Raw genomic sequence first — 280,855 nt, forward strand, 5'->3', positions numbered from 1 at the left:
CTTGGGCTTGATGTCTTCCCAAAAGGAGATGGCCAGCCCCACCAGCTTTAACCCTTGGAAGGAGTTTGGAAGAGCTGATGTGCTCAGGCTGCTCAACCTCCTACTTCAACCTACAAAGATGTTCCAGGTTTGGGTAGAGTTTGGGTCCAAAAGTTGGTGGGTTGCAAGCCCTCTCACTACAGTGCTTGGACAATGTTTCTGCCTGTAGCAACCATCTCATGGGGTTGAGATTTTTGTGGAGTAAAAGCACTGAATTTTTTGTCCTATCAATGGCAAGAGAAGGAACAGGGAGTGAAAAAAAACCTTGGGGCTGAACCCTTACCTCCAGCTCCAGAAGAGGAAAGGGGAAGGGAGGGAAGCAAGGCCTAGCACTTTGGAAGTGCCTTAGGATAATCCTGGAAGACTATTTCACCCTTTTTTCCTGGATGAGCCACAAAGCTACTCCACCATGAGCACCATCCTGCAGCCCACACCTCCATGGAAGGCTGATGAGCAGGACCTGAGGTGGGACAGCTGAGCTACAGGTGGGAGAACGTGCTGCAGACCCCTGGCTATCAGAATTCCATTCCCCAGCATTCCTGCCCTTGGCTTAGAGGAGAATTCCAGTGATCCCCTGGGGAAAGAGGTCCAGAAAGGCTTCTCCTGAAGCCCCAGGAGAAGGCCACTGCTGCAGGTACCTTCAGCATCCACCTCGGGGAGCAGCTTGCGCAGAGGTTTCCTGACTTCCCAGGTGCTGTTGATAAAGGTGGGCATCACTTTGAGCAGCTCCTCTTTGTCCTCCTCATGGATAACAGGGATTGTCTCCAGGATAAGCTGCATCTGTTCCAGCTCGTGACCCCCTAAATGGGGAGAAAAATGGCAAAGATTAGACCAAGAAGATAAACTGTGGGGAAAATGGTGACTCCCAGCCAGGGCACCTCTTTTTTTTAGGGTGAAAGAGTTAACCCAGACAATTTGTCCTCTTGGTGTGACCACCCTTAAGCTGGCTACCAAGATTATTGCCTAACTTAGCCAGCTGGAGATATCTGGAGCAAAGGAGGATGAGGGGAGACCCTCTGGCTCTCTGCAACCTCCTGAGAGGAGGTTGAAGCCCGGGGGGGGTCAGGCTAATTCCCAAATTGGATCAAAATCACAGGGTGACAATAACCTGAAGGCTGCTGTCCTCTCACTGGAGGTACCTGGCATCTGAAAGGTTGAGTTACACAAACAAGATGGAAATGTTGAATTATAGCTCTGAAGAATCCACTTTTCCACCATTACTTTCTGTTGATGTCATTCCTAAGGACCTTCTGGAGGTGAAGATCCCTGAAAAGGAAAATGATGAATCCCTGAAAAGGAAAAACATGAAGTACAGACAGCAGAAATGCCAGGTGCTGTGGTTACCTCTGCATCCTGGCTTGGAAAGGGAAACCCTTCCCTGAGCTTGTAACCAAGTCCCAGGTGAGCATCTGAGTCCTGTTAGTGGCTCCTCCAGGAGCAAGCACTGATCTCATGGGAAAAAAACACTCTGTCACCTTCTAGCTCCTGGTGAACCCCACAGAGGTGTGCAGAGAGAGAAGAAATTAGGTGGAAACTGTTGAATTTGAGAGTGCTGAGCCCCTGTGCCAGGTTTCCCAGAGAAGCTGTGGCTGCCCCATCCCTGGCAGTGTTTCAGGTCAGGTTGGATGGGGCCTGGAGCAACCTGGGCTGGTGGGAGGTGTCCCTGACCATGGAAAGGGGGTGGGAATGGATGATCCTTAAGATCTCTTCCAAGCCAAAGCAGTCTGGGATTCTGTGACAGGCAGAATCTTTCTCCTGTTTTCTCTTGCTCCTATCAGTGACCCTTTCAGCTCCTCTGGAGCAGCAGAGTGAAGAAGTCACTGGAGGGAGCTGTAGGCACTGAATTACAGATGCTCTTCTTTGTTTTCCACAGGGGGAGCTCCCTCAAGGTTTCTGAACCAGATTTGAGCTGCTGTGCTTCTTGGTTTAGCTGCACTTCTCATGCCCTCTCAGGGCTCTGCCACAGCTGAACCTGCTCCTGCCACCACCTTCCCCAGAGAAGGGTCTGCCAGGTGCTGCTTAACTCGAGTAGCAGGGTGAAATGAATCCAGTGTCAGGCAACCACTGGAGGTTTGCAGCTTTCTGGGAACTCCATGGCTGTTATTTCCCACGGGGTGTTGTCTGCTGGTGACCCAGGACTCTCCAAAAGTCTCATCCTGTCACTCTCTGCAGCTGCCCAGGGACAATCCCTTTCTCCCCAGCAGAGAGGAGAAAAGCAAAAGGAAAGGTGAAGCCTTGCTGCCCTGCAAGTGTTTGTCAGTTTGAGTTGTTCTGGTCAGTTGGGTTTTTATTTTCCTCCTCTTCAGACACCAGCTGAATGCTGGTGAGTGGTGTGGGACACCAGAGGCACCCTGCCTCACTTCCATCCCAGCTCTTTTTTCCTTACTGGTAGAGGAGAAGGCCAGGAGAACAGGGCATGGGGCCAAGACCTTCCCATAACAACTCTACAGACTATTTTTAAAGCAACCTAAAAGGAATATGTATTCTGAGCTCTGGTTTTTCATCCCCACCCATTAACTAAGGATCCTGCCATCAACAGGGCTGGGAAGCAGAGAAGCAGGGATGTTGGCAGCACAAATCCAGCTGAGATCCCAGTCTGGGATCTGCCAAATCCCATCTCCTGAGCTCTAACCTATGAGGTGGGTTCCCCTATCACCCAGGGCTAGGGCTGGTTTGGTGCCCTGGACTGGCAGATCCTTAACTCTGCTCTCCAAAGGCATCATCCAGTTTGCTTCCACCCAAAAAGCTTGGAGATCCTTCCATGGTGCAACCAATGGCTTGGAAAGATCAGAAAATGTCCTGTGTCTGCTGGGACATGTGGAGGCATCCCTGCTCCTGGACTGTATTCCAGGGAAGTGGAAGGAGGAGCTAGGGCTGGTGCAGGATTTAGAGCTGGACTCAAACATTTTTGGAGAGGGGAGAGAAGAGGAAGGGAAGGGAGGAAGGAAGGGGAGAGGGAGGGAGGAGAGGGAGGGAGGAGAGGGAGGGAGGAGAGGGAGGAAGGAAGAGAGGAAGGAGAGGGAGGAGGGAGGGAGGGAGGGAGGGAGGGAGGGAGGGAGGGAGGGAGGGAAGGAAGGAAGGAAGGAAGGAAGGAAGGAAGGAAGGAAGGAAGGAAGGAAGGAAGGAAGGAGAAGGAAGGAAGGAAGGAAGGAAGGAAGGAAGGAAGGAAGGAAGGAAGGAAGGAAGGAAGGAAGGAAGGAAGGAAGGAAGGAAGGAAGGAAGGAAGGAAGGAAGGAAGGAAGGAAGGAAGGAAGGAAGGAAGGAAGGAAGGAAGGAAGGAAGGAAGGAAGGAAGGAAGGAAGGAGGAAGGAAGGAAGGAAGGAAGGAAGGAAGGAAGGAAGGAAGGAAGGAAGGAAGGAAGGAAGGAAGGAAGGAAGGAAGGAAGGAAGGAAGGAAGGAAGGAAGGAAGGAAGGAAGGAAGGAAGGAAGGAAGGAAGGAAGGAAGGAAGGAAGGAAGGAAGGAAGGAAGGAAGGAAGGAAGGAAGGAAGGAAGGAAGGAAGGAAGGAAGGAAGGAAGGAAGGAAGGAAGGAAGGAAGGAAGGAAGGAAGGAAGGAAGGAAGGAAGGAAGGAAGGAAGGAAGGAAGGAAGGAAGGAAGGAAGGAAGGAGGAGGAAGGGCACTCTTAATGATCTCTTAAAAATGCCACTGACTGCTTCAGTTTCAGCTTTCACAAAAGAAATATGGAAGCTGCAAGCAGGGAGGGAGCACCAGAGCAGCTGCAATCAGGGCCTGGCAGCAGAGCTCTGCAGGCTGCTGGAATATTTGTGAAGAAAATGTCCTTCTCCATTATTAATGGCTCTGATTATTTATTTACACAATGCTTCCAGCAGCTGCTGGGGAAAGGCATTAAACCTTGTCACTCAGAACACCAACGGGTGATGGGAGAGACAACCAAGGGGGAAGAGTTGTTGCAGGAGCTTCTTGGATAGCAGGAGAGCAGCTGGTTCATTCCTGAAGGAATGACTCTGCATTCCAGCTTGGGAATATTTTTTTTGAGTCATGTTAAACACAAGATTTGCTTCTGGAGAACATGAGAGCTGAGCTTCTTCACTGGTAACTACCAGATCCTTGCCAGTGTTTTTTATATCCCTTTTTCTTTACAACTCCACTATCAGTTTACAACAAAATCCTGAAAATAAGATCCTGAAAATGCTTTCCCTCAAAGAAAAGACATAACTAGAGGGCACTACCCAAGATTAAAAACCCCAGCCCAGCAAAGCTTGGCACAGAGGGACTGTGGACCTTGACGAGCTGGTGGCTTCTCACTGGGTGCCATCCCAGGCAGGGTGAAAATCAAGAGGGTGACTCTTCTGCTTGCCTGTACCATGGAATTTTGCACCAGACAAGGGAACACCTGAGAGCAGAGGTTATGCAAGTGAAGTTTGTTCTGGAAACATCTCTCATAACAAGCACCAAACCCCCCAGAGCAACACTACAGGCAGTGCCCAGCTGTCAGAGAGAAAGGAATTCCCTTTGCCAGGCTAAAAAGCTTTCCAATTGGGTAGGGAGGAAGGAAAAAAAAAAATTAATCAACCTACCAGCAAAGAGCATCCTTCCTGTCAGCATCTCAGCCAGGATGCAGCCAGCTGCCCACATGTCGATGGCTTTGGTGTAGTTGTTTGGTGAGAGGAGGAGGCGAGGGGAGCGATACCACTTGGTCACTAAGCCTTCAGAAAGGTAACCCTGAAAAAGCAAAGATACCAGTAATTTTAGAAGAAAACTCCTTCACTCCTCCCCAGTCAGCCCTGGGATCCTGCAGAGAAACCTGCCCACACCAGGCTTCTGTTGTAGCTATCTTGCAGGAAGCAGAGGTGAGATATACAAAAAGAGGTGAGACATCCACCATGGGAAACAGAGATGAGGTTCAAGATTCCAAGGGCCAGGTCCTGCACTTTGGCCACAAGAAGCCCCTGGGGAGCTCCAGGCTGGGCAGGGAGTGGTTGCAGCAAGGGAGCTGGGAGTCTGGCTTGCCAGGAAGCTGAAGAGGAGGCAGCAGTGTGGCCAGGTGGCCAAGAAGGCCAATGGCATCCTGGGCTGGCTGAGGAAGAGCGTGGCCAGCAGGTCCAGGGAAGGGATTCTGCCCCTGTGCTCAGCCCTGGGGAGGCCACAGCTTGAGTCCTGTGTCCAGTTCTGGGCCCCTCAGCAAGTCCCTCAGGAAGGAGATTGAGGTGCTGGAGCAGGTGCAGAGAAGAGCAAGGAGGCTGAGAAGGGATCCAGCAGAATTCCTGGGAGGAAGGAAGGGCTGAGGGAGCTGGGGGTGTTGAGGCTGGAGAAGAGGAGGCTCAGGGGAGACCTCATCACTCTCTCCAACTGCCTGAAAGGAGGTTGGAGCCAGGGGGGGTTGGGCTCTTTTCCCAGGCAACTCTCAGCAAGACAAGAGGGCACAAAGGGTCTCAAGTTGTGCCAGGGAAGGTTTAGGTTGGAGATGAGAAAGAATTTCTTTCTGGAGAGGGTGATCAGCCCTTGGAATGGGCTGCCCAGGGAAGTAGTGGATTCTCCGTGTCTGGAGCTCTTTCCAAAGAGCCTGGATGTGGCACTGAGTGCCATGGGCTGGGAACCACGGGGGGAGTGGATCAAGGGTTGGACTTGATGAGCTCTGAGATCCCTTCCAACCCAGCCCATTCTATGGTTCTATAATGTTTGGGTGCTCTGGGAGGCAAAGCACTTGCTGCTTCCTAAAAAAATATTTCCTGATTGTCACCCTGGTGTTGAAGCATCTTCTGCAAAGGACAGATGGCTTTAAAAGCACAGGTTTGCATATTGGCCCTGATAAAATTACTTCAAGGTCACTGTCAGAGGACTTAGATGTATTATCATGGAATTCCAGCTTGGTTTGGGTTGGAAGGGACCTCAAAGCTCATCCATTCCCACCCCCTTTCCATGGGTAGGGACACCTCCCACCAGCCCAGGTTGCTCCAAGCCCCATCCAACCTGACCTGAGACACTGCCAGGGATGGGGCAGCCACAGCTTCTCTGGGAAACCTGGCACAGGGGCTCAGCACCCTCACATTCAAGAATTTCTTCCCAATGTTTAACCTAAATCTCCTCTCACCACCCCCAGAGACAATTTGGAAATGCAGCACAATTATTTAAGCACTTTGCTGGGGCCCAGCTACAACCCACCAGTGCCTGAAGGAGCTCTGTCCCTCTGAGTCCAGTGCTTGGATTTCCAAAGTTTGCACCTTTTTGCTGATTCCATCCCTAGTTAAGTCTCTGTAGTCCCTCACAGCTACAGAGCAGGCAAGAAAACTGGTAGAAAACCACAATTTAAGGAGAAAAAAAAAATAATCCATCCTCTGTCCTACTTTGGTGCTGGTGGGTTGGGATGCTTGACCTGGTTTGAAAGGAGATGCCCTCAGCAGTGCCCCACGGAACAATGTATGAGCAGTGGCATCTCTTTGGAGCACTGCCTTCTCCTTCCTCAGCTCACCCTGGAGATTTCACACAAATGCCAAGAGCTTGGCAGCTCCAGGGAAATCAAAGGGGATGTGTCCAAGCCTGGAAACAACCCTGCATCTGAAGGAATGTCCCAGTGCTCCCAGCTCTGCCCGGTGGCTGAGCTCCAGATGAGGGGGTGCCGCAAAAGGCTTGGACCCCATTTATTTCTCATTTAATCAGGAGAATGGTGGGGTATCCATAAGTGTTGTTTTCCATATTTAATATAAAGGTGTTAACAGAAGGAGGGAGATGGAAACACAGTGGGAAAAGGCAAAGTAAAAGGAAAATATAAAGCTGAGTTGCACTCGAGTGCCACAAAGCATTGGAAATGCAACAGCAGCATGAAGACAGCTGACATGAGAACTGGGGCAAACCCAGCAGCCAAAACTGATAAGGGTTTTATACACTGATTTAAACTATTCTCTTTTAAAAAAGAACATTTTTATTTCAGTCTTTTTAAGAGAAGTGGTACTGGAGACTGATGAGCTGAGAAGTTTAATGATGTTACATTTTTGCTCCAGCTGCTGAATCCAAACAGGCACAGAAGCCTCCCCAGGCGTTTCCTGATCAGACTTTTCAGCTACTGCAATTATTCCCAACAATGGAGATGAGGGGGAAAGTCCTAAGAAAATACAATTTGGGGATAGTGAACCAGGGCACTTCCTGGCTGGAGCAATTCCTTCTCTTTCCCAGATCCCTCCAAGATGGATTTGAGTTCTCAGGGTGGGTGTGTGCCCCATGCAAAATGCATCAGCAAACAATCTGTAATGTTGCAACAATCCAAACCTTTTCATCTCTCACATATTGATGAAAATATTCCCTACAAAATTCCTGGTTTCACCAGGGAATCCAGACCATTGCATTTCACCTTGGTACCCACCACCAAGCCCAGGAGTAACCTACAGCTTCTCTCCATCCCACCAACTTGTGGACCATACAGATGGAGCCCTGCTTGCTTCTCAGGGCGTTTTGCTGCTGGGCTCTGGGTTATCCCTCCTCTTCTTGTCAGCCCACAGCTTGGACAGGAGCACCCTGTGCTGGGTTAGGAACTGGCTGGAGGGCCGGGCCCAGAGAGTGGTGCTGAACGGGGCTGCATCAAAATGGCGGCCGGTCACTAGTGGTGTCCCCCAGGGATCAGTGTTGGGCCCAGTGCTGTTTAATATCTTGAGGGAGGATTTAGAGGAGGGCATTGAGTCCATCCTCAGGAAATTCCCAGCTGACACTAAGCTGGGGGGAAGTGTGGATCAGCTGGAAGGCAGGAGGGCTCTGCAGAGGGACCTGGAGAGACTGGAGAGTTGGGCTGATCCCAAGGGGATGAGGTTGAAGATTCCAAGGGCCGGGTCCTGCACTTTGGCCACAAGAAGCCCCTGGGGAGCTGCAGGCTGGGCAGGGAGTGGTTGCAGCAAGGGAGCTGGGAGTCTGGCTTGCCAGGAAGCTGAAGAGGAGGCAGCAGTGTGGCCAGGTGGCCAAGAAGGCCAATGGCATCCTGGGCTGGCTGAGGAAGAGCGTGGCCAGCAGGTCCAGGGAAGGGATTCTGCCCCTGTGCTCAGCCCTGGGGAGGCCACAGCTTGAGTCCTGTGTCCAGGTCTGGGCCCCTCAGCAAGTCCCTCAGGAAGGAGCTTGAGGTGCTGGAGCAGGTGCAGAGAAGAGCAAGGAGGCTGGGAAGGGATCCAGCAGAATTCCTGGGAGGAAGGAAGGGCTGAGGGAGCTGGGGGTGTTGAGGCTGGAGAAGAGGAGGCTCAGGGGAGACCTCATCACTCTCTCCAACTCCCTGAAAGGAGGTTGGAGCCGGGGGGGGTTGGGCTCTTTTCCCAGGCAACTCTCAGCAAGACAAGAGGGCACAAAGGGTCTCAAGCTGTGCCAGGGGAGGTTTAGGTTGGAGATGAGAAAGAATTTCTTTCTGGAGAGGGTGATCAGACCTTGGAATGGGCTGCCCAGGGAAGTAGTGGATTCTCCGTGTCTGGAGATCTTTCCAAAGAGCCTGGATGTGGCACTCAGTGCCATGGGCTGGGGACCACGGGGGGAGTGGATCAAGGGTTGGACTTGATGAGCTCTGAGCTCCCTTCCAACCCAGCCCATTCTGTGATTCCTTGGGGGAAAATACTGGGATGGGAGGATAAAATACATATTTTGGTTTATCCATAGTGCCAAGGCTTACACAGGAAGGAGGCAGCCCTGCCAGGATGGGAAGCCCCAGCACGTCCAGCTGTCACCTCTGCAAGGCTGTAGCAAAGGAATGTCAGTGTTTAAGCAGATTCAACCAGTCAGAAAGACCAAAAGTAGAAACATATTAATTAATTCTAATTAAGATGGATCATACAGCTCCATGACAATATCCCATGGATTCAGCACAGCCCTTTCTGAACTGAAGAACTACTGGAATCTCTTAAAAAAGAAAAATAAAGGAATTCATTTCAAACCAGAAGTAGCTTCAGATCCGAAGGTCGCCCTCAAGCCCTCCCACACCAACACGCAGGGACGGAGCTTCCACAGCTTCCCAGGACAACCCATTCCAGTGCCTCACCACCCTCACACTGAAGAATTCCCTCCTACCTTGTGTGAGTAGTGCTGATCCACGATTCTGGCCAGCCCAAAGTCCCCAATTTTCAGCACCAGGTCCTCTGTGCTGATGAAAATATTGGCAGGCTTGAGGTCTCGGTGGAGGACGTTGGCAGAGTGGATGTACTTCAGCCCCCGGAGCAGTTGGTACATGAAGAGCTTGGCGTGCTCCTCAGCGAGCTTCCCTTGCTCCAGGAGTCGTGCCAGGTCTGTCTCCATGTACTCCTGGACGATGTAGACCACGTTGAACTTAAAAAAATCCCCTTGGAGGTTGGTGCCTTTGGGCCCCAACACCTCGTAGACTTTGACGATGTTTTCGTGCTCCAACCTACGGATGATTTTGACCTCCCTGAAGGCGTGCTTCATGCTCCTGGCATCACTGATGTTGATTTTTTTCACTGCCACCTTCCGACAGCTCTTGCTGTCCAGAGCTGAGAGCACCAACCCGTTGGCCCCGAAACCCAAGGGCCGGAAGTTGACGAAGCGGCAGCCCAGGTCGTAGCCGTAGACGTTGGCGATGCAGTCGCACTTCTCGGCCATGGCGGGCTCCCTCCTCTCCTCCTTGCTTCCCTTCTTCCTCACTTGGAAAGCTGAAGGAGAGCCCGGGCTTCCAGCTCACAAAGGTGGGTGGAAATCAAGAGCTTCATTGTTGTTCCCAGGTGATCATCACTTCGAGGTCACACACAGACAAAAATTTATTTAAACCAGGCGAGAAATCAAGGAGTAGGAGATAACACAGCCTGGAGATGTCAAGCAAACCAGGAAGGTTCTTTTTTCTTGAGACTACTGCTACATTTTTCAGCCTTCTTTTCCTTCCTCAAGATGATGCTGAAGTGTAGGGCTGGTGGCACAATTGGACACCTGTCCCTGTGTCCCCAGTGGCTCAGTGCTGGGACAACCGGCCAGCCCCATTGTGGGGCAGAGCCCAGAGCAGCCCCATGGCCCCTCTGTTGCCCCAAAACCCCCCTGCCCACAAGTTCTGCTGGTGCTTCCCCCACCAAAGAAGAGCATCCAGGCACCAACCAGGCTTCCAGAAGGTCAGTAAAGCTTCAGCCTTCTCGTGGCTCCCTTCTGGCTATGAGCAGACCCCATCTTCCCCAGCAGCAGATCCAAATCCTGATGGTTTGCAGATCAAACCTCACATTACCACGTGCTGCATTCTGCACAGTGAGTTTCCACGTTGGGAGTTCCTACACCTTCTCCTTGCAGGTCTATTTCCAAGCACCATCTGATCTTTGCAGCTTGGCAGGAGCAGATCCTGGTTGTCCTTCAGCAGCTCTCATTCCTGGAAGAAAAGAGGAGATGGATTAATTTGATATGCACTTTGGCCACAAGAAGCCCCTGGGGAGCTCCAGGCTGGGCAGGGAGTGGTTGCAGCAAGGGAGCTGGGAGTCTGGCTTGCCAGGAAGCTGCAGAGGAGGCAGCAGTGTGGCCAGGTGGCCAAGAAGGCCAATGGCATCCTGGGCTGGCTGAGGAAGAGCGTGGCCAGCAGGTCCAGGGAAGGGATTCTGCCCCTGTGCTCAGCCCTGGGGAGGCCACAGCTTGAGTCCTGTGTCCAGTTCTGGGCCCCTCAGCAAGTCCCTCAGGAAGGAGCTTGAGGTGCTGGAGCAGGTGCAGAGAAGAGCAAGGAGGCTGGGAAGGGATCCAGCAGAATTCCTGGGAGGAAGGAAGGGCTGAGGGAGCTGGGGGTGTTGAGGCTGGAGAAGAGGAGGCTCAGGGGAGACCTCATCACTCTCTGCAACTCCCTGAAAGGAGGTTGGAGCCGGGGGGGGTTGGGCTCTTTTCCCAGGCAACTCTCAGCAAGACAAGAGGGCACAAAGGGTCTCAAGTTGTGCCAGGGGAGGTTTAGGTTGGAGCTGAGAAAGAATTTCTTTCTGGAGAGGGTGATCAGACCTTGGAATGGGCTGCCCAGGGAAGTAGTGGATTCTCTGTGTCTGGAGATCTTTCCAAAGAGCCTGGATGTGGCACTGAGTGCCATGGGCTGGGAACCACGGGGGGAGTGGATCAAGGGTTGGACTTGATGAGCTCTGAGCTCCCTTCCAACCCAGCCCATTCTATGATTCTATGATACCAGCACTGCCAATGTCCTGCTTGCTGAAGGTTAATCACGAGCACAACTGTGACCTTTTGGAGACTCATTCATTATCCCTTCCAAAAGCACACATCCTTCCCAAGCATTTTTCAGATGCCTGATATTTCCATTTTGATTTGCAACACACAGAAACTTCCCAACCTCCCAGCTTTGCTCTTCTCGTGGAGATCCACAGAACCTGGGTGGAGAATGGATGGAGAGCAGCCCTGAGGAGAAGGGCTTGGGGAAAAGTGGTAAAATATTTCCTAAGGGAACTCTAAATAGCACTTAGGTGCTACGTTGGGGTTTGAGATCCATCTCTGTGCCCCATCCCCCAAATCCCACCACATTTCTCAGCTTTTTGGCACTACCAAAGTCCCCAGGGTTTGCTGAGACCAGGTGGAGGTGCCAGCTCCCACACCAAGCTGCTTGGTTTGTTCTAGATGCAATGGAAGGAAACCAAGTTTTGCCTCATCAGCTTCATTATTAATAATTAGTACAGCTCTAGAAGCACTGAAAGGGAAAATGTGAAGCAGGAGACTCAAAGGGAAGAGCCAAGCCCCTTTCCATCTCACAAGCAAAGGGATGGGCTTCTTGGTGATCTTGGCTACATCCCAGTCCCCAGCTGAGTAGTGACCCTGCAGCACCTCCTGCAATTAGAGGCAGAACAAGTCATAGAATCATAGAATTGGCTGGGTTGGAAGGGATCTCAGAGCTCATCAAGTCCAACCCTTGATCCACTCCCCCCGTGGTTCCCAGCCCATGGCACTGAGTGCCACATCCAGGCTCTTTGGAAAGAGCTCCAGACACGGAGAATCCACTACTTCCCTGGGCAGCCCATTCCAAGGTCTGATCACCCTCTCCAGAAAGAAATTCTTTTTCATCTCCAACCTAAACCTCCCCTGGCACAACTTGAGACCCTTTGTGCCCTCTTGTCTTGCTGAGAGTTGCCTGGGAAAAGAGCCCAACTCCCCCCTGGCTCCAACCTCCTTTCAGGGAGTTGCAGAGAGTGATGAGGTCTCCCCTGAGCCTCCTCTTCTCCAGCCTCAACACCCCCAGCTCCTTCAGCCCTTCCGTCCTCACAGGAATTCTGCTGGATCCCTTCCCAGCCTCCTTGCTCTTCTCTGCACCTGCTCCAGCACCTCAAGCTCCTTCCTGAGGGACTTGCTGAGGGGCCCAGAACTGGACACAGGACTCAAGCTGTGGCCTCCCCAGGGCTGAGCACAGGGGCAGAATCCCTTCCCTGGACCTGCTGGCCACGCTCTTCCTCAGCCAGCCCAGGATGCCATTGGCCTTCTTGGCCACCTGGCCACACTGCTGCCTCCTCTGCAGCTTCCTGGCAAGCCAGACTCCCAGCTCCCTTGCTGCAACCACTCCCTGCCCAGCCTGCAGCTCCCCAGGGGCTTCTTGGGGCCAAAGTGCAGGACCTGGCCCTTGGAATCTTCAACCTCATCCCCTTGGCATCAGCCCAACTCTCCAGTCTCTCCAGGTCCCTCTGCAGAGCCCTCCTGCCTTCCAGCTGATCCACACTTCCCCCCAGCTTAGTGTCAGCTGGGAATTTCCTGAGGATGGACTCAATGCCCTCCTCTAAATCCTCCCTCAAGATATTAAACAGCACTGGGCCCAACACTGATCCCTGGGGGACACCACTAGTGACCGGCCGCCATTTTGATGCAGCCCCGTTCAGCACCACTCTCTGGGCCCGGCCCTCCAGCCAGTTCCTAACCCAGCACAGAGTGCTCCTGGCTGAGCCATGGCCTGACAGCTTTTCCAGGAGAATCCTAGGGGAGACGCTGTCAAAGTCCTAAAAGGGTGGCTCTGGAGGATGGCAAAATGTCCTCCTGTCCTCCCTGTCACTGACCCATCCAGGGAAATGGTCTCCTGGTCACCTGGTGACACCAGGGAGGTTCCTCGTGGCCAAGGGACCAGCAAATTGTTTCTGTGGGACTGACTGTTGCCTCCATTATCTCTTCTCCACCATCTTCTCCATGGATCCACTTTACCTCTGCCTGCCATCCCAGCCACAGGATAAAAACCTGAAATCCTACAGGAGTTATTTTCCAGAGCATCATCAGCAAGCCCTGTTTTGGTTGGGTTTTTTTCCTCTCTCTTCTTGGTTTTCCAAGTCTATTGTAAATAATAAAATATTATTTAATGTCTCCATGAAAAGAGCTGCTTAGACCAACACTGGTCATAAAACCAGCAGTGATGGCTGCAGATGATGGAAACCAGGGTTTTTTTTCCTGGAGAAGCAGAGGACCAGAGGATTTTTTAGCTGAGGGGGCCAGGATCTGCCATCTACTTGCAAAGCTGAATTCAGTGGGAGCCTCAGGGCAAGCTGCAGCAGAACAATGGCCAAGGAGCAGGTCCTGAAGCTCAACACTGATAAAATCTGTGGTCACACCAAGACAACACATGGGGGAAATATCTCAGACTTGTTTGTATCAGGGGGGTCATCCCCATCTTTTGCTTGGGTGCTGGAAAATGGTCAGACACAGAGGGAGAATAGATTTAAGGGATTGGAGCCTTAACTTGCTTCCCAATCCTTTTTCCCTGGTTTCCAAGCTAGGAAAGCTTCTGGAGTACTTTTAGAATGCATATCCCAAAACCTTTTCCCTGTTGGAAAATTTTCCTGGGTCTGCAAGAGAATGAAACTCTCAGCTTAAGGAATATGTGTGAGGTCAAACTTGAAGCATGGCCAGAGGGAAGGCTCAGAAGCTCTCAAGATGCCCTCCAGAGCTCAGAGAGACCAAGGCAGTTGCTTATACAGAGAATTACACAATCCCATTCCCAAGGAAAATTGTGCATGGAATAATGCAGGAGAGGGATGTTCTCTTCTTAGGAATTGTGAGCATATTTTACAGTTTCCATGTACCTCTCACTCATTTTTTCACTGGGAGTAGCACATGGGCTTCACCATTTGCACCACAGACCTGAGAATCAGGGCCCCTCGTGCCATAAATTAGTGGGGTGAGGGAATTAAGGAAGAATTCTTAATTCTTTAATTCTTCCAACCTTTCTCCCTCCCACCCCTACCCTGGGCAAGGAAAGCATCTGCCCCCATGTCACTGCTGGTATTTGCACTGATTTTTCTGCTCCCTTCACTCCTCCAAAGAGCTCTGGGTGCTCTTGGGGGGAGCTGTGGGTGCCATCCCCCAGCACAAGACCCAGTGGCAAGGTTTGGATGAGCTTTTCCTTTCCACCAAATCCTCTCTCTCTTTCTTGCTGGATTGATTCATTAAACCTCAAGCACTGGAACAAGAGGTCTGGAATTACCACCACTGGTGCTAATTAAAGGAAGAGAACAGCAATCTCTCACTCAAAGAGCTTGTAAAGGGCTGGATCCTACAAGCCCTAACATCTCAGCACCCTTTTCCACAGTGCCTTGAATTAAACCCCCCAAAAAAAAAGCAGGGAGCAAAGCAAGGAGGATCTCTCAAGGGCTGTGCTCATCAGGCTGAGCTTATTGATCCCCATTTCAAGATCTGGCAGGAGGAGATTCATCTTTCTCTTCCAACTCTTTGACTCAGCATCCTTCCCCTTCCAGCCTTTCCAACATCCTTTATCCCAGCCTATCAGTCATCTCCAAGCTGGAGAGGTGAAGCAGCAGACACTCCATGGCAGAGGGATGAAGACTGAGGAGTTGGGTGCCTCAGGATGGACCAAAATGTCTTCAGGAGGTGTCTCCAAGCTTTAGTTACAGGACTGGAGTTGCTGAAGCAGAAGAAAACGTGGGCAAACCTCCTGTGGCTCTCAGCTCCCAGGCCAGTGACTGCTTCAAGGCTAAAATTTAATTAGTCCTTCCCAACAATGAACAAGGGAGGCTCCAGGTGCTCATTTCTGCAGGAACATCTCCCAGAGAGCCCCAGGAATGTTCACTCCTCAAGGTTGAATGGAGGTAGAGGCATCACTTCTGCTCTCATCTTGGAAAACAGCCTCTTCCCTTCCCTCCTGCAGCTCAAGCTTGAAGCTACAGCACGAGGTTCCCTGCTTCCCCACTTCCTGCACCTCTCAGGGCCAGAAGTTTTCTATCATGGAATTGGGGGGGCTCCATCTTAGGACCCTCTGTACACCACTATATGAACCACCCCAAGAGAAAAAACCCAAGGAAATGGGGAAACCTGGGACAAGATCCCACTCCCAAACCCAGTCTGATCTCAGAGGAACAAGGTGCTCCCCAAAACTCATGATGAGCCAGCAATGGGAACCACTCAGCCTGTGAAGGATGCTGAAGAAAAAGAGATGCTTTTGTGTGGTGTGTCCTCCACCAGAGTCACCCTGTCTTGGGAGCTCAGCAAGCAGCACAAGGTGTTGCACTGACACTTAGACCTGTCTAAAAACAAGCTGCAAAGAGTCAGAGCAAAGAGTAGAGTCAGAGATTAACCACAATTAAATCAATGAGCTCACTTGGGGCTTCTGAATATGGGGTTTGCCCTCCCAGCTTTGCTCCAGCACAGCAGGTACTCTAAGTGATCTGAACTTAACTTGTTTTTCATGAAGAGGTTTTATTTGTGGGGATTTTTTCCTTTAGGATCTACCAGGCCCTGACAACCCAGCTGTACAGAACTGCAGCAACCTGCTAATGAGTGAATCATGCACTGATTTGCCCCAAAATAATGCCTCTAATACCAGGATCCAAAGGGGCCCACAAGGAAGATGGAAGTTTTCAAAAGGACTTGGGAGTCAGGGGAAAAGGGGGAAGGGTTTCAAGCTGAAAGAGGGGAGATTTAGGTGAGATATTAGGAAGAAATTCATCCCTGTGAGGGTGCTGAGCCCCTGTGCCAGGTTTCCCAGAGAAGCTGTGGCTGCCCCATCCCTGGCAGTGTCTCAGGAAAGGTTGGATGGGGCTTGGAGCAACCTGGGCTGGTGGGAGGTGTCCCTGACCATCGAAAGGGGTTGGGAATGGATGATCTGCAAGGTCTTTTCCAACTCTGAATATTCCATGATCAGGTGTTGGTTGAGGAGAAGCTCAACATGTGCTGGCAGCCCAGAAACCAGCCCTGTCCTGGGCTGCATCCCCAGCAGGGTCAGAGAGGGGATTGTCCCCCTCTGCTCCACTCTGGGGAGACCCCCCTGGGGTGCTGGGTCCAGTTCTGGGGTCCCCAAGCCCAGAAGGAGATGGAGCTGTTGGAGTGAGTCCAGAGGAGGCCCTGGAGATGCTGGGAGGGCTGGAGCAGCTCTGGAACCAGGCTGAGAGAGTTGGGGTTGTTGAGGCTGGAGAAGAGAAGGCTGCAGGGAGAGCTTAGAGCACCTTCCAGTGCCTGAAGGGGCTCCAGGAAAGCTGGGGAGGGAACTGGGACAAGGGCAGGGAGGGATGGGATGAGGGGGAAAAGGTTTCGGAGGGGACATTGAGATGAGATCTTAGGGAGAAATTGTTGAATTTGAGGGTGCTGAGCCCCTGTGCCAGGTTTCCCAGAGAAGCTGTGGCTGCCCCATCCCTGGCAGTGTCTCAGGTCAGGTTGGATGGGGCTTGGAGCAACCTGGGCTGGTGGGAGGTGTCCCTGACCATGGAAAGGGGTTGGGAATGGATCATCTTGAAGGTCCCTTCCAACCCAAACCAGCCTGGGATTCTCTGATTTATGAGAAGAGCAGAGATGCCAGCAGCAAAGATCAGAAAGCACCAGGTAGCACCAGAAGGAAGGTGAAATCTCCATAAGCCTGAGGGAAAAGCTGGAGGGAGAAGACAAAACCAAAGGGAAGCAGCAGAAAAATGACCCCACAATCCTGGTTGGAGTCGTTGTAGAGCCACCTGTAACACAAGCAAACAGAGCAGCATCAGTCAGCACTGCAAAGTCCAAACTGGAATTTTCCTCCTTAAAGGTAAAGGCACTTGTGGCCTGGCCAAACTGAACTCAGAGAGAAAAAAAATTAAAAAATAAAAGAAAGAAAGAACTCAGGCAATGCTCATTAGTTCAAAGAAAGAACAGAAAACAATGAAGAACTTGCTGACACTCAGAGATTTGGAAAACCACCCAGCTGCCCCTGGCCAGCCAGTGAAGTTTTGGGAAATGAGCCATGGTGGGGCTGAGTGACCCAACACAAGCAGGGCAGAGAGGGGATAAAAAATAAGAAAAATGTTCTCATGAAAGTGCCCCAGGCTCAGCAGGTCTGGGACCAGATAGAGCCCAGACAGAGCCTTGAACAAACAGGGCTCATCTCATCCACAGCACCCTCTCCCCCCAGCCAAAACACATTTGTGTGGCGTGGGATAAAGCTGGAAAAGCCCAGGTCTGGCTGGAGGAAGCTTGTGTCAAGCTGAGCATGGCAAATACATCTCCCAGCCAACACCTCTCACTGCACCTGTTGTCTCCAAGCTGCTCAGCCCTCCAGCCCTGGTCCTGCCAGATGGGGTTCATCAGCTTTTCTCAGCTGAGGGACCTGGAGAGTTGGGCTGATCCCAAGGGGATGAGGTTGAAGATTCCAAGGGCCGGATCCTGCACTTTGGCCACAAGAAGCCCCTGGGGAGCTCCAGGCTGGGCAGGGAGTGGTTGCAGCAAGGGAGCTGGGAGTCTGGCTTGCCAGGAAGCTGCAGAGGAGGCAGCAGTGTGGCCAGGTGGCCAAGAAGGCCAATGGCATCCTGGGCTGGCTGAGGAAGAGCGTGGCCAGCAGGTCCAGGGAAGGGATTCTGCCCCTGTGCTCAGCCCTGGGGAGGCCACAGCTTGAGTCCTGTGTCCAGTTCTGGGCCCCTCAGCAAGTCCCTCAGGAAGGAGCTTGAGGTGCTGGAGCAGGTGCAGAGAAGAGCAAGGAGGCTGGGAAGGGATCCAGCAGAATTCCTGGGAGGAAGGAAGGGCTGAGGGAGCTGGGGGTGTTGAGGCTGGAGAAGAGGAGGCTCAGGGGAGACCTCATCACTCTCTGCAACTCCCTGAAAGGAGGTTGGAGCCAGGGGGGGGTTGGGCTCTTTTCCCAGGCAACTCTCAGCAAGACAAGAGGGCACAAAGGGTCTCAAGTTGTGCCAGGGGAGGTTTAGGTTGGAGCTGAGAAAGAATTTCTTTCTGGAGAGGGTGATCAGACCTTGGAATGGGCTGCCCAGGGAAGTAGTGGATTCTCCATGTCTGGAGCTCTTTCCAAAGAGCCTGGATGTGGCACTCAGTGCCATGGGCTGGGAACCACGGGGGGAGTGGATCAAGGGTTGGACTTGATGAGCTCTGAGGTCCCTCCCAACCCAGCCCATTCTGTGACTCTATGATTCTATGATGAGGCATTGATTTCTACCCAGCAGAATTATTTCTCTTGCTGAAAATCAAACAGTCCCTGGAATGGATGGCTCAGAAGCTTTTCCCTTCCTCAGGAATCAGAGGGGAAGGGTGATCCCTTATCACTTTGCCCTTTTGGTTTGGTACCTTGGGTCTTTTTTAATTCCTCAGAGAGTTGGGTCAAGACTTTAAAAGTATGAGCACTGAAGGGGGTGGACCAAGATAAGCAAGGATGGTTATTAAAAAAAATAAATAAACAACCCAAGAGGTTGGTAGATTTTTTTTAATGGTGTCTGAGAAGCCTGCAAGAGGAATTTGCCCCACAGGAGGAATGTGCAGCATGCACATCCCCAGGAGGGATGGTGGAGCAGCTCCTTCTTCAACTCCCCCCTACCCTCCCTGGGCCCCAGGAGGAGCAGAGAGCCTGATGGCCTCTGAAAACACAAAAGTGCTTCCACTTGTGTCCCTCAAGAGATGGACTTCCCTCTTAATCCCTCTGCAGATGGTTTGGGAGCTTGGGGAAACAAAAAGCCAGGATTTCTGCAGAGAGGAGGAAAAAAAAAAAAAGCTCCCTGGTGTGAAGACCTCCCTGGGGTCCCTGCCAAAAACACCCCCACTCAATGCCCCCTCTCTCTCCTCCCAGGAGTTCAGGGTTTGGACCTCCAGCTCCACGTTCTGGTTTCTATCATTCTCATGCAGAAAGATCCATGTGGAAGCAATCAGAACCATGGCATCCAGATGGACCTGGACAGGCTGGAGAGGTGGGCCCATGGTAATCTCCTGAAGTTCAGCAAGTGCATCTGGGTTGGGACAATTCCCAGTACAAATCCAGGTTGGGTGAAGAATGGATTGGGAGCAGCCCTGAGGAGAAGGACTTGGGGTGTTGGGGGAGGAGAAGCTCAACATGTGCTGGCAGCCCAGAAACCACCCCTGTCCTGAGCTGCATCCCCAGCAGGGTCAGGGAGGGGATTGTCCCCCTCTGCTCCACTCTGGGGAGACCCCCCTGGGGTGCTGGGTCCAGTTCTGGAACCAGCAGCACCAGAAGGACACAGAGCTGTAGGACTGAGTACTGAGAAGGTCACCAAGATGATCTGAGGGCTAAAGTCCAGAGGTCTCGCAGGTCCTAGCCCATGTAGGTCATGTTCTAAGGAGGCAGAAACATGACCTGCAACCATGAAGAAACCTCAAGGAGAGTAAGTTGTACCTCCAGGACTCTCCAGACATGGTGTTTCACCATCAACTCTGTGAGATTTGGCCACCTTGATCCAAAAGTAGTTGGGTTTAGGTGGCAACATCTAGAAGATGTTCCTCTTTAAGGGTTGAGCAGTGTTGCAAGCTCCAATGCTTCAGTGTCCCTACAGAAAGAAGCTCCCCCTCATGAGCACATTGCCCCAGTGCACACATCTGCCCCATGTTATCTCCTGGAACAACCAAAAGCCATCTCCCCAAGCTTGACCTACACATCCAGCCCCATAAATCCCCATCTTCCTGAAGGGTAAGGCAGATTCTTCCCAGGAGCACCCCAAACTTCAGCCCTTTCCCAAAAAAACAGGGTCACCAGGTGCCACATTTGTAGACAGACACAGGGGACCAGGAATCCAAACCAAGAACCTCACACAGCAAAGATTCTCCTCTTCCACTCTGGGAAAAAAGTCTCTGGAGTTTTCATGATTCCCAATCTCATGATTTTGGGGAGACCACACAAGGAAGCCACTGGATGCCAGCAGCTGGCAAAGGCAACCATCAGGTGGGACATTTCCTAGAGAATTAAGCCCAAAAGGTTCTAAGTCTTGGTCCTAAAAGAGCCTGAGGAAAACCCAAACAGACTCCTGGTGACTTTTAGCCACCTGGATAATAGAAGAGGAATCAAAAGCCTTTGCTGGAGCCCTGCTAAAGCTTGCTGGCTGTATAATCACCTACTGCTATAATGAGATTAGATGGATTAGCTGGGTTTTAAAGGAATGCCAATGAACTGGACAGGCTTTCTAGGCAGGTTCTTAATCCTACACAGAATCATAACAAGGACAAAAAAAAAAAGAAACATCAAGCCAGTGGCTATTTTTAGAAAAACCCAGGTGGGGAGAGACTTTGAGACAGCAGAGGAAGAGTTATGGCTGAGGCTGAATGAATGAATGTTGTAGAGAAAAGCAGCTCCATCCCTCGTTTCCCCTGGCTGAGATGCACACGAAATGAATTCAGCTGAATCCCAGGTTGTGTTGTGAGATGGACCCAAACATTTGTGTTGGGTTTCCCTCCCTAAACCCCCATCTAACTCCTAATGACCCCAGGAGACAAAGCCTCTAAAAACCTTTCCCTGACTGTGGAATTGACACAGGATAACGAGGCTCTCAAGGGCTGTGACCAAACTAACAACCTTCCTCCTGGCGCCACCATCTTCACCCAGTTTGCCAAAAGCATTCCCACTGGATTCATCACTTGGTATTTCAAGAAAAATGGTGCTGAGCTGCTTTGCTCACCTTCAGGGTGAAAACCCAGTGCCGCTTGGGCTGTCCTGCTGAAAATCCAGCAGGGATTTGGGGAGTGGCTGAGGCCATCTCTTCACTTCCAGGATTTTTTTGTTTTCTTTTTAAACAAACCCCAGCCTAATAACAAGCCTCGGGTGAAGCTGGAATGTGAGACAAGTTGAAAAGGCAGGAATCTCACCCGTTGATACTGTGGGGTGAATCATAGAATCATAGAATGGGCTGGGTTGGAAGGGAGCTCAGAGCTCATCAAGTCCAACCCTTGATCCACTCCCCCCGTGGTTCCCAGCCCATGGCACTGAGTGCCACATCCAGGCTCTTTGGAAAGAGCTCCAGACACAGAGAATCCACTACTTCCCTGGGCAGCCCATTCCAAGGGCTGATCACCCTCTCCAGAAAGAAATTCTTTCTCAGCTCCAACCTAAACCTCCCCTGGCACAACTTGAGACCCTTTGTGCCCTCTTGTCTTGCTGAGAGTTGCCTGGGAAAAGAGCCCAACCCCCCCCTGGCTCCAACCTCCTTTCAGGGACTTGGAGAGAGCTATGAGGTCTCCCCTGAGCTGCCTCTTCTCCAGCCTCAACACCCCCAGCTCCCTCAGCCTCTCCTCATAGGGTCTGTGCTCGAGTCCCTTCACCAGCCTGGTTGCCCTCCTTTGGACCTGCTCCAGAACCTCAAGCTCCTTCCTGAGGGACTTGCTGAGGGGCCCAGAACTGGACACAGGATTCAAGCTGTGGCCTCCCCAGGGCTGAGCACAGGGGCAGAATCCCTTCCCTGGACCTGCTGGCCACGCTCTTCCTCAGCCAGCCCAGGATGCCATTGGCCTTCTTGGCCACCTGGCCACACTGCTGCCTCCTCTTCAGCTTCCTGGCAAGCCAGACTCCCAGCTCCCTTGCTGCAACCACTCCCTGCCCAGCCTGCAGCTCCCCAGGGGCTTCTTGTGGCCAAAGTGCAGGACCCGGCCCTTGGAATCTTCAACCTCATCCCCTTGGGATCAGCCCAACTCTCCAGTCTCTCCAGGTCCCTCTGCAGAGCCCCTCTTTATGGTCAAAGGGGAAGCCCCTCCAGATGCCACCCCAGAGGTCCCTGTCCCTCACTTCAGTGGGAAAGGAGATGACTCAGCACATCACCACCCTTTGGGTGCCACCAGTTATGCCTCCAGCTTCCTTTTTTTTTTCCTGAGAAGAATCCCAACAAATTTCACATTCCTTTCTTTGCCTCTTCCCAAGGAACCCAAACCTGGCCAACCCTGAGGCAAAAAGAGAAAGGGGAAGATGAAATTCCAACTTGGCTTCCAAACTTCTCTCAGATGATTAGCAACCAGCAGCATGATTTTTTCTGCTTTGTGAAGGCTTCCCCATAAAATCAGCTCCCTGGACACCCATTCCCTGCTGCCAGTTTGGCTTAGGGAGGTGACAATCATTGCCCACCTTCCCAGGAGGAGCAGCAGCCTGCTCTGGGCTCTCTGCAGTAGTAAAAGCACATCATTATTTTCTAACTTTTAGCATTCCTGGCCACGTTCAGGCTGGGAGATATGTGGAAGGAAACTAAAGCTGGCCTGCTCATTTCAGGCTTTATTAAAGTTGATACAACCTCAATTTTTTTTTTTTTTTTAAAGCAGGGAGAAAGCAAAACTACCAGAGAACAGGAGAATTGCAGTTCTTAAAAGGAAATAAACTGAAACACTTCTAAAAGAGATGCAAACCAGTCCCAACATTTTTACCTGCAAGGAAACAACATTTCCTTTTCTTCCTCTCTTCCCATTCTCCTTGATCTCATTTTTAATTGGAACGAGTCCCAGCTGAATCAGATCCCCAGAAACCCAGCACCTACCCTCTTGTCCTTGAAGTCATTTTAAGCCAGGACCTATTTCCACATTGCCCTTTCCAGCCCTGCCTCCTCCCAGCAGGCCAGGGTTTAATTTACCTTTCCCTAAAGGCACTTTTTAATCGTTCAAAACTTTCCATATCTCCCAGGATAGGGGGAATTAATGGAGCAGACAGCCCTGGTGAGGGGACCAGGTCCAACCAGTGCTGTGACAGCTGTGTGGCACCGCCTGTCTGGTTTGTGGGACAACAGGGATGGGACATCCCCTCCCAAGTCCTTTAGGAACAACATAGGAGGATCTAATCCCCAGGATGCAAGCATGGAGCAGCAGTGTGCCCCATGTACAGAGCTGGTTTGGGTCTCCTGGGATTAAAACAAGCAACAAGTCACCTCTGTGTCCTGCTGCTGTCCCTGTGCTCATCCTGGAGTGGCACCAAGCAGATCCAACTGGGTAATTCCTTTTGTGCACTGGGATGTTATTCCATTTTGCTCACATACAGCATTTTCTTCCACCTTCTTTCCTCCATAAACTCCCCCAGACCAGGAGCAAGTAGGCTGGGGTTAAGGATACCCCCAGCTCCTTCTGGAGGCATCATCCACAAAAGGGGGAGCTGGGGAAGGGGGAGAGACTCTTTCTAGAAAGCCTCTTGTGTCTATAGTTGATACACTGCCTCCCCCCTGCCCTGCTTCACTTACACCTAGGAGCAAGCCTCTAGATCTGCAAAGCTTCCTTTAGGAAAGGATTTGGGGAGCCTCCCAAGGGAAGCAACCTGTTTTCTGACCCAAACAATGCAAGCAGGCTATTGATCTTCATTTCCATAGCTAATTGTTACAGGTGTATCAGCTACCATCTAATTAATCCTGTTGTAAAATCAGGTGCAGCTAAGAACTGACTCCTGCAAACAACCCCAGCAGCTGGGACAGATGGACAGCCTCAACGGGGGAGACTTGGTGGCTCCTCCCTGAATCCAGAGGGGAGTTGGGATCCCTGGGAAGCTGTATGGACCTGGAATGTCTCCCACTGCTCAGCCTGGGAGAAAAGCAAAGCTCAGGCAGCTTTTCATCCCTGAAACCCCACACAAGCATCACCCAACAGACACCCAGGCACCTCTTCTCCCACCATGGGGGATGCTCACAGCCCCAGAGCTTTTTCCACAACTTCCCCCTACTCCATCCCTTCCTCCCAGGAACACCCTGAGGATAAGCAAAGGAAGAGCCACGTTGGATGGGGCTGCTGCAGTGGCGTGGGCTGAGTGGCTTCTTACAGGGAGGAGTAGAATATAGAAACTGAGCTGCTGCTTCTGCTGTTCCAAGCACAACCACGTTGGCTGCAAAGTGCTGCAGGAACACACAGAGCTCATTCCCCCCCCTCCAAGCCAAGAGATGTTGGGGAGAGGGAGATCTGGGAGCTTCTCCCTCTCTTTCCCCTGATCCAGCCCCCAAGGAGAGGTTGGGAGGTCATCCCAGCACCTTTCAGCAGGTTGGAAATGGGCTCCTGGAAACCCTCAGCCCTGGAAGCAGAGGACTGTTTAACCTGAGCATAGATCATGGGAAAAGACACAGCCTGGGAAGTGCAGCCCATGAAGTCTGGGAGGTGCAGAGGTTGGTTAGGAGGAGTTATGAAGACATCAGGGGGCACAAAAGAGGACATTTGGTGCTTAAATGTACAAAAATAATTCAAACCACTCAATTTTCATCCCCAAGGCTGCTTGCTGGGCATCTGCAGGCCACAAAGCATGGAATTTCTTCTCCACTTGGAGCTGCACTGGTACAAGGAAGACAACACCTCATCACTATTCATCACACCCAAAGAAAAACACCCCAATGCAAACAGCTGCTGAATAATTGATCCAAAACCCAAGGAAGGCACTGGGGAGATGAAAAACCACTCCTGGCAGTGAGCAGCTCCCATTTCAGTGGGGATTGCCCAGGGAGTAGCAGCAAATCCAGGCAATGAGGATGAAGCCAAAAGGAACTGCTACACCTGGAGCAAATCCTCTTCTATTGTGGCTTCTGTTTCTGTGCTAAGCCCCTGAAACTGTGAGCCCCCAAAAATGACAGTGGTGTCTGAATTGAAAAGGCCAAGCTGAAAGCAATTGGGGTGGAATCACTGAAAGGAGGGGATCAAAGAGCTCAAAAATTACTGATCCAGGAAAGCAGCATGAATGAAATCAGGAAAAAAAAAAAAAAAAAATTCCCCAGAAAGCATTCTAGCAAAAATCAGATGTGGAAAGTGCATGGAAACATGATCTTTCTGAAGAGGAAGAAGAAATGGCATTGACAAGCAACATCCAGGGCTGGCGAGTGATGAGGACCTCTAAAGGAATCCATTAAATCTGAACAGCCAACAGAATAAATTGTGAAGTAAAGCACTATTTAGGCATGCTAGGAATGGAGAGTTAGATAACTGCTTGATTAGGTACCATCAGTGAAATTGGAAGGGAGTTTCTGTGAGCTGATGGGATAAAACAGTTACCAAAGAGGCTGAAACTCCATCTATAGATTAACCACCTGCACCCCAACAACCTCTGCTACCCCTTCCCAACAGAGGCTGCAGCACTGCCAAACACCTACTGGAAGGAAGCATTTTGAACCCCACCAGTGAGGATTTTAAGGATGAAAGGTGAAAAGCAGGAGGTCAGCTCCAGAGAGAAGAGCACAGGAGAGACTAGACTGGTTGGACTAGATGATCTTTCGAGGTCCCTTCCAACCCCAAGGATTCTATGATTCTATGAAATTCCAGGGAAATAGACAACCTGGAGACTAAAACCACAATCCCAATCAGCCAGCTGACTTTCCTGGAACTCAGTCAGTGTAAAAACAAAACAAAGCAAAACTTCTTTTCTCTTTGTCAGCCAACAGGGCTGCAAAATGTAGGTAACTGCCTCAAAGCACTTTATATTTTGAGGATAAACCTCAGAGCAGGTGAAGGAAACCCCAGTACATGAAGTCTGTGCCAGCACAGCTCCAAGTGTGGCTGCTGATGGGGTGGGACCAGGGAGGGAAGCCAAGCACCCAAGGGTGGCCCTCAGGGCTCAGTCTCACCTGGAAATCCTTCTGGGGGGATTGTATTAAATAGAAACCTGTAATATACACACAAAAAAAGCAGTAATAGATGGCTGGCTGGTTGGTGAGAGTTGCATGGAGACCCAAATCACCTCAGTGGAGGTCACAGTCCATGTTTTCAGGTGGCAAATACTTGAGGTCAGAAAAGGATTCAAGATGAGTGTGGGTCTTGCGCAGCTGGATTCAAAGCCAGAGCAAAAGGAAAAAGTCCTTTAATAGGAGAAGTCAGAAAGCAAGCTCACACCAACACCCAGCACTGCCCCAAGGTCATGGCTGCAGCCAGGCTGGCACCTGGACACCAGGGTCACAGCACCCAAGGGTGGCCACCAAACCCAGACCTGACAGAACAGGAGCACTTCTTCATGTGAAGAAGTGACCTGAAAAGTCACCTTTGTGACAAGGGCACCACAATCTCACTCTGCAAGTCAAAGCTAGAGAAGTTCAACCTTGAAATGAGATAGCATCTCTCTGGGGTGAGAGCAATTAAACGCTGGCACAAGGTACTGGAGGAAGGTGGGAAGGGGGGTGGAGGGGGAAGCTCACCATTGCTTAGAGCCATTAAAACAAAATTAACAGCCTGGTTTTTAACTCAGCCTCCTCTGCCTGCCAGAGGATGAGCTGCAAATGCTTCCCTGCGGTTGCATTTCTCCAACACCTCCCACCTGGGGCCGTGGAAAGTTTCAGAAGCATTATTTTATACCTCAAAAAAACCTGTTTAAAAAGCCTGAGTGGTAGGAGAGGAGCAGGGTGGTGGTAAGGAAAAAAGAAAGATGAAGACGAAAAGGACTAAAAGAGATTCATCTCACTTAAATCCAGACCTCTCAAACTCAGATATCCCAGTAGGACCAGCACCCTGGAAGGCATCTGCCTTCCCCACACCTAAAATTTCTGGCAAGGTGAAACAAATTCCACCCAGGAAGTGCCTGGCTGCTCTGTTTGGTGAGGAGCAGCTCGGACCAGACACTTTCAGATGCTCAAGTGAGGGCAAACAAATCACATCCATCCAAACCACCTTCAGCAGCAAGCAAGCTGCCCTGTGCCACCTGGGAAATTGAGAGGTAATTTCAGCTCTTTATGTTAATTCTGGTGATTTTGCCTTGAGGAGCTGCCCAGCACCCAGAGGGCAGAAGGAGAAGTTTCTCCAGTACTTGGAGGTCTTTGTGTCTCTGTCCTACTTATAAAGAAGATACAGAGAACATCTGCATCAAGCTCTCAACCTGGAGAGCTTATGGTTGACTGGGATGCTCCAGAAATGTTGACCCTCACCTGCTGGATGTGAGATTTATCCTCAAAATATCAGGTGTGACTCCAGCTCTGGCTCCTGCTTTATCCTGACTATGATCCTGGTCTCCCTTACCCTGTAATCCTTCACACACACACACCTCCATAGGGCTTTTTTTTGTCACCTTCAACCTGACGGGTCCAGCCAAAAGGAGAAAAAAACCACACTGCAAATCTGAGCCAGGGTTGCACCCCCTGACTGTGTCCAAGGTGGTGAAAAAAATGTCCCTTGTCCCCAGGCCTCGATGGTGAAGATGTCACCATCCCCTCCTTCTGCAGGAGGCTGGGCTCCTGCTGCAGACCAGGAGAGGGAACAGCACTTTTGCTACTCCAAATCACCTTCTCCTGCCATGATATCTCCAAAGCACACAAACATAAGGCAGACTCAAAGGACAGAGGTACCCAAACACCCAGGACAACCAGAAAAGGAGGAGCTCTGGGTGCTCACCAGATTTGGGAGGACCTTTCTTCCCACCCTTTGGGGCTGGAGGAGGTGGGCAAGCAAAGTGCTGTGCAGGGACATCTTGACTGAGCCACTGGGACATCTGGGTGAGGTTTTTTCTCCACCTTTCTGGGACTACACCAGCCCAGGATGAACCTGTGAGGTGTGGTGGGCAGCCAAGGACACACTGACCCTACATTGAGCAGCTCTGGTGCCATCAAAGAAAACCTGGACCACCTCCACCATCTAGAGATGGACCTCGGGGTCTGATCCAGGCGGGGAGGAAATAAAGAAAACCCAGAGCAATAAATAAAACCGAACCTTTTTTGGAGAGAGAAAGAGGTTGGGAAGCAGGTTTCCCTCTCCGGACATGGGGAAAGGGGTCAGGGACCTGCTGGGCAAGCTGATGGCAGCGTGGTGGTGAGGAGATGTGGCCGTGCACATGTCTGGATGTGCACACACATAAAACACGTCCAGACACACAATAAAATCGTGTCCACACACAGAAAACACGGATGGAACCGGAGAGAAGCCCCGGCAGACGCCTTCGCCCGCCCTCCCGGGAGGGGTCTCAGGGATCTCAATCCCACCCTTCCCAGGAGAGGGGGTCCCCGACAGGCCCAGGGGGCTGGGCTGAACGCAGGGCAGGGCGAGACGATACCAGCACCGTCGGGGGGTCCCGCGGTCCGGTCCCGCACGGGGCAGGAGCGGGCTCGCCGAACCCTCCCCCACCGCCCCAAATCACCTCACCACCGGAGCCCGCGGCACTTACCGGAGCTGTGTCCTCCGGTCCGCCATGATCCGCACCGGGATCTGCTCGGTTCGGCACGGCTGCGCTCGGCTGGGTTCGGTTCGGCGCACCGGCACCGCGCTCCCGCCCCCGCCGCTGACGTCACCCAACGGCCTCCGCCGCCGCGCGGGGGCCACCTGCCGGGGGAGGGGCGGTGGGGGGGGGACCCCTCTGAGGAACCGAACTGGACCGGTCCAGATACCCCATCGTATGTCCCCATGAGGAACCGCCTGAGAGGACCCGGTCCCCCCTCTCATCGTGCTCGGGAGGAGCCGCCTGAGGGGATTCGCTCCCCCTTCGCAGTGCCCAATAAAGAAAGAACCCTCTGAGGGGACCCAGTGCCCCGGGTACCTCCCGCTGTCCCCATGAGGAGCCACCTGAGGGGATCTGATTCCCCCTGGCAGTCCTCAATAAAGAAAGAACCCCCTGAAGGGATCCGGTCCCCCCCTTGCAGTCCCCTATGAAGATCCCTGAGGGGATCCATTTCCCCCATCTACCTCCTGTAGTCCCCAATAAAGAACCCCCTGAGGGGATCAGATCCCCCCTGGCAGTTCCCAATAAAAAAAACACCTGAGGGAATCCGGTCCCCCCCCCCCCGACACCTCCCACTGTCCCCGGTAAAGAACCAGCTGAGGGCATGCAGTGCCCCCCCCATTGCCCCCATGAGGAGCCGCCTGAGGGGATCTGGTTCCCCCTGGCAGTGCCCAATAAGGAAAGAACCCCCTGAGGGGATTGGATCCCCCCCTGGCAGTTCCCAATAAAAAACCTACTGAGGGGATCCAGTTCTCTGCCCAACACCTCCCACTGCCCCCAGTGAAGAACCACCTGAGGGGGCACAGTGTTTCCCCGCTCACCATTCCCATATGGAGCCACTTGAGGGGACCCGGTCCCCCCTCTCATCGCCTTCAGGAGGAGCCTTGAGGGGATCCATTTGCCCCATCTACCTCCTGCAGTTCCCAGTAAAGAACCACCTGAGGGAATCGGATCCCCCCTGGCAGTCCCCAATAAAAAACCTCCCCAAAGTCCCGCCACAACACCTCCCACTGTCCCCAGCAAAGAACCACCTGAGGGCACGCAGTCCCCCTCACTGCCCCCATGAGGAGCCGCCTAAGGGGATATGGTTCCCCCTGGCAGTCCCCAATAAGGAAAGAACCCCCTGAGGGGATCGGAGCAGTTCCCAATAAAAAACCTACTGAGGGAATCCAGTTCTCTGCCCAACACCTCCCACTGCCCCCAGTGAAGAACCACCTGAGGGGACACAGTGTTTCCCCACCCACCATTCCCATATGGAGCCACTCGAGGGGTTCTGGTCCACCCTCTCATCACCTCCGGGAGGAGCCGTGAGGGGATCCATTTCCCCCATCTACCTCCTGCAGTTCCCAATAAAGAACCACCTGAGGGAATCGGATCCCCCCTGGCAGTTCCAAATAAAAAAACACCTGAGGGGATCCGGTTCCCCCCCAACACCTCCTGCTGTCCCCAGTAAAGAAGCACCTGAGGGGACACAGTGTCTCCCACCTCACCATCCCCATGTGGAGCCACTTGAGGGGACCTCGTCCCCCTTCTCATCGCCTCCAGGAAGAGCCACCTGAGGGGATTCGCTCCCCCTTTGAAGTCCCCAATAAAGAACCCCCTGAGGGGGATCCAGTCCCCCCTTGCAGTCCCCTATGGAGATCCCTGAGGGCATCCATTTCCCCCATCTACCTCCTTCAGTGCCCAGTAAAGAACCATCTGAGGGGATCCAATTCCTCATGGCAGTCCCCAGTAAAGAACCTGCTGAGGGGATGGATCTAGTGCACCTGACTATGTGCCGCTGTCCCCATGAGGAGCCACCTGAGGGGATGCAGTCCCCGCCATTGCCCCCATGAGGAGACGCCTGAGGGGATCCAGTCCCCCTTGGCAATCTCCAAGAAAGAACCCTCAGATGGGATCCAGTGCCCCCAGCAACCTCCCACTGTCCCCATGAGGAGGCACCTGAGGGGATTCGCTCCCCCTTCACAGTCCCCAATAAAGAAACAACCCCCTGAAGGGACCCAGTGTCCCCCCCACTGTCCCTATATGGAGTTACCTGAAGGAATCCGGTCCCCCCTCACAGTCCCCTATGAAGATCCCTGAGGGGATCCATTTCCCCCCTCCACCTCCTGCAGTCCCCAGTAAAGAACCCCCTAAGGGGGATCTGTAGCCTTCTACCCCCCGGGGCCACCCCTGTGAGGAGATGCCTGAGGGGCTCTGTCTGCCCTTGCCCCCCACCACAGCCCCTGTGAGGAGCCATAGAGGGGGGATCCCCCTGTCTCCCACCTCAAGATGTCCCTCACAGAGGGGGCTGGAGATGAACCCCCTCATCTTCTCTCTCTGTAGCAAACAGAGATTTGCTCACTGGTATTAAATGTGTGAATTTCCAGGCTCTGGAGCATGGAAACATCCTTCCAGAGCTCTGTCCACCTTTCCCAAGGAAAAAAAAAGGTGTAAGAGGATTTTGGGGAGTGCCCCAAGGGGCTGAGATCTTTTGCAGGGGTGGTCTTTCCACCCCCGGGGGTGGCATTACCCACTGAGCAGCCTTAATGAGGAAATAAAAAAAATTTTAAAAGTCCTGTACACTGTATTTACAGTCTGAAAGAACAATTAAAGGCAACTGCTTCAACAGCCTAAGTGGAGGAAGCGCGGTAGCTCGATAGCTATTGATCCTTTAGTTAGAGCTGGAGGGACTGAGCCTGCCTTGTCCTCCTCAGGGAAAAACTGTGGCAAAAATAAAATAAAATAAAAAAGGTCCATCAATTTAAACTCACAGGGAGTTGTGAAGGAGGCAATGAGGGCGTAGAAACCATTTTTGGGGGGTTCATTTGCAAAACATTCCCATCCCAATTTCCAGGTATTGAATTGGTGCTTGTGCCCAGGAACACAAAGGAAAGGGAGGTGGGGAAATCAAGGAGAAGGAAGAGGAATAGGAGCATCAACACTATGAAAAATTCCCAGGGAAACTTGATTTCCTGCGTCCCACATCACTGGGAGCTTCCACATGGCTTCCCCTGAGCCTTTCCCAGCCCAAAGGGGAGGTCGGTCCCCTGGTTGACCCAGGTGACAAAGATACAGTCATGGAAACCAAAGGACATGGGGGAAAACAGGGGTGTTTGGGAAAAAATGTTCTCAAACATGAAGTAGCAACTTTCCAATATGTGAAGGGGCTGCAAGAAAGCTGGGGGAGGGCTTTGGACACGGGGGGGTAGGGAGAGGAGAAGGGAAATGGGTTAAAACTTGGAGAGAAAGGGGAGATTGAGGTTGGAGATGAGGAAGAAATTGTTGAATGTGAGGGTGCTGAGCCCCTGTGCCAGGTTTCCCAGAGAAGCTGTGGCTGCCCCATCCCTGGCAGTGTCTCAGGTCAGGTTGGATGGGGCTTGGAGCAACCTGGGCTGGTGGGGGGTGTCCCTGCCTATGGAGAGGGGTTGGGAATGGATGAGGTTCAAGATCCCTTCCACCTCAAACCATTCCATGATTCTGTGACTACTGGCTGGCATCACACTTCAAGGTTTTATTGCTGATACCCTCAACACTGACCTGATCTTTAGCAGTGAAGTTTCTACCACCAAGGAGCTGCCATCTCTGCTCATCTCGAGTGCCAAGTGCCACCTGGGAATGGAAAATAAATCCAGGGATTTGAGAACTTTTCTTCTGCAGCTTTAACCCTTCAGCTATGCTCTTAACAAGCAGGCCAACAACCTCCCTCTTGGGGAGGCCCACGAGCCTACACTTTTTAATTTTGCTTTAAAAGCTGGATGCTGTTTCAGTTGACACAGTTTGATTTTGTTGAAGAGGTTGGAGCTTCAGCAAAGCAGGGCAGCCCCCAGCAGCTACCAGGACCTTGCCAAGGCAGCAGTGAAGCCTGGCAGGGATGTGCACGGTGTCATGGAGCAGCTCTCACCCCAGCCTAGCAACAAGCACCCCAGCTTGGCAGGATCAGTCCCTGCTGCTAACGAGATTAAGGTTCAAATAAGGTGATTAAACAGCAGTAACTCCAGGCAGCTCCTTGTCATTGTGAAGCTAATGAATGAAAACACTGTGTTTACAGGGCAGGGTGAGGTTGCCACTTGAGCTGGGTGCCAAAAAATGGGAGGTTTGGGTATCTGTATGTGTTACTTAAACACACAGTCACAGAAAGAAGATGCTCCTCTCCAGCACAAGGTGCATGTTTTCCAAGCAGGATGAAGAGAGATGGGATGATAACATGATAAGCAACTTAATTAAACACTCCAGAGCCTGCCTGGGTAATCACAGCCCTGTGCTGCATCTTCCCACATGAGGAATTGGTGTTGCTTTTTCAGCAGGGAGAAGCCAATCTCTCAAAAACCTGCCTGAGTGTTTACATCAATTTCCTGGTGATTGGTGAGGAAGGAGCTGGCCCCCTTGATCAGCTGCCTCAAGCCAGTGCCAACAACAGGAGCTCTAAGAATCTTTCCCCCCCCTGCTATCATGTGGGTTTTAAATCCAGGCTCTCTCTCTCTCCTTCCCCTGTGAGACAGCCACAAACACTGGGAAGGAAAAGGCCAAAAGGTGTAGCCTGGAGCCTGGTGATTCACCCTTCCTGCTCCAGGCTTGAACCATCAGATGCTTTCAGGAAGGGCCTTTTTTCTCTGCTGTCTCCTTTCCCAGCACTGCTTTTCATGGAGAGAGAAGGCATTTTTATTGTCTAATTACAGTGTGGACAGCATTTTATTTAGAGCCTGAAATTCAGGCAAAGGAGTCAAAATGTGGTGTTCAGAAGGCAGAATGGGTGACTGAGGGCCTTACACCCCACATCCAGGGGTAGTTTTCCCTCCAGCTGCATCATGATGCCATTGCACCCACTGCAAAATGTTTGTCTGCTATAATAATGTTCTGTCTCCAGCAGGATGTACCCAACATCTTTAGAAGTTAAACTGTCAGCTGCTGAAATCATGGAGTCATGGAATGGTTTGGGGTGGAAGGGACCTCAAAGCTCATCCATCCCCAACCCCTTTCCATGGACAGGGACACCTCCCACCAGCCCAGGTTGCTCCAAGCCCCATCCAACCTGACCTGAGACACTGCCAGGGATGGGGCAGCCACAGCTTCTCTGGGAAACCTGGCACAGGGGCTCAGCACCCTCAAATCCAAGAATTTCTTCCACAAGTCCAACCTCAAGTTGGACAACCTCTCTCCAAGTTTTAACCCATTTCCCTTGTCCTCTCCCTAACTCCCATGTCCAAAGCCCTCGCCCAGGTTTCTTGTTAGCTTCGTTGCCAGCAGGTCCAGGGAAGGGATTCTGCCCCTGTGCTCAGCCCTGGGGAGGCCACAGCTTGAGTCCTGTGTCCAGTTCTGGGCCCCTCAGCAAGTCCCTCAGGAAGGAGCTTGAGGTGCTGGAGCAGGTGCAGAGAAGAGCAAGGAGGCTGGGAAGGGATCCAGCAGAATTCCTGGGAGGAAGGAAGGGCTGAGGGAGCTGGGGGTGTTGAGGCTGGAGAAGAGGAGGCTCAGGGGAGACCTCATCACTCTCTGCAACTCCCTGAAAGGAGGTTGGAGCCAGGGGGGGGTTGGGCTCTTTTCCCAGGCAACTCTCAGCAAGACAAGAGGGCACAAAGGGTCTCAAGTTGTGCCAGGGGAGGTTTAGGCTGGAGATGAGAAAGAATTTCTTTCTGGAGAGGGTGATCAGACCTTGGAATGGGCTGCCCAGGGAAGTAGTGGATTCTCCGTGTCTGGAGATCTTTCCAAAGAGCCTGGATGTGGCACTGAGTGCCATGGGCTGGGAACCACGGGGGGAGTGGATCAAGGGTTGGACTCAGTGATCTCTGAGCTCCCTTCCAACCCAGCCAATTCTATGATTCTATGATTCTCTGGGAAACCTGGCACAGGGGCTCAGCACCCTCAAAGTCAACAATTTCTTCCTTATCTCCCACCTCAATCTCCCCTTTCTCTCCAAGTTTTAACCCATTTCCCTTCTCCTCTCCCTACCCCCCCGTCTCCAAAGCCCTCCCCCAGCTTTCTTGGAGCCCCTTCAGATATTGGAAGGTTGCTCTGAGCTCACCTGGGAGCCTCCTCTTCTCCAGGCTGAACAAGCCCAATCCCTCAGCCTGGCTTCCCAGGGAGGTGCTCAGCCCTCTGAGCATTTGAGTGCCTCTCCTCTGGACACCTTCCAGGAGCTCTGTGTCCTTCTGATCGTGGGGACTCCAGAACTGGACCCAGCACTGCAGGTGGGAAATAAACAGGATTTGAGTGTCTGCAGCCTGAAGGAGTTTCACAAGTCCCCTGCCAGATCCCAACGTAGTGACATCCTCAAGTGACAGCAGCCAGCCCAGAGCTGTCATTTCCAGCTGGATGCAGTGCACTCAGCACATCCTTTTTGACACACAGAACACCACTTTCTCCAGGCAGGTCCTTGTTTTTTCCACCAGCTCTTGGAACATGATGCAAAACATCAGTAGCTGATCTATTCCTCGTGACCTGGTCTATTAGTGTCCTGCAGTAGTGTACCCTGGGGTGAACTGTCAGTGTTCTTATGGGTCCTTACACAACAGGTAGTGAATAAAGAATTTTTTTCACAGCAAATTCCATAAAATGAAAAAGCTCCTGCATTTCCAGAGGTGCCAAGACCAGCTGCTGGGTTTTGAGGACACCCATGATAAAAAAAATGAAAATAAACATTATTCACCTGCACTTTGTAGGTTCTCTCTACCTAGATGAGGAATACTCTTAGGAATTGCTCGAAGAATTTCCCATCTTTCAGGTGCTTGCAGGATAATTTATGTCAGAAGGGGATTCCAGAGTCACCTCCACAACTCAGAGAGCATCTCCTCAACTCAGGTTCCTTACAGAGTCTTCCAGTTGAGCCTTGCCCATCTCCAAGGACAGGAAATTGTACAGCAGGGCAAAGAAGATTTAACTGAGTTGGGAGCCCAAAAGAAAACTCTTTCTTGCCTCAAGAGCCTCCTCTTCTCTCCAGCCTGCCTACACACAGCTCACCAAATTTTAGCTTTCCTCAGCACTTGGAGCTTGCAGCCCAATTTGGTTCTGTCAGCTGTATTATTAATCAGCAGGCTGTAAATTATGTTGCTGTAACCCACATACTTTTTGTATTTTCAACTGAAAAGGACAGAAATTGGTGCAGGGTAAACAAATCCCAGCTTGCCAGGAGAAGCATGCAGGTGCTACAGGACCAGGACCAGCTGGGAACCCAGAGAATCATAGAATGGGCTGGGTTGGAAGGGACTTCAAAGATCATCAAGTCCAACCCTTGATCCACTCCCCCCGTGGTTCCCAGCCCATGGCACTGAGTGCCACATCCAGGCTCTTTGGAAAGAGCTCCAGACACGGAGAATCCACTACTTCCCTGGGCAGCCCATTCCAAGGGCTGATCACCCTCTCCAGAAAGAAATTCTTTCTCATCTCCAACCTAAACCTCCCCTGGCACAACTTGAGACCCTTTGTGCCCTCTTGTCTTGCTGAGAGTTGCCTGGGAAAAGAGCCCAACCCCCCCCTGGCTCCAACCTCCTTTCAGGGAGTTGCAGAGAGTGATGAGGTCTCCCCTGAGCCTCCTCTTCTCCAGCCTCAACACCCCCAGCTCCCTCAGCCCTTCCTTCCTCCCAGGAATTCTGCTGGAACCCTTCCCAGCCTCCTTGCTCTTCTCTGCACCTGCTCCAGCACCTCAAGCTCCTTCCTGAGGGGCCCAGAACTGGACACAGGACTCAAGCTGTGGCCTCCCCAGGGCTGAGCACAGGGGCAGAATCCCTTCCCTGGACCTGCTGGCCACGCTCTTCCTCAGCCAGCCCAGGATGCCATGGGCCTTCTTGGCCACCTGGCCACACTGCTGCCTCCTCTTCAGCTTCCTGGCAAGCCAGACTCCCAGCTCCCTTGCTGCAACCACTCCCTGCCCAGCCTGGAGCTCCCCAGGGGCTTCTTGTGGCCAAAGTGCAATGTTAAGGTTGGAAAAGACCTCTGAAATCACCACCTCCAACCATCAACCCATCCCCACCATGGCAACTAAATCATGTCCTGAAGTGCCACATCCACACAATTTATGAACGCCCTGGAGAATGACCGTGTCCAAGGTGATGGGGATAATTTAGTGCTCAGCTGGGCTCTGTGGGAGCAAATACACCCATGGCACTGTTTTCATCCTGCTTTTCACCCAAGGTGCCACTCGGGCTGCTCAACCAAGGTGGATGAATCCAAAACACTGGGATTTCAGCCCAGCTGGAAAGAATATTTATTTCCCAGCTGAGAAGCCAGACAGAACTTCCTAGAGAGTCAAATCATGTTGTGAGGCTCCAATGTGGCTGTTGGTGGAGTGTCTTCCTTCCTGCTACAACTGAGGACATCAAAAATGCCAACACTGAGATGTCTACTCAGGAAAAAGCTGGGAACAGAGCCTGCCTCTTCAAAACAAGAAATCTCAGAGTACAGGATCCACCAGGCACAACTGAGGTGGTGCCCTCAGCTCCTGAGAGAGAAGAATTAAATGGAGGAGGAAAGGTCTGAGATACTTGGGAGCCACGCTGAATCCAGGGCTGTATAACAGGGCAGGACATGGCATGGAATGGACAGTTTGGGGAATAACTAAGCAGATGTGAAGCCCAGATGTTGAGCTGCTAGGAAGGAGTCCATAGGAGGCCCTGGAGATGCTGGGAGGGCTGGAGCAGCTCTGGAGCCAGGCTGAGAGAGTTGGGGTTGTTGAGGCTGGAGAAGAGAAGGCTGCAGGGAGAGCTTAGAGCACCTTCCAGTGCCTGAAGGGGCTCCAGGAAAGCTGGGGAGGGACTTGGGACAAGGGCAGGGAGGGATGGGATGAGGGGGAAGGGTTTCAAGCTAAAAGAGGGGAGATTGAGGTTGGATATTAAGATACAACTCCCTTCCCTCACCCCTTTCCACATCATATTTGTTTTAAGGCTGATGTCACAGCTTTCACCCAAAGCAGGACCAGAGCAGCCACCACTGCCACCCCCCAGCTGTGAGGAACCCCTCACTGCCACCAAAACAAAGCTCTGGATTTCCCAAACTGTCAGCAACATCCTTTGACACTTTCCTTATTATTTCCCTTATTAAACCAACCTAAAACTGCCAAAGCCAACACGAAAGATGTCACCTCCTTCCAGGCAGCCACCTTTGTACTTCCCCAGGGATGAGGTTCTCCAAGCTTCCCCGGATGAGGGAATGCTGTTAGGTGCCTCAGAGTCACCTTGTCATAAGTAGCATGATCGCACCTGGACACCCTTTCCCCACTCTTCCAGAAGTTGGATCCAAACTTGGCTTTAAGGAGCTACCCCAGGAGGAACCACTCACCTGCTGATGTGAGGATTTAAGTGTTTCACCAGCTCTCAGTGTTTGCATTCCTGCTCCTTTGCAGAAAACAAGCAGCCAGTTTATCTTCTCTGTGGACCTTCAGAAAACCTTGCTCCAAATAACCTGGGAGAAGCACAGGAAGGAGAAGGGAAACAAAAATGGGAGCCAGTCAAGGTCTTCCTACTCATAAAGCTTAATTTTATCCACAAATTAAACCCAAGAAAGCTTCAGGGTGGCAACAGCTTCTCCCCTGAGGTCCCAGAGAAGTGGGGTGGCATTGCACCAGTTGCAGGGGTGTCTGAAGAGCTGGGCAAGGATGGAGGCAGGAGGGATGGTAATGGAGGATCTGGTGAAACACATGCAAACAAAGATCCTGATGACCTCAAGCAGCCTGGTTTGGGAAAGCTGAGCTGTCTGCACCAGGAGATGCTATCTCCTCCCAGCTGAGGAACATCCAAGCCCTTTAGATCCACCATCTGGGTTTTTCCACACCCCCCCCAGAATTGTCCATTTCCCTGCATTGCTGTTCCAATTGTTCCTCCCTGTTTCCCTGGGTTGTCTGAAAGGGACAGTTGGGGACAACTGCTTCCATCTCCCCTCTGTCTTCTCCTAGTAGGCTCCTGCTGCTACTTTTGGGCTTAGAATCAACCAAATGTTCTCATCATCCCAGGATTGCCACCACATCAATGGCTGCTGGTGGGGACACAAGGAGCACCTCTGTCCACCTAAAAGAGGATGGGAATGACAAAAGTTTCATTGTGCTGGGTGGGGGAAGCAGAACTTTGGGCTCTACCCCTCAGCCTGTGGCTTCCATGCTTGTTTTTTTCCCCTTGGTGGCCCCCAACAAAGGTCAAGGACTATGTGGCCTCACCAGGACATCTGTCACAGGGTGCACACCAGGGTTCAACCACTGGGACAGGGTGTAGGATCAGCCAGGGTTGCTTTTATGAGTCAAAGGACACAGCAGCCTCAGCTCAACATGGTCCTGCAGAGCCCTGAAGGCTTTTCCAGTGTTGATTTGACCTCCCTGGTCCTCCCAAGCTTGGAAGATGTTTCCAGCTGAAGAACAAAACCAGAATAACCAGCTGGGCCACCAGTGCTTTCAGACTGGAGAAGACTCCAGCTGCCAGACAGCTTCTATGGAACAAAATCCTTGGATGGAGAGTGAAGCCTGGGCAGGGTAGCAGCAGCAGGTGATGCTCAACCCCTGCCATTCCAGAGACAAAACTTGCTCAGGGCTGAGCCAGGGTGGCTCCAAGGAGGATTTGTGTGACTCCTTTGTGGATTAATCCCCTAGCAGATGGGTGGGTGGAGAAAAATCACCATCCTCCTCCATCAGCTGCTTCTTCAGATCCAGATCTCATCAGCCCCCAGGCAAGGCATGGCCTTATTTTATTTTATTTTATTTTATTTTATTTTTTTCATGGTATCAACTGAAAGCTCTCACCTGAAGGACACTGACCACCAGTATGTGGAGTCAGCTCATCCAAACTTCTTCCTTCCACACACCCAAGAGCTGCTTGGACACCACCAAGACATTTTCTGGAGTCCTGCCCAGTTGTGGGGCAGACATGAGCTGGGGACAGAGGGCAGGACAGGACTGGGAAGGTGATGCTGAAGGTCACACTGCAAGAGAGGAGAAAAAAAAGCTGGAATCCTCAGAGGAAAAGGCAGGACAACCTGCAGAAGGTACAAGAAGGCATCAAACCTTGGCACTAAAGCCCATCTCATGGAAGAGGAAGGTGCTGCAGGATTTCAGAGGAGACCCCTGATGTCTGTGTCCCAGATTAATCTGGATTTTGATGTTTTCAGCCAGGAAAATGTGGTTTCTCTCATCATCTGAGGAACTCTGTGGTCTCTTTGTACACTGGTGGTGTGTTTGTGGGTTTAGATCTCCCACCTAACAGCTGAGACAAAAGCCTGGCTGCAGCAGAGGAGAAAATAATGCTATTAATCAAGCTAATTGAGATCAGGGAGCCCTTCAAGTGATATTAGGCTCAGCAAGATCAGCCTGAGCAAAATCATCAAGGCTTGAGAACAATGAAGAAGCCTCCTGAAAATACAGATTTCTCTGGCCAACAGTAGCCATCAGAGGAGCTGAGGAAGCCCAGGATGTGCTTTTGGGTCAAAACAGAGAGGATTTGGTGGCCACACCAAGCAAGGAAGATCTGGGTGAAGTTGGGTATGACTGCACATCCCCTAAGGCTGGTTAAGAAAATGAAATGGTTGGGTTGGAGGCTTCTAAGCACCTTTTTTTTCTGGTCTTTAGGGATTCACTTGCCTGCAGCTGAGCTCAGAAAAGAGAAGTGAGTTCAGGTCATCAGCTTCTAAGCATTTTAGCAACAAACCCCCCTGCAGCCACTATGGAGGTCACCCTTCCCCCAGATTCTCCCCAAAATGTGGCTGCAGAGAGAACCAACCTTTCAGCTCATTCCTTCACTGATGTTTTTGGGGTGAGAAGTTTGGTAGAGCTTTTGTGTCACCCCACATCAGTGTTAGGTGATAGGAGGTGAAAGCAGCAGAAAGCAAAAGTTCAGATGTGCTGTTCAACCATTTTATGGTCCCTCTGTCACCTCCCTCCATGTTCTTTGTGGTATTTTGTAGAGCTGGAGAAAAATAAGAACCATTTTCCCCAGCCACCAAGGGAAGATGTCCCTGTGTGGGCTCTGCAGCCTCCACACCAAGCCCTGAGCTGCCAAAACATTGGGATAAATTGATAGGATAGAAACATCCCGACCCAAGGCAGAATAAAGGGAAAAAAATGGAACCAAGGGAGGTTCTGGGGCCTTTTCTGATGCTTCCCAGGCTGTTCTGCAGAGTGTCTTTCCTCCACTCTCCATTTCCAGGTGAGCTTCCCAAGGTTAATAAAGAAGGGGGTGAAAATAAAAGAGAAGGGACCAAACCTGAGGGAGAAACAGCAATGCAGGTGGCTTCATTCAGGGAAGGGCTCCAGAGGTCCCCCACTGGAGAATTTTCCCATTTTTTTCCTGCTCCTGGGCACAGACACCTCAAAGTCTCAGGTGAAGACAATCAGGATGGTTTCCCAACATGGAGAAGAACCTGAAATCATGGAAAACACTCAGAATCAGAGAAATGGAAGGAATCTCTAGAGATGATCTCGTCCAACCCCCCTGTGAAAGGAGGATTTTATCTTGTTGGCTTCTTTAAGGACCCAAATTAAAAGATGCAAACCATTTTTAAGCCAATGATGAGGAGATGCTGGAACAGGGAAGTCAAAGAGCCCAAAGCATTGCTCCTCAGAAAGGGATTTGCAAGGTAAGAGCTGGAGGGAGGTGGTGACCAGTACTGAGAGAAGCTTTGCACTTTGATCAGAGCTGCCAGCTTCTAGAGTGGCCTTGGGAAGTACTTAAAAGCCCTGACAACTCATTTTCCTTTTGTACAAGAGGGATAATAATGCTAATCCATGCTTGGGAACCACTCCAGACATGAACACTGAGGAATAATCACAAGAGAACTCCTCCTGGTTCATGTTGCAGCACTAAATATTCCTCACTTCCAATCATTTGTGACAGTTTGGGGGTGGGAAATACCAAGGATCTCATCCAGGGGCTTGACAGACACCTCAGCCTGTCCCTAAGCAGAAGGAAACCCCATGAATCACTGCAGGTGATGGAGCCCCCAAAACCTCCGAACTCCTCCAGAAGGGAAGGAGAAGCAGGGGAACCCTGGAGCTGGGTGCCCACCAGGGCATCCCTTCTCTGCTTTTATATTTGAGGAATAAATAAAATTTTAATTTAAAAAATTGATATTTGATAAATAAATCAGGGGTCCTGCAGCACAGGCTGGGTTCCCTCTCCTCCTGGGAGGCTGTTTAATTTTTTTATTGGTGTCTGCAGATCCCTCCACACCCAACCAGCTCCTGGCTGAGATGTTGCCATGGTACCTCCCAACCCCAAAGCACCAATGTTCAGCTGTAGGATGATTCCCACTCGGGGCTGCTGCAAGAAAACCAAATTCCCAAATTTTCAGATGGCAAAAAACAAAGAGCAAGGGAGGGCTGCTTCATCAGTGCTGGGGTCGGGATGCAACAAGACCTTACTGGGGGTTTCCTGGAGGGTCATCTCTTCCCTGGCTGCTCAAATTTCTATTCCCTCATCAGGGTGAGGGGATCCTGGTGCCATTTCCCAGTGGGCAGCATTCATAGAATCATAGAATTGGCTGGGTTGGAAGGGAGCTCAGAGCTCATCAAGTCCAACCCTTGATCCACTCCCCCCGTGGTTCCCAGCCCTTGGCACTGAGTGCCACATCCAGGCTCTTTGGAAAGATCTCCAGACACGGAGAATCCACTACTTCCCTGGGCAGCCCATTCCAAGGGCTGATCACCCTCTCCAGAAAGAAATTCTTTCTCAGCTCCAACCTAAACCTCCCCTGGCACAACTTGAGACCCTTTGTGCCCTCTTGTCTTGCTGAGAGTTGCCTGGGAAAAGAGCCCAACCCCCCCCTGGCTCCAACCTCCTTTCAGGGAGTTGCAGAGAGCGATGAGGTCTCCCCTGAGCCTCCTCTTCTCTAGCCTCAACACCCCCAGCTCCCTCAGCCCTTCCTTCCTCCCAGGAATTCTGCTGGATCCCTTCCCAGCCTCCTTGCTCTTCTCTGCACCTGCTCCAGCACCTCAGGCTCCTTCCTCAACTTCCTGAGGGGCCCAGAACTGGACACAGGACTCAAGCTGTGGCCTCCCCAGGGCTGAGCACAGGGGCAGAATCCCTTCCCTGGACCTGCTGGCCATGCTCTTCCTCAGCCAGCCCAGGATGCCATTGGCCTTCTTGCCCACCTGGCCACACTGCTGCCTCCTCTTCAGCTTCCTGGCAAGCCAGACTCCCAGCTCCCTTGCTGCAACCACTCCCTGCCCAGCCTGGAGCTCCCCAGGGGCTTCTTGTGGCCAAAGTGCAGGACCCGGCCCTTGGAATCTTCAACCTCATCCCCTTGGGATCAGCCCAACTCTCCAGTCTCTCCAGGTCCCTCTGCAGAGCCCTCCTGCCTTCCAGCTGATCCACACTTCCCCCCAGCTTAGTGTCAGCTGGGAATTTCCTGAGGATGGACTCAATGCCCTCCTCTAAATCCTCCCTCAAGATATTAAACAGCACTGGGCCCAACACTGATCCCTGGGGGACACCACTAGTGACCGGCCGCCATTTTGATGCAGCCCCGTTCAGCACCACTCTCTGGGCCCGGCCCTCCAGCCAGTTCCTAACCCAGCACAGAGTGCTCCTGGCTGAGCCATGGCCTGACAGCTTTTCCAGGAGAATCCTAGGGGAGATGGTGTCAAAGGCCTTGCTGAAGTCCAGGCAGACCACATCCACAGCCTTCCCCTCATCCACCAGTCGGGTCATTGTTCATTCCTGAACCTCTCTCTCCTTCAACAACTTGAGCAACAGAGGGAAATGCTGCTGTGAAGAATAAACAGATTTCCAGCTTGTCAGTATACTATTTAATTTAAATTAAAAAAAAGGCTATTAAGATCAGTGGGATTTCCCCAGAGGGAAATACCCTCCTCATTTCAATGACTAGGGCGGCTGATGCTTGCTGCAGTTATTGTAAGGCTCTGACACTCAACCCACCTGAAAGCAGTGAGAGAAGGAATATTTTTCATGTTAATTCCTCCTGCTGCCAGGTTCTGGGATCACTTTCTCTTTGTGGAGTCTTCCCAGGAGGCTGCAGGAACTGATAATTTACAGCCCATTTATTCCCAGCCATTTAAACAAGGAGCTTTTGCACCCTGGGTCAGGTTTGTTTCTTTTTGTGGTTTTCAAAGCCTTCTGACTCGTAGGGTGTTGCAGGAATTTATTATTGGGCATTGCTGAAGAGCTAGAAAATGTAATTTTGATTTAAGCTCATCTAGAGACAAATAACTGCATTGTCTAGCAAAGCAATTTCCCTCCCAAAGCATCTGGAGAACATTGTCCCAGATTATGGACTCATCCAAAGGCAAACCTGGCTCACTCACAGCAGGCATCACCAGAAGATGTAGATCTTGGACAAAGAATTATTTAGAAATTCAAAGTTCCCATGATAGCAGCAGGGAACAAAGAGTCCCATTCTTATTATAATTTAATTTTATTTATTTCCTGGTTTGGGGATTGTATTTTTTTTTTTTGGTGAGGATACAGAATCTGGCCCATCAGACCTTCCATCTAGGCTGCCAAGACACCTGCCACAACCAGAAGGCTCTTTCCAGATGGAAGCAGGCAAGAGAGGAGTGATAAACCCACTCTTTAATTAAACATTTGTCTTGCAATTACATCCCTCTGAGTAATTATCCCCATCAAGCCAAACACCAACTGCATCACACAAAGAGGAGACAGACTGTGAAGGTTAATGGGTCTTCTCCTCCCTTTTTTGCAGCTATTCCTAAGATCTTCCAGAGGGTATCTGGAGAGCTGCTGCCACTCCAAGGGAGCAACAAATCCATTTGAGGAAGAATTAGGCTTGAATGGGCAGATTTGGAAATTACAGGACTGAGAAGAGGGGTGAGGATCTTTTCCAGGTGTTGGGACAGCCTTGGTACAACCCACAACCTCCAGGGGTTGTGGACCCTCCCTCTGTGGCTCTTTTTTTGTATTTTATTGTCCTCAAGATCCATGAGCATAAACCTGAACCCAAACTTAAGGCCCCACAGCCTCATTGCAAGGTTCTGGAAGCCACCCCAGGGGTTCTTCAGGTTCCTCAGACAAAGTTGTTGTCCCTTGAACCATCTCTATTTACATGAAGTAACCCAAATTCCTGCCTTTTTCCCTTACATCCAACCCCTTCAGCCACCTTCACTGCTCTTTAATTTATCCTAAGAAGCAACCAGGACCTCAGAGAAAGGCTTCAAGATGTGTTCCCACCTGTAATTGGTAGTTCACTGACTGCTTTCCATTTCTACAGAAATTCCCATCTGGCAGACCTTGGTTTTTATCTGTATTTATTGGCTTGCTTTGCCACATAATTCCTACTTTAATCTGGGCTCTGCTGTGACCCTCAGATCTCCTCTGACACACCACTTGTTCCCATCCTGCTCTGGTTTTTCCTTCCACTGGAAATCTCCTCAGTCAGAAGAAAGGGAGGGCTCAGAGAAGAGATGTCTGCACAGAGATCAAGGTGAGATGTAAGCAAGGAGACACCAGAGAAGGTGTAACACCCATGTGCTCCCATTATCATAGAATCCCAGACTGGTTTGGATTGGAAAGGACCTAGTTCCAACCCTTTCCATGGTCAGGGACACCTCCCACCAGCCCAGGTTGCTCCAAGCCCCATCCAACCTGACCTGAGACACTGCCAGGGATGGGGCAGCCACAGCTTCTCTGGGAAACCTGGCACAGGGGCTCAGCACCCTCAAATTCAACAATTTCCTCCTTATATCTCATCTCAATCTCCCCTCTGAAACCTTTTTCCTTCATCCCATCCCTCCCTGCCCTTGTCCCAAGTCCCTCCCCAGCTTTCCTGGAGCCCCTTCAGGCACTGGAAGGTGCTCTAAGCTCTCCCTGCAGCCTTCTCTTCTCCAGCCTCAACAACCCCAACTCTCTCAGCCTGGCTCCAGAGCTGCTCCAGCCCTCCCAGCATCTCCAGGGCCTCCTCTGGACTCACTCCAACAGCTCCATCTCCTTCTGGGCTTGGGGACCCCAGAACTGGACCCAGCACCCCAGGGGGGTCTCCCCAGAGTGGAGCAGAGGGGGACAATCCCCTCCCTGACCCTGCTGGGGATGCAGCCCAGGACAGGGCTGGTTTCTGGGCTGCCAGCACATGCTGAGCTTCTCCCCAATCAACACCTGATCATGGAATATTCAGAGTTGAAAAAGACCTTTAAGATCATCTCATTCCAACTTTTATCCATGGGCAGGGACACCTCCCACCAGCCCAGGTTGCTCCAAGCCCCATCCAACCTGACCTGAGACACTGCCAGGGATGGGGCAGCCACAGCTTCTCTGGGAAACCTAGGACAGGGGCTCAGCACCCTCAAAACAAAGAATTTCTCCTTAGATCCAATATAAACCTCCCCTTTTCCATTTTAAAATCCTTCCCCCTCACCCCATCCCTCCCTGTCCTTGTCCCAGTTCCCTCCCCAGCTTTCCTGGAGCCCCTTCAGGCACTGGAAGGTGCTCTAAGGTCTCCATGGAGCTTTTTCTTCACCAGAAGCCCAACAGCTCCACAGCAGAAGTTCTCTCTTACTCTGCATAATTCCCCAACATCCCTGGTGCAGCTCCAGGTACAGTTGCTCTGGCACATCCAAAAACCATCCCATAAACCCTCAAAGTGTTAAAACCAATAGGAAAATACGGATTACTAAAATCAACCATCTGAGCAGTTTGAACAAACCTCCAACTTGCACCACGACTGACCTGAAAAATCCCATTTCCTTCCAGGCATTTTCCTCAAACAAACCACCCAGCAGCAACTTGTAGGACTCTTTCCCTGCTCCAAATGAATAATTTTATTTATTTTAGTCATTTGAAAACCAAAGCTGAAGAGGTTCCCAAAGGTGAACTTGATTTGCTGAGCCACAGCTGAATTATTCATGCTTTTTCTTCAGACACAAGCACCCAGGTAGCAACTATTTCTCCAGCAAATCCTTTCAGCTGGTGCCTAGAGAGGATCTCATCTGACTCCTGGTCTGCTCAGACCATGGGGAAATTTAATTATTTAAGGTTTCTCAGCTGCTGCATAAATAGCCAACATGAAACCTTGGCTCCTAATGGAAATCCTGCTGCTCAGCAGGGAGGTGGGAGGGGAGGCTGAGCTGCTCCAATGAGCAAACATCCCTTGAAATTCCAAAAAAAAAGAATAAAAAAAGTGAAGCAGCCCAACTTTAGAAGGCACCAAGCTGCAAGGCTGAGAGTGAAACCATCCTCACATAGGCAGGAGGGCTCTGCAGAGGGACCTGGAGAGACTGGAGAGTTGGACTGATCCCAAGGGGATGAGGTTGAAGATTCCAAGGGCCGGGTCCTGCACTTTGGCCACAAGAAGCCCCTGGGGAGCTCCAGGCTGGGCAGGGAGTGGTTGCAGCAAGGGAGCTGGGAGTCTGGCTTGCCAGGAAGCTGAAGAGGAGGCAGCAGTGTGGCCAGGTGGTCAAGAAGGCCAATGGCATCCTGGGCTGGCTGAGGAAGAGCGTGGCCAGCAGGTCCAGGGAAGGGATTCTGCCCCTGTGCTCAGCCCTGGGGAGGCCACAGCTTGAGTCCTGTCTCCAGTTCTGGGCCCCTCAGCAAGTCCCTCAGGAAGGAGCTTGAGGTGCTGGAGCAGGTGCAGAGAAGAGCAAGGAGGCTGGGAAGGGATCCAGCAGAATTCCTGGGAGGAAGGAAGGGCTGAGGGAGCTGGGGGTGTTGAGGCTGGAGAAGAGGAGGCTCAGGGGAGACCTCATCACTCTCTGCAACTCCCTGAAAGGAGGTTGGAGCCAGGGGGGGGTTGGGCTCTTTTCCCAGGCAACTCTCAGCAAGACAAGAGGGCACAAAGGGTCTCAAGTTGTGCCAGGGGAGGTTTAGGTTGGAGCTGAGAAAGAATTTCTTTCTGGAGAGGGTGATCAGCCCTTGGAATGGGCTGCCCAGGGAAGTAGTGGATTCTCCGTGTCTGGAGATCTTTCCAAAGAGCCTGGATGTGGCACTGAGTGCCATGGGCTGGGAACCACGGGGGGAGTGGATCAAGGGTTGGACTTGATGAGCTCTGAGCTCCCAGCCCATTCTATGATTCTATGATATTGCCAGCATATTCTGAGCAGCTCCAGTTCACCAAGTGACTTCCTGTACTGGATTTCCCCTCTCCCATCAATTGAAGAAGCAGCACACCGAAACTGGCCTAAAAAAATTAAATTAAATTAAATTTACAATCGTCACACCACTGCTGCTCACCCTGCTCTTCCTCTGCTTGCTTTGCAGCCAGCAAATCCACAAAACACCAAGGTGAGGGGGAGAACTGTTTCCCTGATCCAGTTGTCCAGATGAGGAAGCAGAAGCTACAAGGTTGAAACATCAAAATATGGACACACTTAACAGGTTTGGGGCACAGCATCCCAAAATATTTGGGTTTATTCAACTTTGAAAGCAATGCATGGAGAATAAACTCATTCAGTGATTCTGTTTATGTGTAGGAAATGGGTAATTAGGAAGGATTTCTAATTCTTTCTAATTCTGAGGATTTCAGAAAGTTTAAAAGTTTTAAAAGTGTTTAAAAGTGGTTTCATTTAAGCAAGTTTTTCTGCTTTTCACTGCTTTCCAAACGCAGGGAATTCACTGGGACACAAGTGAGGTTAAAAATAATAATAATAAAAATATATTAAAAATAATATATTGAACTTCTCCCCCAACTCCTTCTCCTCAGGGTTGTTCTCAATCCATTCTCCACCCAACCTGGATTTGTGCTTGGGATTACCCCAACCCTGGTGCAGGTTGCACCCACCTCTCTAGGTCCATACCTGGATGGTTATCTTTTGAGGCAACTCCTGGAAACAAAACATTTTATCCCCAAAATGCTTTGGAAACTCCAAAAAACTCATTCCAGAGAGGAGACAGGCACTCACCAAGCACCTGGGACATCAGGGTACTATGATTTTCCAGCTCCTTGGGTTGTTTTTTTTTTCCAGCTGATGCTTTTCCAGCTCAGTTTCAGTGTGAACTTTAGGGAGGCAGAAAGGTGGAAGGGTACAGGAGGTGACCACAAGGTTGACTTCCTTGCAAGGGAAAGAAAACCTAAGGTTAGGATAAGGGATGTGAGAAACTGCCCCAAGGAAAGAGAGTGGAGAAAATAAAAAAAAACAAACTCCAGAGTAACAGCCTGGAAGCTGTTAACCAACATCTGATTCATCACAAGCTCCAAGCACCACAACAAAACATTCAAAGGAATTCTAAGCAGGAGGAAAAGATTCATGCAGCAACCAAGCTTCCCCAGACCAAAAGAACAAGTAAATAAAACAAAAAACCACCACCATAAGTGATACCTCAACAAAAAAAACTTTTTGACCCAACTCACAAACAACATTTGGCCATTTTTGAGGCATGGGACCATCTCTGGCTACACTTTGCCCTCAGATGAGCTGGCAGAGGGCACAGTCACTGCAAACTTGCCTGATTTCTGGTGATCTCCCTCTGCTTCAGCCTTTAGACCTGCCAGGGCAGAGCCGGAGCCCAGCCAGAAGGTTCTGAAGAGTTGCCCCAGCTGCATCTTTCTGCTCCTTGGTGCTACAGGGGACTTTCTGGATCCAGAGTTCTCCTCAGTGAGGAATCCAGCTTCTGAAGAACAGCAACTTTTAAACATTTATTAATTAATTAAAGGTCACTCAGCTTTCTCTGATTATGAGAACCATGAAATACATGTTTGTCCACCATTAGGTCCCTTTTTTTAAGCTTTCCATGACTGTCTTGGACCCTTAGACCTCTCCTTAGGGCAAATTATTCACACCACTGTGGTTCTGGGTTCTTCTTCTTTTTGCTTCTTCCCCACACTTGTAAAGTTTAAGCAGCACAATCACTGAGTAAATCACAGAGGAAGAGAAGTCAGCCTGCTGTAAACACTGAAATAGTCCAAGATGCTTCTAGAGAAGAGGAATGGTCAGAGGGGTGGAGGAGAAAAGAGAACTTAAGCTGCTGGACAGTCTGGAGTCACCTGGAATGTCAAAACCATAAGAGAAGAGACCAAAAACCCTGGCTCCAACCTCTTCTCAGGGGGTTGAAGAGAGCAATTCCACTCTGCAGGAGCATCTAAGGATGTGGTAGCCACCAGAAGCAAGGTCCCCAAACCATATCAAGGTGCAAGGCAGGGCAACTACTTCCTGAGGAGGTTTCTTTTTGTTAAAAAAAAAAACCTGGATGTATCTTGATTCTGCAGAATAGGTGAAGCTGGGTCCAAAGAGGAAAAAGACCTGGTGATCCATGGAGCCAAACCTCTGCACTCAAGATCAAATCAGCTTTGTGAGAAGCAACCAACAGCTCCAGAATGATTTTGTGCTGTTTCTCTGAACATGGAACAGCTCCCAGTTTGGTGCAGAGTAGAAACCTCAGCTTGGATCTCAACATCCCAGAGGAAAAGATCATAACCCTCCCCCTTAGAAAATACCAAGCACCATGTATGTTATATTAAAAAAAACAAAAGGAGTCTAGAATTATATGGCACTCACCAGGATGTCTTTATTGAGAAAGTTCAAAGCTCATTCAGGATCTTTGCTCATGAAATTTTCATCTTAACACAGACAGGGCACAAGAGGAAGTATTTCAGATTAGATATTAGGAGAACAGCAGATAGAGCCTCATAGGAGAAGACCACCGTGGTTTTTCTTATCAAAACAGTTTTGATTACTCACTGAGCTGATATTTATCACACTGATTCCTCCACTAATAAGTCCTTTGGAAGCAATCTCCTGTAATAAAACTTGTGACAGGTTTGAGCAGGATTTTTCAAGTGAAAGTCATCATTTTCACTTGAAAAACCTCCTCTGCTCTATTGTTTCAGTCTAATGAATTGGTCTGAAGGCAAAAAACCCAAGAAGGTGGCTGCATGATGAGGTATGGAAACCACATGGCTAACACAGCTACTGCTCAGCAGGCTGCAAATATTAAAACCACCTCAGATCTTCCTGTTCAAGCCAGGCAGGAAACTCCAAACCATGCAATTAGGAGAAGAAGAAGGAAAAAAAAAATATTAAGGAAATCTGGAAATTGGTTTGAAGGATTTAAAAACCCCAAAGCATCAAATGCTTCCTGTGGGTTGTCTTAAACACAGTCTCCAACTCATAAACACAAAAGGTCTGAAGGGAGTTTTAACTTGCAAAGGGGATTAGAACCACAGGCAGAGCAATCTAGGGGGAAAATTACCAAAACCCAGTCATTACTCTCTAGTTTTCAAACCAAAACTCAGCTCCTTCGGTATTTATTGCCGTGGGTAGAGGGCTGACAAATCACGGTGCTTGCTGCTACTGCCTTTTAGAAAACAGCAACACCCACAGGTGGAAATTCTCTGCAGGCAAGGAAATCCCTCAGGAGCTCCGAATCTTTTTGCCTTCTGCATCTCGGGCACAGGGGGAGCTCTTCAGCAGACGACGTAGCGGACGAGCCTGGAGCCGCGAACCTCCCTGAGCCTCTGGCAGTGGCGCAGGATGTTGAGGATGCTGTGGAAGCGTTTGTCCACCTTCAGCTGAGTGAACTCCCTGATGTCAGCCTCCACGATAAAGAATTCACCTGGCAAAGAAGGATTCGAGCTGTGAGAAGTGGCAGGAAGACACCGTTTGGCAAGGAGAAAAAGCTCTTTGTAACGCTGCCACCTGCTGAGGAAAGGCAATCAGCACTAAGGGGGCCTCCTCAGGAGCTTTGTGCTGTTTTATTTGAGCACCAGAATGAAAAATTCCCAACCTCCCCATGAAGCCCATCCCTTCTTGTCACTGCTTATCGACCTTTGAGAAGGAAATTCTCCTTAGCAAAGAGCTTGGGAGACACCAAGCCCTTGACTGGAGTTCAAAACATTTCAGACTCCCCATGAGAAAGTCCCCAGGTAGACTGGAGGAAGGAAGGAGTTACTCTGCAGGACTCCATGGAGAGGTTCCCTAGCTGGGATTTCATATTCAGAGAGGAGATAATTATGCTCAGAGAGGAGATAATTAAAGCTGGAGTCAAATGACAGAACATTTAATGCTTCCTGTAGCATGGCAGAAGGTTTGAACCACACATCTTCCCAAAGCCCTCAGAATGAAAAGGAATCAGAAGGCAGGAGCATGCTAATGAAGGTTAAAGATAATTTATTATCTTTAAGGGGAGGAAGCAGAAGGAAAGAACATATTCTTTTGGAGTATCACACTTCCAAGTCTGATGAGGAAGAAGTCACAAGGCTCAGGGGGTGTTCTAGCTTGGAAAAAGGGAGAGAATTCCCTTCTTCTCCTTTCACCCTTAAAGTAAAGCAGAGGCAGAGTCGCCTCAGCTAAGAGGGAGCAGCTCTTCTTGCTCTTTGTGGAGAATCCTCTTAAATAAGGAGAAAGCTCCCTGGAAAGCTGCCAGCAAAGCTTTTATTTGTTTTATTTATACCATGTAGGTTTACAGGGGCCAACCCCTGTAATTCTGTCAACATTTTCTCTTTGAATTACATCTTTAAATTTCAGCACCATTAAGTTTGGAAAAGAACTTGAAGATCACCAAGTCCACCAAGCCCTGGGCAGCCTGGGCCAGGCCCTGACAACCCTTTTGGAGAAGAAATTGTCCCTCATTTCCAATCTAAACCTCCCCTGGCACAACTTGAGGCTGTTTCCTCTTGTCCTTGGGAGAAGAGACCAACAACCCTGGCTCCAACCTCTTCTCAGGGGGTTGAAGAGAGCAATTCCACTCTGCAGGAGCATCTAAGGATGTGGTGGCCACCAGAAGCAAGGTCCCAGAGTGCTACTTTCTTGTGCTGCCCTCCCTAAAATACTGCTCAGCCAGAGCTGGGGAAAAACAGATTATTTTTTCCCACTGTGCTGTTTTGAGGTGGTGACATAGATGTGTGAGGCAGCATCTCAGAGCTTGCAACACTGCTGAATTTGGACACAGAGGAGCAGTGGAAAGTTTCTCTATCAATAGGAAAAGAAAAAAAAACACTGAATAACTGCTTAAAATAGAACTAGAGTTGGAGAGAGAACACTTGCCATTTCCAGAGACAGGGCAATACAACTCAACAAAACTCAGGGATGATCCACAGATCACTTCCAGCAGGTGTTTTATCTGGGGTGAGCATCAGAACATCCTGATTCTGAGCAAAAGATCATTTCCTCCTCTATTCACCCAGAATTCAGGGCAGCACCATTCAGCCCAGCAGGTTCCTCTTTGTGAAGAAACCCAGAGCTGGCTCAAGGGTGGTGGTTTGGTTGGGAACAGTAAGTCCAAGCACCAAAGAAGGAGCTAAAGTAACTGCATCACCTTTTTGGCTGGGAGATTACCCTGCTAAACCAGGCAGGGTTTTTTTATTTTCTCTCCTTTTAGAGGAAAAGGTCAGCTGGCAATCAGCCCAGACTGAGAAACAGTGAGAATCCTAAGCAGAGAGTCACTCACAGCTGAAATTTAAGCAAACAAATCAATGACTCCACAACCTCATCCTGAAAAATGCAATGGATGAAGACATTTAATCATTTTGTGCTGGCTAGATAAGAACTCCCTGACAGCCTGCCAGGCCTCTTCAGGTTTTCTAGATGATTAGCCACAACAAACAAAAACAAAATAGAAAAAAAAACCTCTACAAAAGACACACACTCACTCAGATGCTGAATGTCCCAGGTTTTCTAACTGAACTCTCCTAAATAAACAAGAAAATCATGATTGGCTCTCAGGTATCTGAAGAAATAAGACCCTTTGGGTTTTTATCAGAATAAAAAAAAATACTTTCAGGCAGAAAATGATCTCTGGTTAATTGTAGCTTTCTCAAGTTGCTAAAGTGGCTCCTTCACTGCAGCCAAGGCAGCATTCCAGGCCTGGAGATCTCTAGAAGAGATCTGATAGTCCTGAGGACAGTAACACTTAAAAATATATATTCTAAAAATGATCAAATAAATCTTTTTTTAAAAATTCCATATTAATAGGAGATGTTAGACTTGAAGCAAACCTTGCCTGGAGAAAAAAGCAGCAAAAAAAGTCAGAAGCCAATCACTGCAGCAGTCCTTTAGCAGGCTTGTATTAAAGTCCTGGCCAACACTGAATTCTGTCTGACATCTCAAAAGAAATCACAGAATCACAAAATGGGCTGGGTTGGAAGGGAGCTCAGAGCTCATCAAGTCCAACCCTTGATCCACTCCCCCCGTGGTTCCCAGCCCATGGCACTCAGTGCCACATCCAGGCTCTTTGGAAAGAGCTCCAGACACGGAGAATCCACTACTTCCCTGGGCAGCCCATTCCAAGGGCTGATCACCCTCTCCAGAAAGAAATTCTTTCTCAGCTCCAACCTAAACCTCCCCTGGCAGAACTTGAGACCCTTTGTGCCCTCTTGTCTTGCTGAGAGTTGCCTGGGAAAAGAGCCCAACCCCCCCTGGCTCCAACCTCCTTTCAGGGAGTTGCAGAGAGTGATGAGGTCTCCCCTGAGCCTCCTCTTCTCCAGCCTCAACACCCCCAGCTCCCTCAGCCCTTCCTTCCTCCCAGGAATTCTGCTGGATCCCTTCCCAGCCTCCTTGCTCTTCTCTGCACCTGCTCCAGCACCTCAAGCTCCTTCCTGAGGGACTTGCTGAGGGGCCCAGAACTGGACACAGGACTCAAGCTGTGGCCTCCCCAGGGCTGAGCACAGGAGCAGAATCCCTTCCCTGGACCTGCTGGCCACGCTCTTCCTCAGCCAGCCCAGGATGCCATTGGCCTTCTTGGCCACCTGGCCACACTGCTGCCTCCTCTGCAGCTTCCTGGCAAGCCAGACTCCCAGCTCCCTTGCTGCAACCACTCCCTGCCCAGCCTGGAGCTCCCCAGGGGCTTCTTGTGGCCAAAGTGCAGGACCCGGCCCTTGGAATCTTCAACCTCATCCCCTTGGGATCAGCCCAACTCTCCAGTCTCTCCAGGTCCCTCTGCAGAGCCCTCCTGCCTTCCAGCTGATCCACACTTCCCCCCAGCTTAGTGTCAGCTGGGAATTCCCTGAGGATGGACTCAATCCCCTCCTCTAAATCATCACTAAAGATATTAAACAGAAAACTTGTGGCAGCAGTGGGATCTCATCAGTATTCTTCCCTTACAGAAGAGCTGCACTGAGAATCTAGAATAAATGTAATAATCAAGTCTTGATCAGCAACAAGAAAGAGAAGGTGAGAGTTTGTGATAAGGTGACTCCTGAGCACCCAGCAAATGCTGAGGGCAAAATCTTCTGTTCTGGCCAGGCCAAAAATTGAGAGGTGGGTGTAAAGGTGACTTTGTTCTCCTGTCAGAGTTTGCTTCGTGCTTTAAGTCCAAACTTGGCAACATGAAGGGATTCTAAGGACATCACCAAGCTTAATATGTGCAGTACAACCCTCCAGGAATAATTATAGACTCCACAGGAATGTCAGCAAGGAGATTTTAATGTTAAGAGATTCACCCTGCCACATAACTCTGGAAAAGAAACCTTGATTTTAAGTGGAGAGGCAGACATTTTAGTGCATTTTTGCACCCTCTGTGCTTTGAAGAGGAGAAAACTTCTTAAGATCATCAGACAGCCCTGTCTCTTCCACGAAGCCACTGCAGCATGACTGATTACCCACATTCCCCAGCTTCAGAACAAATGTTTAACAGGTCACGTCCCTTCTAGCTTAAAAACTGAGACTGCACTTTTAGGCTGTTTATCAAACCAGGAGTTTCCAAAACTTGCAGTGACTCCCAATTAAATCTTTGTGTAGTCTACCAAAAGTTTTTTGCTACAACATGCCAGGAAAGTGACATGATTTCACTGAAAACACCTAAAAAGTAGACAGATCAGCTAAGGGAAAACTTTTTACTTACAATACTCCTTGTTGCTAAACTTTATCCAGAAAGGGTGACTGGATTTTATACAGGATACTCAGTTCAGCAGAGTAAGGAGACAACTACATTCCTAGAAACTGATCTGCAGATTAATCTTATTTTTTCCTCCCCTTCTATCAAGGAAGAACCAGAACTTCCACTGCTCCAGCCTGTTCAAGTGTGGTTTGTCCCCTGTAGTGGAGAGGAATTCTGCAGGCCCAAATCTGATTTAGGCTGTGGCAACTCCTGCTAAATCTGCAGATTATTCCCTTTTTCTCCCTTTGTTCTCAATCTCAGAATATCCAATAGGAGGTTTTCTAACACTTTTCAGGATGATTTTCTGGAAATAAGCTGCTCTCAGTTAGGCTAGAACATGAAAAGCATGTGCTGGCATCAGCTTGCCTGCTATTTTTTCTGATTGTGCTGTGATATCCAAACGTTGTGTGTTTGATACCAAAAAATATGACCAAAAAAAATACCTTTTGTGTCCTTAGTTTCCTCATCCTGAAACCTGTGGTAGAGATTCCTGACTTGGGCACTCATAGATTTCAAAGGCTGATGCAGGATCTTGTACTTGCCCACCACAGCCTTGTTGATCTCTTGCACAACTGCATTGATCTGCTCGTAGCTCAAACGTCCTTTCATGTACCTACCAATAAAACCAAAAATCAGTCACCAAAAAATTCACAAACCAAAGTCCTAGTGTAGAGAAACAAGATAAACCAGGTGCCTCAAGTTGCCAAAGAGTGGGTGTGAGTCCACCTGTGCCTGGTTAGGGCAGGCCCCCTATTACCAGGGGGACAATAAAGGTGGGACACACACCCACAGAAAGCAGCCCAGCTCAGCTTGCTCTTGTGCAAGGCAATGGAGAGCCCAGCAGCTCATCAAGGAGCTCAGGAGCAAGAAAGGCTCCTCCTGCTACATTTGGTGGAGAATGCGGGCAACAAACAGATGTCTAAAGAAGCAGCAGTGTGAGGAGCTGGCAACAGGAACATTCTCCCTGATTTGAAAAAGTGCCTGGGCTAACACTCTCCCTGAAAGGTATGACCAGCAAGCTCTTTGGATTGGAAACCCCTGAGCAGAGGGAAGCCAAGATAAGGATTCTCTCTTTGGAAACCCCTGAGCAGAGGGAAGCCAGGAGGATGGAATCCCATGAGGAAGGGTTAAAACCTGTGTGTGGAATCCCATGAGGAAGGGTTAAATCCCGTAATCCCATGAGGAACCAGAAACCCATGAGGAACCAGCAAGCTCTTTGGAAACCCCTGAGCAGAGGGAAGCCAAGAGAAGAGCAGATACAGGAGGGAGAAGAACAACTCGAGTCGGAAAGGCAGAGACTTTGTGAAAAGTATATGTTTGTGTATGTTTGTAAACTAGGGTTAAATCCTGTAAGCTATAAGTGTATCCTGTAATCAGTGTTAAAATGTTTGTAAGCTAGGGCAAACCAGGAAAGCTTTGCTGTAAAAAAAAAAAAAAAAAAAAGGGGGAAATGTAGAGAAACAAGATAAACCAGGTGCCTCGAGTTGCCAAAGAGTGGGTGTGAGTCCACCTGTGCCTGGTTAGAGCAGGCCCTATTACCAGGGGGCCAATAAAGGTGGGACACACACCCACAGAGCTCAGCTCACTCTTGTGCGAGGCAATGGAGAGGTCAGCAGCTCCTCGAGCCTCTGGAGCAAGAAAGGCTCCTCCTGCTACATTCTAGGTTTCTATTTTCTTTTTCATCCACGTTATTTAAACACCATATCCCTGGTTAGAGAGAGTTTCCTCTGTTCTGGGCTAATAAGTAAATGTAGGAGTTCATTTTGTTCGTTTCCTTGGTGGGTTAATAGTGTGGAAGGAAAAAAAACAAACCCAAACAACCTAAACCAGAAACATTAGAATGCTAAATTAAGGAAAAAAAGCTAAAATTGAGCCAGTTCTTAAGCTACAAGGAGCCCTCAAAAATGGACTAAAAGTTGCTTTTACTTAGCTTGCCACTGAGACTACAAATGGAGAAAAAAATCAAGAAGCTTTGCAGGAAAAAAAATGACACAAGTGAAAAACTCAGATAAAATGCCTAAAAGTGCAATTTGGTTCATACTAAAATAATAAAAATTTACTCTTATAGCCATTCCTTTCATTTTGTTTTAAAGAAATGCCACTTTTGTGCTCTTCTCTATAATTTATTATCCAACCTCCTGAGCTGTCCAGCCCCAGTTCTGCACAACCAACATCTTCTGAACTTTCCTAAAACTAAATAAAAAAAAATAAGAAGCTCTGTTGATAACAGCCTGGAGGTACAGGAAGCAGAGAAGCTAAAAACAAACTGCTGTGGAAATTTTAAAACACTGGAATACTTGCAAGTAAAGCTGTTCAGTGTTTAGAGATGTAAAGGCTTGGACTGAAGGGAAAGGAAACTGAGAAGCCATTATATACAGATGAAATCTGAACCTTCATAAAAAAAGGCAAAAAAAAGGGCAGAAACACATAAAAAAAGCCCAAAGAAAACTGGAATAAAAGCTGGGGTAAGCTTGAATCATCCTGTGCTCACCAGGAAACAGTTGGCTCGGTATCAGTTTGCAGATGTGTGGGATCTAAAAAAAATTCTAGTGAGAAAAGTGTAGTTTTAAAAATGAGTTGGGTTCTTCAGGTCTTCAGGCAGGTAAGAGCTGGAGGAAAACAAAACTGAAAAGATCAATGATATTGATCTTTAACCCTAATTCCTATTGATCTAACCCTAATTCCTTCCCTCCTTTTAATCTGAATGGCAAAACCTCCTTTTTTGGATAAGAGACAAGAATTGAAAGCACAACTCACTGATCAATTAGAAATTCAAGGTTCCAAACCAGAATGTGGGCAGGAATCATCCAATTGCTAACCACAAATAAGAGCTTGGGTTTTTTGGGTTTTTTTAACAGCCAGTCCCTGCAAAGGCCATGTAAAAGCTCCAGAATTCAAAAGCAATTGCTCCAATTTCAGACTGAACTGCCAGTTTGCAGCAGCTTTTCAACTTCATTGCTATTTTGATTACTCCAGATTCATAGGTGGAGGCATAGCTTTTTTTATAAGGGAGCTCTCCTGGCACACATATCAAATAATAAAAATAAAAGCAGCACTACCACTCCTGAAGCCCAGTTTTTATGTATATAGCTGTTCTCTCTGCATCCCTTCCCCTATTTATGGTCATGGGGGAATAGGCAGAGCTATAAAAATTAAGGCCAGGGGTATAAAATACCTCTATTTAAGTTCCTCCATCACTAGAGAGGCAGCTTAATAAAACCAGCTCATCCCACAGTACAAAGAGAGAAGCAGGATTCAGTTGCCTAAACCTAACTTCACTGAGAGGCCCTCAAGAACCCAAGAAGCTCCCCAGATGTGTTGGGGTTCACAAAAAGTTCACTCATTCAAGACCTGGCAGTACATCTCCCACTAGAGGAGGAGCTCTGGGTGAGGCTGGAGACACCTGAGTCACAGATGCCTTAATACTAAAAGGAATTCTCTCAAAAGCAACTGGAATTTTTCTTATTTGCCTAACTGGAAGGGTCATAAACACTCCAGCTTGGCCACAGAGCCTTCTCATGTCTCTATCTATCTATGGACTTCAGCAAGGCCTTTGACACCGTCTCCCCTAGGATTCTCCTGGAAAAGCTGTCAGGCCATGGCTCAGCCAGGAGCACTCTGTGCTGGGTTAGGAACTGGCTGGAGGGCCGGGCCCAGAGAGTGGTGCTGAACGGGGCTGCATCAAAATGGCGGCCGGTCACTAGTGGTGTCCCCCAGGGATCAGTGTTGGGCCCAGTGCTGTTTAATATCTTGAGGGAGGATTTAGAGGAGGGCATTGAGTCCATCCTCAGGAAATTCCCAGCTGACACTAAGCTGGGGGGAAGTGTGGATCAGCTGGAAGGCAGGAGGGCTCTGCAGAGGGACCTGGAGAGACTGGAGAGTTGGGCTGATCCCAAGGGGATGAGGTTGAAGATTCCAAGGGCCGGGTCCTGCACTTTGGCCACAAGAAGCCCCTGGGGAGCTGCAGGCTGGGCAGGGAGTGGTTGCAGCAAGGGAGCTGGGAGTCTGGCTTGCCAGGAAGCTGAAGAGGAGGCAGCAGTGTGGCCAGGTGGCCAAGAAGGCCAATGGCATCCTGGGCTGGCTGAGGAAGAGCGTGGCCAGCAGGTCCAGGGAAGGGATTCTGCCCCTGTGCTCAGCCCTGGGGAGGCCACAGCTTGAGTCCTGTGTCCAGTTCTGGGCCCCTCAGTTTGGGAAGGATATTGAGGTTCTGGAGCAGGTCCAAAGGAGCGCAAGGAGGCTGGTGAAGGGACTCGAGCACAGACCATGTGAGGAGAGGCTGAAGGAGCTGGGGGTGTTGAGGCTGGATAAGAGGAGGCTCAGGGGAGACCTCATCACTCTCTCCAACTCCCTGAAAGGAGGTTGGAGCCAGGGGGGGTTGGGCTCTTTTCCCAGGCAACTCTCAGCAAGACAAGAGGGCACAAAGGGTCTCAAGTTGTGCCAGGGGAAGTTTAGGGTAGATATTAGAAAGAATTTCTTTCTGGAGAGGGTGATCAGACCTTGGAATGGGCTGCCCAGGGAAGTAGTGGATTCTCCGTGTCTGGAGCTCTTTCCAAAGAGCCTGGATGTGGCACTCAGTGCCATGGGCTGGGAACCACGGGGGGAGTGGATCAAGGGTTGGACTTGATGAGCTCTGAGCTCCCTTCCAATCCAGCCCATTCTATGATTCTATCCAGCCATGGCTAGCAAACCCTTACCTGATGACATTTATTTCAGCCCATACACTGATCTAAAAACCAAAATCTATAGTTGAGAAATTCCAAATTCATCTATTTTAGATTGAAAATAACTTTCAAATCTGCTTCACTCCACCAAAAGCAAAAACATTCAAGACTTTTTTTAAGACAAGTGACCCAATTTGATTTTTTAATCCACAGAAGCCCTTTTCAAACTATTTTTTTTTCCATAGGTATGAAAACCAAAGCACAGTGCTGTGTTCTTTAAAGAAATGAGTGATATCACAACACTGGGAAAAGAGATAAACCTCCTGGCCAGCCCTTGCTCCCTCTCCAAAATGCTGAGGTTAAAAGAACTCTGTATTTCCCTCAAGTTAACATCTTCTGAGACTTCAGAGACTTAGCATGAGTGTGCTAATTCTAAAAATATCCTAAGCAGTGAGAAGTTTTGACACAAAATAAAGGAAGCAGCCTCCTTTTGCCTTGAATCTGGTGTGAACTGAGACATCTACTGTGCTATTTCCTTTTTCTCCCTCCCAAAAAGAAAGTGTTTTTCTGCAACAGATTGGAAGGCTGAGATAATTTGCAATTTCCTTAATGGGCAAGGGGATTTTCTTTGATCCAAATGCTCTGCATCTGCACTTGAACCCAGTCTGTCCTGCTCCAGAGCTCTAATGAAGTCACTGAAGAATCTTCAGCCCTTCTTGTGCTGTCACTGGTCATTCCGGTCACTAGTGGTGTCCCCCAGGGATCAGTGTTGGGCCCAGTGCTGTTTAATATCTTGAGGGAGGATTTAGAGGAGGGCATTGAGTCCATCCTCAGCAAATTCCCAGCTGACACTAAGCTGGGGGGAAGTGTGGATCAGCTGGAAGGCAGGAGGGCTCTGCAGAGGGACCTGGAGAGACTGGAGAGTTGGGCTGATCCCAAGGGGATGAGGTTGAAGATTCCAAGGGCCGGGTCCTGCACTTTGGCCACAAGAAGCCCCTGGGGAGCTCCAGGCTGGGCAGGGAGTGGTTGCAGCAAGGGAGCTGGGAGTCTGGCTTGGCAGGAAGCTGAAGAGGAGGCAGCAGTGTGGCCAGGTGGGCAAGAAGGCCAATGGCATCCTGGGCTGGCTGAGGAAGAGCGTGGCCAGCAGGTCCAGGGAAGGGATTCTGCCCCTGTGCTCAGCCCTGGGGAGGCCACAGCTTGAGTCCTGTGTCCAGTTCTGGGCCCCTCAGCAAGTCCCTCAGGAAGGAGCTTGAGGTGCTGGAGCAGGTGCAGAGAAGAGCAAGGAGGCTGGGAAGGGATCCAGCAGAATTCCTGGGAGGAAGGAAGGGCTGAGGGAGCTGGGGGTGTTGAGGCTGGAGAAGAGGAGGCTCAGGGGAGACCTCATCACTCTCCAACTCCCTGAAAGGAGGTTGGAGCCAGGGGGGGGTTGGGCTCTTTTCCCAGGCAACTCTCAGCAAGACAAGAGGGCACAAAGGGTCTCAAGTTGTGCCAGGGGAGGTTTAGGTTGGAGCTGAGAAAGAATTTCTTTCTGGAGAGGGTGATCAGACCTTGGAATGGGCTGCCCAGGGAAGTAGTGGATTCTCCGTGTCTGGAGATCTTTCCAAAGAGCCTGGATGTGGCACTCAGTGCCATGGGCTGGGAACCACGGGGGGAGTGGATCAAGGGTTGGACTTGATGAGGTCTGAGCTCCCTTCCAACCCAGCCCATTTTATGATTCTGTGCCCTAATGATTTGGGGAAAAGATTTTGCTTTGCTTTCAGCAGAAAAAGGGGTGAAAAAGTTATATTTTGCAGTTACACCCCAGGTGTGGTAGGAAAAGAACTGAAACAAGGCTCTGGGCAGATCCAAACCCCACAGATGCTATGGGATTTAAACTCATGTGCAAATCTGGGCTTTATTAAGGCCCTCAGATGGGTGCAACCAGCAGAAAAAAAAAGAAAAAGCCCAGGAGATTCATAAACTCATGGGATTGTTTTGGTTGGAAAAGAGATATTAAGATGCTCCAATCCAACTGTTAACCCAGAACTGCAAAGTATCCCTTGGAAGGTAAAAAGAGACCTCAACACATCAGAACCTGGAGCACTGAGATATGAACCTCATTTTTATTCTTCTAGAGTAGCTTTGGTGTGGAAACAGTTGGGGTGACAAAACAGCCACTGCTTGGGTTTGATGAAATAGAACATGAAAGGCAACAAGAAAAAAAAACCCTGGTTGGTTAATAGAATTATTTAATTCATGCAAATCTTCCCCCAAAAGAACAAACATGCTCCTCCTGTCTGAATTAAAATATTTCTGGCAGTCCTACTAGCAGTCTAAGATGCAAATTTCATATAAACCACTGATGAATCTGTCCCCACCCACAAAGAGCAGTGGAAAACCTTCCCCTTCCAAGGGTAATGAAGCATTTCAAGAAGTTATCAGAGAAGATCAGCTTGAACTGGAAGTTAAAACAACATTTGGCTAGAATTGTGTCTCCTTCTTTCACCCTACCAGAGATCAAACATTTCCATGCTCCTGTTTTTTTCCCTTTCCCAAACTAAAATCCCACCAAATCCTAGAGGTGATCTGCAGAATAAAAACCCCAGGAGAGTGCACTTTAAAGAAGTAACCAAAAAAGAGTCTCTTATCAGCATTCTAACTCCTTCATTTTTATTTTTATTTAAGCAATGGGGTGGATGAAAATGGTCACTGCTCACCTGGCAATTTTGAAAGCTATAGGGAAAGAGGATTTGAAAGCTTCAAGTAAAACACAGACTTAAAGAAAAAATTCATATGGAAACAAGTTTTTCCAAGGAATCTAAAGTCTAGGCAACAACTGAGCCTTAGGCATCAAGAGAATTTTTGCCTTTTTGCAGAAATATTTGTCCTTGTCCCCAAAATGTCATTTAAAATATTCCTTTGTGAGTGACTTCAAACAAGGATTTCTGTTAATCAGGCCCTGAAGGGAGGGGGAAAACCCCACAGCTTTCTACCCTAGAAATTGGGGTATTTCACTGGGTGTTCTTGCTTTTAACAAGTCTGATTTATTTTCCTTTTTCACAAGTTGACAAGTCAAGATCTGAAGTTTTCAGGGACCAATAATTAGGTCAGACACAAAGAATGATAAATATTGGTTTTAAGTGTAACCACACCTTCCATCTTCTGAGGTGGTGGCTTTTATTTAAACAAGCAGTCAGTCCCCCAAACAAGAAGAGAACCCAACTCTTAACTCATGTATTTCTGTTCATATGATTAAAGTGGCTTTTGAAATAAAAGGTTTTGGGTTTTAATTGGTTTTTAATTGGATCTTCCCAACACACACATAAATAAAAGCCTAATTAACACTATTAATTTTATTTTCAGGTTTGCTGGTATTGCATCTGAACTAGCTGGAGCTATCACCCTGTGGAACACTTCAAATTTCAAAAGAATTCTGTCAGTCTCAGCTCTCCAAATGGTCCCAACTCAATGGTTTTACACCCAAACTGACACCAGGGGATGGAAGAAAAGAAGCATTTACTTACCCAGGAACACTTTCAAACTCTTCTGCAGTTATTAAAGCTGCTTCCTTAATGGGTCTTTGCTCTTTTGGGGGTTTTTTGGCACGCTCAGGTTCCACAACTTTGCTTTGTTCTTCACTTTTCACAATCTGCCCAGCAAGGCTGTAAATATTAAGGATAAAAGTAGTAGTAAGGTGAACGCTGTAACATTATCAAGCCTGCTTCCTCACAGACTTGAGTTCCAACCCATCTCTTGGGTTGAATGAACACAATTCACCATCTTTCCTGAAAGAAAAGGTCTTCATCTCCCCTTTAGAGAGGCAGATGAGGAGGCAGCAGACCCCAAAGGGAGCTGCCTTCCAATTCCTGAAGGGAACCTCCAGGAAGGCTGCAGAGGGACTTTTCCCAAGAGTGTCCAGCCATAGGAGAAGGGGAAATGGTTTGAAAGTGCAGGAGAAGAGGTTGAGGCTGGATCTGAGGAAGAAGTTCTTCAGCAGGAGGGTGCTGAGACTCTGGAAGAGATTGCCCAGAGAAGCTGTGGCTGCCCCCTCCCTGGAGGTGTTCAAGGCCAGGTTGGATGAGGCTTGGAGCATCCTTGTCTGGATGAGAGGTGTCCCTGGGCATGGCAGGGAGCTTGGAGGAGATGAGCTCTGAGCTCCCTTCCCACCTCAGCCATCCTGGGATTCTATAAAATACTTCACAGATCCTTAAAAAAAGTTCAGCTTTTGGGAGATTTGATTTGAACATTAATTATTGAAGAGAAGAAATTCAACACCATCAGATGGAATATTTTTTTTTAAATGTATACTTTTTTTTTTTAGGCATGATCCCAAAACCTGAAGATTTTCCTGTTTTGAGTGATTATTAAAGTACGATTTTTAGAAAATCACTCTTCCTCAGCTTAGAGCCTCAAACACTGAGTTTTTGGCAAGCCACTCACTTTGCTCCTCTCCTGCCCATCAGCAGGGAAGCAAAGAAGAGGCACTTGGCCAAATTCACTGTCACCTGAGTACAAGGACATCACAGGGCTGTGACATGTGACAGAAATAACTAAAGCAGCACCAAGCTGAGGTGTCACAAAGAACTCATCCTCTGCTTTGAGCTAACTGACCCACAAAACAGGGACCTGCAGCCTGCCAGCTGCACAGCAGTGCCTCACTCAGAGCCAGGATTTGATGTGACACTCTCCAAACCCAGTGTCCCAAGGTGACAGCAGCACAGAGGACACAGAGTGCCACCTGCTGGGCTCCCAAAGTGGCTGCTCAGTGACAGCGACAGGAGGGAAAGGGAATGAGGAGATTAAGAGGAAATTCTTTGTTATGAGGGTGCTGAGCCCTTGTGCCAGGTTTCCCAGAGAAGCTGTGGCTGCCCCATCCCTGGCAGTGTCTCAGGTCAGGTTGGATGGGGCTTGGAGCAACCTGGGCTGGTGGGAGGTGTCCCTGCCCATGGAAAGGGGGTGGGAATGGAGGAGCTTTAAGGTCCCTTCCAACCCAAACCAGTTTGGAATTGTGGTATTTGGTTGTGGGTTTGGAATAAGAAGGATGAATACAAAGACACAAGCTTGCATTCAAAACCTGGGGTTGGTGCTGTGAGAAACTGCTCTCTTAGTAAACACCTGGAACACAAAAGGGCTTAAGATGGAAACTTGTTTTTTATTTCTGTGCCATTCCTCTGGCTAACAGGAACATCAAAACCAAGAACATGGAGATAAACAATAGCTGAAAGCAGGAGTTGTTGAGAAAGGGTGTTTGGACAAGAGGCCTTATCAACTTATGTGTGACTCCTCAGGAAAAAACACCACCACAAACTGACAGTGACAGAACCAAAATCATCAACTGGTAGAGCATAATTTGTTGAAAATGACAAAAACTGTCTTATTTTTACAGGGGTGGTTCTGTCTAGAAAGGGAAGGAGCAGCTAAGCTTGCACCACACTTAACTTCTCAATCAAAACACAAAAAAACTGGAAGGGAAACCAAAATCCCAAAGAATCCTTCTGACATCAGTCAGAAACAAGCTTTGTTTGCACCTACAGAATTCCCAGGAGCTAATGGAAATTCAGGACAAAGATTTTTTTCCTAAAACAAACCAAAACAAAGTTACAAAAGGAAGGCAGAACCTCAGTGATAATTTCTGAAGAACTTCCACTCCTTCACACACAAAAACCTGCAACATCTAAACTGAAAAAACAACTGAAAAGGATCAAGAGGCACATTTATAAAATACCAGCCTGGTATTTTATAGGATTTACCTCAGGGATTTGTTAGGGTGCTGGTAATGGAGAGTCAAGAGCAAACAAAAAAAAAAACAACAAAAAAACCCCAAACTTGACTCCCAAAAATTTAGAGTTAAAAGGAGTAAAGCAGTAGGAGACCACTTACCAGCTCCGAGTTGGTTTAGGCAGGTAGGGAGGAATATTTTCATAGAGATGCTGTGCTTCATTTTGCTCCCTCTCAGCAGACTTCTGGAGCTCCTGAAATGAACGTTGGACTTCATGAAAAATCTGAAACTTTATGTCAAGTAAGATAAGTTCACTATTAGAGGTGTTTTCTGCTCTCTCCCCACCATCCTAACACTTTAACTCTCTCATTTCCCAAGAGCAATGAGCAAAGCCCAGAAAAAACAAAGCTAAGAGTGAAAAAAATCAAGTTTGTTTTAAGTACTTAGGAATTTTCAGAAATTTAAGCAGACAAGAAGTAAATCTTTAACAATATACCCTAGGTTTGGACAGGGGAATGGTGGTGGTGATGAAGAAAAGATAGAGCAGGAAACTCATCTAAATTCCCTGAATAAGACTTAAAACATGATAGCACAGGGAAGAACAAGAGATCAATACTCTACAAAAGAACAACTACACACTTAGCAAAGATTCCTTTGAATAGTTCAGCAATATATGAACAGAAAAAAATATTACTTTTAGCAAGTTCTTCAGTTTTTCTTGCTGTTGAACCCCAGTTTCCATTTTATTCAGGAGATCATGCAAGAGAATCATCTCCTGCCCTATTTTACAGAGCATAGATTTGAGGGATGGCTCTTGACCTGTCAAAGAGAGGACCTTAAGACAAAAAAATCTCCAACAGAAAACCAAAATCCCATTTCCCTCCCCTCCCCAAGCAGTGATTCCCTATTAACCCTGTGTTTTCCCACCATATCTTCCCAGGAGAAGCAGCAATACTCACTGCCAACCTGCTACTCCACACAACCAAAGAACTTCAAAGCTGCTCCAGGAAAAACTTCCCCTTAGCCTATGTTCTCTGCTTGGCACCTGGTCCCCTGATAATGCCCTCACTTTGCCATCTTTGATCACTTTTTTTTGTTTGTTTTTTTTATGTTCTCTGTATTTAACTTGACTTCCACTTCATGTTACATTCCCTGTCTAATCAGAGCATTCCCATTTTTGGGGTGCAAACCAAAAGCCCACTCTTAAATTTCTTTTACCTATGTTCCTTAACTGAAGAGTCTTCTTAATAGCTGAAATCTTTGTGTTGATGTGAAGGCTCAAATCTTCCAGGTCTGAGGATGTCATTATTTCTCTATTGTCAAAGTGAGGGGAAAAAAAACAAACAAAAAAGAATTAAGTTATTTAAGAAAGCCCTGAGCTGCAAACACTGAGCACACAACCAGAATCTTTAAGAAGGACCCTGAGCTGTCCAAGAAGCAAAGGGAACTTAAATGAAGGAGTAAATGTAGTAACTACCTGTTATTTTACTAAACTGGAAAGAAGAGAAGCACAAAGTGACTGGCATTAGACAAGACAAGGCAATTTTCCTGAACTCTGAAGATAAATGCAGTGAAACTGGGCTGATTCCAGCGGTATGAGGTTCAACACGGCCAAGTGCTGGGTCCTGCACTTTGGCCACAACAACTCCATGGGGAGCTCCAGGCTGGGCACAGAGTGGCTGAGAGCAGCCAGGCAGAAAGGGAGCTGGGAGTCTGGATTGGCAGGAAGCTGAAGAGGAGGCAGCAGTGTGGCCAGGTGGCCAAGAAGGCCAATGGCATCCTGGGCGGGCTGAGGAAGAGTGTGGCCAGCAGGTCCAGGGAAGGGATTCTGCCCCTGTGCTCAGCCCTGGGGAGGCCACAGCTTGAGTCCTGTGTCCAGTTCTGGGCCCCTCAGGAAGTTCAGGAAGGAGATTGAGGTGCTGGAGCAGGTCCAAAGGAGGGCAACCAGGCTGGTGAAGGGACTCGAGCACAGATCCTATGAAGAGAGGCTGAGGGAGCTGGGGGTGTTCAGCCTAATGAAGAGGAGGCTCAGGGGAGACCTCATCACTCTCTGCAACTCCCTGAAAGGAGGTTGGAGGCAGGGGGGGTTGGGCTCTTTTCCCAGGCAACTCTCAGCAAGACAAGAGGGCACAAAGGGTCTCAAGTTGTGCCAGGGGAGGTTTAGGTTGGAGCTGAGAAAGAATTTCTTTCTGGAGAGGGTGATCAGACCTTGGAATGGGCTGCCCAGGGAAGTAGTGGATTCTCCGTGTCTGGAGCTCTTTCCAAAGAGCCTGGATGTGGCACTGAGTGCCATGGGCTGGGAACCACGGGGGGAGTGGATCAAGGGTTGGACTTGATGAGCTCTGAGGTCCCTTCCAACCCAGCCAATTCTATGGTTCTATGAAACATCATTCCTCATGAAACAGGTTATTTCTTTACTAAATTAAGGTGAAGAAGATGGCAATTTACTGCAATAAAGAAAAAATAACCTCGTTTATACAAAGCAGTGCTGTTAGACTCTCCCAGGGAGATTGGATCAGATGATCAAGATTTAGAGATAGGGTTTTTAATAATGCCAGTAATTAAACAAACAAAAATGTGTGCTTGCTTGCTTGTAGAGTACAGAGACACAAAAATATAGCATTGTATGTAGAATCATAGAATTGTCAGGGTTGGAAGGGACCTTTAAGATCATCTAGTGCCAGCCTCCCACCAGCTCAGCTTGCTCAGGGCTCCATCCAGCCTGGCCTTAAAAACTTCCAGGCTTCCACCCCAGGGTTTTCCAGAGTCTCTCCATCCTCATGGTGAAGAACTTCTTCCTAACTTCCGATCTGGATCTCCCCACCTTCAGTTTGAATCCATTTCCCCTGTTCCTACCCGAACCCAAGATCTAAAAAAGTCCTTCAGCAGCTTTCTTGTAACCCCTTCAGACACAGGAAGGCCACAATAAGGTCTCCTCAAAGCCTTTCTTCTCGGTTACTCTTGAATAAGCATTATTACTAATTCTAGTAGAGAAAATAATTGATAAAAACCCATTGCTGAAGCGCAGGGTAACCAACCCCCACCGCACAGAGCTCGCTGCCTCCGGTGGTCACCTCGCACCTGAAAAGAAAGCTTTTCTTTTCTTTTTAAAGCACCACCAACCCCCAGGCCGGCTGAACTACTTTTACAACGCATTAAATAAGGATTTATCCCTTCCCACACCTTCCGTACCTCAGGAGACACCGTTACCCCCCCTCGCCCTCCCTTTACGCCCCACGGCCTGGGTGGTGATGTCAGGAGTTTCCTCCCCCGCCCAACTCCTCCGCTCTCACCCTCAGCAGCACCGGAGCCAACAACCCGCTGGGAGCGGGAAGGAGAGAAGCTGTTTGCCGCAGGAAAAGAAGCTGTTTGCCGCAGGAAGAGAAGCTCCGAAAGGCCCCGCTGCAGCTCCGGTTCAAACCCGCCGCGCTCCGCCGACCGTTGGGGAGCGCAGGCGCCCGGGAGAATGAGGGCGGGAAGGGGCGGAGAGGGGCGGGGAAGGGGGACCGGCTCCTCCCTGCCCACGGACCGGGCTCCCCGAACCTCAGGGATCCGCCTTCTCGTACCTCAGGGGACCGCCTTCCTCCCGCCCATGGACCGGGCTCCCCGAACCTCAGGGATCCGCCTTCCTCCCGCCCACAGATCGGGCTCCCCGAACCTGAGGGAACCGGCTCCTCCCTGCCCACGGACCGGGCTCCCCGAACCTGAGGGAACTGGCTCTTCCCTGCCTATGGACCGGGCTCCCCGAACCTCAGGGAACCGGCTTCTCCCTGCCCATGGACCGGGCTCCCTGAACCTGAGGGAACCGGCTCCTCCCTGCCTATGGACCGGGCTCCCCGAACCTCAGGGATCCGCCTTCCTCCCTCCCAGGGATCGGGCTCCCCGAACCTGTGGGAACCGGCTCTTCCCTGCCTATGGACCGGGCTCCCCGAACCTGAGGGAACCGCCTTCTCGTACCTCAGGGGACCACCTTCCTCCCGCCCATGGACCGGGCTCCCCGAACCTCAGGGATCCGCCTTCCTCCCGCCCACAGATCGGGCTCCCCGAACCTGAGGGAACCGGCTCCTCCCTGCCCACGGACCGGGCTCCCCGAACCTGAGGGAACTGGCTCTTCCCTGCCTATGGACCGGGCTCCCCGAACCTCAGGGAACCGGCTTCTCCCTGCCCATGGACCGGGCTCCCTGAACCTGAGGGAACCGGCTCCTCCCTGCCTATGGACCGGGCTCCCCGAACCTCAGGGATCCGCCTTCCTCCCTCCCAGGGATCGGGCTCCCCGAACCTGTGGGAACCGGCTCTTCCCTGCCTATGGACCGGGCTCCCCGAACCTGAGGGAACCGCCGTCTCGTACCTCAGGGGACCACCTTCCTCCCGCCCGTGGACCGGGCTCCCCGAACCTGAGGGAACCGGCTCTTCCCTGCCCACGGACCGGGCTCCCCGAACCTGAGGGAACCGGCTCTTCCCTGCCCACGGACCGGGCTCCCCGAACCTCAGGGAACCGCCTTCTCGCATCTCAGGGGACCGCCTTCCTCCCTGCCCATGGACCGGGCTCCCCGAACCTGAGGAAACTGGCTCCCCTGTGCCTATGGACCGGGCTCCCCGAACCTCGGGGATCCGGCTCCTCCCTGCCCACGGACCGGGCTCCCCGAACCTCAGGGATCCGGCTCCCCCCGCCTATGGACCGTGCTCTCCGAACCTGAGGGAAAGGTTTTCCCGCCGCTGCGGGGCCGGGGCTGCTGAGGGGATTTCGCCTCAGAGCAGCGGAGCAGAGGCGGTCAGGATTCTACCAGCAAAGCCGAGCCAACAGATGTTAATAGGTTGTATAAATTCGGTTTATTTCGGTGCTCAGCAGTCGATAAATAAAAATTAAAAGTCGCTTTTCAGCGACAGACTCGTCCTGGTGGGGAAAACATCATTGCCAACCATGGCTTTCTTCTTGGAAAGGGGGGGAAGATAAAAAGCTTACATTTACCCCAAACTCCTTCTGTTTAGCTCCAGTTACAAAGGTTCCTTACTTATCTCTCCAAAGAAAAAAAAGAAATAAATACACCCTTGGATTTCCATGATGTCGTAACAAAGAAGAGCTTGGAGTTCCCTCCCCACATGCCATCCCTAAAAAGAGCCAAAAAACCTTAAGAAATGAGAAATAGATTGTCCCGCAAACAAAGCATCAGCAAAAGGAGAAGGAATCCTAAAGCCTTATTTCATAAGCAATCTTTAATGACAAATAATTAAAAAAGAAAAAACAAACAAAAACCAGCAAGCCATAGATGTCCCAAGCCCCAAAACGCGTCCCCTCCTAGCCTGGAGCTGTTCACATTTGTTAGCTGCTTTAAAACAAGTTTCAGGTTCTAAACAGCTCTTAAGAACCTCTGCAGTGAAGTGAGTTACAACATACAGCCATAAGGAGGATTTTTTAAAAATTAAAAATACGAGAAACACCATCAGATACAGAGAAATTGTATTCTGACTCCTCGTGCTTATGCAGAATATCTGAGCTTGACATTCAAAACTTTCTTCTGCTGTTTTAAGCACGCCATGGGAATGATCTGAGGTGCATGCAGACAGCTGAAACCCTTCCTGCAGTCTCAGTTTAGTGATTAAAAAGAACATTTCTCCTGCGAGCTTGTGGGACAGAGGAAAGAACTGCCTAAGGAAGATTCTTTCTGGAGCCTTTCACACCAGCTGGTGCTACATAAAAATCACACATCCAAACCTACAGGAACCTGACAGGAAGCTGTTGGATGCAAGATCAGGCTACTTGGGGCACGGAATATTGAAATCACATCACCCACAAGGGATTTTCCCAAGTCAACAGGCAATGCTCTGTTTCACGAAAGTAAACCAAAGTATTTGGCAGTAAGGTCATAAATTGTCTTTCAGTGTTCAGCTTTACAAGGCTGGCTTATCCTCAGGAAGCAAAAGGCATCTTGGCATTTTGTTAAGCAAACACCCCAGAGTAAAGAGGCTGATATTCACTTTCTTCTTTCTTGCAAGTAAGCACACAAACACTCAGCATGCCAAAGAACTGAAAAAGAGAGAGAAAGAGATTTAGTTCTGCTGGATTTCATTGTAGTCACCAGACCAAACATGTTCTTTTCCTCCAAAAAAAGCTACTTAGAAAACACATCTGCACAAAGTGATTTATTTTTTTTTCCATATCTACTTCAATAGGTCCAGGTTAACTTTTTCCTCCCTGGTTTCTCATATGAATTTAAAAATCCAGATTAGCTTCTAAATTCTCTTACTATGGGGAAAAAACTCAGTGAAAGGGTGGGATTATTCTGGATGTACATGTGTAAAATATATAAATATATATATAAAATTTGCAACTAGATATACAGCAGAATATGCTAAGGCAATCATTGGAGATGATGGCAGGAGAGATGGTGATGGGAGGGTTGATCACAAACATTTACATGTAAAGAAAGAGTAGAGGGAAGGGAGATGATGCAGTGTCAGTGAGGAATTTAAACTCACGAGGTCAAATGCTGTGAACAATTAATTTTGTGTTAGGGCCAAAATTAAGAAAGTTCAACTGAGCCAAGCCCCTGAGGTGGCATCCTGAGACTTTGGCTTCTGCACTGAGCTGAGGATTCATAGAATCACAGAATGGGCTGGGTTGGAAGGGACCTCAGAGCTCATCGAGTCCAACCCTTGATCCACTCCCCCCGTGGTTCCCAGCCCATGGCACTGAGTGCAACATCCAGGCTCTTTGGAAAGAGCTCCAGACACGGAGAATCCACTACTTCCCTGGGCAGCCCATTCCAAGGGCTGATCACCCTCTCCAGAAAGAAATTCTTTCTCAGCTCCAACCTAAACCTCCCCTGGCACAACTTGAGACCCTTTGTGCCCTCTTGTCTTGCTGAGAGTTGCCTGGGAAAAGAGCCCAACCCCCCCTGGCTCCAACCTCCTTTCAGGGAGTTGCAGAGAGTGATGAGGTCTCCCCTGAGCCTCCTCTTCTCCAGCCTCAACACCCCCAGCTCCCTCAGCCTCTCCTCATAGGGTCTGTGCTCGAGTCCCTTCACCAGCCTGGTTGCCCTCCTTTGGACCTGCTCCAGCACCTCAATCTCCTTCCTGAACTTCCTGAGGGGCCCAGAACTGGACACAGGACTCAAGCTGTGGCCTCCCCAGGGCTGAGCACAGGGGCAGAATCCCTTCCCTGGACCTGCTGGCCACACTCTTCCTCAGCCAGCCCAGGATGCCATTGGCCTTCTTGCCCACCTGGCCACACTGCTGCCTCCTCTTCAGCTTCCTGCCAAGCCAGACTCCCAGCTCCCTTGCTGCAACCACTCCCTGCCCAGCCTGGAGCTCCCCAGGGGCTTCTTGTGGCCAAAGTGCAGGACCCGGCCCTTGGAATCTTCAACCTCATCCCCTTGGCATCAGCCCAACTCTCCAGTCTCTCCAGGTCCCTCTGCAGAGCCCTCCTGCCTTCCAGCTGATCCACACTTCCCCCCAGCTTAGTGTCAGCTGGGAATTTCCTGAGGATGGACTCAATGCCCTCCTCTAAATCCTCCCTCAAGATATTAAACAGCACTGGGCCCAACACTGATCCCTGGGGGACACCACTAGTGACCGGCCGCCATTTTGATGCAGCCCCGTTCAGCACCACTCTCTGGGCCCGGCCCTCCAGCCAGTTCCTAACCCAGCACAGAGTGCTCCTGTCCAAGCTGCGGTCTGACAGCTTTTCCAGGAGAATCAGAAAAGGAGCTCAGGTTGGTCAGACAGGACCTGCCCTTCCTAACCCCGTGCTGGCTGGGTCTGATCCCTTGCCCATCCTGCAGGTGCTGTGTGATTGCCCTCAGGATGAGCTGTTCCATGACCCTGCCAGGCACTGAGGTCAGGCTGACGGGTCTGGAGTTTCCTGGGTCCTCTTTCCGGCTCGTTTTGTGGATTGGGGTGACATTCCCCAACTTCCAGTCATCTGGGATGTCCCCAGTGAGCCAGGAGCTGGGTATTAAACATTAAGTGTTCTGCAGTGGCTTTCCTTACAGCCAAACTTGATAGAGATGGTCAAAGACAAAAGCACTTTGCTGTTATTAAATGGTTCAAATCTCTGCCAACAAGGAACAGGTTAATTCATCTTGGGGAGCAGCTACAGAGAACAATGACAAACCACCAGGATAAAACTGATGGGTCAAATCTTCAAAGAAATGCCTGTGCACCTCAGTGACGTGCCAATCACCAGGAGTTTGAAGTCAGGGTTTTTCAAATCCACTTTTCCCCTCATAAGGTGGATCTGATCTCACATTTCATTTCATTCTATCTTGGAAGTCTCTAAACAGCCCTGCCAGTTTCATTCCCAGTCATACTTCTAATCCATTTTAATTCCAGCTCTACAAAGTATTCATTGGGCTACATGTAAAAATCACACATTGATGAGCAATTTTTAAAATCCCAGTTCAATATAGAAAAGCTGGTTGTTTTAATAAAGAATTACATCCCAAGGCCTTCTAGCACACCCAGCTTTTTCTACTCCTTACCAAATGATCAAAATGGATTTGCTGTTGACTTATTACCCCATATTCCCTACTGCCTTTTTGTATCCCTCCCCTTATCATCATGCATGCTAAAGTTGGAAGAAAACAAGAGTGAAGCTACTTCAAAGCCAGAAAAAACAACTGTAGGCTAACAGGACATAGCAGAAGAAAAAGCCTCAGCATCAAAGGATAAACTGGATTATTTTCCATGAGGGAAAAGATAAAATATTTACCTTTACAATGGCAAACCCCAGGATTACAAGCATTGCATAGCTGGTGACACTCTGCAGCCCCAACTCCAGTTCCTCTGCACAGCCCTGCCATGAAAGAGATGGGTGAAAACAAATCAAAAGATGGACCTGAAAGCTTTCAGTCCTGTCTTCCAAACCCAGTGGCTTCTCATTGACCTCTTGGTTGGGGAGAGGCACTGACAATTTGTTGCTTCTCAGAATCCCCTCTGCTCCCTAAGAGGAGGTTGGAGCCAGGGGGGGTCGGGCTCTGCTCCCAAGGAACAAGGGATTGGAGAGGGAGAAGGGTGCCTGAGTGGTGTGGGTGGTGGGTGATGGTTTCAAGATTTCTCTTGATTTCTCCTGCAAGATTTCTCCCATCTACAGGCTGGGTCAATGGGATGAGGTCAGTAATGTGAGGTTCAGCCCAGCCAAGTGTTGAGTCCTGCACTTGGGTGACCCCAACCCCAGGCAATGCTCCAGGCTTGGGGCTGGAAAGTGCCCAGAGGGAAAGGAGCTGGGGGTGACAGTGGCTGAAGAGGAGCCAGGGGGTGCCCAGGTGGCCAAGAAGACCACCAGCATCCTGGCTTGTGTCAGGGCAACAGAGCTGGGGAAGGGTCTGGAGCACAAGGAGAAGGTTCTGGAGAACTTGTGAGGAGCAGCTGAGGGAATTGGGAATGTTGGGTTTGGAGGAGGCTGAGGGGAGACCTTCTGGCTCTCTGCAAGCCCCTGAGAGGAGGTTGGAGCCAGGGGGGGGGTTGGGCTCTGCTCCCAAGGAAGAAGGGATGGGAGAAGAGGAATTGAGCTGGAGGTTTAGATTGGAGCTTGGGAAGAATTTCTCCCTGGCAAGGGTTGTCAGGGCCTGGCCCAGGCTGCCCAGGGCAGGGCTGGAGTCCCCATCATTCCTGGAGGGATTTCCAAGGCCTGGAGATGTGGTGCTGAGGGCCATGGGGCAGTGGTGGCCTTGGCAGTGCTGGGTTAAGGGTTGGAGTTGATGCTCTCCCAGGTTTTTTTCCAAGCCCAAGGATTGTGTGACTCTCTGCAGAGCCTGATGAGATCCCTCCAAGTGGAACTCTGCTCAGAGCCACTCCAGAGCCAAGTGCAGAGGCTGCAGAGCTCAGGGTGGCACAGCAAGCTCAGGACCCCCATGGGGACAGGTGGCATCTCCTAACCCTCCACTGAGCCTTTAGGGGAGGTTTAGGTTGGAGCTGGGGAACAATTTCTCCCTGGCAAGGGTTGGCAGGGCCTGGAGTCCCCATCATTCCTGGAGGGATTTCCAAGCCCTGGAGATGTGGTGCTGAGGGACATGGGGCAGTGCTGGGTTAAGGGTTGGACTGGATGATCTCCAAGGTCTTTTGCAACTAGAACAACTCCATGATTCTGTGTGTTTTTCCAGATGAATGGTCAATCCTAGAAGAGTCTCTCCCCCTACCCCAAATCTGTTTGAACACAACTAAATGCCCACAACCACCACTCTTGTCATCTTGTGTCTGTAGCAGCACAAAACAGGACTGTTAGAAGCAGACAGACAAGACCAAGCATCCAGACTTCTTGTCCCTCCTCCATCTAGGAGCTTTTATAGAATTACATGAAAATGCAGTGAGCTGGAGGAAAACCATGGGGAGGAAAAGGTGTAGGGGACAAATGGCTGAAAAGAATTGGATGATGTTTTCTCAGCCTCAAGTCCTTTCAGAGAAAGATCCTGGCTCAGATGGGAACCTTCATCCTCACCCTTGTATTGAGCTCCTCTGGCTGATCCAGACGTCCTGTGCAGTTCACCACCTCCTGCCTACAGCAGCTCAGGGGGACACTGCTGTTACCAGTGGAATTAAACCAAGCTGTGGTTGTCCAGTCACTGTAGTTATTCACCCCACAACAGTGAAGCTGATAAACAAACAAACAAAAACCAAGACAACTCGTGAGAAATATAGAGATGTGTAAATATATAAGAACATAAATCCAACAACTAGAGACTAGAGAGATGGGCAAAGGTGAACTTCATGAAGCTCAGTAAGGACAAATGGAGAGTCCTGGATCTGGGGAAGAATAACTCCATCCCACCAGTAGAAATGAGGGGATGTCCTGCTGGAAAGCAGCTCCATGGAACAAGCCCTTGGAGTCCAGGTGGGCAGGAAATTCTCCATGGGTCAGCAATGTGCCCTTGAGGCCAAGAAAACAATGGTGTCCTGGTGGGCATCAGGAAAAGTGTGTCCAGCAGATCCAAGGAGGTTCTCCTGCCCCTCTACTCTGCCCTGGGGAGACCACACCTGGAATACTGGATCCAGTTTTGGGCTTCCCAGTTCAGGGATCTACTGGAAAGAGTCCAAGGGAGAGCTATGGGGATGATGAAGGGACCTGAGCATCTCTGCTGGGGAGAAAGAGTGAGAGCCCTGGAGAAAAGAGGGCTGAGAGGGGATCTCTGAATGTCCATCAATATCTGAGGGGTGGGGGGCAAGAGGAAGGGGCCAATCTCTGTTCAGTGGTGCCCAGGAACAGGACAAGGAATAATGGGGTGAAGGTAGAACATGGGAAGTTCCAGCTCACCATGAGGAGAAACTTCTTTCCTGTGAGGGTGAGGGAGCCCTGGCCCAGGCTGCCCAGAGAGGTTGTGGAGTCTCCTGCTCTGGAGGCTTCCAAACCCCCCTGGATCTGTTCCTGGGGGATCCTGCTGTGACAGGGGGGTTGGACTGGATCATCTCCAGAGGTTCCTCCCAACCCCTGACATTCTGTTTCAATGAATTGTAACACTGAGTGAAACCTCTCAGGCTTTTGGGGCAAGAGCTGACCTCAGAATGCAAATGATTTACAAGGAGCAGGAAGACAGCTGTAGGGACTACAAATCAACCTCCCTCCACACATTATTACCTCTTATTTATTACTTATTTTTCATCTCTTTATTATTATTACCTCTCCTCCCCCTTCCCCAGCCTAAATTTCTTGCTAAGGACTCCAATTGTTCTTTTCTAAACAATTCTCAGGACAACATAAATAATTCCTCACCTGTCCTTGCAGGTAATCCATAACAGTAGACTCTGGACTTCTCCCATCATATTTCTCAAAGACTGAGTGCATTGTGCTTTGCACATCAGTTTTTACCTATTTAGAGAGGGAAAAAAAACCACAAACATTTTGTTTTCACACCAGAGCAAGGAATTTCTTTACTCAGTGGAAAGTGCAAAAGATCTGTAGCCTGAATAAGTGAGGGAAGAAAAAAAAATTAAATGAAATAAAGATAAAAGTCACGTGGTGTTTTGGATAAAATGCAGGCAGCACTTCCCCAGAATCACATTCCTTGGATAGAAGCTTCTGTCCCCTTTCAGGGCCAGGTTGGATGGGGCTTGGAGCAACCTGGTCAAGTGGGAAATGTCCCTGCCTATGCAGGGGGGTTGGAACTGGATGAGTTTTAGGGTCCCTTCCTACCCAAACCATTCTATGATTCTAATAGACCTTCTTTGAGAGCATCAACAACTGTTTAATCCAGTTGCAGTGATTTTCAGCCTTTTGGCTTCTTTCACCAATAAAGAGTGATCCAAATGGTGATGGTGACATCCCCATCCCTGCCCTGCAGATTTCAGGATAGGGGCTGAGGTGGAAGGAAACTGGATATACTGGGATTCTCCAACAAGATCTATTCTTTACTTTTAGGTAATTCTTTGCTTACCTTTTCCCTGTAAACAAATCCCAGGACAAAAGCAGACACTTCTGCAATGAAGATAATCAGGATAATGGCCAAAAACTGAAAGGAAAAGAGAGACTGTAAAGAAGAATTCCACAGCATTTCAATTCAACTGCACATAATCCAGTAATTTACAGTGGGAAGGAACTATTTCCTGTTGGTGCTTCTCTAATCCTAATTGTTTCCAGAAAATCATTTAGAACAGGAGGTGACCTTGGTTCCACAGGATCTGTGCCCAGCGTAGGCAACCCCCTGACCACTGCCATGATGTGATCTGGGTCAAGAGCCTCTGAAGCTCTTCAGGAGGTGGCTGTGGAACAGGATGCTGCTCAGCTAAACCAGCAGCCAAGCTGAGCTCAGATTGCCTTCAAGGCATCAGCTGGGGGCCTCAAGTTCCTCAGCCTGAACATTTCTGGGCTTTCAAAAGAAGTTTCTGGACTTTCTAGAAGAAGTTGAGGCACACTCAGGATTCAGAGAAGTAGAGTCAGCAAAAAAAAATTTTTTTTTTAAAGTTATTTTAATTTTTTTTTTGCTTGTTTTGGACATTTCTATCTCCTCCTACTCCCTCCCCACCACCTCACTTCTCAAAACACATTTTCCCCACACTCATCTCCAACAAATAGCTGTGGCCATCTGCTTGTACAGTTACTTCACCCATCCATTTGACAAAACCCATTTTTCCCTTCTCTTCTAGGTCTAGGGTAGCACCTCCCATGCCACCCAACAAGGTGACAGAGGGGACATGGAAGAATCTGCAGCACTCACCAGCCCTAAACCAAGTCGAGACTCCCGGAAGGTAGAACACCAACCAATCAAACCAATGATGAACATGACTATGGCAACAGAAATAATGATGGCAGCTGGAAACAGAGCATATTTGTCCTGCAGAAAGTTGTCATAGCTCCTGTAGGTGTTGATGACATAGGCCCCAACATAGGTGAGACCAGCTGCTGCTGCCTGCAAAAGCAATCAAGGAAGTTATTAGCAGTTATTTATTAAAGCATCTGTTCAGGGAAGTAAATATGGGCCTTAGAATCATAGAACTGGCTGGGTTGGAAGGGAGCTCAGAGCTCATCAAGTCCAACCCTTGATCCACACCCCGCGTGGTTCCCAGCCCATGGCACTGAGTGCCACATCCAGGCTCTTTGGAAATAGCTCCAGACACGGAGAATCCACTACTTCCCTGGGCAGCCCATTCCAAGGGCTGATCACCCTCTCCAGAAAGAAATTCTTTCTCAGCTCCAACCTAAACCTCCCCTGGCACAACTTGAGACCCTTTGTGCCCTCTTGTCTTGCTGAGAGTTGCCTGGGAAAAGAGCCCAACCCCCCCCTGGCTCCAACCTCCTTTCAGGGAGTTGCAGAGAGTGATGAGGTCTCCCCTGAGCCTCCTCTTCTCCAGCCTCAACACCCCCAGCTCCCTCAGCCCTTCCTTCCTCCCAGGAATTCTGCTGGATCCCTTCCCAGCCTCCTTGCTCTTCTCTGCACCTGCTCCAGCACCTCAAGCTCCTTCCTCAACTTCCTGAGCTGAGGGGCCCAGAACTGGACACAGGACTCAAGCTGTGGCCTCCCCAGGGCTGAGCACAGGGGCAGAATCCCTTCCCTGGACCTGCTGGCCACGCTCTTCCTCAGCCAGCCCAGGATGCCATTGGCCTTCTTGGCCACCTGGCCACACTGCTGCCTCCTCTTCAGCTTCCTGGCAAGCCAGACTCCCAGCTCCCTTGCTGCAACCACTCCCTGCCCAGCCTGCAGCTCCCCAGGGGCTTCTTGTGGCCAAAGTGCAGGACCCGGCCCTTGGAATCTTCAACCTCATCCCCTTGGGATCAGCCCAACTCTCCAGTCTCTCCAGGTCCCTCTGCAGAGCCCTCCTGCCTTCCAGCTGATCCACACTTCCCCCCAGCTTAGTGTCAGCTGGGAATTTCCTGAGGATGGACTCAATGCCCTCCTCTAAATCCTCCCTCAAGATATTAAACAGCACTGGGCCCAACACTGATCCCTGGGGGACACCACTAGTGACCGGCCGCCATTTTGATGCAGCCCCGTTCAGCACCACTCTCTGGGCCCGGCCCTCCAGCCAGTTCCTAACCCAGCACAGAGTGCTCCTGGCTGAGCCATGGCCTGACAGCTTTTCCAGGAGGATGCTGTGGGAGTTTTCCTTATTTCTAAGAGGGAAATTAACATTTCAACCTGGGAAGGAATGACCCCAGTATGCAGAGACAGGAAAATAAAATTATGCTGCATCTGAACTTCTCAACATCTGCTTGTTCCAACTTCAATGCAGAGAAGGCAGAATTCCAGGCTCACTAGAACATTAACCACCAAGAGAGGGACCAATGCTCTTCATCTCAGCAAAACACAGTTCCTCCTTTCATAGAATCATAGAATCATAGAATCCTTGAGGTTGGAAGGGACCTCGAAAGATCATCTAGTCCAACCCCCAACTCCTTTGCCTGGAGGCAACAGATTGCTGACTGTTAGATCAGAGAATCAATGTCAGGAATTAACTCTTATCCAAAATGTTGCTTTGCTGATGGAGGCCACCACAGGGCACACCACTGACAGCTGCCCAACTGGAAGCTCTGGAGACCAAAGTCTTTTATCCACAGAACTGGGAACAGCCCTGGAAATAACACCAACAGACTCAGCAGTGCCTCACTAATGGCATGAAAACATTCTCTCAAGAGTTACAACTCATCCACCCTCCTTAACCCTGCAGCACAAGATGATGGTTGTAAAAACCAAGCACCTTCCATACTCACATTCTGGAAACCTGAAGGAAAAAACTTGTTTGTTTTCTGTGGACTTCAGCTGGATCTCATCAGATGGCTGAAGAGCAGTTCACTACTTCCCTCAGTGCTGTTTTAATTGAATCAGACACTGCTCTCACTGGAGCTGGGACTTGCTAATTCCTTGAATTTCATTTGGCTCCTTCCCCTCCAGCCAGGTCTGCTGTCTGCCCTACATTTACCTCCAAGTGCAGAAGACATCCCTCTTTGGCACCCAGCTCTCATCCCACACCACTTTTACATTCCTGGACCTCCAAAATATCAGGATCAAATGCACCAAGTGATGAAGCTAGGATCAAACTAACCCTCAGAGACATTTATCATGTGTCACTCATTCTGCTTTGCTGGGACTCAAACAGGGCAGGTCCTCTACAAAGCAAGATTCTGGGAAATACTCCTTTCCTGGAAAAATCCTGCCTTCTCACTTTACCACCAACCTCACCCTTTCCTTCTCCAAGATCCTCTTGTACTGAAAGTGGGACAGGAAAAGTCCTGTGCCTGGTGACAGCATTAAAGGTGAGGCTGAAGACACTGCACCTCCATCCTGCCTGGCCTTCAGGGGCACAAAGTACTGGGTCAGGTTCTGGAAACCCAAACACCAGAAGGAGATGGAGCTGTTGGAGTGAGTCCAGAGGAGGCCCTGGAGATGCTGGGAGGGCTGGAGCAGCTCTGGAGCCAGGCTGAGAGAATTGGGGTTGTTGAGGCTGGAGAAGAGAAGGCTGCAGGGAGAGCTTAGAGCACCTTCCAGTGCCTGAAGGGGCTCCAGGAAAGCTGGGGAGGGACTTGGGACAAGGGCAGGGAGGGACAGAACAAGAGGTGATGGAAGAGAGGAGATTAAGGTTAGACATTGGGAATTAATTCTTGAATGTGAGGGTGCTGAGCCCCTGTGCCAGGTTTCCCAGAGAAGCTGTGGCTGCCCCATCCCTGGCAGTGTCTCAGGTCAGGCTGGATGGGGCTTGGAACCCCTGGGAGGTGTTCCTGCCCATGGAAAGGGGTTGGGAATAGAGGAGCTTTAAGGTCCCTTCCAACCCAAACCAGTCTGGGATTCAATGATTCTATGAAGGAGTGAGCAAGGTGTAGGACTCAAAACATCCATCCCATCTTTCCAAACCACTTTGTCCTTGGTCTCTCCTCTGCTGCCATCACCACAGGATTTAAACCTCCAGGCTAGGGAATTTCCTCCCAGGTAGTCACTCCAAACCAAAGGTGGAGCTGACCACTGGCAGCATGGAGCCTCCTGCATGGGTATTTTTATACCAGATGCTTGCAGCTGGGCACAGCCACTCATGAGAAGTTTTTTTCCTGAGTCCTTTGATGGAGCTCAGCACTCAGGCTGGGAAATTCTCCCACAGCTGAGTGCCCACAACCTCAGAGGGCACGTAGACTTAGTTAATGTGTAAAGGTTGAGGTGCAAAGTGCAAAGTCAACCACTGGGCATCACCAGGGGACATCAAGCTCTGCTCTCCTGCCTAACTCCAGCCTTTGCAAGTTGCTCTGGACTTCTAGACAACCTGCAGAATAATTTAAATTTCCTGTAGAACGTTTCACACAAAATAACCCCCTAGGATTTTATTTCTGCAAGGCAACAGACACATTCTTCACCTCCTCTCTATACCTTATGCCTGGTTTCCAACCCATTTGCAGCTCTGAAGACAGAGCAACTGTGAAACAAACCTTGTTGTGAGTTAAGGGCTACCACAAACTTAAAAAAAAAACCCACCCAAACAATAGTGCAGCCAATTCACAGAAGTCCCACGAAGCCAAAATTAGCAAATCAGCTCCAAGAGAGAAAGATGAGAGGGTTCATGTTGAGTTCAAGGAGATTCTTGCCCAAATCTATATCAATACAGACCAACATTTTCAGAGTAGGTTTTCTTGTGACATTCAGGATTGTCTGGGTTCTGGTCAGAGACAAAACAGAGCCAGCAAGTGCTCTACTACAATTTCTGCACTTCTGCTTCCAAACAGAATAAAGAAAAGTAATGAGGTAAAAATAAAAGACTTTGGGTAAAGATTTGGCTTAAAGGAAGTTCACTTTTTTGCCCCCCCTACAAACTGAGATACAGCCACACTTCACTCATGGTTTTTAATTCAAAGTGAAGACTTTGAAGCCTGAAAAGCAGAGTCACTCAGCAGGGGGAGGCATTTCAGGTAACAGTCTGTTCCCTGTTGTGTTTTTGGAGATGAGTCCCAGGGCTAAACTTTGAACAGAGAGGGGAGAAATATTTCAGCACATAAATCTTGGAGCTGCCAGAATTATTCAGAAAATTAAATATTATAAATTCTTTTTAGGGTTCCTGCCTGGAAGATGACTTTCAGAAGACCTCAGCTCAAAATAGGATCAGGAGATGCACAGTTTGGCCCCATGCCACTGGCACCAACCCCAGCACAGCCAGCCAAGGAGTGACACAAGTTTGACATGGGATAACCAAGTCACCAGCAATGGTGAGCAGACCATCCTAACCTTGTCCCTTCCTCCCCAACAGTGCTGCTGTGGTAGCACAAAGCTGATGATTTCCCCAAGCCAAGCTGAAGAGGTGAGGCAAGTGAAAGTTCTGGAAGGAAACCCTTTTCCCAGCCCAGCAACACAGCTGTGACCTCCTCTGCTGTCTCACCCAGCACAGCTTGTGGTGTTCCAAGGACCCAGTTCCACAACTACTCACTTTTTCATCTGCCATGCCTCTGATACAAAGCAGAGATCTGAAATTCAGGGCCAACAATAGAGCTCTTGTCTTGTTGAGGTTAAAAAAAAACAAAAAGAAACCAAGCAAAGCCCTAACAAGGGGGTTTTCCTCAGCTGATGTTTGAGCAGTTACTTCACCCACCTCTTCCATATTTAGTGCAGCCAGCTGAGCCAGGTATAGACTGATATAAATACATACAGTTACTATATAGAATCCCAGACTGGTTTGGGTTGCAAGGAACCTTAAAGATCTCGTAGTTCCAACTCCCTGCAGGGACACCTCCCACAAGCCCAGGTTGCTCCAAGCCCCATCCAACCTTTCCTGAGACACTGCCAGGGATGGGGCAGCCACAGCTTCTCTGGGAAACCTGGCACAGGGGCTCAGCACCCTCACATTCAACAATTTCTTCCTCATCTCCAACCTCAATCTCCCCTTTCTCTCCAAGTTTTAACCCATTTCCCTTCTCCTCTCCCTACCCCCCCGTGTCCAAAGCCCTCCCGCAGCTTTCTTGGAGCCCCTTCAGATATTGGAAGGCTGCTCTGAGCTCACCTGGGAGCCTCCTCTTCTCCAGGCTGGGATACGAGCTTGATTTGAACCTTTGGGTAAAGGTGGATTTACGAATCCTTTTGAGCCTCACACCAAAGAATTTCCTCCTAAGATCTCACCTCAGTCTCCCCTCCTTTAAATTTAAAGCCATTCCCCCTCATCCCATCCCTCCATGTTCTCATCCCAAGTCCCTCCCCAGCTTTCCTGGAGCCCCTTCAGGCACTGGAAGGTGCTCTAAGGTCTCCCTGCAGCCTTCTCTTCTCCAGCCTCAACAACCCCAACTCTCTCAGCCTGGCTCCAGAGCTGCTCCAGCCCTCCCAGCATCTCCAGGGCCTCCTCTGGACTCACTCCAACAGCTCCATCTCCTTCTGGGCTTGGGGACCCCAGAACTGGACCCAGCACCCCAGGGGGTCTCCCCAGAGTGGAGCAGAGGGGGACAATCCCCTCCCTGACCCTGCTGGGGATGCAGCCCAGGACAGGGGTTGATTTCTGGGGTGACAGAGCAGACACATCCCTGTCCTTGCTGTGCCTCCATCAGGTCTCACACAGCCCTGGTCCCTCTCTTCCAGTTTAAAACCCTTCCCCCTTGTGTTCTCACTCCCTGCCTTGTCCCAGGTCCCTCCCCAGCTTTTCCTTCAGGCACTGGAAGGTGCTCTAAGGTCTCACAGTGATCCAGACAAGAAACTGGAAAGCTCTCCAACCACTTACTGCACACACAGTGCCATGAATATACAATCATCCCCTGTGGAACAGAATCAGGTAGGACCTGATAGCTCTCAGTGCTCTCACTAATACCAAACCACCCTTGGGAAGGAGTAGACTTCACCACTTTTTTTTTTGTTAAATGCACAGCAAGATTTTTATTTTTTTTTTACCTTGTGTCTCACTGTCAGAAGGGGAATTTTTTATCTGATGATGCCCACCAGCCCCTGCCCTTCTAGAGACACTTAGGGGCATTCAAATCTTAGAGCCACAGCAGGTGCCCCTGAGACTTCCCTCTATAAAACTGCTCTGAAAAAAGGAAAATAAAAAAAAACAAAACAAATTTGCATCTCTCAGTCAGGCAGAACAGGTATTTTTCCACCTTCTCTTCTTTGTTTTAATAAGCTGACCTTCTGGGAACAGAAGCTTGTGTTCATTTGCATTTATCAGCACAGGCTCCTTTCCTCCTCCTACCAAACCTGCCTAAAATGAAGGTGCCAAACAACTCAGCACAAAATGAAAAGGCAGTGTTTGTTGGTTTGAGGTTTTGTGGGTTGTTTTGTTGGGTTTGGTTGAACACTCCAACTTCAGAGTGTTGTTTGATCCTTTTGTCTGTTGCTGTGGACCAGAAAGGGATTTTTTCAAAAGCTGGAAAGTTTGGGGTAACAAAGTCACAGTGTTAAAAGGAAAAGCTGTGAGAACAGAGTAAGCTGCAAATTCCCCTGACAAGTGTGTTCAGCAAGATGCATCCTCCAGGCAGGAAAGGAACTGAGCTAATAAGATGCAAAAAATGGCATTTCTTTCACAACAGAAAGAAATGGGGCCTGCACTAAAGAAAAGTTGGAAAATCTGCACAAAACTTGGCCTGATCTGACTTTGTCCATATCAGTAACTTTTTACAAGCAAAGAAAATTATTCTTCACCCTCACAGCAAGAGCTTCTTCCTAAAACCAAACCTAAATCTCTCCTCTTTCATTTTCAAACCATCCCATCCCATCCCTCCATGTTCTCATCCCAAGTCCCTCCCCAGCTTTCCTGGAGCCCCTTCAGGCACTGGAGGGTGCTCTAAGCTCTCCCTGCAGCCTTCTCTTCTCCAGCCTCAACAACCCCAACTCTCAGCCTGGCTCCAGAGCTGCTCCAGCCCTCCCAACATCTTCATGGCCTCCTCTGGATTCTCTCCAAAGCTCCTCCTTATCTTCAGCTACTTTGCCCCAAATCAGGAAGCAGAAGTTAACTGACTTTCAGGAAAATCCACTTTGCTGGATGTGTAGGGGCCTGCCAGGCAAAATGAAAACCAAGATATCAGTGCTTGCCTGGTCAGGAAAAGGGAAGTGTTCAGATGGTGGGACACACGCAGTGTGAGAAACTTAACCCTTTCCCCTGTGCTTCCAGGGACCAACCACAGTCCCCAAGGGTCCCTGAGGCCATGAGAAGGCAGGAGACCTGTGTCCAGTTCTGGGCCCCTCAGCAAGTCCCTCAGGAAGGAGCTTGAGGTGCTGGAGCAGGTGCAGAGAAGAGCAAGGAGGCTGGGAAGGGATCCAGCAGAATTCCTGGGAGGAAGGAAGGGCTGAGGGAGCTGGGGGTGTTGAGGCTGGAGAAGAGGAGGCTCAGGGGAGACCTCATCACTCTCTGCAACTCCCTGAAAGGAGGTTGGAGCCAGGGGGGGGTTGGGCTCTTTTCCCAGGCAACTCTCAGCAAGACAAGAGGGCACAAAGGGTCTCAAGTTGTGCCAGGGGAGGTTTAGGTTGGAGATGAGAAAGAATTTCTTTCTGGAGAGGGTGATCAGCCCTTGGAATGGGCTGCCCAGGGAAGTAGTGGATTCTCCGTGTCTGGAGATCTTTCCAAAGAGCCTGGATGTGGCACTCAGTGCCATGGGCTGGGAACCACGGGGGGAGTGGATCAAGGGTTGGACTTGATGAGCTCTGAGCTCCCTTCCAACCCAGCCCATTCTATTATTCTAATACCAATAATCTCCAGCATAATCCTTGCTGCTCCCTGCACTTTTAATCCCATCAAAGGATTAGCAGTTCTCCTCCTCACTGAGGGTGGTTTTTTTTTCATTTCTATTTTTTAATTATCCAGAAAACCACAGAGAGGGTGAAAACAAGTAGCTTTGGGTCTTGGGTGCACCAAGAGCCAAGGAGATAGGTGAAGCACAGAGCAGACAAATGTCAGAGCAGCACAAGTACTTCCTCAAAGCAGAGCTGACACTAGGAACCAAAACACATTTGATCCCTGCTTTTTGGAAACTCCTGGGTCAAAGAAATTTTCCAAACCCACTGACAGAAGGTGGAGAAAGGAGATAGGGGATTAAAAAAAAAAAAAAAAAAGGGGGTTAGAAGAAAAGCAACCTGAGAAGGTGCTCAGAAATAGACAAAAATATCAGAGCAGGAAATTTCCAGCTTCCAGAGATGCCCAGTTTCTTCCCTTGAACCAGCAAGTGAACCCCAGCAGTTCACCTCTCCCCTTCCAGAAGGATCATCAAATCTCATCCAGCCAAATCCCCTCACAAGAGAGTGGCAAAAACATCAGAACCTCCTCAGACTCTTCCTCTCCCTCATCTAGGTGACCAGAGTCAAACCAACAGCCCAAATCCTCACCTCAAACAGGTGAGCACCCACTTACCAAAATACCCACACACTTAGACCTAATTATTAGGTGCTAAAAAGCAAAATTGGAGGTTTGCAGATTTCCCACAGCTTGAAGGACCACATTTAATTAAAAGCAGCTCCTAATCAATGCCTTGTCTGGGGAGGTTATGCCCACTTCCAGCTTCCCCAGTCTCACCCTCACTTCAGAATGACCTCCAGGTAGGATGCTGAGCCTGGTGGCTAAGAGAAAAGTTGTTTTTTCACCTCATTTAGCAAGCTACTCCTTGGCATTCTGGAAAAATCTCTCTTCACCCCTGCACAACAATAACCATCAGAGGATTTGTTCCCTTTTTAGGATGTTTCTAAGCCATAACCTTTGGCAAAACACCATAGCTGCACCAGCTGTTGAATATACAGGTGGTGAATCATTTTCTTTAATAATTTCCAAGCAAACTTTGCAGCATGCAAGGCCTGAGCATGAACTACTCCTTGGAAAAGAAGTTTAATGCTCTTGACAGGTGCTGTGTTTTGATAACTACATGGGACTTTGGACTGTTAAACTGTTAAAAAGGCTCTGAAAGAGCAGAAAAAGCCTCAGCTCCTCTTTCCCCACCCTCCTAAAACCTGAATTCCAGGTTCTACAGTTCTGCTGCAGGAATGTGATTACCACATCTGATGCTGGAAGCAGCCTCTAAATAAATGCCAGAGGCTTGGAGGCTGCATTGCTCTTCACTAGAGAAAAAAACCAAACAAACAAATCCCAAAACAACAAAGGGCTGGTTTGGGTCACCCTAAATTCAGAGGCTGCAGAAAAATAATTACTGCTGGTCCATGGATCCAGGTGACCTCAAGCTTAAACCACTGTCAGAGTGTACCCCTCCAGCAGGAAAACTACCAGAGACACTTCTAGGATCAAGCACCCAACACCAGGTTGGAAAATACTCAAGCTCTACAAAGCAGATGGGAACTTGATGATCTCTAGAGGTCCCTTCCTCATAATTCTGTGAACACCCCACAAACCCCAGGGTTAACTGGGCCCCTCTTCCCAGAGCAGGTCCCTGGCTGATAAGAGGGGTCACATAATCTTCTCCACACAGAAAAAAACCCTCAAGACTGGTTCCAAAATAATAACCAACTCTTCAAAGCAGCCCCCTCTGATGCTCCTAAACAAAAAAAACCTGGGAGAAAACTACACAAACACCCTGCTTTTTTTTTTCTTTTTTAATTGCTTGTAAGTATTTCTTAAGGAAGTGATATGGAGAGAGCAAAACACAGCTGGAACAAAGTCCTCAGCCCTTTTCCTCACCCCAAAAAGGGAGGGCAGCCCTGGTGCCCACCCTCACCCTACTGCTCCACTTCTTTCCAAGCCCAAAATTAGTCTGTAGATTGTTCCAAGAAAACAGTTGCTGGATTAAAAACACTCTGAAAAAAAAAAAAACCAAACAACTTTCAACCATTTTCTTTCCTCTCAGAAACTTAGAGGCTCCAAACCTCTGGAATCCCCCCCCACCTCCCACCCCTCCTGGGTCCCAGCACCCTCACCCAGAAGGCGAGGCTCAGCAGCAGCAGGATGCTCTTGGAGGTGATCACGCCACAGTCCATGATCTGGGGGGAGAAGAAGCAGCTCTGGGAAAAACTAAGCACGAACCAGCTTTGGGTTCGTGTAGGACCGCCCCTAGAACCGCCCCTGAACCCGCCCTGTGGGTTGGGTAATCCCGGTAACAAACGTCAAAGCAAATGAGTGTTGAGTTCAGCAAGGTTGTTGGGGGTTTTGGGTGTTTTTTTTTAACTTCTGCAGCTTTCAAGCTCGGTGAAAAAAAGATGTGAAAAGTGCTCACTGTGCCTGAAAGGTTTCCATCAGAGCTGCCTTCCAGGCTTGCTAAATGACAGCTGAGTGTTTCCCTTCCTCCAAAGCTTCTCCAACTTTCTGGTTTGGCAACTCCTGATGGTTTTCCCAGGACTACAGCCACAGTCTGGGTTTGGACACTCGAACATTACAGCCATAGATTCAGAGAGATGCTTTGGTTGGAAAAGTCCCTGATGTCCAACCCTTAACCCAGCACTGCCAAGCCCACCACTAAACCATGGTTCTCAGCACCACATCTCCACACACAGCTTTGAAATTGCCTTTTTTGCTCCAGGTCACTCAGCTGTTCCTGGGCAGAGTTGTGCTCCAGACCCTTCCCAAACTCCATTGCCCTTCTCTGGACACATTCCAGCACTTCAAGGAGGTGAAGGAGGAGAAGTGTTGGAGGAGAGCACTGGTAGGTCCACTCTTGGGGCAGGGAGGTAGGGAAGGACCACAGGTAGATTTGGTTGGAGCTATCAAAGGGTGTAAATCCACTAAAATACTCTCTCCTTGTTCATGATGATCTCCTGCTGGGATTATTCACACCATGTTCCCTTTTTGTGGGTACCTTTTTTCAAGACTGAGGGAGAGGAAGGAGAAGAACCTCATCTTTCCTTGCCCATAGGAATGGAGAAAGCAGAGCAGCTGATCTTCTCTCCCACTCCTTCCCACCGGGTGGGTTGGGGGGTGAAAAGGAACATTTGTCAGATGGTTCCTGGCTCAGATGTGGTCAGGGAAGGGCTCTGATCTTTCCATTTCTCCATTTAAAGCACAAAGACCAACCACACCCCCTGCATGCAGCTGATACCATCAACCAAACACAGCCCTCACCACCTCAGCCACCTCTTTTCTCTGCTCAAAAACCCCACAGCTCTCTTTTTCACCTCCTAAAATTCAGCTCAGCTACACCTGGGCTCCAACTCCAGCATTTCCCAGCCCTCACATGAAGCTGGAAACATCAGGAATGCCTCATTTCCAAAGGAGACACCAACACCAGAAGCTTGCAGCAATTCCACAGAGAGCTCCACATGAGCTGAGAGTCCATGTGATGAAACATCTGCCAGGACTCAGGCTCCAGATCTTTCTCCCAGCCCAAGATTGATCCAAATCAATCCTGAAGGTGCAAGATGAAACCTCACCATGAGAAGAAAAAGAACCAAAAGACAGAAAACCCCAGGAGACATCATTTGCCTACATTTTGAAGATTGCCTGGAGGTTCTGGCAGGAAGGAGGAGAGACCAGAGGAACCTGAAATGGGCTGGAGTGTAACTGGTGAGGAAACCCTGGGGGGAATTCAGAACCAGAGAAGAACTGACAACTTCTCAGAGCCCCAGCCTAGCAAGCCCAGGGCATCTGATAGAAAATAATTTAAAAAAAAAAAGGAACTTTTCATCCTGTAGCAGGAAGGGGCTTGGTGTTCCCAAGTGCTGGCTCATGGAGCCACCACAATCCCACAAAAAAAGAGCAGGCAGTCACTGGAGGAAACATTTTGTCTTCTTATGAGGCCTGGGGCTGACCTCACAACTGGTTAATTTGTCTTCTAGAGGAAGAACTAAAAGGTTTCTCCTGTACAAAGGGGGAATTGTTCAGCACTTGACTTCAATCAACTTTTACACTTCCTCTACCAGCAGAAAGGCCCTCCTGTTCTTGCTGGATTTCCCCAGCCCATATTAAGCTCTGAGTTGCTCCAAAACATCTCGTGGGACTTCTCTCCACCCATTCCCAGCCCTTCCCTCAAGCCAACCTTGGTGTTCTGGCAGCTGAGCCAAAGCTGTTGGAGCATGAGGAGCCACCTCACCCCCTCATTAGGGTTTGGCTCTTTCTGCTGACCTGTTGGAGAGAGAGAGAGAGGGAAAGGAAAGGTGACTCCATCCCACTTTGTGACTCTTAAAAATCTTTCAAACCTCAGCCCACACCTGAAATTCTGACTTTGGGGCTGTTGTTGACACCTGAGTGTCAAAGGGGGCTTTTTCCTGACAAGTTTCTGGGCTGTTCTGGAGAGAAAGGTTTCAGGAAACCTGCAAACCCAGGACAGACCTTATGCTGTGTTTCTGTCCTATATATGTTCCCTGCAGGAAACCCTGGAGAGCATCAGAGTGACTGGGATGCACTTTTATCATTTAACATGAATGTAAAATAAGCTCAAAGTCACAAGAAATCCATTAATTTATTTTTTTTCAATAGGAAGTCTTCTCAAAGATGCTGGAGGGACTCCACATGCCCAGAAAAAGACATTAGCAGGGGGATTAGTGGATCCACACCCTATTTTCCACTAAAAGCCCCATAAAATCTCAGGCAAAATTAGATCACACCAAGAAATTGAGGCCTCCTAAGACTTAAACCTGAGATTTTTCAGGGGTGGAGGCACAGTTCCCTGCTGTGAAGTTGTTTCCCACTTTCTGAACAACAACAACAACAAAAAAAATCAAGATTAGATGAGATCCTGAAATAAACTCCAGGGAGATTCCAGGTGGAGCACTACCCCAGTGGTGTAAAGTCCTCCAGGGTGTAACTGGTGTGTAGCACAGACTTGGGATTGCTTCTGCAAGGATCCCACAGCTGATCCCTGACCAGCTGGAGGAGAACAACCTTGATAGTCAACTTTAAACCTCAAACTTTCTTCATTTGGATCATTTTTATCCAACAAGTTGTCAGCCAAGTCCTGGTAACCTGCAAGACAGCAAAATTCCTGGCAGTATTTCTGTTCCTTCCAAGCTTTTCCAGCAACTTTTCCCTTTGGGGGCAAGGGACATGATGCAACCACTGATGCAGAGTTTTATTTCCCATTTTACTCCACCCTGGGCAGCTCTGGAGCCTGTCCCCAACCAGGACATGGGAGCACAGAAGGTCACCACCACAACTTGTGGCTGCAGGGAACCCATTCTTGGGATTAAACTCCTACCTCTGCTTCACTTCTTTATATTTTTCCCTTTTTCTACACATCTGTGCCAGCTTCTCCTCCCAGTAAGTGTCACCAGCACCTCGAGGGGAGGTGACACGACATTGTCACACTGACCACCAGAGGGACCAGGGCTGTGTGGGACCTGATGGATGCACAGCAAGGACAGGGATGTGTCTGCTCTGTCACCCCAGAAATCAACCCCTGTCCTGGGCTGCATCCCCAGCAGGGTCAGGGAGGGGATTGTCCCCCTCTGCTCCACTCTGGGGAGACCCCCCTGGGGTGCTGGGTCCAGTTCTGGGGTCCCCAAGCCCAGAAGGAGATGGAGCTGTTGGAGTGAGTCCAGAGGAGGCCCTGGAGATGCTGGGAGGGCTGGAGCAGCTCTGGAGCCAGGCTGAGAGAGTTGGGGTTGTTGAGGCTGGAGAAGAGAAGGCTGCAGGGAGAGCTTAGAGCACCTTCCAGTGCCTGAAGGGGCTCCAGGAAAGCTGGGGAGGGACTTGGGATGAGAACATGGAGGGATGGGATGAGGGGGAATGGCTTTAAATTTAAAGGAGGGGAGACTGAGGTGAGATCTTAGGAGGAAATTGTTGGTGTGAGGCTCAAAAGGATTCATAAATCCACCTTTACCCAAAGGTTCAAATCAAGCTCGTATCCCAGCCTGGAGAAGAGGAGGCTCCCAGGTGAGCTCAGAGCAACCTTCCAATATCTGAAGGGGCTCCAAGAAAGCTGAGGGAGGGCTTTGGACACGGGGGGGTAGGGAGAGGAGAAGGGAAATGGGTTAAAACTTGGAGAGAAAGGGGAGACTGAGGTTGGAGATGAGGAAGAAATTGTTGAATGTGAGGGTGCTGAGCCCCTGTGCCAGGTTTCCCAGAGAAGCTGTGGCTGCCCCATCCCTGGCAGTGTCTCAGGTCAGGTTGGATGGGGCTTGGAGCAACCTGGGCTGGTGGGAGGTGTCCCTGCCCATGGAAAGGGGTTGGGAATGGAGGAGCTTTGAGGTCCCTTCCAACCCAATCCTCTCTAGGACTCCGTCAGCTGCCGCCCCACAGCTCCGCACCCTCCCAGCGCTGTCCCGGGGTTGTGTCCTTCTCCTTCTCCTTCTCCTTCTCCTTCTCCTTCTCCTTCTCCTTCTCCTTCTCCTTCTCCTTCTCCTTCTCCTTCTCCTTCTCCTTCTCCTTCTCCTTCTCCTTCTCCTTCTCCTTCTCCTTCTCCTTCTCCTTCTCCTCCTCCTCCTCCTCCTCCTCCTCCTCCTCCTCCTCCTCCTCCTCCTCCTCCTTCTCCTTCCTTCTCCCTGTCCCTCTCCCCTCTCTCCCTTCCCGCCGCCATCCCGTCCCCTCCCTCCCCTTAGGAAAGGGAGCGCCAGACCGCTGGCCCCGCCCCATTACGTGACGTCACTTCCGTTCAGCTATCCGTTGCTATAGCAACGCGCGACGCGTCCCGACGTTCTGCTGCAGCCATGGAGGCCCCAGGGGGATGGGGACGGCGGCGGCCGCACCGCTTGCCCCGGGAAGTGATGGGGTCCATCCCGCACTCCTTCGGGCTGGTGAGGAGATGCCCGGTGCTGCGGGGCCAGTGGTGCGGGCACGGGGCGGGTTGGGGAAGGGCCCACTGAGAGGAGCTGCTGGGGTTCACCCGAGGTAACCGGTACCGGGCGGGCCGAGGACATCGGCTGGACGCGGTACCGGCCGTGGGGGCCTCTGAGGGAAGCGGTGTAGTGGTATCCCGTGTTCTTTTGGGGATGCGTGGGCACTGAGTGGGGTGCAGTGGGGAGCTCAGTGCCCCGGGGTGCAGCTCTGCTCTGGAGCCAGGCTGGGAGAGTTGGGGTTGCTCAGCCAGGGGAACAGAAGGCTGCAGAGAGATCTTATTGTGGCCTTTCAGAACTTAAAGGAGAACGTACAAGACAGGGACACACTTTTTAGCAGAGCCTTTAGCAATAGGACAAGGGGTAATGAGGTTTAAACTACAAGAGGGAATATTCATGGTGGATAAAAGGAAGAAATGTTTTACTCTGAGAGTGGTGAGAGCCTGGCCCAGGTTGCCCAGAGAGGTGGGCGATGACCCATCCCTGGAACCATTCCAGGTCAGGTTGGATGGGGCTCTGAGCAACCTGATCCAGTTGCAGATATTTCATTGATGATTTAGATGAAGGGATTGAGTCCATCCTCAGGAAATTCCCAGCTGACACTAAGCTGGGGGGAAGTGTGGATCAGCTGGAAGGCAGGAGGGCTCTGCAGAGGGACCTGGAGAGACTGGAGAGTTGGGCTGATCCCAAGGGGATGAGGTTGAAGATTCCAAGGGCTGGGTCCTGCACTTTGGCCACAAGAAGCCCCTGGGGAGCTCCAGGCTGGGCAGGGAGTGGTTGCAGCAAGGGAGCTGGGAGTCTGGCTTGGCAGGAAGCTGCAGAGGAGGCAGCAGTGTGGCCAGGTGGCCAAGAAGGCCAATGGCATCCTGGGCTGGCTGAGGAAGAGCGTGGCCAGCAGGTCCAGGGAAGGGATTCTGCCCCTGTGCTCAGCCCTGGGGAGGCCACAGCTTGAGTCCTGTGTCCAGTTCTGGGCCCCCCAGTTCAGGAAGTTCAGGAAGGAGCTTGAGGTGCTGGAGCAGGTGCAGAGAAGAGCAAGGAGGCTGGGAAGGGATCCAGCAGAATTCCTGGGAGGAAGGAAGGGCTGAGGGAGCTGGGGGTGTTGAGGCTGGAGAAGAGGAGGCTCAGGGGAGACCTCATCACTCTCTGCAACTCCCTGAAAGGAGGTTGGAGCCAGGGGGGGGTTGGGCTCTTTTCCCAGGCAACTCTCAGCAAGACAAGAGGGCACAAAGGGTCTCAAGTTGTGCCAGGGGAGGTTTAGGTTGGAGATGAGAAAGAATTTCTTTCTGGAGAGGGTGATCAGCCCTTGGAATGGGCTGCCCAGGGAAGTAGTGGATTCTCCGTGTCTGGAGATCTTTCCAAAGAGCCTGGATGTGGCACTCAGTGCCATGGGCTGGGAACCACGGGGGGAGTGGATCAAGGGTTGGACTTGATGAGCTCTGAGCTCCCTTCCAACCCAGCCCATTCTGAGATTCTATATCCCTGGGGTTGGACTGGATGGCCCAGAAAGGTCCTTTCCCACCCAAACCATGAAATGATTCCATGTTCCTGTACTGACAATGTTCCCTTCAAGGCAAACTTTGTTGGTAATTAATCCTAATAACCCTGAACTGTCAAAATTTGCTGCTCTGTTCTTATTTCCTCATCTATCCAACTAAGTAAAACCCCCAAATAACTCATTAACTTTTCACCACTTGCTTCTGCGTTCTCTTACAGAGAGTCAAGCCTCCCAAGGAGCAAGCCTCTGATAATTTTATCTTGCTCCAGAGAGAGAGGGAAAAGGAACTGCAGGAATATAAAGATTTTGTCAATATTTACAACCAGTACCGCAGGATTCACACCTGGCAGCAAAGGAACTCCAGGAGATGGCTTCACAGTGCTGTGCACAGAAGGGTGGATGCAGCCATGCAGGAGCAGCAGGCAGGGATTGAGGAGAGAAGAGAGAGGTAGGGAACAGGTTGCTAATTAACAGCAGCATCTGCTTGGTTTTCAAGCTGTAGCTGTCAGGGGATGGTGTTTGTTAGAACAGAAAGCATGGGGCTGCTTCAGGGGTGCCAGAATGGTTTGGAAGGGACCTCAAAGCTCCTCCATTCCCAACCCCTTTCCATGGGCAGGGACACCTCCCACCAGCCCAGGTTGCTCCAAGCCCCATCCAACCTGACCTGAGACACTGCCAGGGATGGGGCAGCCACAGCTTCTCTGGGAAACCTGGCACAGGGGCTCAGCACCCTCACATTCAACAATTTCTTCCTCATCTCCAACCTCAGTCTCCCCTTTCTCTCCAAGTTTTAACCCATTTCCCTTCTCCTCTCCCTACCCCCCCGTGTCCAAAGCCCTCCCCCAGCTTTCTTGCAGCCCCTTCACATATTGGAAAGTTGCTACTTCATGTTTGAGAACATTTTTCCCCAAACACCCCTGTTTTCCCCCATGTCCTTTGGTTTCCATGACTGTATCTTTGTCACCTGGGTCAACCAGGGGACCGACCTCCCCTTTGGGCTGGGAAAGGCTCAGGGGAAGCCATGTGGAAGCTCCCAGTGATGTGGGACGCAGGAAATCAAGTTTCCCTGGGAATTTTTCATAGTGTTGATGCTCCTATTCCTCTTCCTTCTCCTTGATTTCCCCACCTCCCTTTCCTTTGTGTTCCTGGGCACAAGCACCAATTCAATACCTGGAAATTGGGATGGGAATGTTTTGCAAATGAACCCCCCAAAAATGGTTTCTACACCCTCATTGCCTCCTTCACAACTCCCTGTGAGTTTAAATTGATGGACCTTTTTTATTTTATTTTATTTTTGCCACAGTTTTTCCCTGAGGAGGACAAGGCAGGCTCAGTCCCTCCAGCTCTAACTAAAGGATCAATAGCTATCGAGCTATCGCGCTTCCTCCACTTAGGTTGTTGAAGCAGTTGCCTTTAATTGTTCTTTCAGACTGTAAATACAGTGTACAGGACTTTTTCATTTATTTGTTCATTTTTTTATTTCCCTGTTAAAGCTCAAATTCAAGAATTAATTCCCAATCTCCAACCTTAATCTCCCCTCTTCCAGTTTAAGACCATCACCTCTTGTTCTCTCCCTCCCTGCCCTTGTCCCAAGTCCCTCCCCAGCTTTCCTCGAGCCCCTTCAGGCACTGGAAGGTGCTCTAAGCTCTCCCTGCAGCCTTCTCTTCTCCAGCCTCAACAACCCCAACTCTCTCAGCCTGGCTCCAGAGCTGCTCCAGCCCTCCCAGCATCTCCAGGGCCTCCTCTGGACTCACTCCAACAGCTCCATCTCTTTCTGGGGCTGGGGACCCCAGAACTGGACCCAGCACCCCAGGGGGGGTCTCCCCAGAGTGGAGCAGAGGGGGACAATCCCCTCCCTGGCTCCTGGACCAGGAGCTCACCACCCCCAAATAAATTTCTTCCCAACATCTCACCTAAATCTCCCTTCTTTCATTTTAAAACCCTTCCCCCTCATCCCATCCCTCCCTGCCCTTGTCCCAAGTCCCTCCCCAGCTTTCCTGGAGCCCCTTCAAGCACTGGAAGGTGCTCTAAGCTCTCCCTGCAGCCTTCTCTTCTCCAGCCTCAACAACCCCAACTCTCTCTGTGCTTTTCTCCACACCCCACCATCTCTATGGGCCACCTGGTCCCATAAAGGAAAACAAAGCAAGTGTTTTCTTGTGTCCAGGTGGAACATCACACATTTGAATCTGTGCCCTTTGCCTCTTGTCCTGTCTCTGGGCACTGCTGAGAAGCAGCTCTCTCCTTTTGCTTCATTCCATCCCATTAGGTGTCTGTACACATCAATGAGATCTTCCTGACCCTTCTCCAGGCTGAACACTCCCAGCTCTCTCTAAAGGATCCTCAGGAGAGATTTTTCTGTTATCATGGTTACTCCACACCCTTTATCACCTCAGCAGCTTTTCACTAGGCTTGTTCCACTAATTTTTTATCTCCCTTGTGCTGTACCAGACCCAGCACCCCAGGTGAGATCTCCTCAGTGCTGGGAGTAAGGATCCATCACCCCCTGGCTCTGCTGGCAGACCTTTTCCTCCTTGCTCACCTTTACCACCAGGGTGCATTGCTGGATCACCTTCAGCTTCTCTGCACAGCCACTTCCCAGCCTGTCCTAGTCCAGGGAGTTTTTCCTCCCCAGGTGCAGGATATTTTGTTGAACTTCATGAGTTTCCTTCTGATTTAGCTGCTTAAGATTCATCTTTGCAAGGAGACAGTGAAGAGAGTGGAGCTGCATCCCCAAAATTCACCTTTGTTTTGGCTCCTCTAATTATTGGTGACACAGTATCCCTGTATCATAGAATCACCGAATCACAGAATGGGCTGGGTTGGAAGGGAGCTCAGAGCTCATCAAGTCCAACCCTTGATCCACTCCCCCCGTGGTTCCCAGCCCATGGCACTGAGTGCCACATCCAGGCTCTTTGGAAAGATCTCCAGACACGGAGAATCCACTACTTCCCTGGGCAGCCCATTCCAAGGGCTGATCACCCTCTCCAGAAAGAAATTCTTTCTCAGCTCCAACCTAAACCTCCCCTGGCACAACTTGAGACCCTTTGTGCCCTCTTGTCTTGCTGAGAGTTGCCTGGGAAAAGAGCCCAACCCCCCCCTGGCTCCAACCTCCTTTCAGGGAGTTGCAGAGAGTGATGAGGTCTCCCCTGAGCCTCCTCTTCTCCAGCCTCAACACCCCCAGCTCCCTCAGCCCTTCCTTCCTCCCAGGAATTCTGCTGGATCCCTTCCCAGCCTCCTTGCTCTTCTCTGCACCTGCTCCAGCACCTCAAGCTCCTTCCTGAGGGACTTGCTGAGGGGCCCAGAACTGGACACAGGACTCAAGCTGTGGCCTCCCCAGGGCTGAGCACAGGGGCAGAATCCCTTCCCTGGACCTGCTGGCCATGCTCTTCCTCAGCCAGCCCAGGATGCCATTGGCCTTCTTGCCCACCTGGCCACACTGCTGCCTCCTCTTCAGCTTCCTGGCAAGCCAGACTCCCAGCTCCCTTGCTGCAACCACTCCCTGCCCAGCCTGGAGCTCCCCAGGGGCTTCTTGTGGCCAAAGTGCAGGACCCGGCCCTTGGAATCTTCAACCTCATCCCCTTGGGATCAGCCCAACTCTCCAGTCTCTCCAGGTCCCTCTGCAGAGCCCTCCTGCCTTCCAGCTGATCCACACTTCCCCCCAGCTTAGTGTCAGCTGGGAATTTGCTGAGGATGGACTCAATCCCCTCATCTAAATCATCAATGAAGATTGAATGTCAGAGTGATTTTGCAGTGGCATTTGTATTGGAATTAATGAATTTCTGGATTCCTTAGACTCAGGTTTAAGCGAGGTAAATGGTGATGTGTTTAAAAATTGCCAGTTTGACAGAGTTCTCCCATGAAAGATCCTTCAGGGTGAGGAATGGTTTTCAGGGTGGTGCTAAAACAACAAATTGGAGAGAAAATACCACTATAGGTCTCTTAAGTATTAGAGAAGGGGGGATAAATGCCAAAGAGGGATCACACTGAAGGGTAACAATAGTGCAGGCTCAAACTGATATCAACTGGTAAAAAATGCAGTCTGCATTTGTTTAGTGGGGTCTGAAGTTGTAAAGCAGCCTTGGAAATGGGTTTGTGAGGTAAGCAGCTTAAATTGTGCCAGGACAGAATCGTTGTGCTGAAAGATCCCTTCTGTGGGCACAACAGGAGTGATCTTCCTGCTAAAATTTGCTGTTTCCTTGGATGTTCCCTTCTTTGGCTTTTGCAAGAAGTATTGAAAGGAGCCCAGCACCCATTTTGAGCTCACAACAAAGAAACTAAAACTTCATCATTCTGCAGAGAGCATTTCTTGAGCTTTTGATGGTTTCATTACAGACTCCAGGAGCTGCTGGAGGGAGAGAACAGTCAGTACTGTGCTGAGATGGAGTCACTTGAAGAAACAGAGCTGGACAGACAACAGAAAATGAGGGAGAGAGCAAAACTCCTGAGAGAGAAGAGAGAAACAGCAAGACAACAGCTGGTGGCTGAAAAACTAGAGCAGCAGTTCAGGTATCTTATCAAATCATAAGTGAATACAAAGAGGCAATTCAAACAAGAAGGTGAAAATAATAAGCTGAGGAAGGAAAGATGCTTGAAATGATAAAAGAAAAAGATTTTGGGTGGTTTGAGTAGAGGTCTATGAGCTTGGCCAGGACTTGCAGGCCTCAGCTCTGTTGTTTTTGAAGAGGTGCAGCCTCTGAAGAGCTGGGATTTTCCATGCTGTGGTGCCCAGAAAAAAAGAAAGGTGAAGACAGCAGGTGCAGAGAGGTGTCCTGTGTCCAGTGGTTGATTTCAGTGCTGAGAAATCCCAAAAAGATCCCACCAGGTGCACTGCCAAAGCCTTGTGGGAGCATCCTTGTGCTTTCACCTGGGTTTTCTCTTGTTATTCTTTCTTCTGTTCTGTTTCAGCTTTCTGAAACTGGAGTGAAAAGGGTTCAAAGATTGTTAATTTAGCATAAATGATGCTTATTAACCTAATACATCCAAAATCCTTAAAAAGCTGAGAGGTTTTTATTTATCCCATACTGAGCCTTTAATTCCTTTCCATACCAAATCTTCCTAGATGCTGAGCTTGACTTTTGAAGTCCTTCATGTTTTCAGGTGCTTTTCAGGCCCCAAGGCCTTGCCATGAATCATAGAATCATAGAATGGGCTGGGTTGGAAGGGAGCTCAGAGCTCATCAAGTCCAACCCTTGATCCACTCCCCCCGTGGTTCCCAGCCCATGGCACTGAGTGCCACATCCAGGCTCTTTGGAAAGAGCTCCAGACACGGAGAATCCACTACTTCCCTGGGCAGCCCATTCCAAGGTCTGATCACCCTCTCCAGAAAGAAATTCTTTCTCAGCTCCAACCTAAACCTCCCCTGGCACAACTTGAGACCCTTTGTGCCCTCTTGTCTTGCTGAGAGTTGCCTGGGAAAAGAGCCCAACCCCCCCCTGGCTCCAACCTCCTTTCAGGGAGTTGCAGAGAGTGATGAGGTCTCCCCTGAGCCTCCTCTTCTCCAGCCTCAACACCCCCAGCTCCCTCAGCCCTTCCTTCCTCCCAGGAATTCTGCTGGATCCCTTCCCAGCCTCCTTGCTCTTCTCTGCAACTGCTCCAGCACCTCAAGCTCCTTCCTGAACTTCCTGAACTGGGGGGCCCAGAACTGGACACAGGACTCAAGCTGTGGCCTCCCCAGGGCTGAGCACAGGGGCAGAATCCCTTCCCTGGACCTGCTGGCCACGCTCTTCCTCAGCCAGCCCAGGATGCCATTGGCCTTCTTGGCCACCTGGCCACACTGCTGCCTCCTCTGCAGCTTCCTGGCAAGCCAGACTCCCAGCTCCCTTGCTGCAACCACTCCCTGCCCAGCCTGCAGCTCCCCAGGGGCTTCTTGTGGCCAAAGTGCAGGACCCGGCCCTTGGAATCTTCAACCTCATCCCCTTGGGATCAGCCCAACTCTCCAGTCTCTCCAGGTCCCTCTGCAGAGCCCTCCTGCCTTCCAGCTGATCCACACTTCCCCCCAGCTTAGTGTCAGCTGGGAATTTCCTGAGGATGGACTCAATGCCCTCCTCTAAATCCTCCCTCAAGATATTAAACAGCACTGGGCCCAACACTGATCCCTGGGGGACACCACTAGTGACCGGCCGCCATTTTGATGCAGCCCCGTTCAGCACCACTCTCTGGGCCCGGCCCTCCAGCCAGTTCCTAACCCAGCACAGAGTGCTCCTGGCTGAGCCATGGCCTGACAGCTTTTCCAGGAGAATCCTAGGGGAGACGCTGTCAAAGGCCTTGCTGACGTCCAGGTAAAAATCTGGAATGAAATCTGCCTTGCTCAATTCTTGGGAATTCTGGTGTTCTGAGGAAGTGATGAAAAGAACATGAACTTCATGTCACTGTAATCATTTTAAGCAGCTCTTCCTGGGCTCCAGCAGTGCTCTGGAAATCCACACCACCTATTTCTCAAGTGTTCAGAGCCTGGGGAAAAAAACCCAACACTTCGTTTCACTTGTGCATCAAGTCTAATTAAGTGATTTCACAGAGAAATGTTGATTTCTTAGCTGTGCACTTCCCAGGTGCTAAGGCAGCACACACACTTCTAAATTTGTGGTGCTGGCTCTAAAATGCAGCCCCCAAAGTGCTTGAAATTCACTTCTAAAATAGTTTAGGGGAGGTGCTGCTGGGATGCCTTTTATTTTGTACTTCTAGCTTGCTTCACACACCAAGGAGAAAGGATTCAGGTTGAGATTTAGACTCCTAAAGGTGGGTGTTTCAGGGCTGGTAATTTTTTATATTCTCTGGGAGTCAGAAGTTGTGGCTAAAAGATAATTCAGGCTCTTTTAACCCAGGGATATGTTCAGCCTTGGTATCTGTAAAAAAAATTGTAATTTTTTACAATTTGCATCCTTTTTTTTTGTGATAACATAAGAAGCACCCATGTGAGAATGTTCTTCTCACAGCCACTTTGTCCTCCAGCCATAAAGGAAATAAATAAGTGGGAGGAGGGGGAATAAATGCAGTTTGTCTTGGGGAAGTGGCTACATAAAGGCACAATTTTAATTTTAAGAAGCTTAGGAGAGCAAAGTGAGGCAGAAACTCAGCCATCTGGGGGAGCAGATGCTGATGGGCTGCTCTAAAAGCTGCTTTGAAGGAATTCTTTTGATGAAATCAAGCAGTTACAGGGTTATTTTCTATCAAAATTCCAACAGTGCCAAACTTTTATTTAACTTCTCTCCCCCTCTGAGCATGCAATTAAATTCAGATTAGTTTCTGAGCATGAAAAAGAATAACTAATTCTTTATTCCTCTACTGCTGAGACAGCTTGGAACCCATTGTTCAAGGTAATACAGTTCTTTCTACTGGTGTAAGACTTCAAATGTCAATAATGGTTTTTGCCTCAGAACACTGGAGAAATAAATCTTTCATGAATACTAATTAGCACCCTACTCTGTAATCACCTCCAGCTCTTACCCAGGGGTTGGAAGGGAGATCCTAGAGTTCCAGTGTAAGAAAACTGATCTTAATGTAGTATGTTTGACTTCCTTGAAGGTGAGGAAACCTCTTGGAGTGTGCTGTGGCTCCTGGCTGCCTGTTGTTCTGCTGCTCCCTGCTTTTGTTGTTGGGACAACCAGGGAATGATGGTCAGGAGGTTCCTGGATCACACAAGGAAGTGTGGGAAGCTGCCAGGCAGAAAAGGACCTGGGGGTGTTGGTTGATTCAGCTGAAGAGGAGCCAGGGTGTGCCCAGGTGGCCAAGAAGGCCACCAGCATCCTGGCTTGTGTCAGGGCAACAGAGCTGGGAAAGGGTCTGGAGCACAAGGAGAAGGTTCTGGAGAACTTGTGAGGAGCTGAGGGAAGTGGGAAATTTGGGTTTGGATGAGGCTGAGGGGAGACCTTCTGGCTCTCTGCAGCCCCCTGAGAGGAGGTTGGAGCCAGGGGGGGTCGGGCTCTGCTCCCAAGGAAGAAGGGATGGGAGAAGAGGAATTGAGCTGGAGGTTTAGATTGGAGCTTGGGAAGAATTTCTCCCTGGCAAGGGTTGTCAGGGCCTGGCCCAGGCTGCCCAGGGCAGGGCTGGAGTCCCCATCATTCCTGGAGGGCTTTAAAAACCATGTGGATGAGGCACTTCAGGACATGGGTGATACAGATATTAATAAATATATTTTATTCAGGGGGAATGTTGGCAGTTGGATGTGGTGATCTTACAGGTCTTCTCCAACTGTCACCCTTCTGTGGTTCTGTGACTGAGAACTGAGCACTTGCCAGGTTTTTATATTTGAGTTTGAGGTGACAGTTGTGTTTTCGTTCCCTTCTCCAAGTATTTGCTGGCTATGAAGGAGCTCTTGGGTGAGTATTCTGAGCCTTCACTTTGAATAAAGAGCAACCCACATGCTTGAACAAGGCTGTGTGTGGATTTCATAAGAAAAGGGAATAAACAAACCATATAATGCATGTTCCAGCTCCTTGTGTGCATTTTAGAGAAAATACATTTTGTGGATGTAACGTTGTGCATGTAAATGTAATTTTTTTTTTTCAAATGCAAACATAGGACCTGCTCTTCATCTCATTAATGGCCAAATCTCCATCAAATCACTCTCTCTGTGCTTCCTGTGGTCTCTAAAGGAATTGGTGCCAGACCCAAGTGTAGAATTTGGCTTCCTGAGCCATTGTCATAGAACCATAAAGTGGTTTGGGTTGGAAGGGACTTCAAAGCTCATCCATTCCCAACCCCTTTCCATGGGCAGGGACACCTCCCACCAGTCCAGGTTGCTCCAAGCCCCATCCAACCTGACCTGAGACACTGCCAGGGATGGGGCAGCCACAGCTTCTCTGGGAAACCTGGCACAGGGGCTCAGCACCCTCACAACAAAGAATTTCTTCCTAAAATCTCACCTCAATCTCCCCTCTTCAAGTTTCAAACCATTACCTCTTGTCCTTCCACTCCCTGCCCTTGTCCCAAGTCCCTCCCCAGCTTTCCTGGAGCCCCTTCAGGTACTGGAAGCCTGAATTAGCTACAACCTAGGAGCCTCCATCCATCACACAACTACAGACTTAATAATTGGTTTATTATTTTTTTTAAGCTTTTCTTTTTGTTTTCTTGAACTTTTTCTCTTACTTTTCAGAGAACAATGTGGGGAGCTTCATGAAAAGTGGATGAAGATACATCAGCAGGAGGTGTGCAAAGACCGACTGGCCCAGATAGCTCTGAAAGAGGAAATGAAAAAGCAACAAGAGAAGGAGGAGCAGATGTTTGCTGAGCTTTGGGAAGCTGACAGGTTGGCTAAGGAAAGGAGAGGAGAGATGGAGGGGAAGAAACTGGCAGGGCAGAACCAAGAAGTCCTGAATGCTCTCAGTGCCCAAATGGCAGAGCTCAGTGCTCGGCAGGAGGAGGAGAAGAAGCTGAAGGAGGAAGAAGCTCAACTGCTGGTAATTTCCACAGCATTCTCAGTTCTGGGTTCTGTTGGAGGCTCTCCTCCTGACAGGCTTACTGCACATTTAGATTCACAGAATCATAGAATGGGCTGGGTTGGAAGGGAGCTCAGACCTCATCAAGTCCAACCCTTGATCCACTCCCCCCGTGGTTCCCAGCCCATGGCACTGAGTGCCACATCCAGGCTCTTTGGAAAGATCTCCAGACACGGAGAATCCACTACTTCCCTGGGCAGCCCATTCCAAGGTCTGATCACCCTCTCCAGAAAGAAATTCTTTCTCAGCTCCAACCTAAACCTCCCCTGGCACAACTTGAGACCCTTTGTGCCCTCTTGTCTTGCTGAGAGTTGCCTGGGAAAAGAGCCCAACCCCCCCTGGCTCCAACCTCCTTTCAGGGAGTTGCAGAGAGTGATGAGGTCTCCCCTGAGCCTCCTCTTCTCCAGCCTCAACACCCCCAGCTCCCTCAGCCCTTCCTTCCTCCCAGGAATTCTGCTGGATCCCTTCCCAGCCTCCTTGCTCTTCTCTGCACCTGCTCCAGCACCTCAAGCTCCTTCCTGAGGGACTTGCTGAGGGGCCCAGAACTGGACACAGGACTCAAGCTGTGGCCTCCCCAGGGCTGAGCACAGGGGCAGAATCCCTTCCCTGGACCTGCTGGCCACGCTCTTCCTCAGCCAGCCCAGGATGCCATTGGCCTTCTTGCCCACCTGGCCACACTGCTGCCTCCTCTGCAGCTTCCTGCCAAGCCAGACTCCCAGCTCCCTTGCTGCAACCACTCCCTGCCCAGCCTGGAGCTCCCCAGGGGCTTCTTGTGGCCAAAGTGCAGGACCTGGCACTTGGCCTTGTAGATTAATCCATCCCTGATTTGGAGCTCCTCTGATTCCATTAGGATCTCAGCCTGTCCTATTAACCTAAGCCTCTTTCCCCCAACATGTTACTCTTGAGAAGAGGGAAAGAACATCTTGTGAAACGCAGCATGGAAAGGATTTGGGCATTCAAAGCTGTTCTCAGAGCCTCTGTGGGAAATGGAAATATTTTCAAATTCCTGCCAATCAGCTTTGCATGTTTCTGGTTTCCTCTTTCCTGCTAGTGAATCACAGAATCATGGAGTGGGTTGGGTTGGGTTGGAAGGGGCCTTCAAGATCATCCAGTTCCAACTCTCCTGCAGAAAAAGGGACACCTCCCACCAGCCCAGGTTGCTCCAAGCCCCATCCAACCTGACCTGAGACACTGCCAGGGATGGGGCAGCCACAGCTTCTCTGGGAAACCTGGCACAGGGGCTCAGCACCCTCAAATTCAAGAATTTCTCCCTAAGATCTCATCTCAATCTCCCCTCTGAAACCTTTTTCCTTCATCCCATCCCTCCCTGCCCTTGTCCCAAGTCCCTCCCCAGCTTTCCTGGAGCCCCTTCAGGCACTGGAAGGTGCTCTAAGCTCTCCCTGCAGCCTTCTCTTCTCCAGCCTCAACAACCCCAATTCTCTCAGCCTGGCTCCAGAGCTGCTCCAGCCCTCCCAGCATCTCCAGGGCCTCCTCTGGACTCACCCTCCCATCAAAGAATTTCTTCCTGATGTCCAACCTCAATCATGTGGTCCCAGCTGGAGCACCAGATCTCAGACCATCAGAGATCTGTTTAATCCTCATGCTCAGTGCTCTGCTCCCAGAAGGGAAGGTGAGCTGAGGTTGACACTAGGACGCTGTCCTCCCTGACAGGAGTCCCATGGAGCCAGCATCTGGGCTCATCCAACAGTCCAAACTACTCCATATTCTGTAGTGATGGAGTCCATGATGAAGCTGGGAAGTCAGCAGGGCTGGATCAGGATTGTCCCCAGGCTCCTGCACTCATGTGGGCCCCAAAAGTTGAGATTGAACCCAACTGCAGCTCCCAAGAGCCTCCTCAGCCCTTCCTCACACAGCTCCTTCCCAGCTCTGCTTCAGGGCTCCCATCAGGGCTGGCTGAGAGCCCCAGAAGTCAAATTCCTGCAGGGAACCAATCCAGGTTGGCTGAAATAACAGATCCTGAGTTTCAAAGCTGTTTCACCATCTTCTCAAAGTGATTTTGACCTTTCAGGCAGAGACAGCAAAGTCAAGTTTGGCTCTGAAACTCTGCAAGAAGCAGTGGGTGCTTTCTGTCCAGCATAACCCGTTGTATTCCTTAGGTCCAGCCATGCTCTTTCTGACCAATCTGCTGATCAATTTTAGATTTATTTATGTTATAAAAGAGGCATCTCTTAAAACCAGATTAACAAAACCCTATGAACCTCCAAGAGAGCTGAACTTTGTAGCTAAGTGAATGATGGTCAGGTATTGTTTTATGACAATGTTTGAGTGCACTTTGGTTTGGAAACTCACTCATATGCAGGAATTATGCTGTTATTTCATGATTGCTACTTTAGGATTTATTTTTTAAGCCAAATAATCTTAAATCTACATATACCAGATGGATCTTGAATGTTTTTCTTTGTTCCTTTCTTAAGAATTCAGCTTGACTCTCCATTTTTTCTGCCCAATATAAAGTGGAACATAAAGTCTGAAGCACTGAAAATTCAGTAAATCAGAATATTAGGATCCAATTGATTTTTGCAGCCTTCTGTCCACTGGAGCTGTGCTCTTGAACACCCAGCACAGACACAGGGCAGAGAAAATATGCAGAAATAGGAGGAACACAGGGCTCTGGTCCAGGTTAGTGGCTGTGGCTGCAGGAGGAGACTTGGCTATAGCTCCTGCATGCTGCACTGATATTGATTTCTCTGAAGAGATATGAGATCTTTTACAGGAGGAATTCCAGTGGTTGGGTACTGCAGGGAATGTGATAATTAAAGGGGGGAAAATCCTGCAGTCTAATGAGTGGCACATTAAAATGTTCCCACTTGAACAGGTCTAATGGCTGAGAATAATTCTCTGATGTCAGCAAGAAAGGCTTTGCCTTTAAATATTTCATTTTGCTTTTTGATTTGCTGATTAAACTCATTCCAGCCATCACTTAGTGTCACAAACGACACTTTTCTGGTGTCATTTTCCAAACTGGTTGTTTTTCCTGTTGCAGGAAGAAGAACTGCAGCTGCTTAAGCTAGAAAATGACCAACTAAAGAAGGAGAAACTCCAGAAACAGAAGGATTGCAGGGAAATGTTGCTCAGTGCAGTCCAGGACAAGCAGAAGCATCTTAATGAAGAAAAACAAAATGAACGTGACCTAGAGATGAAGATCCTGGAAAAATCTCTTCAGGAATGTCAGGAAGACACCAAGGAGAAAAAAAAAAGAAAAGTAAGGGCTAGAATCAGGTTTTCATAGGGAAATTGGGGGGCAGTGTCTCATCTGGACTAATTTTGTCCAATGAGATCAGAGAGGAGCCTTTTTTGCTCTGAACAAGCTGTTTATTTTGTTGCTTAGCCTGTTGCTTCTCCCCCTGCCAGCCCTCTGCTTCTCTGCAGCAGCTCATTATTTGTTTAAAACAACAGTGAGTACATTAAAACATGCTTTACAATCAGCAAGGCTAGAAAAAAAACAGGAGGCTCTCAGGGAATTTTGGAATCTTGTCCTTCCATCCTGATTTCATGGTGTATAAATCACCTGATATTATTTTACTGCCTGGACATAATGGAGGTTAGAAAAAATGTTGGTTTTGTAGACCTGAGTTAGTAAAGATTTCTAACTGCAGAGAAAGGTAAATATTTAATTTATTCTAATTCATTAATACTAAAAAAACAGTCTACAGTCTTTAAAAAAGGGATATATAGATGCCAAAACTCACATGAAATCATAGAATCATAGAATCATAGAATGGGCTGGGTTGGAAGGGACCTCAGAGCTCATCAAGTCCAACCCTTGATCCACTCCCCCCGTGGTTCCCAGCCCATGGCACTCAGTGCCACATCCAGGCTCTTTTGAAACATCTCCAGACACGGAGAATCCACTACTTCCCTGGGCAGCCCATTCCAATGCTTGATCACTCTCTCCAGAAAGAAATTCTTTCTAATATCCAACCTAAACCTCCCCTGGCACAACTTGAGACCCTTTGTGCCCTCTTGTCTTGTTGAAAGTCGTATGGCAAAAGAGACCAACGTCCACCTGGCTCCAACCTCCTTTCAGGGAGTTGTAGACAGCGATGAGGTCTCCCCTGAGCCTCCTCTTCTCCAGCCTCAACACCTCCAGCTCTCTCAGCCTCTCCTCATAGGGTCTGTGTTTGAGTCCCTTCACCAGCCTGGTTGCCCTCCTTTGGACCTGCTCCAGCACCTCAAGCTCCTTCCTGAACTGGGGGGCCCAGAACTGGACACAGGACTCAAGCTGTGGCCTCCCCAGGGCTGAGCACAGGGGCAGAATCCCTTCCCTGGACCTGCTGGCCACGCTCTTCCTCAGCCAGCCCAGGATGCCATTGGCCTTCTTGCCCACCTGGCCACACTGCTGCCTCCTCTGCAGCTTCCTGGCAAGCCAGACTCCCAGCTCCCTTGCTGCAACCACTCCCTGCCCAGCCTGGAGCTCCCCAGGGGCTTCTTGTGGCCAAAGTGCAGGACCCGGCCCTTGGAATCTTCAACCTCATCCCCTTGGGATCAGCCCAACTCTCCAGTCTCTCCAGGTCCCTCTGCAGAGCCCTCCTGCCTTCCAGCTGATCCACACTTCCCCCCAGCTTAGTGTCAGCTGGGAATTTGCTGAGGATGGACTCAATGCCCTCCTCTAAATCCTCCCTCAAGATATTAAACAGCACTGGGCCCAACACTGATCCCTGGGGGACACCACTAGTGACCGGCCGCCATTTTGATGCAGCCCCGTTCAGCACCACTCTCTGGGCCCGGCCCTCCAGCCAGTTCCTAACCCAGCACAGAGTGCTCCTGGCTGAGCCATGGCCTGACAGCTTTTCCAGGAGAATCCTAGGGGAGACGGTGTCAAAGGCCTTGCTGAAGTCCAGGCAGACCACATCCACAGCCTTTCCCCTCATCCACCAGTCGTGTCACCCCATCATAAAAGGAGCTCAGGTTGGAAATATCTTGGTGATGCCATGAAGCCGTCGATGTCACTTCTTAAATTCAAAACAAGTAGAAGGTCCAACTTCAGGGTTAAAATGAGTTTCCAGATAACGTTAAGAACCAGCAGAGGGCTGCACTCATTACTCTGCTCAAGGTATTTAGATGAGCCAGCAGTGTGGCCAGGTGGGCAAGAAGGCCAATGGCATCCTGGGCTGGCTGAGGAAGAGCGTGGCCAGCAGGTCCAGGGAAGGGATTCTGCCCCTGTGCTCAGCCCTGGGGAGGCCACAGCTTGAGCCCTGTGTCCAGTTCTGGGCCCCTCAGCAAGTCCCTCAGGAAGGAGCTTGAGGTGCTGGAGCAGGTGCAGAGAAGAGCAAGGAGGCTGGGAAGGGATCCAGCAGAATTCCTGGGAGGAAGGAAGGGCTGAGGGAGCTGGGGGTGTTGAGGCTGGAGAAGAGGAGGCTCAGGGGAGACCTCATCACTCTCTGCAACTCCCTGAAAGGAGGTTGGAGCCAGGGGGGGGTTGGGCTCTTTTCCCAGGCAACTCTCAGCAAGACAAGAGGGCACAAAGGGTCTCAAGTTGTGCCAGGGGAGGTTTAGGTTGGAGATGAGAAAGAATTTCTTTCTGGAGAGGGTGATCAGACATTGGAATGGGCTGCCCAGGGAAGTAGTGGATTCTCCGTGTCTGGAGATGTTTCAAAAGAGCCTGGATGTGGCACTCAGTGCCATGGGCTGGGAACCACGGGGGGAGTGGATCAAGGGTTGGACTTGATGAGCTCTGAGGTCCCTTCCAACCCAGCCCATTCTATGATTCTATGTTCATGTGGGTCAGTTGGATAAACTCACAGTTAGACCTTGGCACAACATAAGAGGAGGAGGTATTTATTATCACTCATTATTTATTTTATTTCTAGATCCCAAGGCTTCTAATGCAGGTGAGGGTGAAGTAGCTTGGTCAGCACTGGAAACTCTTTTAAATCTGTGTTGAGGCAGCTGAGCTGCTGTGGGGGAAGGCAACACTCTAGATTTGTTCTGCTCTTATGCTGCTGTCCAGGCACTCTTGACTGGCCAGGAAAAATATTCTGGAGAGCCCTTTTTTCCATGACAGAGTTTGGGATGGAGCTGCAGGCTCCCAGTTCCCACGTTGGCTGTAGGAACTTCTCTTTGACTTTTGAAAGGCTTTTTAGAACTCACTGAGATCTCCAAATGTGTTTGCAGCAAGAGCTGTTAAGGGAGCAACAGGCTTACCTGGCACACCTGGCTCAAAAGCTGGAGGAGGACAAACAGAATAAAAAAGCAGAGGAGAAGATCCTGGAGGAAGAGGCAGCCAAGGTTTGGGCTGAGAAGGCCGAGCGACTGCGACTGGAAAAGGAGGCTCGAAAGCAGCTCCTGAAAGATGTGGTGGAGACAAGACAGCAGCAGATGGAGAAGAAGGGTAAGGGTTTCCTGAGCTTGCTGCCCAGGCACCAGACCTCCAAAGCTTGGAAAAAGCAGAGGGAATGCAACCCACTGCTTTTTGGGAAGTTAATCTGGCCCAGCATGCACTGGCTGGCTGATTGAGCTGGCCCAAAATCTGGTTCTGAAACTTCCCTCCTAGAGGCATTTCTTACCCCAATCTCCCCTGGCTTTTCCTCACCTAATAAAGTGAGGATTGCATAAGCAAGAAGTCATTATTAGTGGTTAGATTATCATTATAAATTCTGACTGGGAAATCTGAATGTGAGTGGTTGAAAACCAAATAAGCAGAGAATCTCCTTAGCAATTTTTGTGTATAGAAGCAACAAAACTCAGACTTCCAGTTCCTGCAGGGGCTCCAGGAAAGCTGGGGAGGGACTTGGGACAAGGGCAGGGAGTGGAAGGACAAGAGGTAATGTTTTGAAACTTGAAGAGGGGAGATTGAGGTTGGAGATGAGGAAGAAATTGTTGAATTTGAGGGTGCTGAGCCCCTGTGCCAGGTTTCCCAGAGAAGCTGTGGCTGCCCCATCCCTGGCAGTGTCTCAGGTCAGGTTGGATGGGGCTTGGAGCAACCTGGGCTGGTGGGAGGTGTCCCTGACCGTGGAAAGGGGGTGGGAATGGATCCTGAAGGTCCCTTCCAACCCAAACCAGTCTGAGATTCTGTGATTATTCTATGATTCTTCTTATTCAGGCTGCTTGGCTCTCTCTGTCCCTTCAAGCTTCACAGAGCTGAGGGGATTTTGTACTGAAAGGGTTTTTGTTGTTATTTTTTTGTTTGGTTGTTTGCAGTGCAGAGAAATGCAAAGGAGCAGGAAGAACTTGCTGAGGAGAGGAAGTTATTAGATGAGGCAATCACAGAATTCAAGCATGCAGAAGAAGAAAAATATGTCAGGTATTTCTCTCTTATGCCATCCTTCCATTTCATTGCAGCTCAGGCTTTTAAAATCAGAATTTGGGCAAACTCTCATTTTCAGGGAAGTCTCAGATCACTGGGTGGGCTTTCTGTCGAGAGGGGCTCAGCTCTGAAGTGCTGCTTGCAACCTCTCACATCGCAGCTTGTGCTGTGCCACCAGCTCTGATCTCATCACACAAATAATGGTGTCCTGTTTCATACTGCTCCTTTTTGGGCCACGGTGTGTCTGGGGTTGTGTTTAATAAACACATCCTCTGGCTGTCCCAGCTGCTCTTAGGAGTGGCAGAGGTTTGGGGAGGAGGGTTAATGAGAGGTTTGTTTGTTACTTACCGAGGTGAAGCAGGGAGGTCAGGCTTTGTGCTAACCTCCACCCACATCAAGCCTTTAAGCAAGCAGATCCTCAGCCACCAAAATACCCAACTGCTGCTCCTGACCCAGCTGCACGAAGCTCTGGTCCCTCCCAGTTCCTCAAGGGAAGAACAGGGTTACACGCAGTAGCTGAACTCTTCCTCTGGGTGTCATGCAAAGCCCAGAGCAAAAAGTCTGTATTTATTCCATTTCCCTCTTGTGCTGCTGCTTTTTGCCCACTACCTGTCCATGCTCCTTCCAGAGCCAGAACCTCTGGTGTTCTCTGGTTGCTTTCCTGGTAACAATCTCCTGGCTATGGAAGGAATCTCACCCTTCTGAAGGGAACTTGCTGGATTTCATACCCTGCCTGAGTCTGGGCAAATCCAGGCTGGGTGGAGAATGGATGGAGAGCAACTCTGAGAAGGAGAAGGGGATGTTGAGTGATGAGCAGCTCAACAGGAGCCAAAAACATGTGCTGGCAGCCCAGAAACCACCCCTGTCCTGGGCTGCATCCTCAGCAGGATCAGGGAGGGGATTGTCCCCCTCTGCTCCACTCTGGGGAGACCCCCCTGGGGTGCTGGGTCCAGTTCTGGGGTCCCCAAGCCCAGAAGGAGATGGAGCTGTTGGAGTGAGTCCAGAGGAGGCCCTGGAGATGCTGGGAGGGCTGGAGCAGCTCTGGAGCCAGGCTGAGAGAGTTGGGGTTGTTGAGGCTGGAGAAGAGAAGGCTGCAGGGAGACCTTAGAGCACCTTCCAGTGCCTGAAGGGGCTCCAGGAAAGCTGGGGAGGGACTTGGGACAAGGGCAGGGAGTGACAGGACAAGAGGTCTTAAACTGGAAGAGGGAAGATTGAGGTTGGAAATTGGGAAGAAATTCTTTGTTGTGAGGGTGCTGAGCCCCTGTGCCAGGTTTCCCAGAGAAGCTGTGGCTGCCCCATCCCTGGCAGTGTCTCAGGATGGGGTGTGAGGCTGAGACACCTGAGAGGAGTTTTGAGTGGCCCTTCAGCCTAAAACTGCATGGTAACAGATTAAGCGATGATAATAATAAAACACACTCCCCACACTCCATAAATAAACTCTTCACATGTCATTTCCAGGAAACTAAAGGAGGCAAAAGAACACCAGGAGCAACTCAGGGCTCAGATCACCTCTCGGCAGCAGGCTCGTGATGCTGAGGAAGAGGAGAAGCAGCAAGAAGGTGAATCAGCTCTAGAAGAGGAGCAAGCTTACCAAGCCAGGATGCAGAACATTCTATCAAAGCTGAGTGAGAAACCAGCCAAAATCCACCCTTTCAGGAGAAAATTCATGTCTGACTCCCTGCAAAATAATTGATGGGTTTTTTTAGCTCCCATAGGTAACCTTAAACCACGTTTTCTAAGGGTGTTTATGATTCACTCTGTTTATAACTGAGCCCTCTCCACTCTGATGCTCAGAATATGTGTCTGGAAAAGAGAATAAACATAGTACTTTAGAAGTGATTTTTTTTTCCCTATTTTTTTTTTTTTTGACAAAACAACAGCTCCAAATCCAGAGGTTTAGCATTTAATACAATACTGTGTGTGCTCTGTTGAATTTGAATGTTGGGATCCCAGTCTATCAGACCTCTCCTTGGTCAGAATGAAGTGTGCAGGACTGATGTGATCATTTTAGTGCTATTTATCATATTTTTATTTTATTTATTTATTTTAGTTTAATATTTATTTATTTTATTTTATTTATAATATTTTAGTGCTATTTATCATTATTTAATGTTATTTATCACTTTGGTGGCAACTCTGCCTCTTTGGACTGCTTTGGATTGCCAGCAATGCCATAGGCTGAAGATGTAGGATGAGGGGGGGCTGGAGGAGTGACAATATTTTAGGACAGAGCAACACAAAACATGGCCAGGTGTCAGCAGAGAGGTCTCAGAAGGGTTTTGGTAGGGGGGGGAGAGGGGACAGCTCCTCACTGCCCTCTCATCCCCCCATGGGAATGGCCAGGATGCTGTTTATCCAGGAGGAGCAGAACAAGTGGGAAAATCCAGCTTCTTTCTTTCTCCCCAGGGCATCACCCTCAACCATCTCCCTGGTATTTCCTTAGTTATTTCTTTGGGTATTTCAGAGGAGGAAAGAGAAGAATTCATTTACAACCTCATTTCCTTTCTTGCTCATGTATTGTGGCACTCAGGAATGTTTTCTTTCTCATGTTTCTCCATTTGAACCTTTCTTTCCTCCTGGAGCTGAAGAGAATGGAAATGGTTTCATCAGCCCAGTGAGCTCAGGTTGGTCTCTGCTCTCACCTCTGGGTCATGTTGGGAAAATGATTAAGAGATTAATTTCCTGGTTTGCCACAGGCTCCTGGTGTGGTCCTGCAATGGAGATTTTTCTTTACTGCTGTGATTCTTCTTTGAAAAATGAACATAATAGCACATTCACCATTTCAGGATTAATTAAAGTCTGTTATTAAAAGCTGGGACACTCTCGTTGGGTACACCCAATAGGAGAGATCAAAAACAAAAAAAATCCTACTGCATCAGTGAGCTCAGTGAATTTGAGCCATCCAGAGCTGTAATAAATCTTTTCTTTTTTAATAAAATAATAACTCAGAAGAGGTGGTCAGAGCTATCAAGCATTTATAAAGTGTCTGGGCTCCTGCTCCTGGAAGCAAAATTTCCTCTGCAATGCACGTGAAGTCTGCACAAAAGAAATAAAAGATGAGCTGGGAGGAGGTTTGCTGTCAGCAGAAATGAATTCCCATGGGTGGCCAAACTCTTCAGAGAGGAAACTCTCAGTTGATGAACACATTGCTGGGGTTGACTCATTGGCTGCTGGGTCCTTTGGAGACTTCAGGTGGCTAAAGCCCTTACCAGGCTGCTGAGTGGGTCACCAGATTCTAAAAGCACCTTCTCCGTTCCTCTAAAGATAATTTTCTGTGCCTAAAATGGGGACTTTCCTCAGTTGTGGTATTTTCCCTGCAGGTTTGAGAGGTCCTGGAGCCAATCCAGGGACACCAGTGCTAAGTGACACAGCCTGGTGTGTGGCTGGGTGACTTGTCCCTGCACCGGGAGGGTAAGTGACCTAAAGATGAAACCTCTGGCATTTAAAAGCCAGGCACTCACAGCCTCTTCATTTATACAGAGAAAAAAAAAATTAAAAAAACACATTTTTCATACTGATGGAGGAAGAGCAAAGGTGTGGAGCATCTTGGTGACAGAGCCAGGGATGACTTGTCCCCCCCATCCCACCTTCTCAGACCCACAAGGGCAAGGTCTGAACCCTTAAGGTGCCTTCTTAGCACTTGCCAACAATTTAAAACTGTTTTTGCACCCACCTACCTGCTCACGAGGGCTTTTGTACTGATCTCAGGACTTTCCACCAGGATGTTTTTGGACACGTGTGGGGAGCTGAGCTGGGGAGTGGTTCCTGGTACCCTGTGGCTTGGTGCTGGCCTGGTCCAAACTCCTTGGGGATGTAAGAGAACCTTCAGGGCTGGGTTTGGTGACACCACATCCCAAGCATCATGCCCAGATGTAACACTTGGTGACTTCTGCACAGCCCAGGAGGTGAGAAGTCCAGCTTTGGAGTCTCTGAGGAGACAAAAAATCAGGAGCTGGGGAGGTTGGAGTTACTGTGTCCACTCATTTCAGAGCTGATGCTCTGTATTTTTGCATCCCCCCAAAACTGATGCCACCCCAAAGTGGCATTTGGTTCATTTTTACCTCAAAGTGTTGATGTTGATGCAAGAGGTGGGACCATGAAATGCTGCTTGAGAGCTTGTTAAATATTAGGAGCAACACAAGTTTTGATTCCTAGTTGGGAAGATCCTCCTGCTTTCCAAAGGAGATAATTTCCAACAGCTCAGCACTCAGGATGCACTTCAGGGATTTCAGATGTCTTTGGAGGTGGGCGGGTTAGCTTCTGTCTTTAATTAAAGTTTTAATTTAATGGAAAATCACAGAGGGCAGCAGCTGGTATTTCATGGGGAAGGCTGTGTTATTCCTCTGGGCTATCACTGCAAACTTTGCTCCCCGTTGTGCAGCTCCTTCACATTTTGTTCCTGCAGCTGATTGAATAAAAGGAAAGGAGGAAGTTTTGTTTGCCTGTCAAATCTATCTTAGAGGCTTTCAAATAAATTTCCCAGGGGAATTTCTACACAGGGTCCCCCCTTCTTCCCAAACTTCCCCCGGAGACACCTGGAATTTATTTGGATTCACCAAGGACAGCAGAGCTGGAAAAAGAGAGATCTGTGTGATGCTGGCTGTCTTCCCACCACATCCCTGCATGCCAGATTCTGAGGGAAAAGATGCCACAGCAGGGAGGGGAGTATTTCCCCCCTCAGGGACAAGGAGCAGAGGGTGAGATACCAGCAGCTATGATTCCCCAGGAGATCCGTGGGTGCCCTGTGAGAGGCAGAGCCCAAAAACACCCAGGGGGGATCCTCTCTGACAGAGTCAACAAGGGTGGCAGAGCACATTTTCTGCCTGCTTAGTTAATATGCAAAAACCCTTTGGACCATAATGAATAGCAAAGGAGATTACTTAGGAAATAATTTGGGTTTGCATCATCCTTCTCAGGCTCCAAAAAACCAACAAAAAAGCCCGAACCAAAACAGTGCTTTCTAAGCATGAATTGAGATGGAGGCCACCAAGCTGGGGACAAGTTTTGAGCTTTTTCTGACAATTCCTGACACTGGTTTAGGATGGAGTGAGACTCAGGAGCATAGACTGGATCCAAACCCACCTCCAAGCAGGAAAAAAAAAGAGGAAAATCCAACCCTGGTGCATTCCTTGAAGGACTTTCCAGTGGGTTGGAGCACTCAGCTCACCCCATGACACCTCGGAGCCATTCCTGTGGTGCAGAGCACCGGTGTGCTCGGGGCTTCATGGCTCTTTTTCTAGGGGGAAAGAAGACGAAAAGAATAAAAACGGAAGAAACCACCCAAAACAACTTAAACCAACCCAAATTCAAGGCTCCCTTGCGTTGCAGCGCCTGAGGTGAGGCGGCTCCGCAACTGACGGGCGGGAACCGGCCCTGGGGGATCCCCGGGGAAGAGACCGGGGCCGGAGAGTGTGGAAGGAAATAAATAAGCATAAAAATGTTTTATTTTTAAACAAAATATACCTCATAAAAAAAATAAAATTAATAGAAACCGACGCAGGGAAAGCGCTGATACCCCCCGCCCCCAGAGGAGCCGGGAGGGCGCTGGATGGCGCGAAGCTGAAGAACCGAGCCGAGCCGTGCCGAACGGAGCCGAGCCGAGCCGGACGGAGCCGAGCGGAGCCGAATAGAGCCGATCCCCACCGAGCCGCCCCATACCTGAGCGGGGCGCGGCGGAGGCGGAGCCGCTTTTCCTCCTCCTCCTTCTCCTCCTCTCCCCACCTCCTCCGCCGCTCTCTTCGTTTCCCCGCACCCCGGCCGGTGGCTGCGGGTGTAAAGGTCGGTCCGTGGGTCCGTTTGTTGTTCTGTCTGTCCGGCAGTCGGTCCGGCGGCGCCGCTCGCTGCCTGCCGGCCCCATGCCCCTCGCTTAGCACCTCCCGCCCCGGCCATGTCCGCCGCGCAGCTCTACACCAAGGTGAGCGGGGCGGGGTGTGTGTGAAGGGGGGGGGGTAGAGCCCTGGGGGTGTCGTTCGTTCTGCTCTGTGTTTGATTGCGTTGTTCCGCAGCCCTGAGGGGAGATCCTCAACTTTCCCCACACTTGGGGAGTGCGGTAGATCCCGGTCGGTACCGCACTGCCCCAGCAGGTGGGTCGGGACCTCTCTGAGGGTGTCCGGTACCTCACCGGGGTTCCCCCCCCCCGTGTTGTGAAGGCCATGGTTGGGTTTCTACGGGGAATGGGGGAACTTCGGGTCGTGGCGCCTTTAGCTTCGTGGGGTTCGTCACCAGAGCGGGCGAACCGCTACAAACCCCTCAAGCTTCCCCAGATCCTCACAGCCTCATCCCTCCTCTCACCCCTCCACCCTCCTCTCATAATTTTCCCCTTGAACCATCAGGCTGGAGGGAGAGGTAAAAAAGCAGTCCTTACAACTAACCAAAAAAAAAAAAAAAAAGCCCATTTTTTTCCAGATTAATTTTTATTTTCTGGTTCTTCGGCGCCCCAACTTGAGGGGTCCCTGGGTCAGGGGTGCGACCGCGGGTCCCTCCTGAGGTAAAGAACATGGCCGGTGGCTGCCGGGCCGCCTCGCTCCCTCCTCCCCGGGTTTGCTCCCCAAAAGTGTTTTTCCTGAACATGGGAAACTCTGGTGGTGATTTTTTTTTTTTTGCTTAAGGAGAGCCTGGGATCTAGAGAAGGCGTCACTCTTATTTCTTACTTGTTTTCCCTGATGTACTCAGGTAAAGGTGTTTCCCGCTCCTTGGCCAAGAGCGGGGTTTGGGGGTTGCACCCCACGGAGATTGGGGTTACCAGTCCCCTTCCTGTGGCTCTGGAGAGGTTTTTGTAGGTTGGTGGAAGCTTTCCTAGTAGATCCAGCCCGCTACAGAGGGATAACTGATGGGGAGAGAGCCCTTTCCCTGTGTTCACCCTGCTCGGTGAAAGCTGTGGGGAAGGCTGGGGCAAGGGGCTCAGTGTGGCTTCAGGACGCTTTTTTTTGCTGAAAAAGCAAAATCATCTCAGAATTCCAGTGTTTTAAATTCCTCCAGTGTGACTAGGGCCAGCGTGGAGGTGCTGCCAGGCTGGCACCAGCCCTCTCTCAAGGAAGTGCTTCATGTCTCAGTGCCAGTCCTCCCCTTCTCTTCCCCCCCCGGCTTCACTTCAGATTTCTGCTTCTCTTAATTAATTTTGTGGACAACTTTTATGTAATATTTGGGGCTTAATTTATTTTTTTTTCCGTTGATACCAACTGTGTGAATCTGGTGGGCTCCTGCTTTGAACCTGTGGGAATTTAAGACTCTGGGTTGATCAGGGGCTGCCTGTCAGTGGGCTGACCTTGGTCCTTCTCAGGAGCTCTTCAAAAGTCACAAGCTTAGGTTTGTAAAAACCTTTTTTACCCTTGGAAAATGTGAAAGGGAGCCCGAGGAAAGGCAGAGCTAAACTGCAGCAATGTCCCCGACCTCAGCATCTTGCCAGCTGGGTGCCTGGATATGCTGACAACTATCCCCAGGGGAGAGGGAGCCTGGCTACGAGCACTGCTATGGGCTGGTTCTGACAACCAGGTTAATTGATTCTTAATTCCTTGATCAGGTAATTAACCTGCGTTGTGTTTTTATGCTTGACTTGATTAGGTTTCTGCTCCAGTTCATCTGCTGAATGGGTGGAAGATGCCTGCTGGGGCATGGCTTGTGAGCCTGTTGCTTTATAGGGAGGCTTGAATGAGGCAGCTGGGAAATGGTGGGGATTTGGTGACAATCTGTGCATGTAATTAATATTTGATTTAACAGCAAAGATTGATGAGAGCTGGTGTTTCAGTGCTGGCCCTTCTGCTGGTGGCTGGTTGCCTTGCAGGGACATTTTAGGAGCACAGCTTCTGTGTTGGGGCCATGAATGGTGTCTTGAATTCCTGTGGGTTATTTGTCGGGCTGAGCAACCTGGTCTAGTGGGAGGTGTCCTTGCCCCTGGCAGGGAGGTTGAAACTAGATGATGTTTGAGGTCCCTTCAAACTCAAACCATTCTGTGATTATTTTTTTTTTTTTTTTTTTTTTTTTTTTTTTTTTTTATGGTGTGGTGAAGTTTAGAACTGAACTAGGTTGTCTTCTGCATGAGGTTTTGTGGGGATTTGGGTTTTGAATTAGTAGGACTGTGACTTTGAGTATATAGACAAAAAAAATGAACTAAGGTTTAAAAAAAAAACAACAAACCCACAAAACTCCAACAACCTTTAGGTACTGAGCCTGAGGGTGCTGGCTGCTGATGAAGGTCCCCAAGGTGAAGCAGATGTGTTGCTCTCTGACCTGCTCTTAGAAAGCACTAAGAAAGGTCCAAGCTCTTGCTTTTACATCACCTCTGTGAAACCTTTGCACCCTTTGTGCAGGGCTGCCAGGAGGTGCATTAATGAGACAGGCTGGAGGTGGTGGGGTATTAAGAGTTTATGACTTTCTAAACGTGGTTTGGGGCCTCCTGGATCACCTTGGCAGCAGGATGGGGCTGAGGCTTTTGGAGGGAAGATGGGGATAATCTGGCTTGCTGGAATCAATACAGCAGTCATGCTAAAAGCCTATTGATCTGATGGTCAGAGTTGCATTAGCAGAGCCACAACAGCACATCCCTTGGAGTCCTTCCTCCTCCTGCTTGAACCAGGGTGAGAGAAACTGCTGAGGAGCTGCTTTGGAGTGGCCCAGTGGGACTTCAAGGTCCTTTCACCTCTCCTTCCTGCTGGGCTGCAACAGGAGCTGCTGTGTGTTATGTAGAGAACCCTTCAGTTCCACTTGATGTTTGTAGAAGATCTCCTGGGACCTTGTGGAACATGTGGTGTTTTCTTGGTGCTTCTTAAAAGGACTTTGCTGGGTTAGACCCAGCACCACCTTGAGGAGCTCTTGAACTGGAGAGGATCCCATCCTGGAATCACCAGCAGCTGTATGTTGCTGGTGGAGAACCTTTCCATGACAGGAGGGATGGCTGATGGTTAATAGCCCCCATGAAACAAGGTAATTAACAGCTGTGCCTAATTATGAATGTGTGAGTAGCTCCAAAACTGCATCAGCTTCAAGCACGTTGGACTCTGTTTGGGTGAATAGTTACTAGGAGACCACTTTAACCTCTTCTTGCTCCCTGTGCAGTACCTAGGGGCTTTGGTGTTATCTAGCTGTGGCTTTTATTTTGTTGGAGAAGCAAACAAGAATTCTGTGCACCTTGTGTCCCAGCAGAAGAGGAGCTGTGTGGTCCTGCTCCTTCCATGTCCCTGAGATTCCTGCTGGATGGTGGCAGTGGTGGGATGTGTCCAGGTGAACAGGGAAGTTTCTCAAATCTCTCTTTAGTTGAAGCAGGAGGCAGAGGCAGCTCCCTCTTCCTTTCCTCTCCTCTCCTCTCCAGCCAGAGCCCTCCAAAGAAGCCTGTTGCTGCTGCAGCAAAACTGCAGCCCTGGAAGCCTGTGCAGATGCCAATATTGCACCCTAAGGAGGTAACAGGGACAAAGGGAGGACATCAGCCCTGGAAGCTGCCATCTCATCCCACAGGGCTTGATCTGCAGCATTCAGCTGTTTGGCCTGGCTGGCCTTTGTTATTGTAAAGTGAAGCTCTTCACAGAACTAAACAAATATAATTACTTTTTTGCTTCTGGACCTTCTGCTCTCTTCAGGGTACTTATTAAAATGTTAATTGTGCATTTAAGCCTCTGAACCTAATGTGAAACAGTGCCTCTGCCAGGCTGTGCCTTTCTGCTCCTGGGGTGCTTTGCAGCTCCAGCTATGCTCTTCAGGAGGTTTGCAGGCTCTGGATGAGTAAGAAACCAGAGTATTTATTCCTTTTTTCCCCCCTTCCATTTGTACAAAGTGATTCGTGTTTGCCAAGTATTTTTTCATAGCTGAGAGAACTTAATGCATTGAAAACAAATCCTCTTCTAATGGTTAGTGTTGAATACTCTGGTTTTCACTTGAAGTTGTTTTATGAAGTAAAGTAGCTGGAATGAATTGGTGGTTTCTGACTCTGGGGAGAACCTTTTCCATATTGCTAGTGTGACCACATACTGAGTCGATGAATTGGCATAAATAATTCCAAGAATTCCATAAATAAATTCTGTGATTCTATGAAATAAGTGTTCTGCTCCAAAACCTTTCTGAAAATGATTTCTCCTTCAAGATTTAGGGAGGATTCTTCCTTAGCAGGTGTGTGTTGGTTCAGAGTTGAGGAGCAGCTAGGAAAGGGCAGAAATGATTTGTATGTTTTGTAAAAAAAAATAAATTCTGGAAGTAAGTGTGGGGGACAGGGCAAGTTTGGGATATGGGAAAGTTTGGAGCACGGGTCCTCTTCTGCAGAGCTCTTAGAGCTGCAGAGCTCCTGCCTTCTGCTTTTTGCAGCTGCTGTTAAAAAAAAAAAGAAACAAAACAGGTTCTCCTTGAAGATTTTTGGGTTTCTTCTGTATTTTTGTAGAGTATGATATCTAAAGAAGATATCTGGCTCATGCCACACAGCTCAGGGCCAGCTTGGAGGCTGCACTGAAATTTTTTTTTTGTTTAAAAATGAGGCTGAATGAGCTGGGTCTGTGTGCCTCCCCGATCTCCTCCTGAACCCTGCAGTGACAGAGAGAAAAATCATTGAAATGGAAACCAGGATTGCTGGGGTTGTCTCTCTGCAGCTGGGGACCATGCCAAAGGCACGGCCACCTCAGCACTTCCCAAGAGAGGAGAGAAAAAGCAAAGCCAAACTTTTTTGGGGACTAAAATCCCCGTTCAGCCCACTGGTTACACTTCCTGGAGTTAGGTGCAAGGGAGGTGAGAGGTGGGTGCTGGTGGCTTTGTGGGCATTTCCTTCCCCTGATGGGCAGGAGGTGGCTGAGTTTCTCCCAGTGCTGTGACAGGGCTGTGCAGATGGATGTCCTGCTGCAGGGCATGCTGCAAAAAATAACTGCTTTGTTTTCTCTTCATCTCAGTTGTGTATTTAACAGCATCTGTGCTGGGCTTGGGTGGGAGCTGAGGAACATGGAGCTGGGGCACAGTCTCAGGAAAGACTAAACAGACCATAATTTATCTTAATTCCTCTCAGGCTGGTTGGGATTAGTCAATTTGCCTTTTCTTTTTTTATTTATTATTTTGAAAATGATTGGGAAGAATTGAAGAAGAATTTTTAGTGGAGAATATTTTGAAGTGAAAAGAATTGAAAGGAATAATTAAAATTGGAAAAATTAGGAAGAACAATTTAAAATCTTCCTGCTCTCTGCTACTTTCTTGGAGTGGGAAACTGGGGAGGGAAATCCCAAAGCACACAGGTCCCAGTTGCAGCCATGGTGCTGGGTTAATCCCAAGGTGCAGGATGGAAACCTGGGGATGGCAGCAGGTCCAGAGCCTGAGGCAGCGCGTGGCTCATGCTGGTCCTGTAGGATGAGCAGGTCCTACCCTTTTTTTTTTTTTGCCCCAAGGAAGAAGTTTAAGCAAAGGTGTTTGTCCCAGGCAGCCTGGCTGCTGCTGAGGAATGTATTTACAGTGGAGGATTTTTGTTTTATTGTTCTTCTCTGTAACCATAACCAGGTTTAGGAGATAATGACCCAGCATCCCTTCTGAGGACCAAGAAACAAGCATATATATGTTTGTATTTTAAATACATATATATATTTGAAGCTGATCTCTGTCACCATAGTGTGATGCAGTCTGAAGAAGAGAAGACTCTGAGGGACCTCAGAACTGCCCTTCAATTCCTGAAGGGAACCTCCAGGAAGGCTGCAGAGGGACTTTTCCCAAGAGTGTCCAGCCACAGGAGAAGGGGAAATGGTTTGAAAGTGCAGGAGAAGAGGTTTGAGGCTGGATCTGAGGAAGAAGTTCTTCAGCAGGAGGGTGCTGAGACTCTGGAAGAGATTGCCCAGAGAAGCTGTGACTGCCCCCTCCCTGGAGGTGTTCAAGGCCAGGTTGGATGAGGCTTGGAGCATCCTTGTCTGGATGAGAGGTGTCCCTGGGCATGGCAGGGAGCTTGGAGGAGATGAGCTCTGAGCTCTCTTCCAACCTCAGCCATTCTATGATGCAGTTTTAAGCACGTTGTACTTTTAAATTTACACACCAATTAGTTTGTAGCTCTGGAAAAAAAAAAGGCATAGTGTGTCCTTCCTGTGGGAGCTGTCTGGGAAAGAAACAGCAGGAATAGCCTAACTTTTTAGTGTGTGAGGGTGGACTTTGGAACTTCTGAGTGAGTTGGTGGTGTAATAAATAGCAGGTAGTGTAGGTGAAACCCTGAGCTGGGCTTTTTTTTCTGTTCTTTGACCTGTTCCTTAAACAGGCATTTCCAGTTAGTTAAAGAAATATCAGCATGAACTACAGTTCAGGTCAGGAAAATGACTGCTTTTGCTGCAGCAAGACTCCAAGCTTTGGAGTCACCTGGAATGTTTACAAAACATTTTAGCCAGGAATTTGCTGTTTAGCAGAAGTGAAAAAAATTCCCAATGAGCTCTTTGTGTTTTGAGTTGGTTGTGTAAAGCAATTGCCCTTGTCTTGCCCTGGCTGACTGTAAGACTCATCTCATGAGGCTTGGTTGGGTTTTGGCTTAGTCTGGTCTCCCAGAAAAGAAGTTGAGACTCATCTGGGGATAATGGGAGGGCTGGAGAGGACTAGGAGCTTGTGGGTGATGGCTTTTATTTGGCCTTCCTTCTTTGAATGCTCTCAAAGGTGGTGCCCAGCTCATGGTGAACTTGTGTTTTACCCACAAAGGATTTGGTAGTTCTGCTTTTTGCCTGCCTTATGATATCCAGAGGGTATGGAATAGAACATCCCTACTTGGAAGAGCCTGCAGCCTGGAAACATGACCTTTTTCCAGCTGTGCTCTCCTTTTCTCCTCGATTTGGCTATACCCGGTCTTCTCCAGCTGACTGAAGCAAAGGCTGGGCTGTAAGCCCCCCAAACTGGAAGCAACACAAATCCCTAAATGTTTCTTCTAAGGAATATAAGCAGGGAGTTGCCCCAACCCCACTGCCTGGTGCAGGCTGGTAGTGGAATTGTGGTGCAGTGTGTGCTTCCAGCCATTCTTTACCACTTTGAACCAAATCCTGTTTGTTGTTTTTTTTTATTTAATGAATGTATTTATTTATTTTCTCCTCCACAAGTGTTTCTTCTAGGACTGGCTCTTGTTCCCTTGTGCTTGTCCATTTGAAACTAGTGGTGCTGTTAGGACATTCTGACCCTGCTCTGGCACTGACAGGAGGTCACCAACTCTATTTATGGGGCAGGGTAGGTGGTTGGATACCATGGCCATTTCCTTCATCAAGGACATCACCTCCTTGATACCTCGTGTTCCCCAGCAGGTGGTGGTGGTAGTACCAGTGGGGTGGTTTTGTGTTTGGATGCCCAGCACTGGTGTGCTCCAGGTATTTGGTGTTAAGGTGGCCCAGCTTCTTGATGTGTGCTGTCTCCACCATCCATCCTACTTGTTGGATGATCCTGCTAGCTCTCATTTATCCTTCTGTCCACAATTTGCCTTTTGTGCTGTGTTTCCAGCTTGAGAACAAGTCTTCTCCGTGCTTGAGGTTGACCAACCCTTTCAGCTCATGACTGCTGACCTCTGGGTAGCCCTGTGGGGCTGGTGGGCTCCATGAAGCACTTAGTGGCTCCCCCAAGGTGTGGAAGCAGTGCTTCAACCTGTGCCTTCACACTTCCCATGAATCATCACCCAAGCTTCCTCCTGATAGGTTCCAAGTGCTGGTAGGATGTCCTAACCACCACTTACAGGATGTGTTGTGGGTGAATCATGGCCACCACTTAACAAAATGACATCTCAGGGATGTGTCCTAGTGACTCATTGCTCTTCAAAGCAAAAACAAAAAGGACCCTTAATGCATTTAAAGATGGTTTCTCAAAACCAGGGGATATGGTGGTGGGTTTGTCTGGGTTCTTCTGCTGGAGAGTGTCCAGTGGAGAGCTGTGAGGATGATGAAGGGAAGTCTCTTGTAACTAGCTGAAAGCAAAGGTACAAGACAGAAAATCACCTTTATCCTGGCCCAAACCAGGACACCTGAGCATCTCTCCTGTGAAGAAAGAGCTGTTCAGCTTGGAGAAAAGAAGGCTGAGAGGGGATCTCTGAATGTCCATCAATATCTGAGGGGTGGGGGGCAAGAGGAAGGGGCCAATCTCTGTTCAGTGGTGCCCAGGAACAGGACAAGGAATAATGGGGTGAAGGTAGAACATGGGAAGTTCCAGCTCACCATGAGGAGAAACTTCTTTCCTGTGAGGGTGAGGGAGCCCTGGCCCAGGCTGCCCAGAGAGGTTGTGGAGTCTCCTGCTCTGGAGGCTTCCAAACCCCCCTGGATCTGTTCCTGGGGGATCCTGCTTTGGTGGGGGGGGTTTGATCTTGGTCTTTTGAGGCCCCTTCCAACCCCTGACATTCTGTGAGTCTGAATCTTGTTGAAGCAAGTTCTTGTTGATTCTGGGTGGCTGAGGCAAACCTCCAGCTGCCAACCCCTCCAAGCAGGCTGGATATGAGCAGGCAGGTGGGGCCTCTGCCATGTGTCTTGGTAAATGAGTGTCAAAAACATATTAAAAAACACTAATTAAGAATAAAATCTGATCCTTGTGCCTGCCATGAAGCCAATCCTTGGTGCTATGCCCCGAGCAGAGATACTGAGATGATGGCAGCTCTAATTTTCAATCTAATTAAGCTGAGGACCTCCCCTGTGGATTTATGCTTCTTAATTACTTTGGGCTATGCTCTCACTGCTGCCATGGGCATTGATGGTTTTTGGGCAACAAGTGTGGCCTCCAGCAGGGATGGAGGAGTGGCACCTTTGTAGGTCTCAAAGATGCTTCCTCTCCTGGTGCTGGAGAGCTGGAAGTGGTTTTCATGAGGCAGAACTGGGCTGCTGTGGTCTGGATGAGGCCCACATTTCCTGGTAGGACCATGAATCTTGTTGCAGGGGTTTTCTCATGGCTTTGTTCTTCACCACCACCTTCAGTGGTCAGAAATAATGAAGGAAATGAAGGACCAAGTGCCACCACTCATCCAGTAGATGGTCAGTGTCTTGTGTCACCGTGCTGTCCCCTTGCTTTCCACCACCTAACCTTGTAAGAAATCTCTGCTGGGGTAGACCATGGACATCTCCACTCATGTTGGTACCCAGAAGGCATGTTTTGGCTGAGCAGGACTTTCTGGAAGCCACATCTGCATGGGGTATGAACACCTCACCTGCGGGCTGATGGAGAGCTGCCCTTGGGGACATCTGCAGGGACTTCCTTGCTCCAAATATTGGAGCTTTCTCCCCCAGATTCCAATGCTGAAGAGATGTAATTTGCTTTTTCTCCCCCAGCTGGCCTGTAATGTGGGGACATGTTTGTGGCTGGGTGGCTTGCAGGGGACCTGAGTGAAGGACTCTGCTTTTGAGCTGAACCTCTGGCTCTCCTGTAGTGTGGGTTTTATGGCCCTGAGCTCTTTCCTCCCAGTGGAGTGCTGGGGTGAAGGCTTCATCTGTCCCTGCCCTGGGGCAAAGAAACTATTTCCTTTTTTAAGACAAGATAAAGGAGGAAGGAAAGGAAAGGAACTGGGATCCTCAATCCTGTTAGTGTGAATTCCAGAAAATAGAATCTTGGTTTGGGTTGGAAGGGATCTTGGAAATCACCAAGGTCCAATCCCCCTGTCACAGGCAGGGTCATGGTGCTCAAGGTGAAGGGTGGCAGGCACAGCCCTGGGATTGAAAACCCTGGAATATCCATTTGCTTGGCCACCCAGGTGGGTCTGAATCCTCTTGAGGAACAAAACGTGCTTGATTTTCAGCCCTTGAGACTCTTTTTGTGGAGGGGGTAAGATGGGTGAGGCTGCTTCAACTCCTCACAGTCCCCAGTGATTCTGAAGCTCAGTATCAAGCAGAAAAATCACTGATCTTGCCCAAATGTATCTCCCTATTTATATTTATTTTTTTTGTCTGAAAAAGGTGCTGTCTCCTGGCAGTCTTTGCCTCCAGTACAAAGTTCCAGCACTGGGACATCATGAGAAGGAAATCAAAATGCAAACCCTGCTTTTACTTGCAGAACTTTGCCCATCTCTCATCTGATGCCTGACCCTGATAAACCCAACTCCTTTTCTGTCAGGAGGGAGCTCAGCCCCAGGGCAATGCTCATCCCAGCTGATCACCCTCCCTGCCATCCTCCTGCTCCGAAGGATGATATTTTGGAACCCTTTGGTTATAAATCATAATCCTCCTGCTCCAAAGGATGATCTTTTGCAACCCTTTGGTTATAAATCATGCCTGAGTGATTACTTGCTGTTACATTCCCATTTTAAAGAGTATTTTCTTATCTTGGAGTAGTAAGTTCACTGTTTTTTCTCCTTTTTTTTCCTCCCTCTGCTTTAATATTTGACCATTTATGGGGTTATTACTCAAATTTAGGCTGCTCCTCATTTCCAACACCATGATTTTTGGTGTCCCTGTGTGAAGAGCAAACTGGATGTTGTGGCTGATAGAAAATCCTCAGGATTTTGGTGCACAAAAGCATTTTATAACTGAGTTTTCTACACTTTTTAACCCCCAGACCACGCAGTTCATCCTTTTAGCAACTCTGAAGGCATTTCTTGTCTCTCTGTGCTCAATCCTGAAGGCTGAATATTTCTGAAGAAAAAAAAGTCTTCCCCCCCAAAAAAACCCCAATTTAATTTTCTACCCTAAGACACTGGGGACAATCTCTTGGTGACTTTTATCCAGCATGCCATTGCTTGGCTCCAAACCCTTCTTTGATGTGGCTCATTCAGGGGAAAAATGGCATTTCAGATTCCCTCTATCACTCAGATGTCAACCAGGAGATTGCCTTTGACTGATCAGGGGAAATTTGGGAAGGTTTAGTAATGCCAGGAGACATGACCCACTTTCAGATGGACGCTTTGCAAACAATAGAGGTTGTGCTTCCATGGTGGGGGAGGGAGAAGAATTCACAAGATAGAATTAAATTCATTTTCTTAAGATTTAAACTGTGTTTTCTTGTGCTTGTGCACCTTTCCCAGGTTCAGGATGGGTTTGCTCTCTTTTTAATTTTTTTTTTTTTAAATTTGTTTCCAACAAAGTTGTGTTCTCTGGAATTGACTCCCTGGTTCCCCTTCACCTTTAGGATGTTCCCTGAGGAATAAGGGATGGCTGAGAGGTGTTGGGGAGATGTGGTCTTGCTCTGGTGCAGCTGTTGGTGAAGGGCTGAGGAACACGGTGGGGGGGGGTTTGCCTTGAGGATCCCAGGTCAGGAAGGTGTCCATCTGATGAAGCGTTTCTTAAGACTGTAAAGATAGAAGAATATTCAGCATCAAAGACAAGTTTCTGTGTTGGCTTTCTACCACAAACCTTCCATGCAGTTCATCCTTGTTCCAGTGGTTTTTCAGGGGGTTTCTGGCCAAAACTGTGGGAGAAATTACAGAGGTGTAGCATTATGATGTAAAACTATGAGAAAGCCAAAAGTGATGTTTAAATTTGGAGTTCATCAGCTTTTTTCTTAAAAAAAAAACACAACAAAGAATAATCCTACAAGTTTAACTACTTGTTCAGGGTTCCAAGTTCTGTTTCAGCTTGTGGACTGTTTCTTTGTGGTTTGTTTTTTACTTTGGTAGCCACCTGAGTTGCGGAAAAAACAACTTAATCTCTTTAAAACTTCTTTTAACTGCCCCTCACAAATATCCTGGAATCCAGAGTACAGCACCAACCTTCCTGTCAGAATTTTGTATGGGAGCTGAACTCAGTGAAGAAAACCTTGGATTTTTCTGTAGTTCCTCAAATTCATCTTTCAAGAGCCATATTACAATAAGCTTCCAGTAGCTCCCCCAAGCAAATTGGCACCTTTTTTAGGTTCAAATCATGCTTCTTTAAGCTTCAAGGCCACCAATAGACTGAGAATGTTTTGGCTGCATCTCTGGGTAGTAAATGCTGCTTATTCCTGCTGTTAGAGGGACAGCTGGAAGATTGCTTGGGGGGTTGTGGATTGGTTACCACCACCTTGCTCTGGTGCCTGTCTGGAGAAATCCATTTCCTCTGCACATACCTCTGGGTGTTTGGGGAATTGGTCACTGGGGGTATTCATGGGGAATCTGGACTCCAAATTATCGTTGGACCTTATGAAATACTCAGGTGGAATTTCTGGAGCATTTATTTCACCACCTGTGGGTGGTGAAGCCCTGGTTAGAGTTGGGCAGGATGCAGGTAGCTGTGTGATTTTGGGGTGACTCAGGAGTGGTCTTGCTGCTTCTGGAAAGACTGGTGATGCTGATCCTGATGGCTTGTTCTCATGTGGCTGGGGAGCAGCTGGAAAGTTGGGAAGAGTTGGAAAAAAAGAAAAAAAAGAAAAATGTATTTGGGATCTGGACAAACCTGTCCTGCAGTCAGGCTGAACTTTAATATAATGGATTTGTCTGGGAAGGAAGAGGACTTTTAGAAGGACCTGCCTGCACTCCTGCTCACATAATATATCTGGAATTTAGCAAGTCAGGACAGAGCAAAATAAAATGGCCCAGGTCTGAAAAGAGCCAGCCCAGCAACTGGAGGTGCTGGAGATGAATGCAGAGCTCAGGTTCTGAATTAAAAACTGCGTTTAGAAACTGAGTTGCTTTTGAAACACCCCAAGGGGTGGGGTGTTTAAGGAGGGGCCCTGGCTACATCTGCTTTACCTGTTTTAACCCCATAAACAGCACTGACCCTTCTCTCTTAGAGGTTTTGTACATATTTTGCTTGCTTTAAAAACTGGCTGCTGTGTGACCCTGTTTGTCCTATGTCCGTGCTTCAGGTTTGGAGGAGCTGCAGTGTCCTGCCAGGGGATTCCTGTCAAGTTGAGTTCCATAGAATCATGGAATGGTTTGAGTTGGAAGGGACCTTAAAGCTCATTCAGCTCCAAGCCCTTTCCATGGTCAGGGACACCTCCCACCAGCCCAGGTTGCTCCAAGCCCCATCCAACCTGACCTGAGACACTGCCAGGGATGGGGCAGCCACAGCTTCTCTGGGAAACCTGGCACAGGGGCTCAGCACCCTCACAACAAAGAATTTCTTCCTAAGATCTCACCTCAATCTCTGTTTTTTCAGTTTGAAACCATTCCCCTGTCCCAGGTTGTCATGTGTGAAAGTCACTTTTGAGGCTTCAGAAATTCCAGGGTGTCCAAGCCCTTCTTGGAAGGTTCTGCTGAAGCATCATCAACTTAATTGTGAGTTCTTCACTGCACATGGACATGGAGACAGGACAAGGGGGGAAGGGAATCAAGCTGCAACCTGTGAGAGCATCCTGTGGGTCTTCCCATAGAATCCCATAGACTGGTTTGGGTTGGAAGGGACCCTGAAGCTCATCCATTCCCAAGCCCTTTCCATGGTCAGGGGCACCTCCCACCAGCCCAGGTTCCTCCAAGCCCCATCCAACCTGACCTGACCTTAAACTTTTCCAGGGAAGAGGCATCAGCACCCCCCTGGGCAACCTATTCCAGTATCTAAGTAGCCTCGTGGTGAAGAAAGGATTAAGTATTAAGGATGTTTAAGGTACTTTATGGAATCAGGCCAGTTAAAAATGGAGTCTTGGCTTTTTTCACCCTCAATTTCCAGGCAGAACTTAAGAAAAGCTGAAGCCACCAGGGAAGCATTTGTGGATTTACTGCTCTGGTAATAAACCTGAATCAAGGGAGTGGATGGGGCTTCCTTCACCCCAGAAATGTTTTCTTGATTGCCCTTGACTGTGGGCAGCCAAGGCAGGTGTGAAAGCATTATGGTGGCTTTCAGCCACTAAACCAGCCTTGAAAATTTGTGGGGCTGAAGTGATGTCTGAGATCCTGATGTGTTTCTTCAAGATCAGAGAATCCCAGACTGGTTTGGGTTGGAAGGGACCTTAAAGCTCATCCATTCCCAAGCCCTTTCCATGGTCAGGGACACCTCCCACCACCCCAGGTTGCTCCAAGCCCCATCCAACCTGACCTGAGACACTGACATCCTTCAGCTTTGCATCTGGAAGTGCCCCCAGTTTGCAAACACAACCAAGGGAGGCCAGGGGAGAGGAGAGGAAAAGAAATATTTGCATTTCTGCTGAATCCAGCTCATTGATGCTCTGGCAGGACCTGCTCCCCTCTCCCTCAGGTCTCTGAACTTCATAACTGATTTCTGACTCTACCATTTCTTAATAGGAAGTGGCTCTTATCTCCACCACAGTGGCCCTGATAAGGGTTTTCTTGCAGGGAGAGCCAGCTCATCAGGGAGCTGCAGAGAGGAGGAAAACTGCAAGGCTGGCAAAGACTGGTTGGTGTTTGGCAGCCTACTTGGCTGTGGGTGGAGGAAGTGAAGAGGGTGGCCATGGTGTTATGTTTAGAAAGCACTCAAGCATTGCTCATCTCAACATCCTGGGAGGAACAGAGGCAAGGGCAGGACTTCTCTGATGAAAAAAAAAAAGTATCTGTGACTTTTATATTTATCAAGTTGGTGGTTTGAGGTTATTTTATTCCTTTAACATCCCCTGGCTGAGTTTGCAGCACCTGATTTTCATGAGTTATACTCCCAAGAATGATGATAACTTGAGACTTGCATCTGATACCTGAAATTTCTGGGGTTGTTGATATCTTTGTGGCTTTAGGAGAGAGAATGGAGGAGTTGGCCTAAGTGGAGAAGTTTGGGGTGGGATGGGAACTCCTCTGGTAGCTGAGCTCTGCAGTTGGGTTCTTGGTGCTTCATTAGAGGTCACCCTGTGACTGTCCCCTGCCTGCCCTCCTGAGGTGGCCTGGAAAGATGAAAGTTTGAATTCTGGTTCTGACCTGGTAAAGCTGATGAAAAAGTGACTCCAAGTTCTTATTCCTACCCTTGTGGCTTCGTTTTATAAATATATATAAATAGGAAATAAAATTACCTTTTTTCTCACAATTTCTACTGAAGAACTGCCCTGAATTTTGCAGAAATTCCATGATAAATACCTGCTGCTTTAGTAAAAACTTGGAATTGTGCCCAGAAAATCTTCCACATGATGTAAGTGGTAGAAAAGAAGTGATTGTTGCCTGCCCATCCCCACCCATCTGGGCTGTGGGAATCCTTCTCAGTTCCTCCAGGAAGTTTTGACCTGGCTGGAGAGCAACACAAACTCATCTCTCCAGCTCCCCTTCATTTCTTAGAGGGAATTATTTCTCCACAATTTTTAAATTGTGGGATTTAGGGGATAGTTTTCCAGGGAGCTGCTGGGGGATAGAAATAAGAGGCTTCAGCCTAGAAGTGCTGTGAAAGATCTGGAAAGCCCCAATCTCAATGTTTTAGCTGGACAGCTGAAGTTATAAGGAAATAAGGAGGAAAATGAAGCTGACTGCTGAGCCATCCTGTACTTTCCATTTTATATATTAAAAATATCCCTCCCCTTTCCTCAGGCAGGAGTTTTGGGCCAATTTTAGTTTGGCAGTTGCAAAATTGTGCTTTTTTTCTTAGGGAAATGAGACAAAATATGGACATTAATGCATCTTAAGAGTGTCCATCCCAGGTCTGGCATGTGGCTCCAGGAGAAACAGTTTGGGGCACAAGTCACATGCCCTAAAACCTGAAAAATATTGCAATAAAATGAAAATTCAAGAGCAATCCTTCCCTTTTGAGTTCCCCTAAAGCATCGTGAGGCTACTTTGTAGATAGAGGGCTCTGGAAACCTGGGGTGAAAAAACATTTTTCCCTCCTCAATTAAAACCCTCAAGGCCATTTTTAAACTGCTTTAATTTCCAGGGAAATGTTCACTGTGTGTACTGAGCATTTGTGAAGGCAAGATGACAGCAGGGCATTGCTCAAGGTTTTTATTAATTGAGAATGAAGTGAGAGAAGGGTCATTAATGCCAAGCCATAGGGATTTGCAGAAAGGAGCCTGGCAGGATTTAACTTTTGCAATTATGATGGTCTGTGTGGTGCAAGTCAGCCTCAAGGAGACACTTGACCCCTGTGTGGGGTTTTTAATTAAAAAAAAAAAAAAAAAGAAAAAACCTAAATGAGTCTGTGAAATCCTAGTGACCCTTACTGAGCAACTGAGCCAGGCCCAGCAGAGAAATTTGGTTCTTGCTGTGGTTCATGGAGTCACCAAATGGTTTGGGTGGGAAGGGACCTTTCAAGTCCATCCAGTCCAACCCCTGGGACATCTCCAACTGGATCAGGTTGCTCAGAGCCCCATCCAACCTGACCTGGAATGGTTCCAGGGATGGGGCATCTCCCACCTCTCTGGGCAGCCAGGGCCAGGGTCTCATGACCCTCAGAGAGGTTTGTTTTTCACAAAATTCTGGGGGTTGGAAGGGACCTCAAAAGATGACCGAGTCCAACCCCCCTGCCAGAGAGGGTCACCTCTAGGAGGTCACCCAGGAACAGAGCCAGGTGGGTTTGGAAGCCTCCAGAGCAGGAGACTCCACAACCTCTCTGGGCAGCCTGGGCCAGGGCTCCCTCACCCTCACAGGAAAGAAGTTTCTCTTCATGGTGAGGTGGAACTTCCCATGTTCTTGCTCCATCCCATTATTCCTTGTCCTGTTCCTAAGCACCACTGAGAAGATCCTGGCTCTGTTCTGGCAATTCCCCTTTACATATTTATAGACATTAATGAGCTCACCTCTCATTCCCCTCTTCTCCAAGCCCCAGCTCCCTCAGCCTTTCCTCGCCAGGGAGATGTTCCAAACCCTTCGTCATCTTTGTGGCTCTGTGCTGGACTCTTCCAAGGAATTCCCTCTCCTTCTTGAGCTCTGGAAGAGCAGATGGAACAAAGTAAAAACCCAAGAGCTGTTGTACTGCCCAGAGCAAACCCTGGTCTCACAGCCTAAAAGAGGGCATGGCTCTCCAGCCAGGCAGGGACTGCTTTTCCCCTTAAAAACTGAAGACCAAGTGGTTTGCTTGTGCCATCCCTTATGCCTGGGGTTCTATCTGCTTTTCCAACTCCTTATCCTGAGGGCTTTTTGCCTTTCAACCCCTTGTGACCTTGGCACTGAACCCATCAGTCTTAATTAAATCTGCAGTAATGGGTGCTGCTGGGACACCACAGGAGAAGGGCTCAGGGTGAAGGATGGGGAAGCTGTTAGTTACACGGGAGCCTTTGATTAGTCCTGGAAATCACATTTAATTAAAGCAAAAAACCTTCAGGGTACAACTCCTGGGGGTACCCTTGGTGTCAGGGCTCACCTGCAGCCCTTCTCTGCTCTCTGCCAGCTCTTCCTCTGCTGTTGGTCAGGCTGGTGCAGGGCTGAACAGAAGCCTTTTAAACCCTTCTTCATTAGAAATGCTGCTAATGAGCTGGCAGCTGAGTGCTGGAGATGGTGCTGGTCCCAGCAGCTGCTGAGACACTTCATGCAAATCTCCATCTGAATTAATTGAGGCAGGGGAATAAAATTCAGCCAGGAGAAACAGAGCAGATTTAGTGCTGGTGGGAAACGTGGAGCCATCCATCAGCCTGACAGCTCTGCAGGGAGGGGGGGAAAAGGCAAATATCCTTGGATCTCAGAGGCACCAGCAAAGCACGTGCTTTGCTAGCTCAATTCCAACAACTCCTGTATCCTCTGGGATGGACAGAGCTGCTTGCCAAAATTTAGGAGCCCTGCCTTGGCTTGGGGGGGTGCATTTGTGTCCTTTGCCTGCTCTGATAGGAGGAGGGGGATGGAGAACAGGAGGGATGGTGTAGGTTCCACTCCTCTGCTTTGGCCCCAGCTGTTTGGGTGTTTTTATCAGCTCTGGGAAATGTAGAAATTGCTGCTTCTCATTAGAGATGTTTCTCCAGTGTGCTGCTGTCTTTCCCTCTCCATTTAAATCTCTCAGCAAGTTGACATTTGCTTTCCATAGCTCAAACTGATGGGGTTTGTATTTTTTAACAAGTAAAAACTGTTGATTTTCTTTTTTTTTTTTGCTTTCCCCCTCAAGTGTGATGTTGGGATAGTGTGTGTCAGCAGCTGCAGGCCAAAATGTTAATTTGTTGCTCACCACCTTTCCTTCCAGCCTTTCTGAGAGTTCGATGGTGAGAAAGAAGTGGCTCTTTCCCTGTTAGAGGTCCTTGTTCTGAGGAGATGCCCTCTGGCCCTTGAGGTGAGGGTGGTGGCTTCATGCCTGGTGTCCCAGCACCAATGCTGTAGAATTTGGGCAGTGGAGAGGTGAGAAACCAACCATGTCCACTCTGAGGAGACCCCCCTGGGGTGCTGGGTCCAGTTCTGGGGTCCCCAAGCCCAGAAGGAGATGGAGCTGTTGGAGTGAGTCCAGAGGAGGCCCTGGAGATGCTGGGAGGGCTGGAGCAGCTCTGGAGCCAGGCTGAGAGAGTTGGGGTTGTTGAGGCTGGAGAAGAGAAGGCTGCAGGGAGAGCTTAGAGCACCTTCCAGTGCCTGAAGGGGCTCGAGGAAAGCTGGGGAGGGACTTGGGACAAGGGCAGGGAGGGATGGGATGAGCGAGAATGGTCTTAAACTGGAAGAGGGAAGATTGAGGTTGGAAATTGGGAAGAAATTCTTTGCTGTGAGGGTGCTGAGCCCCTGTGCCAGGTTTCCCAGAGAAGCTGTGGCTGCCCCATCCCTGGCAGTGTCTCAGGTCAGGTTGGATGGGGCTCGGAGCAACCTGGGCTGGTGGGAGGTGTCCCTGGTGTTTGGAATTAGATGATCTTTGAAGTCCCTTTCAATCCAAACCTGTCTGGGATTCAATGATTCTGTGATCCCTGCCCACTCTGTGCCAAGCAGTGACAACCGCCTCATCCCCTCCTGACCCTCCTGAAGGTTTTGTGGCCAGTGGTAGCCAACAACAGGGAGAGAATCCAGCCTGGGGTCACAACACCCCTTGGTGCTGACCTAAATATGGGCTTTGCTTGTTTGTGGGGTGGGGGAGAAATCAGTCCTGGGTTGAAAATCTTGTTTGGAGGATGGGAAAGGATGGATTACAGTTGCCATCTGCCCTGATGTGCAGAATGGTAAATAATAATCAAAAGGTTAATGAGCCACAACTCCTTTAGCAGAGAGTGTTTTTGCTCTGCTGCCCAAACACCTCCCCTGTACCTTCCTGTGCAAAGCAGATTTTTTTCCCAAGTCCCTGCCAAGTGGGACAGGAGAGATTTTTCATCCTGGAGAAGTTTTGGGAAACCCCAGAGCTGATACTCTCCTGCTGAGACCACCTATGGAACAGCTCTTCCCAAGCCCACCAAGCTTCCAGCAGCACACTGAGCCCAACTAAACTCCAGAAATAACCATCTGGTCATTGTGGGAGCCTGCAGAGTGAGGCTCCTCTGGATTTCTTGAAGGAACCTCTTAAAATCTGTGCAGTGCTTTTTAGTAGTGGCTTGGGAAAAAAAAAGAAAGGGGGGGGACATAAACCTCACCACATCCAGAGCTTCAATTGTGCTGCCTGAATGAACCTTTTCAGTTTAAGGTTTGTGTTTTGTCATGAGAGGAAAAGGGGGAATGGTGTATACTGGAAGAGGGGAGATTTAGGTTGGACATTAGGAAGAAATTCTTTAATGTGAGGGTGCTGAGCCCCTGGCCCTGGTTTCCCAGAGAAGCTGTGGAAGCATTTAAGGCCAGTTTGGATGGGGCTTGGAGCAACCTGGGCTGGTGGGAGGTGTCCCTGCCCATGGAAAGGGGTTGGAAATGGATGATCTCGAAGGTCCCTTCCAACCCAAACCATTCCATGTTTTTCTGACTCTCTGAAGCTTGTCCTGTTTTCTCTTTCATGGGTGCTTTTGTCCTCTTGGATCCTATAATGAGGTTGCCAAGAAGCCCACCACCACCAAGGAGCAAAACCAGACAAATGCTTCTTTCCCAAATAAAAACACCCAAATGTTTCTCCCAACCTCCACCACCTCATTCTCAGTTGGCATTTGTTCACTTTTGATTTTTGAAGGTGCACATCCCTGTGTCTGCTTTCTTCTCAGGTCTTTTTACAGGTTTTTTCCTGTGGATGAATCATGTTGGTGAGATACTTAATTTTTATTAGTGAATTAATTTTTAGGACTGATTTCCTAGTTGCCAGGTGGTCAGGGCTATTGCATCACCCATAGTGGTTTGGTTCTTTTTTTTGCCCTGCCCTCCTTCTGGCCACACTCCCATTGGAAAGCTGCCCTTGGAAAAGTGCCCTTCATCCAGGAGCAACAAAAATTTCCCAGGCTGGGCTGTGAGTATTGCCATTCCTCAAATAACTCAGGGATTAAAATCCAATAATAATAATAATAAAAGATGAATTTGCTGACTTCCAGCTTTGAAGGCAGTTGCTACCACCAAAAAGCCTAAAACAAACAGAGCTTTTTTTTTTTTTTTGGCATTTAAAAATTAATTTAATAGGAAATTATATTTTTTTCTTAATTATTGGAAGGTTGTACTCAGTCCATGCTCTCTGACTGCTTCCATGCAGACCAATGTTGGAGCATCCATGAGCACATTCCCAGAGTTTGCTGGGAGTGCCTTGGGCTAGCACTGAGGGCTTTGGACCAGCAAAACAAACCCTGCCCCTCCTCATTTATTGTTGCTTTTAATCCACAGTGGCAGATTGCTAAAATCAAAATCAAATCAAGAGGTAGGGATGGGACTTATTAAGCTTCTTTAGCTGGGTGGAATAATGCAAGAGGCTTTGAGAGCACTGAATCACTTTGGTTTTATTGGGAATCTGGTTAAAAAAAACCAAAACCCAAACCAACCCAACAACAAACCAAGCCCACATTTTTTTAATTGTCTTTTATTTTTTTCTTGAGAGGCTGAGCACGTGGAGCTGCTTCTCATTAATCATTCCAAGGTGTCCTCTGGGTTTGAAGAAATGTTTTTTTTTTTCTTGCCTGGATGGAGACACTGGAATTTTGGGAGGGGGTTAAGTTATCTCCTTAGGGTTGTGTCTCTTGAGCCTGAAGTCAGGCTGATCCTTCTGTCCCAGTGATGGGAGATGGACCCACCTGAACTGCCCCTCTGCAACAAGCTCCTCCAGGAGATCAGGAGGTTGTTGCTGGGGGGAGGTTGTTGGAGAGGCTGTTGATGGGGGAGGTTGTTGGAGAGGCTGTTGATGGGGAGGTTGTTGGAGAGGCTGTTGATGGGGAGGTTGTTGGAGAGGCTATTGATGGGGGAGGTTGTTGGAGATGCTGTTGATGGGGGAGGTTGTTGGAGAGGCTGTTGCTGGGGGAGGTTGTTGGAGATGCTGTTGATGGGGGAGGTTGTTGGAGAGGTTGCTGATGGGGGAGGTTGGTGGAGGTTGTTGGGGAGGCTGTTGCTGGGGGAGGTTGTTGGAGAGGCTGTTGATGGGACATCCTGCTTGGGGAAATCCATTCATTGCAGCTCCTGCAGCTATTCAGCAGGGTGGGAAGTGTACAGAATCTCTCAGCTGAGGAACACCCTGTGCTGGGTTAGGAACTGGCTGGAGGGCCGGGCCCAGAGAGTGGTGCTGAACGGGGCTGCATCAAAATGGCGGCCGGTCACTAGTGGTGTCCCCCAGGGATCAGTGTTGGGCCCAGTGCTGTTTAATATCTTGAGGGAGGATTTAGAGGAGGGCATTGAGTCCATCCTCAGGGAATTCCCAGCTGACACTAAGCTGGGGGGAAGTGTGGATCAGCTGGAAGGCAGGAGGGCTCTGCAGAGGGACCTGGAGAGACTGGAGAGTTGGGCTGATCCCAAGGGGATGAGGTTGAAGATTCCAAGGGCCGGGTCCTGCACTTTGGCCACAACAACCCCATGCAGCGCTACAGGCTGGGGACAGAGTGGCTGGAGAGGAGCCAGGCAAAAAGGGAGCTGGGAGTCTGCATTGACAGGAAGCTGAACATGAGCCAGCAGTGTGGCCAGGTGGCCAAGAAGGCCAATGGCATCCTGGGCTGGCTGAAGAAGAGTGTGGCCAGCAGGTCCAGGGAAGGGATTCTGCCCCTGTGCTCAGCCCTGGGGAGGCCACAGCTTGAGTCCTGTGTCCAGTTCTGGGCCCCTCAGGAAGTTCAGGAAGGAGCTTGAGGTCCTTGAGCAGGTCCAAAGGAGGGCAACCAGGCTGGTGAAGGGACTCGAGCACAGACCCTATGAGGAGAGGCTGAGGGAGCTGTGGGTGTTGAGGCTGGAGAAGAGGAGGCTCAGGGGAGACCTCATCACTCTCTGCAACTCCCTGAAAGGAGGTTGGAGCCAGGGGGGGGTTGGGCTCTTTTCCCAGGCAACTCTCAGCAAGACAAGAGGGCACAAAGGGTCTCAAGTTGTGCCAGGGGAGGTTTAGGTTGGAGCTGAGAAAGAATTTCTTTCTGGAGAGGGTGATCAGCCCTTGGAATGGGCTGCCCAGGGAAGTAGTGGATTCTCCGTGTCTGGAGATCTTTCAAAAGAGCCTGGATGTGGCACTCAGTGCCATGGTCTAGCAACTGCAATGGTGGTTCAAGGGTTGGACTTGATGAGCTCTGAGCTCCCTTCCAACCCAGCCAATTCTATGATTCTATGAAATTACCCCCAGGGCTCCTCAGACCTTGCTAACACCCCTGTCTTTTTCCCTTCTTGCATGGCCTGGGCAGAGGGTTTTTTTTTTTCTGCATCATGAAAGCAAATTAAATCTCATTAGCAGGAGGTGTTGAGGCTCTGAGTAACACCATAATCTCATTACATGGGAGCAGGGCTGCTCACTCTTGGATCTTGGCCCTTCAAGAAGACTTTGGCTGAGCTCTCCAGGTCCACCTTTGGCATTTCACCTCAGAGGCATAAGGGTGGCCCCTACTTTGGAGGTGCTAAGAGGTTAAAATTTCCATCTAAGCATTTTTTTTTTAAGCCTGTTTGCAGGTTTCCCCCTAAGGGAAGATGTTGGTTTTGTTTGAGCTTCCATGGTGGTGTCTTTGGGTTGGGCCTAGTTTTATGCTGAAAAAATACAGTCTGCTGAAGCTGAATTTTTCATGAAAGCTTCCAGAAGGTTGGGTTTGTATTTCATTTTTTTCCAGGGAAATTAAATTTCACCTTTACCTTGAGTCTGTACCCTGCTTTGTCAGATTGGTACCAAACCCATGTACACCTCATCCAGGAGAAGCTTGATTGAAAGTCTGATTGAAAACCCATCCATAATTCACTCCCAAACTTAAATTAGCATTTATTTTTTTTATTTTATGGACTGAAAAAAATGAGTTTAGCTGCACTGACTCCACAATCAGTGTGAGGTGGTAGCCACAGCGAATTAATTTATGATTTAATTTCCTGAAGTTTCCTTGCATTGAAACTTTTTCTTTCTTCTTTTTATTTTCCCCCCACCTCTCTCCAGTACACTCGGGTTTGGATTCCTGACCCTGATGAAGTTTGGAGATCTGCAGAAATTATCAAGGATTACAAAGAGGGAGATAAAATCCTCCATCTGAAGCTCGAAGATGAAACCGTAAGCTTTTGAGCACTGATATTCTTTTCAGTAATGTAAAGCTCTGAATTAATGTGTGAAGGCTCCTCAGCTGGCTTGTGCTTTTTTAGCAAGTGTTTTAAAAATGTGTTTTATTGCCTTTGCACTTGCAGCTCTTCCCTGCCCTCTCCCTCCCCAGATACTTGTGTTGGAGTAGGTGGTGAGAAAGCCCTTGACCTCTCTCCTCACTTCTGGCAAAGCTGCAATAGTCCCTGATATCAGAATGATATTTTAGAATATTTTTATAGCCACAGTACTTTAGAAATACCAGCTGATGGGGTTATTTGCTGCTGAATAAATTGGAAAGAGCATGGCTGGTGGCATCTACTTAGGCTTTTGCAGAGCCAGAAGCAACTGTTGTGTGATGGCTTTCTCTGCACCTTTGTTTTTCTCTAAGTATAACCTTGGGTAAATCCCCTTTTTTCTACATTAAAAAAAAAAACCAAACCCAAAAGCTCTAAAAGACCAAAATGAGAAACTAATGTAAATAGCAATGCTTTTTAGCAAGTAACTCCTTCAAATGCACCAATAGCCCAGGCTCATGGCATGGGTGAGACCAGTGAGAAATCATTCCCAAAGCAGGAGGAAGGCAGCAGGGGTAGGGCAGCTGCTTTCCATCCTGCCCAAAATCCCAAAATAAGGTTGGAAGACACTTCCAAAACCATCCAGTTCCAACCCCTTTCCATGGGCAGGGACACCTCCCACCAGCCCAGGTTGCTCCAAGCCCCATCCAACCTGACCTGAGACACTGCCAGGGATGGGGCAGCCACAGCTTCTCTGGGAAACCTGGCACAGGGGCTCAGCACCCTCACAGCAAAGAATTTCTTCCTAATGTTGTCTGGGCAACCTATTCTAGTGTCTCACTGGAACAAAAACAATTTTGGGATTGTGCTTGGTCCCAGAGCCCCCTGGTTGTTGCTCTTCCAGGTGAATCCCTTCCCAGTCCCCCATCCCATTGGGCTGAAATCTTGAGCAAAGGGGAGCAGTGCACGTGTGCATCTGATGGAGCTCCTGTGCCTCATATCTTCAGGGGGTTTGAAGCTGTTGAAAGCCTTTTGTTCCCAACAGCCATCATGTATTACTCAACTGTTTAGTGCTTCTTTTTTGTTCTTGTGCTTTGAAGTGAATTTTCCTGCCTTTTTTTCATGTGGTTTCTGCCTGCACTCTGTACACCAGGGCACTCCTGAAGGTGAGCTGAGGTGGAAATCTCACAAGGGATCCCTGGTGGCTTTGCCATTAAGATGGGAGCCTGAATGCAAACCCTTGCTAATTGGCATTGGCAACAGGGAATTGAAGGCTGAACCAAGCCTGAGGGTGTCAGAAGTGCTCTGTGAGCCTGTCCTTGCCTCAGCTTTTCCTTGGGCTTTCCAGGGCCAGTGCAATGTGGTAGTGGTGGCTTTCTGGTTGCAAACTGGGATTCCTCCTTTCTGCTGGGGAGGATGCTCCCTTCTGCTGAGCACCCTTTCCTGAGACACCCTATGGGAAGCCATGTTACAGGCAGTTAGTTTCAATTTTTCCCCACTTTCAAGTTAAAAAAAAAAAGGATTTTTTCTTTATCTGGTGGCCCTGCTGTGGAGTTGGGAGCAAGCCAGAAATATTTAGCATATGGGCAACCATCTGCTGCCACACCATAACCTCAGCTCCTCAGGTGCTGAAGCTGCAGGATGTGCTTTTCCATGTCCTCCTCTGCCTGAAGGGGTGTGAGGTTCTGAGGATTAAAAGTGAGCTTAAAAAACAGGCTGAGCAATCATTCTGATGGGAAGCATATGGTCTCTTTTGACAAGGGGCTGCCTTTCCAGGAGTTTGAAGATGCTTGGGTCAGAACAAGCTGTGGTTTTCTGAGTAAAGGCTGTTTGCTCCAAAGCTGGCCTGAAAACAACTCCAGGACACTCAGGTTGGTGCTTGTGGACCATCTGTGTCCCCCAGGGCCAGCTGAAACCAATTTAACAAGGGGGATGAACTGTCATCTGGTGATGTGTCACCCAAATCCCTCTAGCACTGAGCACAGAGGGGCTTTAGTTCTGCTTAGAGCAGGGTGTGCAGGTATTTTAGGAGCAGCCAACTGAGGTTCTGCTTGGATAACTCCCAAATTCCTCAAGGAGCTGCTGGGTTTTGTGTTCTCATGGTCCTCATGTGTGTCTCTTCAGCTCTATGAGTATCCTCTTGACCTCCAAGGAAACGAGCTGCCTTTCCTACGGAACCCAGACATCCTGGTGGGAGAGAATGACCTGACAGCCCTGAGCTACCTGCATGAGCCTGCAGTCCTCCACAACCTCAAAGTCAGGTTCCTGGAGTCCAACCACATCTACACCTACTGTGGTGAGTCTTCAGGTCACATGGTTTAGCTCCTGGAAAGCAATGGCTTAGAAAATGTCCACATAGAACCCCCTTGAGATCACAAGCTTTGTGATCTCTGTGGTGTGAGGAGGTCCCTGCACTGTGAATCTGGGGAGGGTGGGAGACATGGGGATGTGCCACCAAGCTTTAGGTTGCAAAACCAGAGGTGGTTTTTGAGGGTTGGTGCTCTGTGAGCTTCCTGAACTTGTGGTCCTAATACCTGGTGGGAATGTCTCATCAGATGATAGATGTAGATTAGATATTAGGAAGAAAAAAGGACTTGGCAAACCACTGGAGACCAGCACTGAGCTGGAAAGGTGCCATCCACCTGAGAAATGTCCATTGCAGGTTTTCCTCCTCCAAGACTGAAAACCAACCTTTCTGCACTGTTGTTCCTTTCCATTTCTTGAGATGACTTTGCTAGCAGTGATGCAGGCTGATTTTCTAGGTGCTGAAATGCAAGATTTTGGCAGAATGCTTGGGACTATTTGTGTGGCAGAGTGGAGGTTGAATGTGTTACAGCTGCCATTAAGTGATGCAACTTCTGCTGAGGAAATGTTTGTTGGGAGGACACTCTTTTGGAGTAACACCCCTGAAATAGGTGGCCTTAACAGCAGTGACCTCCCTTTAGATTTCAAAGAATCCCAATAGTTTGGGTTGGAAGGGACCTTCAAGATGATCCATTCCCAACCCCTTTCCATGGTCAGGGACACCTCCCACCAGCCCAGGTTGCTCCAAGCCCCATCCAACCTGACCTGAGACACTGCCAGGGATGGGGCAGCCACAGCTTCTCTGGGAAACCTGGCACAGGGGCTCAGCACCCTCAAATTCAACAATTTCTTCCTCATGTCCAACCTCAATCTTCCCTCTTCCAGTTTAAGACCATTCCCCCTCATCCCATCCCTCCCTGCCCTTGTCCCAAGTCCCTCCCCAGCTTTCCTGGAGCCCCTTCAGGCACTGGAAGGTGCTCTAAGGTCTCCCTGCAGCCTTCTCTTCTCCAGCCTCAACAACCCCAACTCTCTCAGCCTGGCTCCAGAGCTGCTCCAGCCCTCCCAGCATCTCCAGGGCCTCCTCTGGACTCACTCCAACAGCTCCATCTCCTTCTGGGCTTGGGGACCCCAGAACAGGAACCAGCACTCCAGGGGGGTCTCCCCAGAGTGGAGCAGAGGGGGACAATCCCCTCCCTGACCCTGCTGGGGATGCAGCCCAGGACAGGGCTGGTTTCTGGACTTCCAGCACATCCAATATCCCCAAGTCCTTCTCATCAGGGCTGTTCTCAATCCATTCTCCACCCAGCCTGGATTTGTGCTTGGGATTCCCAGTCTCCATGTGTAATTAGCTGTAACATCCACCTGCTGGCATGATTTCTGCAGCTCCATGTGTGCTCCTGTCGGCTCCAGCTCTGCTTTCATCCACAACCACTGAGGTTTCCTCACTGCAGCTTCTCCTGAAGGATTCTGATCATTCTGAGCTCAGACCAGATGCAGGAGGTCAGACTCAGCCACATGGGATGAACAAGCACAGGTCCAGCTCCAGAGCACTGTGCTGGTGCAGCTTACCTTATGCTCTGGTTGGAAAGTGGTTGGCAAGGAGAAAAATCATGGATCTGGCGGGAATTCCTGAGCCAACTCCAGCTCTTGGTGGCTCCAGGTTTTTTGGTGGCTTAGGGGATGTGTTGCATCACCCTGCAGGAACCAAGATGAAACAGACTGGGGCAGGGCAGAGTGAGGTGAAGCTGTGGGGTGAATATCCCAGGCAGATCATGTAGGTGAAATTTTCCACTTGTTGTGGCTTCAATCCCATCTCCTGTGGGCTGAGAGTGCCAGGGATTTGTTGTCATTTCAGTGTCCCCAAGCCCTGAATGGATGGCACAGCACCCACTGCCACCAGCCACATGCTCTTTACAATAATTTCACCCTGAAGGTGCTTCAGAGGTGGAACTTGGGAGTGCTTCTGTTGTGCAGGGTGCCGTCCAGCCCCCTCCAGCACCACAGTGCTTTGCCTCTCCTTAATTCCTGGGCTTCCTGCTACCTCCTCTGGGCAGGCACCTCCTTCCTGGAGCTGGAGAGGAAAGAGATGTTCAAGCTTTAATGCAGGCCCTGGCATTCCTCTCCTGTGATTTGTGCATTTTGAGTTGAGCTCATTCTTTGCTCTGAGCTTTCACTGAGAGTTGAAGCCAGGGGAAGATCTGAGGTATTTGTTTGTGTCTAGTGAAGCTTTGGGTGCATTGGAATTGTTTTTCTGAAGTGTTGGCTCAGGCACTTTCAGGTTTTCTCACTCTGCCTTCACACAATGGAGATTATTGTTTGTTTGCTTCCCTCACCACTTTCCAGTGCCTCTTCTGTAGCTGTGCTGGAGCTTAGAGCTTTGCTATCAAAGCACAGCACTTTTTGAAGGAGATAGGGAGATAAAGAGTCCTTCTTCATTCCCTTCTCATCCTCTTTATCTTTTCTTCCTCCAAGCATCCTATTTAAAAAAAAAAAATAATAATGATTGAAACAACTAATGCAAGCCCTGAAAAGCCTGAAGGATTAATTCTGTGCTTGATTTGTTAACATCTCTCTCTCTTTATCTCTTGGAAGGTATTGTCCTCGTTGCCATCAATCCATACGAGCAGCTGCCAATCTATGAGCAAGATGTCATCTATGCCTACAGTGGCCAAAATGGGGGGGACATGGATCCCCACATCTTTGCAGTGGCTGAGGAGGCCTACAAGCAGATGGCCAGGTGAGTGGGTGCTCAGTCAGGGGTGGGAGCATCAAAAATGGGCAAAAACCCCTTAAAATATTGCCATGGTTAAGAGAAGTTGGGGGGTTCCATCATGGTTCTTTGTCCCCAAGCTGGTGTGGTATCACCCTGTCACAGAAATCAAGAAGAGTTTCCAAAGGTTTTTTTGTGACCAGAAAATTTTTTGCAGATAATCAAATTTAATTGAAAGGGGAAACCACTGTGTAGAAGGGAAACAAAATATCTGTGAATATTTTTTTCCTCTTTGAATTTTGAGTACTATTTCAAGCATATCTTGGTGGCCATCATCACCCTTTGCATGGGGCAGAGCTGCTTCATGCTGAAGTCTTTTTGAGGTCAGATATTTTGAACTCTGCTTACCCACTTGGCCCTCTTTTCTGTGCCAAGAGTGCTGGGCTGAGGGGGGGGAATCTCTGTGGTCCTCAGGAACTCACTGCATCTGTGATTCAGATGGGGTTCCTTCTCCTCTTGCTGCTTGGATAAGCTGCTTGGAAGCAATTCAACCCCCTCTTCAAATGTCATGTTTAATAGCTTGGAGGAAACTGCATTTCAGATCATTTTGTAAGATAATCAGACTAAACCCAGAAGCTGATGTTGGTTGTCTTTGTAGAGACACCATAATTTTGAGTTAGGAGCTGTTTGAAGATATTTATGGGTCTCTCAAAGCTGTGCCTTCACGAGATCAATGTGATGTGAGAGTTTCCCTTGATTTATTTCTGTTTGCTGTGTTGCTGAGGTCAGATGCAGGCTTTTTTTCTTCTCAGAGGAGCCATCAGCTGAAAGAATTTGAGATGAAACTGAAAATTGTTGCACTGGGGATGGTTTTCTTAGGGCTGCCTGAAAGGTGTTCAGATTTATTTGTAGATCAGCCCTGAATTTAAGAGCTGCCATGGATGGAGACCACCTGGGTTGTGCCCAAGGTGACTCCAGCTTGCAGTTTGGACCTCTTGGGAGTCATAGAATCATAGAATGGGCTGGGTTGGAAGGGAGCTTAGAGCTCATCAAGTCCAACCCTTGATCCACTCCCCCCGTGGTTCCCAGCCCATGGCACTCAGTGCCACATCCAGGCTCTTTGGAAAGATCTCCAGACACGGAGAATCCACTACTTCCCTGGGCAGCCCATTCCAAGGGCTGATCACCCTCTCCAGAAAGAAATTCTTTCTCAGCTCCAACCTAAACCTCCCCTGGCACAACTTGAGACCCTTTGTGCCCTCTTGTCTTGCTGAGAGTTGCCTGGGAAAGAGCCCAACCCCCCCTGGCTCCAACCTCCTTTCAGGGAGTTGCAGAGAGTGATGAGGTCTCCCCTGAGCCTCCTCTTCTCCAGCCTCAACACCCCCAGCTCCCTCAGCCCTTCCTTCCTCCCAGGAATTCTGCTGGATCCCTTCCCAGCCTCCTTGCTCTTCTCTGCACCTGCTCCAGCACCTCAAGCTCCTTCCTCAACTTCCTGAATGGCCCAGAACTGGACACAGGACTCAAGCTGTGGCCTCCCCAGGGCTGAGCACAGGGGCAGAATCCCTTCCCTGGACCTGCTGGCCACGCTCTTCCTCAGCCAGCCCAGGATGCCATTGGCCTTCTTGGCCACCTGGCCACACTGCTGCCTCCTCTGCAGCTTCCTGGCAAGCCAGACTCCCAGCTCCCTTGCTGCAACCACTCCCTGCCCAGCCTGGAGCTCCCCAGGGGCTTCTTGTGGCCAAAGTGCAGGACCCGGCCCTTGGAATCTTCAACCTCATCCCCTTGGGATCAGCCCAACTCTCCAGTCTCTCCAGGTCCCTCTGCAGAGCCCTCCTGCCTTCCAGCTGATCCACACTTCCCCCCAGCTTAGTGTCAGCTGGGAATTTGCTGAGGATGGACTCAATGCCCTCCTCTAAATCCTCCCTCAAGATATTAAACAGCACTGGGCCCAACACTGATCCCTGGGGGACACCACAGCCACCATTTTGATGCAGCCCCGTTCAGCACCACTCTCTGGGCCCGGCCCTCCAGCCAGTTCCTAACCCAGCACAGGGTGCTCCTGTCCAAGCTGCGGTCTGACAGCTTTTCCAGGAGGATGCTGTGGGAGACGGTGTCAAAGGCTTTGCTGAAGAATTAAAAAAAAATATTGGGGAATTTTCTGGAGAAAGAGGAGGGCTGTGTCCTTCTTAGGTGAATCCTGGCTGAGCAGCAAACATCACAGTGCTTTGGTGAAGTTACCAGGGTTTTCCTAACCAATGTGGTCAGCACCCAGGAGTTTTCCTGACCACCCATCTGAAAAAATAAACATTTTTTTGCTTTTCTGCTGCAGCCTGTCCTGGGGAAGACTTGGTGGTTCCCCACATCCCTGTGCATCTTTTTTGCAGACAGAGGGGGAAAGGCAGCTCTAAGCAGAGGTGCTCACCTCCTCCTTATCAGAGGAAGTCTCCTTTTGACAGCTCTAATTGAAAAGTGCTCTCTCTGGATGCTTAGGAGTGCTCTGGCTGCCAGGGGACAGGGAAATAACCACCTTCAAAGCTCCTGAAGAGACCACTTGCTGTTCAGCACTGCCCTGGTGCTCTCTGTCTCTGGCTGGTGTGAGGGTAATTGCAGGCTTGGGTACAAAAGAGAGATTCAATTGAGGCTGAGAAGAGATTGTAAAGTGGATTAGAGATCTCTGCCTGGTGATTTGAAACGTGGCTTGAAGTGTTGTATTTTCAATCTGAAAGCTTTTAGGTGGAAGCTTAATTCAGGCTTTTCCTTCCACAGTGCTGGAAGGAGAGGGGTGCCTGAGTGGTGTGGGTGGTGGGTGATGGTTTCAAGATTTCTCTTGATTTCTCCTGCAAGATTTCTCCCATCTACAGGCTGGGTCAATGGGATGAGGTCAGTAATGTGAGGTTCAGCCCAGCCAAGTGTTGAGTCCTGCACTTGGGTGACCCCAACCCCAGGCAATGCTCCAGGCTTGGGGCTGGAAAGTGCCCAGAGGGAAAGGAGCTGGGGGTGACAGTGGCTGAAGAGGAGCCAGGGGGTGCCCAGGTGGCCAAGAAGGCCACCAGCATCCTGGCTTGTGTCAGGCAACAGAGCTGGGGAAGGGTCTGGAGCACAAGGAGAAGGTTCTGGAGAACTTGTGAGGAGCTGAGGGAGTGGGAGGGAGCTAAAGTGGGAATGTTGGGTTTGGAGGAGGCTGAGGGGAGACCTTCTGGCTCTCTGCAAGCCCCTGAGAGGAGGTTGGAGCCAGGGGGGTTCAGGCTCTGCTCCCAAGGAAGAAGGGATGGGAGAAGAGGAATTGAGCTGGAGGTTTAGATTGGAGCTTGGGAAGAATTTCTCCCTGGCAAGGGTTGTCAGGGCCTGGCCCAGGCTGCCCAGGGCAGGGCTGGAGTCCCCATCATTCCTGGAGGGATTTCCAAGGCCTGGAGATGTGGTGCTGAGGGCCATGGGGCAGTGGTGGCCTTGGCAGTGCTGGGTTAAGGGTTGGAGTTGATGATTTTCAAGGTCAGCCTGTGTGTGGTGTTGCCCTCTCATTGGGAAATACGAATTGAAAAGGAAAATAAAATATAATAAAAATAAAATAAAATATAAAGGAAGGAAAAAAAGGAAAAAAAAAAACCAAAGGAAAGAAACTGTGGGTAGGCCAGGTGAGGGGCTGCAGTGGGCAAATAACAGCATTGTTGGGGAAACAGTTCAGAAATATACAGGTTGTGAGCAATCCTGACTTACTTCAATTTAGGCTACATTGGGTTAATGGTTATTGAGGCCTAGTTAGAGGCTTTCTGAGAATGAGCTACTGGGAAAGAGATAACTTAATCGGCAACAGAGGAGGAAAATAGTTATGTGGGAAGAAGGTCCCGTGAGAATGGTATGTGTGGTTGGAGTACAAGGCCACCTGCATGATAAGATGATGTAAACAAGGCTCCTCTATATAAAGTGAGTGCAAGTTGCTAATAAACGATTTTCCTGCAATCATATTGATGTGTACATGGAATCCTTAAGCCTCCGCAGATTGCTTTCCCACACAGCATCTGGTCCATTTTTGGGGCCATGGCATCTGAACCCTTAATCATGATGAGGGCATGTCTGATTCCTCCTGTTTAAATATGAAAGCTTCTCCCAAAGAGGATGCTTTGCAGCACTTGCATCTCAAACAGCTTGATAAAGGGCAAATGATTAAAATTCCTTCTGTGGCAGCTTCTAATTTTCCAGTGCCCAGCTCTTTAGAAGCTCTCTGGGTCCCCAGTGTGAGCCTGAGAGCATTTGGTTCATTAGAACAATAATGTTTGAGGCAAAATACCCAGCATGGAGTTAATCTGCTCCAAGTGGAGGGTTGATCATTTAGTGATTAGTTAAAGCAATTTGGGACACATTATCTCCAGGTAGTTGAACTATCTCCTCACTTGGTTTTGTTCTCTATCTACCTGATGCTACCTGGTGAGGTGCTTTGGGTGTTGGTGCTTTTTGTGCCTTTGGGTGCTGTATTTGCAGCCTTTAAAATGGACTCAAAGCTTTGAAGGAACATCCAGGATCCCTCAGAGAGACAGCACAGCCCCTTGGTGCCCTGGCTGGTTGCTTCTTGCTTTTCTTCCAGAAGAACAAAAGCTCCCTTGTGTTCTCATGTCCCTCTGGTGGCTCAGGTTTCCTTCTGTGTCATCACTCTGGATAGAAGCCCGGAGGAAAAAAAACCCTTGGCAGAATAAAAACCCCTTGGAAACTTCCTTCCTGCTGAAGCCAGCCCCACCAGCAGCTTTCCACACATGACCAAGGGTTGTTTGTCACTTCTCACCTACCTTCCCCTTGGTTGATATCCCATCAGTTGTTGCCAGCTCTGTGGAGGTGACCACAGTTTGCAGGTTTCCCGTGGTGGCCTTTGGGGACTGGAGTTACAGGTCAGATGTTTCCCTTCATGTCTGCAGCCCCAGTTTTCTTCTCCCTACCTCAGCTTGGCAGTGCTGTCATTGTGGTGTCTCCAGATACTATTAGAGATGTTACCAACCAATCCAAACCAGTCTGAGATTCTCTAAACTTCTCCAGAGGTGACAAAAAGAAAAAAAAATGGGATAGATTCCACGTAACACTTAGGACCATAGTGAAAACCCTCTGCTCCTTCTTTCCCTGCCATGAGAGGCAGCAGAGGAGAAATGGCTCAATAAATGGTCCTTTTTTTTTTTGTCTTTTTGGGATCATTTGGGCTAAGAATGATGGTGTTTGGTAGCAGCTTTAATCAGAAACCAGACACCCATCAGACATGGGTTGATTCCAAGGGGATGAGGTTGAAGATTCCAAGGGCCGGGTCCTGCACTTTGGCCACAAGAAGCCCCTGGGGAGCTCCAGGCTGGGCAGGGAGTGGTTGCAGCAAGGGAGCTGGGAGTCTGGCTTGGCAGGAAGCTGCAGAGGAGGCAGCAGTGTGGCCAGGTGGCCAAGAAGGCCAATGGCATCCTGGGCTGGCTGAGGAAGAGCGTGGCCAGCAGGTCCAGGGAAGGGATTCTGCCCCTGTGCTCAGCCCTGGGGAGGCCACAGCTTGAGTCCTGTGTCCAGTTCTGGGCCGTTCAGGAAGGAGCTTGAGGTGCTGGAGCAGGTGCAGAGAAGAGCAAGGAGGCTGGGAAGGGATCCAGCAGAATTCCTGGGAGGAAGGAAGGGCTGAGGGAGCTGGGGGTGTTCAGCCTAAAGAAGAGGAGGCTCAGGGGAGATCTCATCACTCTCTCCAAGTCCCTGAAAGGAGGTTGGAGCCAGGGGGGGGTTGGGCTCTTTTCCCAGGCAACTCTCAGCAAGACAAGAGGGCACAAAGGGTCTCAAGTTGTGCCAGGGGAAGTTTAGGGTAGATATTAGAAAGAATTTCTTTCTGGAGAGGGTGATCAGCCCTTGGAATGGGCTGCCCAGGGAAGTAGTGGATTCTCCGTGTCTGGAGCTCTTTCCAAAGAGCCTGGATGTGGCACTCAGTGCCATGGGCTGGGAACCACGGGGGGAGTGGATCAAGGGTTGGACTTGATGAGCTCTGAGGTCCCTTCCAACCCAGCCCGTTCTATGATTCTATGATCCCTTCCAGAAGTGGCACAGCACTGGCATGGGAGAGCTTCAGGTAGTCCCCATCATTCCTGGAGTGATTTCAGAGCCTTTTAGATGTGGTGCTGAGGGCCATGGGGCAGTGGGGGGCTGTGGCAGTGCTGGGTCAAGGGTTGGACTGGCTGATCTTCAAAGCCTTTTCCAACCAAAAAGATTCCATAATTCTGTTGTGTGGATCTCTGGCTGTACAAGAAGCTGCTCCAAATTCTGCTTGTCCTGCTCTGCGGATGAGGAGTCTTTTTTGGAAGCAGCTCTTCTGAGTTTTGTCTTCACAAAAGCAGAGTTGGACCCTCTCAGTTTCTCCTTCTTGTTATTAACACTCAGGGTGGGAGGGAGTCAAAACTATGGTACTTCAAGAATTTTTTTTTTTTTTTAATCTTCAGATTGTTCTCTAAACATTAATCCTCCCAACATCCCCAAAGAAATAGGTTAAATGTGATTTCCACACTGGAGATGCAGATGGATTCATTGACTTATTCCCCCAGCCTGGAGAATTAGTGTCAGAGCTGGGATTAGAGCTGGAGTGACCCCTGAGAATTGTTCCCTGGGTCTGACTCTGCCCTCCTTTCCTTTGGATATTTTTCCCTCTCATAGGAGCTGTGGTTTTAGAGCAAGTGTTTTTGATCTGGATGCTGAGGTCAAGATGAAGTTGAGCAGTGGTTTGCTTGGAGCCAGTGGTGGTTTAGTGAAGAAAAAGCTTTGTGCAACCTGGGCTGGTGGGAGGGGTCCCTGTCCATGGAGAGGGCTTGTATCTTGATGATCTTGAAGGTCTCTTCCAACCCAAACTATCCTATGAAGATGTATGAAAACAAACCTTAGAAGTTCCAGGTCCTTTCTCATGGATTTGTATTTGTATTTTGTATCTCCTGGCTCACTGGGGACATCCCAGATGATTGGAAGTTGGGGAATGTCACACCAATCCACAAAAAGGGCCGGAAAGAGGACCCAGGAAACTCCAGGCCCGTCAGCCTGACCTCAGTGTCTGGCAGGGTCATGGAGCAGCTCATCCTGGGGGCAATCCCACAGCACCTGCAGGATGGGCAAGGGATCAGACCCAGCCAGCACGGGGTTAGGAAGGGCAGGTCCTGTCTGAGCAACCTGAGCTCCTTTTATCATCGGGTGACTGCCTGGGGGATGAGGGGAAGGCTGTGGATGTGGTCTGCCTGGACTTCAGCAAGGCCTTTGACACCGTCTCCCCTAGGATTCTCCTGGAAAAGCTGTCAGGCCATGGCTCAGCCAGGAGCACTCTGTGCTGGGTTAGGAACTGGCTGGAGGGCCGGGCCCAGAGAGTGGTGCTGAACGGGGCTGCATCAAAATGGCGGCCGGTCACTAGTGGTGTCCCCCAGGGATCAGTGTTGGGCCCAGTGCTGTTTAATATCTTGAGGGAGGATTTAGAGGAGGGCATTGAGTCCATCCTCAGGAAATTCCCAGCTGACACTAAGCTGGGGGGAAGTGTGGATCAGCTGGAAGGCAGGAGGGCTCTGCAGAGGGACCTGGAGAGACTGGAGAGTTGGGCTGATCCCAAGGGGATGAGGTTGAAGATTCCAAGGGCCGGGTCCTGCACTTTGGCCACAAGAAGCCCCTGGGGAGCTGCAGGCTGGGCAGGGAGTGGTTGCAGCAAGGGAGCTGGGAGTCTGGCTTGGCAGGAAGCTGCAGAGGAGGCAGCAGTGTGGCCAGGTGGCCAAGAAGGCCAATGACATCCTGGGCTGGCTGAAGAAGAGCGTGGCCAGCAGGTCCAGGGAAGGGATTCTGCCCCTGTGCTCAGCCCTGGGGAGGCCACAGCTTGAGTCCTGTGTCCAGTTCTGGGCCGTTCAGGAAGGAGACTGAGGCCCTGGAGCAGGTCCAAAGGAGGGCAACCAGGCTGGTGAAGGGACTCGTGCACAGACCCTATGAGGAGAGGCTGAGGGAGCTGGGGGTGTTGAGGCTGGAGAAGAGGAGGCTCAGGGGAGACCTCATCACTCTCTGCAACTCCCTGAAAGGAGGTTGGAGCCAGGGGGGGGTTGGGCTCTTTTCCCAGGCAACTCTCAGCAAGACAAGAGGGCACAAAGGGTCTCAAGTTGTGCCAGGGGAGGTTTAGGTTGGAGCTGAGAAAGAATTTCTTTCTGGAGAGGGTGATCAGACCTTGGAATGGGCTGCCCAGGGAAGTAGTGGATTCTCCGTGTCTGGAGCTATTTCCAAAGAGCCTGGATGTGGCACTCAGTGCCATGGTCTAGCAACTGCAACGGTGGTTCAAGGGTTGGACTTGATGAGCTCTGAGCTCCCTTCCAACCCAGCCAATTCTATGATTCTGTGATTCTATGATTTCCTGCTTTAAGGAAAAGCTCACATTGGAAAAATTCAGACTGGGATTTGGGTTTGAAGAAGATCTGAGGTCTCTTTGTCCTTCTGCTTTCAAGCAGTGGTGGTGAAGGCAAAGGATCTTGGAATTAGCCATGAGCACTGAGATGTCCCCTGGCTCTTCTGGATGTGCTGGGAACCATCCCTCTCCTTGGCTTCAGCCCTTTGCTATTCCCATGGCTTGGTCATTCCTCTCTCAGCAATTAGGACTTTTCAGGGATGCTCAGCTCTGACTTCACAGCATCAATTGATGGGAAATCATATCTGACAATGACATTTGACAGCTTAAACAAGCAGGGAAATTTATCTCCTCCATGCAAAAGCTGAGAATTAGCAGCTTCTCCTAATCAAGCCAGGTATTTGGTTTAAGTGCCCTTTCTCTTCATGGACAGATGACTTTTTTATGCTTAGATGTTGCCTAAAAAAACCCTCTCTGTTATCTATTGGACTTTTAGACTATATAAGAAGGAAGAAATATTTTATGGTGAGACACTGGTAGAGGATGACCAGAAAAGTGGTAGACACCCCATCCCTGGAACCATTCCAGGTCAGGTTGGATGGGGCTCTGAGCAACCTGATCCAGTTGGAGATATCCCAGGGGTTGGACTGGATGGACTTGAGAGGTCCCTTCCCACCCAGATGATTTTCTGGTGGTTTTCTCCTCCTGTGAAAACTCCAGTGACTCTTTGTTTGTCATGCTGGGCTGGGCACTTTGCCCATCTCATGCTGTGCTTGTGGCCAAGAGTGAGACTCTTGATGGGTGTTGCTCATAACACACATCTACACACATGACACATATCTACAAAACCTCAAAAACCCAAAACTTACCTCTGTAGCAGCTTCTGCGGAGGTTTTCCTGCTTGAAAGGGTTACACAGAAATAGCCAAGCGAAGCAAAACCTTCAGATGGCACAGGCAGTCCATCTGCCTCAGCCCTCAACTTTGGAGGTGCTGTTGCCCCTCATCTATAAGAAATACTCCTGAATTTTGTTCTGGGTTGGACTTGGACCTCCATGGCTTTGTGAACATCAGTGATGGATGGAGCCTGGAGCTCAGGTCATGGTTTTCTTTCTCATAGAATCAAAGAAGAGTTTGAGTTGGAAGGAACCTTAAAGCTCATCCAGTTCCAACCCCCTGCCATGAGCAGGGACACCCACCAGCCCAGGTTGCTGGTGATGGATGGAGCCTGGAGCTCAGGTCATGGTTTTCTTTCTCATAGAATCAAAGAAGAGCTTGAGTTGGAAGGAACCTTAAAGCTCATAAAGTCCCAACCCCCTGCCATGAGCAGGGACACCCACCAGCCCAGGTTGCTGGGATCGCCTTGGAAAGCTTCTCCAGGAGAAGAAACAAAAGCATTGAAGACCCTTGAGCTGTAGCAGTGGCACATGGTGGGGACAGCATCACTGAAGCTGAATCCCCAGGGCTGGATGAGGGGCAGCACGTTGTGTGCCCATGTTTGTGTATCTTGTGAGCTGTTTGCAAGGGGGAGGAGGGGTCTGATGCACATTGGAGTGGCATGACAAGACGTGGTGACATCCCTGAGGGGCACAGGAACCACAGAGACCCCAGTAGAAGCTGTAACACCATTGCCAGGCTGCAGCAGAGCCACTGTTCACCCTTAACATTTCATTTTACCCAGGCTTCATCTCCATAATAATTTTTTCCTGTGCTGAAGCTGCCAAAATTGACTGTATTTCAAACAGCTGCACCTGCACTATGGCCAAACCTTTGAGTATTTTTTCATTCCATGCTGAATACAAAGAAGCCCTGCCTGGTTTTAACCATTTTCTGCTCCCTGAGCAGCCTCTTTGCTACCAGCCACCCTGGAAGATATAATTTGGTTTTCCCAGCTGGCACCAGCAGTTGGTTAATTAGGATGTCAGAGAAAGGCAAGGCTCTTGTAGCCTTTATTCCTCAAGGCTTTTATTCCTGAAGGTGGGAAAGAAATGTCTTGAGGGAACCTGGACAGACTGGAGAGTTGGGCTGATTCCAATGGGATGAGGTTTAACACGGCCAAGTGCCGGGTCCTGCACTTTGGCCACAACAACCCCATGGGGAGCTCCAGGCTGGGGACAGAGTGGCTGGAGAGCAGCCAGGCAGAAAGGGACCTGGGAGTCTGCATTGACAGGAAGCTGAAGAGGAGGCAGCAGTGTGCCCAGGTGGCCAAGAAGGCCAATGGCATCCTGGGCTGGCTGAGGAAGAGCATGGCCAGCAGGTCCAGGGAAGGGATTCTGCCCCTGTGCTCAGCCCTGGGGAGGCCACAGCTTGAGTCCTGTGTCCAGTTCTGGGCCCCTCAGGAAGTTCAGGAAGGAGCTTGAGGTGCTGGAGCAGGTCCAAAGGAGGGCAACCAGGCTGGTGAAGGGACTTGAGCACAGACCCTGTGAGGAGAGGCTGAGGGAGCTGGGGGTGTTGAGGCTGGAGAAGAGGAGGCTCAGGGGAGACCTCATCACTCTCTGCAACTCCCTGAAAGGAGGTTGGAGCCAGAGGGGGGTTGGGCTCTTTTCCCAGGCAACTCTCAGCAAGACAAGAGGGCACAAAGGGTCTCAAGTTGTGCCAGGGGAGGTTTAGGTTGGAGCTGAGAAAGAATTTCTTTCTGGAGAGGGTGATCAGCCCTTGGAATGGGCTGCCCAGGGAAGTAGTGGATTCTCCGTGTCTGGAGCTCTTTCCAAAGAGCCTGAATGTGGCACTCAGTGCCATGGGCTGGGAAGCACGGGGGGAGTGGATCAAGGGTTGGACTTGATGATCTCTGATGTCCCTTCCAACCCAGCCAGTTCTATGATTCTATGATAACATGCATTTTCCATCCAAAAACAAAAAAACCCAAACCCAACAGAAGAGACACATCAATGAAGATTCAGGAGTTTGAGTGGCCTGGTTGACTTGCCTGGAAGCCAGCAGCTTTATTCTGATTTGATTTTAATATATTACAACTCCAAAAGTTTTCTTGTGCCACAGTGAACCCAGCAGGCCCATTTCATGGAGCATTAGGGCAAATTTTGGAGAAACTGGGGGTAAAATATGACCTGGCAGAGCAACTGCAAGAGCACCAAATGGGTTTGGCCATGGGTGAATGATGGTACTTCAAAAAAAAAAAAAAAAAAAAAACAGAGGGAGATAAACCACTGGGGTTACAACCTAAAAGACAGTTAAAAGGGACTTGAAGCCTGTGGAGTTTGGGTCTGGAGAACCCCTTGGATAGGCTCATTGGTGGGTTGGTCTCTGCCTGGTGTCACCAGCCAGCTGACATGCTGATTGTTGATATGGAGAAGTTATAACTGAGGTTAAAATTGGTAGTGAGAGGTCTTCATGATGGATTTCAGACAGGTAAAAACCAGTTTGCAGAGCAGTACCTCGTAGCAGTTCTGATTGGATGCCAAGGAGTGCAGAATTCCTCTTTTTTGAGCCTTATTGGCTTCATTCAGTGGAAGAGGCTTTCCCAGACAGGTGTAGATTTCATCTTCTGGCTTCAAAAAAACCCCCAACAATCTTTACATATTTGCAGAGCTCCTTTTTCAGGCCCCACACTTGTTGGCAGATACATTGGTTGTCACCTCTTTTTTCTGCTTCTCCTTCACCTCCAATGAAGGATAATCCAAAACCTCTCTGTTTTTTCCTGCCAATCTTGAGTTTTATGCCTATTCTACTGCTGGCCAAGATGGGACATTGACTGCTGGAACTCAGCAAGTGCTTGGCCACAAAGATGATCAAAGCAGAGGTGAAACTTCTCACTTACTTGAACCAGAGAGCTAATGATGATAAATCACCTGTCTGGAAACACCTGCTCTGGGTTTATCCAGCATAATTCTACTTCTGGGACTTAAACACCTCCAGGAAAGAGGAAGGAAGATGAAAAGCTGTGCAGATGTGCTGAGGACATCTCATAGTTTAGCAGTGGCCCTGGTGGTGTTTGGTTAACAGTTGGACTTGATCCTCAAGGTCTTTTCCACTCTTTTCCCTTTGGAACTGGATCTCCAAGCTCTTTTCCAGCCAGAAGAATTCTGTGGCTCCTCACTTTGGAGCTGGCACTGCTTTTTCTCCTTTGGGTTCATCTGTCTGGTGGCTTGTGCTACAAAAAGAGCTTTCTTGCAGATCCATGGAATCCTGCAGGTGCAAGACCAGCCTCTTGGCATCCCTGTGCCTGGATCCTGCAGGACAATCATGGGAGCTTGGCTAAGAGCTGTGGAGGGCTGGCAACCATGACTTAGCAAGTCCTTGGTGAGATGCCCAGCCTGTCCCCACCCCAGGTGACTCAGCCATCAGGAAGGCTTTGGTTGACAGCATCCTCAGTTCGCAGCTGCTGTTTCTGCTTTAACTGCCTGAAAACTGGAGTGCTTGGTGGTTCCTCATGCCAAACTGCTGGTGGATGCTGTGGTATATCTAAGGGATGGATTAAGATGGACTTGATGGATCAATCCCTGAAAGATACAACCGTGTAATAATGGAGGGGTGTTGCAGAATGCTTGTGGATTTTGTTGAAAGTGTAAGAGTGGTGTCTGGGAATCATTTAGCTGCTTCTTGTCTCTCTCTCTCCATGGCCAAATTGCAGAGTTTTTGTGTTTGGAGATCTTGGAGCAAGTCCAGATGAGACCACAAAGGTGATAGGAGGGCTGGAGCAGCTCTGGAGCCAGGCTGAGAGAGCTGGGGTTGTTGAGGCTGGAGAAGAGAAGGCTGCAGGGAGACCTTAGAGCACCTTCCAGTGCCTGAAGGGGCTCCAGGAAAGCTGGGGAGGGACTTGGGACAAGGGCAGGGAGGGATGGGATGAGGGGGAATGTTCTTAAACTGGAAGAGGGAAGATTGAGGTTGGACACTGGGAATAAGTTCTTGAATTTGAGGGTGCTGAGCCCCTGTGCCAGGTTTCCCAGAGAAGCTGTGGCTGCCCCATCCCTGGCAGTGTCTCAGGTCAGGTTGGATGGGGCTTGGAGCAACCTGGGCTGGTGGGAGGTATCCCTGCCCATGGAAAGGGGTTGGAATCTGATGATCTTTCCTATCCCTTCCAGCCCAAACCAGTCTGGGATTTCTGTTGTCTCTGCAAAGCCTTGGAGATGTTCTGGAGATACAATCATAGAATGGTTTGGGTTGGAAGGCATCTGAAAGCTCACCCAGTTCCAGCCCCCTCCATGGGCAGGGACACCTCCCACCAGCCCAGGTTGCACTTCCAACCTGACCTCAGGGGACACTTGATGATGTTCAAATTGTCCTTTCCATTTCAGCTGTGTCACAGCTTTGTTCCCCACAATTATTTCAGCAGATTCCCAAAGAAACCCAACACCCATCCTGGAGGTGGCAACAAGGCCAGGGGGGATGGAGGCATGTGGTGAGGGAAGGTCTTTGCATGATGTGAAGGAACTCCAAGAAGAAAATGGATGAATGTACCAAAGCTTTTCTTCTCTGCCCCAACAGGGATGAGAAGAACCAGTCCATCATTGTCAGTGGGGAGTCAGGTGCTGGCAAGACAGTCTCTGCCAAGTATGCCATGCGCTTCTTCGCAACCGTTGGTGGCTCTGCCAGTGAGACCAACATTGAAGCCAAAGTCCTTGCATCAAGCCCAATTATGGAGGTAAAAGCTGCAGAATTGCCTTTGTCCTGCTTGCAGAGATCACTGTGTCTCTCTCCAGAAGTCACAAAACCAGTGAGAACCATAGGGGTTTGTGAGCCAGACCTGATTTGCAGCCTCACAGCAGCCTCGTGGTGGTCTGAAAATGCAAAAATATCAGTCATGGGTTGGGTTGGAAGGGACCTTAAAGTTCATCCTATCCCAACCCCTTTCCATGGGCAGGGACACCTCCCACCAGCCCAGGTTGCTCCAAGCCCCATCCAACCTGACCTGAGACACTGCCAGGGATGGGGCAGCCACAGCTTCTCTGGGAAACCTGGCACAGGGGCTCAGCACCCTCACATCAAATCTTTTCTTGCTAATGCCTAACCAAAATCTTCCAGTTTGAAGCCATTTCCCCTTGTCCCATCATTCCATGCCCTTTTCCACAGTCCCTCCCCAGCTTTCCTGGAGCCCCTTCAAGCACTGGAAGTTTCTCTAAGGTGTTCCCATTGCTCAGGGAACCTCTCTGTCTTTATTGGAAGAGGCTGAGAAGGTTGCCCACGCAAAAGCAGTAAAAGAGAACTTCTGGGTTTGCAAAACTCCCTCAGGTTTAAGCATAAAAATGGAGTAGAGAGATGTGTGGGTGGTGACATGGTCCTTAGTGCTGAGGTATGTGGGATGTCCCTCCTAGGAAATTGGAGATATAACCTCTGCTTTATAGCCAAGGAATCAAAGCACAGGAGATGTTATCACTGAATGGTTGTGGTTGGAAATAGCCTTGAAGATCATTAATTCCCACTGTTAACCCAGCACTGCCAAGGCCACCCCTGCCCCGTGGCCCTCAGCACCACATCTCCAGGGCTTGGAAATCCCTCCAGGAATGATGGGGACTCCAGGCCCTGCCAACCCTTGCCAGGGAGAAATTGTTCCCCAGCTCCAACCTAAACCTCCCCTAAAGGCTCAGTGGAGGGTTAGGAGATGCCACCTGTCCCCATGGGGGTCCTGAGCTTGCTGTGCCACCCTGAGCTCTGCAGCCTCTGCACTTGGCTCTGGAGTGGCTCTGAGCACAGTTCCACTTGGAGGGATCTCATCAGGCTCTGCAGAGAGTCACACAATCCTTGGGCTTGGAAAAAAACCTTGGAGAGCATCAACTCCAACCCTTAACCCAGCACTGCCAAGGCCACCACTGCCCCATGGCCCTCAGCACCACATCTCCAGGCCTTGCAAAGCCCTCCAGGAATGATGGAGACTCCATCAGTCAGTGACAGTGCTAGGGAGGCATTGGAGAGGCACGAGGGGACTCTGCCCATGTCTCCAAATTCATGAGGAAAAGCCTGAACATCTGGATAAGTTAGAAGGGAGTTCCCTGCTTCTCCCAGGCCTTCATCACCCATGTCCCCTCCCAAGAGAGCTGCTGGTGTTGACTTTTGGTTGAATAAATATTGGGACAATCTAAAATTCTAATTAATGAAAACGTGGCACATATTTGAAGCCTTTTTATGGAAGAAACCCCCATAAATCCAGAAACGAGTGTTTGTATCCAGACCCTGCCCAAAATCCCATTGCTGCTTTGCTGGCCTCAGCTGCTCTCCCTGTTTCAGCTGAGGAGGGTTTTTTCCCACAGCCTCCCCTGTCTATTTACAGAATGCTTGATTATAAATTTACATATGTAAATAGCTTTCCAAATGAAGTGAAAACTGCATGTTTCATGGCATTCTCTCCAGGCAATTGGGAATGCCAAGACCACACGGAATGACAACAGCAGCCGCTTCGGGAAGTACATTCAGATCGGCTTCGATAAGAAGTACCACATCATTGGGGCCAACATGAGGACCTACCTCTTGGAGAAGTCCAGAGTTGTGTTCCAGGTGAGGAATTCTGCTGGTTTGCCTTCTTCATAGAATCCCTGGCTGGTTTGGGTTGGAAGGGATAGAAAAGATCACCCAGTTCCAACCCCTTTCCATGGTCAAGAACACCTCCCACCAGCCCAGGTTGCTCCAAGCCCCATCCAAACTGACCTGAGACACTGCCAGGGATGGGGCAGCCACAGCTTCTCTGGGAATCCTGGCACAGGGGCTCAGCACCCTCAGATTCAAGAATTTCTTCCCAATGTCCAACCTCAATTTTCCTTCTTCCAGTTTAAGACCATTCCCTCTCATCCCATCCCTCCCTGCCCTTGTCCCAAGTCCCTCCCCAGCTTTCCTGGAGCCCCTTCAGGCACTGGAAGGTGCTCTAAGGTCTCCCTGCAGCCTTCTCTTCTCCAGCCTCAACAACCCCAGCTCTCTCAGCCTGGCTCCACAGTATATTTGGGGGGAGGTTTAGTACATTTTTAATTTTTTTAATACATTTTTAATACATTTTTTAATACAACCAGCCCAAGTTGCTCTGAGCCCCATCCAACCTGACCTGAGACACTGCCAGGGATGGGGCAGCCACAGCTTCTCTGGGAAACCTGGCACAGGGGCTCAGCACCCTCAAATTCAACAATTTCTTCCTCATCTCCAACCTCAATCTCCCCTTTCTCTCCAAGTTTTAACACATTTCCCTTCTCCTCTCCCTACCCCCCTGTGTCCAAAGCCCTCCCCCAGCTTTCTTGGAGCCCCTTCAGATATTGGAAGGTTGCTCTGAGCTCACCTGGGAGCCTCCTCTTCTCCAGGCTGAACAAGCCCAATCCCTCAACCTGGCTTCCCAGGGAGGTGCTCAGCCCTCTGAGCATTTGAGTGGCTCCTCTGGACACCTTCCAGGAGCTCTGTGTCCTTCTGGTGTTGGGGACTCCAGAACTGGACCCAGCACTGCAGGGAGGGGTCTCAGCAGAGCAGAGGGGCAGAATCCCCTTCCTTGACCGCTGTGCTTCTGATGCAGCTTGTCTCTCTTTTGGCTGCTGTACACCACGAATTTAATAGTCTGGGTCTTTTCTTTGGATTAAAGATATGGCTTTATAAGTCATTTTCTTGGTGGACAGGGCTTCCAGGTGTGTCTTTCAAGCACAGTCTTTTGCACCCAACCTGGTGACCTCGTTCTGGTGGAATATCAAAAGCCAGGAGGAACAAATTGCAAGGAACAACCTTAAATTTTGAGAAGGTGGAAGGGAGGCAGAGAAGGCTGATGTCTCTCCTATAGCCCATCCCATGGGTTTCTTGTGCATGGCCCAGCACAAGCCATCTTGTGCCTTCAAAACTTCTTTCCTTTCCTTACACACACAAGTCCCACCTAACCCCCAAAGTCCTAAACCCAAAGCCACTTGCATGGGACACTTTTTGTAATACTGCTGTTGGTTTTTTATTTGCAATGTGGTGCTTGCAGGTGAACTTAGCCCCATTTTTCCAGAGTGGTATCAAGTGTGGAAGGTGATTTAAAGTTCTTTATTTCCTTTGCCAGATGGACTGAATTTTGGTCAGGGCGAGGCTCAGCACCTCCTGTTACCCAGATGGAACAAATTCCTCATCTCCTTAGTGACACCAAGGATGATTTAGTGATGGTGGGAAGCTGGGAGTGGGGTCAGGGTGACCTGAGGCTCAGCAGGCACTGAGCTGAGGGTGGGAATGTTGCTGTGACTTCCTTTTATTTCCATTAACTCAGCATTTGACCCCACAGGCAGAGGATGAACGGAACTACCACATCTTCTACCAACTTTGTGCCTCAGCAAGTCTTCCAGAATTCAAAGACCTTGGACTAAGTAAGTACTTCAGCCTTCCAGGTGTTTGGGTTTGATGGCAGCAGGAAAATATTTTTGGGGAGGAGATAAAGGGAGATGAGCTGAGAGGATCTCTTGGCCCAAGTGGTGCATGGGTTTGCCTGTGACATCTCCAGGGATGTGAATACACTGTGGATAAGACACCAACACTCATCCTCTCTGCTGGACTGTGGTTTGTGGTTTAGAATACCCCAAACTGATGTGGTAGCAGCTCTGTTTTATGGGTAGAAGGTTGGAGTTGCTGGGAGGAAGCTATGGGTTTTGTAGGAACTGCCTGCAGAACCTACACACTGTGGTAGATGCCAGCTGGTGCAGGGAGGTCATGGGTTTATAATGCAGGAAACTTTCACAAAGGTTTTTGTTTAAATGAGATTTGAGTATGGGATGGTCTGGCTGGTGTCTTCCAGCTTTGTCCTTTAAATCCATCCTCTTTTTAGGCTGGCTGTTAATGGGTAACTGGATGCCTCCCAAGCTGAGTTTTTCCTCTGAATTTCCAGCAAAACCTCACCTGAATAAGAGGTTTTTCACTTGCAGCAGGGGATGCAGAGATGTGGTGTAATTAATTTTTGATCTCTGTTATTTGCTGGTGCTTAAAAAAGAGAATTGAGGCTTAAAACATGCTTTGAAGTATTTGAAATGGTGTGGAGGGCAGGTTGTGATCCCAAGATGGAGGAGGTTGCTGCTTCAGAGGCTTGCAGAGGTTTCCATCCTGGCTGAAGAGGAGTGGTAGATGTAGAGAGGAGCTTTTGGGTAATTCTGGACTCATGTTAAGGACTTTTTCTGTTCAATATCTTCATTGATGATTTAGAGGAGGGGATTGAGTCCATCCTCAGGAAATTCCCAGCTGACACTAAGCTGGGGGGAAGTGTGGATCAGCTGGAAGGCAGGAGGGCTCTGCAGAGGGACCTGGAGAGACTGGAGAGTTGGGCTGATCCCAAGGGGATGAGGTTGAAGATTCCAAGGGCCGGGTCCTGCACTTTGGCCACAAGAAGCCCCTGGGGAGCTGCAGGCTGGGCAGGGAGTGGTTGCAGCAAGGGAGCTGGGAGTCTGGCTTGCCAGGAAGCTGAAGAGGAGGCAACAGTGTGGCCAGGTGGCCAAGAAGGCCAATGGCATCCTGGGCTGGCTGAGGAAGAGCATGGCCAGCAGGTCCAGGGAAGGGATTCTGCCCCTGTGCTCAGCCCTGGGGAGGCCACAGCTTGAGTCCTGTGTCCAGTTCTGGGCCGTTCAGCAAGTCCCTCAGGAAGGAGCTTGAGGTCCTTGAGCAGGTCCAAAGGAGGGCAACTGGGCTGGTGAAGGGACTCGAGCACAGACCCTATGAGGAGAGGCTGAGGGAGCTGGGGGTGTTGAGGCTGGAGAAGAGGAGGCTCAGGGGAGACCTCATCACTCTCTGCAAGTCCCTGAAAGGAGGTTGGAGCCAGGGGGGGGTTGGGCTCTTTTCCCAGGCAACTCTCAGCAAGACAAGAGGGCACAAAGGGTCTCAAGTTGTGCCAGGGGAGGTTTAGGTTGGAGCTGAGAAAGAATTTCTTTCTGGAGAGGGTGATCAGCCATTGGAATGGGCTGCCCAGGGAAGTAGTGGATTCTCCGTGTCTGGAGCTCTTTCCAAAGAGCCTGGATGTGGCACTCAGTGCCATGGGCTGGGAACCACGGGGGGAGTGGATCAAGGGTTGGACTTGATGAGCTCTGAGCTCCCTTCCAACCCAGCCCATTCTATGATTCTGTGATTCTGTGAAATTAAGTGCATTGGTCATGTTAACCAAATGTTGGTGCTGAAATGGAAGCATAGAATCATTGAAGGTTTGGGTGGGAAGGGACCTTTCAGGGCCATCCAGTCCAACTTCAGGGACATCTGCAACTGGGTCAAGTTGCTCAGAGCCCTGGAATGACCTGGAATGGTTCCAGGGATGGGGCATTTCCCACCCTTCTGGGAAATCTGGCCCAGAAAGGTGAAACATTTCTTGATTTGAAACTGGAAAGGAAATACTTGTCTTGAAAGGTGGTGTCTCAAAGTGGTGCCTTGGTGTCTAACTTCATGATGTCCAGGCCATGGTGCAAAGTAGGGGGTAGGTTTTATTTTTTTGCAGTGACTCAGAGGTGTTTTGTGCTTACTAAAAACATCACACACATATTAAAATATAAATATTGGAATCAGATATACCAGAGGTGACTTGAGGAAGAAACAGATCCCAATGTGGCGGGTTAAAATTAGAGGCTGATGTCCTGCTTCCATCAATTGGTGCCAGCTCTGGATGTATCTTGTGGCTTCACCACAGAAGCTCCTGCTGTGCTGGGGACACCAGGGTGGACATCATGATTTTTCTGACCCTCACTGCATTTTCTGCTCCTTCTTCCCACTGCTCTGGCAAGCAGCAGATTACTGAAACCTCCCAATCCTGAAACCTCCCAGTCCCAGGGCTTTGGATGCCACATTTTGACACATTTTTTTCTTACAGCTTGAAAGTGCAGCTAATGCAAAACCCTGCAGGAGGGCTGGGGAGGGCTGGGGACCTTCTGGTGACAATGTGTGAGTCCAAACCCAGTGCAGATTGCAGTGATTTTTAAAGGTTGCCAGCAGGCTGATATGGAACACCCAGCCAGCTGGTTTTCTCTTTTCTTTTTGTGATACTTTCAGAAATATGTTTGAGTGTGTTAAAACCATCTGGCTGAGCTTTTCCTGGGGAGCTTCTCCTACCTGGTGCTGAGAACTGGTTCTGAGTGGGATGGACTCTGCTGGGACTCAGCCTGGCAGCCTTGGGTGCATTTCTGAGTGGTTTTAGCCTCAAAAATAACTTCTTTTTAAAGACAGGGTGATTGCATGTGGTTTTTAAAGCAAGTAAAAACCCTACCATCTCGTTTTGTATTTGCACCCCTTTCCTGCTTCAAATTGCTGATGGATTTTCTTCTTTTTCTTCTTTCTAGCATGTGCTGAAGACTTTTTCTACACTTCTCAGGGAGGTGACACATCAATTGATGGTGTGGATGATGCTGATGACTTTGAGAAAACCAGGCATGCCTTCACTTTGCTAGGTAAGGGCTTCCTCTGCTTGGAGGTTTCCCAACAGAAGTCTTTTGCAAGTCTTTTTCAGTCTTTTGCCTGAATTATGTAGCTTTCTTGTACCTAAGAGCTGTAAATCCATCTTCCTATATGACCTAGTTGGCTTTACCTCATCCTTTAGTGTGAGCTGCAGAAGTGTTTCTTGCAGCTCTCTGCCAAGTGGCAGGGAATTGGAGGAGGGCAGTGAATAGAAGAGAAACCAAAAAAAAAAAAAACCCAAAATAAACCATTCTGCAGCCAGAGCTCTTCTGTGGCTTTGACTTGCTCTTCCTTACCCTATTTGCAGACAGGGAAAGAGCTTTTACTCTGCACTTCAAGCTGTATTTGGGTTGAGGGGTGATGTAACTTCTCAAACCATCACAGGCTTGCACTGAGCAGCTGATTCCTGGGAATAATGAGCTGAGCACATCCCTGCTGGGCTAGGGCCAACTTTTCCATGGCCAGCTCTAAAATCTGCCACTGCACCAACCACCCCTGCCCATGGGGGTTCCACAGTGCCCCAAGGACTGCCCTCAGCAGAGATTGTTGGAAAAGAAGAAACAACTTTTGCAGGGAAAATCTTGCCCAGAGTTTATTAACATTTATCTAAAACCAAGTTTTTCAGTCCTGGTCAATCTCAGTGTCTCCCTGTTGTGTTTCAGCTGCTGGGAGAGGAGCTCGTGGGTTTTGCAGCTGTGAAATCCCTCCCACCCCCAGTATCCCAACCACAGCAAACAGGGGGACTCATTTCAAGTGTTACAACTGCAAGATTTTCCCTTCAATTGGTCTCTTTTTGTTTTAGATAGGCTCAGTCTCTTTTTCTTTTGAGGATTTTCTCTCCCTTCCTCTTGACTGGCTTGGGTGACTTTTGTTTTAGATGGGCTCAATCTCTTTTTCTTTTGGGGGATTTTGTCTCTCCCTTCCTCTTGACTGGCTTGGGTGACTTCTACCTGTTAACTCCTCACAACTAGAGGCCTCCAGGTGCTCTGAGCTTGCCCACAGGACTCTTAATCCCCAGAGGACCCTCTCCCCACCCCCTTTGGTCTCACTTTGGGTTCCCTTTACCTCCTCCAGAAGATTTCCTGTCCCCTTGCTGGTCCCTGTCTTTTTCCATTGCCAATTCTGAGGATATTTTCCTGCTCTTCTCATGGTTCCTTTGCCTTTTCTCATTTTCCTGCAGTGGTTTTCAGCTCTGTTTTGCTTCTCTTCAAGGCTGGGTGAAATTGCTGCCACACTTTATAGTCTTGCCTTTGTGTCACTAAGAAGGAGAAGTCAGATTGAGCTGCAAATCTCCACCCTCAGCCAAGCTTAACTCCAATTAAGAGCTCCAAGTAACAGCCCAGTGCTGCTTCTTTTAGTAACCTTGAAACTTTGCTTGCTGTGCTGATAACAGAAAAAGTCCCAAGAGAGAGAAAGGGAAGCTCTTGGTCATTCAGAAACCAGCAGGTGATGTCTCAGACCTTGGGTGGATAATTAGGACATCAACACTGGACACAAAAAAAGGGCAGAGAAACCCAGGTGGGATGTAAAAAAACCACAAGATACAGCAAGAAGGCTGTGGGCAGGTGGATGCTGAGCAAAGCTCCTGCTGGGAGTGCCTGCAAAAGCCTCCCAGAAAAAATATATCAGACCAAAATATCTTACACCCCCAGTGAATGCCCATGCCATGTGGCTCCTGCAGAGACCCTGGGGACTGTGAGAGGGCTTCTCACCACCTCCCTGGTGACTTGGTGTGGCAGCAGCTTGGAGGTGTCCTGCATTGTGAATTTTCTGGTCTGTTAGGGGGATGCCTGCAAGGAGTTGTAGTTTCTCCTGTTGAGTTGTCAGCAAGATCTTGCTATTTGCCTGACATGGCAGACAGGAGGCTCCTTGTTCTCTAAAAGCTGCACCCTCCAGCTCTGACCCTCTTGGGTCATTACAGAGCAGCACCCTTGGTTTTGTGTGTGTTTGCAATAGGATTAAACCCTCTAATTACTGTGCAACCAATCATAGAACCAGTTGGGTTGGGAGGGAGCTTAAAGATCACCAAGATCCACCCCCTTTCCATGGTCAGGGACACCTCCCACCAGCCCAGGTTGCTCCAAGCCCCATCCAACCTGACCTGAGACACTGCCAGGGATGGGGCAGCCACAGCTTCTCTGGGAAACCTGGCACAGGGGCTCAGCACCCTCACATTCAACAATTTCTTCCTCATCTCCAACCTCAATCTCCCCTTTCTCTCCAAGTTTTAACCCATTTCCCTTCTCCTCTCCCTACCCCCCTGTGTCCAAAGCCCTCCTCCAGCTTTCTTGGAGCCCCTTCAGATATTGGAAGGTTGCTGGGAGCCTCCTCTTCTCCAGGCTGAACAAGCCCAATCCCTCAGCCTGGCTTCCCAGGGAGGTGCTCAGCCCTCTGAGCATTTGAGTGCCTCTCCTCTGGACACCTTCCAGGAGCTCTGTGTCCTTCTGGTGTTGGGGACTCCAGAACTGGACCCAGAATCCCCTCCCTTGACTTCTGTCTGTGCTTCTGCTGATGCAGCCCAGGACATGGTTGGTTTCTGGGCTGCAAGCACACACTGGGGGCTCAGGTTGAGCTTCTGGTCCATCATCCCCCCCTAAGTCCTTCTCTTCAGGGCTGTCCTCAATCCTTTCTCTTCCCAAGCTCCATCCATGCATGGAATTGCCTCCACCAGGTGCAGAACCTTGCACTTGGCCTTGTTGAACTTCATGAAAACTCCTGAACCCACTTCTCCAGCGTGCCAGGGTCCCTCTGGATGGACCCCTGATGTGTTGACTTGGCCACAGTTTGGTGTCATCAGCAAATTTGGTCAGGGTGGGTAAAGAAATAACGTGGGGATCTTCTCTGTGGTCATTTTTGAGTGATGGCTTTGCAAGGAGTTTCTTCAGCAAAGCGTTTGACACCGTCTCCCACAGCATCCTCCTGAAAAAGCTGTCAGCCCGCAGCTTGGGCAGGAGCACCCTGTGCTGGGTTAGGAACTGGCTGGAGGGCCGGGCCCAGAGAGTGGTGCTGAACGGGGCTGCATCAAAATGGCGGCCGGTCACTAGTGGTGTCCCCCAGGGATCAGTGTTGGGCCCAGTGCTGTTTAATATCTTGAGGGAGGATTTAGAGGAGGGCATTGAGTCCATCCTCAGGAAATTCCCAGCTGACACTAAGCTGGGGGGAAGTGTGGATCAGCTGGAAGGCAGGAGGGCTCTGCAGAGGGACCTGGAGAGACTGGAGAGTTGGGCTGATCCCAAGGGGATGAGGTTGAAGATTCCAAGGGCCGGGTCCTGCACTTTGGCCACAAGAAGCCCCTGGGGAGCTCCAGGCTGGGCAGGGAGTGGTTGCAGCAAGGGAGCTGGGAGTCTGGCTTGCCAGGAAGCTGAAGAGGAGGCAGCAGTGTGGCCAGGTGGGCAAGAAGGCCAATGGCATCCTGGGCTGGCTGAGGAAGAGCGTGGCCAGCAGGTCCAGGGAAGGGATTCTGCCCCTGTGCTCAGCCCTGGGGAGGCCACAGCTTGAGCCCTGTGTCCAGTTCTGGGCCCCTCAGCAAGTCCCTCAGGAAGGAGCTTGAGGTGCTGGAGCAGGTGCAGAGAAGAGCAAGGAGGCTGGGAAGGGATCCAGCAGAATTCCTGGGAGGAAGGAAGGGCTGAGGGAGCTGGGGGTGTTGAGGCTGGAGAAGAGGAGGCTCAGGGGAGACCTCATCACTCTCTGCAACTCCCTGAAAGGAGGTTGGAGCCAGGGGGGGGTTGGGCTCTTTTCCCAGGCAACTCTCAGCAAGACAAGAGGGCACAAAGGGTCTCAAGTTGTGCCAGGGGAGGTTTAGGTTGGAGCTGAGAAAGAATTTCTTTCTGGAGAGGGTGATCAGCCCTTGGAATGGGCTGCCCAGGGAAGTAGTGGATTCTCCGTGTCTGGAGATCTTTCCAAAGAGCCTGGATGTGGCACTCAGTGCCATGGGCTGGGAACCACGGGGGGAGTGGATCAAGGGTTGGACTTGATGAGCTCTGAGCTCCCTTCCAACCCAGCCCATTCTATGATTCTGTGATCCTATGATGGATTTCTTGGGAGAGGGCTGAGAGTTCTGGAAACCAACAGCTTGGGAAGGCAAGCGACCACTTCAGGTGGTTTCAAAGAAATTACAAATGACAGTTTGTTTTCTCTTGTGACAGTCACCTCTGAATTGTCCCCACAGGAGTGAAGGAGTCTCACCAGACAGCCATTTTTAGGATAATTGCTGCCATCCTGCACCTGGGGAACTTGGAAATCCACGCAGAACGAGACGGTGAATCCTGCAGCGTCTCGGTGAGTCACTGGCAAGAAAGAGGCACTTGGGGTGCTTTGTTTGCTCAGAAATCGGGCCACATGGCATGTCTTGAACCTTCAGAGCAGTATCTTTTTGTGGAAAGCTTTTTCCCTCTTGGTTTTCTTTGCTTTTTTCCAAAAACACATCAAAACCAAGTTATGCCTGGGAGGTAGTCTGCTATCCCACCTCTTTATGCAGCCATAGGATGGGTTGGGTTGGAAGGGACCTTAAGAATCCCCTAGTTCCACAAACAAGATGATTCAGAGGTCACTTATAACTTTAAATCCCAACACATTTCCACCAGCAGAAGGTGTGATGCTCCACAACCACTTTGCTACAGGCAAAGCCACAGAGCTGCTGCTTGCAAGGCAGCCACCAAGTATTCCAAGGAGCAACACGTAGTTAATCACCAAGAATAAATAAGACTAAAGATGCCTCAGTGGGTTTGTTGGGGTTTTGTTTCACTATTTGTTCAAGGCAATAAAAAAAGAGATGACATGGAAAACAGTGTCAGTTCTCCCTTGCATCCCAGCCTGGGTTGTTTGTTCCTAATTAAAGGATTAAAATTGGTTCTGGTTCTGATCACCCTTGAGGCACTGTGCTGTGCAATTAGTTGGATGCTGGGGGTAATTTGCTTGATATTTGGCAACACAGGTCTGTAAAACTGGTCTGCTTTGACAACGCTGAGATCTTTAGTGGAGTTTGTGGTGTTTAATTACCTCCAGATTTAATTGCATGCTATTAAATCAATCCTGTTGTGGCTTGGAATCCAGATTCAAAAAGCTGTTGCAGCAAAAATGCATCCTAGAGGTCTTCTCAAATGCTTTTTCCTTTCCACCCCCAAAGCCATCCAGCCTTGCTACCTTGCAAATAATTTCCCTCCTTTAGATAGGTGTTATTACACTGAAGAGATAGAAATCAACTTCTTGCTGTTCAAAAGGCAGCACCTGCTGTCAGAGCAGAATTGGAGGCTTGTCTTAGTCCAAGGGGGAGAAAAATGAGATGCATCAGAGAAAATGGACTTCACATCTCATTTTATTCAGCAGGCCAAACCCCAATCCCTTTCTGGTAATGCCCATTCTGCCTCTCTGTCATTCCAAATGGCGTTGGTTGGGAAACTGTGTGGTGTAATGGAGGAGCTTTAACTTGAGGCTCACTCAAGTCACTCTGAAGGAGCATGTGGCTGCAGCTTGAGGAGGAGTAAAGCAGAAAGAGTTCTTGGCAAAAACACAGGGAATCTTCTCTTTGTGATTGTTGCCTCTTTAGGGGCAATGGTTTTAAATTAAAGAAGAGCAGATTTAGGATGTTAGGAACAAGTTCTGTACCATGAGGGCAGGGGAACAATGGACCAGGTTGTTCAGGGAGGTGGTTGAGGCCTCATCCCTGGGGATGTTCAACCTCATCCTTGCGGATGTTCAACCTGAACCCTGGGGATGTTCAGCCTCAGCCCTGGGGATGTTTCAACCCCATCCCTGGGGATGTTCAACCTCATCCCTGGGGATGTTCAACCTCATCCCTGGGGATGTTCAAGGTGAGGCTTGAGGAGGATCTGAGCACCTTGATCTAGGTGAGCGTGTCCCTGCTGGCTGCAGGGGGTTGGGCTGGATGGCTTTTATAGGGCCCTTACAACCCAAATAATTCTTTGATTCTATTAAGTCCCTAAAGGATAGCCAGAGCAGAAGAAATCAGAGATTCAGAGCTCTACATGAGCTGTTTCCTCCATGTCCATGTCCTCCTGGTGCAGCTGGATCAGTCCTCATTGCTTCTGTTTCCTATAAACCACAGAGCAACTCTCTGCGGTGCTGCTCATTCCTTGCACCAACTGGGGAACCCGGTGTTAAAATCTCCACTTCTGGAGTGTCACCAACCTGCTGACTTTCCTTCTTTTTCCCCTCAGGACAAAGATGAGCACTTGAACAACTTCTGTGGCTTGCTGGGGGTGGAGCACAGCCAGATGCAACACTGGCTTTGCCACCGTAAGCTGATCACCACAGCTGAGACCTATGTGAAGAACATGTCTGTGCAGCAAGTGGTCAATGCCAGGAATGCCCTGGCCAAGCACATCTATGCCCAGCTCTTCAACTGGATTGTGCAGCACATCAACAAGGCCCTGCACACCACCAGCAAGCAGCACTCCTTCATTGGGGTGCTGGATATCTATGGGTAAGCACTCTTGCCCCACCTGGGGCTGTTAAATTTGTCCTTTGTAATTTATCTCCTCAACCTTGGCTTCTGGCAGGGAGGTGGGAATAATAGAAAGGGATGGAAAATAAAGTGCAGTTGGAGGTGGTTCACTGTTTTGAGCCTCCTTTGAGTTGTGTTATGCTGACCAGTGTGTGAAGATCCACCTGAGCACTGCCTTTTTGGGGTTTCCCTCCCATGCTGCTTACTTTCCCATTTCTGTTATAAAACATCAGATCTAAAGCTGAGCCAAGGTGTAAAGTTGCAGGTGTGGAGACCAGAGGTGGTGCTTGGCTCTGCCTGGGATTGCTGTGGAATTAATTGTCTAGGCTCTTGAGGACAAGAAGGACATTGAGGGGTTGGAGTGTGTCCAGAGAAGGGAATGGAGCTGGGGAAGGGTCTGGAGCAGAAGTCTGCCCAGGAGCAGCTGAGGGAGCTGGGGGTGTTGATCCTGGAGCAAAGGAGGCTGAGGGGAGACCTTGTGGCTCTCTGCAAGCCCCTGAGAGGAGGTTGGAGCCAGGGGGGGTCGGGCTCTGCTCCCAAGGAAGAAGGGATGGGAGAAGAGGAATTGAGCTGGAGGTTTAGATTGGAGCTTGGGAAGAATTTCTCCCTGGCAAGGGTTGTCAGGGCCTGGCCCAGGCTGCCCAGGGCAGGGCTGGAGTCCCCATCATTCCTGGAGGGATTTCCAAGGCCTGGAGATGTGGTGCTGAGGGCCATGGGGCAGTGGTGGCCTTGGCAGTGCTGGGTTAAGGGTTGGAGTTGATGCTCTCCAAGGTTTTTTTCCAAGCCCAAGGATTGTGTGACTCTCTGCAGAGCCTGATGAGATCCCTCCAAGTGGAACTGTGCTCAGAGCCACTCCAGAGCCAAGTGCAGAGGCTGCAGAGCTCAGGGTGGCACAGCAAGCTCAGGACCCCCATGGGGACAGGTGGCATCTCCTAAGCCTCCACTGAGCCTTTAGGGGAGGTTTAGGTTGGAGCTGGGGAACAATTTCTCCCTGGCAAGGGTTGGCAGGGCCTGGAGTCTCCATCATTCCTGGAGGGATTTCCAAGCCCTGGAGATGTGGTGCTGAGGGACATGGGGCAGTGGTGACCTGGTCAGTTCTGGTTGAATTTGATGCTCTTCAAGTTATTTTCCTCCCCAAACCCCTTATGATTCTCTACTTCACCTTTTCATCTCTGAAACCACTCTTGCAGAGCTGTTGTGCACCAAGAGACTTCAGAGGACTTTAGGAACCTGTGTAAAGGTGTAAAAAGCTGTAGTGTAACCCAGGGCAAAGCTTTGCAGCCTCAGGGGCAGGGAGCTGCTGGACCAGTTGCAGATGTCCCTCCTCACTGTAGGAGGGTGGATTAGATGGCTCTGAAAGGTTCTTTCCCTGTGATTCTGTGGTTCTAAGTGGATCAGCAGTGAGCTGCTGTGTTCCCTCAAGATGCTGAGATGCTCAGTTGCTCCTGTTCCTGAGGGGAATGTGGGATGGATGAGCTGTAGTTGCTCCAGGAACCAGTCCCTCACCCATCTGAGGTGCAAGTCTGTCCCCTAAGTAGTCAGCACAGTACCTGGAAGATCTCAAATCACCAGCTGGGATTGGCAGAGTCTGGTTTGAAGAGGGGATGAGCTGGAAAAGCTTTTTCCCCACCAGCATTCCTACAAACAGAGGTTTTTTCAGGCTGGGATCTGGTGAATAAAGCTTGGAGATGGAGCCGTGTGGGTGACAGCAGGGCAGGAGAAAAAAAATCTGTCAATTCTAAACTCAACTGTGGTCTTTCAGAAGGCTGAAGAAAAGGAGACTTGAGGATAACACTCATGAAAGATTAAGTTGGGCCTGAAAACCTGTTAGTGTGGAAAAAACCCCTCCCTTAGCTGCAGGTCTGTGTCACGTCCAGCACGGGGCCAGCTCCTGCTTTCAGTGCTGTCACCACAGAGTACAGCAGGGTTTTTTTTTCCCACAGGGACATGGAGGTGCTATGAAAAGAGGCAGGTTTGAAGGGGAAGGAGGTCTGTGCTCCAAGCCACAACACTTGTGTAGAACTCAGGTCTTCTGAAGAGACTCTAAGTGCTTTTCAGAAGGGGATGCTGAGGTCTCAAAGCTGAGGGATGAGCAATGTGGGGGCTTGGGGTGATGGCAACCTCAGTCTGGGCATAGAACCTCAGACTGGTTTGGGATGGAAGGGACCTCAAAGCTCATCCATTCCCACCCCCTTTCCATGGTCAGGGACACCTCCCACCAGCCCAGGTTGCTCCAAGCCCCATCCAACCTGACCTGAGACACTGCCAGGGATGGGGCAGCCACAGCTTCTCTGGGAAACCTGGCACAGGGGCTCAGCACCCTCAAATTCAACAATTTCCTCCTTATATCTCATCTCAATCTCCCCTCTGAAACCTTTTTCCTTCATCCCATCCCTCCCTGCCCTTGTCCCAAGTCCCTCCCCAGCCCCTTCAGGCACTGGAAGGTGCTCTAAGCTCTCCCTGCAGCCTTCTCTTCTCCAGCCTCAACAACCCCAACTCTCTCAGCCTGGCTCCAGAGCTGCTCCAGCCCTCCCAGCATCTCCAGGGCCTCCTCTGGACTCACTCCAACAGCTCCATCTCCTTCTGGGCTTGGGGACCCCAGAACTGGACCCAGCACCCCAGGGTGTTCTCCCCAGAGTGGAGCAGAGGGTGACAATCCCCTCTCTGACCCTGCTGGGGATGCAGCCCAGGACAGGGCTGGTTTCTGGGCTGCCAGCACATGTTGAGCTTCTCCTCAACCAACACCTGATCATGGAATATTCAGAGTTGGAAAAGACCTTTAACATCATCTCATTCCAACTTTTATCCATGGCCAGGGACACCTCCCACCAGCCCAGGTTGCTCCAAGCCCCATCCAACCTTTCCTGAGACACTGCCAGGGATGAGGCAGCCACAGCTTCTCTGGGAAACCTGGCACAGGGGCTCAGCACCCTCACAGGGATGAGTTTCTGGGCTGGTGGGAGGTGTCCCTGCCCATGCAGGGGGGTTGGAACTGGATGATCTTGAAGGTCCCTTCAAACTCAAACCATTCTGTGATTCTCTGAAGAGGAAGCAAACAGCCATTGGTTGTCTTTTCTCATTAGGATGTCATCTAAGTGCAGAAACTTTGTGCAGGGAGGACCTCCTGGTGGGGACACATCTGGAGCTGGTGACCAGACTGCTCCCTCATTAGGAAACCTCTCTGGCAGAGGTCATTAGAGTCATTAGTGACTTTGTTACACCTCCCATGGAGCTGATGCTGTACAGATGCTCTGCCCCCAGCGAGCACTTGCCAAGAGGTTCATCAGTCCCATCTGGTGGCTCTGAAGCAGAAAACAAGAATTTCCGCTCCAAGATCTTTTCCTTTTCTACCCCCACTCTTGGTGTGTTTTTCCCCCTACCTTGCTCTGCCTCTCCAGCTCCTCTTTAATGAAATCTTTTCTGACCCTGCTGCTCTGCTCATGAACCCACAGGATTTGATTTTTTCCAAGGAATCCTGGGAAAATTATGTCCTTTTAGCTACAAGAACTGAAGTCACCCATCTGCTTGGTGTGAGCAACCAAGATCAAGCACCATGGGAGCCTTTGAAGGACACCATGATTTCATCACTCATCCAGAGAGACCTTAACAGGCTGGAGAAATGGGTCAGTGTCAGCTGCAAATTCTACAAGTCCAAGTGCAAGGTCCAGCACATGGGTCAGGGCAGCCCCAAGATGGGCACAGGGGGGGTTGAGAGCAGCCCTGAAGAGAAGGACTTGGAGGTGTTCATCAGTGAGAAGCTCACCAGGAGCCAGCAGGGAGCTCAGAAGCTGGGATGCATCAAGAGGATCATGGCCAGGAGGTCAAGAGAGGGAATTCTCTCCTACTCTACACTTGAGAGACCCCAGCCCAGGTCTGGTGTCCCCAGTAGGAGAAGGACATGGATCTGTTGGAATGAGTCCAGAGGAGGCCCCAAAGATGCCCCAGGGGCTGGAGCAGCTCTGCTGTGAGGAGAGGCTGAGGGAGCTGGGATTGTTCAGCCTGGAGAAGAGAAGACTCCATGGGGACCTCAGAGCTGCCTTCCAATTCCTGAAGGGAACCTCCAGGAAGGCTGCAGAGGGACTTTTCCCAAGAGTGTCCAGCCACAGGAGAAGGGGAAATGGTTTGAAAGTGCAGGAGAAGAGGTTGAGGCTGGATCTGAGGAAGAAGTTCTTCAGCAGGAGGGTGCTGAGACTCTGGAAGAGATTGCCCAGAGAAGCTGTGGCTGCCCCCTCTCTGGAGGTGTTCAAGGCCAGGTTGGATGAAGCTTGGAGCATCCTTGTCTGGATGAGAGGTGTCCCTGGGCATGGCAGGGAGCTTGGAGGAGATGAGCTCTGAGCTCCCTTCCCACCTCAGCCATCCTGGGATCACTCAGCCTGTTGCCATGTGTTTCATCTTAAATATTCTTCATTTTTGGGGCTCAGCAAAGGCTGCACCAGCTCTGGTGGCAATGCCAGCCTCAGGGCAAGCAGAGAAGGGAGTGGCTCCAGGTTTTCTGGGAGGCTTTGAGGCTTCTAAAAGCACAAAAGTGGCTACTTCATCCCATTCCCCATTTCCTTTTGCATTTTGATGTTGCCTTTGCCCAGGGGTTCAGATATTTGACATGGGCAGAGCATTACCACCTTGGCAATACCCAACATAGAACTCCCATCATGTGGATCCCAGCCTGGGAAGCACCAGAAAATCTGCTTCTGGGGGGGGGGAAAAAGGGGCTTTATTTTTTTGAGTGCTTTGAGACTGTTCTGCCAGCACCTCTTATCCAGCAATTATTTCACTGCTCATTTCTCATTACAGCAGCTTATTCCTTAAGCATAAGGGAGCATTGCCACTTCTTCCCTTTCTTTAATCCTTCCAGTCGTGTGTCTGAGGCTTTTTTTTTCCCTCTCCCCCTTCCAACTGTGCTTTAAAAATAGAAATAAAAATCACATCATTCCCTGTGGTAGCTGAAAAATGTCTTTTTTTTTTAAAAGCAGCCCTGTCTGCCCATCCCTGGGTGTTGCATGTTTCAGCTTCCACCACCCTGGGGGCTCTGCTGGCATTTTTGCTGCTTGCCTGGAGTTTGGGTTATTAAAAGTGTGGATATTTTTCTTTTCTGATTGTGACTGGGAAGCCAGTTTTGAGCTTGATTTCAAGTTGGCCCCTGGAATGATTGGCTTGATGTTTCTGCCAGGGGAGCTTTGGAAGCCCTGGTAAAGGGAGGGATCAACCAGGGGAAAACCAAACTCCCTCCAAGGAAGGTGTTGGAGGTGAAAGCACCCTCTTTTCCTCTGCCTTCCTGAAGTTGTTTTTTTTTGTTTAATTTTCACACTATGAGGGATGTAGTCCAGAAGCTATAATTATTAATTTAACCTTGTGCAGTTGAGGGACATCCCAATGGCAGGGGGGTTGGAGTAGATCTTTAAATTCCCTTCTAACCTGAGCCATTCTGTGATTCTATGAATTTAATTCCTTCTTTTTCTGCTCTACTGAATTACATAAACAGACCATGTTGGGTCTTTTAAGGCAGCAGCTACTGTTGCTCCATCACCTTTGCAGTGAGGATATTTGGACTTAATATTTCATATTATTTTTCCCCCTGAGAGGCTGTGACATTTCTCATCTCAGCACTGCTGGGCTTAACAGTCATCCCAAACCATCTCATTTGTGTGTAGCTGAAGAGTTCCCTCAAATCCCTCAAGTTGTAGCAAGGAATGATGGAAATTTGGAGGAGATCTGGGAGAAGAGGAATGTGAGGAGATAGTTGAATAACTCATGTTCCCCATCATGCAGATGGCACCGTGGCAGAGAGGAGGAGATTTGGGAGATGCTGCTGGATGCTGATTTATTCTTTTTTTTTTTTTTTCAGGTTTGAAACTTTTGAAGTGAACAGCTTTGAACAGTTCTGTATCAACTATGCCAATGAGAAGCTCCAGCAGCAGTTCAACTCGGTAAGGTCAGCTTGGAAACATCCCATCAAACTTAGCAGGAAAAGTTACCAAGGTTGGAGTCTTTTTTTCTGCCTTTTATCTCCATCCTGGTTGGATTGCAAAGCCAACAGGAATGTAGACCATGGGATACCCTCTCTCCCAGGCAAAAAATCTGTGTTGGAATTGCACTAAATGTTCCTATCTAGTAAAAAATGCTGCTTGCTTGGTTGATAAGCTTGAGAGTGGCAGCAGGTTGACTTCTGCAAAGGCTTGACCAAGGGTTTTGAAGAAGCAGAAAGTTTGCCAAGTTGCTTTTGGCTAAAACCTGGATAGGTTTGTGCCAAGTCCTGATTTCCAGGGTGAGACAAAGCACAGGTGGGAACCTGCCCATTCAGTGAGCCTTAAACCTTTGTGATGGAAACTGTATTAAATATCAGGATTGGACACACTCCTCAGTTTTTAACTTGGACACACCTCACCCAGACCTGAGCTACTTCTGTTTTATTCTATACAAGTGCTTACCTGCACTAGAAATGAAACCACTAAGGGATCTGCTTTCCCTGCTTACAGCAGGGAAAAAAAACAAACATCCAACTGATTAGTTTCAGGATACAGAGTGAAATTTGAGGAGCTAAGTACTGTGGAATCATTTGGCTCTCTGGAATCCAGTCCCTTGAACATTTGCAGTGTCTCAAATGCATCAGATCCCTGCTGCTAAAAAATGAGAAGTAAATTATGGATTGGGTTTGCATTGCTTGTGTCTTACTGCATCCAGTTCTCCCTTCTGAAGTGTCTGAATTCAAACTCTGAGAGGACACGTTTGAAATGTTTTTTTATAAGCTGTCTTTGAAGGAAAAAAATAAAAAGTGGCTTTGAAAAAAATAATTAAAAAATATATTTGGGGAGTCTCAGAGCCAGAGGCAATTTATCTGCTTGGGCAGAGGTCAAGAAGCTGCAATAGCAATGTTCCTGACTCACTCAGATGGTGCTGCTGATATCCCTTCAAGGACAATGGGTGCTTTTTGTGAAGCTTTGCTCCCAACTGGGGGCTCCAGCTTGCAGCTCCCTGCTTTAATCAGAGGAGGGATTTTTCTCAACCCAGGAGATATCTGTGTCATTGCCATTTCAATCTAAGGCTCCCACATAAATGTTGTGACAGCTTTAGTTCTCCACTGAAAGTCACTTTAAGCTTGTTTTTTTTTTTTTTTCCCTGCCCCATGGTTTCCTACTGTAATTCTTTTCTTTTCCTTGCCAGATTCTACACTGTAAATGGCAGAGCTTCTAGAAAGCTCTGAGAGCACCTAAAGCTTCTGGATGTGCTGAGGGAGAGCTCTAAGGGCACCTGAAGCTTCTGGATGTGCTGAGGGAAAGCTCTAAGGGCACCTGAAGCTTCTGGATGTGCTGAGGGACAACTCTTAAGGGCACCTAAAGCTTCTGGATGTGCTGAGGGAAAGCTCTAAGGGCACCTAAAGCTTCTGGATGTGCTGAGGGAGAGCTCTAAGGGCACCTAAAGCTTCTGGATGTGCTGAGGGAAAGCTCTAAGGGCACCTGAAGCTTCTGGATGTGCTGAGGGAGAGCTCTAAGGGCACCTGAAGCTTCTGGATGTGCTGAGGGAAAGCTCTAAGGGCACCTGAAGCTTCTGGATGTGCTGAGGGAAAGCTCTAAGGGCACCTAAAGCTTCTGGATGTGCTGAGGGAGAGCTCTAAGGGCACCTAAAGCTTCTGGATGTGCTGAGGGACAACTCTTAAGGGCATCTAAAGCTTCTGGATGTGCTGAGGGAGAGCTCTAAGGGCACCTAAAGCTTCTGGATGTGCTGAGGGAAAGCTCTAAGGGCACCTAAAGCTTCTGGATGTGCTGAGGGAAAGCTCTAAGGGCACCTAAAGCTTCTGGATGTGCTGAGGGAAAGCTCTAAGGGCACCTAAAGCTTTTGGATGTGCTGAGGGAAAGCTCAGTTCCAAGTGGGGGAACAGGGAAGGGGCTGGCTGGGGTCTTGGTCAGTAATTGGGGTGTTTTTCCATTCTCAGCATGTGTTTAAGCTGGAACAAGAAGAGTACATGAAGGAAGAAATCCCTTGGACTCTCATAGACTTTTATGATAACCAGCCCTGCATAGACCTGATAGAGGCAAAACTTGGTATCCTGGACCTGCTGGATGAGGAGTGCAAGGTAAAGAGAACCATCCCCACCTCTTCACTGACATTTTGATTTTTTTAGGAAAGGTTCCAGAGGGGAAACATCCTTCAGGTGCATGTGGTTCTCATGGCTAGGTGCTCTGTGGGATCTCATGGAATCAAAAAACCAAAACAACATTTAGCTGGGGAGGACTTTAGGAGGTCTCTAACCCCACCACTTGCCCATAGAAGGGTCAGTATCCAATTTGGGTTTTATCCTGCTGCTATAGTTGATCAGACACACGAGGAAATGGGTTCAAGTTGCATCAGGGGAGGTTCAGATTAGACATTAGGGAAAATTTCTTCACTGAAACAGTGGTGAAGCATTGGAACAGGCTGCCCAGGGAGGTGGTGGAGTCACCATTCCTTGGGGTGTTCAAAAAACAGGTGGAAGTGGTGTTTTGGGGGTGATTTAGTGCTAAGGTGGTGTAGGACTGAGGGGTGGACTCAGTGATCTTGAAGGTCCTTTCCAACCATGATGATTCTGTGATCCATCAGCCCAGCAGGAGTGTCACATTGCATCAGAGGGAAAGTTTGAGCATCCATTATTTAAACTAAATCCCTCTTGGGATTTAGGGAGATGTGTGACTTGTCTGGAAGTGAGGTGACATGTCAAGGGGGGGATGATCTCCTCCATGTGACAGGGTCACCTTCCCAGGCACTGTGGTGCTGTCCCAACTTGCACATCCAAATAAGTTGGTGCTTTGCCCTTTTGGAATCCAGACTTGGGAAGACTCCTTAAAAATGAGAATAAATTAATGTAATGCCCTGAAAATCACATCTGAGCCAGGGCTGGCTCAGGAGAAGGTCAGATAATGAAGGTCAGGCCTCCTAGGAATAGAGGCAATGGGCTGAAGTTGCACCAGGGGAGGTTTAGCCCAGCTCTGAGGATGTATTTCCTGCCTGAGAGAGCAGTCAGGTGTAGGAATGGGCTGCCCAGGGAGGTGGTGGAGTCCCCATCCCTGGAGGGATTGAAAAGCCATGTGGGTGAGGCACTGCAGGACGTGCTCCAGTGGGTGATATGGATATTGATATCTCTAAATTTTATTTTTGGGGAGGATGTTGACAGTTGGACACAATGATCTTGGAGCTCTTTTCCAACCATGACAGGTTTGTGATTTCCTTGATACCCTGCACCATTTTGTTTGGTCCCTGCACTCTGAAACCTGTTAAATTCTTCAGGCTTGATCCAGCTCTTGGCTGTTGTGGGGACCACAGGGACATTTTTGGCTGCTAATGCCCTTTGCTCCTGTCTGAGGGACCCAGCAGTGGTGGCTGCTGGTGACACTGAATGGGGTGGAGTTACACCAGGAGAGTATAGGCAACTTGGCTGAAGATTTGCCTGCTGTTACCTTTTTCCTCCATGCTTTTTGGACCCCAAAGAAGAGAAACACAAGATCTGTTCTCCTCCCACATCCCATGTCAATTATCTGGGTATTTACCTGTCAGTGGGTGATGCTGACATCAAGCTCAGGCCTTTATTACAAGTCCTGTAATTGGCTTTTTTGATAATAACCTGCAAACCTTTTCCAGCTTGATGGACATGTCAGCAAAACCTGTCAACTGAAAGCACCAATTTAGGGATGAAAACCTTCACCCCCACATCACCACCAGCAGCATTTCACCTCTCAGGGGGTGTTGGAGGGGGGGAAGCAGGTCAAGAGAAATTAGAAATCATCTGGTGAGGACCTACAATGGAAAGAAAATATATTCTGGGACTCCAAAAGGCATTGAGGGGGATCTGGCAGCATAATGAAACCTCAGCACAAGTGTTCTAGCTTCACAGTATGGATTTTCTTTTTTTTTTTTTTTTTTTTTAAGTCTTTAATGTGAGGTTGGGGAGGGGGTGGTTGGGTATGTGCTGAAGCAGTTCAGCTAATGAAGGTCGAATGAGAGTCTTGAGCAGAGGAGGAGCAGACAGGGTTGAAATAGAAATTGGCAAGGAAAGAAAGAGCTCTCAGATGGGAATTGGAGTTGTAAGGATTAAACCTGACCCATGGAAGCAAACCATAAGCCACTTATCTCTGAGGAGAGAGGGCTTTAGGTTACCTGTGGGTTTGGGGGAGGTTTCTAAACAGCTTTGACATCTTCAGAGTTGGAAGCTGTTGTAGAATTAGGAAGCTGGGAGAGGGCTCCTGGAGGTTATTGGTCCAGCCTCCAGTTATCTCCCTGGTCTGCTCAGGATTCCCACAGGGAATACCCTTGGAATAAGAATGGACTCCTTGAGGGTAGCAAGGAAATCAACATAAAACCATCAGGTTCTCAAACTCTCTGGTGGCTCCATCTTGTGTTTTCTGGCACGTTGCTGTCATGTAAAGCTGTCCAAGGTCCAAATGTGTTTCCTTACCCTGTTCCAAACATCCTCTTTAACCTTCCCTGTCTCCTTTTGTGTTTCTCATATCCAGTTTTACCCTGGATATGAGTTGCACTTCTCATGGCAAAGGTTGATCCTCACCTTTCCTTAGGGATGTGTTTTGCACTTTTAGCTTTCACAACCATCTCAAGTTTTCCTTTTTTGTTGTTGTTGCTTTGTCTTTGTGGTCAGTTATTTCAGCTTCAAATGCATAAAGTAAAATAAAATTTTCTTCTGTCCTCACATGTTCAGGAACACTGAAGCCTCTCCTAGCAGACCAGGTTTCAATGCTCCTTGTTTCTCTGCATTGCAGTGGACTTGGGGATCTGAGCAAATGTGTTTTCCTTGTCTGGATTGATGGGTTTGTTTGAACATCAGAAATCAGAATATCCCATCCCTGAAATCCAGGGGGATTTCAGCTCCATGAGCAGATAGATGGAAGTTGTCTCTTTCAGAAGAATCCCTGACAGAATCCTTACCTCACACCCTCAGTTTTTATATGACTTTAAAATCAGCACATCACATCCAGGGGAACATGGAGCAGAGGAAGCCCAGGCTCTTCTCAAGCTTTAAAATAGATTGGAGTGGTGAGGAGACAAATTTCCTGGTTTTTTTTCCCTGTCCAGGTTCCCAAAGGCACTGACCAGACTTGGGCTCAGAAGCTCTATGACCGCCACGCCTGCAGCCACCACTTCCAGAAGCCTCGCATGTCCAACACCTCCTTCATCATCCTCCACTTTGCTGATAAGGTAACTGGGAGACCCTCTTGCATGTGCTGGGAATTAAATGCAGAAATTGGGAAGGTACAGAGGGGAAAAAAAGAGCCTTGTGAAGGAAAATTAGTTTGTAGCACCCAGGAGGTGGTTCTGGTTGGGAGTTCAGACCTAAGTCAGCTTGGATGCCCCATCCCTGGCAGTGTCTCAGGTCAGGTTGGATGGGGCTTGGAGCAACCTGGGCTGGTGGGAGGTGTCCCTGCCCATGGAAAGGGGTTGGGAATGGATGATCTTTAAGCTCCTTTCCAACCCAAACCATTCTGTGATGACTTCAGCCTCCAAACTGTTGTGCTAAGCTTCAAAACTGGAATTTCTAGAGGAGAGACAAATCCTCTTCCTCAAAGCTGCAGCAAAGTGAATTTCAGAAAACATATCAGAAATAGGAATTTTTTTTTTCTGAAGAGCAGAAGCTGTGAGCATCAGGCAGGCATGGTGTGGAGGAGTACCTGAGATGTTCACCCTGGGTTTATCCCACCAGGAGAAGATGTCAACTGGTGGACTCTAAATCCCAGTGGCTGATGCTGTAGGATCTCATCCGTAGGCTCCAGCTCTCTTTGAACCCTGATGGAACAGGCATCACAGCAGCAAATAATAGTGAAAGTTTGCAGCTATCCAAACCACACCTTTTTTAGAAAGGAAAATGTAAGGCCAACCTGGAGACATGTCCATGGAGCCAGACCACATTTAAGTGCTGTGATCCCATCCAGGTGTTCCTCATATCCAGTTTTACCCTGGATGTGAGTTGCACTTCTCATGGCAAAGGTTGATCCTCACCTTTCCTTAGGGATGTGTTTTGCACTTTTAGCTTTCACAACCATCTCAAGTTTTCCTTTTTTGTTGTTGTTGCTTTGTCTTTGTGGTCAGTTATTTCAGCTTCAAGTCCAAAAAGTAAACTAAAATTTTCTTCTGTCCTTACTAAATTCTTCCTTTGCGTCCCAACCCTCTCCAGTTTCAAAACCAGGAGACCTACAAGAGACATAGCCAGGGCATCTTTTGAGGTTTATTGATCTTACAAGGAGTTCAGGAGTGAACAGAAGAACTTGACTTTGCATTTTTGCCCCTGGTTTCTATAGAAGTGTGGTTGAGTCCTACACAGAGCGCTTAAATCACCAAGAAACAATCTGTGTTTGCAGAAAGAATTTTGCTTTCCTTCAGACTCTCTTGATTTGATGAAAAGTGACCTTGAAATCAGAGTTTTATGTCATACTCCCCCTCCTTTTCCCTCTCAGGTCTTCCAGCTGAGCTCCAACAGCTGGGAAGTGGTGGGATACAGCACCTTCTCCCTCTATGGCTGCACTTTACCCTCATAACTTTTTTCCTTTATTTCCTGCTAGGTGGAATACCAGAGTGAGGGATTTCTGGAGAAGAACAGGGACACTGTGTATGAGGAACAGATCAACATCCTCAAAGCCAGCAAGGTAAGAGCTTGAGGCAGGAGATATTCAGCACTTCTGCTTCCCCAGGTGGGAGCTTCACACTGGAAGGACCATTGGAGGCATCTCCATGAACAGCAGCAAAAAAAGGGAAATAAATGAGGTGTGGAGGAAGGAAATAAGTGGGAAGAGGAAGGATGAGGCTGCTGGGGGTTGTGATTGCAGCCAGGTGTGGATATGCATGGTCCTCTGCTCTCCTCCGTTGTGGTGATGGTGCACCTGAAAAAGCCTTTCCAAACCTGCAACTTCTGATGTCTTTAATGATTAGTGTGCAAAAAACAGGGTTATTTTTAAAGTGCTGGCATGTCTCCAAGGCATTCCAGCTGCTGTAGAGCTGCCAAGAGATGACATGAGCAAATTAGCCTGAGGATCATGCTTGCTGGCATTCCTATTAAACAAGATTTTGTCATAAAATCCCAGACTGGTTTGGGTTGAAAGAACTTAAAGACCATCCACTTCCAACCCCCCTGCCATGGACAGGGACACCTTCCACTAGACCAGGTTGCTCCAAGCCTCATCCAAAGATCCAAACTAAGCTCATGCTCCTTGGGATCAAGTGCCAGGACCCTGTGAATTCAGAGGATCACAGAGTGCCAGGTTGGAAGGGACATCAAGGTCCAACCTGTCTTGGCAAAAGGACTGTCTAGACAAGATGGTGGTGGCTTTGCAGGAGACCTCAAAATCTGTGTTTGTGTTCCAGCTTAAAATATTCTCAAATGCACTTGGCTGTGAGAACATTTTGGGTGAGTTTGATGAACTTCTGCCTTAGAGCCACTTCTTTAATGCCAATGCTGAGCTGTCCCAGGTAGAAGAGCAGCACAGGAGCATCCCCAACCTCCTCTGCAAAGCCCCCATATCCTCATCTGCTCCTGCTTTTCTTCACTCCATGGGCCAGTAGATTAATTTTTCCTGATTTATTTTAATTATTTTTGCTTCTCCCCTGCCACGTGTCCCCCATGGGTAGAAACAAATGAACATTTTTTTTCTGTGTCTATCAAAACCAACCCAGTTCCCTTCAACCAAGAAGAGAGGCAGTGCCATGTTGGCCACTCCCATGTCCTCATTGGACCTAAAACTTCAATTTGTGCTGCAAAAGGCTGTGCCATGAAGACATTTTTTCTTGGGATCAACCCTGTGTGACTCATGGAGCAGCTTGGGTTGGAAGGGACCTTAAAGATCACCCAGTTCCACCCCCTTTCCATTGTCAAGGGCACCTCCCACCAGCCCAGGTTGATCCAAGCCCCATCCAACCTGACCTGAGACACTGCCAGGGATGGGGCAGCCACAGCTTCTATGGGAAACCTGTTCCAGTTTCTAACCCCCTCAAATTCAAGAATTCCCTCCTCATCTCCAACCTCAATCTCCCCTTTCTCTCCAAGTTTTAACCCATTTCCCTTCTCCTCTCCCTACCCCCCTGTGTCCAAAGCCCTCCTCCAGCTTTCTTGGAGCCCCTTCAGATATTGGAAGGTTGCTCTGAGCTCACCTGGGAGCCTCCTCTTCTCCAGGCTGAACAAGCCCAATCCCTCAGCCTGGCTTCCCAGGGAGGTGCTCAGCCCTCTGAGCATTTGAGTGCCTCTCCTCTGGACACCTTCCAGGAGCTCTGTGTCCTTCTGGTGTTCGGGACTCCAGAACTGGACCCAGAATCCCCTCCCTTGACCTCTGTCTGTGCTTCTGCTGATGCAGCCCAGGACATGGTTGGTTTCTGGGCTGCAAGCACACACTGAGGGCTCATATTGAGCTTCTGTGGCTCGTGTTGAGCTTCTTCTCAGTGCAATCCTCTTTGTATTCCCAAGGGATGGGAATGCAGAGGGTGTGGGGAACACTCCATTTAACACTGTGAGGACATCACCTCCCCTCCACCAGCAGCCGCCTCACCGAGCGCTCCCGCCGAGGCAGAGTTGCCTGCTGCTAATTAGAATGCAATTACTGCCAGCAATAAGAGGGTGAAAGAGACTTTTTCTAAAGCAGCTAATGAGTTTTGCTACTGCTGGTCAGCTAAAAGAGCTGAGAGTTGATGTTCTTTGATTGAAGGAGAGTGATTGGAATGCTGGTGAGATGTGGTTTTCCAGTCCTCGGTAATTATGGGTTACACACCAGTGGTTTGAACTCTGCTGACTGGGAAGGAGGGATCTGTTCTTGTCCTTCAGTATCTGTAGGTCCCAGTCACACCAGTTTTGCTTTAAGCAACCTGGAAATTCACCTCTGAGGTCCTCAGTGAGCGTTTGTGGAGGAGTGAGAGCTTGTGGTGTTAATAGCAAGTGGATGGAGGAGTTGGGGATAGGGTCAGGTTGGATGGGGCTCTTACCTAACTTAAAATCATAACATAACAGGTCATAAAATCATGGAATGGGTTGGGTTGGAAGGGACCTCAAAGTTCATCCATTCCCAAGCCCTTTCCATGGGCAGGGACACCTCCCACCAGCCCAGGTTGCCCCAAGCCCCATCCAACCTGACCTGAGACACTGCCAGGGATGGGGCAGCCACAGCTTCTCTGGGAAACCTGGCACAGGGGCTCAGCACCCTCAAATTCAAGGATTTCTTCTTAAGATCCAATCTAAATCTCTCCTCTTTCAGAAAGAAAATCCCAGAATAGGGTTGGAAGACACTTCCAAGACCATCCATGTGCAGGGACATGTGAGGGACACCTTATGTTGCTCCGAGCCCCATACAACCTGACCTGAGATGGGATGGGGCAGCCACAGCTTCTCTGGGAAACCTGGCACAGGGGCTCAGCACCCTCACATTCAAGAATTCCTTCCTAAAATCTCATCTCAATTTCCCATTTTTCCCGTTTAAAACCATTACCCCTTGTCCTGTCACTCCCTGCCCTTGTTAAAAGTTGAATCTCTCCCTGCTTCTTGCAGGGGGGTTGGATCAAGGTGACCTTTAAAGATCCCTTCCAACATGAACCATTCAGTGATTTCATGGCACTCCCAGCTGTGCACTGGGAAGATGCTTTGAAGCCTGAAGTTACAGGTGGTGAATTGGAGGCCACACCTTCCAGCATCAAGCACAATCCACCCAAACATCCCATGTTTGTAGGAGTCAAAGCACCCAAGACAGTAGCATGCCATGAACTACAGTAGCTCTCAGGATGTCTTCTTTTTGGGGGAGGGGAAGAGATTTAGGCAAAAAAGACAGAAGTCTTTATTCTGGTACTAAATGAGAGTGCTACAGGGATAAAAAATAAAACTCTGAGTATGGAGGAAATCTTTAGCAGAAGCTGTCCTGGAGCCTGCAAGCAATTTGCTAATGCAATGCAAACACTTTCTTTTCTCAGTAGTATTTAGGCTGCTGTGTTTCCAAGCTGTGCAAGCAGCCTGTGGGACAAGGGCTGGAAATATTCCTTAGTGCAGAGATGCTGCAGAGAGCCAGGCAGCCCTTTCCATCAGGGAGCTGTGTGTTCATGTCCATGAAGTGGTAAATCTCAGCACTCTGCTTGGGATTTTAATGGAAATATACTCAGCTCAGCTTTCAGAGGAGCTTGGGATGGAGGGAAGAGGCAGTGGAGTGCAGTACTGCCTTGTTTTCATGCTTTTGGCATGGATGTGTCCAGCAGATGAATGTGGAGTGCTGGGATCCTCTCCCATGGGTGCTCCAGCGTGGGTATTGCTGGTGATCTGCATCCTCCTGGGATGGCATCTTGGGAGGCTTTGGCGAGTGTCACCCAGTTCAGCTTGGTGACAGTGGGGGTTTTTTTCCATATTTAAGGAATTGCTGTTGGAATAGAAGCACAGCTGGAGCTGGAACTAGTGTGGGTGCAGAACTGGGGTCAAAATGTCAAAATTGAACTGTTCTGTTGACCAGAGCAGATTTAGTGTGGATTCCTTAGGAATCAAGTTCCCCAGCCAAATGCAAAATTGAAGATCCTTCCTCTTAAAGAAAAATAAAATAGTTTAAAGTATTAAAGGAAGTGCTGGGGGGTCTTTAATTTTTGGTCCCAACAGCTCCAGGCTTGGGGAGAAGTGTCTGGAAAGCTGCCGGGCAGAAAAGGACATGGGGGTGTTGGTTGAATCAGCTGAAGAGGAGCCAGGGTGTGCCCAGGTGGCCAAGAAGGCCACCAGCATCCTGGCTTGTGTCAGGGCAAGGGAGCTGGGGAAAGGTCTGGAGCACAAGGAGAAGGTTCTGGAGAACTTGTGAGGAGCTGAGGGAAGTGGGAATGTTGGGTTTGGAGAAGAGGAGGCTGAGGGGAGAACTTCTGACTCTCTGCAACCCCCTGAGAGGAAGTTGGAGCCAGGGGGGGGTCGGGCTCTGCTCCCAAGGAAGAAGGGATAGAATCACAGAATGGGCTGGGTTGGAAGGGAGCTCAGAGCTCACCAAGTCCAACCCTTGATCCACTCCCCCCGTGGTTCCCAGCCCATGGCACTGAGTGCCACATCCAGGCTCTTTGGAAAGAGCTCCAGACACGGAGAATCCACTACTTCCCTGGGCAGCCCATTCCAAGGTCTGATCACCCTCTCCAGAAAGAAATTCTTTCTCCTCTCCAACCTAAACCTCCCCTGGCACAACTTGAGACCCTTTGTGCCCTCTTGTCTTGCTGAGAGTTGCCTGGGAAAAGAGCCCAACCCCCCCCTGGCTCCAACCTCCTTTCAGGGAGTTGGAGAAAGTGATGAGGTCTCCCCTGAGCCTCCTCTTCTCCAGCCTCAACACCCCCAGCTCCCTCAGCCTCTCCTCATAGGGTCTGTGCTCAAGTCCCTTCACCAGCCTGGTTGCCCTCCTTTGGACCTGCTCCAGGACCTCGATATCCTTCCTAAACTGAGGGGCCCAGAACTGGACACAGGACTCGAGGTGTGGCCTCCCCAGGGCTGAGTGCAGGAGCAGAATCCCTTCCTTGGATGGGAGAAGAGGAATTGAGCTGGAGGTTTAGATTGGAGCTTGGGAAGAATTTCTCCCTGGCAAGGGTTGTCAGGGCCTGGCCCAGGCTGCCCAGGGCAGGGCTGGAGTCCCCATCATTCCTGGAGGGCTTTAAAAACTTCAGGACATGCTCCAGTGGGTGCTCCAGATACTGATCAATATCTTTTGTTCAGGGGGGATGCTGATAGTTGGACACAGTGATCCTAGAGGTCTTCTCCAGCCATGACAATCCTGTTATTCTGTAATTCTCTGGAAAATCAAAGGTGCCTTTGGGGCCATGGGCTGCTCCTTGTTTGAAGACCCCATTCCTGGGGGATTTGCTATGCTCTGGACTGGATGAGTACCTTGAAACAAAACCTTGGAAGCAAGAGTATCCCCATGGTCAGGAGGTTTGGAGTCTGAGACAACATTTTAGTTCTGCTCATTTGATTCATGTGCACATTTCAAGGTCTGATGAAGAAGGCCCAGTGGTCCTGCTGATGTGCTTCATGTAGGCAACACTTTTTCCTTTCAATTTATTGGCCTTTTTTTCTCCTTCCTGACGTAAAATTGGGTACAAAATGACCAGAGCATTGTGACTTGTGTGGGTTCAGTCACTGAAGAGTAGGCTGCTCAGGTGTTGTCTTTCATTTCAGTATCAAATGGTGGCAGACTTATTCCAGGATGAGAAGGATGCTGCATCCACCAGTTCTGTGGGAAAGGGATCATCCAAAATCAGCGTCCGTTCTGCCAGACCTGTGATCAAAGCTGCCAACAAAGAGCACAAGAAGACAGTGGGACACCAGGTATGACATGAGCAAGGTTGGTTGATGGCAGGAGAACAGGGTATGCAAGTAGATTTTTACCACTGAGATCTTGCTGCTTCAGTCTGAAGCAGAGGGAAGGAAAAAAACCTGTTGGGTTGGGAAAGAAAAGACATCTTCCCATATTAATGGGGACCATTTGGTTGTTGTTGGACACCTGGGAGCAGCTCTAGAAGAGCAGGCACAAGTAGTCTTGACTTAGAAGCAGTTGAGATGTTGTTTAAGGAGGGTGGAGCCACTCTGGGATTCACTGGGCTGTACCCCCATGTACTTAAACTGACACAACTTGAGAAAAGAATGTTTGGATTTGTTGTTTTTTTCCCCTGCTTGGGCAGCCAAGCAGAGCAGCAGGGCTCCAGAGAGGCTCTGCTGTCTGCAACCTTGGAATTATTTGAGGTTCAGCTGGGTAAAATCTTGATTGCTTGTTGCTCTTGGACCTTATTGAGCTGGAAACCTTCAACCCACCAATGTCTTCTCCTCACCACCAGTGGCTTTTTTGTCTTCCCAGTTCCGTAACTCCCTGCATTTGCTCATGGAGACCCTGAATGCCACCACCCCCCACTACGTGCGCTGCATCAAGCCAAATGATGAGAAGCTTCCCTTTAAGTAAGTGCATTTTCAGATCATAAAATCATGGAATGGGTTGGAAGGACCCTTAAAGCTCATCCATTCCCAACCCCTCTCCATGGTCAGGGACACCTCCCACCAGCCCAGGTTGCTCCAAGCCCCATCCAACCTGACCTGAGACACTGCCAGGGATGGAGCAGCCACAGCTTCTCTGGGAAACCTGGCACAGGGGCTCAGCACCCTCTCAACAAAGAATTTCTTCTTAAGATCTAAACCAAATGTCTGTTCTTTCAGCTTAAAACCATTCCCCCTGGTCCTATCACTATCTGCCCTTGTAATACCTGTGCCCTTCTTTCCTGACTTGCAGGTGAGGGTAGGGTTTGCCTTCTCATCCTCCAGAGGGTTTCTGCAGAGTGAATCATCTCTGTTGTGGTGCCTTCTGATTGACACTGCCTGAACAGCTCTTGTTTAAAGTGCATTTAGTGTCCATGGGGTCTTGAAGGCAGATGAGTTCTGCTTATCCCAAAGGACACCCATAACATTTCTGAGGTGCCCCCTTGGGATGCTGGATGTGTGATCCAGATTGACCTCGAATTTGACCCTGCTGTGAAGTGGATGCCAGGCTCTGTTTCTATCTCACATCTGGTGAGGCTTTTGCCATCCTACTCAGAACTCCACTGAGTAGAGCTGGCCAAAGTGCACATCCCAAACAGCAGAAACCACAAAAGCAGGGAATCACAGAAACCCAGGATAGTTTGGGATGGAAAGGACCTTAAAGCTCATCCAGTTCCAACCCCCTTTCCATGGGCAGGGACACCTCCCACCAGCCCAGGTTGCTCCAAGCCCCATCCAACCCATCCTTCAGCATTTCCAGGGTTGGGACATCCATAACTTCCCTGGTAAGATGAGTAAATATCTTCAGCATTATCCCAACAGTGTGTGCTTGGGACTCTTTCCTCTTGCTAAAGAGATTGTCCTCCTTTGTACTGTTGTTTCTGGAACTGGAAGGGCTGGAATGATTTCTTGTGGGTTTAATAATGTGGAGGTTTTGTGCCCATGGGGATAAGTAGTGTGCTTGTAAAATGAACAAAAAGTCTCAGTGGTTCCAAAAGGAATGTGGAAAAAGTAAAGATGGGACTCATACCACCTTCAGGCAGGTTTTCTGGGTGAGTGAAGCTGAAGCAGAAAGCCAGGATTGATCTTCCTCTTCAGTTCAGAGATGTATTGCAAGCTGCAAATCTGAGAAAATAGCTCTTAGTCTTGTTTGACCTCTTGGTTGTGTGTTTGTACCCAGTTTTGTTCCCTGGAACTCCAAAAAAACCTTGGTCATTGGTATGCAGGGACCTCATAGATGTCACTGTTGTCTTCTAAAGGCCCTGGCATCCACTGCAGGTGGTGACATTTAAAAACTTGTGGTTATAATTAAAACCTGTAAGCAAGGAGGCATTACCCTCCAGCAGATCCAATGTAATGTGATGGTCCCAGTGGGCACTGGTGCCACCTCAGAGCAGCCCAGAGGTGGCTCCAGCAGCAGAGGAGGGGGAAGCAAGCAAACTTGGTGATATATTGGATGTGTATCCACCAGGAAGCTCCCCCTGACTTGTCCCCTGACATTAATACTAGCAAAGTATTAATGGTTAGAAGAAATTCAGCCTCTAGCTGCAGGTGGCCCTGCTGTCTGCAGGGGGGTTGGACTGGATGGCCTTGAAAGGTCCCTTCCCACCCAAACCATTCCATGATTTGTGCAGGCTGTTTCCAAAGCAAGGTGAAGGATTGGTGCTTGATTATCTTGAGGCTTTCAAGGGAATGGCTGTGGACAAAACACATGGATCCAAGGCTACGTTGATGACAAGAGGTTTCTGCCACAAATTAGAAGCTAATTCAGGTGTGAAGGACTGAAGTCCCTCCTGTGTACTGTGTTCAAAATCACAAATATTGTGAAGGATCCCAACGTAAACCTTCTCATGGACGCTTCAGATTGCTGCTGTGGCTTCCTCCTCCTCATATTAAACTCTGTCTTTAATATAATTGCAGATTTGACCCCAGGAGAGCAGTTCAGCAGCTGAGAGCTTGTGGAGTGCTGGAGACCATCCGTATAAGTGCTGCTGGCTTCCCCTCCAGGTACCTTGATGCAGTTTTTTTTCCTCTTGTTATTGTTTATTTATTTCCGAAGTGTTACCCCAGAGGACTTATTTCCTGCTTGCCTCAGTTTTAGAACCATATCATGGAATCAGAGGATGGCTGAGGTTGGAAGGGAGCTCAGAGCTCATCTCCTCCAAGCTCCCTGCCATGCCCAGGGACACCTCTCATCCAGACAAGGATGCTCCAAGCCTCATCCAACCTGGCCTTGAACACCTCCAGGGAGGGGGCAGCCACAGCTTCTCTGGGCAATCTCTTCCAGAGTCTCAGCACCCTCCTGCTGAAGAACTTCTTCCTCAGATCCAGCCTCAACCTCTTCTCCTGCACTTTCAAACCATTTCCCCTTCTCCTCTGGCTGGACACTCTTGGGAAAAGTCCCTCTGCAGCCTTCCTGGAGGTTCCCTTCAGGAATTGGAAGGCAGCTCTGAGGTCCCCCTGGAGTCTTCTCTTCTCCAGGCTGAACAATCCCAGCTCCCTCAGCCTCTCCTCACAGCAGAGCTGCTCCAGCCCCTGGAGCATCTTTGGGGCCTCCTCTGGACTCATTCCAACAGATCCATGTCCTTCTCCTACTGGGGACACCAGACCTGGGCTGGGGTCTCACAAGTGTGGAGTAGAAGGAGAGAATTCCCTCTCTTGACCTCCTGGCCATGATCCTCTTGATGCATCCCAGCTTCTGAGCTCCCTGCTGGCTCCTGGTGAGCTTCTCACTGATGAACACCTCCAAGTCCTTCTCTTCAGGGCTGCTCTCAACCCCCCCTGTGCCCATCTTGGGGCTGCTCTGACCCATGTGCTGGACCTTGCACTTGGACTTGTAGAATTTGCAGCTGGCACTGACCCATTTCTCCAGTGATAACATCCCATCACTCAGCTGCACACTTCTCATAAAAAAGCAATGCAGAGTTTACTTTTCCTTTTACCCTTCAAACCTCACACACCTGTTGCAATAGCCCAGCCCCCCCCAAATCTTATTATCCTTGCAGAGAAAGAAAACCAAGATTGCAAATGATTATTTCAGGCTTTCACTCCCCAGATCCAAAGCTTCGAAGCCTGCAAGCTCTTGCATCTTAAAAAAGGAAGGTTGTGATTGGGGTGGTGGTGATAGAAAATTGTAAAGAGGATTTGTTGGTTTTTTTAGGGCCTAATAAATCAGAAAACATGAAGTATAAATAAGCCCTGGAGATGACAAGGGTGAATAACTCTAAAAATGCATCAGTTGTGTTCTTGTGCCAAGCAGCTTTGTGTTAATGTCAGCAGAGCCATCAGCCTTTTTCTGTGGGACAAAGGAGTTATAAATACCCTCAGAAAAGAGTTGGCTGAGCATCATGCTGAACACCATGAGAAACTCCCTGTCCTGGTTTTTGGGGGTTTTGGAGGATGCTGCCTGGTGGTTGTTCTCATCTCCTGCAGAGCTGGGGATGTCAGCTGCCTCAGCCAGCAGCTTCTGCATATGGACATCAATCACAGAACCATCAGATGGTTTGGGTGGGAAGGGACCTCTCAAGTCCATCCAGTCCAACCCCAGGGACATCTCCAACTGGATCAGGTTGCTCAGAGCCCCATCCAACCTGACCTGGAATGGTTCCAGGGATGAGGCATCTCCCACCTCTCTGGGCAACCTGGGCCAGGGGCTCACCACCCTCAGCATAAAAAATTTCTGTATCTGGTCTGAATTTCCCCTCTTGTAGTTTAAACCCATCACCCCTTGTCCTTTTGCTACAGGCCTTGCTAAAAAGTTTGTCCCATGAGGTGGCTCCTCTGCACCTAAGCCATGAAAACTTCTGCTGACACAACTTCTGTGGACAGGCAAAAACTGGTGGTGGGGATCTCCTTGGCCAGCTGAGCTCAGTTCCTTGAAGAAAGAAAAAAAGATAAAAAAAAAAAGTTTCACTGAAATCAGTTTCTCTCTTCTCTGCCAGCATGGGAAGTTGCCAGAGAGATAAATGAAGATTTAGGGCCTCTTGTTGCAAGTCTTGCCCTGTTAGAAGACCCAGCACAACCTTTGGCTCTCATCTTTGAAGTCTTCAAGATATTTGTAGAAGTAACTAGTAAAAAATTACTCCTAAATGACATGGTCTCTTAGCCATGGGGGAAAAGTAAAACTCAGTTCACAGGTCAGGTTTTTTGTTATAATTTTTATCAAAGTAGGTGCAGGGCCAAATCCACCTGCCTGTCCCCTTGCAGTGCAAGCCCTAGAACACTCAAAGGTCTGTGTTTTTTTTCCAGAAAAGCCACAGAAATGCAGTTTAATGCTCCTTAAGCCAGTTGCACCCCATCAGTGCTCTGGTGTTTGGGTTCCAGGGGAGCTTTGGGGATTTTGCTGCTGATTTTCACACAGCTGCAGAGTTACCCCATTCCTCTCCACTCATTTTATTAAAAACCTGGAGCATAACCACTTACCTCTGCACTTCAGACCCTCCAGCACTAAAATTGATGTTTAATCAGTGACTGGGGAGGGGGAACAGAGGGAAGGAACCAGTGCAGCACATGGAGCCCAGCCAAGATCTATTTACAGCAAATCATTGACCAGGGTGAAGACCACTCCATCCTGGGAAAAAAAAAACCTCTAAAGGGATGCTTGTGGTTTTGCTTGCATCGTGAGGTCTTTTTTTTTCCCCCAGGATACTAAGAATACAAAACTCTTCCATCACTGCAGCTTGTCAGCATTTTTTTTCTTCCTCCAGAGGAAAAAAAAAAAAATAGGTGCAAATAGCTCTTCCAGCCTTTCAGAGTGACCTTCTTCAGTCCAGGGTTTGGGATGCTTCAAGGCCAGTTTTTTTTTAGGTTATTGTCATGTTTCTAGAAGATAATTGCCTACAGCAACAACTCTGCATGAAATAAGATGCTTACTTTGGGGTTTGGTAGTTTTTCACCTTCCATGGTCATCAAATATTTCAGTGTTGAAAAGGCAGAACCTGGAACTGGGTAACAGCATTGAAAGGTTGTGAATAATCTGTAGATTTCAATTGACTTTTTGAGCCAGCTTGGCAAGTGCTGCTTCTTACCAATAAGATTATTCTGGGGAATTTAATTTTGTGGAAAAGATAAAAGGTGTTTTAATTCAGAATTTGTCCAGGCACGAGATCAGTCTCAGGTTGTCTCTGATTATTCCTCCATATTTCCTTATATTTTCAGACAAGTTGGATTTATAACCAGTGAGAACACCAAGAAGGATTGTTACTTCAAATTTAAACCCTGTGTGAAGATTTTATATTTAAAGGGCTTCAAATACTAGTGGAAAACTTGTGTCTTTGTGGGTTTTGCTCCACTTGGGTGTAAGTAGTTCACCTTTAGAACAAGAGAGAACTTACAAAATGTTTTCTCTAGAGAGAAGTTTTATTACAGAAAGAGGAGAATATGTTTCTTTTCCTCCTGTAATATTGTAGATATCAGTAATTGCCAGCATGCTGCCACAAGGGTAACTTTTGAGAATGATGTGGCTTTGGATCTCTCTCTGCATAAAGCCACTTTCTGCCTCTATTTCATGTTTTTCCATCAAGGTTATTTATGGGTTGAATCTCAGAATCCCAGACTGGTTTGGGTTGGAAGGGACCTCAAAGCTCCTCCGTTCCCACCCCCTTTCCATGGTCAGGGACACCTCCCACCAGCCCAGGTTGCTCCAAGCCCCATCCAACCTGACCTGAGACACTGCCAGGGATGGGGCAGCCACAGCTTCTCTGGGAAACCTGGCACAGGGGCTCAGCACCCTCAAATTCAACAATTTCTTCCTCATCTCCAACCTCAATCTCCGCTTTCTCTCCAAGTTTTAACCCATTTCCCTTCTCCTCTCCCTACCCACCCCGTGTCCAAAGCCCTCCCCCAGCTTTCTTGGAGCCCCTTCAGATATTGGAAGGTTGCTCTGAGCTCCCCTGGGAGCCTCCTCTTCTCCAGGCTGAACAAGCCCAATCCCTCAGCCTGGCTTCCCAGGGAGGTGCTCAGCCCTCTGAGCATTTGAGTGCCTCTCCTCTGGACACCTTCCAGGAGCTCTGTGTCCTTCTGGTGCTGGGGACTCCAGAACTGGACCCAGAATCCCCTCCCTTGACCTCTGTCTGTGCTTCTGCTGATGCAGCCCAGGACATGGTTGGCTTTATTAAAGATTTTTTTATTGAAGACCTTGATTTTGGGTCTAATAACTCAATGTTGGGTCAAAGAATTGAATTGTTTTAATGCATCAATAATTTTTTTTACCAGTTCCTTTGAGAAAAAGAAGTTTTAATCCAGTTTCTAGTGCTCTCCAACCCATGTAAGACGTGATATATTCCCTCTGAAAGAGGAAGGCTGGTGCTCCCTTCTTTGGGTCTGCCTGGCTTTATTACATCATCATCATGGTCTGCTGTGCTCTGCCTCTATTTCAAGTAAATTGAAATGTTACTCAGCAGTTGGGAAAAGTATTTGTTAGGGTGTAGCTAAGTGATTATGATGAATGGACTGTCTGAAGTGTGCAGATAGTAAATCTATCATCAGCTTTCTTGGGTAAAGCATGAAAGAAATCTCCACACTAGAAAACCATTCATCTTCTTTGTTGCATCTGGGTACAGAAGGATTTAATTGGTGCAGACCTCCATTAATAACAAAATACCCTGTAAAACCAATTCTTCACACGTCTTTGGTCCAAACTCCCCATTTTTCTTGCTGCATCTGGTGGTTTTCAGACTGGTTTCCCATCGTGGTGTCCCTCTGGGTAACATCAGTGCAGGTTCTGTGAGATATTTTGGTGGTAATTGTTATGTATTAAATCTATTTTTTAAATATTTTTGACACTGAGCTGCTTGCTCTGGCCAGACACAGGCAATCACAGCTGCTGAACTCTGTGTAAAGCTCATTGATCACTGGAACGGGTCAGCATTGCATATAAAATAATTTTTATTATGACATACCTTTAGCTATCTTGCAATCATTTCAGGGAAACAAAACCTTTAAAGTGACTTCAGCTACCAGCAGATCTCTCTGCCCACTCCCAATCAAGGTAATATGTAAAGAAGAGGATATTTTCTCCACTCCTTATTCTCTTCTTTGAATATATTCCAGCTAATTTCAAGCCCTGCCAGCTTGAATGGTTTAGAGCTCATTGAAAGGCAAATCTGTTCTGCTGCAGTAAACAGGGCAAGAGGAATTTTCTCCCTCTACTACAGTTTCTAAAACAATTTCATGGCCAGTCTTGGCTCAGATATTTAACCTGTGCCTCCCCACCTCCCACAGCAGCTTTTGGCTCCTAGAGAAAGATCAATACAATCCAACTCTCTACTACTTAAAATATTGATCCCTTCAGGGGATGGTACCACCTGGGCTTCTTACCTGAAGCTGGGTTTGCTCAGCACAGGGTCACTGGGATGGTCTTGAGTGATGGGAGATGATAAATTAATTTATTCTTAATGGGAAAGGGTTTTTTGGGTTGGTTTGGTTTTGTTTTTTTTTTTGAGGGGGGGGAGTCACTGAAAGAAACCATTTTCTGGTGAAGTCCTAAAAAATTCAAGCTCTTATTAAACTCCTTTCAACTCTTTGTTCAGTGCTGCTGTAATAGTGTTGCTGTCATCACCCTAAAACAAAAGGTCAGAGATATTTCAGGCAGCTGCTGCCTGCTTGGAGAGGCTTCCTCAGGAATCAGAATTACATCCCTGTTTTTTTCTTTAGCCCAGTCCTGCCTTGAATTATGAGGAATTTAATTTATCCAGCCCATGCAGCAGGAGGGCAGCTCTTGGGTTCATAGCCCTGTGATGCTGGGCAGGAGCAGCTCCTTTGCTTTCCACCTGGTTCTGGTTTTGTCTAAAGCATCCAAATCTTGTTTAAAAAAAAAAAAAACAAACCACAGAGGTTTAATTCCTGGCATGTGCTATGTTTATTCTCCTCTAAATGACATAAAAATAGCTGGGATGACCAAATCTTTTGCTCCTGGTCAAGTCCTCAAGTATCCCCCTTGCTGCTCAGCCCACAGAGGTCTTATTTTCTCCAACTTATTTTCCTGTGTCCTTCCATTACTTTCCTTGCTTCTTCCCTTTACCAACCTGTGCAAAGCAAAGTTTTGATGTTTGAGGTGAGCTCTGCTTGCTCTCAGCCCAAAAGATCCTTGAGGTTCCTTCCAACCTGACATTCCATGCTTTTTTTTTTTTTTTTTTCTAATGGCAAAATTGTGAGCAGTCCATCTCTTCATGCCTCCAGCTCAATTGTATAGGTAGAAAAATCCTCCTGGTTACAACTCTTCACCATCTGTCTGGATTTTAGAACTTTAATTAACACCTCTAACAGCCTTGACCTGAGGTGTAACCTTCCCATGATCTCTCCTGACCTCCTGAACTGCAGAGTAAGGTTGCACATCTTTTCCCTCATCCTAGGAATCACAGAATCATAGAATCACAGAACTGGCTGGGTTAGAAGGGAGCTCAGAGATCATCAAGTCCAACCCTTGATCCACTCCCCCCGTGGTTCCCAGCCCATGGCACTCAGTGCCACATCCAGGCTCTTTTGAAAGATCTCCAGACACGGAGAATCCACTACTTCCCTGGGCAGCCCATTCCAAGGGCTGATCACCCTCTCCAGAAAGAAATTCTTTCTCATCTCCAACCTAAACCTCCCCTGGCACAACTTGAGACCCTTTGTGCCCTCTTGTCTTGCTGAGAGTTGCCTGGGAAAAGAGCCCAACCCCCCCCTGGCTCCAACCTCCTTTCAGGGAGTTGCAGAGAGTGATGAGGTCTCCCCTGAGCCTCCTCTTCTCCAGCCTCAACACCCCCAGCTCCCTCAGCCCTTCCTTCCTCCCAGGAATTCTGCTGGATCCCTTCCCAGCCTCCTTGCTCTTCTCTGCACCTGCTCCAGCACCTCAAGCTCCTTCCTGAACTTCCTGAACTGAGGGGCCCAGAACTGGACACAGGACTCAAGCTGTGGCCTCCCCAGGGCTGAGCACAGGGGCAGAATCCCTTCCCTGGACCTGCTGGCCACGCTCTTCCTCAGCCAGCCCAGGATGCCATTGGCCTTCTTGGCCACCTGGCCACACTGCTGCCTCCTCTTCAGCTTCCTGGCAAGCCAGACTCCCAGCTCCCTTGCTGCCTGGCTGCTCTCAGCCACTCTGTGCCCAGCCTGGAGCTCCCCATGGGTTCTTGTGGCCAAAGTGCAGGACCCAGCACTGGCCGTGTTAAACCTCATCCCATTGGAATCGGAATGGTTTTGTGGTCTAGCAGGAGGGATCTAAATTTTCTCCTTTTCTTTGTTTTTTTTCCTTTTCTCTATTGAAGATGCAGATGTTGAGCTTTAAAAAAAAAAGACATATATATGCAGAGGAAGAATAAAAATCATTTGAGCACCAAAGCATTGAGCTTCAGCATTTCTCTCTTGGAGGTTTGAGGATCATGTTTGTTCCTCTTGAAGCACCTTGTCATAAAGTCATTTTATCCTGCTTTCAACCTGAAGTGGTTGAACCAGTTGCATGAAACCTGAGGGCTTTAATTGTTCCTTTCTCTAGGGGGTGAGATCCTATAACAGCACCTCTGGACCCTCCTCAGCTTCCTTTTCTTCCTGAACTGGGACTGCAAATATTCCAGTGAAACTCCTGATGGACCAACTCAGCCCCTGGCATGGCAAAGCTTTTTGTCTCGATATTCTGGAGACAAATAACACAAGTGGTGTGATCTCAGGACTGTCAGCTCCTGTTAAATCAGGGAGGGTGGTGAGAACATCCTCAGGGTGAAGCCCTGTTGTGCTGTGGAGGTGCCACGTTCAGCTGGGAACCTCTGGGAGATGAGGGTAGAGGTGAGGTAGAGGACTATGGATGCCACCAGCCCAGCAGAACCCCCCAAGAGCAATCAGGGAGCTTATTCCCTGTCACTTCCAATGTTCCAGGTGAGACTTCATCCTAAACCAAGAGTTACCTGTGTTAGAGATGGAAATCAGTGGAAAATCAGTTTTTCTTGTAGCATACAAATGAGAGCAACAGGCTTTGAAGAAAGATCATTTAAGCTGGGATTTCTGAGCTGTTTTTAAGCATCATAAAATGATTTGAGTTGGAAGGACCTTTAAGATCATCTATTCCCAACCCCTTTCCATGGTCAGGGACACCTCCCACCAGCCCAGGTTGCTCCAAGCCCCATCCAACCTGACCTGAGACACTGCCAGGGATGGGGCAGCCACAGCTTCACTGGGAAACCTGGCACAGGGGCTCAGCACCCTCACATTCAACGATTTCTTACCTCCAACCTCAATCTCCCCTTTCTCTCCAAGTTTTAACCCATTTCCCTTCTCCTCTCCCTACCCCCCCGTCTCCAAAGCCCTCCCCCAGCTTTCTTGGAGCCCCTTCAGATATTGGAAGGTTGCTCTGAGCTCACCTGGGAGCCTCCTCTTCTCCAGGCTGAACAAGCCCAATCCCTCAGCCTGGCTTCCCAGGGAGGTGCTCAGCCCTCTGAGCATTTGAGTGCCTCTCCTCTGGACACCTTCCAGGAGCTCTTCTTACACTATATTCTCATCTTGGCTCCCAGAAAGTCCATGCAGGTGAGGATCAGGGAAAGTTTCATTTGATGAGGGCAGGAATTGAGATCTCTGATTCCTTTCACATCTCCTATGCATTTTCTTTGACATCTCTTATGCATTTCCTTTTCTTTTTTTTTTTTTTTTCTTTAATAATGATGTCTCTACTTGACAGCCCTGGAAGGAACCAGTGTTTTAATTAAACACACAGGGCTTGAGGGGTCCATAACTCACCCTGTTAATTTGAAGAAGGGTGAAACTTGGCAGATGCTGGACTCATTTCAGGATCCAGGCTGCAGGATCGACGTGGAGCAGCAGCAGCAGCAGGAGCTGATGTTTCCTAGCAGCAAGATAAAGTGCTCTAATTCCTGTAATTACTGCTGCCTGCTTGGAAACTTCGAGCTGGGGCCAGTGAAGCATTTTCCAAATGTTTTTTTCAGTGTCCAAACGTTTTGTGTTTGTTTTAAGGCTCTTGGCCCCAGACCAGAGTGCTTAGTAAAGGAATTGATTCAATTTTATAGTCAACAGAGTATGGAAAAGTCTAAGAAGGAAGAGTTTCTAGTCTTTCTCTACCAAGTTTACCAAGATTGATTTTTAAGAGGTTTTTGGTTAAATCAGGAGGTCCATCATCATCTCTTCAAAATTATTTTATCCTTATCAAAGAGAGCAGTTGTTGCATTTGATGGGTAAAATGACACAGCCTGGGAGGAGGGACAACAGGGGATCAGGTTTGGGGTAACATTAAGGTGGCTTCAGTTCAGGCTGAGTAGTGGTGAGAGATCCCTGGGTATATGAGGGGATTTTAGGATCTGTATTTTAGGATCATAGACTCACGAAAGTTGGAAAAGACCTTTAAGATCATCAAATCAACCCAACACCACCAGCCAACAAAACCATATCAGGTGCCTTTGATTCATCTATGACTCCAAAGAATTTATTTTAAGGAAATAATGCCTGGCATGCAGATTAATCCTGTGTCTGCTTTGCTTTCAGGTGGTCCTACCATGACTTCTTCAATAGGTATCGTGTTCTTATGAAAAAGAGAGACCTCTCAAAGACTGACAAGAAGCAGATCTGTCAGACCCTCTTGGAAGACCTCATTAAGGTGAGCTGGGACCAAATCTTTGATAATGATATTTACAGCACTGAAGCTTGTGGCTTGATATTATCTTAATCCTGGGATCAGTTCTGGGCCCCTGAGGACAAGAAGGACATTGAGGGGTTGGAGTGTGTCCAGAGAAAGGAATGGAGCTGGGGAAGGGTCTGGAGCAGAAGTCTGCCCAGGAGCAGCTGAAGGAGCTGGGGGTGTTGATCCTGGAGCAAAGGAGGCTTAGGGGAGACCTCCTGGCTCTCTGCAACCCCCTGAGAGGAGGTTGGAGCCAGGGGGGGTCGGGCTCTGCTCCCAAGGAAGAAGGGATGGGAGAAGAGGAATTGAGCTGGAGGTTTAGATTGGAGCTTGGGAAGAATTTCTCCCTGGCAAGGGTTGTCAGGGCCTGGCCCAGGCTGCCCAGGGCAGGGCTGGAGTCCCCATCATTCCTGGAGGGATTTCCAAGGCCTGGAGATGTGGTGCTGAGGGCCATGGGGCAGTGGTGGCCTTGGCAGTGCTGGGTTAAGGGTTGGAGTTGATGATCTTCATGGTCTTTTCCAACCAAACTGTGATTCTAAATTACTCTCCTTGCTCCTCCTTCACCTGCTGCTCGTGCAATTCCTTCTCCAGCCTAGGCAGCCTGGGTTTTTTTTTTTCCAAAAAAAGAGCAAGAGCAAGTGTGCCATGGGACCTCCTGGTTGAAGTCCTGCTGAACATAACCATTTCAGTGCTGGTGAAGTTCAGGCTTTGTCATCACTGTCTTTACATGACCATTTGGCCATGGTTAGAAAAAATTCATCCCCAAACCCTTCCTGGTTTTGGTTAGCCATAGCTGGAGCACTGTTTTGAAGTCCAGTTGTGGCCAGCCTCATGAATCTTAGTCAGTCATTAAATGCTTCTTTGCTCAAGTGAGAAAACTGAAATAAATGCATCATTTTTTCCATCATGATATTGAGGTGTGGGGGACTTCTCAGAGAGGTTTTCATTTTTGGTCCTTGGTTTCCTCCTGGAGCTTGGGGGACCTGACTCAGTTGTGTTCCTCACTGCAGTTCTTATTTATCATGGGTTTCCTTGAGCTGCAGAGCCACATGCAGGACATGTATGACTTTGCAGGTGAAATAAATCTTTTCTTGAAGTCCTCTGGTGCTGCATTGCTCTGTTTAACTTTAAACCAAAAAGCAAGTAACCCCAAAAAACCTAAAAACATTTGAACAGCTGTGTAGATTGATGGAATCTAAGACTGAATGCGAGTGGGCATATAGAAGCTCAGGTGGTTTGGAATCTGATAATATGTTCTTCATCTAATTATTAAGAGATGTGAGCTAATAAATTTGATTTAAAAATGGGTGTTTTGAACCTGTATCTACTTTGTGATGTAGAAGAAGAAAAAAAAAAGGGAAATCCTAAATGTTTGCTGTAATTAAATTTAGTTTCCTTTATGCTTTTGAAAAGGATCCAGACAAGTTCCAGTTTGGACGTACCAAGATCTTTTTCCGTGCAGGCCAGGTGGCATATCTGGAGAAACTCCGTGCAGATAAATTCAGAGCTGCCACAATCATGATCCAGAAAACTGTGAGGGGCTGGCTCCAGAGGGTCAAGTACCAAAGGCTGAGAGAAGCTGCACTCATCATCCAGCGCCACACACGGGGGCACCTGGCGAGGAGGTGGGTCCTGGGAAACTCTCTGAGGGAGGGAAAATGGAAAAAAAACCCTGCTGGGAATTTGTATTTTTTCCATCTTCAGTCTCTTCCATTTCCTCCTATGGAAACTGTGTTGTGTTTCAGCTCTGTGAAACCATGTGGAGGTACCACGATGCTGAAAGGTTCTGTGCTCAAGACAGGAGTTATTCCCTCTCCCCAGCTTTATTTGGGGGCAAGAGATCAAAATCCTTTGTCTCAGCTCCATGTTGTGGATCTATGGGTTTGATTTCTGGGTGCTGGGCCATGGTTAGAGCTTCCAGGCTGTAATCAAATGGGTCAAATCCTCCAAGATATTTGTTTCAGAAAACTGGTATTTTCCTGGGAGTACCTCTAGCAAAAAGGGAACTTGGAGCAGGCAGGCAGCACTTTGCTCATTGATAGGCACTCCTCTTCTGCAGAGACCAAACTTATCCCTCCTTGGTGTCCAAGGGGAATTCTCAGAATTGATTTGCTGCATCTTTTGAGGAAAATCACTTCAAATCCCTACCAATGGGACAGGAGAATGGAGTTCCGTGTCCAACTCCCTGTGTGCAGGAACCTCAAGGTTCCTCATCTTGGTGGCCTGCAGGGATTCTGTAGATAAATCTGGTAAGCAGGCTGCTGGAACAGATGTAGAGTGGGTTTGAGGGAGCAGGAAAGGGGTGGAATAGCATCCCAACACACAGCTCACCTTGCATCTTGTGCCCTCACTCATGTCAAACCCTACCCTTCCCCTGCATCTTGACAAAATGGCCTCAGGCACTTCACAGGTAGGACCAAGGAAATTTGGGTCTTTTCATCTTTGGTTCTGGAGAGCAAATCTTATGAGGAGCATCTGATGGACTTGAGGGTGTTGAAGCCTCTTCTTCTCTAGGCTGGTGGCTGCAGGGCCCTCTCCTCAGCCTTACAGCTGACTTGAAGACAAGGTAAATGAGTCCTAAAGAAATCAGGGGAAGGTGAAGAAAAAAGAGGAGTCAGTAATTAACTTCTGCCTCTCTGGTGGACTCTTCGTGCACACCTACAAACTTGGACTCTGTATTTGACTTTGCACCAGCCAACCATCCCTCAAAGGTTGATGAGGAGGAACCCTTGGTGATGGCAAAGCAATGGGGTGTGAGCTGAAAGGGAGGCTGGAAAGAAATGTGCTGAAATCCTCTGCTGCAAGGTGCTTCTTGAGTGTGATTTTTCAGTTCCCTCACACAGGTTTCACAGGGTGGGATGTCACCTGAATGACTCTCTCCTTTTTGGAAATGGACCTTCTTGTGTCCTCACCAATTAGCTCCAGTTCAGTGGGTCCTAATCACAGGATGTTAAGGTTGGAAAAGTCCAACTTAAGGTTGGAAAAGTCCAACCCAGTTCAGTGGGTCCTAATCACAGGATGTTAAGTTTGAAAAAGTCCAACCCAGTTCTGTGGGTCCTAATCACAGGATGTTAAGGTTGGGAAGTCCAACTTGGTTGGTCAGCCCAACACCACCAGCTAACTAAACCTCAAGTGCTCTATCCACACACTTTTTGAACACATGCAGGGACAGGGACTCCACCACTTCCCTGGGAATCCTGTTCCAATGCCTGACCACTCTTTCCTTAAAGGAATTGCTTGTAGTATCCAATCTGAACCACCCCTGGTACAACTTGAAGCCATTTCTTCTCATCCTAATGAGAAACTGTTGGCCTTGATGAAGAGAATAATAAATTAATCCGATTTGGCTCTTCTGGTTTTGAGAAGCTTTTCTCAGAAGCAAGAAGTGGATCAACAATCTGTGTAATTCTTCCTGCTGAGAGCAAGAAACAAATCAGAAGCTCAGCAAAATGAGCTCATTGTGAAACTAAATGCAAGCTTTGTGGACATTTATTAACCTAGATAGCAGCAAACTGAACACAAATTGAGTCGGAGAACTGGAGCGACCCAGCAGGGAGTTGACCACATCCCTCATTATTTCCTTTCCATGAATGGCTTGGGGCTCTGGAGCATTACTAAACCAGTGCACATTGGTTTAAATGTCAAATCAATTTGTGGCCAGTTTCAGGGAGGTGGTGGCTACCCTGCCCAACTCTTGCTTTTTATAGTCAGAGCAGTGATAGAGACAACCTCGGGTGTCATTTGGCTCAAGGATGCTCAAGGATGTAAGGCAGAGGGGTCAACAGAAGGGAAAAGCTGGAAAATATTTGGGATGCTGTTTGGGAATGATGAGGTGTGTTGATTTTTGGTGCCAGGGACTCCCATTATTCAAAGGGGGACCTGACATCATGTTAGATATTAGGAAAAAAATTTGTCACCATGAGGGTAGTAAGACATTGGAATGGGTTGCCTGGGGAGGTTGTTGATGCCCCATCCCTGGCAGTGTCTCAGGTCAGGTTGGATGGGGCTTGGAGCAACCTGGGCTGGTGGGAGGTGTCCCTGACCATGGAAAGGGGTTCGGAATGGATGAGCTTCAAGGTCCCTTCCCAACCAAACCAAACCATTCTATGATTCTCTGATCAGGTGCCATTATCTTAACCATACTGGTGGGGTGGTCATTCTTGATGCTTTTGGACACACGTTTTTTCTCTCTAGCCAGCTTCAAACAGATTCCAAGAGCAAGAATACCAAAGGGTTGGAAGAGACCTTTAAAGATCATCCAGTCCATCTAACCCTTTTACTTGTCCTTTGCAGACTTGCTGAGCACCTGAGGAGGACAAGAGCTGCCATCATCTTCCAGAAGCAGTACCGGATGCTGCGGATCCGCCGAGCTTTCCAGAGGGTCCGCGGTGCCACCATCACTATTCAGGCTTTTGCTCGGGGCATGTTTGTCAGGAGGATTTATCACAAGGTACAGCTCCACCAATTCTGTGTTAGAAAACAGTCAGAAAAGCTGTCACCTACTTGGAAGTGGTGAGACCCTGTCCCAGGTTGCCCAGATGGCCCTGCTAGGTGACCTTTAAGAGTCCCTTCCAACCCAAACCTCTCCATGATTCCATGATTGTTACATTTTCCTCCACTGGGATGTGTTTGTTGTGGCTGGTGTAATGTTTTCCAAAGCTGACTGCCTCCAGTGTTGCTGGAGAGCAAATGTGGGCAGTCAGAGTTGCCATTTAAAGCTGTGCAAGCTAAAAAGGATTTTGGCAGCAGCCCCTCTGCGAAGCAGCGAAACAAAATCAGGCACTGGGATGCCAGGAGGTATTGTGGAGATCTGGAAATGTCATTTGATCCAACTCACCCTCTGCAAGGACCTCCCTGGCAAACCAAATTTGGGCTGCAGATTCAGGTAGGAAGACCAGTAGGGTGTGTCATGAAAGGCATAAGGTCATTTAGGTGTGGAAATCCCACTTTAATTAGTTCTCTTCATTAGCTTTGTGTGTTAAATGAAAGCAAGCAAGTAAAGGTTTGATGGCAATAAGTGGTGGAGTGAGAAATCATTTGTCAGGAAACTGAGAACAGCTTTGAGGAATCTTCTGGCTGCTTCTCAGATCCAGACTCACTTTGGTGTTACCTCCATTTACAGTCAGAGGCATGATAAGGCAGGAGGTGAGAGCTGCTCCTGGAGATAATGGAGGTTACTTGGACAACTGGTCATCCACCAGAGATTTCAGATGTCCTCAGAACCAGAGGAGCTGTTTGGGTTGGAAGGAACCTTGTATCATTCAGTTCCAACCTCCTGCCATGGCCAGGGACATCTCCCACTAGAGCAGGTTGCTCCAAGCCCCATCCAGCCTGGCCTTCAACACTTCTGAATCCATATTTGCAAATGCAAAGAAAACCTTTGGATGAAACAAAAGGTTGTAAAGAGAAGTTGATGTGGTTCTTTTTCTGATACAATTTATCCCAAATTGATAACAAAAAAACAAACCCTACAAACCTTCCAAGGTTTGCACATGCCTTCCTGCAGCAGTTGATTTTGGTGCCTAGAGAATCACCCTGCAGGAGTTGGGCTTGAAAGACCCTTCCAGTCTCCAACCATCACCCCTCATACCTACCAGAACAAGTAGAAACAAATCCTTTACCTAAGAAGGTAGATGTCATTTATTCTGAAATGACAGATTATATAAAGTCACCTCCTCTAACTCTTTGTCAGAAACCGTAATTTGATTTAAAGGATAGAACACAAGTAATTATATAAAGTCATCTCCTCTCACTCTTATCAGTAGCCATAATTCTGATTTAAAGGATAGAACACAAATTAAAGGAGCAACAACTTACAGAAAAATTGGCTCAACTTATTGCAACTTGTCCTTCTTCAAAGTCTTCCAAAACAAAGCAAAAAAAAAGCCTGGAAATGGAACTGCATCTGGTTTGTGTAAGCATTCTGTGAAGAAGCTTCCAGGAGCCATAACTGCAAGTGGCTATGAACTAACAGTTCATAAAGATTTAGTTAAGAAATTGCCAGGCTCTGGGGTTGCTGTTGCACTGGTTAACAAGGACTCAGGGAAGAATCCCTGAGGGATTGGTGGTGCAGCCATATTGGTTAGCAAGGACTCAGGGAAGAATCCCTTAGGGATTGTCCCATTAACTGGCTGGGTTAACACGGACTCTGGAACGAGGCCACCAGGGATCAGCGCTCCACCCGGGAGGCGAAGCGTTGAGTGCCACCACTCACGCAGCCAAACCTGAGCTGCTGCTGCTTTGGCAGGTGACTTCTCACCCTTCTTTGCTCTCCTTTCTCCAGATCCTCCTGGAGCACAAAGCCACCATCCTCCAGAAGCACACCCGGGGCTGGCTGGCCCGCACCCGCTTCCGACGGCTCCGTGGTGCCGCCCTTGTCCTGCAGTGCTCCTACCGGCGCATGAAGGCCAGGCAGGAGCTGAAGGCTCTGAAGATTGAGGCCCGTTCAGCCCAGCACCTGAAGAAGCTCAACATTGGCATGGAGAACAAGGTGGTCCAGCTTCAAAGGAAGATTGATGAGCAGGTGTGTCCTGAGTCGGTTCAGATTGCATCTGTAATTTCTCTGCAACGTCGTTTTGTGCTGCTTGTTGTAACAGTGGTGGGGATGCACGGAGGGCTGGGATGTGGTGGAAGTGATAAGGGCTTGGTGGGATTCCTCTGGCTGCTTGGGTCACAGAGAGGCCTTCATCACTTGTCATTAGTGAGCTGTGAAATGGTTGGTTGATCCCATGCATAGAATGAGGGAGTTTCCCACCTATCAATGTGACAGTGCAAGGAAAAAGCACCTCCACCACTCAGGGCAGTGGTGGAGCCCCCATTCCTGGAGGGTTTTAAAAAAACATGTAGATGTGACACCTCCACCACTCAGGGCAGTGGTGGAGTCCCCATTCCTGAAAACCATGTAGATAGGACACTGCTTAATGGGTTGATGGTTGGGCTTGATGGTCTTTAGAGGTCTTTTCCAACCTTAATGATTATATACCCTCTACATTGCTTCCAGTGCTGTACAAGATCTTCAGGGAGGAGTAGGAGAACTACTGACTAGACCCAATTCTGTCCACTGATTCCAAGAGGGAAATTACATCCACCTCTCTCCTTAAACTGTCCTTTTCAGGCAGGAAACATTCTCTGTGAGTCAGGCTACCTACTATTTGTAGTCTCAGCTACCTCCTATTGGTACTTACTACTAATTGCAGCTAATCCTTCCGCTGGGGCTGTGTCAGGAACCCTTAAACATACCAAGTGGTTTCCTTCAATTGGTTTCCATCCTGTTGGTTTCCTTCAATTTCTCCCATCCATGCATGACAGGAGAGGTCCAGTCAAGTAGAAGATGGGAACTGGGGTTTTTTGTCCTACCAGGTGTCCCCAGGATGCTTTCTGTGTCCTAATGCCCACCCTGCCAGTGAACTCTCCTCTCAGCATGCTGCATTTTTTTCTATCAGCTGAGATTTTATAGATTCCCTGAAGTACCTCGATTTCAGTCCTTGCTAATCTATCAAAACAACCTTTCAAAATGCCAATTAATTTTTTTTTAAGGAAAAAAAAAAAAAGAAGTATTGCAGGGAGCCAGGAGAGCTGCAGCTGTATCCTTGTCTGACGAGACGTGGAAGAAAACATTTCTATTTCTGCTGCTTTAGCTCACGCATGGGTAGAGCTTCAGCACTCTCTGAGCCCCTGAGGGGGAGAAGATCTTTCTTGGAAAACATGAAATCCCATTATTTTAGGTCAGCCTCAGCTCACCTGCTCTGCCACCCACAACTGGGCCTCTTTAATTCACTTTCTAGGTCAGGTGAGGGAATTCTTGCACACCTGTGGAAGATTTAAATCAGTTTGGCAGTGGAATATCCACACCAGGCCACTTTTTTTTCTCTCCACATTTTGCCTTTTGTTTTGTTTTTTTTTTTTTTTTTTTTTTGGGTTGTTTTTCATTGGTTTGATATTCAGTGTGTGTTGTAGTTGCCTGAGACACTTCTGATCACTTACCTGATTTATTCAGTGTTAATTTAGCCAATATTTAGACTGACACTGAGCTCCCAGAGCTGTCTCTGCAGACAGCAGTGTCTCTGTGAGCATTTTTTTGTGAATAAATTAGTTTGGGTGTAGAAGTGATGTTGGCTCTGCCATTATGAGCAAAATAAACTTAGGATTTGGGGCACGGAGCCTGGCTTGAAACCAGGACTCTCACAGTTCTGGTGGGTTGGATAATAATTTAATAGAAAAGAACTTCAAGTTTAACAAAGTCTGAGCAATAGAATCATTGAACTGTTTGGTTTGGACCCATAGAGAGTATCTTGTCCAACCCCTTTCCATGGGCAGGGACACCTCCCACCAGCCCAGGTTGCTCCAAGCCCCATCCAACCTGACCTGAGACACTGCCAGGGATGGGGCAGCCACAGCTTCTCTGGGAAACCTGGCACAGGGGCTCAGCACCCTCAAATCAACAATTTCTTCCCAATGTTTAACCTCAATCCCCCCTCTTCCAGTTTAAAACTGTTCCTCTTCATCCCATCCCTCCCTGCCCTTGTCCCAGTTCCCTCCCCAGCTTTCCTGGAGCCCCTTCAGGCACTGGAAGGTGCTCTAAGCTCTCCCTGCAGCCTTCTCTTCTCCAGCCTCAACAACCCCAACTCTCTCAGCCTGGCTCCAGAGCTGCTCCAGCCCTCCCAGCATCTCCAGGGCCTCCTCTGGACTCACTCCAACAGCTCCATCTCCTTCTGGGCTTGGAGACCCCAGAACAGGACCCAGCACCCCAGGGGGGTCTCCCCAGAGTGGAGCAGAGGGGGACAATCCCCTCCCTGACCCTGCTGGGGATGCAGCCCAGGACAAGGGTGGTTTCTGGGCTGCCAGCTCACGTGTTTCAGGCTCCAAACATCAGAGCTGCTGCATTTTCAGGTCTCCAAAGTGGGAAGCAAATCCTTGCTGAGTGTTTTAAAAGAGAAAATCTGAGCAAACAAAACCTCTTGAGGTGGCACATGTTTTAGAGCTGGGGTTTAGGAAGCTTTTGTGCTCAGGGCTGCAATTACGCTCTAGCACATTGTCACCCCTGGCTCCTGTGGGGGAAGGAGTCAGGAATAAAAGGTAAACTGCAAGCCCAGTGTTACAGACCCCCTTTCCAAAAAAGAAATACGAACTAACAGCATTAAATAATATCATTTAGAAGCTGTAATCAGAGTTTAGGATTTGTGGTTTGCTTGCCAGCACTGTCAAAGGATGTTTGCTTGCAAGTGTTTGCTTTCAAGGTGAGTTTAATAAATGCTTGCACAGTAGTGAGCAAAACATTGTGGAGCTCTTATCAGAGATTGGAAATTGTGTTTAGCTTTCTGAGCTTTATTTGCATGTGCAAGGAGAAGCTGCTTGTTACCCACCACGCTCAAGGATTTTATGGGAGTTATTCTTGTATTTTGTGCATTTATCTTACTTCTGGTCTTGCTTTTTTCTTTTCGGCTGCAGAACAAAGAATACAAGCTCCTGAATGAGCAGCTCTCTACCCTTGCCTCTGCCCACTCCTCTGAGGTGGAAAAGCTCAAGAAAGAACTTGTACAATATCAGCAGAGCCAGCGGGGTGAAGGCAACCAGCTTGTCAGCTTGCAAGAAGAGATGGAGGACCTCAGGCTGGAGCTGGAGAAAGCTCGTGGGGAGAGGAAGGTCGTGGAAGACAGCTACATCAAGGAGAAAGATCTGCTGAGGAAAGTAGGTGCCTCTTCTCATCTTGCAGAAGTGCTCATGCTGGTCCAAGCTTGCTCTTCACAGGTCTAAGGGGAAAGACTTAATTTCTGTTCTTTAATTAAGATTTGGGTGCGTGGGGGACTCTGTGGTCAGGAAAATTTAATCTAAACAATATCTGAAAGGCATTTTTGGGTATGCTTCTCAAAAGGGCTTTAGCTTTGGACACATGTTGTCTCTTGGCTGGACCAGGAGCTGCCAGCAAAGCTTTTTGCACACATGCTGCACCAATATGGACTTGGTTCTCTTTTCTCCAGCACCAAATTAGAAGATCCTTTTTGGCCCAGGGCTGGGTTCATTAGCTGGCTCCAGCCCAGGCTTTTAGAGCCTGAAAAGATGCTTTTTTTTAAAGGTGACACAGCTGGGGAGGAACTGCTCCTCTTTGTTCTTCATTGCAGATCCCCTGAGGAGAAAAGGTTGGTTTAATGATCAAGGAAATGCTTTCAAAAAGCAAGAAAACAAAGCAGATGCTTTCCCTGGTTGTAGAAATGCCTGCAGCAGAGCAAATACCCTGTGCTTTCTGGTGACAATAAGTGGTTTAACTATAAAATGTTTCTGCTGAGCAGTGCAAGCTCCCATCACTGCCAGCAATTGCTCCCTTTTGTTCCTTATCCTCTGGGAAGAAGGAGAAGACTTGTTTCCTCCTGTGAACCATTTGTTTAGTGAAAACACGTTCTGAGATAATGGAGCTTTTGGACTAATTCTAATCCCTGAATGTGTGGGCTGGGTTGTAAAACTGAATTCAGGAGTGAGGAGCACTTTGCACCTTCAGCAGTGAGGTTGCACCCTGATTGTGGTGGGATTTGCTCCCTCTGGAGACAATATCCAAAGTCATCAGAGGCTTCTGAGTGAGAGTGAGAGGACAGCCTTAATTTTATCAATTGAGCTGAAAATCCATCATAGTTGTGATTTTGTTACTCAAAAAAGAAGATCTTTTAATCTCTTCCTTAGAGCTTTTCTCTGCCAACTCCTTAATTTTATGCTAACCCTTCTTAGTTCATTTTGTGATGAACTTTAAAACATCAGAGCTGGGGGAGAACCAACCAATTCCTAAGGTTGTTTTTTGGTTTTTTTTTTTTTTTGAAGCACTTAATCTTCTCAGTTGATGAGCTGGGCTGATTCAAAGCCTGGCTAGGACTTTTATTAGAAAAATCCTAAATGCCATCATCCCCTCCTTATGAGATTAGGGAAAGGCTGGAGGAAGATGGCATGAGCAGTGTAACAGATAAGAGCTGAAGCCATCAGAGGTGCTCATTGCTCATCATCTTCCATAAAAATCCTTCAAAGCAGGTGCTGGTGTATTTGAAGCACTTTCAGAGATGTTTCCTATAGAAAATAAGTATATAAATGAGGTATAAAATGTACCAGCATAGGTACCAGGGATTGAGTTTGTGTGATGGCCATTGTGTGACCTGCACTTCTTTCCTCCACCAGTATTTTATGGACTGTTTTCATTCTCCTTGGGTTTCCGTGAAGACAAATGTTGAATCCCAGTTTGTTTCTATTTCATAGGGAAGCAGGAATACAATAAAGAAGCTCAATCACTTAAGATCACAGATTAAAGATCTCTAATCCAGGTTGAGTGTAGATGTTTTTAAACCTGAGAATCATTGTATTGGATTCTACCAAGTCTGTCATTTCTAGAATATTCCCCCTGCATAGCTGAGAAGAATCCAAATTTTTGTCTAGTTTCTCTTCCAACCATCACAACTTTGTTTCCTGGGCAGAAGAGTTCATGATCAGCACCCATTAAAGAGCATTATTGTGAAATAATGCCATCATCCCACAGCTTTTCCCTGATGGGATAAATGAGGTGAGTTTCCTCACAGTCTTTCAGCTGATATGGCCTAAAGACAACACTTAGAATTAGAGAATCATTTTGGTTGGAGGGGACCTCCAAAGGTCACCCAGTCCAACCCCAGCAACACCCTCACCTAGATCAGGGTGCTCAGAGCCTCCTCAAGCTCCCAGATGAGCCATGGTTTGTTGTACCAAACCCAACTTCAGCACCTCAAACAGCCTCAAGTTGTGCCAGGGGAGGTTTAGATTGGAGCATGGGAAGAATTTCTCCCTGGCAAGGGTTGTCAGGGCCTGGCCCAGGCTGCCCAGGGCAGGGCTGGAGTCCCCATCATTCCTGGAGGGATTTCCAAGGCCTGGGGATGTGGTGCTGAGGGCCATGGGGCAGTGGTGGCCTTGGCAGTGCTGAACCCAGATGATCGTCCAGGTATTTTCCCAACCTTAGTGATTTTATGAGTTGAAAACAGCAATGAAGCCCCTCGAGATGTGAAAATAATGATTTGAGGAGCTGATCACTTGTAGCTGCTCATTCCCCCAAATCCCACTGCTCAATATTTTGTCAAGTTTTTCAATTCATGCAAACATGAATTTAAGGGAGAAATTCACTCAGGAAAAGCAAAGTGAGGCTGTGATCCTGGAGCAGGGTTCTCCTACACTTCGACTCCTGATGTAACTGGCAGAGTACCAGGGAAAGGAGCTTTTCACCAAGCTCTAACAAAGCTCCGTGGCCCCAGCCAAGTGAAAGCTCATCCCTCAGCAGAGGCTCTGCCCTACAGCCAGCACTCATTCCTTGTTTTCTTTCCTTTTTTTCTTTCCTTGTTTTCTTTCCTTGTTTTCTCTTCTTGCTTTCTCTCCTTGCTTTCTCTTCTTGTTTTCTTTCCTTGTTTTCTTTCCTTGCTTTCTCTCCTTGCTTTCTCTCCTTGTTTTCTCTTCTTGCTTTCTCTCCTTGCTTTCTCTCCTTGCTTTCTCTCCTTGCTTTCTCTCCTTGCTTTCTCTCCTTGCTTTCTCTCCTTGCTTTTTCTCCTTGCTTTCTCTCCTTGCTTCCTTTCCTTGCTTTCTCTCCTTGCTTTCTCTCCTTGCTTTCTCTCCTTGCTTTCTTTCCTAGCGTATCTCTGACTTGGAAGAGGAAAATACTCTCCTGAAGCAGGAGAAAGAGGAGCTGAACAGCAGGATCCTGTGTCAGTCTGAAGGTAAGAAGGAAAAAAAAAAAACAAAACTGCTTGATGTGTTTTGCTGTCTCAGAATTTTGAAAAATAATTCAAAATTATTTTTTTGTGCTGCTGGTGGATGGCAGGGTTGAAAGTACCTTGTGGTCATAGCCTGATGTAAAAGAAAGGAATGAAGATAACATGGTAAAAAGAAACTTGCTGCCAATATTTTCTTCTCTTATAGGATGCTTTGGGAGCATCAAAGGTCAGGGAAGGCAAATGGAGAGGCTTGGTTTGGTGTCCACCCATTTAAAGGGACACACAGACTGAATTTACCTGGTTTCTCAGGAAGAGGAGAGACCTGGCTGACTTCCAAAAGAGAATTTTTAACATTTAATTGGATGTAAAATGCTTTCAGCCTCCACAATCCTACCGTGGTAAATGGTTGAATGTGAGATGAGGAAGAGATGCTGCTCTGTTTGCTACTGTGCCAAATCTAGTGGTCGGAAGCAGGCAGAGAGGTCTTTAAATGTAGGAAGTACCAGTTCTTAAGTGTGAATTATTTCCATACCATGCTGGGCTTTTCTTAAGTGGGTTTAAGAGATGGTCTCTAGGTGCTGTGGCTTTTTCTTTAACTGAAATGGCAGAGGACTCTGCTTATCAAGCAGGAGACATTCAGATGTTCCAAGTGGCCTCTGAATCTTGAAGAATGCCTGTCTGTATTTTAAAGGTCTTGGCAGGGAGCATTTTATTAATTAGTCACTGTTGCAGCACAGAATTGCAAGCAATTGATTTCAGAGATGAAGATGAATTTCTTTCTTTCTTTTCCTTGGTTGTTTTTTTTTGTTTGTTTTTTGTTTTTTTGTTTTTTTAAATTTTATTTTAAAGATGAATTTGCCCAAAACACACTTGAGGAAAATATCCAGATAAAAAAGGAACTGGAAGAGGAAAGGTCTCGTTACCAGAACCTGGTAAAAGAGTATTCAAGGCTGGAGCAGAGATACGACAACTTGAGGGATGAAATGACAATTATAAAGGTAACAAAACTGAAATTATCCTTATTCTCTTGTGTCCGGGACCTGATAGAATCATAGAATCATAGAATGGGCTGGGTTGGAAGGGAGCTCAGAGCTCATCAAGTCCAACCCTTGATCCACTCCCCCCGTGGTTCCCAGCCCATGGCACTGAGTGCCACATCCAGGCTCTTTGGAAAGAGCTCCAGACACGGAGAATCCACTACTTCCCTGGGCAGCCCATTCCAAGGTCTGATCACCCTCTCCAGAAAGAAATTCTTTCTCATCTCCAACCTAAACCTCCCCTGGCACAACTTGAGACCCTTTGTGCCCTCTTGTCTTGCTGAGAGTTGCCTGGGAAAAGAGCCCAACCCCCCCCTGGCTCCAACCTCCTTTCAGGGAGTTGGAGAGAGTGATGAGGTCTCCCCTGAGCCTCCTCTTCTCCAGCCTCAACACCCCCAGCTCCCTCAGCCCTTCCTTCCTCCCAGGAATTCTGCTGGATCCCTTCCCAGCCTCCTTGCTCTTCTCTGCACCTGCTCCAGCACCTCAAGCTCCTTCCTGAGGGACTTGCTGAGGGGCCCAGAACTGGACACAGGACTCAAGCTGTGGCCTCCCCAGGGCTGAGCACAGGGGCAGAATCCCTTCCCTGGACCTGCTGGCCACGCTCTTCCTCAGCCAGCCCAGGATGCCATTGGCCTTCTTGCCCACCTGGCCACACTGCTGCCTCCTCTTCAGCTTCCTGCCAAGCCAGACTCCCAGCTCCCTTGCTGCAACCACTCCCTGCCCAGCCTGGAGCTCCCCAGGGGCTTCTTGTGGCCAAAGTGCAGGACCCGGCCCTTGGAATCTTCAACCTCATCCCCTTGGCATCAGCCCAACTCTCCAGTCTCTCCAGGTGCCTCTGCAGAGCCCTCCTGCCTTCCAGCTGATCCACACTCCCCCCCAGCTTAGTGTCAGCTGGGAATTTCCTGAGGATGGACTCAATGCCCTCCTCTAAATCCTCCCTCAAGATATTAAACAGCACTGGGCCCAACACTGATCCCTGGGGGACACCACTAGTGACCGGCCGCCATTTTGATGCAGCCCCGTTCAGCACCACTCTCTGGGCCCGGCCCTCCAGCCAGTTCCTAACCCAGCACAGGGTGCTCCTGGCTGAGCCATGGCCTGACAGCTTTTCCAGGAGAATCCTAGGGGAGACGGTGTCAAAGGCCTTGCTGAAGTCCAGGCAGACCACATCCACAGCCTTCCCCTCATCCCCCAGGCAGTCACCCGATGATAAAAGGAGCTCAGGTTGGTCAGACAGGACCTGCCCTTCCTAACCCCGTGCTGGCTGGGTCTGATCCCTTGCCCATCCTGCAGGTGCTGTGGGATTACACACATGTTGGTGACTGGATAGTGGGACTCACTCATCCCCAAAGCACTAACATTATCTTGCAGTTTTTCTTTGGGATTTCTAAGACTAAACTGATTTTAAGACTGAAAACATGTGTGGGCCTTTAAAGAGGAGCCTGATCATTCACCCTTCTCTGAGGGGGAGTGGAAGTAGCTGTGAATCTCAGCAAAAGCAGCTCATGCTTCTTGGTTTGCTTCCTGCTTGTGTGGAGGTGTTGGATTAAAAAACAAAAGCCAAAAAAAAAAAAAAAGCAAAAAAAAAAAAAAAAAAAAATCCCAACAACACGTGGAATTTTAAAAGCCAAAGTTTTCAACTTTGCTCCAGTGTTAAAAAAACCTGAAAATGAGCTAATAATTCAAGTGATGCTGCATTAGTTTGGTAAGAATTTAAAGGAAGCCCAAGAGGGTGCTGTGAACAGCATAATCTTGAGTTCAGATTTGCCTGGGTGCACTTGACAGGCTTCTGGTGTCAGGAAAAGCTTTGGATTCATGCAGAATTTTTTAACTGGGCTTCTGTGTTACCTTGAATTTTAAACTGTCCCCTTGAGTTGATATGAGTGTTATGGTGGGGTGTAAGAACTAGAAGGTGGAACTCTCTAGGAGGTAACAGCCAAGCCTTTTATAAAGGGATATTTTTTATATTATATTTTATAAAATATCCCTTTTATAAAGGGACATTGAGATATGAATATGTATTTGGTTGAAGAAACACGGTTCTGTGGGTGGGGAATCCTTCCTTAACCATGTGCCACATGATGTATCTGCTCCTCTTCTTGGCAGCAAACACCAGGCCACAGGAGGAACCCATCCAACCAGAGCAGCTTGGAGTCTGATTCCAATTATCCATCCATCTCCACCTCTGAGATAGGAGACACTGAGGACGTGATACAAGAAGTGGAGGTAGAAGAAACTTCCCTTTAGTGGCTGCTGAATTATGTTGCTTATTTATTATTTTAAAGAATGCTCTGAGAGCATCTTGTGAAGGCAAAGTAATCAATGTTGGCCATGCCAACATATTGCAGATGAAGCCAATTAAAACCCAGCTAATAAGTACATGTCTGGAAGGGACCTTTTAATCTGTTTAGCTGTGGCCACAGTCAGCCAACTTCTCTGCTGGGCTCTGAAATACTCAGTGATTTATTAAAATGAGTAAATTGCTTATTGACATGAAAAGTAAGGGCTTAAAATGAAGGGTTGGTCTTAAAAAATACCTGTCTTGGGATGCATGTGTGATTGGGATTGGTGCTGGCACTGCCAGATCTGGCACTGTGCTTCTAAAACTGGTCTGAGGTCTTCTCTTTTTTCCCCCTTTTCTTCTCCAGGAGGTGGGGATGGAGAAAGCAGCCATGGACATGACCCTCTTCCTCAAGCTCCAGAAGAGAGTCAGGGAGCTTGAGCAGGAGAGGAAGAAGCTGCAAACCCAGCTGGAGAAAAAGGAGCAAGAGAGCAAGAAATCCCAGGTAAGAGAGAGCTTTTCCTTGATATTTCTTGCTGGTAACTGACTTTCCTGGATGGCCTGAGGACAGGATGAGGTTTGAGAGTAACAAAGTCAAGTTAAGAGGCAGCTGAGGTATGGAAAGAAACTTTTTTGGCAGCTAAGGACAGTTGGCCAGGGGAACAGATTTAAATTTTTATACATAAAAAGTGGTTATAAGAGATTTAGATTTGTAATCTGTGTGTCTTTTTTTAATCCCCAGTTATGATAGTACAGAAATATAGCTTTAAAAGGGTATAATAAATCAGAAATATCAAGATAAGTGTTAGCAGAAGGCATTCTTCCTTTTCTGCTTTGCAGGGGAGGGTTATTCCTTAGATATATTTTTTCCTTCTTGGTGAAAAGTAAAAATAGAATCTTTCTACAGTTTGCTTGGAAGTCATTAAAAAAACCCAACCTAAATACTTAAAAAAAATGAGGATTACTGACAACCCAGTAACTTCTAGCAATTTGCAGGAAACACATGAAACAGGAAACTTCCCAGGCTTCTCCTCTTTGATTGAAAACCTGCTAATAATTAATAATAAATATTAATTTCTCTCTTTAATCCACACAGGTAAATGAAACAAAGACTGAAGTGACTTCAGACCATGAAGATTTTGCATATAACAGCCTGAAGGTGGGTGAGGAGCTCCTATTTAGTGCTGTCACCCATTGCATGGCTCCCAAATAAATTGTCTCAACCTGGGAATAACCCCCAAAAAAACAAGAGGAGGAGCTGGGGAAAAAGAGGTTTTCAAACTGGTTTTCAGAACCAATTACAACAAAACCGGTGGCTTGTATGCTTCCCCTGCTGAGCTGTGGTTGAGGGTGTGGAGGAATTGCTGAAACTAAACTATTTTTTTCTTCTCCTTTTATTTTTTTCAAATCTTTTTAATGGGAGATTGTTTCAAGGCCCTGACTATGCTCCCTCCCTGACGTGTTTGTTCATGTCCAGATGCCAGTTCTGCTGTTCCCTTCACACTTCTGTTGGGCTGGGGGCTGCTATTTATATTTTCTAAAGATTTATAATTATAACACTTGTTTCCTATGGAAACGAGGTTTACACAACTATGCCCAGCTACACATAAGAGAAATTGTACAAATTACAACACTCACCCCCCATCTATTTTCAGATTTGTTGTCTCTCCCCTGCCAAAGCTGATAAGGAAGCAGATACCACGTAGATAAGAGGCATCGTGCCAGAAAACTGTGGGAAGGGTCACAGGGCAGCAGGGAAAGGGAAGGACCTGGATTTCTGGATGGTAGGGGAGAAGCTGGATGTGAGCTGGCAGCCCAAAAACCACCCCTGTCCTGGGCTGCATCCCCAGGGAGGGGATTGTCCCCCTCTGCTCCACTATGGGGAGACCCCCCTGGGGTGCTGGGTCCAATTCTGGGGTCCCCAAGCCCAGAAGGAGATGGAGCTGTTGGAGTGAGTCCAGAGGAGGCCCTGGAGATGCTGGGAGGGCTGGAGCAGCTCTGGAGCCAGGCTGAGAGAGTTGGGGTTGTTGAGGCTGGAGAAGAGAAGGCTGCAGGGAGAGCTTAGAGCACCTTCCAGTGCCTGAAGGGGCTCCAGGAAAGCTGGGGAGGGACTTGGGACAAGGGCAGGGAGGGATGGGATGAGGAGGAATGGTTTTAAATTTAAAAGAGGGGAGATTGATATGAAATATTAGGAGGAAATCCTTTAATTTGAGGGTGCTGAGCCCCTGTGCCAGGTTTCCCAGAGAAGCTGTGGCTGCCCCATCCCTGGCAGTGTCTCAGGTCAGGTTGGATGGGGCTTGGAGCAACCTGGGCTGGTGGGAGGTGTCCCTGGTGTTGGGAATTAGATGATCTTTGAGGTCCCTTCCAACCCAGACCAGTCTGGAATTGTGTGGTCTGCCATGATAATCATGTAAATCAGTGTCTTCCATCCTGTCTAATAAGTATTAAAGATGAGTTAAACATTTTGGGGCTGGTGGTGGTTTCTTGAGTGAGAACAAAAATGAGTAAAGATGAGGTGAACTCATTTGGCTTCTCTTAACAGATGGCTTTTTGTTTAAAAAGAGTGTCAACAACTAAAAAAACCTGCCTTGTGTCACCCAGTAGTGTGGTTATGACAAGGGAATGGGCTGCTCACTGCAGCCAAAATATTTTCTGAGACACACATGGCTGGATTGGTCAAGAAAATCCATATCCTGGCATGAATTGTTGTTCAGCTGTGATCATTGAGTTCCCTCAGAGATGTCTGAGGAAAAAATGAGGCACTTCAGGGCAATTTATCTGAACTGGTTAATGTTTTTTTTTTTCAGAGGCAAGAGCTGGAGTCAGAGAACAAGAAGCTAAAAAATGAACTGAATGAGCTGAGGAAGGCTGTAGCAGACAGAGCAACCCAGAATAATTCATCCAATGATATTCAAGAGAGTTACAACCTCTTACTGAACCAGCTGAAATCAGCCAACGAGGAGCTGGAAGTGAGAAAAGAAGAGGTGCTCATCCTGAGGACACAGATAATGAAGGCAGCCCAGCAAAAAGAGACAGGGAAAAACATGGTAATCAGAGGGAATGGGATTCCCTTCCTTTTTCCCATTCTGTAGCTAAAAACTCACCACCTGCATGAGCCTGGGACATTTCTTTTCTAGGCTCTGAGTGGCTTAGGGAGGTTTGAGGACGTTCTGCTGGGTGATAAGAGGTTCAGCCTAAAGATCATAGTTCATGACAATATTTCAGACAGCCCAGAACTCTTATGTCCTGTGACCCTTTATCTGATGAGATCCATCCAGCCCACATCAGGGAACAACTTCTCCAGCCCTGCACCCAGATGGGTTGGTTTGAGATGTTCCTAGGGGTGTTTTGTGACATCTGGCTTATTCTGCAAGGAAATGAGCTATGGGGGAAAAGAGCTTCTGGACCACATTCTGCTCAAGTGATGCTGTAACTTGTTTCCAGTGGTGTGTAGGCTGTAGCCTGGCCCTGTTCTTTGAGGGCTTTTTGTTCAGACCCTGTTCTGCTGGAAGAGGATGTTTTCAGCAAACTCTCACTTGTTTGTTTTTTTTTATTCTCTGCCTTACCATTCCTCAAGATTTTGTTATGTTTTTGCACTTCAGACCACAAAGCCTCCCAGCTTCACTGCATTCTCATCATCCCTGCTGCTGCCTGTTTGAATGTGTTTGAGTTTCATGGGTGCTCTGTGGTCTGATGGGTGCCCCTGGCAAGATCTTGAGGATGGGTGGGAACTGCTTGGATTCAGGAGGCTGGAAAGGCAGGAGGAGGTGTCTCATGCTGCTCTGTTTTGCATGGTGATTTTAGGAGAAGATCAGCACCAATGCCAGCTGGCCAAACAGTGACAAGCACATTGATCAGGAGGATGCAATTGAAGCCTACCAGGGGATGTGTGAGACCAACAGGTAAGTGTGGCCCAAATTCAGTCCTGGAGCAGAAGGAACTGACCAAATTGTGAAGGATGACATCAAGAGCAACATTAACAATGTGTTTTTAGGGAGTTACCAACTTCTGTGTTGTGCTCTGCTCAAGGCTGGACCATAAAGATGGAGGTTTTGGACTGAGTGAAGATATTTGGGGCAGTGTCAGGGAAGTGAACATGAGCCAGGGTGTGCCCAGGTGGCCAAGAAGGCCACCAGCATCCTGGCTTGTGTCAGCACTGTGTGGGCAGCAGAAGCAGGGCAGGGATTGTCCCCCTGTGAGGCTGCACCTGGAATCCTGGGGTCAGTTCTGAGCTCCTGAGGACAAGAAGGAGATTGAGGGGTTGGAGTGTGTCCAGAGAAGGGAATGGAGCTGGGGAAGGGTCTGGAGCAGAAGTCTGCCCAGAAGCAGCTGAGGGAGCTGGAACACCTCTCCTGGGAAGACAAACTGAGGGAGTTGGGATTATTCAGTCTGGAGAGGAGAAGGCTCCAAGAAGACCTTATTGTACCTGAAAGGGGCTACAAGAAAGCTGAGGAGGGACTTTTTAGGCTGTCAGGGAGTGATGGGACATGGGGGAATGGACCCAAACTCAAGGTGGGAAGATAAAGATTAGACATCAGGAAGAAGTTCTTCCCCATGAGGGTGGTGAGACCCTGGCACAGGTTGCCCAGGGAGGTGGTGGGAGCCCCATCCTAAAGTTTTTAAGGCCAGGCTGGATGGGGCTCTGAGCAACCTGGGCTGGTGGGAGGTGTCCCTGCCCATGGCATGGAGGTTGGGCCTGGATAATCTTAAAAGTTCCTTTCTAACCCTGACAATTCTGTGATTCTAGTTTCTTTCTATGATTTATCCAGTGGCTCATTAATCACCACCAGCTCCCCCATCACTGTTCCCTGTGCATTTTTGTGTGTATTTGCTTGGTTTAGGAACTGTAGACTGAAAAGCCCATGGCAAAAAAGCAGATGAAAAACAATTGGGCAGCATGGGTTGGTGGATTTGTCAATAGAAATCACTGTTCCTTCCCCCCAGCACATGTCTGCATTCATGCTTACACAGCTCTAGAGCTGAATGTGTCAGCATGAGAAACTCCAACTGCTTTCTTTTTCTTAGCTTGATCAGTAAGTACTGGAATGGAAAGCTCTCCTGGTTTGAGATTGCAGTTCTCAAGTGGGATTAATGAGCAAGAGCCACTTTTTCTCCAACCAGAACTGGAAGGAGTGCTCCCAAACCTCTCATCTCATCACTGTTTACACCCAAACCTCTCATCCTTGAGGGTGATGAGACCCTGGCCCAGGTTTCCCAGAGAGGTGGGAGATGCCCCATCCCTGGAACCATTCCAGGTCAGGTTGGATGGGGCTCTGAGCAACCTGATCCAGTTGGAGATGTCCCTGGGGTTGGACTGGATGGACTTGAAAGGTCCCTTCCCACCCAAACCATTCTGTGATTTTGTGTCTTAACATCAAGTTTGTTTCCAGATAATTTTCTGCTTCATGAACTGAATGGAAAATGAACGTTTTGTTCCTTGTTTCAGTCCTTGGGATTTTCCTTTCCAGCCTGTTTGATCTTGGTGGAAATACAGAGCCAAAAAAAGAGCAGGGGATGATGTTAGAGATAACAACCTGGTAGCTCAAAGCAGGCTTAGTCTTTGAAATTAAGCCTGATTAATTCCCAATTTGTGATTAACTTCCAAGTGATATCCAAAGATTTCTTTTTTTTTTTTTTTTGTCTGCTGGGTAAGTCCCACCTGCAGCTGCAAATGCAAAGCAAAGGGCTGACTCTGGCTTCACATGGAGGAGGTTTTTGCAGCTGGAAGGGGCCATCACATGGAAAGGGTTCATATCTCTGCTCACCAAGGGTTCCTGTCTCTGCTCCTCACTCTCCCAGGTGTCTCTTATCACTGCTTCCCACTGTGCCCACATCTAATCTGCCATCTGCATTAGTTTTCCTGTTAATTAAAAGAAACCCAAAGCAACAAAGTAGATCTGTGGTTGCAGATGAAAAGCCCTTTCTGCTTTATGAAGAGCTGATAGTTATCTGAAGATGGTAAAATTACCATCTCTGGGGGCTGGTGTTTGTGCACTTCTTTTAAATGACTTGAAGGGAGATGTCTGGGCAAAAGTTTATCCCCTGCTCATGAAGGTTGCCAAATGCAGGTCACCAGCTTCTGCCCCAGAGTTGTACTCCAAGGATCAAAGAGAAGTGAGGCTGTGAATCATAGAACAGGTTTGGCTGAAGGGACCTTAAAGGCCATCTAGTGCCACCACCAGGGACACTTTCCACCAGCCCAGGTTGCTCCAAGCTCCTTCCAACCTGGAATTCAACATTTCTAGGGATGGGGCAGCCACAGCTTCTCTGGGCAAGCTGGGCTGAGGATTATACCCTGTGTTTGGACACCTTTACCCTTTGTATTGACTTTTGCTCTCTCATTTCTCCCTCTCAGTCCTTGTTTCTCCTCCCTGCTTTTGAAGCATTAAGGTTTTAATGTGGATTTCAGCTCACTGGTGTGGGGTGGGCAATAAATGGGAAGCAGTTCAGCCCTGCAGGAGTGAAAACCCAGGCCTGAGGTGTCATTCCTTCTGACCTGAACACTTTTGGGTTCCTGGGGTGGGTCAGGGAGGAGAAGTCATGGGGAGGTTGGAGAAGCTCTGCTTGTTGTAGGAGGCACAACCAGGGCATGGTTCTCCTCCTGGATAAGGAAACAGAATATCATCAAAGTCTGTTTTTAAATAATCAAATACATTTAATAAGGGTTCTGCACCTTTCCCCCTTCTCTTGCTATTGACCTTTTGTCTTTCTCTGTCCTTTTCTGTCCTTTTCTCTGCCCTTTCATTCTAGCAAGACTGAGGACTGGGGGTATCTCAATGAAGATGGAGAGCTCGGCTTGGCTTACCAAGGTTTAAAGCAAGTTGCCAGGTCAAACACTTTCTCTCTTTTTTTTCCCTGCTGCTGCTTCTTCCCTCTTTATTTGTCCTTTGATTTCTTTTTCTTCCTCTGCTGTCATCCTCTGTAGGACCTGATGTGCCCTGTAGGTCCTTTTGTCCTCTCAGAGAGCAGCTGGAGGTGGGATATGCAAACTGAAAAGAGTCAAGAGCCCCCTCTAATTTTTAGAGGAGTCATTGTGATACTAATTAAACATCTCTGATGGTTGTTGTTGTCACTAATGCCCAAGTGTGGTGGCCACCCAGTCCATAATTCTCCCCATATCCTGGCCTGATGGGCACACATCCCTGGAGGACAGCTCAGGACAATCCCAAGATCTCCTGGGAATGCTGATGATTCTGTAAAGAGCTCTCATCTCAAAGCTGATTTAAAAATAAAACCATAAATCAAGGTGGAAGGAAGGCAGAAGGACCTCTGGATCCTTTTGCTGGTTCCACATGGTGCTCAGGAAGAGCTGATGGGTGGTTGTTCATCAGTCTGTGTTCACCTGCAGCCTGGTTTAAGGCTTTCCATCTGCATGGTTGTTATAAAAAGTCATGGCACGAGCTGCTGAACCAAATAACAGGAAAAAAATAACAGGGATGATTCACTTGTTTTGCCAAGCAACATCAGAATGCAAGTTTGTAGAAGGAGAATGTTTGGTTTTTGTTTTTTCTCTTGGAGAAATAAAAGGAAAATTAAGAACTTAGCACTTATTTCATGGTGAGTTTGTGTTTTCCAAGCCTGTTCAGAGTGCAACTCCTGACAACATGATTATGAGGCTTAATGTGTTATTGCTCATGTTTCTGGGGCTGGAAAACAGGCTTTTCTGTCTCCTGTTGGAAAATAGGAGATTGGGGTTGTTTAGATCTTCTAAAACCAACACAGAAGAAAGAAAGAAAAAAAAACCCAAACCCTAAACTAGAGAATAATGAATACTTTTCACCCAGAAATCTTGCAAAGAAAGCATGTGTTCTTTTTTATAATCCTTCAAAATAAACCCCACACCAACAAATTTTAATTCTGCAGGGAAACAGTTCACAGGCAGAACTCTCCAGGAGTTGCCAGTGCTGGGACAAGAGGGAATGGCCTCAAGTTGTGCCAGGGAAGGTTTAGATTGGAGCTTGGGAAGAATTTCTCCCTGGCAAGGGTTGTCAGGGCCTGGCCCAGGCTGCCCAGGGCAAGGCTGGAGTCCCCATCATTCCTGGAGGGATTTCCAAGGCCTGGAGATGTGGTGCTGAGGGCCATGGGGCAGTGCTGGGTTAAGGGTTGGAGTTGATGATTTTCAGGGTTTTTTCCAACCCAAATGATTCTATGAGTGTTCATAATGTATTCATTCCTAATGCACTAAATAAATCCTTCTAGCTCACTATTTCACCCTGATGTTATCCAGGAAGGAGACCTGGAGCAGGGGAAAGGGGGTGTAGGTGATGGTGACAGCACAAACTATTTGAGAAAAAGTGGGGTAGCCACCTAGAATGGAGAGAAGGAGGAACAAACCTTTTTTACCCCCTGCTGAAGCCTCCTGGTGATGTCAGCAGTGATGATGAAAGCAAGTGATGGTCAAGATGACCAAAAATTGCCTCAGGCATAGTTTCCTGCAGGTAGGATGGTTTATTAAAAAAAATAAATCCAACTTTCTGAGCTCACATCTCTTAATTTCATTAGTATTGAAGCTGTAGTTTAGGAAATTACAATCTGATTTTAAAAAAACATCTGTAGCACCCCTTTGTGTGTCACTTTCATAGGGAGGTTGGCCAGGAGCCTCAGGTTGGCTGCTTTTGAAGGATCTCAACTCAAATAATGGTTGGTGCTGTAATCACAAAGCTGATCTCTCTGGCTTCTCAGGCTGCTGGAAGCCCAGCTCCAGGATCAGAGGAGAGAGCATGAGGAGGAGTTAGAAGCTCTGAAAAATCAAGTGGATGAACTGCAAGAAGAGATGGAGAAACAGCACCAGGCTTTCCTGCAGACCCTGCAGCTCTCTCCTGAGGTCCAGGTGGAGTTTGGACTTCAACAAGAAATTACACGACTCACCAATGAAAACCTGGTAAGAAACTGCACTGAAAACACAGCCTAAGGCAAAGGGAAAAAAAAAAAAACATGCTGAGACAGATTTAGGACACATGAAGGAGAGGAGAAGGCACTTCCATCCCTCCTAAACTCTCTGCAAGATCCTTCTTTGTGGTGTCAGTGAGGGTGTCTCTGAGGAAACCAGAAGGAATTGGCCCTTTTTCTCCCAGGATGCTCCCACCCTGTAGCCAGTGGCACAGTCCTGGCTGCTGACTGACCCCAGCCTCAAACTCACCCCTAATGAGTTATCTTTGAGTTAATTTTTGTTTCTTTGAACCCAAGGCATCTTGTTTTTTTTTCAGGATCTTAAAGAATTGCTGGAAAAGTTGGAAAAGAATGAAAGGAAGCTGAAGAAACAGTTGAAGATTTACATGAAGAGGGTCCAAGATTTTGAAGGTGAAATGGTTTATAGTAGGTATTGGGGTATTGGGTTCACAGCCTTGGAGAGCAACAGGTTTTTCTCTTTCTTTTATTTTTTTCTATTAAAGCAAGACTTGTTCTGTCTCTCTGAGCCAGCACTGAGCTCACTGTGAGTGTGACAGGGAATCAAAAGTCCAGATAAAGCTCCTGGGTGATGCTTAGGCTGCCTTTCAGCAAGGAGAGCTTGTCCCAGCTTCCCTCCCCAGCTTTCCTGGAGCCCCTTCAGGCACTGGAAGGTGCTCTAAGCTCTCCCTGCAGCCTTCTCTTCTCCAGCCTCAACAACCCCAACTCTCTCAGCCTGCCTCCAGAGCTGCTCCAGCCCTCCCAGCATCTCCAGGGCCTCCTCTGGACTCACTCCAACAATTCCCTATCTTCTCCTTGATAAGAAAACATCTCAAATGTGACATCTGTGTGGTACAGAAGGAGCTTCCCATTCTCTGGAGATGCTGTGATGAATCACATAACCTTTTGCTCGTGAGCTAATTGCTAAAATCCAAGCACTAAGTGAAATTCAGCTGAATAACTGGAGGGTTTTTGGGGTGAACCTGGCAGGTGTCTGCTGGTAGAACATTCATGCATAAGGCTGCTCCTCCCTGCAGTGCATGACCTTGAATGCTTCCAGGGAAGGAGCATCTACCACCTCTCTGGACAACCTGTTTCAGTCTTTTACCACCCTCATCACAAAAATTTGTTATATCTAGTCTGATATCTATCTATCTATCTATCTATCTATCTATCTATCTAGATATAGACATATCTATATGTAGTTGTTATACCACCTATTAAGCCACAACCACTTGTCCTATAGCCACAGTCCCTTAATAAAAGATTTGCCCCATCTCTCTCGTATGCCCTTTTAAAGTACTGGCAGGCCTCTCTAACATCTCCCTGGAGCATTCTCTTCTCCTGGCTGAACAACTCTCAATCTTTCTTCATAGGAGGTATGCTGCATCCCTCTAATTACTTTTTTAGCACTCCTCTAGACCACATTTAGCCAGGTCCATGTCTGAGAACTCCAGAGCTGGATATACTACTCTCTTCTTCAGTGCTTACTACTCTCTTCTGCTTTATCAAACTTTTATGAAAGCACAACACTCAGGGATGTGCCACCACAGCTCTTCACTTTTGCAGACAGAAGATGAGATGTTTAGGTATTCTTTTCCCCCTTTTTGAAAATGGTACAATAAAAAACTCGCCTTCGGGTTACTGCCTCCAAGGCTGGAAAATACAACTTCATCTTTTCTGCTTTTGTTCTAACTTTTACACTTTATTTCATTCAGACTCAGAACTTCTGCTTACCCAATTTTTTAATGTATTTTCCAATTAATCCAATTTTTTAATGTTTTTAGAAGCCTGGTGAAGCTGCTGACATGATTGGAAACAACTCTTCGACCTGGTGTCTTCTCAAAGGACATCAGAGGAACTGAAGAGTTCTTAACCACCAGGTACCACCCTTTATTTTCTTTTCTCTTCCCAGCATCCCAAGCCCCAGCCCCAGCAGAGAGGAGGTGGCACGAGCGTAGCATGCAAGCTGCTGTCCAGAGGAAGGAGAAGGATTTTCAGGGAATGTTGGAATATCACAAAGAAGATGAACCACTCCTCATCCGAAACCTCATCACAGGTGAGGAACTTGTGTTCCTGTGCTTGGCTCTTTCTCCTCTTGCCTGGGAGAGTTTGTAAGGTTGAGATCTCAAGATGGACAAATAGATCTCCTCCAATTAATCCTTCCTGGGGCTGCATTTTTAGGATGATGGAAGTTTTGGGAGGGAAAAGAAGCCCAGCACTGAGCAGCCAGACCAGCAGGGATATAGAATCCTTAGGAACAACAGAAAAAGTGAAAAAAAGGGGCTGTGGTTTTTAGAGCAAGCAGGAACTTGCTGAGCTTGATCTTGTAATGGGTAAGGAATAGCAAAGGATAGACCCCCAGGGGGGGTGTGCAGCAGTGGAATAAAGGCTGTTTGTTTTCTGGGATCTTTGACGGCAACTGCAATGGATAATAAACTCAGGAGCTCTTTGACACTGGAAGGTCTGATCAGAATTGCTGCAGCATCCCCTTATTCAATGCTGTTAGAGAAGTCAGTGCTTCCTGGCCAAGGGGAAGTACTGACCATCACTCTCTAACCCCATCAGAGTCTAGTGAGGATGTAAAAAGTGCTCAAAAAAGCAGTGCTGGCTCTTATCTGGGATATTTGAACTGCCTCTTATCAGACCTCTAATCCCTTCAGAGGCTGCAAATTCCTTCAGCTAAAATTAGGAGTCTGTATCATGAGGGAAAGAGCAATTGAGTGAGCTGTGAATTCAGAGGGAGAGTTAAAACCTGTGGGACATAATCCTGAAAGCTTCAGGGAGTTTTTTTAAGGTTACCTGTGGGCTGCTTGGGTCAGCCTTCCTCGTGCTAAAAGACTTAGTGCCACTTGGGCATCCCTGAAGTGTAATCTCATAGTGTCACAAACTCCAACACAGCTTGGGGACCTCTCCCCTGACATGATGCTGCAGCTCCTCAGCTTTGGCCAGCTCCAGCACTGTCCTGCACTTTGGTCTCTGCTTCTCTGGCCATCTGAAAAATCAGCTTCCCCAAGGCTGGGAGGAGAGGGGTTTGGGTGACATCTCCAGCTCTGGTGTTGCTTTGCTGGGCAGCTAGTGAATTTAATTTTTTTTAAGTTTTGGATTTAAAAAAAAACCCCAAACCTTCTAGATCTCAAGCCCCAGACAGTGTCTGCTACAGTTCCCTGCCTTCCTGCCTACATCCTCTACATGTGCATCAGGCATGCAGATTACATCAATGATGACCAGAAAGTGCACTCCTTGCTCACCTCCACCATCAATGGGGTTAAGAAAGTCCTGAAGGTAGGTACCCCTTTTCTCTTGGTGAGGTGGTGGAAGATGCTTATAACCATATCCAGGTGTGTGTTCAGCTCTTGTGCTGACTTCCAGGCACAGGCACTGTTACAGCTTCCACTTTTACAACCACAGAATCCCAGAATGGTTTGGGGTGGAAGGGACCTGAAAACTCCTCCATTCCCAACCCCTTTCCATGGTCAGGGACACCTCCCACCAGCCCAGGTTGCTCCAAGCCCCATCCAGCCTGACCTGAGACACTGCCAGGGATGGGGCAGCCACAGCTTCTCTGGGAAACCTGGCACAGGGGCTCAGCACCCTCAAATTCAACAATTTCTTCCTAAGATCCAACCTAAATCTCTCCTCTTTCAGATGGAAATTTTTCATCTTTGTTGTATCACTCCCTGCCCTTGTCCCAAGTCCCTCCCCAGCTTTCCTGGAGCCCCTTCAGGCACTGGAAGGTGCTCTGAGGTCTCCCTGCAGCCTTCTCTTCTCCAGCCTCAACAACCCCAACTCTCTCTGATTCTTTTAGTCCTTTAAAGAACCAGGAGACTTATGATCCAAGCAAGGACGTTTTTCACATGTGCAGATGAAAGGAACAATCTTTGCAGGGAGCTCTGGCTGATCCTGCCCATCTGCAGAGCACAAGCTCCCTGATAGAGGTGGAGAAACTCCAAATCACTTCGTATTACTGTGCCAACATCTCCCTCTGAAGGCTCTGGGTGTGGATCTCACACGTTTTATTTTTGTTCCTCCAGAAACACAGTGAAGATTTTGAGATGACCTCGTTTTGGTTGGCCAACACCTGTCGCCTCCTGCACTGCCTGAAGCAGTACAGTGGGGACCTGGTAAGAAACTCCTCACTCACCTTGACATTCTTCCAGGAAAGGGCCTCAGGTCTCCTACCTCTGGTGGCTTCTTTCTGGCTGGGCCATGGGCTTGTAGATTTGGGAATTTGGATCTATCAGGAGACAGCTCCTGGAATTGCAGAATCTTTCAAGTCCATCCAGTCCAGTCCCAGGGATATCTCCAACTGGATCAGGTTGCTCAGAGCCCCATCCAACCTGACCTGGAATGGTTCCAGGGATGGGGCATCTCCCACCTCTCTGGGAAACCTGGACCAGCATCTCACCACCCTCAGCATAAAACATTTCTTCCTTATATTTAGTCTGGACTAAACCAGAGATTCATGGGATATTGTACCAAGACCAGACATTGGAGAACTGAAACCTTACAATAGACCCAATAGACCCAAACCTTACACAAGACCCAATAGAGTATTTTGAATTTTGTAGCCAACCATGCACTTTGGTTTGTCTGAACAGGGATTTGATAGGCTGTTTTGAAGGCTTTTCCCCTGGTTTTATTCCATCCCTCAGCTTTTCATTAACCAAGATTTTCAGCTAGGGAAAACTTTTCAAAAGTTCTGAATATTTCTACTGATTTTTTTTTTTCCGGTTCAAGTAGTTTAGAACTGAGAGAGCAAAACTGCTTAATCAGAGTGTAAGGTTTGGTAAAGAAACCCTCTCATTTCCTGCCAGCTCAGTAATATTTCATAAACTGCAGTAAGTTTTATTATAGCTGATCCCTTCTGACAAAATCAGATCATCACAGGCCTCTCAGAACACTGCATTCTGCCTTCCTGGTAGCCATCTGCTTCTGGGTCTTTAAAATTTTCAAGAGAGCCAAATTAGGTTGTTTTCCATGTAGTCTCAATTTTCTTTTTTTTTTTTTTTTTTTCTTAAATATATTGAGCAATCAAGATTTAAGAATAAAGAACATGGAACCAAGTTGTCTATTCAGATCGTTCCCAAGGGAATGACTTGGTGTGTAAAACCTCAGTGCTGGACTTCCAAGATTTAAATAGAGAAGAAAAATAATTGAGATCATACTTCCTTATAGTTAAGCTCCCTCTTCTGCCTGGATAACAACATTACATTTAAAGAAATTCCTCCCCAGAAAACCAGCAGGGTGAAAAAACCCCACTTAAGGGTTACATTTAATCTTCTTTGCAATGATTTGCTGTGTTGAATGAACCAGATATTTCCAAATTCAGTTGCTGATTTGGTGCAGAAAACCAGAAGGGAAAAACCATTCTGAACAGCTTCCAAAAGATCACAATTTTTGGTTTGAAATCCAGTGTGTTTTTAAGGAGCAGGGGTTAAAGGAAAATCCCAAACTCAGTGCACAAACAACACTTTTATTAGTCAGGGGAAAAAACAAGGAGAAAACCTGAAGCCAACACAAATTGCACAAGCTGTATTTTTGTATTTTGCTAGTCAGCAAACAACTAGAAAATAAAAAGCTCCCTGGCTCTCATTTGGACCCTGAATGGATAAGATCCTGTGAACAGGCAATTAAAGCCTCTGTGTTAATTACAAAGTTGAATTAATCCACATTTGCTTCTGCCAGCATTTCATGTCAGAGCCCAGAACTCAGGGATCTATTTGCAGGATCAGCTGCTGCTTCAGCAAAAGGCCAGGAATAAATTCAATTACTTGGAGAGATTGCTGAACCTCAGGTAGCTGAAAATGTTGTCGAAGCACAGTGTGTGGTTATATATATTTTTTTCCTAATTTCTGATATCTTTAATCTCAAAATATCTCCTTCCCTATAAGTAACCAGAACTCACAGGGATAGACAAATGGCTAAAAAAAAAGTTTCTCAGGGACTGAAAAGTCACCTTCTGGTTCATCAATATGTTAAAATCAATACAAATGTTGCTCCTTGCTACAGATAAAAGGAAGAAACTTCTCACTTAATGATGCTTTTCTTCAAACAGCAGCCCTCTAGCAATAATTTATGACCAAAGGGCTGAGGAAATTAGAGGTAATTTATGAATCTTATCCATAAGAGTCTAAAAATGTCCTTTGGTAACATCAGGCTGTATTCTACTCCAATTTTTTTTTAAATCTAGTGAATTTTCCTGGACTGTAAATAGGTGGGATAACAAAACTGGGTGTTCTGATCTAATTTCAGGGTTTCATGACACAAAACACACCAAAGCAGAACGAGCACTGCCTGAAGAACTTTGACCTGACCGAGTACCGCCAGGTCCTCAGCCACCTCTCCATCCAGATCTACCAGCAGCTCATCAAGATAGCAGAGGCCATCCTCCACCCCATGATTGGTATGTTCACAGCATGGCAGCTCTTAGGAAGGTTTGGGTTTTTTTGCCCATAATTAGCTGCTCAGAATATTTGCCAGACCTTTGTGCTTTGCTCGTGTGATTTCTTCTCAAAGGAACAACCTGGATTAGCAACGAGGCAGATGTTGCCCCCCCAAAAAAAGTCTTGGTTTGCAGCAGGTCCTTGTGGTAGTAGGGATTTAAATGGAGAGAAATTAATAGGGATGTGAGGGGTTTGTTCCCACATGAAGGGGCTGGAGTGTGTCCAGGGCAATGGAGCTGGGGAAGAGTCTGGAGGAGAAGTCTGCCCAGGAGCAGCTGAGGGAGCTGGGGGTGTTGATCCTGGAGCAAAGAAGGCTGAGGGGAGACCTTGTGGCTCTCTGCAAGCCCCTGAGAGGAGGTTGGAGCCAGGGGGGGTCGGGCTCTGCTCCCAAGGAGGAAGGGATGGGAGAAGAGGAATTGAGCTGGAGGTTTAGATTGGAGCTTGGGAAGAATTTCTCCCTGGCAAGGGTTGTCAGGGCCTGGCCCAGGCTGCCCAGGGCAGGGCTGGAGTCCCCATTATTCCTGGAGGGATTTCCAAGGCCTGGAGATGTGGTGCTGAGGGCCATGGGGCAGTGGTGGCCTTGGCAGTGCTGGGTTAAGGGTTGGAGTTGATGCTCTCCAAGGTTTTTTTCCAAGCCCAAGGATTGTGTGACTCTCTGCAGAGCCTGATGAGATCCCTCCAAGTGGAACTGTGCTCAGAGCCACTCCAGACCCAAGTGCAGAGGCTGCAGAGCTCAGGGTGGCCCAGCAAGCTCAGGACCCCCATGGGGACAGGTGGCATCTCCTAACCCTCCACTGAGCCTTTAGGGGAGGTTTAGGTTGGAGCTGGGGAACCATTTCTCCCTGGAAAGGGTTGGCAGGGCCTGGAGTCCCCATCATTCCTGGAGGGATTTCAAACCCATGGTCCAGCCCCTGACTGTGTGACAGGGTGGCTGATGGCCATGGGAGCTGAAGGTTTGAAATAAAGAGAGAGAAAGAGAGCTGGGGAAGGGTCTGGAGCAGAAGTCTGTCCAGGAGCAGCTGAGGGAGCTGGGGGTGTTGATCCTGGAGCAAAGGAGGCTGAGGGGAGAAGGAGCATTTCTTACCAGTGACAAATTGATAGATGTTGGCTTTTTTAGCTCTTTTTTGTCTCCTTTTTTTCAGTGTCTGCAGTGCTGGAAAACGAGAGTATCCAAGGACTTTCAGGTGTCAGACCCATGGGCTACAGGAATCGTTTCTCCAGCATGGCAAATGGCGACAGCTGCTACACCTTGGACTCCATCATTCGCCAGCTCAACACCTTCCACAGCATCATGAGTGACCATGGGCTGGACCCAGAGATTGTGCAGCAGGTCTTCAAGCAGCTCTTCTACATGATCAATGCTGTGGCCCTCAATAATCTCTTGCTGAGGAAGGATGTCTGCTCCTGGAGTACGGGAATGCAGCTGAGGTGGGATTTGGGGGGGGCTTTGGGACCCGGCTGTCCCTCCTGAAAAAAAGTGATTTGCGTTTTCTAAATGGGTGGAAAACAAAATTTAATGGTGTAATTAATGGAAAACTGGGTTCAGCAGGACACTCATGCAGCCACAGCCCCCTGCTGATTAACACTTGTGCAGGGCAGTCTGCTGGGTCCCATGGGAATTAAAACAGTGGTGAGGCTGCCCCTGGAATCCTGGGGTCTGTTCTGGGAACCTCAGGACAAGAAGGACATTGAGGGGTTGGAGTGTGTCCAGAGAAGGGAATGGAGCTGGGGAAGGGTCTGGAGAGACCAGAGAAGTCCAGATCCTGGAGCAAAGGAGGCTGAGGGGAGACCTTGTGGCTCTCTGCAAGCCCCTGAGAGGAGGTTGGAGCCAGGGGGGTCGGGCTCTGCTCCCAAGGAAGAAGGGATGGGAGAAGAGGAATTGAGCTGGAGGTTTAGATTGGAGCTTGGGAAGAATTTCTCCCTGGCAAGGGTTGTCAGGGCCTGGCCCAGGCTGCCCAGGGCAGGGCTGGAGTCCCCATCATTCCTGGAGGGATTTCCAAGGCCTGGAGATGTGGTGCTGAGGGCCATGGGGCAGTGGTGGCCTTGGCAATGCTGGGTTAAGGGTTGGATTGGGTGATCTCCAAGGTCTTTTCCAACCCAAATGACTCCATGATTCTGCAGGTGGGTCTGAAAGCCAAACCCCTCTGCTCTGTGAGGAGCCTCCTGTAAGCTGCAGGGCAGTGTTGGCTGCTGGGCTGGTATCAGGGGCCCAGACTCCCCATCATGCTGGAATAAGGATGGGAATTTGAAAGGACAGGCAGTCCAAAGCTGCCAGAACAGAGTCATGAATATTTATCAGCCCTGGCATAAATCTGTCAACTTCCTTTTCACTGTAAATGGTTTAAACCTTCCCTTTGCTGCCCTCTCCCCTTCCCTCAGCAGATCCTCTGCCTTCTCCCCTTCAGCCTGGCAGTGGGTGCAGGTAAAGGCATTTATTGTGTTCACTTTTTTCAAAGGTAATTGGGTACCTCACAGGATTTTGTTTGCATTTAAAAGCTCATTAAAATCTTCATTTTAATTGACTTTTGAAACTTGAACATGTCTGGATGCTGTGGAAAAGCACCTTCCTGGTGCTGTTCAGCTGTGACAGCTCAGCTGTGTCTAAGGTACAGAGAAGGTACATTTTCCTTTGAGGAATCCCAGAATCCCAGACTGGTTTGGGTTGGAAAGGACCTTAAAATCCATCTAGTTCCAACCCTTTCCATGGGCAGGGACACCTCCCACCAGCCCAGGTTGCTCCAAGCCCCATCCAACCTGACCTGAGACACTGCCAGGGATGGGGCAGCCACAGCTTCTCTGGGAAACCTGGCACAGGGGCTCAGCACCCTCACAACAAAGAATTTCTTCCCAATGTTTAACCTCAATCTCCCCTCTTCCAGTTTAAGACCTCTTGTCCTGTCACTCCCTGCCCTTGTCCCAAGTCCCTCCCCTGCTTTCCTGGAGCCCCTTCAGGCACTGGAAGGTGCTCTGAGGTCTCCCTGCAGCCTTCTCTTCTCCAGCCTCAACAACCCCAACTCTCTCAGCCTGGCTCCAGAGCTGCTCCAGCCCTCCCAGCATCTCCAGGGCCTCCTCTGGACTCACTCCAACAGCTCCATCTCCTTCTGGGTTTGGGGACCCCAGAATTGGACCCAGCACCCCAGGGGGGTCTCCCCAGAGTGGAGCAGAGGGGGACAATCCCCTCCCTGACCCTGCTGGGGATGCAGTTGTAGAGTATTAAGCTTTGATCTGTTTGTCTATTGCAACACTTATCACAAATGTCTCAAAAGCCACCTCTCCCAGCACTGCTTGAATCCCAGAGAGGCTTTTTGAAATGCTCCCTCTTCCCTCTCAGCTCACCTCCTACCTCTGCTGCTCCCCCAGGTTTAACATCAGCCAGCTGGAGGAATGGCTGCGTGGCAAGAACCTGCAGCAGAGTGGAGCAGCACAAACCTTGGAGCCCTTGATTCAGGCTGCTCAGCTCCTGCAGCTGAAAAAGAAAACCTCAGAAGATGCTGAGGCCATCTGCTCCTTGTGCACCTCCCTGACAACACAGCAGGTGGGGAGCAGGGCAGGGATCACCCACCAGAGGCTGTGGATAATGAAAAGGGTGGGAAGGGGTGGCCTCCCATGTCATTCCCACCATGGGGACAACTTGTCCTCTGCAGGAATGCTGTGAGGGATGGAGCCCTTGCAGAGGTGGTCACCATGGTGATTCCTCTCTTGAAGCAGAAGCTCCAGAAGAAATGTTTAAAGATGAAACCCATCCCTGAGGTGTTCATAGTCTAAGTCAGACACTTAAAATTTTGTAGCCACCTATTGTCTTTTGCCAGGTTCTAGCTTGGCTCAGGCTGCAGGATGCCCACCAAGGACTCATATTTGAGAACTGCCCATCTAGGCTGGCTGGGTCCAACTTTAAACTTTGAGACTCCATTCCAGGAGGATATAAATTCTTTTTTTTTTTTTTTTCTTCTGCTGCTGGACTGCCTGGCCTTGATTTGATAATGTCATAGGAAGGGAGAAGTAAGAGGTGTGAGCTGTTCTCCAGTGGTTCTTGGAGATGCTTTCTCCTGGTATCTCCAGCTCCCTCTTCTCTTGAGAGAAGCCAAGGGGTGATAGGGGAGGAGCAGGAGTGAGGAAGCAACAGGAAAAGTGTTGTAGAGGTGACATCAGAAGGGGAGGTGGTCACCTGAATCTTCTTGTGTCACCATGTGCCAGCCAACAGAAGTCCCTCTATAAAAAGCAAAATTGTTCAATTTTACTCCCAATCCACACTTGTTGCCTCAAGATGGGTCCATAGAGGCTTTTCATAAGCAAAGGAACACCTGGATCATGTTGTATTCCCATGCCTGTCTGTAATCCTGTTTTTTTTTTCACCAGATTGTGAAGATACTGAACCTCTACACTCCTGTGAATGAGTTTGAAGAACGTGTGACAGTTGCTTTCATCCGAGACATCCAGGTAAAGGAAAGGCTTTCTAGTAGAAGAGAGAGTTTGCTGACACCTGGATTAAATCATTCCTAGCTCAAGGATTTGGTGAATCTCTGAATTTAGTGCTCTGTGGGCAGAAAGCTGCAGAGAGAACCAGGCTGTTACTCACAGAGAGCAGCAAGCACTAACAAGAGTTAGTGAAGCCTGGGTGGAACAGAGTTCCTTCTGAGACACAAGGCAGAAACTGGCAATAAATTAAAAACAGATAAATGGAAAGCAAACTTTTAATGCTTCCCAGGAAGAAATGGAAACCCAAAAGTGTTCAGTTACCCCTGGGATACCTCTCTGTCAATCACAAGTGCTCTGCTGGTGTCTCGCAGTGCTGCTCTGGCTGTGCCCGGGGGGTGATGTTGTTTCCAAGTCCTGTGTCTTGCTTGGTGGTCAGGTAGAAAACTGAGCCAGGTTCTTCTGAAGCAGTGTCCAAGCCTGTGTAGAACCTGCTGTAAATATTTGCTCAGAGGAAGGCTGCTGCAAGAGAGAACACCATCATTCTGGCTGGGTTTTTTGCAGTATCTCTGTGAAACTGTGTTCTTCCTCAAAGCTTTGATGTTAAACACCCTAAGGGCAAAGACAAGGCAACAACTTAACAGTTTGTTTTCTTTTCCTAACTCCATAGATGCACTTGCAAGAACGAAATGACCCTCCACAGCTGCTCTTAGACTTCAAGCACATGTTCCCTGTGATGTTTCCCTTCAACCCATCCTCCATAACCATGGACTTGATTCACCTCCCTGCTTCTCTCAACTTGGAGTTTCTCAATAGAGTCTGAAGGAAGTCCAGTGAAGCCCACCCACCCAGAAACCTCCAGCAAAGAAAAGAAAAATGGTGAAAGGAAATAAATATGGACCAAAGAGGTTTCTGGAAGAACCAATACACCGAAATAAATGGATGCTAAACTGCGCAGTTAAAAAAAGAGACTGATCTGTATGTGATTTTGGGGTTTTGGGGGGTAATTTGCAGCTCAGAAATAAGGATACTTGAAATGTAGATTTATTTTTTACTCTATCATTTGCTGTTGCCATAGTTCAAAGCCCAGAACCACTACCAGGGAAGAATGGTGAGTGGGAGACAATTTCCTTTCATCTTCAGTGGTGTCGATGAAGAAATAACAGTTAAATCAAAAGCAAAATCTGAGTCACTGAGGCTGCCTTGAAGGACATATTATTTGTCTGACAGCTAGGTGGATTTGTATGTATTCCTACCATGCAGTTCTGCCTCTTGTTCCTGTTGTCAGAGTAGTGAATTCAGAAAATAAATTGCAGAAGGTGCAGGTAGTTATTTATCACACCCATTGGGGTAACAGGGCTTGGATGCTCCTTGTTGCCACTGATGTGGAATTGGCCACAGGTTCTGTGTTGGAAAAATGCTGTTTCTCCTCTTAACTTCATGAGAATTCAAATAAATTGGCACTTTGGACTTGATTCTCTTCCCAAATTTCCAGTTAGTGACTTGCAAAGTTGTTTGGTCTTAGTGAAATCATTTCAAGACAAGGGACTGCCTGGGGCCTCCTGCTTCTAGATGAGCATCTGATCCTGACTCTTGGCTTTTCCATCTGCTTCTGAAAGTCAAAAACTTCCCTCCAGTGGCTGTTGAGGTTTATTTTACACCTCTTACATGGCCTGGAGCAGAAACTCATGCCAAAAGACACATTAAGGCAGCCCAGCTGGAGGGGTCAGAGGGTTAATCCTAGCAGGAAAATTCTGCTCAGTTCACCCAAAACTTTACCAGTCGTGCAAATGCAGGGCTTAGATAAATGGGGGATACCTTTAAAAAAAAATAAAACAAAAACAAAAAAAGAAATAAACTTTTAAAACAAAAGGGAATGGATAAGCAATGAAACGTTTTAAGAGAAAAAATGTAAGATAGTGTGTTAGTAATGGAAGCCATTTCTTTAAGAGTGTTGTAGACAAAAGAGTTTTGTGTTCAGCCTTAAATGAGTAATTGCAATTAATTCAAAATCTGTGAAGATTTTTCTCCTCTTTTCAATCTAACATAAATTAAGCCAAACCAACCCTCTGACCTCAGGTAGATGCTGAAAGGGGCATTGATTTTCCTCAGTGCCTCTTATGATCTATTGAATCCTCAGTTGCTGTGGAGCCCCCAGGAGAGGGAGAAGGTGGTTCCTGAGGCTGTGATGCTGGGCCACTGGTGGTGGTGAGCTTCTGCCTTAGCTCCACCTGCCAAAACTTGGTCAGGACATTGGGCAGCAGCAAAAAAAAAGCCCCACTCTTTCCACTATGAGTGTTTTATCCTTTCCACACCCTTAAATTTTGTCTTTTCTTGTTGTGGTTCTTGAAGTCTCCACAGTTCCAAACAATGTTAAGAAACCCAAACCAAAAGAAAACACTTTTAGTGGGTGTAAACCATACCCAAGCAGCAAAGTTCTGACCAGGTCCCCTGTCTACTCAGAGTCTGAAGTCTCTTTAAGATACATTAAATCCCACCATGTTGCAATCCCTTTTTTTATTATTATTATTTTTTTTTTAGAGAAGGAGTGGGCTTTGATTTGAACATCATGTATATAATCAATGTATATACACATTGTAATAGTCCTGTATGTACTATATATGTATATTACTCTCCCCAGAAGCACATTTTTAAAGAAAAGGGTGAGTGCTGTGAAGAACTCTGTTGGTCCACCTGGGGGGGGTCAGTACCTTGCTTCAGCTGGAGTGGGGAAGGACAGGCTGAAGGCTGTTCCCTAGGGAGAAGTTATTTTTTTCCCCTACCCATCACCCACCTAATCAGAGAAGACAATTTATTGCTTAGCCAATACCAGCACTACCTCTAAATGAGTCCTGGAGTGTCTGCACCTACTGCAAATATTCAGTAGTGCCTTCATCTCCCCTTCATGTACAATAAGGACAAGGCCACCACTTGACTGCCTGTGCCCAGCCAGCCCACACTCTTCTGTCCCTGAGCTCCAATTATTTTTATTTATTGTACCTACCTCTTTCCACCTCTTGCAAATGAATGTTGTTTTGCTTTGCAGTGCTCTGAATTGATTTTAATTGCATCTCCTCCCATTATTTTTTTTTTCTTCCTCCCTCCCCCCATGCTGCGTTAGACACCTCAGTTTAAAAACAGAATATTCAGAGCAGAATCCAGTCTTTCTGGGAGGCTGTTTCTCTGAATTGATCTTAGGCCAGCAGTTTCCTCTCAGGCTCTTTCAGGTCTCTACCTCTTCTTGGTGTAAATTCTTCAGAGTACAATCCCCAACAGGTTGATTAAAGCCATATTTATCAGTCAGGCTACACCACAGAATCCTCTTGCACAACAATTTCTTTGCCAATCACAACTCTAAAACGTGGTTAAGGGTCCCCCAGGGGGGGTAGAATGGCCTTTCAGTGGTGATTTTAGGATTATAATTTATATGTACAACAGCAAAACTCTCTGAAAAACTCTTGGTATGCATAGGTGGGAACGGGGATTTGATGTCTTGGTCTGTGATGGTGTAGTTTGTCCATAATATCCATCTGGAAGAGGACTTGGTGTGAAATAGCTTTCACCTGTGTTATTTTCTATTAGCAGGTTATAAAACTTGTGGGTTTTTTGAGCTGTAAATGTGGTTAAATTGCACTGCTCAAGCATGCTTTTTCTCTCCTGAGTTCGGCACTTTTTATTCCACTTTTTATTTTAAAAGAGGAAATCTCACCCCAAAGCGTGGCTTCGATGAAAACTGGTGCTTTGCCAGAGCCCTGTCTTTTATTTTTTTAAATATTGATTATTGTGTGCCTTGAGCTGTTACTAAGGTAACTGAGTTCTCCACCACTGTTCCTCTGAAGAAAGCATTTAAAAAAAAAAAAAAAAAAAGTGGGAATGTTTTTATTGTTTTGTCATCAAAAGTTGTCAGGGGGTTGCTAAAAGGGGGAAAAATCTCACTCAGGGGAGGTCTGCAAAAGCACTTTGAAGGGAAAAAACCCCAAAACAAAAGCACTGACCCACGATTTTTGCATAGATAAGGAAAGCACGTTTGAAAAAAAAAAAAAAAGCACTATTGAAAAGAAATCATTAAAATAAAATCAAAAAATTAAAAATTAAACCACACAAAAGCCCCACGACTCCAAAGGCAGCGCTTCAGGCATCTGCTGTTCCATCCTAAAACAACATCCAGGACAATGCAAACACTTCATTTTTCACCAAAAAAAAAAAAAAAAGCTGCTTGACTTTATTTTAATTTTATATTGGCATTTTGTAGCTGAGGTTGCTTGTCTTTCAGCTGGTAAAGCTGCTGGAGCAGTTAACTCCAGAAAAGAATCCAAAGCCTTGAGACTGCCCCTGTGCTCAGCCCTGGGGAGGCCACAGCTTGAGTCCTGTGTCCAGTTCTGGGCCCCTCAGCAAGTCCCTGAGGAAGGAGCTTGAGGTGGTGGAGCAGGTGCAGAGAAGAGCAAGGAGGCTGGGAAGGGATCCAGCAGAATTCCTGGGAGGAAGGAAGGGCTGAGGGAGCTGGGGGTGTTGAGGCTGGAGAAGAGGAGGCTCAGGGGAGACCTCATCACTCTCTGCAACTCCCTGAAAGGAGGTTGGAGCCAGGGGGGGGTTGGGCTCTTTTCCCAGGCAACTCTCAGCAAGACAAGAGGGCACAAAGGGTCTCAAGTTGTGCCAGGGGAGGTTTAGGTTGGAGCTGAGAAAGAATTTCTTTCTGGAGAGGGTGATCAGACCTTGGAATGGGCTGCCCAGGGAAGTAGTGGATTCTCCGTGTCTGGAGATCTTTCCAAAGAGCCTGGATGTGGCACTCAGTGCCATGGGCTGGGAACCACGGGGGGAGTGGATCAAGGGTTGGACTTGATGAGCTCTGAGCTCCCTTCCAACCCAGCCCATTCTATGATTCTGTGATCCTATGACTGAATTTATGCAACCCCAAGTGATAAATTTATTTTTTAACTCATGCAGCTTCGCTCTGCTGTGTCTAAAAAGATGAATTTGCGAGGAAACAGTAACAAAATGTGGGCACCTTGTAGAGTTCAAGCTCACATTCTGGCTAACCTTGCTGATCTTGCAGCTTCCACACTGAAATCACAAAATACTTGAAGTCTTTGCAATAATTTTTTTTGCAAAAGATTGAGGTGACAAAGGTGCACTTCAGACAATGGGTCATTTCCCTCCGTTTTCAGCCAAAAAAAAAAAAAAAAGAACAAAACCATGGAAATTGATTCTTCCAGACACTATTTAACTGGAAAAATCAGCATTTTGCCAATGTTTATAGAGACAACATAATCAAAATTAATTGCATGAACTTTTTCTTCCAACTTTATTGATTCCCATATAATACAGCCATAAATTAATTAACTTTTTTCCACCTGAAGGAAGTTCTAGCAACATAGTCATTAAGGAAAACAATCCACAGGGCACATTCCCCTACAAATACACCATTTATTTCAAAATTAATATGCCAGTGGACAAAACCTTTCAAATTCAAGTGGAAAAAAAAATTAAAAATAGTAAAAAAAAAAGTGCTGCTACAGTGCAATGTATTTTGTTGGGGTTTTTTTGAGGAGGGTTGTGAAGTCTCATTACCTTAACAAGCAGAAGGTGTAGCTGCTCTCCAAGAAGTTGAATGACACACGAGAGTGAATACTGTAGGTGAAATACTACTGCTTATAAACTATGTTTTTTTTTTTTTTCCATTTTGAACAAAGCTGTAAACTACACTCTTGTTTATAGGGTAATGCTTGTAATAGTCACTGTAATATTCAGCTGTGGATAAAGAAAAATTTGTGAAATAAAACACTTTTGAAGAAATTGTAACTTTCTGGTCAAAAAGGGGAATGTAAAAAAAAGAAAACACCTTTTATTGTATAGCTCAGAAACCCCTCCAGGGGCACCTCCTGGTCGTGGGGAGGAGGTTGTGTGCCCTTGTGGGGTTGTGTGTTGGCATTTCTCCCATGCCAGACAGCTCACCCTGCCTCAAAATCATCACCCTGCTGCATGAGGATCAGCAGGGCCAGGTCAGAGCTGGTGATGAACTCTGAATCCTTCCCAAACATCACTGGTGTGAAACAAGGCTGCCTCCTCACACCCACTCTATTCACAACCTTCTTCAGCACAGTGCTCCAAAGGGCCACAGCAGAGCTGGGTGGAAAAACATGGCATTTACATCTTGAGATTGTACTGATGATTCAACCTGTGTGACTGATGGCCACACCAAGACCCTAAATCACCAGGTCCCAGAGTTGCTTTTTGCTCAGCCAGAAGCTCTGCAGCACAGAACATCCTGCTTTCCAGAGGCCTTTTTGGGCTGGAAGTCATCTTGAAGAAGAGAAAAGTTCTCTCCCAGCTTGCCCTACAGGAAGATTTCCATCATCCCCACATCCCCACGGGTGAATCAGAGCTTCAGTCAGTCCAGCAGGTTAGCTCTCTGGGGTGCATTATTCCCTCAGACACCAAGACCCACAAAGAGACAGACAACAGATGAGCAAAGGTATTGGGAAAACCTCATAAAAGAGTCTGGAGCAATAAACACCTGGAAAAAAGGAAAAATATTGGTGTCTACAAAGCCATTGTACTGTCTGCTCTTCTATATGGGACTGAATCAGGGGTCATCTACCACCACCACCTGCAGCTCCTCCAGTGCTTCCATCAGTGCTGCCTCCATACAATCCTAAACATCCACTGGAATGACTCCATGACCAATGTCACTCTCCTTCTTCTTCTGAAATCTTCACTTTCCAAGCCATGGTGTCAGGAACACTTCTGCTTAAAAATTACAACGTACTTTTATGATCACAAATGAACAGGCTCAAAGCTTTTACTTAAGGATTGGAAGCTGTGACTGAGTTTCAGAGGGGTGTAGACTGTTTCTGTGGATCCTCCCATCTTCACCCAGCGTCCACTGAAGTTTTTATGCACAAAAGCATACCTCAGTGGGTGTTTTCAGCCACTAAAGCTTTGAAAGGAGGTTTGTGGATCCTCAGCACCCAGCTGGGAGGTTGCAGTGGGCATGGCAAATGGAGAACACGTGGCAAGTTCTGCTATTCTTCATGCAAGTCCAGAAAAGTTAAAAGCTTGGAAATAGAATCAATTTGGTTGGAAAAAAACCTTGGAAATCATCAGGTCCAACCCTTAACCCAGCAGTGCCAAGGCCACCACTGCCCCATGGCCCTCAGCACCACATCTCCAGGCCTTGGAAATCCCTCCAGGAATGATGGGGACTCCAGCCCTGCCCTGGGCAGCCTGGGCCAGGCCCTGACAACCCTTGCCAGGGAGAAATTCTTCCCAAGCTCCAATCTAAACCTCCAGCTCAATTCCTCTTCTCCCATCCCTTCTTCCTTGGGAGCAGAGCCTGAACCCCCCTGGCTCCAACCTCCTCTCAGGGGCTTGCAGAGAGCCACAAGGTCTCCCCTCAGCCTCCTTTGCTCCAGGATCAACACCCCCAGCTCCCTCAGCTGCTCCTGGGCAGACTTCTGCTCCAGACCCTTCCCCAGCTCCATTCCCTTCTCTGGACACACTCCAACCCCTCAATGTCCTTCTTGTCCTCAGGGGCCCAGAACTGACCCCGGGATTCCAGGTGCCCAGCACATGGGGACAATCCCTGCCCTGCTCCTGCTGCCCACAAAGTTGCTGGCGAAGCCATGGACTGTTTGTCACCTCAAGGCCGTGAAACAGCCATGGAAGCCCAAGACAGGCGCTCAGGAGGGGTATTTCGCCCCGTGAGGGACAGGATCGGCCCTCAGGGAGGGACGGGCCGGGGCGGAGCAGAGCCGGGGCCTCCCGCTGCCGTTGTCAGGGTAACGCCGCGGAATTCGGCCGATTCGCCACAGCGCGCTGGGTGGCGGTGGGAAACGTCGAGGAAGAAGAAACGAAATCAAGTGAAAAAAAAAAAAAAGAAAAAAATAAAGAAGAAGAAAAAGAATTTTAAAAATCGTTTTACACAAGTGTCGCCTGCGCATGCTTGCTCCGGCTGTGACGAATGTGCGGAGCATAAAAAGGGCGGGCCGGGGCGGGGCGCGAAGCTCGCTGCCTGAGGGAGCGGAGAACGCGGTGCGGCCATGGCGCTCCTGAGGGGTGAGGCACCGAGGGGCTGCCGGGGGGTGACCGGGAGGCTCCTCACAGCCCGGGGAGGGGGTATAACCGGGATCTGGCTCTTCCGTGGGGCCGCCAGTCCCTGAGGGAAAGCGGGGTCCAGGCTGACGGGGAGGCTGGGACTGAGGGGAAGGGGACTGAAGGGGCCGCGGCTCTCCCGGGTGGGTGGTGGGGAGGGGCTGAGGGGAAGAGGACTGAAAGGGCTCGGCTCTCCCGGCCGGGTTGGGCTTCTTGGGGTGGTCGGGTTAGTAAGTTGTTGGAAGTTTGCGTTGTCTGTCAGAAAACCCAAAATGGAGCCCCTGAGGTTGTCCTTGTCCCTCCGAGGGGGCTGAGGGGATATCCCGCCCCGCAGCTCTGTCAGCATCCCTGGGATAAACAACTGGGAGGCTGGAAAAGATCTCTTCAGATCACGAAGATCAGCAGTCAGATAAATGCTTCTGTTCAAAAAACCCTTAAATCTTAGGTGCAGAGGTGTCTGCCTCACGCCTGGAGTTATTGATACTGTTTGATTATTTTTTCTGTCACATCCCTGTATTGGCAGGAATGGTGCAGGATAAATTCGGGTTAGAAGTGTTCTGAATGTTCACGTTTGGAATGTTGGAAATGTTCACATTTTCTAAAAGTGTTTTATGTGAGGAACTGCTTCGTTCTCTAGGTAGTTTAGAGTTTGTGCCTCTTAAATGTGAGGTGGATGCAACTGGTCATACCTGATCTTGTATCAAAACAACATTGGAATCTGTTGGAAAAAAAAAAAAAAAAGGGCTTTCTACCTATTTGCCATTGCTTTACTGGCTGTGCTCTAATAATAATAACAGATAAATCATGGCTTGATGTTTTGTTGCTGAAAACCAGGCAGTGTTGCAATAATACTGCTCTGGGAGCAGCTGTGCCCATGCTTGTTTGATGATAGTTTTCTGTGTCAGGATCATCTCTCTTGCTGCAATATATTTAATAAACTGCTCTTGATCCTTAGTTTATTTTATATTAATGTTAATGATTGCTTTTTAGGCCTTCAAAATAGGATCTGATGAAGAAATATTTTCATACCAAGCACATGAGAGAAACATTGGAAAGGTTAGGGAATGTTTCAGAGCTGTAATAGCAGATGCCCCTTGGGCAGCAGACGAAAGCAGATTAAAAGATGTCTTGAATTGAGAGTTTGAGAAGGGTTCAGGGTGACCTTTCCTTTCTAGCCCCAGAAGTTCCCAGCTCCCAGCATTTAGTACTGTTTTGCTCTCGTGATGTGTTTATCACCTTGGAAATTGGCAGAAATTCTGGAAGTCTTGTGATGGTGTGGGGCACTGCTAATTATTGGGAAGACTTAGAAGAGGCAGTGGAGTCCATTCTCACTCAGGACTTCAGCCAGCTCTTGCTCCTGAAGTTTTGTGGGGGTAGAATTTGGAGATCTCTCTCCAGCCAAGGAGCATTAGGCAGGCTCTGGAGCCATCTGCCCACAGGGGAATGGCTCTGTGGTCACTTTAATTCAGTGTAACACAGGTTGTGTTGCTGCTTCCCATGCTGATTCAGTCCAGTCTTCTCCCTTTGAGGCTGAAACTATTTTATTGAGCAGCCAGAAGGTGAATTCAGCCCCAGAACTGATCCACAGGAAGATTAGCCCCTTGTTTTCTCCTCACTCTGGGTTAATCTTCAGCTACTGCAGTTGTGTGATGGATGAGCTCTGGTTTAGCCACCTCAGCCAGAGAGAGAGAGGGAAATTATTATTTCAAAAAGAAGGTTCAAGGGCAAAGTCCCATCCTTGCCCCTGGATTGTTTGTAGGGCAGCAGGGTGGATATGACTTGGCAAATAATGTGGATAACCAGCAAGCTGGCTAAAAGGGAGGGGAACACATTTTTAAGCCTGGTCAGTCTGCAGCAACACCTTTGTAGTCTTGTTGGCACAATTTTGGAGGAGACAGAGGGACAGGAATCAGTGTGTCAGGGCCTGCAGGGAGGATAAGCTTGAGGACATGACATAATCCTTAAAAAACTAAGGGTGCTTTTGGTTTGGTTTTTATTTTTTCTGTATTTTTTCCAAGTGTTGTTAACATTTGATGAAGACTCAGAATTCACATTTCATAAATTATTGCTAATACCACATCTTTATTTGGTGAGGGTAAATGACTGGTGTACATTTAAATCTGTCACCTGAGTGCAGAAACTGCTCCTGAAGTGATTGTGTTGAACACAACCATTTGCCATGAACCTAAGCAGGTAAAACATCCTCATTTATGTTAAAAAAAAAAACAACTTGTAGAGGTTCATGCTTCATGGTAGTGAAGAGTTTTTTGCTTTTTTATTAAAATAATATGTACAAAAGTAAAAATAATGAATCAGATTAAGAATTACTTTAGGTTAAACTGAATTACTTGCAGTTATCAAGTGAGCAATGAGTGCACCTTGGTGCTTCTCAGACCTCTGGATATACTGAGGTCTCTTGAGACACAGATTTTCAGTAGCTGTGATGTGCCCTCCTTGAAAGCCACCTTGGGTTTCATGTTCCTCCCTGCCATTGAAGCTGCAACTTCTTCTTCATCTTCTGAGTGTGTTCATTGCCTGGGTCAGATCCCAGCAGTGTGCAAGGAGCAAGCTTGACCATGACCAGTTTGGGAAGTCCTCTTCTGTGAAATCACTTACCCTGAGATCCCGCTACCTGAGGGACAGAGGAGGCAACCCAACCTTTGACACACTAGCCTGAAAACAGTGCCCAGGAGCAGCCCAGCAAAGGGACATTTACGTTCTTTTATGTCTACAAATCCTCCTGGTGGTGCTTAAAATAACCTTGGTGGCAGCTGCAGGGACCTGAGCTCCTTTGTTCAACTGGGGGAAAGTTCACAGGAGCAGCCACCCCTGGGCCCAGCAGGCAGCCCATGGCTTCACAACCTTGAGGTACCTCCTTCTGAAAAGAGCAGGATCTGCTTAATTAGGGGCTGCTTTTCCTCTGAAATTTAAGGAATTAAAGCTCATCTCAAAAGTTATTTTTTATGTTTTGATTTATTGTTTTGGTTTTTCTTTGTGAAAGCTATTGGAGAGTATAAGCCCAAAAACCCTGCTGCTTCTTCTAGGGTGAGGGAATGGCCTTTCTGCTTCTTAAAGAACTTGTTCCCTCTGATTATTTCACAGGTGTCCACTCTGGGATCTCACAGATGTTACTTCCATCTTTGAGCACACTGGCACTAATGTCTGATGTGGTGTGGCAGCCTCTTTTGTCTCTCTGGTATCAAAAATACTTGATGGGGTGGGGTTTTTCTCCCAGTTTTCTGTAGAAAAGAGGTTTTTCTGGAATCTTCATAGAATCAGAGACTGGTTTGGGTTGGAAGGGACCTTGAAGATCATCCAGTTCCAACCCTCTTGTCTGGGCAGGACACCTCCTGCTAGACCAGGTTGCTCCAAGCACTAAACTCTTCTTTCTTCAGCTTCTTACAGGATCCTAGAATCTCAGGTTGGAAGGGACCTCAAGGATTATCTGGTCCAACCCTTCTAATGTTATTGTTTATCTGAGTTGTCTCAGCACCCTGTAGAGCTGAGACTTCAACCTTTCCAAAGTGGGGGAATCCACCACTTCCCTTGGGAGACCATCCCAATGTCTGACTGTCCTCAAGAGTGAAAAATCATCTTCTTGTGAATCAAAACCTCCCCAGGAGCAACTTGTGCCCATTGCCCCTTGTCTTGTCCATGGGACTCCTTGGAAATTGGGAGTCTCCATCTTTGTGGTCCCCCTTGAAGTACTGAATGAAACATGGTCATAAGGTCTCCCTTCAGCCGTCTCAAGGCTGAACAAGTTCTCTCAGTTTCTCCATATGGCAGGTGCAGCTTCCTTGTCTAAATCACTCCTTTATCTTCTTTATCTTGAGCTGCATGTGCTCACAGTGTCTGTATGTCTTTCCACAGCCTCTTGTGAGTCAATCACCTTACCCAGCTGAGCCTGTCTGGGTGCTCTCCCCTCTCACCTGCCCAATCCTCTCTTCTCCTGCAGGTATCTTCATCGTGGCAGCCAAGAGAACCCCTTTTGGGACCTATGGGGGTTTGCTGAAGGACTTCTCAGCCACTGACCTGGCAGAACATGCTGCTCGAGCTGCCTTAGCTGCTGGCAAGGTCCCTCCTGAGATCATTGACAGCGTGGTGGTTGGCAGTGTCATCCAGGTTGGTGGCGTGGAAACTTGGCTGGGTGGGGGTGGCTCCTCTCAGTCATTCCTTGACTTTGCAGCCAGGAAACCCAAGAGGGGGGTGGAAGTGGGATGGGGGAGTAGTTTTTATAGCACAGTTTTTCCTGTTGAAGGGACATATACCCCGTGTGATTTGGGGTGTTGCTGGGAGCAAGGGTCAGCTGTCTTTAGTACCAGAGGTAGTTTAAACTAGGACAAGCTGAGCTTTAAATAGGGGGCTTCATTAGATGGTTAGGTGCTAATTTCTGGTACCTTTTCCTAGTTTGAATGACTCAAGCTGTGGAATTCAGTCATCAATGAGTTTGCACTGACTTGCATAAACCCCTTTCTTCTGGAAAATGTGATTTGAGCCCATTGGGGTTTGTAAATAGATTTTTGGGCTGGTGAAAATGAGTTTACTTAGAGCAGGAAGGACACCTGCTTTGGCTGGCTGAGAGGTTGAGACAATCCTATCTTGTTTTTTGCCACCAGCATTACAAGACTGCAGTTACCCAGGTGTCTAGATGTGAGTCTTTGTTTTAGGCAAGACAGCAAAGAACACTTGTGTTTTGTTTTTGTCTTCTCACCTTGCTGTTATTAATGCTGGGCTCTCTTTATTTTGCATTGAGTGTTTAGAGGGTGCAGAAGAAACTAATGTCTGAGAGTTTTCATGATAAGTGATCAAACATGCAGTACTCCTTCTTAAGGACTTGCAGCTAAAGGAGTAGCTTTTGATTTTTTTCATCTCCTACAGCTGCTTTTTAAGCCACTTAGTAGGTTTTGGAAGAACTGTTTGTGGCCTAGAAAAACCAGAATATTGTTGCATTCAAATCTCTTTGAATGCTTTCATAAAAATAATAGCATTTTTTTAATAAAAACCCTCCATGTTGAAATTACATTTCATTTCCTTTGCACTGTATTTCTCAATCCCAATAGATTATTTTCTGCATTCTTTTTAAGTATTGCTTTACTAAGTTTAACTAACTATGAATGTATGACCACTTTTAACTTCCTTTCTTCTTCAGGAGTGGCTTGATTAATGTTTATTTTTCTTTCTGAAGGCACCTTGGCAAGTAGCATCATTCACAGAACTTTGTGACACAAGCCCCAAGAGCAAAAGTGCTCCCTTTTTAGTGGATCTTTTCCAAACAAACCTAGAGCAGGGCTGGTAAAATTTTTTATTCTGTATCAGTGCTCACCATCCTCTGCTGACTCAGGAGCTGGGATGCAGAAGCCTGGTTATTTTTCTTTCATTTTATGTTGGAGCCTGGTTTATTAAAGGAGTGAGCTCTGAAGCAAGCTGCTCTGTGTGCAGTTCCTTTCAACTAGAAGCCTGACAGATGTTGAGAGGAATGAGATGTTGTCATTAGAAGAGGCCAATGTCCAATTAGAAGATCAGAGTGATTATGAAGAAGCAACAGCAACTCCACCTTTTCTACACTGTTTGGTTTGGGGAGGGGGCTTCCCCTCTTAGTCTGAGTGATTTTAATTTAGAATTCATTGTTGCTTGTCAGTCAGGATCTGGTCTTGCTTCAGCCTGTTGTGTGTGTGTGCTGTTTTGAAAATAAAAGAAAAAATAAGGGGATGAAGTTGTTGGCTTCAGTCTTAACACCTCCAGCCCCATTTTGGGGCTTTTAGGACACACAGTTTCTTGAAAATGCTTGTCAAGGCCTTGGCCCTTTTTGATCAGCAAGGATGGGGTCTTTTTGAAGTGAATCAAAGTGCTTCATCTGACCAGCAGGATTTCCTTTTGACTTTTCATCAAGGTTTATCAAAGAAATAAAGAGTGTAATTCATTTTTTTTTTTTTTTTTGCCTGCAGAGCTCCTCAGATGCCATTTATATTGCAAGACACGTGGGTTTACGTGTGGGAGTTCCTGTCCCAGTCCCAGCCCTCACCATCAACAGACTTTGTGGCTCTGGTTTTCAGTCCATTGCCAATGGATGTCAGGTACAAAGCTGCTTGGTTTGAGGTGTTTTTTTTTGTTTTTCCTCTATTAGTTGTAACAGTCACTGGTGAGAGAAGAGACATGCCTAGGAATGTGGGATTTGTGTGTGGGGTGAGTCTTACTGTGGATTTTTAGCTCCCACTAGTGGAGACTTTCTGTTATCCTGCAGGGTTTTCAGCCTCCACAGTGCCATGTTTTCTTCTTGGTTTTTAAAATCATCATTGTAGCTATTTTGTGTGTAACAAGTAACAGGCAGCAAAACAGTTGCATTCTGTGATCATTTTTGTATAAATGTGAATTACTGAGCTCCAGAACCACAATAGGAGGCTTTCATCTTCTGATCATTCTTTAGGTTCTCACCTATTCAAGCAGCCATCTGGGTTTTTTAAATGTCTTTGGCCAAAGAGCCAAATTTATGCCATCACTTTTTCTCAAATAGAGCAAAATCCACTTATCCTTATTAAAACAAAACAGTCAACCACCTGTAAACCTGAAAGATGTAACCTCCCTGATATCATCATGAGGATAAAGGAAAATACAATCTGAATAGACGGGCAAAACCCCTCGTAAAATACATGTGGCTAAAAATGAATTAATTCTTGGTGCTGGGGTTTTGTGGGTGACCAGGTCTTTTCCCTAAAACAGTTGTTCTCTTTCTCCCCAAACCAGCAGACTAAATTCTAGATCTTTTTGTTCTGCTGTTGACAGGAAATTTGCCTGAATGATGCAGAAGTTGTGCTGTGTGGGGGAGCTGAAAATATGAGCCAGGCTCCTTATGCTGTTCGAAACATTCGATTTGGAACCAGATTAGGAGCAGAACTCAAGGTCAGGTATTTAATTTTTTGCCTTTTTTGTGTGTCTGTGTGAATAAAATCATATTTACAGAGCGGCACAGAGCTTCAGGCCTGTAGAAAAATGAAATTATTGGAGATCAGGTCCAGGTTTGGTGCTTCAAACTGTTTATCCAGTATTCAGAAATGACCAAAAGAATAAGTTCAGTCAATTTTCTGACTTATCCAAAACTTTTCTTTGAACTCCTGTTCCATGTTAAGCCTACTCATATAAACTCTTAGACACAAAACTTAGTTCACTTGGTGCTTCCCATCACAGTCCTTTATGTAAAATAAAAACTGTTCTGGTGTCAGAGGCTGTGAAAAGAGCAGTTTGAAGTTAACAAGGTGAGCAGGGGATTGATAGACTGGGGAAGAACACTTCTGCCTCCAAGTTGTAGGCATCTCTGTTTTAAAAATGGCAACTTGAAGTGAAATCCATTGATTTCCCCAAGAGAAGTTATTTCTGTGTTTTTTTCTGAACTGTCTGGCTTTGCCTTTATCAGGTTGAGTGAAGTTGTGGGTGTTTCCTCACCAGAGCTGCTTTACTTGGGCTCAAGGAAGGTGATTTTACCTGGTGGTAGAGAAAGAGCCAAAGAATCAGGAGGCTGCTGTGCATACACACAGTTCCTCACCCTAACTACTTGGTGACCAGAAAGACAGCTGTGTTTTCTTCTAGGTCTTTAATAAATAACTCCTGCAGCAGTGAAACACACTGAAATATTAAGTCTTAGACTTTTCCTCCCCCAAAAAGTGGAAAGAACCAGAGTAGAGCACAAAGCAGACTTAACTAAACACAGCAGAGCTTGCATGCTGTTTTCTATGTGTTTGTTCCACATTAAACCAAGTCCCTCTAGGTAACCTGAGTTAATTTTACAAAGAGACATTTGTTTCCAAGAAGCTGCTGAATCAGTAGCAACTAATAATAATAAAAAAAAAACCCAAATGCTAATATTACTGTGTTTTATAATTGTCTTTTTCATAATGCTCCCTGCAGCTGGAAGACACGTTGTGGGAAGGCTTGACAGATACTCATGTGAAAATACCCATGGCAGTTACAGCTGAAAATCTGGCTGCAAAATACAACATCACCAGGGAGGAGTGTGACAAATACGCCTACAAAACACAACAGAGGTGCAAGGCAGGTGAGTAAAATGCAGAATGGAGGCATTTTTGTAATCTTAGTTTCAAATCTGGTCAGTTTTACAGCATCAATTGGAAGAGTTTTGTGTAGCTTGTGTCTTGGGGTGATTTGTCTTCTCCTCTGCAGACCTGTAGTTCATGCTTTGGGTCACCCAGGGGTACAAGTAGCTCACTCTTGAGGGGACTGGCTTGGAATTGGCTGAGGCAGGTGCTGTGCAAATCAGCAGGATAAGCAACAAGCCCCTTTTTGGGATTTTTGGCTACCTCTCCTGAGGGGACATGACGCTCAGGCAGTCTCCTGTCATGTGTCCTTGATTGTATCCAAGGTGCTTTCCAACAGCTGCTGCTCTGGAAGGAAGATCCTGTACTTTTTCCAGTGGCTGTACCAGTGCTTTTTGCAACTTTGTTGTAACACTGGTGAGTTCCTTTCCCTGCTGATCTTGTTCCCTGACTCCTGCCATTTCTGCTGCCTTGCCTGGAAACCCTGCCCTCCAGGAGGCTTTTGCAGCTTTCTTGGTTTCTAATATGTTGCCTTGGTTTTAATTTCTTTATGTTATGACCAGCTCATTTTATTCCACACTCAAGCGCCCAGTGGCTAATCAGGAAAGGAAAAGGCTTTGTAAAATTTATTGAGACACTTCAGAGGTAGCTAAACAACAGCAATTCCAGTGTTTTAATTTTAAATCCCTTCAGGCTGCATCTGTGGAATGATTTGAAGTGCTCAGAAGCTTTGGTTCCATTTTGGGAGGCAGGAGTTGTGGTTTTTAGTCTCTGTGTTCACATCAACGATAAAAAAATTAAATCTAGTGGTTGTTTTTATTTTAAATAAAGGAGGAGTTCACCAATATTTGTGTTCAAAATTTGTGTTCAGAAATATTCACTAATGTTTCTTTGGAGAAGTTTGTAGAGTTTTGGCCCAGTTTCTAAAAAAAAAAAAACCAAAAATAAACAATAAGACATGTAAGCAAATTTGTTATTTAAGCAAAATCATTGAATCCCAGACTGGGTTGGGTTGGAAGGGACCTCAAAGCTCCTCCATTCCCAACCCCTTTCCATGGGCAGGGACACCTCCCACCAGCCCAGGTTGCTCCAAGCCCCATCCAGCCTGACCTGAGACACTGCCAGGGATGTGTTCATAAAGCATGAGCACTTCTGCCCCTGAATTTTTAGTTAAAACAGAGCAAAAACTGTGTGCCCATGCAAATGGGATTGTTGGCCATGCTGTGCAAGCATCTCGGGAATTTCATCTTTTCATTTCCTTTTCTTTTCCAGCTCAGGATGCAGGTTACTTCAACACTGAGATGGCCCCAATTGAAGTGAAAACAAGAAAGGGGAAAGAAACCATGAATAGGGATGAGCACCCCAAACCCCAGACCACACTGGAACAACTGGGAAAGCTCCCAAGTATCTTTAAAAAGAATGGAACAGTGACTGCTGGGAATGCTTCAGTGAGTACGTCCAAGCCTTGGGTGGGGAAAGTGGCACCTCAGCTTCTCCAGGTGTTTTTGGTTGCTGTATTTGTCTGAGCAACTTTTGGCTGGTATCTCCTGATGATAAAAAGGATTTTTAACTCCTATGTTAGTTTACTCTTCCAGGGATTCTTCACTTTGCTCCTGCCTCCTAAAATTTGCTCCTGTGGCTTCTCACTGCTCTTTTAGTGAGACCTGGGGACTTCCTCTTCAGCCTTGAGTTAGGCAGCTGATGCCTTCAGTGGCTGTGTAGAACTGATCATTCTGCTTTCTTCTGGAAGCAACAATTAGTGAACACTTCCAAATCAAGTGTTACAATCAGTGGCCTTGCTGCAGCTGCCCCTCTTTATTCCACAGTTACTCTTTTTTGTAGTCCAAGCTACATTTTGCTCTTACCCAGAGGAGACTGGGTGCTTAGCAGGATGTCATTACAGCCTCTCCCTCTTATGATTCATTATTTTAATCAATTGATGTGTGTTTTTGGGCTGGAATCACCACTGAGATCATACAATCTGAATTCCTGCCTGAAACAGATCATAGCCACAATAAGTAAGGGTGTCTGGAAATGATCTTTTCTAATTAATAGTGCATACACTTGCCAATAGTAGTATTTTTAAATGTATATTAAAATGATAGTAAAATTTGCCCAGGCAGATTCTAGCTGCCACATCCCTGGCAGTGTCTCAGGTCAGGTTGGATGGGGCTTGGAGCAACCTGGGCTGGTGGGAGGTGTCCCTGCCCATGGAAAGGGGTTCGGAATGGATGAGCTTCGAGGTCCCTTCCAACCCAACCCAGTCTGGGATTCAATGATTCTATGAAAGAGTGAGCAAGGTGTTGGATATTAGGAGGAAATACTTTAATTTGAGGGTGCTGAGCCCCTGTGCCAGGTTTCCCAGAGAAGCTGTGGCTGCCCCATCCCTGGCAGTGTCTCAGGTCAGGTTGGATGGGGCTTGGAGCAACCTGGGCTGCTGGGAGGTGTCCCTGTCCATGGAAAGAGGTTGGGAATGGGTGAGCTTTGAGGTCCCTTCCAACCCAAACCAGTCTGGGATTCTCTGAATAGTGTCCTTGCAAACCTACAGAGTGATGTTTCAAGTGTAAGGGAGACATGAAATGGCAAAAATATATTTTACTTTTCCAAAAATATGGAAATGAATTAACCATCTGTGTTCCAAACAGCAAACTACAATCTTTCACTGGTTTGTGGGCTAGTTAAACAGACACTAATATATCTGTTAAATATTAATAATAGTGCCTTGGCCTCGAGGTTTGGGTATATTCAGTTTTAAAGTGTGGGGATTTTTGGTTTTGTGTGCATTTTCTCCCCTAAGAAATCTTCTCTCTCTGATTTCAAGGGGGTGTGTGATGGGGCTGGTGCAGTCATCATTGCCAGTGAATCAGCTCTTAAAAAGCACAACCTCACTCCTCTGGCCAGGGTAGTAGCCTTCCACTCATCTGGCTGTGACCCTTCCATAATGGGCATTGGTAAGTGTCAATAAAGAACATTTTATTTTCTAGATATTTTAGTCAAATAATCTTGTGTTGGGTGCTCTGAATGCTGACTTGCAGCATTAACACTGATCTATAGTCCCTCAGGCACATTTATTCCTTTTGTTTATTCCTTTTGTTTATTCCTTTTGTTTATTCCTTTTGTTTATTCCCTTTGTTTATTCCCTTTGTTTATTCCCTTTGTTTATTCCCTTTGTTTATTCCCTTTGTTTATTCCCTTTGTTTATTCCCTTTGTTTATTCCCTTTGTTTATTCCCTTTGCTTTTTCCCTTTGCTTTTTCCCTTTGCTTTTTCCCTTTGCTTTTTCCCTTTGCTTTTTCCCTTTGCTTTTTCCCTTTGCTTTTTCCCTTTGCTTTTTCCCTTTGCTTTTTCCCTTTGCTTTTTCCCTTTGCTTTTTCCCTTTGCTTTTTCCCTTTGCTTTTTCCCTTTGCTTTTCCCTTTGCTTTTTCCCTTTGCTTTTTCCCTTTGCTTTTTCCCTTTGCTTTTTCCCTTTGCTTTTTCCCTTTGCTTTTTCCCTTTGCTTTTTCCCTTTGCTTTTTCCCTTTGCTTTTTCCCTTTGCTTTTTCCCTTTGCTTTTTCCCTTTGCTTTTTCCCTTTGCTTTTTCCCTTTGCTTTTTCCCTTTGCTTTTTCCCTTTGCTTTTTCCCTTATGTATAACATGTTTATAAACCCTTATGTATTTATTTTTTCATCTAACTCACCCTGCACACCATTTCCCAACAGGCCCAGTGGCTGCAATCACCGAGGTTCTGAAGAAAGCAGGACTAACCCTGAAGGACATGGATTTGGTGGAGGTGAGGAGTTTTAACATGAGCAGTGAGCTTATTCCTGGTATTTTTAGCAGAAATATTCCACTTGTACATGGAATCATCTCTGGAGGTTTTTCTCCATGCCTGCAGCCTGATCTCTCTCCATCTGGTTTCTGCCATGCAGTTGCAGTCATTATGAAGAATTCAAATGTGTGGTAGCAAGTTTGGGGGAAAAAACCAACCAAACAAAACCATCTTCATGTGACATTACGTTTTAGTCCTTTGGCTGACTGTCAGTGTTTCAGGTTTGTCACATTTCTCCATTTGTGAGCAAGGCCTTTTTTTGGCAGAGCAATCTGCTTTTCATTAATATGTTGCCTCAGAACACACCACACCGTTTTTTTAAATAACAAAAACCCACACATTATTGTGCTTTGTGTCACACATGTCAGAAGGATTTGGATTTATTTTGCCTGGCAATGTCTGTGTTGCCTACACTTCAATAAACACAATGTTTAACATCTATCTCAATCAGAATGACCTGGAAAAACCCACCTCATTTCAGCTCTTGTGCACGTGTCTTGTTGAAAGCTTCTGTGGGAAATCAGATGGAATAGATTCATAAAATGGTTTGGGTTGGAAGGGACCTTAAAGCTCCTCCATTCCCAACCCCTTTCCATGGTCAGGGACACCTCCCAGCAGCCCAGGTTGCTCCAAGCCCCATCCAGCCTGACCTGAGACACTGCCAGGGATGGGGCAGCCACAGCTTCTCTGGGAAACCTGGCACAGGGGCTCAGCACCCTCACATTCAACAATTTCTTCCTCATCTCCAACCTCAATCTCCCCTTTCTCTCCAAGTTTTAACCCATTTCCCTTCTCCTCTCCCTACCCCCCTGTGTCCAAAGCCCTCCCCCAGCTTTCTTGGAGCCCCTTCAGATATTGGAAGGTTGCTCTGAGCTCCCCTGGGAGCCTCCTCTTCTCCAGGCTGAACAAGCCCAATCCCTCAGCCTGGCTTCCCAGGGAGGTGCTCAGCCCTCTGAGCATTTGAGTGGCTCCTCTGGACACCTTCCAGGAGCTCTGTGTCCTTCTGATCTTGGGGACTCCAGAACTGGACCCAGCACTGCAGGGGGGGTCTCAGCAGAGCAGAGGGGCAGAATCCCCTCCCTTTAGCTGCTCCCTTTCCTCCTCCTGGTGATGGTTGTTCCTGACTGGTGCTGTTCCTCTCCTGCTCTAGGTGAATGAGGCCTTTGCACCTCAGTATCTCGCCGTGGAAAAAGTTTTGGGCCTTGACCCAGAAAAAACCAACATCAACGGCGGGGCCATCGCTGTGGGTCACCCTTTGGGTGCATCAGGATCACGGATCACAGCTCACCTGGTCCATGAATTAAGGTACCTCAGTGGCCACGAACTCAATTCTGATGCCTTTACCTTTCCAAAATGTTAATCCAGAACTTCTGTGGCTAAAATCTTCTCCTCTGCAAACTGAAAACTCCTTGTGACGAGGTGTGCAGCTCTCTGTACTCTTTAGTTACCTCTGTGTTGTCCTGCAGACCCCGCCTCTCACTCATTTCTGTTGTCATTACAGGATTTTTACCTTCCTCTCCATCTGATCCAAGCCTGCAGGGGCCAGTGAGAAGCTTTCCTTTATGGAAATGGCCTGGGAGCAAAGTCTGGTTTTCATTTCACAGGGCACATTTAACAGGCTTTGTCATCACCTTTACAGAATTATCAGGGCTGGAAGGGGGCTCTAAAGATAATCTAGTCCACTTTGCAGAAATTTTGACTCTTTTGGCTTGCTTAGCATTATTTTTATCTCTGTTTTCCTTTCCCTCCCCCCTCAGGGCAGAGATCACTCCATCCTTCTTGTACTTGCAACACTGGGTTAGAGTTCCAACCACAGAGTCTCAGCCCATGTAGAAAACTGTTTCTTGGAGTGTGGCTGTAGGAAGCTCAGCTTTTCAAAACAACCTTGGCAAGAAAATGCTGTTTTACTTGTATATCATTTTTATTACGTGCTGAAACCACAAATATCCCATAATGTCATTCCTTGCCAAGTCTGTATGCCCAAGAACAATGTCCCAAACCATCTTTTAGATAAGGCTCAGCCCTCCAGCTCCTCGTTTTATCTGACAGAAATATTTCAGCAGTTGAGGCTTCGTGATACTTGTCTAGAAAAAAAACACCACCACACATTCCAAAAGGGGTCATCTTTAGAAGAACTGCCTTGATAGCTGTTTTCTCTTCTAAAAATCAAGACAACAGCCACTGTGGTTTCCTGAATCTCAATAATTTTTGCTGTTTTTTCCTCTCCCTGGACAGGCGGCGCGGCGGGAAGTACGCGGTTGGGTCAGCTTGCATTGGTGGTGGCCAGGGGATTGCTCTGATCATTGAGAACACAGCCTGAGAGGTTCTGGAGACCTGTCCTGCTGCCCAGCTCACCAGTTCCCTGAGCAAACTTCTGCCTTTTGTGACAATAAAGCATCACTACGTTTTGTGCCATTCCTGCAAGGTAAAAGAATAGCTGAGAAGTCTTGAATGATGAACACACACACACAAAAAAATAACTCCCAGTGTCTTTCTAAGGAAAGGACGTGGAACAAGCTGTGCAATTTCACACTGATGAAGTGTTTTCTAAAAGCCTCTTTGCAATCAAGGTTAATGTCTTTCTGGAGGGAAAGCTTCTCTTCGTTTCCTGAGCCAGTTGCCTGTCAAACTTTCACCAAACCTGCCTTAAAAATAGCAGTCAGTGGAGCTTTTTAAGCAAGTATTGCTTAAATTCTTCTTCTTTCATCTGCTGCTGTCTGGCACATGTGCCTCTTTTCTCATCAGGAAATGTAAAAAATTAATTGGAGATCTTCTGAAGTTTGTACTGATTGATGGCTCTAACCTGTACCCTGCACTTTTGCAAGGGAAAAGCAAACCCAGCAAAAGCTGAAATTGCCACTGTGCCTCCCCAAAGAACAATAAATGTAACAGAAAAGAGAAAACAACATAAAAAAAGGGCTTGGTGTTCCTTTGTTTCTCTGTTTATTTCAAAAGCAGCTCACTGGGAGGATTTTGTTACTTCTGGTGAAAGTTTTGTGGTTGGTTTTGGAGAGATTGTGAGTAAACTTGGTGTTCAGTTGGTAGTTTCTAGAGAACTCCAGCAAACTCACCAGCCTTCCAAGGAAAAGGGGGATGGTTGCATCTGACCACTTGGCTCTGCACCCAGCAGCTCATTCCTTAGCTCCCTCTATGGCATCATCTCCATCTCCTGGGTCTCTCCACTTCTCAGTGAAAAGCCTGAGCAAGTTGTCTTGCCCCTCACAGGCAGTGGAGGTCAAGTTGTGAACCCTTTGGAGTGATGTGGATTACATCTGGGTGAAAGAAGAGCTGTGCTGACCCTGCTTGCTGCTTGCATCCTCCAGGCTGGCTGCACCATCAAGAACAACTCGCAGCTTGCTCTGACCTGGAGATCCACCTTAGATACTCAGTTAGTTGGACACATTCCATGTCAGACAGAGCAGGTACTGTGCTACTTCAACTGAAATAGTAGCAAAGGCTTCAGCCTTTCCTCTTTCTCATCATCTGTCCACTGGCAAAACATTGTTTCTCTTCAGTTTCTTGCCGCTGGCCCCAGCTGGGAGGGTTGTGAAAGAGGGGAGGTTATTCAAGACCTGACAACCCAGCCTGGCAAGAAATTCAAGTCAAGTTTTGTTGCAACTGATGGGCAACAGTTGGAAGTCTCCTGATCACCCTTCCTGGGCTTTGTATGGTGGCATGGTCTTTAAAGACTGGGGAAATCCTTAGCACTGTTTATATGAATTTAAAAAACAAACCAGCAGCAAGCCAGATCTTCTAACACTTTTTTTTTTTTCTTTTTACTCTTCTCTTACAAAGTTAGGGTTACTGAGGTGTCCCTGTTCAACACACCACATGGATTTTATAAAGCAGGATGTTTTCTCTTCATAGTTCCTCCCATAGCAACCAGTAACTAATTCCCTCTTGACTGGGGATAATCACTGAACTTCTATTTTCAGAGAGCTGGCAAGATCTCCTCCCTGGGTAGTAACAGTTCTTTCAGATCTCATCCCTGAGTAGGCACAATAAAGAATAATCCCCTTCATGTACTTTATTTTGCACATATTGTTTCATTTCCCCCTTTTATCACTCAGTTTTTTTGAGACCCACCAACTGGAGAATTCAATTTGCTCACCCTGAATAATGATGTATTTTCTGCAACAGGCCTCCTGAGGGCCACCTCATTTTCCAGCTAGCTTATGAATGTGTTACCAGCTGATTGCAGATCCTGTTCATAACTTTCCCATGTGGGAGCCAACTGCTTATTCCAGCACCTCTCCATTTTTAGCCTCTTAATCTCCTATCAGAGCCTCTGCTGAGGGCCTTCATCACACTCAACTTGAACCAGTGGAATCCTTTCCCAGGAAGTTGCTGGGACTTCATGGATTGCATTTCAAAGACAGCTTCTTCCACAGCTTCTTAAAGTTTGGTGTCTGCTTTTAGGGGCAACAGGGGGGAAAAAAAAAATCTCTTGTTTTAGGAGGAAATTGGATTTCTTTCTTTTTTCCTGCCTGCACTCTCAGGTTGCAAGGCCTGGTGTGGTCTGAACTCTCTCCCTCTGAAGGATGCCAGGGTGGGTTTGGTCAGGGAGAATGCAATCCCTTCTTCAGCTTTCCAACCAACAGTTTGCTGTGCATCAAAATACTGTTTTTTCCTTACCAAATTATTATTAAAGATGACCACAAGCACTGACATTTGATTGCGGATTGCTCTGAGCCCGTCTTTCCCAGTGAGTCAAATCATTTACTACAGAGTAACAGCAGCAATACCTGATCCTTGTAGGTAATTCCAGAGTATTTTCTCTGCTTTTCCCAGCTGTCACAATGACAAAACTGTGTTTCTGCCTTTGGGAAATTGGGACATCTTACTGGATTTCATAGACTCATAGAATCATAGAATTGGCTGGGTTGGAAGGGACCTCAGAGATCATTGAGTCCAACCCTTGATCCACTCCCCCCTTGGTTCCCAGCCCATGGCACTGAGTGCCACATCCAGGCTCTTTGGAAAGATCTCCAGACACGGAGAATCCACTACTTCCCTGGGCAGCCCATTCCAAGGTCTGATCACCCTCTCCAGAAAGAAATTCTTTCTCCTCTCCAACCTAAACCTCCCCTGGCACAACTTGAGACCCTTTTTACCCTCTTGTCTTGCTGAGAGTTGCCTGGGAAAAGAGCCCAACCCCCCCCCTGGCTCCAACCTCCTTTCAGGGAGCTGGAGAGAGTGATGAGGTCTCCCCTGAGCTGCCTCTTCTTTAGGCTGAACACCCCCAGCTCCCTCAGCCTCTCCTCATAGGGTCTGTGCTCGAATCCCTTCACCAGCCTGGTTGCCCTCCTTTGGACCTGCTCCAGGACCTCGATATCCTTCCTAAACTGGGGGTCCCAGAACTGGACACAGTATTCAAGAATTCAAGAATTTAATAGTGTCTTGGAAGGAGGGGAGGATCCAAAAGAACTGTGATAGATTTTAGGGGGATAATTACATACATTGATTGTACCAGTGCATGCTTCTTTTTGAGGCTCAGGTGCACACCTTAGTTTCCTGGGAGTAGGCTCTATTCTCCAGAACAATGAAAATGTTGATTTTTTTCTCTTTCTTGAAACGCATGCAGGAAGCAAGGACTCGTGGAAAGCACTCCCTGCCCCGTGTAAAGCTGTGAGGACTTTACTCCTAAGTGTAGATGTAACTTCCTACCAGTAGGTGGTGCGGTCTGAGCACCCTGCAGCTCCCACCCGTGGTACAGAGGCGTTTGTAGAACAGTTTTTTTCCAAAGTGCAGCTTAGATTCACCTTGAAACTGAAACATACCAAAATTTCAGTTTCTCCTTCTGTGGGCTGTGCACAGGCAGGTGCAAGGGATAAAGAACACATTATATGATCTTTTTGTCCAGAAAAAAAGAAAAAAACCTATTAATCATAAGGAATTACATGCAAGAGAAGGGGAGGAGGTACAGAAACTCACTGGAGATGGACTTGCCTGTTGCTTTCACTTCTGGATTCTGTCTAAGCAGTTCTGTTATGCTTCAAATAATTGAGGTTGGATGTTGTGTAGCATCCTCTGAAAAACAAACTGCATCTTGAGGGTCCCAAAGCACACAGTTTCAGGCAAGCCTCACCTCGTTGTGACAGTATTTTTAATAAGCTCCCCCTCAATCTGTAAATCCAGATATTTTCCATCTGTTAAGATGGGCAGGGCTCTGTCTCTCTGTGTCTGGCTGGATGCTCCACAGGGATGCTTTGGGAGGCATCAGAGGGGAAATGAGTCCTTCTGGGAGTTCACAAGCTCAGGTTTTAGTAGCAGAGCTGCAATTTCCCGCTTTTGAAGCTCCAGGGAGTGATGCTGGGGAGGGCTTTGCTGCTTGTTGGTGACATTTACATGGAAAATGTAAGGTAGGAGTTAAACCTGTGTGATTGCTGGGTTTGGTTTTACTCTGGCTGAGTGTTTCTCCTGGAAGGTGATTTAGGATAAGAAAGGGAATATTTCTGAACTTACTTAAGGCTGCTGTTTGAGAACAAACCCAGCTGGTAGAGCTGGTAGTGCCAGGTGGAAATGCTGGGGCTGTAGGAATTGCAAGGTGTAAGCTCAGGCTGTTAATTCACAGCACTCTGAAACTGTCAGCAGAGTAAATTCAGGTAGGAAGCCAGAGCAGCTCTTGTTTTTCCTTTGGTGGTCATGTTCTGATTCAGCAGAAGCAGGGCTCTGTGTGTGTGTGTGTGTGTGTGCTCACACCCTACCTGGGCTGAAGCTGGTTTCTGAGAGATGAGGAATTGCCCAAATGGGGCATTAAATGGTTGTGAAACCCCAGCTTGGAAAAAAATCAGAGAAAAATCTTGGAAAAATCAGAGACAGGGTGAGCTGTTCCTCAGAAGGTGAAGGCAGCAAGCTGAGGACATGCTTAGTCCAGGGAGAGATTGTGGTACCTAAATCCTCTGCATTAGCCCCAGGCCACTAATACACTTCTGATTTTTGAGGGTTTTTTTGGTTTGTTTTTTTTTTTTTACTTCTCTGACCCAAAACTTATGGACTGTGATGAGGATGAGGGGAAAGGTTTCTGTGGTGCTGCCTGATGACTGTGTGAAACATTTATCCTTCCCATTACTACCCAGTCAGTTGATGGAGCTTGGGAAAAACCATCTGCCTGCACCAGGGAGGAAAACTTACCCAAGGAATTTCACGCTGAGAGCTCTTCACATGCAGCTGGAGAGCAGGATCTTTACAGAGTCTTCTGTAAAAGATGCTTCTGCAAGTTCCTTGTGGTGCTGTATCCAAACTTCTTGCTTCAGGGTTGACTGGATGGCTTCTGTTCCCCAGATTCCCTCTGGCCCATGTATTTATGGTAGCTCTTGCCAGGGAGGAAAAAAAAAAAGAACAACCCAACAAAAATCTTAATACCTCTTTGTAAATATTAAGCTCTCATCTAAGGTCCACATGATAAAATCATGGGGAGTTTTGAAAGGATATTTTACACTCCCATGTTTTTCTCCTCTGCTGTGGTTATTTGTTAACACTGAGGTGGTGAGGAAGGATTTGCAAAATGTAGGAAGAGTGTGAAGCAGAAGATGATGAAATTAAGACACAGAGGAGGGAACTTAGGAGATGTCAGAGCACTGAGAAGTTGTATTTCCTGGACAATCCTTGAATTGATCTTTTAAACAACTCATTTGCAGAAGTTTTTTTCCCCACACTGGCAGGGCTGAAGTTTCTCACCTCCACAATAATATAAAATTATGCCCTTTCTAAGAAAAACTCTACTCAGTAGAATGCAGGAACTTTAATAATAAATCTGTCAGGTTCAGCAAATCTACAGTTGGTAGAAGAGTAACAATTTGACTCATTTGGAGAAAAGCATGTTCAGGTTGTGCTGAACAGAAGGCAGAACTTGGCATTTATTACTGCTGCTTGAGGCAAGTGTCAGTCTTCAACTGCTTCAGGTTCAGGGGAAAGTAGTAAGGAAGTAGAGAATGGAGTAATCTGAGTATGGTTTTAGGGTATGGAGTAGGTTGATGGTCAGGGAAAGGGCAAGCATGGCTATGAACCAAAAACTCCCCCTGGTAGGTGTGGAACACCAAACAAAACCACCTTCCCCAAACACCAGTATTTATTCTTGACTCTTGTTTTCTTAAAAAAAGGAAACGTGAGATTCTGGTGCTCTGCACAAGGATCAGGATGTCCTGTCTCTGACCTCTGTACCTAGAGCTTTACATCCTGGAGATTAGGAACCCCAAATCCTGGTGCTTCACTTCAGGAAATCTTTCTCTTACCAGCATGCAGAGCGCAAGTTCCTCTAGGAACTTTAGGAACTCCTTCTTCCTAAGGTTCCAGTACAAGGTGACCCTGTGCTAGAGAATTTTCTCAAGAACTTCATACTGCTCAACACATCATGTGGCATGAGCTGATGCTCTCTTAAAATGGTTTCCTGAGGTCTCAGTGGTGGTAAAGGGCCTCTCCAGGAGCTTCCTACGTCAGCCTGCTCCTAAAGGGCTGCCAACAGAAGATTTTTAGGTCTCAGGAGCTTCTCTGATTCACTGTGATGTTGCAGGATGGCATTCTTCCCTCTTTCCCATCCATGGACCTCCAGAACATGCTGCATAAAAAAAAGGACAAAAATAAGGGGACACTTGGAAGCAAAATGCAAAGCTGCAGAGCCCAGCATTAGCACCCAAAGGCTGGATTCCCAAACTTCTCCTCCTCTTTTCTCCCACCACTTTCCTGAGCATTTTTCTCCTTGCAGAAAGCTTGGGATGAAGTCAGGTTGCAGCCTTCAGGTCAGGCCCTGGATGGGATTGGGGAGCAGAGCTGTTAGCTCAACTCTTGGCTAAAAGTTGAGCACTAGAAAATGATTTTGCTGGGAAGTACATGAAAATCCTGAAATTACTCTGTGAAACACTTGGTTGAAGTATTTTGTAGCCCTCATAGTACCTGATACAAGGCACCCTGCATGAAATAGATGTCAGGACCTGGCATATTTAAAATAATGAGCCTGATTTGCAAATTGGTGGCCCTGATCTCATTTCCCATGCCAATCCTTCAAGCTCCTCCTGACACCTGGCTCACTAGGCAGCTGTTTCCCCATGTCAACCCAAGCAGTTGTTGTCTCCTGTTGACATTGGCCAATCCCAGGTTGCAGGTGGAGAGCTCCATGGGGTGATTCAACACCTGACATCCAGCTCTGTGGAGCTGAAGCATCACCAGCTGAAACAGCTCCTGATAATGTGATAATGGCTTCCAGGCCACCAAAAGAGATATTTAAAGCTCAAGAGATCCTCAGCTGCCAAAAAAAAAATGAGGCCATGGATATTGCCATGCAGAGTTCAGAGCACATGTAGGTCCTCATTCTTTTGGGCAACTGCTTGAATCACCTTGAGGTGGTCCTTGAGCCCTCCTCCTGGGTGTAAGCACTGCTACTGCGTGAGCCAGGCAGTCTGAACCCCAGGTGAGGTAAGAGAAGGTGACGTTGGTGTGTTCCAAAGTCTTTCCAAAGCCTGATGAAGAAATGAGTGTGCTCAGCAGCTGCTGAGCAAAAGCATTTGGGCAGCTTGTTGATTGTCCTGAGGGAAGTTTGGATTTCTTAATACAGGTTGAGGATTTGCCAGCCTAGCACTGGGGTCCCTCTTGGAGTGGGGTTTGAAGTGACTGTCAGCTCTTTGAAGTGTGTATTTGGGAGAATTCAAACCCCTGAAGCACCCTCAATGTGAAGCTGATCAAGGTATTTGTTCAACTGCTGGAAAAAACTTGAAGCTGGAGCTCCCCCTGCCCCTTTATGGCTGGGAAAGTTGGTGATGGACAAACTTTTCCCAAGGAAAATAATGTTCTAGTGATGCTGACTCTGTTTCTTCAAATGTTTTAGGGGATTTATGGAGCTGCTTGTTGCATGTGTGTGTAAGATAGTTTGATAGGCATCACTGGGGTTTTTTTTGCAGCCTTCTTGGTGTTGTTCTCCAAGCTCTCCTTGTGCTGAGGAGGAGTAAAGGAGATCCCTCTGCTCCCTCTTTCAGGTCTCAACATCTGGATGGTAGGAGTTATGCACAAGCAGGAGTGTAGTTGCTTAAACCTGGCAGAACTCCCCCAGCTTCAAGCTTCAGGGAACGTGATAGGAGTGCAGGTTAGTGCTAGAATAAGGAAAATTATTTATGATTTTTAAAGGACAGTTTAAATTGGGCTACCTGTCACCTTGCTTGCCCTCCAGGGAGGGGTCTGAGGTGGTCTGCTTGCAGGATGGAAGCCCTTCCAGCCCATGCTCTGGGCTGAGGTTAAGCCTGCTCACTTCCTTATGGGGCAAGAAACTCCATGAATACTCAAGCTTGTTGCCTATTTGGAGGATGGGTAAAGAAAGGTTTATTCCTCTCTTACTTGTGAGCTGAACATTTCCTGCCCTGGCAGTACTCAGAGCTGAGTTTGTGGTCAGCCCCTCTCACCCATGAAGAAACACTCAAGGCAAATCTTTAGGATTTTTTTTTTTGCATTTGCTCTTTAGGAGCAAATCTGCAGGAGTTGGGCTCAATCTGGGGTGTAAAGGGTGTCCCCTCTCCTGGGTTTGACCTCTGTGCTTAAAACCACGAGTGTGCCCCCTCCAAATGGCCCATCCACTCTTGCTCTGCTTTCCTGCCCTTGGGCTTTCCAGAGGGAAAAGTTCTTCTTCCTGGGAGAAGTGGAGTGTCCCGTTGTTTATTTGGGCTTGGCCTTTGGGCTTGCTGAGCAAGAAGCTCTCTGAGAGGTCCTGCCCACTGGTTAGACCTGCTCTGGCACCACCTACACCTCCTCCAGCACCACCTACACCTCCTTTATTTATCAGCTGGCAGGAGGTCTTCTCCTGCAGGCTGGATGGCTGAGGGATGTTCATCAGGGATTGATTTATTTTGCACGAGTTATGCAACCAATTCTGCAAATTTCATTTCTACTCATCAGGGGGGGTGTCTCAAGAAGTGGCAGTGAGGGTGACAAGCAGGCCTGGGGGGATTTGTTAGGAGCTAGGAGACCATGTGGCAATATTGCAAGAGTCTGGTGCAAAAATCAAGTGAGAAAGGAGTTTTACCCATTGAGAAACTCTGTTCTACAACTCTGGTTTCCATTTATTGAGGAATTGGGGACTGGTAATCCTTGTAGTGACTTTTCTAATAGTGTTTTAGTGCTCAGGTGGCTGATGTTGCAGTTCGCCCCTGGTAGTCCTTGGTTGTGCTGAATGCAAACTCTGAGGGGGTGGAGAAGAAGGAAACCTGGGGGTACAGCCAGAGGTGAAGAAGTGTCTAAGTCTTGCATCTGGGAAAAAACAGCCCCAAGAACCAGTGTAGGTTGGGAACTGAGCTGTATGAGAGGAGTGAAGGGGAAAGGGAGCTGGGGGTGCTGGTGGATGGAAGGATGACCATGAGCCAACAAATCTTTGTGGCCAAGAAGCCCAGTGGCACCTGGGGGGCATTAGAAGAGGGGTCAGTAGGTCAGGAGAGGTTCTCCTGCCCCTCTGTGCCCTGGTGAGGCCACATCTGGAATATTGTGTCCAGTGCTGGGCTCTCAATTCCAGAAGGACAGGGAACTGCTGGAGAGAGTCCAGAGCAGAGGCACAGAGATGATGAAGGGTTTGGAACATCTCCTGGTGAGGAAAGGCTGAGGGAGCTGGGGCTCTGCAGCTTGGGGAGGAGGAGAATGAGGGGTGAGCTCAGTGATGTCCATAAATACAGAAAGGGAGAGAGCCAGGAGGATGGAGCCAGGATCCTCTCAGTGATGCCCAATGACAGGACAAGAGGCAGTGGGTACAAGCTGGAGCATAGGAGATTCCATGTAAATCTAAGGAATAACTTCTTTCCTGTGAGGGTGAGGGAGCCCTGGCCCAGGCTGCCCAGAGAGGTTGTGGAGTCTCCTGCTCTGGAGGCTTCCAAACCTCCCTGGATCTGTTCCTGGGTGACCTCCTGGAGGTGCCCCTGCTCTGGCAGGGGAGTTGGACTGGATGATCTTTTGAGGTCCCTTCCAACCACTCCCTCCCCCTTTTTTTTTTATTTCCATGATTTCTGTGAAATGTGAAGCTGAAAGGATTATATTGATATTCTCAGCCCTAAAAAGCTTCTCTCTTAAACCATACCTAAATCTTTAAGCCTGGAAGGAAAACAACCTGCAGCCAGCTCCTTCCAGCTGCCTCCCTCTGCTTGAGCAGCAACACATCCACCAAGGGGGATTTTGGTTTTATTTTTTTCTTTAATTATGACTTAAACCTCCTAAAAAACTGGACTGTGGTATTGCTGCCTGGCTTGGATTTTCTCCATCCAGGCGAGACATGTCTGAGTTGTGGGTGCAGCTCAGGCTCCTTGTGACAGCAACAAGCCTGTCACTTTGGGGATGATTTCAGCCTCAGCAGGGTTCCTCCTGAAACGCTGGCTTGCAGAAAGGCTCAAACCTGGGTTGGGAAACTCAAGGTAGGTCTTGTAGAACAGCTTCCACCTGCCTCTGATTACACCAGGAGATAAACCCTGCAGTGACAGGAAACACAAAACTTGCCTAAGTAGGTGAAGAAAAGCAAAAAAAACCCCAACAAAACAACAAACCAAACCAAACAGGTAGAAAGCACCGAGAAAATGCAAACAAGCATCCCCAGAAGGTGCAGGGGGAGTGAGCATCTGGTGCAGCTGAGGTCAGGCTCGCTGGGGCTGCTCCTTCTGACGTTTGGGATGTGTTCAGCCCGGGCCTCCCCTCCCTCCCGGCATCATTTGCAGCCTCCGACCCAGATTGGCTGCTGCCGAGTCAGCCCATATCTGACTAGAAGGAAACTTGAGACCCACCAAACCCAAATGTCAAACGCTGCTTAGTCAGATGAATAGCAACTCTCACCAGCAGCCAGCCCGAGCTCTTGCCACATTTCATCAGGGACAATGTTTTGCATCTAAGCTTTGTTTCTCAATGTAAAGTGTGTGTGTGGGGGGAAAAAAATAAAATAAAATAAAATAGCAGCTTGTGTGGAGCTGGCAGCCTGCCTGGAAAACCAGCAGCTGCTGTTTAAAAAACCACCAGGCAGATGAGCTTCTTCCCCTCCCTGCTCACCTTCTCCTGATGGTTGGGTGCTAAGTATGTGACCCACAAAGAGCAAAACCCTCCCACCTTTCTCTTTTGGGTTTTGCAGTGCAAAGCTCCAGCAATCCAAATGGGGGCTCCTCCACAGGACTCCCCCTTCCCAGGTGTTATACCTGCAGACCCCCTTAGATCTCTGAACATCTCCTGCTCGTGCTTCCTCATCCAGGAAAACTTGGGAGCAGCTTGGAGCTCATACCCTGCACACACCTCCACTGTTGTTTTGGGGTGACATGAGTGGGACATCCTCAGGAGACTCAAAGCATGGGGGTCCTGCAGGGTGGAGGAGAAGCTGGGCCTGCCCAGGCTCTGATGTCTTCTGGGTTTGGGTGTGCTTGAATGTCTGGTTGGTAAAAGTGATGAAAAATGCTTTCAGGGGTGAAATCTTTTTTCTGTCTCCACCCTTGTTGGAAAAATAGGATAAGGAATAATCTCAGGAGAGAGGCTGAGAGTGCAAGCACCTCGCTTGCTTCCATGGTGGCTTTTCCTTTCCTAGCAAAGCCAACAGACCCTTCAAGGAGGTTGTGGGTGCTGGGCTCCTCTCGCAAGTGCACAATGCCAGGAGCAGAGGCAATGGGCTGAAGTTGCACCAGGGGAGGTTTAGCCCAGCTCTGAGGATGAATTTCCTGCCTGAGAGAGCAGTCAGGTGTAGGAATGGGCTGCCCAGGGAGGTGGTGGAGTCCCCATCCCTGGAGGGATTGAAAACCCATGGGGATGAGGCACTGCAGGACATGCTCCAATGGGTGACACAGATACTGATACACATATTTTATTTATTTTGGAGATACTGACAGTTGGATGTGGTGATCTTAGAGGTCTTCTCCATCCATGGCAATTCTGTGCTCTCCTGGAAGATGCTGAGGATGCTTCCAGCCAGCACAGCAAATTCCTCTGGAGTCACCTTGACCTCCCCAAACCTCTGGGCAGCAGCAGAGGACTGAACCACCCTTCTAGAATTACAGCCATGGTTTTCATTCCATGGACTCCAGCTCTTTGGCTGCAGGCCAGGAGTTGTGCTGGTGGTGGATACCTCTGGTTTTATTTCAACCCCTTATTTAAGTTTGGTGCTCAAGTGCTTTCTGCAGCCTCTGGGGAGAGAGGCAAGGAAAGATAGCACATAGCAGCTGTTTTAATCTGTGTTTCAAGAGAAGCCAAGATGGCTATCAGCCACTCTAATTTTTAGGCAGCTTATTTTAGGGGAAATGAATCCTTTCCTCTGCATTTTCCACTTGCATGTTAGGGATGCTCATGTCGGCTGAATGCTCCTCCTTTCTTCTTACAGGGGGGAGAGCTTTGTGTTTTAGAAATGTGAAATTTTCAGGTTAAAATGAAAATTTTTAGTTTCTGGAAATGTTGTGCCTTATTTTTATAAAGCTGTGTGCTCCAGGATTCATTTAATTTTTGTTCTACTTTATTCAGCTGGGGGTTAGTTCCCTGCAAGCTCTTGGTTTGCTTTTAAAACATTTAAAATGTGGGATCTCAACTCTTAATTCAGCAATCCCATGGAGTCTCCCAGTGAGTGGCTTGCTCAAAGGAAAACCAGGCTGGATGTTTGCAGGCTCCAGGAGGGTTTTCCAGGGATAAAGTCTTCCCAGATGGGATGGGAAGATGTTGAGTAGGAGCAGGTGGCAATTGTGTGATCTGTGGGGTTTGGTTTTTGGATTACAACTCACTTCTCCTACTATTACTTCACTTTTGGCCAATTCTCCCACCCAGCTATCTCAGAAAGTTCTAAGACCTTCTGCAGGGTAAACGAACAGCAGCAAGTGATGCATTTGCTACAAGCTGAAGGCTAAAAAACCCCATTCCTCCTGGAAAAAAAAAAAAAATTCTGAGGTTGCATCATAAAATTCCAGTGACTTTATCAACTTAAGCCAGCAGTGAGCCTGGTATCTGTATTTAGCCTTCAGCTCTAAGAGCAGCTGGGGTATTTTTCTGCCCTGAAGTGTTATTCTTGCCTTCAGCAACTGTTTATCCAAAAAAAAAAAAAAAAAAGAAAAAAAAAGGCAACTATTGGTGAAATCTAAGGGAGCTTTTACACAGAGAAAAGTGTTGCAACTGGCAATGTAAATAACACGTTGTGCTTCTGGAAATTCAAGTACAAACTTGGCACAGAGCTCTGGAGTCTCCTTGTTTCAAGAAATCAAGAAGAAACAGATTTCTGGTTTAGTGGGAGAAGAAATAATGAAGATGTGATAGCAAGAGGTTGGAAAAAAAATACCCAGCTCTGTTCTCTGTTTCAAATGAGGCAATTTTATGTGTGAAGTAGATAGATGGAGTTACAGTCCCAACCTTTTTTAGCCTAGGAATACTTTCTGCATCTCTTCATGGAAGTGGCACAAACCTTCTCTCTGTAGGTTCAGAAACATGGAGCAGGCTTCCCAAAAATGCATTATCCCTTCCTCCAAAAAGCTTTCAAGTTCTTAAATAAGTAATATGGGTATTGGTATTTCTTTAAAGCAGCCAGTAGGTCCAGTGAGTACATTTGAAGAGTCAAAAGGTTTTTGTTTTGTTTAAAAACAACACATATTCAAGTCCTGACAAAGAGTGTGAGCTCTGATAAGTGGTAGATGTTCTCCAAATACTTTCTAAACTCTGATTATTTCTGTTGATGGTAAAATAAGTGACTTTCATGAAGCTCTTAGATTGTCCAAAGAATTATTGTTATTGAAATATTACTCTTGAAGGATTAGTTTTGATTAGAATGATCCAAATGCAACCTGTTTGATGCTGGGATCCCTGGAAACACCAAGGAACAGATACCTCCTGGCATGTGACTGTCTTGTGTCTTTGGAATGAGGTTTTTGTGTCCAGCAGTTGGAGGCAGGAAACCCCAAGGAGTGTTCAGCAGGAATAAATGGGAATATAAAAAGGTAGAATTAAGTCCTGGATTTTCCATAGGTAATCCAACAGGAAATCTGCAGAGTTTTTTGTTGTCACTGCCATGTTCATCCCTATGGTTTGGCTTCCTCTGGTATCTCCTCCACCAGGAGGTGTGGAGTATAATGCTAATGGTACCAGGAGAAACCTGGGGAAAGAGTGGGAAAGTCAGAGCCAGTGCTAGGAAATTGGGGTTTAGATTGAGGGGATGGAAGAAAATTGAGCAAAATTGGGTACTGACACCCAAGGAAGGGTGAGTTTCACCCAAGACCAAGAAGCCAAAGACTGGGCTTGTATCCATGAGGATAAAATCTTTGGAGATGAAAGAGGCAATGATGAACAGAGAGGAGGAAAACATCTGAAACAGGGAGAAGCAAAATGCATTTTAGGATTGACCCCCTCCCCCCTAGCCAGGTGCATTGCAACTTTTAGCCTGCCAAGGGCAAATTTCCAGCTGTGAGCAAGGGGATGAGGAGCTGGGAGGTGCTGAATGCACAGCTGGAGTGGGTAATGTTTCATTGATGTGTTGCAGAGGCAAAAAAAGAAAAAAAAAAACCCTATCTGTGACTCAGCAACTCCCAGATCCTTTCCTAAGAGGGGCATGAAGAGGGGTCTTGAATAAGGAGAAGAAGGCTGAGCTGATCCCAAATGCTTTGTGCTTGGGTATGTCACCAGAACCAGGATTTTTTTGTGTGTGTGGAAAGGGAAGGATTTGAGTATTCCAGCCAGAGGGAAGGGATATAAAGCCCTCTTGTGCTTGTTACCCTACTCCAGTCTGAGTGTATCTCCAAAACCTGAGCCCCACCAAGATTTCCCAACTAAAACCCAAATAAACAGGGAGTTATTTTGGGTCCCTGAAGCTGAGTCTGGAAATCATACAGAGCTCTTTCCCGTTTGCTCACTGAGAGGAATAATTCCCTGGATGGGTCTTCATTGCCAAGGTGTGAACCACAGGGAGAAAGGAGCCTGGGAATAATAATACAGGGATGAAAATTAGCCCTGATTCCTCCCTGCTGGAACAGTTACACATTGCAGGAGCAGCTTTGAAGGAAGAGGTTGCTACTTGTACCAAGACATTATCTCTTTTCTAATCTGATCCAACTTTTAGCACTGGGGCAGAGCTGAACCTCATTTGTTTCAGAATGTGCTCTGAGACAACCAAACCCAGAGTTGCAATAAGTAACGGGGTGCTTACAGCATTTTGGGGGGTTTAGGATCAGGATCTAAAGCCTCTAATCCCTGCTGCCTCTAACCCTCTAACCACTGCATATGTACAGCAAAATGTTGGAAATGGGATCTCTTCCTCTAGGAAAGCAGGCAAGAAGTGTGTAAATATGGATGGAATGTTGAAATTCTGTAAAAAATATCTGGGAGAACCTCCTGGCCAACTGAGACAAGTCCCCATCATACACCTGCATTGCTGGACCTCTCCAGCTGCTTGCTAGCTGTAGTTATGGGCCCTTTTTGGCTTTTCTAACCACTGTTAAGCTAAGTTTTGACATTGCCAAGGTCTTTTTGGGGGGCTTGGTTGTATCATGGGCTGGCAGGGAATGTGAAGTAAGCTTCAGCATGGGCTACAACTTGCAGCCAGCAGACCTTCCACCAGTCAAACCTGCTCAGGCACCCCTGGGGCCAACTGGGGACCAGTGGAGGCAAATTCCCACATAAGGCATTGTTGGATGCCTGGAGTTTTGGGGTGGAGGAGCTCCAGACTGTATCAGGAATCCTCCTCTTTGGTGGCTGAAGATCCTGAGGTGACTTTCTCCATGACAGCTGATTTCCTGGTTTAAAATCAGGGGTGGGTTATTTTCTTTTCTCAGTGCAGCTACAAGGAAAAAAGCTGCACCCTGCACTTTCCCTGGAGAGCTTTACTTTATAGAGGTTTGGTTTTAAATAACCTGGAGTTTATTCTGGATTTGATCAAAACTTTTGGTCCTTCTGATAAGAGGAGGAAGCCCAAAAAAGAGATCAACCAGTGCTCTCTGACTACAGTTCCTGGGATTCACTTGCCATCCATCAATGCATTTGAAGAGGTCTCTGGTATGTGTGTTTCTCCAATATTTAAGAGGATATGGACTCACAGAGTGATTCTTCCTCTGAGTGGATACACTTCTGGGGTTTCTCTTTCTCCTCCTGAACACAGACTTTCAGAAGTCTTGCAGAACAAACCCTCTGAGATAACTAATTCCTTGAAGATCACTCCTTCTTTGGCCAATTTGCTTGAAAACTTGAGGCATGGTGGAGGGAGAGGGGTCCTAAGCTGCTCATCTACCTTCACCCAGAAAACAGAGCTGCAGGCAAGCCCCAGATTTTTGGGGCTCTCTTATTTCCTTGATTTAAGGTAGAATAGACACCAACCTCTTTGGAAACATGGCCCTGCTTCAGGTATGCATTTGAGAGCTGATATCTGCAGCTCTCTGGTGATGTGTGTTCAGTCAGGAACAGAAGTCATAAAGTGGCCTCATACAGAAGTGGGATGGATCCTCTTCATCAAGGAGAAAGATCAAAAAGAAGGTCAAGTGCTTTGTACCAGGCTCTGGGTGCCCTTTAGCCTCTGATCTTCCACCCCCTCAGTCTCCTCCTCTTCCTTTTTTCTCTCCTTTGCTTTCTTTGTTGCCTTTTGCTACTAGAAGGCAAAAAAACCCATCTGCAGTGCAAGAGGGGCCATGGAGAACAAAATCCCACCTTGCTTCTCCTTTTGATGACTCCACTCAACTGTTTCTTGGGATAATCTTGGGATAGACTCTTAGTTCCTAAAGCCCTGTGGCATGAAAGCCTGTGGAGCTCCTTTCCTACATCTATGTCCCTCAGGCAAACCTTGATTTTGGTCTTTATTGACCAAGTTGACCAAACCATGGGACAATTCCTCAGCTTCAGGTGACAGTTCAGTGAAAAAGGGCTTTGAATTCTCTTCTCCTGGGGCTTTGAAGCCCCAGAATGAATCTTGAAGTAGCATCCAGTGTCTGAAAGAAGGTTTTTTATCAGTGGTAGGAAAGCTGCAGTGCACGAGGCATCTCTGACCCTTTCCTCCCACCCCAGGCACCAGGAGGTATCTAAAGATGACTTCAGTGCCCCAAAGCATGAGGAGATAATGGAGTCCTGTGAGTAGTGCTGCCTTCTTGTGAAGCTTTCCAGTCCATTGACAGGGTCACCACACTAAAGGACAAGGGAACACCAGGAAAAAACAAGGAGCAAGAAGATTTGGAGGTCCTGCCAGCTTGCACCGTGGGGTGTTGGGCCATGTTTGAGAGCCCCAAACCTTCTGAGTGACAGTAAGCTGGCAGCAAGAAGAGATGCCATGAAAACCCTCTGCCTCCTGGGGAGGATAAAGAGGGCATTCTTGCCCTGCAGAATGTCACAGCTGATTGTTTTGTCTTAGGCAGGCAGGTTTCTCTGCTGGGAGGGAGGAATACAGCTCCAGTTTCAAGCAGAAACATGGGCTTGGGCTTCTGCCACTCCAGGAAAGTCCATACCTGCTGCTGGCTTGCACGAGTTGGAACAGCAACCTTGTCCCATTTCCATATATTAAAAATCAGGATTTGAACAAAGAACTCTGTGTTCTGGCTAATTCTCCATTCAGTGCCCAGGTCAGCTCTGAAATTCCATCAAGGAGAAGCTTGGCCTTGCCAGGGAGAGGTCACAACTACAAAGGGACAGAGGCAAGGGAGAAGGAGGGAGCAGGATGGGATTTTTGGGAGGGCTGGAGATCAATGGGCTTGGTCCCCTCCCTGCTTCCCACGCTCTTTGTGTAGGGTTCCCCAAAGGGATATGGGGCAGGAGGGTGGTGCCAATCCAACAACGTGGCCTGAAACAGGACTGCCTGGGGTTGGGCTCCACCTCCTGCAAACCAGCAGGGAAAGCACTGGGTGGAGAAGGAAAAAAAAAAGCCACATTTCACAAGGGAAATGGTTGTAATTATCTTGCAGTGATACTCAGGTCTCACACGTGGTGGGAGTTTCACTGAGAGACTTCAAAGCACTGCTGGAGAAGTGCTGCTGGGCTCCTGGAGCAGGGGGGGGAAACTGAGGCACATTGGTCCTCACTTGAGGTGAGGAAATGACTTTGTACTGGAGGTGGAAAGAGCAGCCCAGGCACTGAGAGAACCAAAGCAGTTGTCCCTCTCTGGAGTGGAATCCATCAGAAAGCTCAGGTGTCCCAGGTGGGATTTACATAGAGTTCAGACCTGAACTTTTAAAGTTTTAAACCTTCCCAACCTGCTGCCCAGTGCTGTCTTCTGAGTCCTTGCTGTCCATCCCACCTCACTCCAGGTCCATTTGGCTTCCTGGAGCCCTTTCAGAGCCATTCCATAGAATCAGAGGATGGCTGAGGTGGGAAGGGAGCTCAGAGCTCATCTCCTCCAAGCTCCCTGCCATGCCCAGGGACACCTCTCATCCAGACAAGGATGCTCCAAGCCTCATCCAACCTGGCCTTGAACACCTCCAGGGAGGGGGCAGCCACAGCTTCTCTGGGCAATCTCTTCCAGAGTCTCAGCACCCTCCTGCTGAAGAACTTCTTCCTCAGATCCAGCCTCAACCTCTTCTCCTGCACTTTCAAACCATTTCCTCTTCTCCTCTGACTGGACACTCTTGGGAAAAGTCCCTCTGCAGCCTTCCTGGAGGTTCCCTTCAGGAACTGGAAGGCAGCTCTGAGGTCCCCATGGAGTCTTCTCTTCTCCAGGCTGAACAATCCCAGCTCCCTCAGAGCTGGGAATTCTCACTCCAGGCCATGACAAAGCTCCCATTCCAGACTGGCTTTGCAGGAAGCTTTTTGTGCCTGGCAGTAAGCCCAGGCTGAGATCTGAGCACCTCCCAACTAAGCCTCATGCAACTCTTGCTTCTTCCTGGGCTGAACTTGCACTGGAACTGGATTTTTTCCCTATGTTTTATGAGCTTGCTCAAATTTATTGCAACTATAACAACTGGAAAAGGATCAAAGTTCTCTTGGAGCAGGTGGTTGCTCTCCAGACGGTCCAGGAATCCTGCACATCCAATGAGCATTTGGGTCACAGAGCAAGGGGGACATCCAGCAGCTCCGACCTGGGTGAGCTTGGCTCTTCCAATCCTATCAAAGTTTGCCAAGGTGGTTTTTTTTCTTTTTCCCTAGGAAGAAGGATGAGTGGTGTGAATCAACAGAGACACCTGAGGTCCCCAGCCTCAGAGCTGGAAGCTGTGTCCTTACTGCTGTCCTAACAAAGAAACCATCTGCACATCTCACTGCCAGCTTGCTCCTTGCTTCTAAATTTGCTCCTGGCACATGGGAAAAGTTGTCATCCAGCAGCCAGCTAGTTGGCAGGCTCAGCAGGGAGCAGTGGCCAGCACACAGCATGTTTTGGCATGTCCATCTCTCATTCTAGATGCCTTGGAAGATCTCCCAAGATATTTGCTCTTTACCAAAAAAAAAGAAAACAATCCAAAAACCCAAACAGACAACAACAAAAGTAAGGCCTTTGTTGTGGCACATCACTCCATCTCCACCTCCTGCAGCTGTCTGGGCTGAGGGGGCAGGCAAGCAGCTGGACCTCGTGGTGATGCAGCACTGGATTCCACCCAGCAGTGATTGTGTCTCTCTGACTTTTTTGAACATCCTTAAATAGAATCACAGAATGGTTTGGGTGGGAAGGGACCTTTCAGGGCCATCCAGTCCAACCCCAGGGACATCTCCAACTGGATCAGGTTGCTCAGAGCCCCATCCAACCTGACCTGGAATGGTTCCAGGGATGGGGCATCTCCCACCTCTCTGGGAAACCTGGGCCAGGGTCTCACCACCTTCAGAGTAAAACATTTCTCCCTTTTATCCGGTCTGAATCTTTCCTCTTGTAGTTTAAGCCCACCACCCCTTGTCCTATTACTAAAAAGAGTCTGTCTCTGTCTTCCCAATAAACCACCTTCAGGCACTGGAAGGTGCTCTAAGCTCTCCCTGCAG

The 280,855-nt window shown here is 48.3% G+C and overlaps 6 protein-coding genes across 8 annotated transcripts in view; 3 read left to right on the forward strand and 3 right to left on the reverse strand.

Annotated features, from left to right (window-relative positions):
• The window catches only part of LOC103525419 (mitogen-activated protein kinase 4), a 13,726-nt gene extending 4,072 nt beyond the window's left edge, over nt 1-9,654 (reverse strand). For both annotated transcript variants that reach the window (XM_030467511.1, XM_030467512.1), the window contains exons 1-3: nt 9,031-9,654; nt 4,578-4,722; nt 678-839 (exon numbers count right to left, since the gene is read on the reverse strand). In XM_030467511.1, the coding sequence (XP_030323371.1) occupies nt 678-839; nt 4,578-4,722; nt 9,031-9,576 (853 nt within the window). In that variant the 5' untranslated portion in view covers nt 9,577-9,654. The remainder of the gene's footprint in view (nt 1-677; nt 840-4,577; nt 4,723-9,030) is intronic.
• A 40,792-nt stretch (nt 9,655-50,446) lies between these two features.
• On the reverse strand, nt 50,447-68,822 carry LOC115599931 (spindle and kinetochore-associated protein 1-like). Of its 2 annotated transcripts, none has more exons than XM_030467648.1 (7): nt 68,805-68,822; nt 66,457-66,551; nt 65,933-66,057; nt 65,400-65,491; nt 63,044-63,181; nt 55,323-55,492; nt 50,447-50,619 (listed from the first exon to the last, which is right to left on the reverse strand). In XM_030467648.1, exons 2-7 carry the CDS (start codon nt 66,542-66,544, stop codon nt 50,471-50,473), a joined length of 762 nt encoding a protein of 253 aa, XP_030323508.1. In that variant the 5' UTR covers nt 66,545-66,551; nt 68,805-68,822; the 3' UTR covers nt 50,447-50,470. The 2 variants fall into 2 exon arrangements, with proteins under 2 accessions (XP_030323508.1, XP_030323507.1); XM_030467647.1 differs by lacking the exon at nt 68,805-68,822 and adding an exon at nt 68,532-68,575.
• A 1,663-nt stretch (nt 68,823-70,485) lies between these two features.
• Nucleotides 70,486-88,560, reverse strand: LOC103528155 (tetraspanin-36). The gene is made up of 7 exons (XM_030467343.1): nt 88,467-88,560; nt 78,384-78,575; nt 77,604-77,678; nt 76,943-77,038; nt 75,674-75,826; nt 73,949-74,032; nt 70,486-71,263 (listed from the first exon to the last, which is right to left on the reverse strand). Exons 1-7 carry the CDS (start codon nt 88,524-88,526, stop codon nt 71,177-71,179), a joined length of 747 nt encoding a protein of 248 aa, XP_030323203.1. The 5' UTR covers nt 88,527-88,560; the 3' UTR covers nt 70,486-71,176.
• Nucleotides 88,561-93,125: 4,565 nt separating this feature from the next.
• CFAP53 (cilia and flagella associated protein 53) lies at nt 93,126-113,140 on the forward strand. The gene is made up of 8 exons (XM_030466830.1): nt 93,126-93,212; nt 94,965-95,194; nt 99,079-99,252; nt 103,838-104,141; nt 107,185-107,403; nt 110,316-110,532; nt 111,342-111,444; nt 112,906-113,140. Exons 1-8 carry the CDS (start codon nt 93,126-93,128, stop codon nt 113,138-113,140), a joined length of 1,569 nt encoding a protein of 522 aa, XP_030322690.1.
• A 4,009-nt stretch (nt 113,141-117,149) lies between these two features.
• MYO5B (myosin VB) lies at nt 117,150-240,291 on the forward strand. The gene is made up of 39 exons (XM_030467534.1): nt 117,150-117,361; nt 140,478-140,588; nt 142,754-142,925; nt 145,526-145,670; nt 159,431-159,587; nt 161,291-161,434; nt 163,161-163,242; nt 166,177-166,284; nt 170,460-170,569; nt 172,468-172,733; nt 178,597-178,678; nt 180,682-180,822; nt 183,807-183,929; nt 185,288-185,371; nt 190,876-191,025; nt 191,552-191,649; nt 193,645-193,731; nt 203,188-203,299; nt 204,734-204,945; nt 207,614-207,770; nt 209,604-209,843; nt 212,768-213,007; nt 215,943-216,027; nt 216,874-217,022; nt 219,168-219,287; nt 219,710-219,847; nt 220,439-220,501; nt 222,150-222,389; nt 223,147-223,244; nt 228,025-228,223; nt 228,549-228,642; nt 230,144-230,287; nt 231,362-231,513; nt 232,263-232,352; nt 234,484-234,634; nt 235,817-236,102; nt 238,035-238,209; nt 239,031-239,111; nt 239,758-240,291. Exons 1-39 carry the CDS (start codon nt 117,335-117,337, stop codon nt 239,908-239,910), a joined length of 5,466 nt encoding a protein of 1,821 aa, XP_030323394.1. The 5' UTR covers nt 117,150-117,334; the 3' UTR covers nt 239,911-240,291.
• Nucleotides 240,292-247,068: 6,777 nt separating this feature from the next.
• Nucleotides 247,069-261,937, forward strand: ACAA2 (acetyl-CoA acyltransferase 2). The gene is made up of 10 exons (XM_030467651.1): nt 247,069-247,142; nt 251,134-251,300; nt 253,124-253,252; nt 253,959-254,075; nt 255,078-255,225; nt 256,496-256,671; nt 258,045-258,174; nt 258,921-258,991; nt 260,181-260,335; nt 261,266-261,937. Exons 1-10 carry the CDS (start codon nt 247,127-247,129, stop codon nt 261,348-261,350), a joined length of 1,194 nt encoding a protein of 397 aa, XP_030323511.1. The 5' UTR covers nt 247,069-247,126; the 3' UTR covers nt 261,351-261,937.
• Nucleotides 261,938-280,855: the final 18,918 nt, after the last annotated feature.

Source organism: Calypte anna, chromosome Z, assembly GCF_003957555.1.
Source record: "Calypte anna isolate BGI_N300 chromosome Z, bCalAnn1_v1.p, whole genome shotgun sequence".
In the NCBI taxonomy this organism is placed as follows: Eukaryota; Metazoa; Chordata; class Aves; order Apodiformes; family Trochilidae; genus Calypte; species Calypte anna.

What these genes read in the sequence shown, in the direction of transcription:
- LOC115599931 (XM_030467648.1), bottom strand. Translation starts at nt 66,544, where the DNA reads ATGACATCCTCAGACCTGGAAGATTTGAGCCTTCACATCAACACAAAG. An exon ending in TCTTCAGTTAAGGAACATAG is followed by an intron (nt 66,058 to 66,456) that starts GTAAAAGAAATT and finishes TCTCTTTGACAG; the next exon opens with GTCAAGAGCCATCCCTCAAA. An exon ending in GGAAACTAAGGACACAAAAG is followed by an intron (nt 50,620 to 55,322) that starts GTATTTTTTTTG and finishes CTTCTTTGCCAG; the next exon opens with GTGAATTCTTTATCGTGGAG.
- LOC103528155 (XM_030467343.1), bottom strand. Translation starts at nt 88,526, where the DNA reads ATGGACTGTGGCGTGATCACCTCCAAGAGCATCCTGCTGCTGCTGAGC. An exon ending in TGCTGAGCCTCGCCTTCTGG is followed by an intron (nt 78,576 to 88,466) that starts GTGAGGGTGCTG and finishes TTGCTTTTGCAG; the next exon opens with GCAGCAGCAGCTGGTCTCAC. An exon ending in TGGGGTTTGCCATTGTAAAG is followed by an intron (nt 71,264 to 73,948) that starts GTAAATATTTTA and finishes TCTCTTTTTCAG; the next exon opens with TTCTTTGGCATGCTGAGTGT.
- CFAP53 (XM_030466830.1), top strand. Translation starts at nt 93,126, where the DNA reads ATGGAGGCCCCAGGGGGATGGGGACGGCGGCGGCCGCACCGCTTGCCC. An exon ending in AAACTAGAGCAGCAGTTCAG is followed by an intron (nt 99,253 to 103,837) that starts GTATCTTATCAA and finishes CTTACTTTTCAG; the next exon opens with AGAACAATGTGGGGAGCTTC. An exon ending in AGGAAGAAGCTCAACTGCTG is followed by an intron (nt 104,142 to 107,184) that starts GTAATTTCCACA and finishes TTCCTGTTGCAG; the next exon opens with GAAGAAGAACTGCAGCTGCT.
- MYO5B (XM_030467534.1), top strand. Translation starts at nt 117,335, where the DNA reads ATGTCCGCCGCGCAGCTCTACACCAAG. An exon ending in AGTCCAGAGTTGTGTTCCAG is followed by an intron (nt 161,435 to 163,160) that starts GTGAGGAATTCT and finishes TTGACCCCACAG; the next exon opens with GCAGAGGATGAACGGAACTA. An exon ending in ATTCAAAGACCTTGGACTAA is followed by an intron (nt 163,243 to 166,176) that starts GTAAGTACTTCA and finishes TCTTCTTTCTAG; the next exon opens with CATGTGCTGAAGACTTTTTC.
- ACAA2 (XM_030467651.1), top strand. An exon ending in GATTAGGAGCAGAACTCAAG is followed by an intron (nt 254,076 to 255,077) that starts GTCAGGTATTTA and finishes TGCTCCCTGCAG; the next exon opens with CTGGAAGACACGTTGTGGGA. An exon ending in CACCTGGTCCATGAATTAAG is followed by an intron (nt 260,336 to 261,265) that starts GTACCTCAGTGG and finishes CTCCCTGGACAG; the next exon opens with GCGGCGCGGCGGGAAGTACG.